The 261,931-nt window shown below is 41.3% G+C and overlaps 22 protein-coding genes and 1 long non-coding RNA gene across 32 annotated transcripts; 8 read left to right on the plus strand and 15 right to left on the minus strand.

Moving 5' to 3' along the window:
• Positions 1-2,188: 2,188 nt before the first annotated feature.
• On the plus strand, positions 2,189-8,713 carry LOC115362236 (transmembrane protein 198-like). The gene is made up of 5 exons (XM_030056089.1): positions 2,189-2,370; positions 3,568-3,899; positions 5,848-6,423; positions 7,179-7,312; positions 7,539-8,713. Exons 2-5 carry the CDS (start codon positions 3,746-3,748, stop codon positions 7,686-7,688), a joined length of 1,014 nt encoding a protein of 337 aa, XP_029911949.1. The 5' UTR covers positions 2,189-2,370; positions 3,568-3,745; the 3' UTR covers positions 7,689-8,713.
• A 55-nt stretch (positions 8,714-8,768) lies between these two features.
• LOC115362237 (matrix metalloproteinase-19-like) lies at positions 8,769-12,025 on the minus strand. Its single transcript, XM_030056090.1, has 9 exons — positions 11,945-12,025; positions 10,990-11,078; positions 10,676-10,806; positions 10,317-10,529; positions 9,895-10,140; positions 9,702-9,803; positions 9,390-9,554; positions 9,087-9,214; positions 8,769-9,008 (listed from the first exon to the last, which is right to left on the minus strand). Exons 1-9 carry the CDS (start codon positions 12,023-12,025, stop codon positions 8,769-8,771), a joined length of 1,395 nt encoding a protein of 464 aa, XP_029911950.1.
• Positions 12,026-13,106: 1,081 nt separating this feature from the next.
• On the minus strand, positions 13,107-15,817 carry pym1 (PYM homolog 1, exon junction complex associated factor). The gene is made up of 3 exons (XM_030056625.1): positions 15,487-15,817; positions 14,762-14,855; positions 13,107-14,541 (listed from the first exon to the last, which is right to left on the minus strand). Exons 1-3 carry the CDS (start codon positions 15,515-15,517, stop codon positions 14,019-14,021), a joined length of 648 nt encoding a protein of 215 aa, XP_029912485.1. The 5' UTR covers positions 15,518-15,817; the 3' UTR covers positions 13,107-14,018.
• Positions 15,818-16,735: 918 nt separating this feature from the next.
• Positions 16,736-32,005, plus strand: spats2 (spermatogenesis associated serine rich 2). Its single transcript, XM_030055713.1, has 13 exons — positions 16,736-16,864; positions 19,558-19,822; positions 20,729-20,808; positions 22,065-22,173; positions 22,815-22,864; positions 23,183-23,405; positions 23,555-23,740; positions 23,937-24,072; positions 25,657-25,715; positions 27,229-27,338; positions 27,479-27,581; positions 28,582-28,727; positions 28,869-32,005. Exons 2-13 carry the CDS (start codon positions 19,798-19,800, stop codon positions 29,142-29,144), a joined length of 1,503 nt encoding a protein of 500 aa, XP_029911573.1. The 5' UTR covers positions 16,736-16,864; positions 19,558-19,797; the 3' UTR covers positions 29,145-32,005.
• A 2,421-nt stretch (positions 32,006-34,426) lies between these two features.
• pan2 (poly(A) specific ribonuclease subunit PAN2) lies at positions 34,427-45,962 on the minus strand. Of its 3 annotated transcripts, none has more exons than XM_030055958.1 (26): positions 45,849-45,962; positions 45,128-45,433; positions 44,803-44,972; positions 44,566-44,686; positions 44,365-44,442; positions 44,000-44,270; positions 43,449-43,794; positions 42,897-42,993; positions 41,383-41,502; positions 41,072-41,191; positions 40,830-40,958; positions 40,502-40,701; positions 40,147-40,295; positions 39,919-40,025; positions 39,702-39,800; positions 39,147-39,238; positions 38,881-39,025; positions 38,412-38,549; positions 38,246-38,305; positions 38,030-38,120; positions 37,782-37,939; positions 36,931-37,074; positions 35,954-36,133; positions 35,404-35,497; positions 34,876-35,067; positions 34,427-34,753 (listed from the first exon to the last, which is right to left on the minus strand). In XM_030055958.1, the coding sequence occupies exons 2-26, from the start codon at positions 45,413-45,415 to the stop codon at positions 34,719-34,721; spliced, it is 3,624 nt and encodes a 1,207-aa protein (XP_029911818.1). In that variant the 5' UTR covers positions 45,416-45,433; positions 45,849-45,962; the 3' UTR covers positions 34,427-34,718. The 3 variants fall into 3 exon arrangements, with proteins under 3 accessions (XP_029911818.1, XP_029911816.1, XP_029911817.1); XM_030055956.1 differs by having other exon boundaries at positions 34,864-35,067; XM_030055957.1 differs by having other exon boundaries at positions 34,864-35,067; positions 45,864-45,934.
• A 2,252-nt stretch (positions 45,963-48,214) lies between these two features.
• Positions 48,215-54,289, minus strand: LOC115361941 (uncharacterized). Its single transcript, XR_003928465.1, has 3 exons — positions 53,806-54,289; positions 53,595-53,688; positions 48,215-49,281 (listed from the first exon to the last, which is right to left on the minus strand). It is a non-coding gene; the product is annotated as an uncharacterized LOC115361941 (long non-coding RNA).
• Positions 53,621-57,794, plus strand: ormdl2 (ORMDL sphingolipid biosynthesis regulator 2). The gene is made up of 4 exons (XM_030055659.1): positions 53,621-53,748; positions 55,419-55,593; positions 56,848-56,999; positions 57,191-57,794. Exons 2-4 carry the CDS (start codon positions 55,420-55,422, stop codon positions 57,324-57,326), a joined length of 462 nt encoding a protein of 153 aa, XP_029911519.1. The 5' UTR covers positions 53,621-53,748; position 55,419; the 3' UTR covers positions 57,327-57,794.
• Positions 57,795-60,104: 2,310 nt separating this feature from the next.
• nemp1 (nuclear envelope integral membrane protein 1) lies at positions 60,105-66,386 on the minus strand. The gene is made up of 9 exons (XM_030055657.1): positions 66,247-66,386; positions 65,505-65,626; positions 64,959-65,178; positions 64,774-64,846; positions 64,589-64,682; positions 64,364-64,478; positions 63,488-63,713; positions 62,255-62,431; positions 60,105-60,943 (listed from the first exon to the last, which is right to left on the minus strand). Exons 1-9 carry the CDS (start codon positions 66,350-66,352, stop codon positions 60,784-60,786), a joined length of 1,293 nt encoding a protein of 430 aa, XP_029911517.1. The 5' UTR covers positions 66,353-66,386; the 3' UTR covers positions 60,105-60,783.
• Positions 66,387-72,025: 5,639 nt separating this feature from the next.
• cd63 (CD63 molecule) lies at positions 72,026-78,501 on the plus strand. 2 transcript variants are annotated; one of them, XM_030055842.1, is made up of 9 exons: positions 72,026-72,155; positions 72,958-73,043; positions 76,234-76,422; positions 76,697-76,771; positions 76,875-76,976; positions 77,259-77,402; positions 77,599-77,682; positions 78,045-78,136; positions 78,253-78,501. In XM_030055842.1, exons 2-8 carry the CDS (start codon positions 72,978-72,980, stop codon positions 78,108-78,110), a joined length of 726 nt encoding a protein of 241 aa, XP_029911702.1. In that variant the 5' UTR covers positions 72,026-72,155; positions 72,958-72,977; the 3' UTR covers positions 78,111-78,136; positions 78,253-78,501. The 2 variants fall into 2 exon arrangements, with proteins under 2 accessions (XP_029911702.1, XP_029911701.1); XM_030055841.1 differs by having other exon boundaries at positions 78,045-78,501.
• A 1,496-nt stretch (positions 78,502-79,997) lies between these two features.
• On the minus strand, positions 79,998-84,384 carry letmd1 (LETM1 domain containing 1). The gene is made up of 9 exons (XM_030055840.1): positions 84,222-84,384; positions 83,701-83,840; positions 83,472-83,587; positions 81,898-81,980; positions 81,485-81,671; positions 80,886-80,987; positions 80,585-80,737; positions 80,368-80,464; positions 79,998-80,251 (listed from the first exon to the last, which is right to left on the minus strand). Exons 1-9 carry the CDS (start codon positions 84,335-84,337, stop codon positions 80,175-80,177), a joined length of 1,071 nt encoding a protein of 356 aa, XP_029911700.1. The 5' UTR covers positions 84,338-84,384; the 3' UTR covers positions 79,998-80,174.
• Positions 84,385-89,122: 4,738 nt separating this feature from the next.
• Positions 89,123-92,185, plus strand: gtsf1 (gametocyte specific factor 1). 2 transcript variants are annotated; one of them, XR_003928458.1, is made up of 7 exons: positions 89,123-89,268; positions 90,319-90,458; positions 90,615-90,721; positions 91,058-91,184; positions 91,284-91,419; positions 91,640-91,697; positions 91,786-91,847. XR_003928458.1 is itself a non-coding variant. In XM_030055502.1 (7 exons), exons 2-7 carry the CDS (start codon positions 90,374-90,376, stop codon positions 91,865-91,867), a joined length of 543 nt encoding a protein of 180 aa, XP_029911362.1. In that variant the 5' UTR covers positions 89,123-89,268; positions 90,319-90,373; the 3' UTR covers positions 91,868-92,185. The 2 variants fall into 2 exon arrangements, 1 of the variants encoding a protein (XP_029911362.1); XM_030055502.1 differs by having other exon boundaries at positions 91,284-91,367; positions 91,786-92,185.
• Positions 92,186-97,394: 5,209 nt separating this feature from the next.
• On the minus strand, positions 97,395-101,793 carry nr4a1 (nuclear receptor subfamily 4, group A, member 1). Of its 2 annotated transcripts, none has more exons than XM_030055499.1 (7): positions 101,684-101,772; positions 100,077-100,844; positions 99,799-99,928; positions 99,489-99,652; positions 99,136-99,338; positions 98,781-98,959; positions 97,395-97,931 (listed from the first exon to the last, which is right to left on the minus strand). In XM_030055499.1, exons 2-7 carry the CDS (start codon positions 100,767-100,769, stop codon positions 97,675-97,677), a joined length of 1,626 nt encoding a protein of 541 aa, XP_029911359.1. In that variant the 5' UTR covers positions 100,770-100,844; positions 101,684-101,772; the 3' UTR covers positions 97,395-97,674. The 2 variants fall into 2 exon arrangements, with proteins under 2 accessions (XP_029911359.1, XP_029911358.1); XM_030055498.1 differs by having other exon boundaries at positions 97,396-97,931; positions 100,077-100,867; positions 101,684-101,793.
• Positions 101,794-108,301: 6,508 nt separating this feature from the next.
• dgkaa (diacylglycerol kinase, alpha a) lies at positions 108,302-146,077 on the minus strand. Of its 2 annotated transcripts, XR_003928457.1 has the most exons (25): positions 145,922-146,077; positions 139,535-139,638; positions 139,075-139,151; positions 137,662-137,791; positions 137,083-137,157; positions 136,935-136,984; positions 136,661-136,735; positions 136,126-136,242; positions 134,810-134,927; positions 134,505-134,593; positions 134,087-134,206; positions 133,667-133,765; positions 133,380-133,466; positions 132,810-132,883; positions 132,645-132,719; positions 132,120-132,205; positions 131,910-131,999; positions 131,123-131,283; positions 130,957-131,021; positions 130,103-130,193; positions 129,776-129,962; positions 128,807-128,924; positions 128,456-128,516; positions 127,322-128,186; positions 108,302-108,357 (listed from the first exon to the last, which is right to left on the minus strand). XR_003928457.1 is itself a non-coding variant. In XM_030055497.1 (24 exons), exons 2-24 carry the CDS (start codon positions 139,608-139,610, stop codon positions 128,106-128,108), a joined length of 2,202 nt encoding a protein of 733 aa, XP_029911357.1. In that variant the 5' UTR covers positions 139,611-139,638; positions 145,922-146,077; the 3' UTR covers positions 127,052-128,105. The 2 variants fall into 2 exon arrangements, 1 of the variants encoding a protein (XP_029911357.1); XM_030055497.1 differs by lacking the exon at positions 108,302-108,357 and having other exon boundaries at positions 127,052-128,186.
• On the minus strand, positions 115,508-126,056 carry tamalin (trafficking regulator and scaffold protein tamalin). The gene is made up of 8 exons (XM_030055501.1): positions 125,710-126,056; positions 123,349-123,401; positions 121,964-122,018; positions 120,090-120,192; positions 118,275-118,368; positions 117,421-117,487; positions 116,737-116,803; positions 115,508-116,504 (listed from the first exon to the last, which is right to left on the minus strand). The coding sequence occupies exons 1-8, from the start codon at positions 125,905-125,907 to the stop codon at positions 116,011-116,013; spliced, it is 1,131 nt and encodes a 376-aa protein (XP_029911361.1). The 5' UTR covers positions 125,908-126,056; the 3' UTR covers positions 115,508-116,010.
• Positions 146,078-147,917: 1,840 nt separating the features above from the next.
• Positions 147,918-153,694, minus strand: rnf41 (ring finger protein 41). 2 transcript variants are annotated; one of them, XM_030056519.1, is made up of 7 exons: positions 153,542-153,694; positions 152,494-152,552; positions 152,221-152,337; positions 151,821-152,092; positions 151,263-151,398; positions 150,326-150,429; positions 147,918-149,541 (listed from the first exon to the last, which is right to left on the minus strand). In XM_030056519.1, the coding sequence occupies exons 3-7, from the start codon at positions 152,308-152,310 to the stop codon at positions 149,187-149,189; spliced, it is 957 nt and encodes a 318-aa protein (XP_029912379.1). In that variant the 5' UTR covers positions 152,311-152,337; positions 152,494-152,552; positions 153,542-153,694; the 3' UTR covers positions 147,918-149,186. The 2 variants fall into 2 exon arrangements, with proteins under 2 accessions (XP_029912379.1, XP_029912378.1); XM_030056518.1 differs by having other exon boundaries at positions 152,450-152,552.
• Positions 153,695-155,678: 1,984 nt separating this feature from the next.
• Positions 155,679-179,294, minus strand: ankrd52a (ankyrin repeat domain 52a). The gene is made up of 28 exons (XM_030056211.1): positions 179,104-179,294; positions 178,431-178,514; positions 178,212-178,290; positions 177,948-178,018; positions 177,532-177,732; positions 177,250-177,337; positions 176,465-176,607; positions 176,042-176,254; positions 175,138-175,216; positions 174,916-175,030; positions 173,847-173,929; positions 173,616-173,733; positions 173,407-173,475; positions 173,153-173,293; positions 171,460-171,522; positions 170,798-170,909; positions 170,604-170,675; positions 170,302-170,503; positions 170,081-170,168; positions 169,803-169,920; positions 167,779-167,998; positions 167,614-167,701; positions 167,399-167,482; positions 167,006-167,151; positions 166,622-166,704; positions 166,321-166,403; positions 165,889-165,980; positions 155,679-165,781 (listed from the first exon to the last, which is right to left on the minus strand). Exons 3-28 carry the CDS (start codon positions 178,231-178,233, stop codon positions 165,510-165,512), a joined length of 3,066 nt encoding a protein of 1,021 aa, XP_029912071.1. The 5' UTR covers positions 178,234-178,290; positions 178,431-178,514; positions 179,104-179,294; the 3' UTR covers positions 155,679-165,509.
• Positions 179,295-181,938: 2,644 nt separating this feature from the next.
• On the plus strand, positions 181,939-185,513 carry coq10a (coenzyme Q10A). The gene is made up of 5 exons (XM_030054880.1): positions 181,939-182,075; positions 182,628-182,777; positions 182,886-183,078; positions 183,188-183,289; positions 183,496-185,513. Exons 1-5 carry the CDS (start codon positions 181,939-181,941, stop codon positions 183,661-183,663), a joined length of 750 nt encoding a protein of 249 aa, XP_029910740.1. The 3' UTR covers positions 183,664-185,513.
• A 3,532-nt stretch (positions 185,514-189,045) lies between these two features.
• On the minus strand, positions 189,046-208,513 carry cs (citrate synthase). Its single transcript, XM_030054879.1, has 11 exons — positions 208,338-208,513; positions 202,934-202,981; positions 202,499-202,606; positions 197,796-197,861; positions 197,007-197,138; positions 192,730-192,918; positions 192,336-192,535; positions 191,564-191,693; positions 191,282-191,383; positions 190,051-190,260; positions 189,046-189,882 (listed from the first exon to the last, which is right to left on the minus strand). Exons 1-11 carry the CDS (start codon positions 208,386-208,388, stop codon positions 189,712-189,714), a joined length of 1,407 nt encoding a protein of 468 aa, XP_029910739.1. The 5' UTR covers positions 208,389-208,513; the 3' UTR covers positions 189,046-189,711.
• A 1,997-nt stretch (positions 208,514-210,510) lies between these two features.
• On the minus strand, positions 210,511-233,213 carry LOC115361905 (inactive dipeptidyl peptidase 10). Its single transcript, XM_030055606.1, has 25 exons — positions 233,127-233,213; positions 226,919-227,033; positions 225,495-225,590; positions 225,221-225,315; positions 224,273-224,344; positions 219,885-219,937; positions 219,169-219,250; positions 218,547-218,667; positions 218,254-218,408; positions 218,061-218,158; positions 217,417-217,540; positions 216,975-217,016; positions 216,757-216,861; positions 216,034-216,125; positions 215,152-215,199; positions 214,113-214,231; positions 213,957-214,004; positions 213,465-213,563; positions 212,897-212,963; positions 212,519-212,713; positions 212,377-212,431; positions 212,164-212,263; positions 211,960-212,018; positions 211,728-211,800; positions 210,511-211,622 (listed from the first exon to the last, which is right to left on the minus strand). Exons 1-25 carry the CDS (start codon positions 233,163-233,165, stop codon positions 211,405-211,407), a joined length of 2,370 nt encoding a protein of 789 aa, XP_029911466.1. The 5' UTR covers positions 233,166-233,213; the 3' UTR covers positions 210,511-211,404.
• Positions 233,214-234,772: 1,559 nt separating this feature from the next.
• Positions 234,773-242,850, plus strand: racgap1 (Rac GTPase activating protein 1). Of its 2 annotated transcripts, XM_030056096.1 has the most exons (17): positions 234,773-234,937; positions 235,345-235,453; positions 235,566-235,768; positions 235,891-236,033; positions 236,124-236,193; positions 236,343-236,396; positions 236,490-236,567; positions 236,663-236,780; positions 236,960-237,102; positions 238,043-238,207; positions 238,331-238,426; positions 238,885-239,083; positions 239,514-239,619; positions 240,000-240,132; positions 240,591-240,744; positions 240,970-241,069; positions 241,295-242,847. In XM_030056096.1, the coding sequence occupies exons 2-17, from the start codon at positions 235,369-235,371 to the stop codon at positions 241,368-241,370; spliced, it is 1,923 nt and encodes a 640-aa protein (XP_029911956.1). In that variant the 5' UTR covers positions 234,773-234,937; positions 235,345-235,368; the 3' UTR covers positions 241,371-242,847. The 2 variants fall into 2 exon arrangements, with proteins under 2 accessions (XP_029911956.1, XP_029911957.1); XM_030056097.1 differs by lacking the exon at positions 234,773-234,937 and having other exon boundaries at positions 235,357-235,453; positions 241,295-242,850.
• Positions 242,851-242,945: 95 nt separating this feature from the next.
• Positions 242,946-245,849, minus strand: LOC115362246 (uncharacterized). Its single transcript, XM_030056101.1, has 5 exons — positions 245,617-245,849; positions 244,439-244,544; positions 244,054-244,160; positions 243,640-243,812; positions 242,946-243,510 (listed from the first exon to the last, which is right to left on the minus strand). The coding sequence occupies exons 1-5, from the start codon at positions 245,771-245,773 to the stop codon at positions 243,232-243,234; spliced, it is 822 nt and encodes a 273-aa protein (XP_029911961.1). The 5' UTR covers positions 245,774-245,849; the 3' UTR covers positions 242,946-243,231.
• bin2a (bridging integrator 2a) lies at positions 244,746-250,974 on the plus strand. Of its 2 annotated transcripts, none has more exons than XM_030056100.1 (13): positions 244,746-244,835; positions 246,315-246,429; positions 246,520-246,600; positions 247,022-247,076; positions 247,186-247,280; positions 247,447-247,542; positions 247,684-247,791; positions 248,092-248,177; positions 248,294-248,369; positions 248,465-248,547; positions 249,130-249,784; positions 249,901-249,973; positions 250,111-250,974. In XM_030056100.1, the coding sequence occupies exons 2-12, from the start codon at positions 246,346-246,348 to the stop codon at positions 249,952-249,954; spliced, it is 1,473 nt and encodes a 490-aa protein (XP_029911960.1). In that variant the 5' UTR covers positions 244,746-244,835; positions 246,315-246,345; the 3' UTR covers positions 249,955-249,973; positions 250,111-250,974. The 2 variants fall into 2 exon arrangements, with proteins under 2 accessions (XP_029911960.1, XP_029911958.1); XM_030056098.1 differs by lacking the exon at positions 244,746-244,835 and adding an exon at positions 245,138-245,265.
• A 4,467-nt stretch (positions 250,975-255,441) lies between these two features.
• Positions 255,442-259,706, minus strand: dazap2 (DAZ associated protein 2). The gene is made up of 4 exons (XM_030055453.1): positions 259,566-259,706; positions 258,723-258,841; positions 258,353-258,601; positions 255,442-258,163 (listed from the first exon to the last, which is right to left on the minus strand). Exons 1-4 carry the CDS (start codon positions 259,576-259,578, stop codon positions 258,035-258,037), a joined length of 510 nt encoding a protein of 169 aa, XP_029911313.1. The 5' UTR covers positions 259,579-259,706; the 3' UTR covers positions 255,442-258,034.
• Between the last annotated feature and the right edge of the window lie 2,225 nt (positions 259,707-261,931).

The following is a 261,931-nucleotide window of genomic DNA, read 5'->3' on the forward strand; positions in this document are numbered from 1 at the left end:
GCTGTGTGTCGCAGTGGTTGCGTTATGTATTGTTAGTTTTATTGTGCAGCATGAACATTACAGACCTGCTTTTATTGAAGAATTGCTTTAAAAATACTTGTGGGGACCCCAGGAAGAGCGGCCTCTGTTACCATACAGCTAATGGAATCTAAATAAACATGTAAACATCATCTAAACGATCTATGAGTTGATTCTGCGTTAACACCCAACATGATCCAGCAACCAGTACATGTGATTACAGAGACACCGTGTGGAAGAAAAGGCACCATGGCTCAAGCGCAGACAAGCCTCACTTAAAGCTGCATTAGGAAAGAATTGGGTGGAAAAACAAAAATCCCCCAAGCCAACAGTGGAGATTTGCCCTGGAGGTTTGCTCTGTTTGCTAAAACAATTTCCCACTGTTGAGTCTGAATTTAACAGTGAAATACAAAACTGGCTGTTAATCGTCTCTCAGTGAGCTCTCTATCCAGAGAAAGCTGACTCACCAATGTTACATCTTCAGTCTGTCTGGTCCCTTTGGTATTAAAGTGACCCAGGCCTGCTGGGTGAGAAAACATGAACATGTTGTGTGCTGTTTACTAACATCATCTAGCATGATTTCTAGGTAAGGAGGTTAAAATTGTTCAGTTTTCTCTTCCAGCCACTAAAAGCCAAGAAAAGTGTAAAGTCACTGTTTGGCCTAATAGTTGTCCCTTTAGCCTTCAGGAGCTTATGTTAAAACATAATTCTATTTTTGACTTGTAATCTTATTTTCATCATCATTTTCCATCATAAGTCTTTCTTGTGTCTGTGGCTCTCAGCTTTAGTCTTATAAGCTCAGTTTACTCTCCAAAAATCAACCCCAAAACCACCCAAAGTATGTCCTTCTGGACATAAAACCGCTCTCTCTGCAGCGATACATGTATTTGATTTTGTCACTTTATCTATGACCTGAGAAAAATTATTAATTATTTTTGCAGCACTTTACACAGTGGTACATGCAGACAGGCAACTGCAGCCAGTGGGCAAAGAAGAGCAATGGTCAAAGTAGAATCAAAATCATTTTCAGGATCATTTTTATTTATGTCTTTTTACCAGCATGTACTCATTACAGTGGGCAGTCACTCGTGGTGGACAGAGGAATGAAAATTGCTGCTCAAGAAGAAGCACTGTTACTTTGCTGATATTTTACTTGAGCATAAGAGGTACTGCTGTAAAAATCTACTGAAGTAAAAGTAAAAAGTAGCTCAATTAACATGCACTTGGAGTTAAAGTTACTAAGTTCTTCTTTAAAACATTAACTGTGTCAGGTGTGATTTTTTTTCCAAGCAGGATGAGAGTTCAGAGTTCAAACAGTCTTTTAAAGGTGCATTACGCAAAACTAAATTGAGGACCCTCTAGACTCAGCTGACAGATAAGGAATAAGCATGCAGTAAATTGACTCTACATGGTTCTCATTGCCAGGCCAGCTCACTGATATTTCCTCTGATTTTCCACACTTATACCACATGTTTGTTAGTTGAGTCTAAACGCTTTTTCACAGTGCATAGTGCATCTTTTATTGGGAATTTAGAAATGACAAAAAGTAGAACCAACACAGCAGAGGTAGCTTCCTCTTCTCATCTTTGCTGACTGAGCTTTTATAGTGAAAGGTTCCACAAATCTGTCACTGATCATTTGTTCTCTGTAATGGATCTGATTTAAAATGTAGTGAAGTACAAAGGTACTTAATTAAAAGTAAAATTACCGACAAAAGTACAAGGACACCAAAAAGCTACTCAGTTACAATGATGTGAGTAAATGTAATTAGTTACTTCCACCTCTGGCAATGACTGTGTTGAAAAAGACTTTGTGGCTGTGTGGTTTATTTCTTGAGCAACCACAAGCCCTTTAGGAGAGCTGCACACCTTGGAGAGCAAGACACACAGCGACACACCTCTTCAGCAACTCATGATATTTTGGTCAGAATCAGAAAAAAGATTATAACAGACTTTTTAATACCATACATCAGGGGCTAAAGTGGTGCTCCGTTCTTTGAGTAAACACTCAAATGAAGCTGAGTGTTGGTAGCAGAGGTTTAGAGTGAGACCTTGGGCACTTTCAGCTGGTTTGGCCTTGGACTTGGCAGCAGCCTCGTGCTGTGGCTGAGGGCAGATGGTCCCTCTCTCACAGAGTCAAGCACTGTCAGCTGTTCATAGGAGCACAGCTGAGGGACTTAGTGCGTCGGTCACTGAGTCTAGCCCAGAACAGAGGGAACCTCACAGCCACAGACTTCTTCCTGGAGCTCACCTCTTGTGGGTTTGCTGGAATGGAAGATATTTAACCATGAAGAGCAGTTTATCTTCTCTGAATAAGCCCAGATTTACATCGTGAAGATATGCCTCACTCCAGGTAGGTTAACCTTTTTATTATGATTAATTCAAAGTAAGGTTGTTTTCAATCATCTGGGGTATTGCATTGTTTAGCTCACAATTTTATCATTTATTGATGGTATTGGTGCAGGAATTGATCTGGAATGAAATTAGTTTGTTTATTTTTTTTTTTTTTATCACGATTATAGTATATTAAGACATACCAAACTTCCCTAAAAGAATGATTTCAGTAGATTGTCATCCATATCCACAGGAATCTGAGTTTAAAGTACATGTTTATTTTGCCAACTAGGTAACTGAGGTTACTAAGAAAGTGTAAGTGCTTTTTTTCAGTCTGTGCTTATATACTTATGTCTTTGGAAGAGGACACAGAATTCACACAAACAGACAGCAGGGCGAGAGGCTCACTAACCTGCTAAAGCTCCTCTAATTCCATTTGCTGACCGTGGGATCTGCCTGAACAGCTTACAAGGTCTTTGGAAAAACGTAGACTGCAGCTAGACGGTCATACCGCAGGGGCAAGATAAGGAGAGTGTGCACACTTGATGCATGTAGGCAGCACAGTTAAGAAACTCCTTTTTGAGTTAAAACATAAAATGGCTTATATTTATTTACATGTATTTATCTGTCCGCGATAACATTTGTCCTTTAATCAATTTTTAAGCCACAGTTAGCTTACTAAATGTGATGCAAAACAGATACTTCCTTTTTTCAGATCTTAGAACGTCCTGTATCATTGTTGGGCTGTTTGTTTGTCCAACATTGTTCAGCTAACGGAGCACTTCACCACATGTTCAAAACAATACGATTGTATGATGACGGCACCGAGCCAACAGGTCATTTCCTCATCTGTATCCTGTACTTAAAACAAAGGGGCCTGGAGAGAGAGACGTAAACCTCAGGAGGGATCCCCAGTTTCCTTTTCTGTTTGAAGAGGGAGGTTGTGTATGTAAGAGGGAAAAGGACTTATGTTTTTGTACATACATTTACATAACTCTGGAGGGCTTGTTTACTTGAATGCAATGACATGAGATGCCTTAAAGTAATGTTTAAATGAGACTGAGCGATCATGAGAAAAAGTAATATTTGGACACAGGGCTTTTTCTGGTCATGTGACTGTATGATTAATAACTCTGGGACGCAGCCAGGAAAGAGCGAGGCCTGAAATCGTCTTTGTTTTTGTCACAGAGCTGACAATGCTCTCCTCTCTCTGCAGGTGCAGGACAGGAAATGGCTTAGTACATGTTCTTCATTCAGGAGCTTCCTCTTTCCCTGGATGCTGCGCACAGGACGATCCACTGTCCCCTCTTCAGTGAACAAAGTCAAGTACTTTTCTATCCAGTCCAACTGAACCACAACAACAACAACAACAACAATCATCATCATCTTCCAAGATGGCAGACACTTTGCTGTATGTTACTGAGGAGCCAGGACCAAGCTTAACTGAGGTGGACATATGTGTGCTTGAGATTCGAAAGAAATATGAAGTCATCCCAACCATTGTCTGCTCTATATGCTTTTCATTTGGACTTATCTACTGTTTTTCTGGTAAGTAATTTAACAAAAAATAGCAATATAAGTAATAAGAACTATTATCCAATATAACAAACACCCGACTGTAGGTATTTCACAGAAGTATGGCTGATATCTATTAATATCCATCGACTGTCACTAATTCAACATAATACCATTGCCTGCAGTGTTTTCATACCTAAAGTATGTAATCAGCTCAGTTGAGTCCACAGTGGGCTCAAGCCCGTGATGGCCAGGTGTCTGGAAGCTGCCAGGGGTTTAGGGTGGATAAGCCCAAAGCTGGGGGAGCAGATGGGGAAAACTTCTCCCTGAAGCTGACAGAGGCAGCATCTAGGAAGAGCCACCTGTTGCACTGACATCACACAGGTTTCACACTCTTAGACCCAACAAATGAGAGCTGTGACGCCAGCTGGGAATAAATGGGGTTTCAATTTAATCCAAGATCAAACACACATGAATATAAAATGGTTATTTTCTTAGGTATTTTTGAACAACTTGTATATTCCAAGTTACTGCTGTTCACAGAGATGCTGTTTAAGTACTGATAAGAATAATACATAACAAAGTTCGTTTTAAAAGACAACAATGGTAAGTAAATGGATTCAACATAGCTTTATGTCAGTATTTACACTTACTGACAAAATATGCGCACACAAATCTGTGTTCACACAGTGAACACAGCTTGTGTGTCCTGTGGACCTGTTCCCTAACACTATGCAAACACACACACACACACACATTGCCCAATCTGTGTTCCCAGTACTGGTCGATGAATAAATGAGGGTTTTTATAGCTTTCAAAGGATTCTACAAATGCAAGCAATTAATACACAAAAGAAAAATACACTTTTCCACATGTAGTCCATGGCAGAATTAATCTCGGAGCTGTGTGAAATTCTTTTTGCCTTATAGTCATCTGCTGTTATGACCAAAAGATGAATATGAGACAGTGGTGGAGACTGTGGACAATTAGTACTAATTTTCCTCACACATTAAAAATGTTTCAATAGGCAAGCCTCTTCAGTTTAAGCTGGGCATAAGTATTGGAATATTACCTTAAAATAAATTTAAGTAATTTATATTACTGACATGCTCCTCCTATTAAGACAAATTTACAGTGTGAAGACCATCTTTTATCACCAGCACCACCGTTCCTTACAGTCAGCTCAGTTGGAACTGTAGCCTCTAATATGTCAGTAGATGATTGAATGTCCAGTTCACATGCTAATTAAACTCCACTGCAGCCACCATTCCCATTATACTGAGCGTCAGCAGTGTCACATGTTCAAGCTGCAGCACTTTGACCATTGACCTTCATAGGAAAACCAGCCAGGAGCAGCCTGGAGTAGTGGGAGGGTGTGTGCTTGCTGTTATGCTTCCTCAGTGATTGGGCACTTTGTCACAGGGTCAATCTGTTTGTTCTTACCCACTGCAGGACAAAATCCACACTACAGCTAAAATTCCACTGAGATGTGCTGTTATGCAACAATCCATATTTTGTTCATAGCAGAATCTCTCAAACAAACTTATCATCCATCTTGTGGTGTTCATTGTTCACTATCCTCATGCATTTATTGTAGTATATGTAAAGGCCCAGGGATAAAATATGGCCTTTAATTTGCATAAAATGAATGTGTACAGATATATACTCAACTGTAAACAGAAAACCTGGCAAAAGAACTTCCTTTATGTATGCAAATGTATCATCCCAGTAAAATTAGGATGTTCTTTTCCCCCTTATCTTTTGACCAGAGAGACAAATTTCATAAGCAGCACATGCAGCAAAACCATTTTCCCGGCAACATCTTGATAATTTGCCACTGACTGTAGAACTGAGATGTGTTGCTTTTAATTCATTTTGGATTGAAGACCACAAGTTTTGATGAATGCTACATACAAGAGCAGGCTGTACAGTGGATTTCATAATAAAATTGTTTTAACCTTCACTGTATGTCACTCCACAGGATACCGCTGCTTTAAGATGGTCATGTTCCTCTCTGGCTTCATGCTGGGATCAGCCGCCGTTTTCTTGTTGTACCATAAGGAGCCTGTGCTGGACTCCCAGCTGGGGGTAGAGACCAAGGCAGGGATCGGCCTGGGCGTGGGTGTGCTGTGTGGTCTGATGACGATGCTGGTGTACACTATGGGACTTTTCCTCACTGGCCTGCAGCTGGGGTGCCTGATCACCGTTTCCAGCCTGGTGGTTATCAGTCAGTTTTACAGCCTCACTCCAGTGTGGGTGCCTCTCTGTGCTGTGGTGGCAGCCAGCATCGTCACCGCCGTGTTCACACTTCAGTGGCAGAAGCTGTTCACTGTCATCTCCACGGCTGTGTTTGGGGCAACCACTGTGATGTTTTGTGTGGATTACCTGCTGGGGATGTTTATGCTGGCCGGCCATTTGTATGACATTGTTTGTCAAGTTGATCCACGTCCACTCTGCTGGTTCAATTGGGTAATCAGTGGGATCTGCCCTCTCCTGAGTCTGATTGGTGTGCTGGTGCAGTGGAAGTTCACCGCCAACGGGGTATCGCATTTAGAAGGTGAGAGACACTGTTTTTCAAAGTGCTTTAAGTCAGTCTGTGACAATGTGGTTAAATGTGCAACTTTTTAATGCAATTTGTTTGCATGAAACTGAGTTGTTCTGGATTTCCACCTGATGAAAATCGTGAACTAGGATTGCATCTTCATTTGGAGTGTATCATATGGGTTTGGTGACACAGCAACAATAAAAATTTAATTTACAACATGCAACAAACTGCATGTAAGTTGTATCATTGGCTTTACATGTTGTGACCTGAATGCCTGTTCTATGAACCGTCTAATGGAAATCATGACTTGGCCTTATGTCATCATTTGGACTGTTCGTTTTACAGCAGGTTGCCAATGAAATTTAAACTATTGCTATATGTCAGCAAACACATACAGAACATCACAAATGATGATGCAAACTGAATTCATGTCTCTCATTGGATGGTTTTCCTGTAGAACTCCAACAAAACTAAGTTGTATGGAAATGAAGTTGCATTTCACCTGCATGCAAAGCCAGCCTTGAAGTGTTATTTGCAAACTGCAGTGAAAACTGCACTGTGTAAAACCAGCCTTACAGTAATCCTACAGCCCAAAGCAAGCCTTCCAAAATGTCTGTCTGATAACCCACTGTTGATGAATTCAGGTTTAGGCTCCTTTCATGTCAAATACCCCCACAACTTCTTTTGCAAGGTTGTATAATCATTTGATTAAAATAAATTTATTCTTTTTTTCCTCCTCTTTTCCTATGCCTATGTATGCTCCCAAGTTAAACACAAAAAACATCAGAAACACTCCAAGAAGGTGAAATATGGATACAGAGACTCCAGGAGACGGCCTGATGCTCGGCGGCGGCGCAGGCCTCCACCCCTGAAGCGTTACGCTGGTGACGTCCTTGCCCCGGTCAGTAACTGAAATCAAAACACATATCAGCAAGACCAGCATGAGCTTATCACTGAGCTTTCAGTTTTTCAGAGAAGCAAACACAAATTCTTGCCCTGAATCTCGATTTATTTTGATTGCATGATGGTAGAAAAGGAGCATATAGCACCAGTGTGTATTTTGTCATGATGTAAAAATGAGCTGTCCAGTGCAGTAACTCTTTTGATCTCTCCTGCTTGCCTCTCAGAGTTATCTCCAGAGCCTTCAGGAGCGCCAGATGGGAACAGGTTCCTCTACCAGCAGCCTCAGCACGATCACACACACTGTAATTGACTTTGACTTTGAGACGGGCTCCATGGTGCCGCTCACTGCCGCCTCGCCTGTCTTTAGGGTCTGAAGGAAAACAGCATCAAACAAAACCCTCCACAGCATGTCTCCTCATTTGTGGCTCACTGAAACCGCACCTGAGAATTGAACAGCCCTTTAAAATCTTTCCGAGGAGGGTCATGCAGTTTATCTGGTAAAAGGAACCTACTATAACTGGATTCACCAGCTAACCATCAAGAAAGTGACATGAGATTCTTGGAACTCAGCCCAAACCTTGTGATGACTTCTGAATGACGACAAGACACCACACCACCACGTCAGTGCACACAATAGATGTCACCAGATTTGTAACCACCACATCCCTCATTTAGTTTTGCTTGTGCAAGGCAGATTGTTTCACAGTAATGCTGTTTTCCCCCACACACATAAGTGTAATCATCTCTTATTTTCCAAATAAATACAATAGGATTTTTTTTTAGTTAGTTAGCTGACACATAGCCTTAAAATAGGTGTCTAAGTTAATGAATGTAGTAACAAACATAGCCTAAGTATCATGGTGAAAAACTAATACTGGCATATACCACACAAACTGACCATATGCTAATGGGAAAAGATTCAGCAATAATTTGACCGCTTGGTATTATTTGGTTTTTGGACTATTATCCACAATTAATCTCAGATAAAACCACAAACTGTGTTTTATGGTGTTCATTAGTCCTCACAACTGAGAGCAAGTGTACAGTAATGATCATTTTGTGGATGTAATATAGATGCCTTATGATGGGACAGTGGACAACAACAATCTCATCCTATCCAACACAATGCATAGGTTGGCTTGTTATATCATTTGTACTGAAAAGCTTTTTGAATTGTATTCACCATTTTAAAAAAAAAAAGAAAGAAAACAACCAATGGTAACTTCACCCTAAATTTTCCATCAGCATCATGCAAATCTTTATTTTTCTGATTTTCATGCAGACTTGATCTATAGTAGGAAGGTAATAATACTCTCTTTCTTCATACATGGGATTCATGTGTGAAAATGTTCCTTTCATTTGAGGAGTTCAAATAAATAAACATCTCTGTCTGATACTACGCTACTTGTGCAAGGTGGAGGTTTGGTTTTGAATCCCTGGCGGCCTCTGGTGGCCTAATCGTCACATTGCATCCAGTGTCTCGCGGTGCTCAGAGGATAGGCCTTCTCTACTGCCTGGTGCTGCTTGTTCACACGCCAGAACTGGGTGCCTTTAAACACGTATATATGACCAGTCGTCCATGTAAAAGCAGCATCGGGGCTGCTGGGTATCCCGTGGAAGAGCTGCCCGATAGGCTTGGGGTAAGAACTTAAGTCTGTTGGTCCGATTTCATCCCACTGCCAGTATCCAGCGCCCTAAAATGAGGAGTAAATTATTAACTGATAATGTATGAGAGATAATAGCTGATATCAAATGTGATCTTTAGTACATACTTTAATGAAGATCAGTTTTTGGTTCTTATGTAAGTACAAGGCAGAGTCAACATTTGCAGGAATGTTGGCCAGGAGTTTGGGGAAGCCACGGTCCAGTTTGAAGCCTGTGTATCTCCACACTTTGTCCCCTGGGGAGGAACATTTGGAAAACATAAATGTAAGAAATGTTTCCATTATAGCATCATTAATGAATACAGTTATTAGAACATAGTGAGCTGACAGGACAGTGCACACACTTGTGACCAAATCCAGCGTTATACATTGTTCCCATTATGTGAAATTTGTGCTGTGAAATTGATTTACCTTTCAGGAAGTAGGACTTGCCAGTCCGCTGAGAGTGAACAGCTGCATTGAGTTTCCCTGGCAGCTCTTTCCACAGCACAGAGATCAGGATGGGAGTGTTATAGCCAGTGTTGGACACCGTCCACACATACTGACCACTGAAGACATATGCCTTACGCAGCGGTCCTGTGGGAAGAAAATGAAGACGAGAAAATATTTGTAGAGATATTTCACTGCAGGTGACAAATTACTGAACACTGTTGCTCTTCTGGGGAAAATATAGAAATCTTTATCATCCTTCTCTTAATTGTAAGGGCATCAGTGTCCTCATACCTAACATAACTGCATCCATATTGGCTTTGCACGGATTTGGAACAGTTCCTGCTGGCACTGGTGGGCTTGGATTTCTGGATGGGGGAACTGGATTGGGCTTTCCTGAAATGGGACACAGATTTGCAATGTAATACGTACAATATGCATTAAATAGCACACGTGCTCTGACAGTAAAGTGTTTTTCTGACGTTACCATATAAAGCCTGAATGCCTCGTATGTCATCTGGATGCAGCTTGAAGTTGGCACGGTATCCGTTATATACAGGTCCCATCAGTGCGCTGTAGTATTGTGAGTGTCCCAGGCCGAGAGCGTGACCGATCTCATGGGCTGCTACTATCCTCAGGTTGGAGCCGTGGTCCTTCCCCTCCGTCCACAACTCATCTTCATCAAAATGCACAATGCCTGATTCAGGGGCATCGGCATGGGCCAACACACGTCCTGATGATAAGGCAAGAGCTTTTACTAATTCATAGCTGTCACAGTACAGAAAGGCTAAACATGTGCACTGATTATATAAAATAGAAGACAATGTTAAGTAGCTTGTGAGAGGAACACTACAGCATGAACTTTCCATGTTTTTTATTTATTGTTACAGTTTTAACAAATGTTCCTACCTCGTCCATCAAAGGGCACTGGACATGACTTGTCTTTCCTGTGAAAGGAGATTTTGATGTCTGCAGTTCCCCGATTCACCTCCCTGAACCTTAAGGGTGAAACTTCACTCCAGTACCTAAAACCATTCTGGATGGCCAAACGGGTCTTTGCCTGCCCCAGATCAGGCGTGTAATTATAGATGCGGTAGGTTAGCATCTTCTTTCGCCAGTGACCTGTTAAATTGTGCAGCATATGTTGGGAAATATGTTAATAGATTGTTGTTTATGGACAGCAAAAACCTAAGATTAAAACACATTAGTGGGTCAATACTGCATTAAAAATGAGAGCCAGAACTTGCAATACGACACCAATTACCCACCCATCACTCGATATTTAAGAGATTTGTTATTAAATGAGTCCTCTAGACCACAGCGAGGTTTGTTCATCATTGTCACTGTGGCTGCATTTAGCTTTCCTGATATGGGAAGGTCAGTCACCTTCTGAAACGCTCTGACATACAAAGGGAAGACAAAAGGTCATGAGATTAGTAAAAGAATGAATCAAATGAAATTAAATTAATACATCTTAATTGTGAGTAACAACCATGGATATGCTGAAAATTATAAGCAAGATAAATTAAAAAATAGAGAAAAACTGACTGTACAAATGAGAGGGTGGATGAAAGAGGATCACCTTAGTGCTTCCACTATTTCCCCAGGTGAATAATTTGGGTTCATGCTATCCAGTGGAGTGTGCAGGTAGCCATAGTTCTTTAAATAGTCCTGGAAGAGAAAGTTCACTTTAACCAAGGCACTGAGGTTTGTAGAAGGTCGTCCTACTGATAAATGAGACACCCAAAGCTACTCGCATTTGATTTTAAAGTAACGTGGCCTTGTTCTCCATTACATTGCATCAGCATTGCCATCAAGCACCATCATAGAACAGATTCAGAAATTTTCTAGAAAAAAAAAAAAAACAAACAAACCAAAACAAAACAAACAAAAAAACCTGCAATTGGCAGGAAGGCTATAACAATTTTCAATGCTTTGAATTGGTTTTTAAGGCCCATCTCTAGCGCTCATATTACCAGAAGGGATGGTTTCTGTTTTTAACAGAATAAATTTTGTGGTCTAGTGTTAATCTCTTCTTGTGCAACTACTTTAGTGACTTCCACCAAACATTCGAGCCCAAACCACACATTATCTTGTTTTGGATGCACCAACCAGCCATTCCAATACACTGAGTATTGTCACAGAGTTTAGTCATAGTGACAAATTCAAAACTTGGTTGATTTTTGGTTGTTTAATGAAACTGTTTTGAGGAGAAAAATGCAATATAGATTATTTCACTCAGAAGCCAGCTTATCCAGAAAGTGCAACAATAATTAAACTTTTGACAATGGAAGTATCAATTAGTATACATGACATCAGTGTCTCATAGGAAGCTCAAACAAGTCCAGTTGCCCTGGAGGGTGTAGTGAAACTAAAAAACTCTGGATGAACACCTAATATTAAACAGCTATTGCTTCCCTGATATGACCCCATGTGAAATATAGCTTGCACAGCTCTGTCATTAATAGGATAAGCCTCTGCAAATTAGCAGTGCCTTTGATTTGACATTTCTACAAAAGCTTGCAGTGTTTTCTTACCACGGCTTGCTTGAGTTCATCTCCGCTCAGGGCAATAGATGAAGCGGCTGTCAGCAAGACAAGAAGCATTAAATATTCCATTTTTATGTATGGTTGTTTTTCCATCAACAAGAAGAAGAGAACATTTCTAACTCAATCCAACTCATTGGTACTTATTAAAATAACTTGTGTGTGCGTCTAAGCGATGCTGATGTCTGCAGCTCCTCCATGGGCACATTAGTCCTCCATGTCCCACCGCTGCGCTGCGTCTCTCGTCTCCTCACTCTCAGTTTAGCCTTCAGTTTTTATATCTCCATGTGCTTTTATGGGTCCTGCCGCAAAACCACACAATAAACCTTTACACGGAATGTGATGTGTGGACTACAGAAACCCAATCCATATTTCAGACATTGACAGCATGAGCGCGCCCACTGACTCTGTCATTTATAGCCATTTGTCTCAAACTGTGTAAGAATAAAGTCATGTTCCTTACGTCAAAGGAAGTAAATAAAATCATTCTGAACTGAGTATGGCTGTTAAAGAGCAGATGGTCTGGCTGCCCACTGCCTCTGTTAGAAGAATTAATGAACAATTAAGTCATCATGGAAGAGGAAAATTCAATCCTCGGCACTTCACTGTGGTGAAAATGAGTTTCCTTGATGTTTCATTAAGCTGCCATTCTTTTTAAGTAAATTACTTCGCAGAAGGCATGCTCTGTCTAAGCTATAAGGTGACAGCTGTGCTAAAATTATCACCAGCGTTGCTCAATGAAGACTTTTGTTTGTACAGCATGTACAATATTCCTCCAGGCTATGTAAAATTCTTCAAATTCCTCTACTTTGATTGATGATTATTACAACGATCCTGTGAACAAAACAACTAACCACACTTCCTGTCTGAGACAACAGTTAATTACAATGTGTACAATCTAAGATCACATCCAGGCGTAACAATGAGATATAAATTCAACCATCGCTACAAATTGTCTGCTGTGTAGGCAGGGCGCCCCTACTTCTCTGTCGTAATGTGATGTTGTGGGATATAGGCCGTGGAAAGCGACGGGACAGATAGGAAACAGACTCCACACACAGACTCAAATAATTACTGTTACTCTATTCCACCACCAGTACTATTTTAATACCAAAGAGCTTTAGTATGTCAGAAAAAAAAAAAATAGTGTGTCTTTCTCACCAGTAGAGGGCATTTTGTATTTTTTTTTTTTTTTTAAAAAAAGCCTTTTTCCATTTCAGGGGGATACCTCATCTTGTGACTAAGCAGAAAAGGCATATTTTCCTTGCAAACGCTCATGCAGGATTAAAAGATTTAGGCTATTAGAAGGTACAGGATTTGCTTTTAAAATATCACTACACTCAACTGTTTCTGAGACATCCTGCCCTCTAAAATACCTGCACTGTTCTTCATGCTACCTAACCTTTGGATCTATTGAACTGGTTATACAGAAAGCAACAAGATAAACGTTTTTACATAGCATGGGAATTTAATTAATACATGGACCGTGTCGCCAACAGAGTGTCTCAACAATAGTGTGAATTCATTAAGTCAGAGGCCATCCAATATTGGTCATAATTGTTGCACTGTTTTCTAAAGCAGATAGGTCAACAAACTATATTCTCTTGTTCTGAAAATGTTGGTATTTTCAGTTTGTATGTCTAGGTAATATCTGATCCTATGAAAAGTACAAAAAGCAAAAAAAAGGACATGCACAAAACGATTCACAAGATGTTTTCTGTTAAAATGTAATGACTGGATGGTCTGGCCAGTACAAGCACATCATCAGGAGATCTAAAAACTGTTTACACCAACTGGTTTGAACTGGGGAAACACGTAACTGCCTGTCAGCTCTGGAGATGCTGTGTCAGCCGCTCAGACATCCTGTTAATCTCTGTTTGAGAGGTGCTCGCACTGCGTTCATTTCCAAAGCTGGAGTTCATGTTGAATACCAAACAGGCAGAGTATGCTCAAGGGAAACTAAGATCACAAAGCTGCAAAAGTCCCCTCTCTGTCTCTCAGTGTTTCATTTGTATTTTCAAACAGTTTGTGCGACTAAACTGCTGTCCTTTTTAGCAGCCGTGCTTCAAGAGTCACGCTCAAGCTGCTGTAACTCATCTTGCAAGGCCTTTGCCCGGCCGAGCTTTTCCAACTGATCCTTTGTTGGCTGTTTGATTTCCCCAGAGTCCATTTTCTGCTGCAATTCCTCCACTTGCCGCAGCTTCTTTTTGAGGTTTTTGATCTTCTTGGCCTTTTCAGTTGCTGCTGCTGCTGCTGAGGCATCGTCAGGAACCGAGGAAGAGACCACCGCCGCCGCCGTCTTCTGTGACGACTCGCCGCCTTCTGAAACGGACACATTCTCAACACCATCTCTTACAGACTCCACTTCCGCATCAACGTTGCCGTCCTGGCTTTGGTGCTGCTGTTTTCGTTTTTCTTTACGTTTCATGTTGCGTTTGGCAGTCTTCGAGAGGCCAGCTGTCTCGCTCTCCCCACAGCCAGGGATCTTCTGCTGCTGCTGCTGCTTTGGCTGAGCTGCATCTGCCGGGTTCATGCCAGGCGGCAAGTCCGGCTTGCTCTTGAAAAACTTCACATACTTGTTCTCATAGCTGAAATGAGAAAAGATGGAGACACAAAGTCAAACTACAATCACAAACATTAAAGTTTTTAAATATAAACATTTTAAATCATTCTGTATATCACAATAGTCAACTAGCCTAACAATAAGGGAAGTACTGTTTCTTTTTACATTCCCCTATTGTCTTCAAATGCATGGTTTATGATCCCCAGTCAACAACTAGCCTATATGTCAGCGAGAGCTGCACTTACACAGGGACTTCTTCCTGTGGGACATAACCATCTTTCACCCGCCTCGGCTTCCTCCAGGTTCCATCAGGTCGCTGGGTGGCAGCAATGTATTTCCCTGCAAAGCAACAGTTGCAGCAACTTAGGTAAGACTGGTGATCTCAGATGCACAGAAATTATCAAAAAGTTTAAACAATATAATCTATAATTTATTCCAATGATTGGAGTCTGGATTTGGTGACATGAGATGGACACCTGATCCCTGTGTATTTTGAATGTTGAAGTCTAACTTACTAGTCTTCAAATAATGAACTCAAGTAGAGCTTCAACATTAAAACTTTAACTTTACCATATATCAGGGTTTAAAATAAAGCTGACAGAGCACATTTAGCAGCAGGTTCACAGAACAGCTGATACATTAGGGCAGAGATGCTGCAATTAGCAAATGTTACGCGGTAGAGAACGGTCATGTGTGTCTGGCAACACATTTTCAGGTAGCTGCATTACTTTTTGAGACGGCTAGCAGCGAGCAGTGCCTCTGTTTACCGCCTCATGGTAAAGTGGTAACGCTAGCTAACAGTGGCCATTCATCTTAGCTAAGGTTAGCATTAGCCGCAGCACACAACTACCTCACTGCACAGCTTGGTGTCACCAAGTCGGAAAAGGGGGCATTTTGGCTAAAGTTGCAGTGTGTTCCCTGACAAAGATTAATGCAAACGATGAAAGTCTGACCCGTGCACCAGCCTTACCGGACTCATCTGTAACATAGGGGGTTGCCATTTTGGTGTAACGTGCTGAGCCGCTCAGACGCTGTCGTTCACTGCTAGCCTCGGTCCCGCAAGGCGGCGAGCCTCTCAGCTACTGCGCGGTTAGCTGGAGAAATGTGGCCTCCGCCGGGCTGAGAGCGGTCATCGCCGGGTCACCGCAACACCTGCGACGACCGAGGAGCACAACAACATCGGTTTGACCCGTACGGCTGATGCAAAACTAACAATAATCGAGCGATCCCAGGTAGCAAAACGTGGAACCAGAGTCCTGGACTTCGGAAGTGACGATGTCGATGATGGGTTGCCAGGTTAGAACTGCCAACCTGCATTTTAAAACAGGATTTCAGGGTTCGATGAAGTGGGCAAAAGCACACTCCATCATTATCATTATCTTCAATAAAAAAAAAAAAAAAAAAAAAAAAACTTTAATCAATTATCATGTCGCCTTTATCAGTTAACGAACGGTACATTGTAATAGCAAATGTATTATTTGCTTTTTTAAATGTCATTTATGCTAAAGAATGTATTTTGCCATAAATGTGAAAAAATCAGAGAAATCACAGTTTTTAATCTTTAATTTTTGGGTGTATCTACCTTTATGCTTCATCTAATGCTGAAATTGTTGGCATTCCTCGTTTGCAGCTTTTACATAGACAGACAGACAGACAGACAGACAGACAGACAGACAGACAGATAGATAGATAGATAGATAGATAGATACATACATACATACATACATACATACATACATACATACATACATACATACATACATACATACATACATAGATACTTTGTTGATCCAGGGGGGAATTTAGGTATCTAGTAGCTCAGTACAATGAATACACACAATACAATACACTCAGTCCAAATTAGAAATTAGAAATATCTAATGCTTTAAATGAGAGATGCTACACAGGTGTGGGGTTTTGGTTGAGTGGAGAGTCTCTTTCATGATGCTGGTGGGTTTCAGATGGACGTCCACTCTAATAAACCATAACTTTTCATCACTAGGTATTTTAATTCTTTGGAGTCCTGAAAAACATTGTTAAGACTAACCACAACAGCTGACGCAAGTATTGCTTTGACTGATATAGACGCAAAAAAATCATTAATAGCTGAGTCTGCACTTGTACCATAACCGTATTTTATTGTGAAATACTATTTTGACGAATCCGCAGAGAACCCAGTGCATCTGACAGCTCCTGAGTGGCCGACGCTTTCAACTGCATTAAAAGGGGGTTCTTTGGCCCAACCTGGCAACCTGCACGGAGTCAGATTGAGGCAGATCTTGCCCACAGCAGACGACTTAGCGCTATAACATCACTGCCTGGAAAGACGACTGACGGACGGAGCAGAGGTAACCCCTTTTCCAGAATCTACTGTTCAGTTTTACTGCCAACATGGAGTGCGTGTTGAGTACCGGCTAGCTGCCAGCACACCGAGCTGCTTATTGATCCAACGAGGCAGATGCGTTTGTGCTAACTTGGTAGCTGTGCTATATAACGTCAGATATTAACGTTAGTAACCAACGGTAACCGACGGGCTAGCTGTACAACAGGGCATTGAATAATAACAGCGAAGCAATCTGCCAGCTAACGGCTAGCTAAGGCTACGCTCAACAGTTCATTTAAACAGGGGGCGATGGTACAGAGTTATGCATTCAGTCGTGGCCATTGATATAAGCTTTACAGCAAATTGAAGCCTCCAGTAGCGGCGGGCAGTGCAAGGCTAACCGGATAGTAACATTAGCAAGCTAACGTAGCCTCCGGACTTCAGCCAAATATGCGGAGTTGCTTGGCAATGAAACAAGGGAAGCGAGACCATCACTGTGGAAGTTACTCAGCCCTGTGAGGGTCAAATCCGCCCGATAAGCAAGAAGCAGGTAATTTTCCAGCATTCCTTGATGGTTTGTAGGGAAAGACAAACAATAGCTGTGTTTAGTTGGCTAGCTAGTATTAGCGTTTTAATGGCCAGTGGCAGTCGCCAAGTCCTTAACGATGGGCTGCCTGGCTAAAACTAGTTCCAGTAGTATTTGTAATGTTGGCCATTTTTGGTTGTTTTCTTTGGACACCATTGCAGCATTAAAGTCCTGAGTCTCAGCTGGCCTCTGGATTCATTACACTGACGCTGAATGATTGCACCGTGAAGATGCTAGTTAAGCTACGGCTAGTGATGTAAGGGATCATTGTCTGATTACACCTGAACGCTTTTTTTGACAGTTTAGTTTTCACATCTATATCAAATGATACAGCAGATTTTGAAGACCTTTTTTTTTTTTTTTCAGAGATCACAACGTGAAATCCTTGGCTGCTCACTACTAGCCTTTGTGAACTAGTGATAATGTTCATGGTGATAACAAGCATCCTTCCAGTAAAGTTGAAATTTGACCTGAGTTGTTATTGCTGATAGGCATGCAATCAAGTCTGAGGATTGAGATTTACTGTAGCTGTTCCTGCTTGGTGTGTTTAGTCAGTCAGCAACAGTAGATCATTTGGTTATGTCACACATGCCTTCTCTTCTGAGACCTCCTTTCAGTTTCTGTCAGCTATTTAGCCCAGTTTTCATCCCAACTCACAAGTCAGCTGTTTTGTTTCAGCACTTGTCTGGAATTTATCAGGTTGTTTGCATCACTCAACACAAGTACACCTGGCATACTTGAAGATTCAAGCACCATCCCTCTTGATAAACAATGCATCCTGGTGATTACATGATTGGCTCGTCCATTGTTAACTGTTGACTGTGCTTATGTGAGTTTGACGTGAGTGAAGGTGTGGTGGAGGCCAGTGCAGGGCTGTGGCATGCGAAGACCTAATCAAAAGGGTGTGGGTTTGCACAGTTTTTAAGTTGCAGTTTCTTGAGCATCTGAGTCAGAAATGGAAACCTAAAGGGGAGAAACAGCTGGTCCATAAAATGACTCTAGTTAGCGCTCTTTTTAAAGACTGGAAGGGCAGCAGATTTGGGTAAGGCGGCTGTAAGCAAAGGAACTTGGGCTGCCAGTTGAGTATTGATGCTGCAGTAAGATGGTGATGCTGGTCTTGTAAGAGTTGTGCCTGTGTGATCAAAGAACCTTTTTATTGCATAGAGTCCTTCAAGCAACCCCACCATGCCCCTACCTGCTTGTATGGTTTCAAGCAAACTTTATCCAAGAGGAGAGAATGAAGGCATGTCCAGAAGGCTTTACCTATTTGTAGCCGAGTTTAAGGGTGAACCTTTAATGTGACTGGGTTAAAAGTTTGTAAATTAATTCTTTCATTCATAACGTAAGTAGTGAATTGTAAAAATTATAAGCACATTAGAACCGAAATTTAGAGATTTTGTTGAAGCAGTGGCCAAATCTCATAGGAAAATTTGAGGTATTCTAGTCATTGTTGCCTTTTCCAGAGACATTAAGAATCATCTGCACCACAGTTTTTTAGGTTACCACCCAATGCTGTAAATTGGCCCTCTTACATTTGAGGTGGTACTTCAAACTTCCTTCAGTTACTTTTATCAGAGCTGTAAATGTCAGAATTTACAATAACCATAAGGGCAGTAATGAAAAGTTTCCAGGCTGTGATAGCACGGTGAACTCTCAATCTAGCCGTCATTTAACATTATCACTCGATTCTGCAAGACTTTAGAAACGCAGGAAGAAAGGAATTACCTTTCAAAGATGTGTTACTACATAGGCCCTCTTATTTTTTCCCCAAACTAAAATGCAGTGTCACTGCCAAGGACAATATTAAGTGCAGATTGTCCAGAGTGGTGTGCCAGACAGACAGTAATTTATTGAAATCTGTTTTTCATTCATATTTTACAGTCAAAGGAAATGGATTTCAGTTCATGTGCATTATTCCATTTTTACGTTTTAAGAAGTTGGACAAATGGCGTCTCTACATTTCTACCTTATAAAACATGACTAATACCAGTAACTCTGACGATGCAGTTTTTTGCTCTCCTCACTGTGACACTCAAAACATTGCGGGTTAGATGCGACATCTGACATGAAGTCTTTTCTGATCTCAAAGCCTCATAACACAACCTACTTTTTCCCTCCTCCTTCCCTCCCAGAGTTGGATCAACTGAACGAAGAAGAAAACCTGAATCTTGGCCTAGGCGGCGGAAGCCTGATCTGACCCCTCTTGTTCCAGCCTCTCCTCTGGCCAGTTGTGAGCCTTTGTTGGCATCTGGTCTAAGACAGAAAAGTCAGGGGGAAAATTACTATGCTCACAGCCTTTAGTTGAATACTAGTTTAAGCCTATAAACGAAGTATTTATCAGATAACCTCTGTGTGGAATAGCAGCTGACAACATGGCGAAGAAAAACAGCCAAAAGGGTATGTATTTGATTCACTGAGATCTTTTTAAATTTTTGTATTTGTTTGTACAAATACACTCTGTTTTGTTACTGAAATCACAATATTTGAGTAGATAAAGTGTTTAACCAGTAAAAGATCTGTTTGGAGAGCTGTTTTCTTAGTGTTGCATGGATATTGACAGTAACATTAACTTACAGTGATGCATTTGCATAAGTTGCCTTTACAAGTGTTCTGCATTTTATTTCTGTCTTGAAGCAACTGTTAGTTTCATTTTCAGCTGCAGAGTTTCATTTGTCATTGTTGGAAAAAGAAATGTCCTGCAGCAGTTTGTTGAGGATGTCACGTTTTCTTTCCTTTTATTTACTGTAACTCAGCTGTTTCTGATCTCATATCTTGAATGGACTGATGCTCCTTTCTCTGATTCATAAAAGCAAGATTTGCTGAGATTTTCTTTTTTGAAAGAGCCCGTCTTTTTGTCGGCTCCACTGGTTATTACTGGTTCAAATTCAATGCAGATCTCAGACTCTGTGGGGACAGATGTGATTAATTTCTGGACCACATGTATTGTCTTTCTAGTATTCTGCATCATTTGGTCACGCACTGGTCAAGGCCAAAGGTCTGTCATTTAATGACATAGGAAGATTAACTTCTGTTAACTTTAATACATGTTCTCTATGTCTGTGTGCACTTGAAATGGCAGTTAGTGAGCAGTCTAAACATTTCCTACCACTTCCACAGAATTTGGAATCACAGGCTTGGTGTGTTGGAATCAGCCGTGTCCAGGAAGGACATAGTAAACGTCCTGAAGTCATGATGTGTTGTTGTGGGTGTTTTGTTTTGCAAATGATGTGCTACATTGGTTTGCAAATAGGACTCGAGGCCCAATAGAAATGGAGTCTCCTTTTTGTTCTCCTTTTTCCCCAGATGCCTCTGGGGTGGTGTTTGACACTCACTCAAAAATGGTTATGTCCCAGGGTGGAACATTTGAGAGGATGAAGGAGAAGGTAAGAAGTAAATAGACTACACAGTACTGGCAAAGAGAGCCTCTTTTTTTTTTTTCAGTAAAGGCTGAAGGTGCAAAGAAAAAAATGTAGTCGCATGGCCTCCTAATCAGCCCTCTGTGGTCTCAAGTGGGGTAGCAGTTGGCACTTATGATCAGCTCCAGTGTACATCACAACTTGAACATTACTGAAACTCAGATTTCCGTACCCTGAGCAGTGGGGTAAGTGGACTCACCTGAAAACCAGTCTCATCAGGTGTGGACACTGAACAGCACTTGTTCTGAGCAGTTTCCCAGTGAGCAGGTTTTCAGCATCAGTAAATATGAGAAGGTAGGTTGTCAGACTTTGAGGCACAGCCATAATATTGTTAAAGGACAATGAAATATTGCGTGCCATTCTTGGCTTGATAGGATTTAATGCATCAGGGTGGATTTGGCATATTTTTCCAGTTATTTAGGCATAACCATGTTACCTGAGATATCCTTGAAATCCCATGTAAATGACCACATTCATGAAAAGAGACAGGCACTTTGCCCTGTTATGTAGCATAATGCAGTGTCTGAGCAAGAACTTTGTCCTCTTTAAAGCCTGTTAATCTATAATGGAGCAGCTGGTGGAAAATGGGACATCTCATAGGTTGATCGCTAAATGAAATCAACTGTCCTCAACAGAATAGTTTTTTCTGATGACTAAAACTTGTGTCATTAAAAAAAAAAAAAACCTCTGTACCTATAGTATGCCGAAAATAATTTCTTTAGTGATCTGCCTGTGTCTTCCCTACACAGAACAAAGCCTGCCAAGTATCTTAAGTTTTGACACAGCAGAGTTGACCCTTTTCACACAAATATACCTTTTGTTTGTGTTCTTATTATTTCATATTAAATATGTTAATTTTTTAGAACACAGTAAAAATAAATGATCTACAGCCTTGCAAAACAGTGAACTGATTTATAAACAATTGTCCGGCCAAAATGGAATAGGAAAAAAATCTAATCCAAAAAATTTTGTGCACTGTAGCTGCTGGTATGTGACTTTTGTGTTCCTCTGTTTGCAAAAAGTGAAATCGGCTTCATTTAAATATGTGTGTGTGTCTGTGTGTGTTTATATGTAGTATATAGACAAGGCAATATTGGTTTACAGTGTGCTAAAGCCAAGTGTTTTTTTTTAAATGTTGAAATGGCTTGTAGTCTTATGTGAGATGATGGCTGTATATGTGACATTTATGTAAAATGCTGGTCCTCTGACACTTTCCTTTCCAGATCAGTGCCGTCAGGGCAGTTGTGCCTAACAAAAGCAACAATGAGATTGTTCTGGTGTTGCAGCATTTTGAAAACTGTGTTGACAAGGCCGTCCAAGCTTTCTTAGAAGGTATGGAGATGTCACAGTGTTTGACCTCTGGAATGAGCCAATGACATATAAACCCTCCCTCTGAAGTATGACTGTGCTTTTAATGCCATTGCCTTATTCAGTGACGATTAGATCATGTAGAGAGCAGTGACGTAAAAAAATAATGTGACAGCAGCAATCGTTCATGTATGCTAGGTTTTTTTTTTGTCATTCATCCAATTTGCCTTATTCTAAGAATACCTTTCATTTACCACTTTACTCCTACCTTGTTCCAAGAGTACTTTGCTGGGACTTTTTTGCCCTTAGATCAGAGATGTATTCTTGGCATGCACCACTCATAACTTGTGCTTTTTATGTTTTCATACCATGTCACGCTTTGTAGCATTCAGAAGACTGAATAGCATCACTCGGAAGCCTTTAGTGTTCAAGAGTTTAATTATAGAACAGGAAGGGTGACCCCATACGTCAGACTGTTCTTAATTTAGGGTTAGCTAAACACCATAGGGCATTCACATAGAAAGGTGTTCCAGGCTTTTGAATCCTTTGCCAGTCAAGCAAGACTTTGGATAGACATTTACAGAAACTTTTGTCATTGAACACACTCAAAAGTATTTTGTCTGTCATTACGTACACTCATCCCAGCTGTTTGTTTTACACCTCAGGCAGTGCGGTTGAGATCCTGAAGGAGTGGAATGTTACTGGAAAAAAGAAGGTAGTATAAACCTTGGAACCAGTACTTCCTCTGTAGGTCGAGTGAGCATATTAATAGCAACCTAATTTTTAAATGGCATTAATCCATTGCTGTACTTTTTTGTTTTAAAAAATGAAATTAAATTGCCTTTTTTTTTTAAGAAGCTATGATTACACACCCTTTTGTTTAGTAATGTAAATGTCAGCATGTCACCGGAGCATTAAAATGTCAGTGTTTGTTTAATTTCTAGATTGAACTTTAATTATTTCTTTGTCAGAGCAGAGAATAGGATGCTGAAGGGTGCTGAAAGTATTTTGACTTTGATAATCCCATGTCCAGCCCAAGAAGAAAAAGAAGCCCAAGCCCCAGCCAGAACCCCCGGCTGAGCCTGCACCACCTGAGGTTACGTCGCCTGTGGCGAGCAAGGAGGAGGTCAACGGCTTCCATGCCAATGGATCAGTAATGGACGGAGAGTCGCTGGACTCTCTGAGTGAACAGTTAGACTCTGCCTCTCTGGATGCAGCTGAGCTGGACTCTGAACCTGCAACCTCAGAAACCACCGGTAACCACAGTTCTTCTCTTCATACAAAGGAAGCTGTAATGAGGGATGACTTCTCTTGAAGTTTGATTATAATCTCGATCTTGTCAAAGCTGGGAAGTCTGCTTACATCATCAGTGGTAGATGGTACATGATAATCCGTCTCCTCTCAGGTGCAGAAGGAGAAAGTCAAGGTAGCGCTCCGAGCCCTACCTCTCAACAGGGAAGGAGGAATCATCAAGGTCCCCGAGGCAACAAGACCCGACACAGGCCAGGCTCAAATTCCCATCCACCCATATCGTCCTTAGCGGTCACCACGGATGAGAGCCACCAAGGATCATCAGGAGTCAAGAAGATTGGTTAGATACCAGCACCATTTACCCGCTTGTTGTACATGTAGTTTGAGATAAAAACACTGACATTTGGTTTTAATTTCACACTGTGAGTCACTCCTCTGGTGAAACCTAACCTGGCCATTCTCCACTGAAATAGTTGTTCATTTTATTAGAACCCCACCATGTGTGCTTTAGTCATCTCTGATACCTGTTCCCTCAGCTCCAAACATTGACCGCTCTGTGAAAGATCTGCAGAGATGCACAGCCTCACTGACACGCTACAGGATGGTGGTCAAGGATGAAATGGACTCCTCAATCAAGAGGATGAAGCAGACGTTTGCTGAGCTCCAGAGCTGGTAAGTAAACTTCTGTATCTGTATTGTCTCGTGCTTTTGTTTTTCAAATCTTCTTCTGGTCATTAAATCTTGAAAGTGTTGCATGTTGACTGGGATGGGGAGGTGTAATCGCTTTTGTGTTCCATTGTGTCATTTGTTTATGCTGTAAGTTTACCGAAGCAGTACGGGAAACGTATTTTTAAAGACTCCTATGTCCTATCAGTGAATCAAAGGCCGTTTGTCTTACCTTTGCTCTACATGACACTGAAGAAGAGCTTTGCTTATGTTGTGAAACAGACTGTTGCATATTTTAGCCCCAGATAGCTTGGATTTTACAACACAGTATTACAGCTGCTGCATTTGCTCTTTCACGTCGTCGTTCAGTGAATCTTTGTGTCATATTTAAGGTTGCTGATAATTAATAGCACAATATATCCTTTTATCAGAGAAGTAAAGAAAGACCAACCTCCAGGGTTAATTTTGACAGGTATTTCCGTTTTAGTCATGGTCATCTCTTGAAATAGTCAGATTGTAGTTATTGATTTTTACATTAGACATGAGACTGAAGTTTTAGGCAGAAGCACTTCAATTAATTTTAATCATAGTGAATTTAGTCAATTGACAGGACACTATATTAAAAATACTGTTGAATTTTCTGAGCTTCCTTGGCTTATCTGGCCAGTCCCCTTGCTTGCTTAGAATCTGCTCTTTACTAATATAAATTACAATCAATAAGTGTTATTTTTAACACTAACTTTACACCTGGAACAATACAAAGAATAAATTTTGGCTCAAGTATGTCAACATTATAGGTCATAAATAAATACACCGACGCTCACTTCTTAACTTAAGTGATTGTTCGTTTCAGTGCCCAAGTTTACACCAAAGATTCACGAACAGATGACTTGAAACTTGGAGCTACTTGCAAAAAAAAACACTTCTGGTCTGCATCTTTCTGAAACCTTTCAGTTTACACCAAGGAGACTAGATGAGATGGTGCATCGTTTCCGTAGCAACGACTCTCTTGACTTCAGTCTTTCTGTCAGCTTTCTGTAGCTGGATAATTTGAAGCGCAGCTCCATGCTGCCTTAACAGGACCGGGACATCAGAGTATTGTCTATAAAATTAAACCAACACAGTGTTTACTGTCAACTCGAGAACCTGAACACTCTCTTCCTTGGTATTCCTTGTGGAGAAAATGAAGAGTTTCTTCATTTTGAGAACATCAAATTCTCCCAAGGTTAAACCATGCTGTGTGATTGCCGTGTTTAGAAACTTACAAGAGGGATATTCTAGAGTCAGACTTCCCATGACAGCAGCTTTGTTGTTTGTTCAGTTGTCTGTCTTGGGGCAAAATGGGGGGCAAATTTATGTTTGTTTGTGCCTGTCCTAGTAGTCTATCTGACATTTTTGTGCTGTTATTTTTCTTTGGAGGTAAAAAAAAATATTTTGTGTTTTTAATTTTTGTTTTCATGGAGCAACATCATCCTTTAATTATCATGAAAAAAGGCAAAGGGTTGTCAACAGCTATTTTGCATCAAAAAATTAATTGACAAATTAATACTACAACCCCCCACTCTGTTCCTGTCCTCTGTTTTCTTCTAGTTTAATGGACAGAGAAGTGACTCTGCTGGCAGAAATGGACAAAGTCAAAGCAGAGGCCAGTAAGTATGACATTTTTGAGAATTTGGACTCAACTTAACCTTGCTTGATGTGTGCCACCCAGGACCTTCTGGTAAACTGAATATAATCTGATCACCTGACTCAGGCTTGATGAATCTGACCTAAATCACTTCCAGGGCGATAGCAAAAAGGACTGTTGTGGAACAGCAAGAACAAGTGTTCTTCAAAACTGCAGTGGAGCCCCCAGGGTCCTGCTATACCTTGTGTGTGTGTGTGTGTGTGTGTGTGTGTGTGTGTGTGTGTGTGTGTGTGTGTGTGTGTAACATGACAGAGCAAGACTGCATATTTGTATAAGTAGGCCATTCTCCCTTATTCTGTCCTCCCAGTGTAGAGTGTTGTGTGTTCTAGGTCTGGAAAAAGTGAATAGTGTCAGGTGTCAAGGGAGACTCAATGCTGTCTTTGTGCGAGTTGTGTGGGGAATTGGGAGGAAGGAGAGGGAACTCTCTAGTACGTCTTTGACATTACAAAAGCCAGCATTTCTCCAAATTTACCATTTTTTTGCAGTAATGTCTTACACTGCTTTATATGTCTTGTTTTGAATTGTTGCTTTTTGTCTCTGGGTGGAAAAGTTAGTAACTGATATGCAAACAAAACTCTGAAGCTGAAGAGTGACTTGCCTATGCATTTCTCCACCTGTAGTCAGACGATGTTCAGAATATTGATGTGTAGAATCAGGAACAACTGATAACATGGTTGATGCCAGGTTACATAACATTAAGTTCCAAAAGATTTTTATGTCTTGATTACAGTCTTGAGTCCTGAGGCCGGTTGAGGAGAAGTGGGTACATCAAAACAGTAAAAATTTCATCAAAAACTACTGAAAGGCACTGAAAATCACATGACTGTTTCTTTAAATATTTAATTAACAGCAAATTGTTCATATCCAGAAAAATGAATTGTGTATCACTTGTACAGAAAGATACTTGGATGTGGGATTAACTAATTGAAAAAATGAATACTGTAAATACACTACCTACAGGAGGCAGACCTAAAAGTAGTAGCAACACCAAACTGTGTAAAAGCAAACTTGTGGTGTTGTCCCAGAGCGTTTCTAAAATCCAAACTCAGCCTGGTTTGACAACGTGAACTGTTGTTTACCTGTAGCTGATTAGCCAAGATTACTTTGTACTTAACCACTCAATCAAAGCCATAGCCCATAGCTAACCTGTCACACAGAGAGGTAACAATACAGTGAGACATAGCAATGCTACACACAGTGAAAACTTTATAGCTTGCAGACTTTGCACAGTGCAGTTTTTAAACTACATAGTTATTACTTTATTGAATAAATTCTTTTGGCTCTCTAAAACATGGATACCACATATAAAAAAGGTTGTAAATTTTGTTTGTTTCATGATGGAAGTCATATCAAAACCAAAGAAATCAGAAACAAAGACGCATGGTGCTGAAAAATGAAAAAAAAAAAGCCTTGTGAGACGGATTTCTGTCTGATTTCAGATGCGTAAAATGTCACATTTTGCATCTTTGTTTCAGTGGCCATTTTGGATGGTCGACAAAAGAGAGCAGAGGAGCTCAGACGGCTGACAGACAAATCTGCATCCATGTCTGAGGACCAATTGACTGAACTACGCGCAGACATTAAGGTGTGTATGTAGGATTAAATTCCTCAGAGTCAGAGTCAGCATTTGAAGAGCTAATGAATTAAATTTGTGAGATATATTTAAAAGAGATTTTGCATGTAGGGGAAAGCTGCTGATAATATTCATTGACCTTTTTTTGTCAGCACTTTGTGAGTGAACGTAAATACGATGAGGATCTTGGAAAAGCTGTGAGATTTACATTTGATCTTGAGCCGCTGAAGACGAGCATCACAAGTTTTGGATCAGGTACAGAATCCCATTCATTCCTTCCTCTTTCGCCTCCCATCACCTCCCTGCTGCTTAGGAGTCGGAACAAAATGAAAATGACAGAAGAGAAACACAAAAGAGCAAGCGCATCATCATCATTACAATCGATCAAGTCATCGCTGAACATGTCACCTGTAAAAGCCGTTTGTCAGGGAGTGGAATGTACACTCACAGTGATTAATATGCTGACTATTGTATGTGTACTCTTGTTGTCACAACACAGTCAGGCAACAAAAGCCAATTATCAACTCGCCCAAATCACCTCCTAAGAAAGAATGGAAATTACTTTTTGGCAACATTACGCTCATAGAAGGTGTCAAAAAAAAAAAAAAACAGATGCAGACATCAAAGGGTCACCAGGCAAATCACCGAATTCAAAGTGCAAATAAATGACATCAGTCAAATACATAAGGCCTGGACGTGTGCCAACTTCTCCTGAAAACTAAAGGAAACAGACAAAGCCACCAGGTTATGTCAGTCATTTTCAGGCTGAGATGTGAACATCGCCTCATGCAGCCTGACTAGTTACGCTCATTGTTTCTAACTTGAATAAGCAAATCAAACATATGAAGTGCACGAAAGCATTAGGGTGCATCAACTACAATATATATATATATATATATATATATATATATATATATGCCTTCCAATCATTGTTTTTTTGTTTGCTTTGTTTTGTTGTTGCTTTCATCCTCCACCCCACTTTTGTGTTTGCCATCTAACATTATCCAGTGCTTAAATATAAATTTGTCCTGTAATAAAGCATTGCCATTGTGATTTTAGAAAAAGATAATTGATGTTTTTGTGAATGCAAGTATCTTTTAAATCGCTTCTTACAACACACTTTTACTGTAAAGACTTGTGATCTTTAACTTTCATTTATGTTACCTCTTTATTTTTTATTACTTTCACCTCATTTTATTAGTTTTAGCTTTTTTGGACCTTTTTGACGTTTTAACTGGTCTCATATCCTTCACAGTTTACCACCCACGGACCGGCTACTCAAATCGCTCCCGCTGTAGCTCCACTTCCTCCTCTGTCACCAGCCCAGGGCAGTTGGAAACCCCCCCTCCCCCCCAGTCCCAAAGCACCGGCAACGAAACCCGTCCTCCGCCAACCAAGCAGGTCAGTTGGAAAAGTAGCTGTATGAGTGCGCCTTGTCAGATGCTCAAATCATAAAGCACTCTCTGAGTTCAGAGATGTATTGGTGTGTAAATCATTTTTAGGGGCTGACTTTTTTTTTTTTTTTTTTTTTACCGTCCTCAGATTTTCCAAGGTAACCGGCGTACTTTCCAAGGACAGGGGTATCACTCTGGCGGTCAGAGGTATAACGGCGGATCGTACCATGACAGGAACCCTGGCCGCAGTAATTATCGTTACCAGGGTCACGGGAGTCAGGGTGACGGCCAGGGCTCCTCTGGTCCCTCTTCGCAGTACTCCAGCAACTCCAGAGGTCCTTCCCATTCCTCCTCATCCAACCGCCAAGACCGACCCTCGCACAACGGGCTGCCCCAAAGGCCTCCGCGAACACACTGCCCTTGACCCCGGAATTCCTTTGCACCGTCATGCCCCCCGACTAACCCTCGCACTCCCCTCCCGGCGCCCTCTACTCTGTCCCGCCCGACTAACTCCTTTCAATGAAGAATAGAATCCGAGTTTACATATTGTTATCAGTCGAGCTGTAGTGCCACCTCTACATCGATCCATTCATCCTCCAAACTTGAAAAGCTCTCTCTGCTCTGTAGTTTCTCCTCCTTTTGCATTTGCTATTTAGAGGCATTCTCTCCCATTCCTCTTAAGGTAGCAGCTTCTATCTTTAGCCCCTTTTTGTTGCAAGATTTCACTGCCTGCTGCTGTCAGTCTCTGTTGCTCTTCTTTCTTTCTTTTTTTTGACTGCTTCAGAGAAACCAGTTAATCTGGGGTTAATTTTTGTTCAGAGACTTGACTTGAGTACCTGCACCAGTTTGTGCACTATTGGAGTTGAATTTCTTAGTGCTTGGTCTTTCTGCTGCGGCTCATATCAGCTCCGATTCGCACCTTGAATCTTTTTTTTTTTTTTTTTTTTTTTTTTTTTTAGTACACGACTAGTTACAGCATAGCATTTATTAGGGTTTTTGTCATTGAGTGAAAAGACATGTAATCAACACTACAGCCTATCCTTAATCTTTGCAGAGTAAAAGGTAAACATATCAAACTATAAGTCAGAGCTTTTCATATGGCTGCTACAAACAGTTGAGAGGTCATTACAACTCTAGGATTTTGGTGTGTTTGAGGGTTACTCCGTGTGGCCACGGAGGCAGTGACATTGCCCTCCACCAACCCCCAGAAATCAATGGGGTTATTGTATGTGTGCAGTTTTTTCCTGGCATGTCCATAATTGTATAATAAAGAGAGGGCTCGTTACCTTTTGTAGATTATTGTTAAATGGCATTGCTTGGTAAGGCTCGCAAGAAAGGAAAGGCTGTCCACGTGTTTCTCACTTTGTCTTGCACATCCAGACAGATGGATTTTTTGCCATACACTCATTTGTCATTGTGTTTTCTTTTTTTCTTGTCATATGCACAGAAAACGGCATATAAATGACATGCTCGCCTTCAGTCACAGACAGACTTCACATTTGCCTTCCTAGGAAACGTGGATGTCGGCATCATGACAGCTTTCTAAACAGACGGTACTTGTGAAAGAAGACGTGTGACTGACACACACACTTCCTGGCTAGTAAGGTGTAGGATCTTGGTTGCCCTTCCAGTGTATATGTTCACTTTTCACTTTATCCTAACCTGTAAAAGTAAAAACGATCAAACTGATGAATGCTTTTGTAGGTTCTATAGATTCACAGTTCTTTTCTATGGCTGCCAAGTCTTGACGCATGTAGGCTGTTGTTGGGGTTAAGTCTCTTTTGTAGTGTTCACAGTAAGTGAATAAAAAGCTGGCGAATACCTCATTGCTGATCCTTTGACATGGCCTGTTTGCAAACTGTTTGTTGCAGGGGGCTCTTATTTAGGGACAGGGACTCCTGGTGATTCCTCATCTCCTTCTCTCTGTGTGATTGTGTGTGATTGTGTGTGAGTGTGTCTGTGCGTCTGTGTGTCTGTGTGTCTGTGTGTGTGTGTGTGTGTGTGTGTGTGTATGTGGAACTGCAAGGCTGCAGCGTACAACCAATCATTACATGACTGCCGCATCTTCTTCGTACTGTGTTGTCTTCCCTCAAGAACAGGACGCCTGCGGGGAAAAAATTAATTGAAGAAATTTTTTTTGATTTGTGTTTACTCTGCCCCTTTTCATTTTCTTAAGGGTTTCCTGACGGCAGTAAGCTGATAGTGTTAGTAGTGAGACCCAGACACTTAAGTGTTTGTGATTTATCTTTTTTTTTGTATTATTATTGTAAACACCCTTGTTCAAGCGGTTATGTTGCCGAATATTATTTAAAAAAGAAAAAAACAAAAAAAACAGTGGTTTAGTTAGCGACGTGCCTGTTTGCAGTCTATGCTAAATACACACTGTAGGTACATATTGTAGGTCAGATAAATTGATTATCTACTGGCTTCTGTGCTTGCATAGGTGAGGAATCGGTTGTAATGTAACACAGATCTTTTAGTTGACTCAAGCTGTCGGGGGAAATTGTGCAGAATATTGTGAAGATGCACCCGACTCTTTCTCCTCTGCTTATTTCAAGTGTCTTCAGTTGCATTTAGAATTGATGATAGTTTGTTGCTGGATGGTTAAGCAATTCAGATTCAGTTGCAGCACAGTTCTTGTATCAGAAGTACTGGACTTGTTTGATCGAAATTCAAAGCAAGTAGCTTTCTCATTTGGGATTCAGTTTCTATCTCAGTCTCACTTCAACCAAACAAAGTAATTTTTTTTTTTTTTTACATTCCAAACTGTAGGAGCATTAGATTGTCGCCAAAGAAATAATTTCATCCTGTTGAAAGTTGCTGCCTTTTTCTTTCCTCAGCCTGTAAAGAATTAAATTCTTGTGATTGTTTTCCAAAGGGGATAATCTAGAGTAACACTTCACCGGGCCTCCTCCCCATCCCATTTTTATTTTCTGATTCCTTACTGTATATACGTACATGTAGCTATATAATTTTGTGCTCATATAGAGCATTTTGTATGTGATATTCATGTTAGGCATATGGTTTCTTTGGAGGTTAAAACATCTAGCTCATTCATTCTTCCAATAGTCCTTATGTCTATTTTGTTTCTTTTCTCAAAATGTCTGAGACAACTGTAAACTTAAGTGCCTTCTCTTGTCTCCCACCAATTCATTGACATCCCTCCGCCAGAGTATGGACCAAAGACATCTACCCTGTCCCATAAACCCCTGTCCTTTCTTTCTCCCACTCACTGAATGGCACACTTTTCATTTACTACGAATAAAACAGTTTGCAATACTTTGACCGCATTATGTTTGTTTTATCTGTGTTCATAAGTGGAATGACTGGGTGATGACCTTGCCGGCACCAAATGTTTAACCTCCCACTAGATTAAACAGTCAAGCCAAAACGAGCTGTCTGTTGAGTGCATGAAAGCAAAACCAGCAGCTGAAGCCGCCGACTTAACCTGGAGTTTCATATTTGTAGGTACAGATAAGAGCCATTAGTTAAAGCTTCTCTTTTTTTCACTACTTTATTCCAGCTGTTGAAGGCCTCATGATCCCATAAGACTTCAGGGTGCCATTAGTCATTTGTTGCAACAAGATTCAAGCTGCAGCTGAATGTTATCATACCCTCCATCTCTCGTTCACATAACAACTTTAAACACAGCTGGATCCGCGCCTGGCTGACTTTTCAAACAACCAAGGAGCTCCTGCAATGGCAAGGTGTGGCTGCATGTCCGTAATTGATGAACATAGCTCAGTTATTGTTCATTTTTAATCACACATAATGATAAAATTAACACACTGCATTTTGCAAAACAGTTTTATAAAGAACTATGCAAGCAAAATCCAATAATTCAGAATGAACACAGGTGGCCTGGCAATTATGAGGGTAAACTAAGTAAAAGAAAATTACTTAAAGGCCTGTGTGGAAATGGGTTTTGGAGCAGATTTTTTTTTTTTTTTTTTTTTTAAGCCCTTCGAGCCCAATTCTCTCTCTCTCTCTCTCTCTCTGTGTGTGTGTGTGTGTGTGTGTCTACACAATATCAGGCCAATTCCTGCATCTGTGTAGTTGATATTGAGCCCTCACATAAAATCTCATGTGCACTCAATACCAAGTACAGCCAGCAGAGGGCAACATTACACTTTGGGGGGTGGGGATTATTTCTAGAGCAAGTATCTGAGGACAGTCCATCTTCAAACCCAGTCCCCTCACTGTCTCTGTCTGTTCTCTGTCTCAGCTGGTTCAGCCGTCATACCTGTGGACTGCCTGACTCAGCGTCACATAAATGAGGCCTGAGAACAACAGTCTTCCAAATCAACATGAGTATAAATACTTCAAGAGAAATGTAAAGCAGACTGGTACCACTGAAAACAGGACATGCTTGCATTCTTTGAAATGATTGTACAGTGGAACCAGCTTACAGCATGAAAGACTGTAAAACAAGGCTGTCAAGTATTTCAAGTATTTAAAAAAAAAAAACAGTAATGAAAACAATGAATATAAACTGCATCTGTCTTCCTTTATGGTTAATTTTGTCGAGGAGAGGTTAAAACTTCTGTAGAAAGGGTTTTACCAATATGCAGAGTACACAGCTGGATGTCACGAGGAAAGTGGGGAGTTACATGGAGGATCATGTGACCACAGGTGGACTCCAAGCGGCCGAGACATCTCAAGGACATTCAAAGCAACAGGGATGCACCTTCACTCAGTATGGACTTTCACTGTAAAGGGTCTGAACGTGTCGTGACCTAAATTAATTTTAAATGTTATCAGTCTGTAAGGCCACATAATGCATTAAAACCCCAAGAGGTTTCTTCAGAAGAATGAATTAAATACCAGCTCACACCAGTTATGACACAATCAGTGAGGAGCTCAGAGCTGGACTGATTCACTAAAGTCCATAGAAATTATTAACTGAAATATGTTCAGTGCTGATTGGAATCAAAATGATGGAAAAAGCTAATTTTACAAAGAACCAAGATGACTAAAAATGTATAAATACACATTGTAATTAGCTGACAGGACACAGTGATGCAGTTTGGAGGAGTAAACCAAATTGTGTGTGTCAGCAGTAATAAAATGCTACTTAACACTGGACCTCAAGAGGTATTGCACACAGAGATGGAAGATATTATTCATACTTATCTTGGCTGCTCTATTTGGGTCCTTTTAAGGCCAACTAAGTCTTAAATGCTAATGGGAAACTTCAACCGCCTGACAATGGCCCCAATCTGTCAGCAACAGACACGGATATCAGCTCTGCCAGGAAAAAAAAAAACGGTGACAAAGTTGCCAGCAAACATGCCTAAAGCTGAAAACCTCACAGATATTTTGGCCGCCTCTGTCACTGTTGGGGTGAAGAAAATTTATTATCTCAGTCCAACGTGAGGCAGAACCTGGTTTATTCATTAATGCATTCCCACAACCTTTAACTGGTGTCTTGCTGGTTCATGAAAAGTACGGTGGCTTTAAGCACTCATCTGCTGGAAAAAGCATCAACCATTCAAAAAAATTCATTGCTTTTAGTTGCATCTTAAAACATGCTGAAGAACAAGTTCGCTCTAAAGATGTCACCGTTAATATTTCAAATATGAGTGTGTTACTCTCGTTTCTGGTCTCCAAAGTAATCAGCTTCAGTAAGCACCTATTTTGTACATGTAAAAAACACTTAATGTAAACTTGATCTAAAATATGTTTCAGACTTTATGACATCAAACATAAGTGCACAAGTCAATTTTATTTACAAGCACCTCGAAAAATTCAGAATTAAAAAAAGGTAAAATGCAAATTCATATTTTTGGCAATCTGGCAACTTAATACTTATTACATAAACACAAGGAATTATTAAAAAAAAAAAAAAAAGAGTGGAAATTAGAGGTTGTCCTTCTGTTCAGTCCTTGACTCAGCAGTGTGACATACAGTGCAGTCAGGACAGGTGTCCACACACACTGCGACCAAGTCCAGCAGGGAAATGAAATGAAACAGTCGAGTCCTTCTGGCAGCTTGGTGCTCACAGGCCCATCACAGAGGGAAAGACGGCAGCACCTGGTGAGGGGAACAGAGGGCGCTCAGTCAGCCTGCACACACACTGCTGCTATGTCAACCGCCTGTTGCCTTAAGATGAGCCTACGTCTAACTCAACACGATTTTCGTACTTTTTGGGCTACCTTGACCATCTCCTGCATCTGAGTCTGGGACTTTCCAGTCCAACTTGCGACCCTTTTCGTAAAGCCCCTTCAGGACCTTCCTCACTTCATCCGTTCCTCCTCCCCGGCTCAGCTCCAGGTACTTCCTGTAGAGCTGCAGGGCCGTGCGAGCGTCTTCTATACTGTCATGGGTCTCCCCTTGGATGTTGAGGTCTGGGATCACGTTGAAGGAAAGTCATCTTATTTATATACCGCATTTGAAAAAAAACAACAGGTGGTGACCCAAAGTGCTTTACAAACAGGCAGGAGGGCCTACAATACAAATGCACAAGATTAAGAGAGCATAATGTAATGCATAAAAGCCAAGACTAAAAAGAAGTCCTGATGATTACTGACACCGTTTTGGCCAGTCAGCATGACTTTACAACACAAGCACTGGAAAGTAATGGAAATGCCATGAATTAGCACCTGAATACCTTCTTGTCAAAAGATAAGCACCTAAACTATGAATGGGGAGCAGCTGAGGGAAGTGACCTGGGTGGCACTTACCTAAAAAGTACCAGGCGAGGAACCGTAGAGAAATCATCCTCTTGCGTGGCATATGAAACAGGTACACAGTGTCAATGACTTGATCTTTGAGAACCTGTGCCAACAAAGAAAAATGCGTAAGTCACCACTGCTATGAAGAGAAAACCTGCTGCTGCAGCCCAACTGATTTTTACAGAGCACTGGATAAGGAAATTCCCTTAATTTTCAGGCCTATGGGAATAGAAAAAACACGGCGCACATCGATTTCATGGGACAGGTGCACAAATCAAAAGTTGCAAATAAACTCCCGCACATTGTCTCGCTTGCAGTAATATAATAATGATGATGTGTTGGTACCCTTTGCCCGATGAACGTCTCAATGAATATATTACTGCAGGTGGGACAGTTTGTTGGAGTTTATTTGCAACCTTAGGTCTGTGGCAATTAAAATTATGAATGCAGTTACACCAAACAATAAATCACACTGTCTATAAACCTACAAGTGGCAGGCTGTAAAATAAAACTGACCAGGAGTGAACAATTCATCAGCATACACTGTGAATAAACATACCAATAAATTGATAACTCGGAAATCCTTCTGTAAACCGTGGCCAACAAAACGCACTCCGGTGTCGATGAGAAAGCGCAGCTTGAGGTACGTGGACTTCAGAGTGGTCAAGTGCTTGGAGGAGATCTTAGCATCCAGGTCACCTGGTTTGATGCCCGAATACTGTGTCAAATAGTCGACCACCTGGAACAGCAAACAGTCAGAGGCTTCAGATTAAACAAGGACATCAGATTCAAATGACGAAGTATGAAAATTACACGACATACCTCTTTAGAATCCAGATTTGGCTTTGCAGCGCTCATTGTTATTAGGAAGAAAATGACCATCCGTACAAGTCACTAGAAACTAATAAGCCTGCACAATAACTAGACTTCAAAAAGGCAATCTGTAAAACATTATGGAGCAGTGTGCCTGTTATGAGCTGCATAAGTCTTCACAGGATTTCCTCTAATGTATGGTGAAAAAAAGATATTCATAATGACCTGAGCATACAAAAGTTTTCACATTTTATGGACATAAGGTAATTCCATAAATTGTTGATAAAGTGAAAAATACCATCTCTTTAAAACTCAAATGTAAAACGGGGGTTTCAGAACTTTGCAGAACTGTTTGTACTTACTGTCGGCGTAACCACACATTTCATTCTTGAATGAGGTCATTTATAAAAGGCGTAATAAGCTTCTTCTAGCTTGACTCACCACGTGCCTGCCTGTGCCTTCTTGCCTCACCAACTGTCTGCCTGTTGAATGTAAAGCTGACATCTTTTGGTTTCAAACTTAATCAAAATATACAGAGAAGGAAACAGTGACGGCTATATGATGGAGGCAGGGAGGATGAAAACTGTCTGGCATGCATATTATTTCACTCAACTGTATCCTGCTTCCACAATACAACTCCAGTAAAGAAACAGAGTTAAAAAACTGAGGCTCAACTGAGGTGTCTAATGCCAGGCCATGTTGTCGGGTCTTTGCAGCCCTCACCTGTTCCTGAGTAGAGATGTAGTCGTCGATGAAGGGCACACCTTCGTTGGGACCCTGACCTCGCACACACGTGATCCTGGCCACAGACATCTGACTGGGCTTGATGGTTGACTTGGTGCCGTCACTGCGCAGCTCTGCCTCTTCCTGATAACACATTACATCATTGAATCATCCACATTTCCTTTTTTTTTTTTTTTTTTTAAAGAAATAAAGTCAGGCTTTTTATTCATTTCCTCAATCCATCTCTGATTAAGTCATTCATGTATTTGGTAGGGAAGTGGAGAGGGAAACAGTGGGGCAGACACAACAAAGAAACCTCTGGTGGGATTCAATCTGAGGCCAGCAGGGGAACACAGAGATAGCTGAGTGGTCACCTTATTCACATTTTCAAGTATAAATACTGTAACCTTGCATCCATGTGGTGTCAAATTTATCAGGTCCATGAGTTTCCCACCAGGAAAAGAAAAAAAACACCTGAATGCTCTCCTTTGTCCGGTGTTCCAGTTTGTACAAACCGGGACTTGTTGGACTTTTATCAGACATGGCAAAACAGAGCACATCAATCCCCGCATAGAATAGATGTTTTAAATTTCTTTAGAATGTGAAAATAGAAAAATTCTTGAACTGCCTGAGTCTGAGAGCGTCATGTCTGCTCTCTTCTTCTTTGTGTAGGAATTGGCCTCATTGGCTTAGAAGGTAAGAAATGAACAACAGAGAAGTGTTTCCATCCTTGGCCAGTTTTCCGACCATAAGCACATGAACTCAAGTCACTCACATGGACAAAGTGTGAGGCACAGGAAGCTCATATACCCGATAAGTCCGACATTACCAGCTTTATGTGGCAGACTCACCTGGTTGAGCGTGACAAACTCTGCATCCAGCCCCACAAGGTCACCCGCCTGCGGCATCTCACTGACCATGAGAGGGATGAAGGTGGCGTGGCTCTTCCTCTGCTTCCGAGCCAGCGAGGCCTCTGTCAGCAGCACACTGGCCTCAATGGGATTTTTAACTGGGACAAAAGCGAGACATGAGTGGGTGGATGAGTGCTGGTAAGAGCTGGTAACACAAGTGTTCTTCTAACCAACAACAAAAAACTCACTGCGGAGGTCGTATTTGGAGTGGTAGTTCCTTTTTGCGTAATACATAATGGCTGGCACTTTCCAGTTCACGTCAAACTGTGCGGCTTCAGTCTGCCAGAAAAAAAAAAACAAAAAACAAACATAAATCACTTTTGCTTTAAGAAATCTCTTTAAAATGTGACTCCAAAAATGACATTCATTATTGTAAGAGATCAAATGGTTGACCAAACATTTACCTTGTCAATTGGCTCAATAAGGAAATCATTGAAAAGGTACCACTGCTGGTGTGTGACCCCCTAAAATAAACAAAAACGTCATTATTCAACTGTCACGTCTAACAGTCTGAACACTGAGTTTTCCAATGCAAGTCTCTCTCAAACTGCCTCTGTAAGATTCACTGACCTCTTTCCTTTGGTGATAGGTCTCTCCCACTTTAATGTGTGCAACCAGGTTTCCTCCTGTGCGAGCGTCCAGGATGTGAGGCACAGTGACCACCAAGTCATAGAGGGAGGCGCCGTCAGCCTCTTCAGCAGAGCTTAACTTAAAAAGGTGCAAAGAGTCGCAAGTTGCAAGTAAAACAACTACAGCAGAGTACGTTGTAGGAGGTGGGGATAAACACAGCTGGACTGTAAATTCATTACATTAGCTTAATGATCGTGATTAATTACTCATTAGCAAACTAAAGAAACAAAATCAATGTTTTAATGGTAGTTTCATTTTTTTTTTTTTTTAGCAAAAAGTTAGTGCCGTGTATTAGAGAGTGCGCGTTCCATTTGATTCTTGGGTGAAAAAGTGGGCAGATGAGCAAATGAATAGTTCAGTTATTATCAACCAGCAGATTAGCAACCTGCAGCTGTTCTTTGTGCCTCACCTCCTCTCCTTCTGGCCAGTTGCTGATCTCCAGTCCCTGGCTCTTGCTGATAGACATCTTGAGCGTGAGGGGGATCCAGACGTGCCGCAGATCCTCTGCTCTCGTGTCAAAGGTGAAGCCCTCCATACTGCATAACTCCTCCCCGCTACACAAGGGAGAAGAATCCAAAATGTAGACATTTTTTTAAAAACTTGTTCTGTCAGTTTTAAATTGTAAGTGAGACACAGTCAACTGGTAGAAGGCATGATGTTAAAAGTTGTTCTTACTCCAAGCACCACTCGGTGGGCATAGGTGGAGGGGGCTCTTTGGGTTTTGGAGGTTCCATAGCTTCTTTCTGCATGGCCTTATTGAAGGCGTACTGCAACGAGAACAGAGTCACAATAATAAAATACAACTAATACAACGTACCTAACAGTTATGAACCATGAATGTAATTAAAAAGGCTGCACCTGAAGTTTACCACAATATCACTGACAGGGTTCCAGCAGCTTACGGCAAGTTTAAATTTAAATGTAACACTTTTGCCAATCGGATTAAAGTAGCAGTTTCAGGCATTCAGTAGATTTAAAGAAAAAATAGATATACCAATTATTTGGGGATTTTAAATTGCAAAGCCAGAAAAAAACATCATAAAATCCGATTTCCCATATCTTGGCATTTTTAAAACCTTTCAAAGATTGATTTAAGACATTTTAATACCAATTAGGGCCATATCTTTAGATTAATAAAATTAATGCCTTTTGAGACTTTTAAAGGATCTGCAGGAACCCTGGACTGACAACAATGTTCTGCTATATAAAGGTCTCTCATCTGATGCAGACCTCAGCCTGAACCCTCCAGAACTCAGCCTCTTTGGTGCTGTTCACTTCACAGTTGATGACCAGAACATCTGGTAGACATCGAATGTTACGAGTCTGCACCTACAATAGTAAAGACAGAAAACACTGCAGAATGAACGGGGTGAGATCAGACAAGTGATCTATTATAATTTGTTTATTATGTTTTATTTGGTGTGGCTGAGCTGCAGCCATCACTCACTGTGGGCTGGTACTTCTCACAGTTTTCACACCACGCCTGTGTGCTCTGCTCCAGGCAGATGCTCTTCTTCAGGATCTCAGCAAAGTCGTACTCCTTTATAGTCTTATCTAACAAGTCACAGATTGAACTTAATGCACTGCCAATCTACACAGAACCAGCACACAATCAGTTTCTGCGGAAGCCCAGGTTATCTACACCAGAGCAAAGGCAACTAAGAGGGAAACTCACCGTGAGAGTTCTGTTCGGGGTAATGCATGGTGAAGAGCAGCGTGAGGGAGGAGCGGATGGTCTCCTTGCCACAGCGACACAGGCTACTGTTCTCCACTTCACATCCAAACAGTCTCCCAATGACGGACTCGCCAGAGGAGCCCAGAGCACTACAGCAAACACATCATCAACACAACTCAGCTGCCCTGCCACAGCCTTCAAACAACCACAGGACTACACCTCTCTGCACCTGTTCTTGCAAAAGGTTTTTTGTTTCAATCCACTTCACTTGTTTTTTCATCACAAGACCCATCTGGCTTTCATGCCTACCGGGACTTGAGGCATTATATGCATTGTTCTTGTTGACAGCTCTGACCTGCTGCTGGCTCCCCTGTAGGCCTGCGGGCCCTCCTGCTCCTGGGTCTCCTGGTGCAGCTGGGTGAGGATGAAGCGGTTCCAGCTTTGGATTAAGCGGCCCAGCCTGGCCTTCCCAGTTTGCTCGTCTGAATCTGCCAGGATCAGACCGAGCGCAGACGCCTCAGGAATGGTACGGAATGCTCGCAGGAAGTTGCTGGCCTACAGAAATGCAGATAGGAGAGGCTGGAATTAAAGAGGAGAAACTGCAGGGTGGACAAGGACATGATGCCGATTGACTACAGAGGGACTGGATTGCTGGTGTTCAACGAAACAACATTGGTTCCTACCTGACATGGATCTCCTCGCGACAGGTCCAACATGTGGAAGAGGAAGCCGAGCTCACAGGCCAAGCAGAACTCCTTCTGACACAAATGATTCTGCACCAGGCAGCGGATTGGCTCCAGGAAATATAAAACCTAACAAACACACACAGATAAATGAAGGAGGGATACATTCACTTGGGAGAAAAATGAAAGCACACAACCTCTCAGAAATAATTACTTACTCAAAAAAATGTAGTATTTCATACCTGGATCATGCAGTTACAGTAGGCGTTGGGGATGTGAGGCTCCAGGCCAGCAAACAAGGTTCTGTTGTAATGTTTGAAGTCAAAGTCCTCAAGTCCAAGTTTCGAGTATTTAATTGTGACCTAATGAGCAAATCCAACAGAAACATATCCTGATCACGACAGCCAAACCTTATTTTGTCATGCAACAGCAACAATCAAATTGGTATGAATTTAAAAAAAAAAAAAAAAAAAAACCCTAGCCTAACCCCTAACCCTAATCATTATTTTTTTTCTTCCATGCAGTAGTTAAAATGGAATGTGGCAAGACAAACCTTTCTGTACTTTTTGGGCACCATGTAGAGGTGTGGCTCTTCGTCACGGCCAATTGGTGATTCAGGAACCTGGTTATAATTATCATAATCAAGCTCCACCTCTTTAATCTTGTAAGGAACCTGTGAGCAAGAAAGAAAATAGATATTTCATTTCTCATGCAACTGACTGGATTAGATTAGAGCTATTAATCACTCACTCAGCACATGTCACACTCTCGGCCGCTCTGAAAGCGGCTCAGTCTCTCTGTGATCCTTCCCAAGTTTCCAAGATTTCATCCATTTTTTCCCCTTTTGGCTTGTGGGTTTTAGTCCAGTCATTTTATGAAAAAACCTAGGACAAATTGCAAGAGAAACAAACTCAACTGATTTTGGATCCTCAGTACGCCCTGAGTGAGGGGAAAAAAGTCCCAAGGAATCCCATTGGTGGAAAGTTTTGAAAATCACCTATTTATGGCCACATATTACCAAAAAACACTGTTTTTAACACACAGGGGAAAGGGGTTCAAAATTTTACTTTCAGATATCACTATAAAAATTCACAAGATGATTACACACACAAAGACAAGAAAAAAAGCCAATTACAAGTTCTTTGAATTATTCTGTTTACACATGCATATCACACATTATCTGATTTGATATGCGCTAATAAGGAATATAAGGAATAAATGTCAGAACAGATATTTAAACAGTGAATTAAAAGGTTACTATATATATAGTAACCTTGAATTAACAGTAAATTAAAAGGTTACTATAGTAACCTTGAATTAACAGTAAATTAAAAGGTTACTATAGTAACCTTGAATTAACAGTAAATTAAAAGGTTACTATATATGTAGTAACCTTTTAATTCACTGTTTAAATTTCTGTTCTGGCATTTATTCCTTATATTCCTTATTAGCGCATATCAAATCAGATAATGTGTGATATGCATGTGTAAACAGAATAATTCAAAGAACTTGTAATTGGCTTTTTTTCTTGTCTTTGTGTGTGTAATCATCTTGTGAATTTTTATAGTGATATCTGAAAGTAAAATTTTGAACCCCTTTCCCCTGTGTGTTAAAAACAGTGTTTTTTGGTATTATATGGTCATATAGAGGTTTGTCCTAGGTTGACCCAAATTTTGGCCTAAAATTACTGGACTATTTCTCAGGAGATTTTTCTTGCCCACTATGAAGGTTCAAGTCACAGAGTATCATTTTGTTTTCTATAAGCTTTACTGGCCTGTAAAGCTCTTGGAGTGATTTCAGGATTCTAAATAATTTGTGAACAGCACTGGATCACTGAAATCCACCAAAGTCAAACAACAACCCATAAACTATGAATTTGAGGTAATATTCTAAACTCAAATACAATATAAACCTGCACAACTCTGTCACTGTTGCACAAATACATTTCATTTACATAAATCTATCCATCTGTTTATTTAGTGTTTCAAGCCTCTCTGACCATATCAAATGAGAGTGTATGCACAAGGTAACTGTAAAGGAGCTGAAGACCTAAAGTTTTGGACATGCCTGATTTCGGGGGCGAGTGCGAGGATTCGCTGCATATCCAATGAAGCCAACAGTCTTCATTGTGCGCAGGATCTCTGGGTCCACTGGGGGCGCTCGCCTGTAAGAAAAGAACAGCATTTTTACACCAATTACAATCTGTGTGTAGCGCTTTCATAAAACACTATCAAGTTTGTTTATTCAATTATTTATTCACATAGTTTAGATATACAGGGACAATGCACATTACTGAGCATTTCTGTAAATGTGCCAGTTTAGCCATCTTGGCTCATTTTTAGTGGGCAGGTGTAATAGCACAAAAAAACTGGGAAATACTAACCAAATGTTGTAGCTAATAAGTATGTCTTCACTAACAGCTGCAATTAATCACCATTTGGTCTTATTCCGGGAGCTGGACCTGGTCCTGCTCTGCTTTTTAGCAAGTTAAGTACTATAATCACAACACTAAAAAGATAATAAATCAAGGTTCTTACTTTCATATAGTGTAATCACAATTCACCATGCAGAAATTATCTATGGACAAAACAATAATGAGAATGAGATGCAGTGAGTCACCTGGGACTGGGCGTGGCGAGCGAGGTGGGCCAGTCAGACAGCAGAGGTTCGGTGCTGGTCAGAGGCATGGGGATGAGAGACAGGGGCAGCAGGTCGTGGTTCCAGTCCAGCTGAGGCAGTGTGTCCACGAGACAAGGCAGGGCAAACTCAGTCTCTCGAGAGTAATCATTGAACGAAACCTCTGGAGCATCAGACCAGAGGTGCACGCACCCCCCAGAGTCCCCGAAGGCCAGTGCTTGTTTGCTGGACGACACGTCAAAACTCATGAGCAGCTGGCCCACCGTGTTGACGTGAAAAATATCAGCGACGTTGGCAAGGCCAGTGGGCTCACAGAACTGGCACTGACCTAGTGAAAGCAGGAAGAGGGGGACAGTTCTTTTCAAGCAACAGTGTTTGTTTTCTGGAAACATTTCTACTGTGGTCAGTACCGTATTTGAGTGTGATGTTGCATCCAAATTTTACTATTAGCATAAAAAAAGTGTTACATTCAATAGCCAAACAATGTAATTAAAAGCTTCATGAGGGAAACCTCTAGGACACCGGTTGTATACCTGTCTGTGAGATGATAGCCAGGCGGGATGTGTAGGTAGGAATGAAGCGCAGGAAGAGGGGATCCACATGCACCTGCAGGGGAGTTACAGCTCGCATCATGCGGAGGTCATACACCATGAGGAAGCGGTCACATGCCAGCCCGTTCAGCCCTCGGCTGGAGAAGCCACATGCAGCAAGAAGGTTTCCGTGGACGTCGAAGTCTGACAGGCTGCCGGAGAATGCATCAAACTCATGCTCCATCTTGAAGGTGCGTAAATCGCGAAGAGTTACCTGGTTTTGGCACAAGGTTACAACGTGAGGTGGGTGGTTTGATGTGAGGTGTAAACCAGCTGAACATCTTTCAGAGCATCATGACTGTCCTTACCTTTCCAGAGGTGTGCCCACAGAAGAAGAAGCGATTGGTTTGTCGCATGATTGCCACTCCAGGCACTTCAACAGTGAACTATCAAGTACACACAACAAGCAAGCAAACAGTCATCCACTTATTATTTAAACTACTAGTGAATTAAGCAAACTATCACTTAGGGTATTGCATAATTGGTTGTAGCAGATGAAAAATTCCCACCTTTTGAGTCTCTTGAACAGTATTCAAGTCAACTTCAACCACGTAGTTCTGTAGTCCGCCCATGAGCAACGTGTTGTTGTCCGTCATTAGCAAACTGTGCATATCAGCTCCTTCTTCCATCCTAGAATGTACACAGTCTTTGTGAATAATGAATTGAATTAATAGCTAATGACCTATGATTTCAATAAAAAAAAAAAAGGAGGAACATTGTTTCAGTCAATACTGTGTCCAACTCACGGGTAATCAAACATTATGAGACCCCCTCTGGTGTAGCATTTGAGGTTACTCTTGGACAGGAAGAGCACGCCTGTTTCCAGGCTCTGAATGTGGCGGATGTCATCAGTTGCATGCACTTGGAAAGAGGAATAGCGTCCCATCGTGGGTCCAAAAAAGGAACTGACATGTCCCTAAAAACAAAGTGTACACACAGGATCATCAGGGAAGCAATGTAAAAACAGCACAGACAAGCTGAACTGCAGCATGTTCATAAAACTAGGGAGGAAAAAAGCAAGCCCAAGGAATAGTGAAAAATCTATACTGTGATCAAAACAAGGAGTCTTACTCTGTGGTTTCCCATCCAGAGCATTTCCTCCTGCAGGTCAAAGTGTGTTGCACTGACTGGGATGCCAACTTCTGCTGCCACGCTGTGCAGCTCGGAGAACATACCCTCTAACAGGTGCACCGACTCGGGCACCGTCACGGCGAGCCCCTCCGGGTCCAGCTCCACGCCTTGCAGCAAGTTGGGATTGAGCCGTGGGTCCATGGAGGGCTCCATCCCGCTGTCCATGGTCCCGTGGAGGGTGGGCGAGTACTCACCCATCCCTGGGTCAAGACCGTCGAAGTTCATCATGAGGACAGCCAAATCAACCTGGAGGGGAAATCATGTGCACACAACAGCTTCAGAGCAAATTAGTTTCAGATAAACCTCTTTCATACAAAACCTGAATCAATAAACCAATCTGATTCGACAACAGCTGCGGTTCACCTGGAGCTAGTCTCAGCTTCAGCTTGGCTAGTCGGCCCAGGAAGACAATACCAAACGTGTTCATTGTCATTTTCTTTTCATATAAAAGTTACTACAGAAACGCAGACTACCACTGTTTTAGCTAACAGGTCTGCTAGCGTTAACGGCTAGCTGGCTAACAGTGGTGACGTTAGCTTCACGGCTAACTGGCTTCTTCCACATGCAAGTCACTTAGCACAACCAAAATATCAATATTACTGGGCGATTAGCGTCAGTACGTTTCACTAATTACAATACATTTCACCAAGTCTACACACACCTATTCTTGAAATACCGTTTATCACAGAGGAATCCATGTTCGTCGCGTTGCAAACAAACGGAGCTGTATTCAAGAGTACTAACGTTCAGTTATGTTAACATGCGTGTAAACCGTGTATGAATGCCCGTATATATGTAGGCTACTGTGTAACTGAGGCTGTAAGGTGATTGATTTATTGATTTATTGATTGATTGATATTAGTTTGGTTAAGTAGCCAAAATACTGTTCAAGTGCGACACTCTAAATGCGTTTTTGTTGTGTTTGTTGATAACACACTTTACCAGAACTCCATATCAATAAGCTATAAGCCCGTTATTCCTGACATTATTGATTCGCACAGGCCTACACACAGGTCTCTGTATTTTAATCGTAAAGTCATATATGCTTTGATTATAATTCGGCTTCTTAAAAAGACAATATATTTGCTTTAGAGCATGGACAAAATCTTTATGATTCATGATTAAAGCAAGCGCTGTAGGTGTTTGATTGGCAAGTTATTGTGGCAAAGGATCTCACGTTGTCTCTAATTCAGGTAGCAGCATAAGCCCATTTCTACAATTCAGGACTCTTTCCACCTTTGCCCATGACACTTGACATTTTTATGGAAAAAAAAAATCGGGAATAGAAAGTAGCTTGTGGGTGCCCAGTGTGCCGGCTCCGTGTTGTTATTGTTTATATATTATTACTCTGCTGGAGTCTCTTGATTGCATTGTATTTTGTGCTTTGGTCGGCTACTTTTGTTTTCCCCCAAACTTGCGAAAGCACAACTAGTCAACAGGCACTTTTCGATGAGTGACATAACAGAACAATAGAAAAGTATTTACCAATAGCTTCCCTTTTGCTGGATGCGGGAAGCACGACAACGCCGTGCATGTTCCCCTATGGTGATGTTCCCTGTGTGTCCGCAGCCCGCGGCACAATGGCCTGTTCTTGAGAAGCGCTGCGGGCTGAGCGCTCCTCCGGCCCGCCGTCAAATGGCCCTTTGTACCGGTTCCTCTGCAGGGACACGGGGCAAGGCCAAGACGCACATGGAAAGTTTGTCCTGCCCACCTTAGGACACTTGTCTTTATCACCCTGCAAGAGGACTAATCTCACTTCCTCGGCATGTGAAACTTGACCAGATGAAATTAGCTGGTAGCCTATCACTTAAATTCCGTGACAAAGTTGTCCAAGCAGAGCTGAGATGGATTAAATAAGCATAATAATACTAATCATAATAAGTAAATAAATGAACAAACAGGTATAAATGAGTAAACTCATTCATCTATTGTAGGGCTGCAGAGGCTCTAAAATAAATCATGACCCCCTTAAGCACAATTTAAAATCTCATAAAGCTTCGACTGTATCCTTTTTTTAATACAAAAAGTTAAAATCAATCAGTCTATTTGTGTTTATGCTTATTTAAGAAACCTAACATAAAGATTTATGTCTGTTATACTGTACTAAGTCCAGCATCCTTTTGGAAAAGCAGACTCGGAGTTTTGAAGTATTGTGTTACCTAAAAATAATAGTAATAGACCAAATATTAATCAAATAATAAATGAATGATTTAAAAAAAAGTGCCGACAACAGAGGCTGTACAGCCAAATGTCGAATCACTATAATATTCCTATGGAGATTTCGCACAGTGATTGTACTAAGGTGAGTAATAGTGAGCTTGTACTTTTTGGTGTTTATTTAATCAGTGGTGTCATTATAATAGTCCAATATGACCTACAGCTACTTGCACTATTGATGATAACCTTATCTTATGGTTCCTTCCAAAGAAAATAGTTTTTTTCTTGGTAAGGAAATTCCAAAGGCAAGTAACTTTAATTGGAGTGCAATTTAATTAATTTCCTGTCAAGGCTGACCAGCCCACCAGTGCATTTGCATGAAATGAGCTCACCTGAAGGATTCCTGCAGGAAAGTCCTCCTGTGACTCACTGCGCTCTACCGGCGGATATAAACGGTCACACAGAGGCACTGACACTCAGATCACTGGCGACACAGAGGGTGACAAGCAGGACACTAGAAAAATAACTTTATAAAAAAAAAAAAAATCATCCGTGAAGTAACCATGCTCTTCGATTTCACAACGATCGCTGCTGTGTTTTTGCTCCTTGCACCTGCTCGGAGCGCGCCGACCGTACCCAGCCTCCAGGACGCGTGTGCTGCGGTGCAGAGAAGCTCCCTGGAGCTCAACAGGCTGGCCAAAGAGGGATCACTCCGGGTAAGATTTTTATATACTGTCTCCCATATATTTAAAAAAAAAAAAAAAAATCATGTTTAAATGTATTCACATGAAATAGCCATCAGGGTTTTTGAACACTGGAAACGTATTTTCTGCGTTATATCTGTAATTTGGATGCTCAAATTCATTTTCAAATGAATGACATCCAACTTTTATAGATTGCAACACTTTTATTATTTTCTATATTCTGAGGCATACCTTGATCTATGTAAAGCAATTCAATTTCCATTTTTTCTGTGACAGTAATCTAGAGAACACAGTTTTGTATTCATTTACAGGTGGTAATGATTTAAAAGCTATGAGTAGTTTAAATTAACTCTGATGCTGTGAGCTGATGTAGATGCTGCCACTGTGTTAATTTTTACACTTAAAGATTTTTGCTGTGCATGGCTAAAATGAATGCAATATTCTTGAATGGTCCACAGGCAGGAAACGGGTCCAAAGATGTGACACGTTTCTCCAGCCCACTGGAGTGGATGGAAGCCAAGGACCAGTGTGATCCTGACAGTCTCAAACAGGACTCGGTGGTAAGCTACATGCAAAAAATATTGTTACATGCAGATCACACTATCAGCTTGGAATTATGGCATCTGAAACAAACAGGCGATAATGACAATAGGCTGATAATTACAGAAGAAATGATGGTGACATAAATGCTTCTTTCCTTATGTCTGTAGCCCTGTATTGTGAAGATTCTTGCTGTCCTGAAGAGCTACAGCTCTGAAATCCAGACAATTAGGGAATTTCCAGATTGTTCATTTGACAGTCAAGTGGAGCAGGCACTACAGACACTCTGTACAGACATGAAGAAATGTGTACAATCTAAGACAAGGATGAGCACCCACGAGGTAAGCTCAATTCATCAAACTTTTTTTTCTAACAAAAGTGCAGTATGCTTGGACAGAAATAGATTTAATTTCTAAAATACTCAAAAATGCATAAGAACGACACAGTTGGATTCATAAATGAATAGGTAGATTTTTATGTGACTAAGGCTTCATGGTTTTTCTTCTTCCTGCAGGAGTCAGACATCAGCTCTCAGACAAAAGAGACTAAAGCGATTAAAGAGTGGCAGAAGCCCCTCCTGTGCCGGTACACCTTAGACAGACTATTCTCCTTCTCCATCTTCACTGCTCGTGTCTTCGGCCGTGGAGATCCAGCTCATCATGCAGACAGCTCAGCTGGACAGTGTCTGCAAAGCTGAAAATGTTTCAGTGCTCACTAATGCATAGTTGTGTATGCACAAGTATCTTGTACCTGATCACATTGGTCAAAATATGTAAACCATTTGGTGTGTGTCACCAAAGAGTGATGATGTACCTGTAACAGTGTTTCGACTCAAAGGAACATGAAGTGTGCATGAAATGCATTTTGAGTGGAATTATCTATTTATCTTTTTATTGTATTTATTCAAATGATATTTATTGTATTTATTTATCAAAATTATTTATGGAAACATTGTGTTTTGTATTTATCCTTCTATTCTACTTGCTTGATGAAAAATAAACATGATTTCAGCATCATACTGTAGGTGTTGTGGTTGTAAATGATGTCATAGCAATGATGTTAAGTCCTCTCACACAAAATGATTATAAGGAAGATGATTTCATCTCTCTGCAAGGAACATATATGTCACCAGTGGTGGAAAGAGGAGTACAAACTGCTACTCAAGTGGAAGTACTGTTATTTTGCTGATATTTGACTGCAGTAGTACATGTTCTACTGTAAAAATCTACTTAAGTTAAAGTAAAAAGTAGCTATTTGTAAAATGTACTTGGAGTAGAAGTCACTGAGTTACTTTTTCAAAACAGTATCAGGTGTGATCTTTCCATGCAGTTAGAAAAGGAGGAGAGTACACGCTACAAACAAGATTCTTTTAAAGGTGCATTCTGCAAAATTACCAGTGGTTGATTGAAGTGAGGACCCTGCAGACTCAACTGAAAAGGACTAGGGATGCACCCGAACCCGAATTCATATTCAGCAAATAACAAAATATGGCTTCCTTAATAAATTACCCTTTCAAACATTTTTCTAAAAATTCGGTTTTAAATAATATACACTACTCACAAAAAGTTAGGGATATTTGGCTTTTGGGTGAAATTTATGGAAAATGGAAAATGTTCATGCTACAGTGATATTATATCATGAAAGTAGGGCATTTAAGTAGAAGCATACACTGGTGATTTCCTCATCTCAAACAATTTCTTGAAACAAAAGCCAACAACAGTGGTGGATATACCACAACAAAAAATGTCAGTGTCAATAACTTGTCATGTGCCCTTGAGGATCAATTACAGCTTGACAACGACGTCTCATGCTGTTCACAAGTCGACTTATTGTCTGCTGAGGCATGGCATTCCACTCTTCTTGAAGGGCGGCCCTCAGGACATTGAGGTTCTGGGGTACAGAGCTCCGAGCCTCTACACAGCAACTCGGCTGATCCCATAGGTTTTCTATGGGATTCAGGTCTGAGAAAGTGCAGGCCACTCCATTTGAGGTACCCCAGTCTCCAGCAGCCGTTCCCTAATGATACGACCTCGATGAGCTGGAGCATCAAACACCTGATGTGAATTTTGCCGTTAAGCTCCTTGTTACAGAACAGCAACTTGTGCAAAAAGTACTGAAACATTGAACAGTTGGACATGTGCATTCAAAAGTTTACAGAAGGTCACATTAAGTTCACCTGTAAAGGTTATAATGCATTTTAGGTTCATCCTGAAATTTCACCCGAAAGCCGAATATCCCTAACTTTTTGTGAGTAGTGTATACATAATATATATTTTTTAACCCATCTTAAATAAGGGAAACGCCTCCTGCACGTGCTCGGCTCTGACATTCTCTAATCCAAACTACAACGGCTGTCAGTCATCCTCAGCAGAATCAGTCAGAACTGATGACTGGACTTTCTTCAGACGTTAGTCAACACACAGTCATGTCTGCGATATTTTTTCCACAGTTATATTTCTTTGGATTTGCAGAATGGATAGTGGTTAGAGTGGGTTTCCTAAACCTGCGCTGCTTGTCATTTTACCATGAGTCAGCATGTTTAGTAATGAACAGGCTTTACTGAGAGGCTAACGCAGCGCATTATCATTACTCTGTTTGTATAGCTCATAATTGCTTACGATGACCATGGCTACTATGGTCTTCAAAAATAGTTTTAATAAACAAAAATTTCATTCATTTTATTTTATTTATTTATTTATTTATTTTGTGGTTAAAATCCGAAGATAAATAAAAATGACGTTTTTGCCATGCCCACTTGCCCCGAATCCCAATCCTAATTATTTTGCCCCAAAATAAATACAAATACAAACACAAATACAAATACAAATAGTGGTCTCTCCGCACACCTTTAATTAGCACATAACATGATGGTTGAGTCTACATAGTTCTCATTCATCAGGTCATCTCAGTGATATTATTCCCCCTTTTTCAAATGACAAAAAGTAGAACCAGCAAAGCAGAAGCAGCTTCCTCTTCTGGTCTTTGCTGACTGAGCTTTTATTGTGAAAGGTTCCACAATCTCTCATTGATAATTTGTTCTCTGTAATGGGTGTGATTTAAAAAGTAGGGAAGTACAATACTAAAGTAAAAATGCTCTTACATAAAATGACTTAAAAAGATTAAAAAAAAAAAAAAAAAAGCTACTTCATTACAGCAGCATGAGTAAATGTAATTAGTAAGCCTGTGTAAGTCACAGGGAGGAAAAACACAACAGTGAATGAATTTCCAAAACTACGACTACACACCAGTTATGACACAAGAAGGAAGCTGTGCTTTCCTGAAACACTCCTGCATCCTGCACGAGGCGCGTGGCTCTCATCTGTAAGGGCCTCTCTCACTGATGATGCCGCAGCCGAGTTCCCTCAGGCGTGGATGATGTAATGTTGGCCCAGATATAACTCAAAGTACAAAGGGCAGGTATTATTTTTCCGGAAAAAAAAGGAACTGGCAGCGAGCTAGGTTTAAATGTACCTAGGCTTACTAGACGAGGAAGTTTGTTGTCTGATTCATGAATACCTTGAGAGTGACAGCTTTCCTCATCATGTCCTGTCCAGACTCATTCCTTTTTTTTTAAGTCTAAAAACTCCAAAGTGACTCGTCTTACATCTTACGTTCATGCCATTCCTGTCTCTGCAGTGGCTGGTTAACTACAGCACACCAAAACTTGCCAACAGGAAGGGGAAACTATACACAGGTGCTGGACTCCTCTGGTACTCAGGGTTTTACTGGTGTCAGTCTGAATTCCTGCACTGATTCTTGATTCCAGTTCATAGTGTATGCTTTAAACCCATTCACTTTGTTGAAAAGTTTGCATGCATAATTGAACTGTAAAAATACAATTGGAAGCCTGCTAAATTTGAGTAGCTGAGCTCTGTCTTGCATTTAAATCTATTAAATTTCAAAGTGTGGGTTGATTTATTAAAGGACATTTGAGACACTATTATTACTATTAAAGCGCTTACCTGAAACCAGAATTTACAAAGTACGTAAACACAAAAAAAAAAGACAAATTTTGTGATGAAATAAGAAGCATGAGCAGATGATACATCAAAAGAGTGCAAAATAGACAGATCAAAGAAAAGCAAATTCCTCAAATTCCTCAGCCATCGTGCCCAAGGAACTTGAGTGTGATAGACGTGATGCATGTGTGACCCATGAATGTCATTGATTCTTTGTTTTTCTACAAGTAAAACCATTCATTTTACTTGGAAGCCAACCCCCAGTATCCTCAGGCTAAACAGTATGTTTTAGACTTTCAATAACCACAAATCTACTATGATATTCAACTAACCTGGTGCTTTTAGCTCACTTATTTCATGTCCATTTAGTGAAGTAGTCCTAGTGACTAATGGACTGCATAGGTAGTCATGGTTTATTTCTACCAATAAAACAACCTTACTTTTTCAGTTTCAGAGTTGTCTGATGAACTGAATATCAAAGGGTTTCTGATCAACCAGTTCCTAATAAATAATCCTGATCACCTCCACTTCTTCACCCAGTTAAACCCTCATCGGGACGCTATGTCTCCTGTTGTCTGGGCATATTTTGAACCAGTGTGTGCTTTAAGGATCACGTTTGTCAGAGACCAAAATCTCTGTGGAGTGCTGTGAAGTCACATCAGAGTCGACAGCATCCCTAACACATTATCGCCACATCACTGATCAAGATAGGACTGTTTCCTCGTATTTTTCCGCCTGAGTTCAATGGAATACTTGCAAGACGTGTACTTTCAAATTGAAAAATGCTTGTGTGTGTGTGTGTGTGTGTGAGAGAGAGAGAGAGAGAGAGAGGCAGAGAGAGAGAGAGAGAGAGAGAGAGAGAGAGAGAGAGAGATGGACCTCCTTAACCAGATCCACACAAGACCACCAGTCCTATTTAATCTCCAGACTGAGTTTAATGAAACTTTGCCCCATTTGTGATACTTTTTTTCCACTATAAGATGCTACTTGGTACACAATAATACTGTAAATATTATAAATAATGAACCCAGGGCAGGCACCACTGACCTGTGGCTTTTCTCTCCATCCTCAGCCTCAGATGGAGCTGACAGTGTTGTTAGTGACCAGATGTGTCTCAGATGCCGCAGAGCCCGACCACAACCTAGGAAAGGCGGGGTTAAGTAACAAGGAATTTCCTGGTGAGCTACAACAACACAGGAAGGTAAAGTTTGCTCCGTTAAAATGACAAGTTTTCATGTCGAATAGCTGCCATACTGACCCGTCTAGTTACATCGGCTGGGATGTGTTAAGAGGAGGCCTGGACTCAGTTTTAACTAAAGCTAACTAATGCTAACTCTACAGGAGGCTTTAGACGACACGGACAGCTAGCGTGTCAAGCTGCTCATAGCAACACTGCGTTAGCTCGGGGTTAGCGCGTCAGCCGGATTTACAAAGTTTAACGACTTTACTGATCAAAAACCACGGTCACGTCTGGTTGAATATTATGGACATGTTACACTTTTTAGTATTAAAGTTGCTCTATTATTCCCTTTTGCTCTCTTGTCAACCGTTAACGTTTGAACGCTTGTCATGTTGGAGTCTCATGAGAGGCGGCGCTTGGCTCCGCACCCGGAGTGAACCAGTGGGGCGGTGTTGTTGCCTCCGAGTTAAAGGGGAACTTGCTCAGTGGCTCTACTGCTATAAAATCTATATTCCTGTGTTCTGTTTTGTTTTGTGTTAAAGTGTGACCATAGGGACTCGCTGAATCTTTTTTTATCCTACCAGGTAATTAAATTGCCCTCACCTGGCGTCCCAGCAGGTGTGAATCAGTCCCAATAGGCCTTTTGTCACAGCAGCCATTTTGACATGAAATAGCTGGTAATCACAGGTGTTACTTATGACTTTAATTAAAGGGAGGGTGAGTTCGATTTGTTGGTTATGGTTTATAAATACAACAGTGAAAGTTGCCTCCTCCCAGGCAAAGCTAACTGCCATCAGTGAGTTTTTGTTTCCTAGGATGGTGATGGAATGAAAGGACAGCCTAAAATGATACGTCGCTGTCCTAGATTTAAAAAAAAAAAAAAGGCCTAAAGGCCTGCCAGCATCTCCCTGAACAGTGAAAAACAGGCCAACACTGTGTCGCTCTTCATCCTCATCCTCTCCTTTAGTGGCGTTTCACCTCGTTGTGTTTCCCTTTTTCCGCGGTCCATGATGCTATCGATCTGGCACCGTGCACTGTGATTGGCTGGGAGCTGCACACTCACTGCCCAAAGGCCAAAGCCCAGAAGAGTCCCGAGCTCAGCAAAACAAGAAAATCCAAGCAGAGGGCAGGGTCTCTGCACATTCACACACTAACACACACTTCTAGTGGTTCATAAGAGATGACTGAGAGGGATTATTGTCGTGTGAGTCTCTGTATTTTAGGAAAGTCCTGCTCATTCTGCCTCAACGGCTCTGTTCCACTCAGCTCCCACAGAGCCAGGGTGGAAAGACTCTGCTTACACTTCATAACTGACTAACCTTCATTAATCTCATTAACAACATTAACAACACCTATGTTCACCTGCTAGTTCATGTCCAAATGACTGTCATGAAAAAAGTCAGTTAAAAGGCTAATATGAAAACCACTACAGTGCTCTGGCTCCGAAACACTTAACCTCTTCACGTCCTCCTTGTCTGCCCAATGCAGTTATCTCACTATTCTCACTCACTATTATCAATACCACAGAGAAGAATAGCTGATAGTTACCACTGCAGGTGAAATGCTCCATTACCTCTAATTCTGCCCAGTCACATGAGGTTAAAACTTGTGGAGGCATCTTGAAACTGCAGGTGGTGGACTTTGATTTTCAGCATCTATCAATATAAGACTTGTTTCTTTTTTCCCCTCAGGATGAATGTGGGTGTAGCTCACAGCGAGGTGAACCCCAACACACGGGTGATGAACAGCAGAGGGATATGGCTGACCTACCTGCTGTTGACCGTGGTGCTGCACATTGTCCTGCTCAGCATCCCCTTCTTCACGGTGCCTCTCGTCTGGACCCTCACAAACGTCATCCACAATCTGGTCAGTGAGAGTGTTGTGCAAATCCGCAGTTATAGCTCCAAATAAGGTTTTGACCAGGTGGCCAGAAATTGTGCAGTTGTTGAAGTGATGTGTTGATCAGATAGAGAATCACTGTTTTTCTACCAAAGTGCAACAAGAGTTCACCAGTAGCCTTCACCAGCCTTTAAAACCAGGGAAAGACAACACTTATGTCATATCATGATATTGCGATATGTAAAATACCAGATGATATTTGGTCTAATATCAGGGCGGCATGGCTCAGAAGGCAGAGCACTTGTCTTATAACCAAAAGGTCTCAGGTTCGATGCCCGGCTCGTCCAGAGAGCATGCCCAAGTAACTGCTCCTGACAGGCGGCTTGGCACGTTGCATGGCAGCCTCTGCTATCAGTGTGTGTGTGAATGGGTGAATGTGGTCAATGTGCTGTATAGTTGTTTGAGTGTTCAGTAGACTAGAAAAGCACTGTAGAAATGTGGTTTGTTACCATTTATCCCAATATTGATATAGTATTGATATATCACAATGATTTAGCCAGTAGGCATGACAGACAACTTGTCAGGGCCTCTGTTGTAGCTGCTGGCTGCTCACTTTCGTTCCGTTCCCTCCACACAGTACACAAACGTAAATACTTTTTGTGGGTGTTTTATATCCAGTCGACATGTTGCCCGATGCATACTGCCTCTTTGCTATCAAAACAGTCTGTTTACCTGCATAAAACTACTCAGGCTACCATAAAATACCAAAATTTGACCCATTTGACCCTTATAGATAATGCTTGTCCTACTTTACCACACTGATGAGTGAACCCTCAGTAAAAAAAATGCGAAATGTGCCATTTGCTCCAAATGCCTTTCTTTGCAGCTAATGCCACAATCCCTGAGTTTTTATGAAGGTGTGCATTGTGACTATTACAACCTGAATGGAAGCCAAAAGTGAAATATCATTTTAGGAACATGGCCTCTAGATGTGTATGTACCCCTAGCTGCCTGGAATACCTTCTGACCCATTTTTTCCCCAAATCAGTACCCCTTTCAACACTCCCACTGCTCTCTCAGTAAAAACACACAGGACTAGTTAGGATCATCAGACACGAGAGTCTCTTAAAGAAAAGATATAAATGCATTATGTACTTACAGTATTATTCCACAGTATTACAGTATGATTATGTTGATGTGAGTTAAGCCCAGATGACATGTCCTCTCTGTGTGTGGCTAACAGTAGCTGCATGTCTGTGCTGTGTGGTTTGTCATCTGCAGGTGATGTACTTGTTCCTGCACACGGTAAAGGGAACTCCTTTTGAAACACCGGACCAAGGCAAAGCCCGTCTGCTGACGCACTGGGAACAGATGGACTACGGCGTCCAGTTCACATCCTCTCGCAAGTTCCTCACCATCTCACCCATCGTCCTGTAAGTACATTTGGCACCATGAATCATTGTGCATCCGCTTTGTCACACAGTGGCATAACTTCCAAACGCACAATGTGTACTGCATTATGTAGCATGAGAAACAAGTTTCTGGAACAAAGGCATGCACAACCAATATTATCAATTGCAGAGAATTGTTGCTAAATCTACACCATTCTCCTCTCCCTCTCCAGGTATATTCTTGCCAGTTTCTACACAAAATATGATGCCACTCATTTCATAATCAACACCAGCTCCCTCCTCAGTGTCCTCCTTCCAAAGTTGCCTCAGTTCCACGGAGTTCGGATATTTGGAATCAACAAATACTGACACAATTGAACACTGGATTTTCACCGCCACTGGATTTTAACTTCCTTTTTCAACGAACTATACGTCTGAGGCGTCGTGGTCGAGGACAGGAGAGCCAATTTGAAGTGTCTTCGTCGCACAGCGGTGTGTGACGGAGGAATGTATGAAGATTGCACAGTTCACGCTGACTCTTGAAAGGCCTGGAAGAAAACCTGTTAAAATGCACTGCTGCTCTGATGTGTGTTTATGATGATAAAGGTTACTGAATCATTTGACTTTCTTTCCTCTTTATTGACACTCGTGATGTGTTTGCACATGTTCAGACTCTCGACTAGCTCTCTCTCAAATGTTGTCTTGTAGAACGCGCAAAGTGACCTGCACATCTTTCTTTCTTTTTTCCATGGATTATGATGATCTTTTCTGATCCCAAATGAACTTTATGTCTTAAAACTGTGAGTTTCTAGTCTGTGCCATTATATGAAAATGTGTTGTGGCACTGAACTGGCTGCTCAGTAGATGAAGCGTTTATTTCATGCTGTTTGATGCCTCTAAGTTTCAGTTTTCCCTATGTTTTATCTCTCAATTTTGGTATTTCCTATGAAACGCACTGAAGAGCATTTATACGCCTACGTTTACTGCAATCTCCCTATTGTCTCATCACGTCAGTTTTTTTTTTCCAAGATAAAAAGAGATATGAAATAGATATGGTGTGAATACATGCAAAAAAATGTCACCTTTATTTAGCATGACCAGTATCTATGAGTAAAATGCTGCAAAATCCTTTCAGTAGGGGTTTGTAAGAATTGACTGATAAAATGTGGCCCTGTTTGCTAGTTGCGGGGAACTCCAGGCACTTTACATGAAGCCAGTATGGGGGGCTATTGCAGTGTTGGTCAAATGGTCACCGGTCCGAGGGATTCCCCCATTCCGCATGTGTTGTGGTCATGTTTGCATTGCCATGAGGTGTCCCTGTCAGTGACGTGTGTTTGGGGGAAGTAGCTCACAGGAAATGCAGCAACATGTCAATTTGACTACGCTGTTAAGCATGCCGATCTATGTACCTGGGAAGCACATGCAAATAATCTGCTGGTATCACCTGCTTGAAACATGCTGTAACAGATAGGGACTCGCCTCCACAATGTATGGAGTGAAAACATGTGCAACGCTTTTTCAGAGTGTTTCCTGCCATGAAATAAGACCCAGGCACAACTAGATTCATGTAGAGGCCAGAGGTGGGATGCAGAGGACACACAGGCTAAATGTCACTTTGTCCCCAAGACATCAGATAAGATTTTCTGAAACCAGAGAGAAATGAGAGTAGGGGAAAAGGGTGAATACTAACCTTCTTTCAGTGCTTATATCGAAAGCTACCTGATTTAATCTAATGTCTAGGAAATAGGTCATCTAGTAGTTTTCCCCGGTTCTGCTTCCACTTTTGCATTTCAGCACATGCTGGGCTGACAGCATTTCTGCGAATGTGCTGCTGGCATGCTGTCAAGACACGTGTTAGCGCATCGGGTTGTCCATTTCATTGAGGCATACAAAAACAAAAGGTATGCTAGGTATTAGTGTTTTTTTCCTCTTTATTTAACCTGTTGGTGACATTGAGGGAATACAAAAACTTTCCAAGTCAACTCTGATAAAGAAAAACACATTAAGATCAGTTAAACAAATGTAAAGAAAAGACACTTAACATGGAAATATTCACAACATAAAAAAAATGTCACTTAAATCTGGAGCCATTTGGAACCCAGTTATTAAACACACATAATGAAATGGATCTTATTTTGGTTAGGGTTAGAGGTAAGACTTCACAATGATGAGTTTGTTGTCCAGCATTTGTTATAAATTTGTTTTATGTCAATTTGTGATATGTGGAGTTCAAAGATTTCAAAGCTGCCTTTGGAGCATGCAAATACAAAATGAGACCAAACCACCGCTGGACACGGCTCTTGAAAAGGTAGCTTCAACAAGCTTTTCTTTCCTGCCAAGACAAGCACGTCTTGTTCCTCAAGAATTTTCAGCCATAACAATCTGCTCATTTTGAACTTTTATCTGTGATGAAACCAAAACATTTGTTAGAAGACATTGTTTCTATTGCTCTGCCCTGCAAAATGCAGATTGGTGATAAGAGTCCTGTGTTGCATTTAGACAATAGCTACTTATTTTAACTTCTGAGACAAATTTTTCATCCAGTTAGATGTTCATTGATAAAAATCTCACCGAGGGGTTGTGTATTTCTGATGTGAGAAAGATCAGAGATTTCTCGGAATCTCTCAAAACTTCCAGGAATTTCAGGACGCAACGGTGGGACAAAACACAGGAAAACCAAGCAAAATCACTTGGTTGGTCAGTACTTTTCAAAGTAAAATGCACATTCACTCAGGATTCTAGGTAATTTGCTGAGGCAAACAGGGAAAACAAAAGGTGTCATTCATGGGGCATTTCCCAAGTACCCAGACTCAAATTTACTGAGGCATTCAAAGGCGAGTGTGTGCTGCGCTCCAACTGTGATACCCATCAGCCCTCTGCTGGACGTCAGGTGAAAATTCATCAGGTTCACACACAGTCAGCCAATTTGTTTATAGTCATTAGCTCAAGGCTACCTAAACTGTCATTTAAGCAGCAGCAGTGCAGTGAAAGCCAAACATCTTAAATTATTTTTTAGCAAATACTACAAAAAGCACAAACATTACATTTCAATAAGGGCCAATTCACTCATTGATGCCTCTCAATGCTTCCCATGAATAACATCAGGACAAAATCGATATCTCCTTGTCACAAATTTTCAAACAAAAATGATCATACATGCATTTTTATTAAATTGATACAACAGGACAATGGTGCTTAAGATCTTTGGGGAAAAATCCTGTTTGTATCACTGAAATAATCTCCACTAACCGGTTCAGGGAAGTGAGAAAGATTACAATGCTTACTAATGAATGTTTTAATTGCACTTTCTTGCAAATAAAAAAAGGACTTTTGAGCCCAAATGCTGAAACCAAAGTAATTTTAAAACTAAGATGTAGAAAAGCTGAACTAGGCTAAGAATTAAAACTGAGATGCCAAGCTGCCGTCTCCAACAAGGCAACAGAAACCTCCCTTGTACAGTATCAGTTCCCCCGCTCCAAACCTCCAAAGCGTCTCAGTCACAGCTTCATCTCAAGATAAAAACCGTATCAGTAACCTGAGAGTTGTGTCAGACACATTTGATCGGGTGGCGGCTTTAGTGCACAGTGTTTGAGAACCACATCGTTTCTGCGTGCAGAGCTGATCACATGTCTGACTGTTCTGTTCAGCCTGCACTCGACACACATTGTTAAACTGGAAGACATGAGGCGGCTCAGCAGACGATCAGAACCGATCAAAGTTTTTTTTTTTTGCCTCCACAGGAATCTCTGTCAGACTGGAGAACCGTTCTCCAGTCACCTTTCTGCAGGCTGATCATATTTCTAGTTTTCCAACATCGTCAGATGTCTCACTCTCCTTGCATGTCAGGCTTAAAATCTTCTTCCCCCTCGTCATCAGTGTCAAAAAACTCATCCTCAAAGAAGGATCCTCCGAAACCGTATTCCTGTGCATGGACAGAGACCTCGTTTGGCATCAAGTGAGGGGACCCCTCCACGAAATCTGCAAACCTGCGGATCACAGCAACAATATTAGCAGCAAGTTTTAAGGAACCCATTCCAATACAAGAGAGTCTCTTCTGGTGATAAACGACTGTGAGCTGATGATGAAAAGACCAACCACTGTTCTTACAATTGAAAGTTGACATTTAGCCACATTGTAGTAAAAGACAATTGTGTATAAGCATGATCTTAGTGCATACATGCCTTATTTTTGTGTTTCATGGAGAATAATATTGTTTATTTCTCCAGTGGTTCAACTCTGATGAAGACAGACACATACAAAATTAAGAGTGGCTTGACATTTTAAAAACAGACGGGCTGGTCTAAATTTACTTATTGCCAATACTGACTGGTAAGGGGTGAAAAACACTGGAGAATTTTCACACAAAAAGTGTAACTAAACTTCCACCAGTTATATTCCTTGAAGCCTCAAAAACTTGCTAATAATTAATTCATCATTTAAAAAGAATAACCAGAATTAATATATGAAGTATTTTCTGTTTATCTTTTGCCTGTCCTCAACCTTCATTACAGTCCCCTTAAGACATTGTAATAATTTCACTTTTTAGCAGTATTTCATGAATTTATTATTTTCATGGACAACATAATGTCTGTAAGGTGTTTTTGATGCTGTCAGAAGTGTAACCCTAACCTGAAATATGTGAGCATCACAGACAAGACACCTTGAATTCAAGTAGGGCTGGGCACTACAGATAGAAACAAATATGACAATTGTAAGAAATGATTTCTTAAATGATGATTAACTCATATCTGCTAATATGTGTGAAATCCTGGTCATCACGTTTCAATGAATTGCATGATAATGTCAAGTATCAAATCAAAGGGAGACCAAGCTTTTGCAGCTTTGGCCCCTAAATTAAACAGTCTGCCTCGCAAAATAAAGTGGCTGAATGGGTGGACTGTTTGTAAGTCAGAGTTGAAAACTTGCCAGTGACACATTGTCTTTTCATCTATTTAAATCCTTTGTTTTGTTGCATTTGTTTTGTTATTTTATTGTCTGTACTTCATTTCTGTTCTGTTCAGCATTTTGTAAACTCTTGATTTTGGAAAGTGCTTTACAAATAAAATCTATTATATGTCTTACTTTGAAATATTATTCCCTAAATTGCTCCACATTTTGTGAAATTTTAATTAGTATTTGCTATTGCCCAGTTCGACACATAAGCTTAACATTAACATTACCAGTGTCTTTTTTTGTAATGTATTGTGAGCTGATACTGGCAATGACATTCAAAATTAAGAGTGTAACATTTTAGTTGCATGAAAGATGTGCTCATGTTATTCTAATAGAGCAGAAACCTTTTTGGGGACTGAAGCCTGGACACGGCCTTCCACGGACTGAACTGGGGGCTTGTGCAGTACTGGCGCAGCTCCTCCAGGGCGCGCCGTGTCTCCTCCTCCCCCTGCTTCTGGTACTCCTCTTCAGTCAGTAGTCGACGCGGCTGTGGCTTCCAGCGGACGCTCAGCCTCACTTTCCTGCACAACAGAATAAAAGCTCAATTAAAAGTTTGCCGTGTGAAAATTCAATAAGTCCACAGTTGCTAAAGGGAAAATCCACCAACAGAGTTCAAAATGTTACTATTATGACCTTAAGCAGTTTAGTTAATATGTCAACTTGTGCAGCTCTTGAGAGAAAGAAGAGAGCCAAAACACATGCAGATCTGTCTGGGCATCATGCAGCACTTTGAGACTGCTCCATTGAGAATGAGACAAAGGCTGTTGTGGTTTTAGCAGAGCAAATAGTGGCGTGTGGCATTACAGAATACAACAGCAGGGTTTCACAGACTTTTCCTTAAATTGAGCCACGTGAGATTTAGTTTCATAAGATACAGGATTTTCCCAACAGAATCCCATCTAAGAAAATTTCTGTGCGGGATTTTACTTTTATAGGTGAGGTGCAGCCTAAAAGGTGGCGAGTAAAGCCTACCAAAAAAAAAAGCAAGGTGTCACTTTGCCAATTTGCAGGGAGTGAAATAAAAGTGCAATTGAACTGTTGATCATTTTTCTGGGGGCACCCTGAAATTCTGTACAGCACCCCGGAGGTCCCCAAATACCAAATTTGTAAGAGTCTAGGTCACAGATCTTGGTTACACAGTCCACAGTGACAGTAATGCCACACACAAAAAAAAAATTAAAGTGCTATATGGATGCATTCCATAAGTATTCACTGGTTTATATTGCGACACCAGACCAAAAACTTTAAACTAAAAATAGTCCACAATGGTTCAAGTAGGACTCACTACTGTTTTCAGGACAGACAAATCTCTTTTTCAAATATTTATTTTCATTTATGTCAGCAATAGCATGCTAAAAGATGTCAGAGGTGTGATGAAGGCCTTTAAGTTAAAATATAATTGTGTTTGTCCAACCACACCTGAGGTAAAATAATGAAAGAGATTTCTCCATCCAGATGATCATGGTGGGCATAACCTTGAATCTCAGCCTTATCAACTGTTCTGGGGTAGCTTTTTTTCTATTTCACAGAGTACTGTACTCCCTCTCCATCTTCTGGCCGTAGTATAAAACACCTACCTCCATGCAGTAATTGCCAGGGAAACTGGGTACTCCAGATTCTTGGAGAAGAAAGCTGCCAGGATGATGGCGAATGCCACTTGCTGAATCTGAATTCCTGCATAAATGAGGAGCAGGCCGAACAGCTGCAGCGTCCAGGACAGGATGTTTATGCTTCTGTCATCCACCAGAGGACCATGTCGGTAACACACAGCGAAACTGATGAAGCCCACCACTGCTACATACCCTGAAGAACACAAGAAAAAAGAAACATTGACTTCCAGTGCATTTCAAAAAGAATAACTGAATAAATTAATGAAAAAGAATGAAAAAGAAAAACCTGTGGAATTAATCTGCAGGCTAAACTTATTTTTGGCCCTCGTACATGATAAGTTCAGGAGTACAATGCTCTATTTGATGCAATATTAGTATGTTTGCAGGATGATATGTGATAACTTTATCCTTGAAGATCAAACTAACCAGACCTAGTTTCAACACACACAGTGTGATGCAAACGTCCCGGCTGGGTAGATAAAAAGTATTTCATCAACTCATGGTAGTGCAGATTCATGCACGGCACAACTGACTCTATACATGTACTCAAAATAGGAAGAAATGCTTGTATTTGTCTTGTGCATTGCGTTGAAGAGATCACTCATCTGTGTGGGGACGTTTAAAAATATGGATTCACCTCAAACTGAATTCATGGTCAAGTGTTTGATGGTGCAAAAGACAGCGTGTGCATAAATTATGAGCTCACTGGGAGGCAAACAGACAATGGAGGAATCTGCAGCAGTGTATAGACTTTTAATGATGTCTTGAATGGGCTTGGTATTTCAAATAGCAGGGGGTCTGCAGCTGTGTGGTAACTTGTGTCTGTGTTAATGGAGTCTGTACCAAAAGCCAAGTGCCAATGCTCTTTAAGAATCGTCTGCAGGTTCTTGAAGACGAGCTGGATGGCATAAACTGAGAACGACCAGCCACTAATTATCAACAGATAGAAAGGGCTTTTCTGTGGGTGGAGACAAGACAGAGCATACAAAGATTAAATATGAGATCAAGGTGATTCGACCTTTAAAAAGAAGAATATGTAGAGCAAAAGAGCTGTGGTTCTGTTCTTACCTTTGGCAGGAAGCGTGCCAAAATGAAAATGAGGATGATGAGAGAGGCAATCATGCCTGTACTCATGCCAGCTGAGTAGTAGAATATTTGACTCCTTTATATCAGAGGAAAAACATGTATCAGAAACACAGAATTATGCCATTCAATCACAACAGTGGGACACTCTGATCATAAGACTAAATTACCTGCTGAGTGAGTCTGCAAAGATAAACAACAACATCCCAGCGAGGAATACCAGAAACAGGTAGATATCAAACTCTGTAAAGGAAAAGGAAACATCAGCGTCAGTCAGTTTTAATATCTCAACAACAAGCAGCTTAAACAAAAAAAAAAAAAATCTTTGTTGTCTTGAGTGTTTTTCTCTGCTTACTGCGAATGGGCTTCACAGTATACGGAGTGTTGCGGTCCGCAGGGTAGATCTTGAAACACGTCTTCTTGCTGAACAGGCCGATGCTGACAGTGGTTTCGTTGTACTTCTCACGCATGAAGTGCTGGATCAGGCCCCACAAGCTGAAGCGCTCCAGCTCACGCAGCTTCTCCTCATCTCCTGCAATTTCCACCTTGAGCTGTTTTGAGCTCCACACTTGGACCTATCAAAAAATCCTGGATTATTACAGACTTATACCAAATTTTACAACATGTGGTTTTATATCACATAGCAAAAGTTTGTCTTTGTGAAAATGCTAGAATAAAGTGTTACTGACGTCATCCCACAAGGAATTAGTTCAGAGGCTCCAAATCTTTTTTTTTTGGTTTTGTGTGTGCATGTGTGTAAATGAAAATAGCGGCACTCAAACGCTCTCTGTGGTACGATGCACGTGAAATACTAAAATTCAACTCCACCTCATTTTGCAGTAACATCCTACAGGACCACTGCAGGTTCCTGGAGGGGAGCCACTTCCTTTCCTTGACTCACCTGGATTCGAGTCCAGGTTTGCTTCCAGCCCGGCACAATGGAGTTGGTATAGCAGAAGCTTTTGGACCCTGACCCTGTGTAATCCTTCCCATCCTGGAGGTTGATCACAGGGGACTTGGCACCTGAGATGGACAGGCAACATAGGAACATGTATGAGATGCTCAGACTGCAGCTAGCAAACATCACTTTAGAGGCAGTGTGTTTAACAGAAGAGATTAACATTCAAAACCAAATGCTGTCTTGATTTGAAAGGTGAGGGAGATGAGAGATGATTAACTAGATGCCCAATTACTAGCATACCTATTATAATAAAAGCACGTAATTGGAAAGCTGTTAATGGGTCGCTCTGCACTCGCTGCTCTGATATGCAAATAAAGCACTGTGGGTGAAGCTGCCTGCACTCCACAGTTTCACACCACACACGGTGCTCTGGCCATAAAAACAAGTTTCAGCTGCGACATAAATGACTTTTAAACGAGCCAACTTTGATATACTCTCTCTCAAACACACACAGGGAGTGTAAACCTGGGCTGTGAGGGCACATCACGTGCTCTGTTGACTAAACTGACGTTAACTTTCTTCTCCTCGTTTTCAAAACAGTGTCGTTGGAGCGAACACGTCTGAGCATCAGCGTTAGCTAAGTTAGCTAACGTGACTTAGCCTGGCAGAAGTGAAACTGCCCTGTGTAAAGCACAGGCTGTGAAAGGACGTCTTTGTTATTGCGACACGACGTCGCTCTTACCGTTGTCCTGGCACGCGGCGTGAGGTAGGCAAAAAAGGAGTATGAAAACCAATAGCTGTGTATTTTCAACAACAGAGTCCATCTGCAGTTTCATGCGTCCCGCCATGATGCGAGCAGCTGATCCCGCCCTTAACCGTTAGTCCCGCCTTTCCACCCAGTTGAGTTACAGACGACTCAGCCAATCACAGAGCCGCACGGCGTGTCGTCACTCCCGGTGTGTGTTCAAGAGCACGCAGCACTGGAGGAATTGAGTTCGCTGAGGGTTACAGACGTGCTTTAGCTTTTATCATGGAACCAAGAATTAATTTCAAAACACCAGGTGTCTTAAAATAATTATTTTGAATTAAAAGGTACAAGTACAAAGAGATAGAATATCTTATTGCTCATTGGGTCATGAATTTAGACTTCAAAAAAACAATTTGACCAACAAAACCTAATTTTGCCAAACAAAACCAAACACTCCTGGCTTCGACTAGGTTCATAGAGCCACAAGGGATAGACATAATAAGAATCAGAACCAGAATGAGGATCAGGATCAGAATCAGGATCAGCTTTATTCGCCAAGTATGTATGCACATACATACTCTCATGTACTTACACAGAATTAGACATTAAAGCACGTAAACAAACATATTGACGCTATACAGAGAACAAAAAGGAAACAAACTAACCAGAAAAAACACCAACTAACGGAAAAAAAGTATAGTAGCAGACAATAGTGCAATGGAGGAGAATGCAAAGATGCTGGAATAAATACTGGATATGGATTTATACATGGATAAATACATGGGGTGGATATGGAGTAAAAAGTATATATACAGTATATACAGAGTGCTGGAAAATGTATTGACACAATGATTTGTTAAGAAACTGTGAAGCTGCCAATATAATCAGAATAATAAAGTATGTACAGTGGATGTTACAGGTTATTGCACAGGGATAGTTCCTGATACTGAGTCTGATGTGTGTTAATCAGAGTGATGGCCTGTGGGTAGAAACTGTCCCTGTGCCTGGTGGTCTTGGCATACAGTGCTCTGTAGCGCCTCCCAGAGGGGAGAAGTTGGAACAGGTTGTGTCCAGTGTGTGAAGGGTCTGCAGTGATGTTTCCTGCCCATTTCCTGGTTCTGGAGAGTTCCCTCCTGCTTCAAACACAATGTAAGTCCTGAATGGAGGGCAGGTTGGCACCAGTGACTTTCTGTGCAGTCCTGACTGTCCCCTGTCATCTGTTCCTGTCCTGTTTGGAGGCCGATCCAAACCACACAGTGATGGATGTGCAGAGAACAGACTCCTGAGGCAGTTTGAACTTCCTGAGCTGTCGCAGGAAGTACATCCTCTGCTGGGCCTTTTAGATGATGCAGTCTGGTGACATTTGTGTCGTCTGCAAACTTCATAAGTTTAACAGACCCATCTTCTGAGGTGTAGTTGTGGGTGTAGAGGGAGAAGAGCAGAGGTGAGACACAACCCTAGGGGGCGCCAGTGCTGATTGTCCAGGTACTTGATGTGATGTTCCCCAGCCTCACTTGCTGCCACCTGTCTCTCAGGAAGTTTGTGATCCACTGGCAGGTGGAGGTTGGCACAGTGAGCTGGGTGAGTTTGGAGGGCAGGATTTCTGGGATGATGGTGCTGAACGCCAAGCTGAAGTCCACAAACAGGATCCTTGCATCTGTCCCCCGGGAGTCGAGGTGCTGCAGGATGTAGTGCAGTCCCATGTTGACTGCATCATCCACTGACCTGTTTGACTGGTAGACAAATTGCAGGGGGTCCAGCAGGGGGCCTGTGATGTCCTTCAGCTGGGACAACACCAATCTCTTGAAGGATTTTATGACGACAGACATGAGGGTGAAAGGCCTGTAGTCATTCAATCCTGTGATGGCAGGTTTCTTGGGGACAGGGATGATTGTGGAGTGTTTGAAGCAGGAGGGAACTGCACACAGCTCTAGTGATGTGTTGAAGATCCACATGAAGATGGTGGCCAGCTGGTCAGCATCTTGCAAGTAGATCACATATCTCACAAGTAGATTAAATATCACAAATAGACTGAATATTTTAGAAAAAAAATTATTACAAAGAAAACCCACCTTAATATAGACCTATTTCATATAGAACAAACAAAACTGTATAAAAGGTTAACAGAGAGTATTTGTTATTATTGTTTATTTATTTGTCTTGAAAAGGCTTTATTCCAGAAATAAGATATTTTTGATGCTTTTTATATTAGTATGGGGATTTTTTTCAATACATTGTTTAAATGAAACTATTATAAACTATTAATTATCAAATAAATTGCCTTTCTTATGTGATTTTGAAGAGGCATATGAATCAGTCACTCCTGGACTAATGTTTTCAAATCTGTATTTTATTCAAATGATTTTTAAATCACTTGGTAAGCTGAAGCATTAAGATTTCCCTTCACTGGAGCTAAGGGGCCGAGGCAGACCCCAAAAAAATAAGCTGATAGCATTATCCCTCCTCCACCAAACTTTACAGTCGGCACAATGCAGTCAGGCAGGGAATGTTCTCCTGGCATTCACCAAACCCAGACTCGTCCATCAGACCGCCAGATACACCACACTTGGCGTTGTGCTTGGTGATTTAAGGCTTGTGTGCGACTAAGGAATTAACTTTTTAGTAAATTAAGATTTTATTTGACAGGCTTGGCGGAGAAGGCAGTACATTTTTTTTTAACACTGAGCTGTACAGTAATGTATCAGTCAATTTAAACAGTTGCTTCACAGTGATCTTCAGCTGAAACAGTGCTAACCTGCAGCTTAGTGACTAAAGCTGCTGTGACACTGTCTGACATATAAAACTCTGACCAGCCTGCATTACATGAACATCTTCATGCTCATTTCATCAAGATAAAAATCCACTCTTAATCTCATTTCCTCCCTCTCAGACAGTCCTCTTACATACAGGTCATGTACTGGCTCATGTCAAACTGCATGAAAAAGCCTCTCTGCCTCATGATTGTAGGCCCATAGTTTCCAGAAGGTACGTTTGAGGAATCATCTGTACCACTGATGAAGTAAAAGGTGTTGTTTACCTTTTGCAGGCATACACAGTGAAGCTCACCCATCTCTTTAACTGTGCCTTCATGTCAAATACAGGCACAAACAAAATGGTGGAGGCAAGGTATTGTGCAGGAGCCTATACTCACAGCTTCATCACATCATCTTCCATCACTGAGCTGCTGCAAAAACGAGGTTAACAAAGGTCATAAAATTTCACTTGTGTGAAGGCTTATGTCAGTACCTGCGTCGACTGTGCATGGCTTGCATTGCAAAGTGATATTCTCCAATAAACTGGTCCAACCTGATGTTAGCAGTGGCCTGTGAATAATGTGGGTGTCTATGCTTTTTTTTTTTTTTTTTTTTAATGCTTCATTAATGTCATAGACTGGTGGGTTGTTTTCTACAATCAAAGGCACCTACTTTCAAAAGTACACGGGGTGGGGGAGTGGGGTGGGGTAGGTGGTCATGGTCTTACTGCAGCGGCTTGGATTCGAGTCTGGACTGGGCCCTAAATGCCATCCCTCATCTCTCCCCACCATCACACACAAGGAGGGAGGAGTACTGCAATCTAGGTATAACACTGATTGCCACAATGATCAAAACACCAACAGCAGCTTCAAATAGGCTACACCAAGTTCACACTTCAGATTTAAAAGTCATGGTAAATCTTGAAATTCAAAATAGCAATGAGGCTATTTTTGAGGATAGATATCTGCTTTTGTAAACGAATAAATTCATGTCCAGAAGCTTTTTTTTTCTTCACAAACATACATTCCGACATGAAAGTGAGTAGCCAGAATGTCATTTAAATATATTGCCTAACTGAACTCCTCAGAAAAACAGTCGAGGACAACCTAAGGAAGTGACTCAGGGTATGAGAGAGGAAATGGTTTTCTTTTTTCAGGCAGTCTTACTGGAGCTTGGAGCCACACTTGTTGAGTCATATGAGTGTTAGAGGCTCATGCTGCGTTCAATGCTCTTGGAAACATTGGCATTGTAAGTTGGGTGCATGTGAACAAACCCAGCAAAGCATTAAGCATGTGTTGCAAAAGGAGGTTGCACTTCAACAGCAGGATTCTTAGTGGAGTGCTAAACCCCAAATCCAACAACCATATTCAAAGAAAAAAAAAAAAAAGAAGAAGTGAAAAGGTAGCACATCCCAAATTGTCAAGTCAAGGAGGACAAAATACTCACATTTCACTTGTTTATTTGACTCCCTTCACAGCAGAAAAACTCATACACATTTCCACACATTGAGATGTGAGGCAAATAAATGCGTGAAATCTGAATGTTTTGTGGTGTTTATGTGGGATTTTAGAACAAAGCTGCCATTGCTTTCACATTTCTTTGAGTGTTGGGGTATTTTACTGACTTTTTTGTTTGTTTTAATTTAATTTAATGTGCAACTTGTAGCGTGTAAGCTTAAATGTAAGTGAACAAGTGAGCACGTTTTGTAATAACTCAGCTGAGTAAAGGTGTCTACAGGTATCAGGAAGTTAAATTTGATGCTTTTTAAGTCCTTTTCAAGACAAATTTTAACAAAATTTAAGATTGATTCCTGGAAAAGAATATTTTTCTTATTTAAATGAGCGTTGGAGGTAAGTGTAAAGGTAAGTGCTCTATATTCAGCCTTGTGCGGAAGTCAGTTTTAGCTAGGAACATGATACTAACAGACTCCTTCAGCTTTGATAGGAGTAAATGCAACCAGGATTTTTTTTGTTTGTTTGTTTTATTTTATTTAAAGCACATAACTTGGGACAGGCCAGTCCAAGGATTTTGTGTATTCCTCTGTACAGATCCTTAAGTAATTAACCTGGTTGTAAATGAAACATGAGAGCGAGGAGAAAGTGATTTAGGTTAAGCTACAACATTTTCCCGACAGGTTCAGCGGATCAAGTCAGTAGAAAAAATGTATTAGGTTCTGTAGTAATAGTCTGACAACATCTGAAATGTTGACCTTCATGCTTGACTAATTTTGACAAAAACAAATTTAAAAAATGGATAAATTAAATTTGATAAAACATTTATGTGGAAATTGAGACCTAAAAAAGGCTTTAGGACTATTTAATGACTTTCAAGGCATAATAATTGCAAAACTGAATTTAAGAAATTTTTCAGAGTTTCTCACGATCTACACACACCCTGCTGAGTGGAATTTGTTGCTGGCCTATGACTCTTGTGTGACATTTTCTTATGGTTTTGTATAGGCCTGTAGATTTGATTATTTTTTGAAAAGTAGTCTGAGCTACTTTTAAGTAACTTACCTATACATGTCCTGTGTGAGGGTGTTGCTGCAGCTCTTTTCTATGGTGTGAGGCAGGATGTTAAGTAATCTGCTCTTGGTGGCAACACTTGCAGTATGGACACCTCATAGGTAGCAGCATGGTCTTTATTATTCTGTGTATTACCTACCAAGGTCAGGCACAACAACTTTGATTCTCTCCCAGCAGTGAACACAGATGCGTTTAATGACACATATAGATCCAGAGAAGCCATTCCACCCTTTTCCCTCCAAAGTTACAAAAGTGTGTTTGTCCTCCCACCCAGTTTTACGTCAATGGAAAATCATGCTAGTCGCCTCGTAAAGCAGTGAGAGGTCTTTGTGAACTTCCCTGTATCTGCTGGGCGAAGAGAAATCAACCAAGAGGGAAGTCAGAGGGACATGTATTAGTTGGTTGATAAAGGGCTGACAGCGCTGCTCGCTTGTGGAAGTTGCGGCCGTGAAAGCATCACGGAGTTGAATTCAGTTTGAGTCATCGGCCTCTCAGCTAAAAGTGGGTGTAGAAGGAGGGGGCGGGGGAGGGACTACAAGTCGGGAATTGTTAAGTTGAGCTGAAATTTCAGCACTTCATCGTCTTCGCCCCTTAAAGCTGGAAATATACCCTTTTCTCTCTAAAGGTACGTATCGAGAAATATCTGAAAGGCTTAACAACTAGTACAGTGACTCCTAAAAACTCTCTAAATGTTAGTGGCAGTTAGCTAAAGCGCCTTATTTCCTCAGACCAAATATTATCAAAAGGAGGATGCTTATTTATTTAGCTAGCGATGGTGATTAGCTAGTGATAGAAACCACGTTTGAGTCGAGGCGAGACGGTGTAGGTGGCCGTGTTTTTCTTAGGGCTAACTTAGTTGTCAGCCTGTGACAAATTCAATAACAGCAAGCGACCTGGCTGATCTAATTTGGCCTGCGACAAAGCTCGCATTGTTTCTGGTTGTGATTAACGGTCCGGTTCCACTGGCCGAGCCCTTTTCCTCCTCCAAAACGGCGCTTTTAATCCTAATTTTATGGCCTGCTCGATAAGAGAGGCTCGGATTTGAAGACGAGCCACATTTTAACGTGGTCTTGTGATATTTGTTGATTTGGGGAAAGTGCAGTTCAGCCCGTTTTATAGGCCTGATCAGTGTTGACACCCTGCGGTTACTGCCAGCCTAAACTTAAAAAACGGATTTATGTGGGCTTTGTGTTTTCATGTGATTCCTCAAATGAGCGGTCATAGAAAGTGCCCAAAGAGAGTTAAAGAAAAAACGGGAAGTGTGTAATGGAAAATAAAACGTGGAGCTCGTCACAGCTGGGACATGAGGCCTTTTTTCATAAATATATAGTTGCACATTGAAATCTTTTTGGCCGTCTGCCGCTACCGCCGCCCATGTTACACTGATGATAACGACTTAAACAATGTTTTTGTTATGTTTAATCCAGGAAACTGATCCTCATCAACCATGGGAGTAGAGGGGGGAATGAAATGTGTCAAGTTCCTGCTTTTCTTTTTCAACTTCATTTTCTGGGTGAGTAGCTGCATAACACTGGGAAAAAAATAAACTTCCCCACTTAACCAAGGTGTTTTTCAGTGATGAGGTGATTTTGTGTCAGCTGAAATGTGAAAGTGAAATTATCAAAGCAGCTGAGGAGAAAATTAGACATTTTAGTTATCATAATCAAACAAGCCCTTTTCTCCCCCTCCCTCATTCGTGTTCTTAGTGGAGAGTGCAAGGTAAATACACTTTTTTGGATGGTCTGAAATACATCCGCTCTTGTAAAACTCTTTCAATGCAGTCATATTTCCTTTTTTTTTTTTTTTTTTTTTTTTTTTTTTTGCCAACCTTGTGACTTTGACAATGAGTGGTTTTCTTCTTGTTCTTCTGTACGGTTACCATATGTAATCACATGTCAGCTGATAAGCACACACACCAACACACACACACACACATCACATGAAATCCGCTCTTTTGACAGACAGGGGCGTCTCCTCGTAGTCTTTGCAAAGGTTTGCTCAACTCCCATGGAAGTATGAGTGACACATTAAAAAGATGATACAGAGTGACTCCTGTCTGTCAAATGACCTCCACATTCCCTGGACGGACATGTCAGCTTCTTAAGGTTTTATTGTGTGTGGGAGTGCCGGAGAGGTGCTGATGATGGAATCTGAATCTTGTGACCAGATTTCAAAGAGTAATGATGTCATGTGACTTTTCCAGTGCTTTTTTTCCCCCTCCACCCCTTCTTTCACTGATACAATGCCACTCAAGGCCAGACAGACGGATTGAACCTGCCTGCACAAAAAGTGAAATTATCATCTTAAATAGAGGATGAAAAATCATTGTACTCAATATACATGTTGAGATGAATGTCAAGTAAAACTTATAACCACAGCCTGGTGGAATTTTTTTTTTCCATTAGGTTGTAGGTTTCTGTTTTGGTTCTGCTCTGCTGAAGATTTTACTTGATCCTCTTTGCTGTGTTTGCTTTGCTGTTTGCTGTCCTGCTTATATGCCTTTATGTCTCCCGAAATTAGCCACTAGCCGCCTATTTGACTCACACTCAAATATTTACACTGGTGTTACCTACAGGGACAGGGCCTGAGCTCGATAAAACACCTAATGGGCCATCTGACAGCACAGATAACATGTGACTGCCCCGGAGAGACCTTTCTGTACAAGTAGTAAAATACCAGAGAAATTTAATGTATTTATTTATTTATTTTTGACCAGTGAAAGGGTGGTTGCTTTGAGTTCAAATGAGGAAAAAAATACTGTGTACTTTGTTGCTCTCCTATTCATTTTATAGCATGTAATTTTTAGAATTGGCAGTTCACCGTGGTTGTAAACAATTATTCACACTGTTCTGACTAGAATAATGATTTCCCAGTGTCTAGTGTTACTATTCAGGGTTTTTTTTTTTACCATAACCAGGAAGCAGAAGTTGTTTTTGTATTTGAAAGCGATGTTTCCTCAGTACTTCTTCTGTGATATAGTGTGTTGATAAGTCCACCCTGACTCGATGTAATGCATCTGAAAGTAGTAAAACCAGTTAGGTCAGGATAAACTGTCATTCCTGAGGCACCTGCTACTTCGTTTATAATGACATTGACTGTTATTTTCTGGATATTACAGAAAGACATGGCTTTAAAACTGCTGTCGGTTGTCTTACCTACATATATAATCAGTTTGAGGATAAATCACATAATGATTTTAGTAATAAGCAAATTGGAGGTGCGGTGAGTATAAGTAAACATAAGTGACAGGCTGTTTGCGTTATGGGAGGGGCTAACCTTATGGTGTGACTGTGTAATAATAATAATAATAATAATAATAATAATAATAACAGATAGAGAGAGATATGGCAAAAACAGAAGCAATTTAGGTCAGTGGCTTACAAATTAATGGAGAGATAAGTGTGTTCTTTAAAGTTGAATGTTTGAACTCGGGTTTAGAAAGGTGCTGCAGGACGCGAGTCAGACAATATTAACATTTGCCCTTGTCACCAAGCAAACAGACGTATCCTGAAAGTAAGTAGGACAGAATGATAACAGAGCGCCACCGCGTTACAGTATGATGCAATGGGACCAAATGAGAGCCATGTCACTGACATAATATTCACATCATTTACACACTCTTGATACATGTAGTAAATGTGCCTGTGGACACCATGGAATATTTTGATTATATTTATTCACTGAATTGGCAGCTGGGCCTCTTCCTGTCTTTCTGTCTGTCAACTGAGAGGAATCATGTTTTCACTGCTACCTGGTGCAGCATAAGTCAGTCATTCGTTCTTCACCAGCTTTAAAGCCAATTAAGTCATGCTACTTTTACACTTTTACTATACTGCTGAAAAACTACGAATTTCCTGCGGGATGAATAAAGTATCTATCTATCTATCTAAATAAATTGTAGACCCTCAATTTTGGGGAAAAAAAAAAGAGTTCACACTGACTATAATGGTCTTGGGTTAAATGACACTGTGCACTTACATTGTCATATTTGGCTCTATTTAAACAATCTGACTGAAAATAACACTCAGCATTGCCTGGATGAGGTTTGAATTTTCTAAAATCTATTTACTGGCAGCCTTTTCACAACATTAGTCATGTGTGAATGACATATATCACAACAGTTGAGGACGTCAATGGAACGCTACTTTTTTGCTTTTAATCGTGACTAATCTCCTGTTTTAACTTGTTATATGCTGTGTGAGTGTATTTATAGGCGTGGATGTGCATTTCACATTGCTGTCAGCCAGTTTCTCTGGAAAGCACTTTGGATCAACTGTGTTTAAAGCGCTATATAAATACATTTGATTTGATTATGTAAATTAAATTAATTAGTGATTGATTGTAAATTTGTGAACTTTGATAATGAAACTCTGTCTCCACTCATACTAAACCTTAACATTAAAACAGGTTTTATCTGTGATGAGAAATTCAGAATTTTTTTAATGAAACTACACAGAAGACTCGCATTTAACACAACATATTGAGCGCAGTCCACACAGTTATTGTGAGTAACATATTTTCTTGGACATTAAGACCACCAGGGACTCTCAAAGTGTCCCAGCTTTTTAAACCCCTGCACTCATGATGACGGGGGAAAAAAACACAGGTGGAATCACTTCCTGGGTGCTGTGCAGAAAATGAAATGTCCACTCAGTGAAGACATGGACCGCACCACAAACTAACCCCCTTTGTTCTTTCTGCAGATATGCGGTCTGGCACTGATTGTGGTGGGAGTCCTGGTGCAGATGGCTCTACACAGCACCTTCATGATCAAGGATGCCTCGGCCTCAGCCATTCCACTCGTTCTCATCATTGTGGGCGTGGTGATCTTCTTCATCGCATTCTTTGGCTGCTGTGGCGCCTGGAAAGAGAATTACTGCATGATCACCATGGTAATCCATAAAATATGGTAGCCACAAAAAACAAAGAAAGGTTTCAACAGCCTTTGCTATGTGAAATGTTATTGTGCAACTTTGTGGGGAAGTGGGGAGGGGAAGAGTTGTTAATAAGGTTGATGTCTTAACCAAAAAGGGAAAGAACACACATCATGTTGATGAGGTGTCAGCCAGCCAGTATGATAACAACTGGAAATGTGTCTTAACAGTATCATGTACTACTCGTCCAGTCACTCATGTAAAATGTCTTTATTTTTCTTTCTTCTTGCAGTTTTCTATCCTCCTCTCTCTGATCATCATTGTTGAGATTGCAGCAGCCATCGCTGGATACATCTACAGGGGCAAGGTGTGTAAATTCTCATTTTTATGCATCCTTATTACATCCCAATTAGCAGAAGGCTGATTTGAATGATTATGATTTTAATTCCATGTTTTGTGTTCCCTTGTAGCTCACAGTTATTGTGCAGGACAGCTTCACCGATATGATCAACCAGTACAACAGCAACAGCACAGATGAATTCAGGAATGCTGTGGATAAAATGCAGGAGGATGTGAGTACAGTGTAAACGCTCTCACTTGTTATTTACTCAGTTGGACAACACCTTCACATAACATGGCTGCATCCTGTTGATGGATAAAACATGACATGCTAAAGTTTATCTTTGTGGTGTCTATTGACACAAGCCAAATCCGTGTATCACATTTAATTGCTGGCAAAACTCACAGCAGCAGCAGCAGCTACATGTCCATACTTACGATGTCGCCACCCTTTAGATATGTCCATTTCTCTAGCTAATGCTACTTTTAATTGTCCTCCTCGTTTCTGTTTACAGTTGAAATGCTGTGGTGTGAACAGCTCCTCTGACTGGAAAAACTTCAGGCCTGGTGGGAATTCTGTGCCCGACTCGTGTTGCATAAACGTCACTGCAGGCTGTGGAGTTGGAGCCATGACAGACTCCAACAAAGTGTACCAGCAGGTAAACTCTTATGTTTTCTTGAAACTTTTATTCACTTATTTTTAGAAGTAAAACAATGAATAATATTGTCAGATTTGTTTTTATAAAAAAAAAAAAAAAAAAAAAAATTACTGTCAAGCAGCAAAATCTGTCACACAGATGATTGAAGCCGGTGCAGTGTGCAGACTGAAGTTGACGTTTCTTCTTTGTGATTTAGGGTTGTCAGATTGCCCTGGAGACGAAGCTGAGACAGAATATCCAGTGGGTTATTGTCGCAGCTCTTGTTATTGCTTTCCTGCAGGTGTGTATGGTCAATAAGTGAAGTCATTTTTAAATAATCACTTTACTGCATGGATTATCAGAACAAATGTAACACATTGCAGTTGTACAGTGGAAAATCACTGAGGGTTGATTGACGTGAGGACCCTTTAGACTCAGCAGACAAAAAAAAAAACTTGACGGTTGCATCGACACGGTTCTAATTGACCCAACTATCTAATTAATTACATGTTTACTGTTCACGCTTTGTCACTTGAATCTAAAGGTTATCGCTTTAATCAACCCTCTGCAGTTTTGTGTAGTGCACGCTTAATATGCACACACATCCAAGCAAGGATCACGTCGGTGTTGACTCGTTTTCTTGTGGTTCTGCTCGCATTCCAGATAATGGGCATTGTGTTTGCCTGCTTGTTGATGAGAGGGATCCGCAGCGGCTACGAGGTCATGTGATCCTGCTCACATCGGAGTAGGACAATGCTGTTCAGGTCATCTTGCTTGGGAGCTTCATTTAGACACTTTTAATGTCCACGACTTGTATCTGATATCATTCACAGAACAATATATTTTTCTTTGTTTCAGTAATAAAAGCAACGCCATAGGCTAAAAGTGTCACTACCTACATATATATTTAGGTATGCAAATTGATGGGGGTATGGAAAGATCTCTGTCAGTCCACCTTTTGTCAATGATGTATCTTCTGGTTGCATCTCTGGAGTTCTTGCATCTTTTACTTGGCTTCTTTGGTTTTGTAGACTTTAGATCTATTTTGAAGCTGGATTTTTTGTTTGTGTGTCATGCTGGTTCCCTGTTTCTGTTTTTATTAAAGACCCTTTAAATTCGATTTGAAATTTGAATTCGTCTCAACTGTAAATGTGAGCCGGGAAAAGAAATGCACCATGATGCTTATTTATTTTTAGAGTCACACAGTTCCTTTTACAATGCACATAGTATTGGCACAGCAGCACAACATTCAAAATGTATTGTGGAAATTATACACGTCTTGAAGAAAAAAAAATCATACAAACTTATTTGCAGTCCTCATATTTCAGATGAACTGTACCAGTCATTGAGAAAGGCACAGAGAGCAAATAATGTTTCCTATTTTATGTTAGTATCCCAAAACAAAAGCACAAGGGAGGTGCAGTTCCTCTTCACAGGCCAGAAAACAACAGCTATAATGAATATGAGTGTATTATAAGCTGCCAATGTAAAAAGAAAAACACATTAAGTAAACAATAAAATTAAACAAATAAAGTGCCACTATAACTCTTTTCAGGCAGTCTAAAATATGTCATATTTCAGAGGTATTGTAATTTTGTTGCACCCAAAAGTTTCAGGAGTGTAATTGCTATGTTCAGTTCAGATTCAACACAAACTTGAATGACGTAACAATTCATAAATCATTGTCATGAGTTCAAAGGTGGCCTCGTGTCGTCCAGTCGTTTTTGATGAAGGCCAGTCGCTCTGAACGTGCTACTTTTCGTCAGAGTTCCCCTTTTAAGTCTTCTTTCTTTGCTGAAGACAATTAATATTGACGGTGAGGAACTATGAGGAGGGGAGTTAAGTGAGGCACAAAGGCAAGAGAAAACATGCAACACAAAAGTTTTCAACAAACATGGAAAAACACTGAACAAAAATCCCACATATATTATCTGTGTTTCCAGGTTGGAATGTTTCTGGGCAAACTAATTTTCATATTTACCATCCCACAAGCTAAAGATAAACAGACTGACCATGAGAGCACTGCTGAGGTGTTTTGCAACAATAGTGTAGTTCACACCCGTCACACCTTTTTTCAGTGTAATATATGAGCCTAGAGTAAACATGAGTAATGTGTGCCCTATATTGGTAATACATTTGAGATACAGCAACAGCCTAGCATCACCATTAAATATAGTCCAGTGCACCATGTAATGCAGGTCCTCCATTACTGAGGTGTACTATTACATGTCGTTAACCCTAAAGATACTTTAGGCGAGACTTTGTACAAAAATACACCTGTCTTATCAGTGTAAATCACACAGTGGGGCTGCAACAGACAAGATCATCGTGTTGCTCCTCATTCAGACTTAATAAATTTGTCTTTTTTTGCCCAAATAAAAATCTGGTTTAAGGTACAAACACATCTTTGCCCAGGAAGCAACAGATCAAGGCTTAGCAGCAAAATGTAAAACTTTCTCCCAAACAGCAGTAAGGACCTTTCTGTCTCACCAACCTTGGATTTTCACCCATCTCCCTCTCTCTTCGCTCTGAATATTGCTGATATTTTGCTCTAAGTTTTGATTCATCGCTTCATGCTGGTGGAGATTCTCGTTACTGTAGCCCCACTTTTTAGGCCAATAAAATAGGTGTATGCTTTTTTTTTTTTTTTTTTAAACAGCACAATCTTGCTTTGTGCAGCTTTAAATATTTTTTCCTTAGCAGAGAGGAGATGTTGACAACTCTCAGGAAACAGTGTTACCCAACACTTGAGAGAGGGCAAAGTGGAAATGCAAGAGAGCTGCAGGCTTCCTGTCAGCGGCGGTTTTGACTGTTTGAGTAGTTGGCGGAGAGTAAAACCATGCTGTGCAAAAGCAGTGACACCTCTGACTCTGCAAAAGAAGAAATAAAAGGAAGCATAAAAAGAGCATGAGCTATGTGACAAACCAGATGTGTTGACAGTGTACAGCAGTTACACCAAGAGGAGAAGTTTGTTGATTGGATATACCTTTCAGTGAAGAGGACATCCGAAGCCACTGGGATAACCACTCTCGGCACTTCTTAATGTCATGGCTATCAGAGTTGAGACCCCTGACATAACAAGCCTAAGGAGAATAAAAAAATATGATATATAATCACTTTTTCAGTCATGTATTAATACACAGCTTACTTCATGGTTAAGGGATGGAGATGGCTCCTGATCCAGATGAATGACACTGGTGAACCTGTCTGATTTCGGAGTCACTCAGCTGCTCGGGGCCCAGTCTGAGGAGGGCGTGGTCCAGCATCAGAAGCTCCAGGGCGTGGCTTCTCAGCCGACTGCCAATCAGGAAGCCGGGGAGGTGCGGCGTGAGGAAGAGCAGGGGGCAGATGTGTCTCTGGTTGGCCACAAGCACAGACAGAAAAAGAACTACAATGTTCAGCTGCTTTTTTGAGTCGCTGTGGCTTTTGCAGTTCACATGAGAGACCAAATGACTGAGATGTTTGCTTTTATGGGGATTTGAGCTATTTGAGTTAGTCACTGACCATCTGAGTCACACCCATCCTCCTCAAACCCAGCGGGGGGCCAGAAAACAGGCCTCGAACAGCATGGATTTCGGACACTCCAGGGTGTGCTCCGCTTTGCACCTGAAAATATAAAGCAGTACCATTCAGTGTTATATGTCATTAAGTTGAAGCTCAAGTTTATTTAGAGCTCTTATTCACTGTTACAGTCTCAAGGGACTTAACATTAAACAGTTTGTAGAAAACAACAATGTCCTCTGAGCTGAAACCTCAAAGTGGGCGAGCAAAAAAAAAAAAAAAAAACTTTCCAACAAAACCCCAGAAGCCAATACAGGGGGAAAAAAAGAAATCTTAAGAAGGAAGACAGGAGAGAGGAAAGCCCCTTCCCTGCCGGCCAGGAGTGCAGTGGTTATTTATTAACTCAAATCAATAAAATTCAAATTATTAACCACAACACAATGACGTCACATGGTTAAACAACATCAGGTTTCAAATCTACATTCATTCTCTATCCGTGAACATGATCTGCATATAGAAAACAACACTATTAAACGTGTCTCTCAAACCACAATACACAGAATATGCTCCTTTCACTGAGAATTGTTGACACGTTCACTCACTTTGGTGCACAGGTGCTTCAGGTGACTCTGTAGGCGGCCGTCTTTGACCTTGCCGACGGTGTACTCCAGGCCTTTGAGCACTGCCAAGTGGTGCTGGGCCCTGTGGGTATGGTACACTCCCCGATACTCCACTGTCTGCCGGGGAGTCCAGAAATGAGGAATGAGGAGCTGGCGAGGGAAAAAGTACCTGGGCAGTGAACAGAAGAGGAGAAACACATGGAGTGATGGGAAGAATATGTACTGAAAGAAACAGGAAGGAATCTTGTCTTTTATTATTATATTTTGTTAACACAGACAAATGAGCGTTACCTTTACTATGCCAACGTACTAGTGTTAATCAATTCAGAATGATTTGCACAACATACACCAGTGATGACTGACACGACAAGGTATTACTTTCTAAATAAACTCACATCAGGACAAAAACCAGGTAGTTGGCAAAGGGGGGAATAGATATCATCATCAGTGGAATGGCCTTGATGATGTCTCTGCGAAACTGTGGGACAAAGATGGAGTGAGTAAAGACAAAACAGGCCCTCCCAAGTCAAACAAGCGAAGGGTTTACATCTCCGTTCACCTGTAATAACATAAATATTAATATCCCTTTAGCAGAGCTTTATGTGTTTCTGAACCTCAGATACTGAAATGCACCGGGCGAGCAAACAGCAGTGAAAGAACAATTTATAAGTGCTGTTGAACGATCGAGCCAAGGCTATAGAAATGTCTTGCTTACCCCTACGTTTGACAAGGTGCTACATGACTGACAAATCGATTATGATACCTTGGTAGTAATTGCTGTAAACAAACTAAACCATGTTGGAGATGACTGGTAGCCTTTACCTGTTGCTGCTAAGAGTTTCTCAAAATCACAACCATTTCCCACAACCTCAGCTGCTTGTCCCCTCTCCTGTGTTGCACCAGACGTGTTTGCTTTCTCTTTTGCCTTAATAAAGAGGATAATCATCTTGGAGGGGATTTTCCCGTAAGCCTTGCACTTGTTTCACCGTCTGAAACTGTGAGAAATTCTGAAAACTCAGTTTGTGCTGGAAGAGCAGCAGCCCTCTGATCGTTTTGTACAACAAACAATATTTAGTGGAATACAGCAATACAAAAGATTTCCACGGAAATAAGACCCGGTAATGTAAAATCCAATGATGTAAATAGGTTTTCAATGTAGTGAGACCCCACAGGGTCCCAACTGATTTTTCCCCCCAACAAATTGTAATGTTAAACTCATGTTTAATGTTATATGGTTAATTACGGTTAAATTCATGTCTGTGTTCAACATGTATCTCAAAGTTATTAAACAAATAAATTCCAAATCTGAAAACTTGAGTCACAAAATATTGTCAAATGATCATGACACATTAGAAAATTCAAATAAAACAGTGTCTGTAGTGACATAATAGCACCAAAATTTATGATTAAATAAGGGAGTTGTGCGTAACACACTTGAGCATAATTCAAACTAGAATTGTGCATGTGCAGTATAGAGTGCAGACCTCCACCAAGTATTTCTCCCCTTTTCTGAATTATATGCAAAACTTGGGAGAGACTCAGCAGCCAATTGTACGATCAAATGCTTTTCAAACTAGTGCATTAATTAAATTACTAAATTACTGTATGATTCAAACAAAACACAGCAGGCCTACAGTATAGAAAATAGCACAAATTAAACAAGCAAAAATCGAAATTGTTTCTGAAGCTCCGTCTCACACATGCACACACACCTTTATTTATATAGTCCACTAACATATGAAACATGGTTGTTAAACTTTTTTCTGATTTTTTCAGCGTTGAAGTATAAGGCTATTGAAATCATTCTAACTCCCCTTTCTGACACTTTTTTTTTTTTTTTTTTTTTTTTTTTTTACACCATGTTTTTCTTCAGTGTATCTGCTCTGTGATCTACTGACTTCAGTGAGTTTAAACGCTCCTGTTTGCGCCACAGTGTGGAGTCAGATGAGGGATGCAGCCCCTGGCCCACCTGTCGCAGCTTCTCCATGTCCCTGTAGGGCAGCTGATCGAGCCTCACTCCGTCACTGTGCATCATGACCTTTATCCTCCTCACTTCACTGGCATCCTGCATGAGCAGCTTGACCCCTGCAACAACAGTGTTGACATCCAGTATGTGTGGAGTTTACACTCACATGCTACAGATACACAGTGACACTTGGTGATTTCACTTCAAATGTGAGTTAACGGTGAAACTTTACCTTCCACAAAAGTGTGATAAAGCTGGTAAAAGCGGGGGAATCGTCTTTTGAGGAAATTTTCATATTTGTTATTTGCCCACTGGAGCCTGGAGGCAATGTGTCGGCCGATACCCCGCCTGACTTTAGACGAGGAGTAGTGTCTACACAGGGACAGCAGGGGTAATGTTAGGAGTCACACCAGGGAAACAGGACAAATAAGCTACTAAAAATGTGCTTCCAGGTATTAACCATGCATAAAACACCGCTATCACCCATTCAACGCAATTTACTCTTATTTACGCGCAGAGATAAATGCTGCACATGAGCCAGGTCCATAGAAAAGTTAGTAGGCTGAAGAATTAAAGGTGTAAACTAGTGTTTAAATTAAATTAAATGAGTGTTGGCTTTCCATAAGCCAGCTGAGGTATGCGGGTAGAGAGGGCAGAGGCTGGAAGACACACCGGGCAACATACCTTAGCTTAGCAAGCTTTCAAGAAACTGAGACAAACTGACTGCTTATGGGTTAAATGGCAGCTGTGTACCTGGCCTGAGAGGAGATACACAGAGGGTACAGGCCGGCTGTTATCCCATTCGTCCGGAGTCCACACAGCCGTACCAAAGGCAAATGACTGAACACACCCGCACAGGACAGCGCCATGTTGCTGAAGGAAGGAGCCGTGTGACGACGGGCGGTTACCGTAACGACCGGCGGCTACCGTAATGCACGCTGCACGACCTGCTGTTTTGCAGAGCTTCTTTGACTGTGCAGTGTAATTTGTTCACACCTTTTTTCACTCAACTCCTTTTACTGATCATTGATTTTGGCGCTATTATGTCGCTACAGACACTATTTCATTTGTTTTTTGTCATGGTTATGATGATGTGGCAATGCTTTGTAAATCAGTTTCATTTACACTTTCAGCACATACATGGATTTATCCATAATTAACCATTATAACATCAAACACGACAATTTGTTCGGTGGGAAATAAATAAAGACATCATGGGCTCCCCATGATGGGGACCTTCTCATATGGCCACCTGTGGGTCCTGGACTCACTACAGTGAATTCGCATCACTGGTTACTGCAGTTCAGATGAGGGGCCGCCCAGACTTCATAGGTGTCTGGGCCTACAAAACCACCGTGAGAGTGTGTTACATGAATTTTTAAAAATGTTTTATAGACCACGGAAAGTACAAAATGAGTCCACTGTAAAGTATCTTGTTTCAAATGACAATTGATTTTCCTCAGTCCTTTCAAATACCAAGTACAAAACACTCAAAAATAGTTGTAATGCATATTTCAAATACATGCAACAGAAATATACGTATGTAAAATAGGCCGCTGGAAAGGAGTGGTTTACATACATCCTGCTGTAGCCACTGTACTCAGGTTTGACGATAAAGTGGTGACGATAAAGCTGCTAAGGCTGGAAGAATTTATGGCCTAGACAAACAAGTCATCACAGATTATCGCCTTTGGGCATTTCCTTGATGTCATATTATAATCAACTTATTTCTACATGTCACCTTTGTTCCTTCACTTTGCCTATGATGACCTGAAACAATTATGTGCACACACAAAAATGACATAAACCTGTTGGTTCATGTTTATGTTGAAAAAAATCTTACACCTGGACATTCCCTCACTTTAGAGATGGTGGTAACACCGCTGAATTAGGCTACATCTGCAGCTATCATAGACAAAACCCATTTTACTTTGCTTTTCTTTAAGTTCAAGTTCATTTAAAGTCCAATATCAGTGTTTGCAGTCTCAAAGGGCTTTACATGCTCACAAGTTCACAACAAACAGGACAACGCCCCCTGACTTAATCCTCAAAGCGGACAAGAAAAAAACTTCTTAAAAAGCCTAGTTACAACAAGAAAAAATCAAAGAAATCTTTAGAGGGATCACAGAGAGAGGAGGCCCCTCGCTGGCCAGACAAGTGTGTGATAGGTGCCGACCCAGTGAGAAAATAAACATAGATAGATAGATAGATAGATAGATAGATAGATAGATAGATAGATAGATAGATAGATAGATAGATAGATAGATAGAGATAGATACTTTATTCATCCCGAAGGAAATTCACATTACAGTCATAATGCAAAAGGCTACACACTAACACACGTCAGACAAACAGAGAATATATATAAATGATGTATACATATGCATTTTGTGTGCTGTAAATACAAAGACCTTTACGTGAGCTAGATAGTTGCCACAGGTGGGCTGCTTAACTTGCCGACTTGGATTTGATGCGTCTGAGATCACAGTTGTGGGCAGGGTTAATTTTTGGGTTAAGGTGGAAAGAGTTCTACAGATTGCTACTAAAGAGGAAGCACTGTTACTTTGCTGATATTTTGCTTAAAAAGAAGAAGTTCTGCTGTAAAAATCTACTGAAGTAAAAGTAAAAAGTTGCTCATTGAAAATGTACTTGCAGTAGAGGTTACTGAGTTCTTCTTTCAAAACAGCAATGTGTCTCCATGCATGATGAGAGTTCAGGGTTCAAACTAGACTCTTTTAAAGGTGCAACATGCAAAACTGAAGTGAGGACCCTGTAGACTCAGCCGACAAATGTGGAATAAGCACATAATACAATTGTTGAGCATATGGTTACCATCGCTAAGCCAGCTCACTGATATTATTCCCAGTTTTTTTCCACACTTACATCCCACATTTTTTGCCTGTTGAGTCTAAATGGTCCTCGCTTCCATCGACCATCTGCAGTTTTTCCGTGTGCACTTTTTATTGGAAATTCAGAAATGACAAAAAGTAGAACCAAGTAGTAGATCCGGGTTCCTCTTCTTGTCTCTGCTGAGTGAGCTTTTATTGTGACAATCTGTCACTGATCATTTGCTCTCTGTAATGAATATGATTTAAAATGTAGCAAAGTACAACACTCATGCAAAAATTTATAAGTAAAAGTAAAATTACTCACTTTAAAAACATATCCAAAAGTACAAGTTCACCAAAACCTACTCAAATACAGTAACGTTAGTAAATGTAATGAACTACTTTCACCTCTGTGTGATTCTGAAGACTTTTGTCCCGTTCTGCCAACAACACTGCAGTAACACTCAGGTATCATTACCTGCCAGTGCCACTAGGGGGATCCTGTTGGCGCTCCAAAACTGTCCCATTTCACCTGAACATGCAGCTGCCAAGAGGAAAGACAGGCCTCTCACAGGCCACTGTGTCTGAGAGGCTGGTCATGCTTGGTGTGAACAACCGTCCTGAGAAATCTGAGCACATGTGGCCAGCTGTCAGTCCGTCCACACACAGCTGGCATTAACATCCAATGTCTACAAATGTGTCTCACCTGCCCATCTGTGTTCACTTCCCACTCGACATGCAAATAAACAAGAATCATTTCAGAGAGAGAAAGAGAGAGAGAGAGAGAGACAGAGAGAGACTGTAAAATGAAAATTCCCACTTTGCCAGTCCTCCTTCCATGTAAAAAAAATATATTAATATAAATAAAACAGCATTCAACAGGCAGCGGGTATTTAACAAACTCCCCTTAATAAAGCATAAGATCCCCTAAAAACATGATGCAAGAAATGTGGGGGCTCTCTAAAATATGTACTGATAAAATGCAGGTTTTTCTTCCATTTAGACACATTCTAACCCTAGATGTGGTAGAGTTGCTAAAGGAAAAGTATTATAGCAGCCTTGTGTATGTGCACACTGCAGTGACTTCAAGTGATGTCACCTTTTAACACAACAGGTGGTGATATCACTTGTCACCAACGTGTTTGTTAACTAGTTTGCTATTGGCCAGGCAAGCAAGAAACAAATCTTAAACTGAGGCCTGAACAGGCTGCCCAACTTTGGCACATCTCCATGGTAACACTGACATCCTAGACTGGTGGTAGTGTAAACACAATCTCTTAAAAACAGTTCAAAGTTGCAGTTCAAATCTGATCTACTCCTGCAGAAGCATGTAGGTGATCGTGGTGAGTCATCTTCACAACACCTCAACATAAATTCACAAAGGCAGGTTTTATTGGTGAATCGTTTTTTTAACTTCCTGAATCTGGCAGTTACACTATTACTGTGCCCATGAGAAGTGGGAACTGGGACGTTTCCCACTTGATCAGCATATGAGCCACCCTCAACCTCGTCATTCCCAGGCAGGCCCGGCCTTCCTCAGAGCCTCGGTTCACCTGACATGTAGTTCAGTGACATCATATCACCAAAACAAGTGCTGACATCAATGAGGAAACCATTTTGTTCCAACCTAAACCACGTTAACACACTGAGGTGAGAGGCAGGAAGTCCCAAGACGGAACCTTCCCAGTTCCAACTTATTATGAATGACGCATACAATTGTCTGGTAGCTACCCATCTATCTATCTATCTATCTATCTATCCATACATTTACCTCGATCAGTGGTCCCCAACCGGATCCTCAAGACCCCTGTCCTGTAGGTTTTTGATTCAGCTCCGCTCGTCCACACCTGATCCCTTTAGGGGTTACTCACATTAGGGCCAGTTGCTCCGTATCGTGCTGAAGCAGGAATGCCCCCCTCCACAGTCCCCCGCTGGCCTGCACATTACCCAAAGCCCAACTGTGCTCAAGCACGATTGCCTCCAGTACTTGTCCGTCATCACGTTGAAATACGACACACGCATGGCCCGATGTCATCATAAATTGACTTTTGTTTATACGCGGTTGCAGCAACACAATTGACAAGGACACAGACAACATTGATTATTGATTGCCTGAAGCAGTGATGCGCAGCTAGTTGCGCTGCACACATAAAACGATTTTTTTACGCGACCATGCGCATGCATGAGCGCCCATACTATGCTGAAGCACACCCCTCCAACCGTGCCAGAGTGAGGGAAGTGTACTGTATTCAAGCATGGTATGGAGCGATCACACTTGTCAAATAATCCAGATTTTGGGGTCAAACGTGCGTGAGCACAGCAGGAATAGGGCAATGTGAGTAGCCCCTTAAAGGCTTCATGCTGATTGGCTGAAACAGATCTACCTGAACAGGGCGTGCATGAAGGTGCATGGGCCTTAACTGGGTCTGGGTTGAGGACCACTGACCTAGATATTTAATATATATTCATTTACCCTTTTCACAGGTTGTCAACACAATTAATTTTACATATAAGGGTGGATTTTTGGTCAGTTGTTTTTGGTTTTGTTACACAGACGATTCTTTTTCAAACATGTTAATTATTATTATTATTAGTAGTAGTAGTAGTATTTTTATAATACAGCCAAAGGCTAATTTTGTAAATGTGGGTCAGAGGCCTTAGAGAAATTAGCAGAAACATTGATAGCAATAGTAGCGTTCGGACGAGGATGACTGCTCGCTGATGTTCCTTTATGTATCTAATTTCACAGTTTTCTCTAGCGCGGCTCTGTGTTGCGCTACTTCTTTAGCGGCGCTTCGTGTTTTCATTTGACTAGTTCGCGTAAAATCGCAGCACATCTCGCGATACCAGGGACCAGGCGATTTATGGGCGGGGTTTAGCGCGTTGCTGGCCGAACCGTTTGTTTGAACCGCTGCTTCTGCTCAATCACAGGGCCGTCGACGAGACCTGAGCAGACAAAGCCCTTTTTGGAGGTAAGAGTTTTACTTTTTAAGTTTAAGGGTTTTAAAATAGAGTTTAGCCATTCCAACATTCAACTTTTTTAACATATAGCATAAAAGTCTGCATAATGCATCACCCATTGTTAGCTACTTGGGCAACTTTTCGCTTTGTTGTTTGCTAGGTGAGTTTGTTATGCATGTAAATGAGTACACGGTGTGAGGTCTGCGGGGCATTTTAACCACCGTGATGACTATGTGTTAGTAAAGAGCACATGTAATTAACACGAGACTGACGGATTTCAGAGGTAGGCATGTGCCTCTTTTGTCCTAGCGATAGTTTTTCACGTAGGCCCGCGGAGTAAATCTCGTGTTAATCACAACCACAGAGGCCTCAGTGAGTTCAGGGCCACACAGTGAAGCTGACTGTTGTCCGCGGCAACGAGCGGCTCGACAAACCGCCTCCTACAGCAGCAGCTTCCAGCTCCACTACAGCCTTCAGTCTGCATGGAGGCTGAACTTATGAACTCTAGAGTTTATCAGAAAGTGGCGAAACGTTTCTTGCCGAAGGGTCAAGAGTTCCTCCCAACTTTTGCGTGGTTCGTGCGGTGCTGGGACTCCAGGTGCAAGGTAAATGAAGGAGTTGCAGCGACACCCTTTGGCCGTCTGGGTACCTACGACAAGCTAAATCACTAACACGGTGTAACTTCAATGCAATTATCTACAGGATGCAAATTAAACTTTTATTTAAGTTAGCAAACCTTTACGGAACCACAGAAATTCATTGGACTAGTGGTTTGCTAATCAGAACATTAGAGATCTTTAATTTTCAACATTCAAATTAAGGATGGTCCAAGTGTGGCTTTTTTTTTTTTTTTAAACTTGTCATCATAGCTACTAACTGTAATCTAATGGACTTTACACAGCACCTTTCCAAATATACTGGTAGTTACATGTGATTCTCAACAGCTTATATCAACGGTTGCCATGCATTGTGCATATTTTCCAAATTGTTTACAGATGAGCTGAGCCCTCCATCAGAATGTCAGGATAACATCATTAACCTGTCTAACCTTTTGCACCCAGTGCTCTGAACCACCAGTTTTTGGAGATTGTCGGTCCAGGCAGCAGGTCCTGAAGAATGTCGACCTTTAGACTTGGGTCCACTACTGGTCCCTGCAAGATTTCCTCTGAGAGACTCCAGTCCCATATCACTGGGGAAAACGGTAAACTAAAGATCCCTCCATGTACTCAGCAGAAAAAAACTTCTCTGGCAAGACTCTTAACCTGAAGCCTACACACCCTGCTTATGTTGATTGTGATAATATCAGATTTTTTTAGTGTGATAATAGATGAAATGTCTTTTTCCCTGATATACAAAGATGATAGAGATGACTGCGACCCTGACAAACTTCTGCAGTGTCCTTTTGACAAGAACCATCAGATCCGGGCTTGCCGCTTCCCGTACCATCTGATCAAGTGCAGGAAGGTTAGTTGATGTACTAAAAATGCATGAATGAAACTGGATTATCCTCCTTCCTATTTTTTTTTCCAATGGTGTAGCCTTATTGCAGTTCCTAATTATCATTTTTCAGCATTTATCTACCAATGATCAGCTGTCTTTCAGAGGTCTGCATCATATCCAGACTGCAGGCCTGTCAGAAGGATCTGTTTGCTCGCTGTCACAGTGCAGCAGTAGGCTGTTGTACTATTAGTAGCGCTGTACTGGAACAAAGAATAACTGGTTGTTTAAGAGAAATAGATTTGAGGCACGAACGATCGCTGAAGTAACTTTTGAGCTGCTGCTAATCTCTCCCTGTTGCAGAATCATCCCCAGCTGGCTAGTGAACTAAAAACCTGTCCGTTTAACGCTCGCCACCTGATACCCAAGCACGAGCTGACTCTGCACACCGCCACCTGTGTGGACAGAAGATCTGTGAGCACACAAGACTGTAAGACCACTCTGCACTGCATCAATTTGCACTTTCTGCATGAAACTTAAAATGTGCTCGTCGTGTTTGAATTAAATGTCCATGCTCTGTGGTTCACAGCGGGGGAAACAGAAGGGCGATACAAATGGCAGGTTCCTGTCAGCACTTGGACCAACCCCAACACTACTGAGGACTGGGATGAAGGTTGCAATTCAATCAGTCACAGAACTTCCTGTTGCATATCCATATTTAAATGGTCAGCATGAGAGAGCTTAAGTACCATAGCAACATGGTAGTGATGCTTTTAGAGTGGCAGGGATTAGTAGAGTACCTGCTTGCACTGTTCTACAGCTTGTTCTTATGTTTGGAGCCACTTGAACTAAAGTTGACGCTTACTCTTAAGGATAACAGAGATAGTTATTGAAATGCCTATTGTATCAGTTTCAGTAGATGTGACAGTGCTGTTGTTCTTCCAGAGGCTGATCATACTGCTGCTCCTTTCGTATGGGGTGAATCTACATCCTTAAATCTAAAGTTAGTCTCCCACTTCACTAACTTATTTATGGATAGCATTTGTTTGTTTTTCATTCCATAAACTTATGTGTTTCTCATTTCTTTGCAGGATGGAAGCAAGCACCACCAACAACCTTACACCTAGTGTTAGAGTGCCCCACACTCTTCCATGGTCTGTTTGTAGACCGTGAATTTTATTTCCATTTTAATTGAAACTTATTTTAGGCCGCCTGTATGTATGCATGTATGGATATACTTGTTTGTTAGAGGCACCAGCGCTACAGTTCTTGCAATAAATTTTTAGAAGTGTGTCCAACACAAGATTTTTGTAACTTTGAGTCCTGATTGCAAGAGCCTTGTTTTTGTCTCACTGCATTGGTGTTTTGTTTTAGTTCTTTCTTGAGTGCTGAGTATACCAGAATCTTATGACCAGCAGCTTATATTTGGGCAGCTGGGTGATTCTGTATTTTACATTCCAGGTCGGATAACTAATAAATGGTTAAAACTGCTTTGTGTGTACTTTTTTCTAGTCAACATTATGAGAAATTAAAATGAAACAGATGAATGAAATCAGTGTAATTTTTAGAGCCTGACGAAATGTTGGCAGATTGTCTTAAGTTAGGATAGCGGTTTTGTTACCACATAAATTACTTATGTTTCCTCTGTTGTATATTAGAAGCTGTTCAGTGGCTATCAGTAATTGTCCTGTGAGGCAGTAGTTTCAAGATGCTTTAAACAAAAATGGAAATTATGAAAGTTTAGAGCACAGTGTGTCACTGCTTGGCTCTCTCATTTTGTGTTTAATGAGTTGCTGATTGTTTTGTACTTTGGCAGATCTGGCACTTGGACATCAACACAAGCCTAGGTTTAAAATAAGTATGTATGTATTTACTATCAGCCAACATGTTTTATTTAAAAGAATAAAGTACATTTTAACCATATCCCCACACTGAGACGCTTAGTTTGATGATTACTGTTCACTTAATGCAGAAATAGCATTATCAAGACACTCAGTCAATTGATTTGCTGTGCACTTAAATATCGCTTGAATGGCATGGATTGATGTTCGCAGTTAAAAGACAGGATGTACCTGTCATCCCCAAATTTTTGAACAGCAATATCTCACTGATACATTTTAATATGAAGCTTTGATTGGATCTTTTAAAGTGGACCAATTTTTAAATGATGTATTCCTATTTTTGACCACAGTTCATGTTTAATACCTTCCTGAGCCTGTGTGTGAACATGCCTGGTTGAGAGAGATTTACATGCGCTGTGGCATTACAGTGCATTGCATAACCACTAGGTGGCGGCGCTTATCAATTTGTTGGACCCCTACATATAAGCAAGCCAAGCACCGTTTATTATGATCACAGATTTGCACAGACATAACCTCAGAAATTTAAGCTCCTTTCACAGGTTCCACAGATTTTCCTCTGATTAGATTATGAAACCGTTTTAACAACATCTGTGCACGGAAACTATATAGCAGTTGGCTGTTAAATAGCTGGATTATGAAAAATGCACTGAGTAAGCTTTTCTTGCAGGTTGAGACAGCTGTGTAAGTAAGGCCAGTCTGCTAAGTGTCTGGATAATACCAGGGCGAAGCCAGCCGGCCAGCATGCGCCGTCATATCTTAAGTGGCATTATTGATTTCATGTGATGGCTGTCTATTTTTGTTCCGGCTATTATTGGAAGTGTTCAGATGACCACCCTGCTGCCTCGTCACCATCTGGAAAGACAAAATATGACTCCTTAGAACACTGTGTGCATGTTGGACCTCCGAGGGGTTCGCTGGGTGGACCGGGACCAGTCAGTCATCAGAGTTGTGTATGTGTGTGTGTACTCTATGAGCTGTACTGGCCGGGCAATCACTGACCAGGCCTGTATGTTTGTGCTATCTTCCTCTGTAAGATCCACTCCACTGACCTTAATGGGTTTTCCTGCCTTGTGAAACTCACACTCCTCTGTCTTTGTGTCTAATGTCTGTGAGAATCCTGCCAGTATAAACTGATATTGCCAAATGGACATGGAGGAAATACTTGGGGGAAAAAAAAAAAAAAAAAAAAACAGTAAAAAAATAAACCATAAAACAGTAAAATCAATAGCTTTTCAGATGCTCTGTGTTATCTAGATTGTTTATATCTCTATCATGACAGCATCTATTATCTTTTCATCATTTTAAAAGTTGGTCTGAAATCAGGTAGTATGCCACCATTTTCTTCTGATTATTATTTTGTTGTCATTTTTCAGGTGTTTCTGGTTACCTGGATGCTGATCAGTAACAGAACAGTTTTTGTTTGTGTGCCTAGAAATATGCTAAGCCACTATCTACATTTGTGCCAGCTAGTGACTTAAAATGAAACTATATAGCCTTGATATTGCCTCTTCGGGGTGAGTGCCCAGTACAAGACACTGCAAGTGGAAGATGTACAGCTCGTACAACAGTGAAACAGTGACTTCAAAACTTCAGTGATTGAAGTTTTTCAGCATAGAAAATGTCACCTTAAGGCTGGCATAAATGTAAACCGAATCCAGTCTGACCTTTTAGCCTGTTTTATTTCAGTATTATTCAGTTGCATAGAGTTACTTGGTGCTGAGTTGAGATGTTTCATCTTTGCAGACTCAAGTGCACTGATCCCAGAGCTGCGGGCTTATGTCACCTTGATCGCTGCATTGAGATTTGACCCTTGTGAGGCTCTTCATGCCCAGTCTGGCTGTGGGACACTCTGCAAACAAGTATCAGGCACGCACCCAGGGCTTGTCGCCTGCAAGTGAAACCGAAGCCCCTCTGTCAGTCTTGTTTTATAATTGTAACATTCTCATATTCTCACAGCCGCTGGTGTCCTGCACGGTGTGTGGCGGACAGTTTGGGCTGTGGAGATGCCTCCTCCTAATCCTCTGACTCTTTCTGAGGCTTGTGATCTTCTATTATCAGCAGTTTTTCATATTACTCTTAAGAGTTGCACTTAAGTTTCTATCACTCCTCTAAATTTCCACTTAGGTAAGGGAGATATATGGATGGCAAGTGGCCCTTCCTGTGCATGCCTTTGTTGTGCCGCTGTATGTGGTGCACCATCAGCCACATACCTGTAATCAGAGTGATGCTGACTTCATCAAATTACTCTCGCTGCATGAGTTCGACATGTCCTAATAGCCATGTCCTCCACCGGTGTATATTAGGCTACGTCAGATTACCAGACAGGAAATTTCACAACCTGTTACTGACAGAAAGTCAGTGTACTTTTGCACAAAGTCTGACATGCACAGGTTTGTGCAGACTGAAATTAGTGCAGGAATGTGGAAAAATGTTTTTTTTTTTTTTTTCATAATCTTTCCATCAAGCTTAGGTTTCTTAGCACACCCTTTTGTCTCTTTAAATCTACATCTTGTGGATCTTGCTCACTAGGTTTCCCTCTCATTCATTATTTGACTTCATTCCTCAGCGATGACCTGTATGGCGTTGATTTGCTGCGTCACACACTGTATCACAATGGCAGTAGTTTCTCCATAAACCTTAGGCATCAATCTACAAGCCCAAGCCTGCTGCACAGTACTAAACTTAGCAGGCACTGTATGCTTGGAACAAATCACCGTGACAAATATGTAATTATCGTGTTCCTTCAGAGGCTCTTGAGTCTGAACCAGCACCCATACTCTCACAGATTTTTTCTCCGAGTGATATGAGTGGAGTTTTATAGCACTTGTCGCACCATTTGCTTCAAGCTCCCTCCCATAAAGGGCTTACTGCCTGTTTTGGGAAATGTTCAATTCGGGGTGGACACCCAGTTGCTTTGCAAAAGGTATAGTTACTGATACTACAGCAGTCTATATATCAAGAGCTGCACCTGTGTAATCTATAAATAATATTTTATAGCTTTGACTCACAGCAGCTTTCCCATAACACTCACTCCAAGCAATATGAGGTGTACAGTCACATATTGACACACTACATGCATGTGAGAGTGCTTCACTGTACAATGATGAAGTAGTCTGGGTCACTTGAGACTAGTCAGGGAATTCCATAGCCTTCTAAAAAGAGATCAGCACATAACTTATGGCTGGAGGGAGGGGAGGCATTTTTCAATAGTATGTTCTGATCTGTCGCCAAAAGGACTTGGACTTGGACTTCGAAAACTTTAATGTCCTCCGAGAAGCAATTTGTGGTAATCAGCAGTCAGGCTTGTGGCCCACTGCTGGCACATATTCCTGTGATAATCAAAACAGTCAGAATGGAAGAATAACAGGCTGGACTGATTTTTTTAAAACTTGAATTATTTATAATGAAGTAGCATTAGCATTTTTTTAAAAAAAAATGAGAAATGTGTCTGTGTCTGTAACAGCCAGTGATGGTATTTTTGATGCAGTGTTTGATCCACACGAACATGAACTAGTATATAGCAAATTGCACTTGTCAAACAGTACCAGGCACTTAGTACTTACATCTGTGTGAAACAAAGACAACAAACGGCAGTTCTACATTTTATTTCATGTAAAGCTGCAATATCAGATAATCAATATTTCTATGGTATGTAAAAATGAAATGCCCCAAACAAAATTTGATTGTGTCAAAATGATGCCCACTCATTTGGCAGTTACACGAAAATGTTTAACACATCTTCAAAATAATGTACAAACAAAAGCAGTGTCTAAGACTGTACTCAAAACTGGATGGTATATATTAGCTGCTCAATGATATCTGCCATGCGTTTCCATGACACTTGAATGATATTTGTCAAAATGATGTAGGCCTAGCCTACGTGATCATCACCAGAAACATCTGGTGACACTAAATAAGAGACAAACTCTGCTAACTCAGCTTTAAGTGACAGATGCTTTGGATTATTTATGTATATAGACCAAATCATCTTGAACACCACACACCAAACATGCTACTTTGTGGGGTAGAAAAGTTAACGTGACAGACATGGAGGTTCTGTGTAATCATTTTCTCATTTGAACACCACTGAAACGCCTCAACAGCTTTGTTTTAAAAACAGAAATAAAATGTTGGCTACAAATACTTTATATTTGAACTAAAGATATCACAATAATGCTATGTCAGATATTGTAAATGCAATCTACAGCCATCCAAAATAAAACAGGTGCTTGTTGCAAACAAAAGTTGTTGAGCTCATGACCAATTTAAGATAATGGTGCAATTTTTTTTTTCATGTGTTTGTTTTTGAAAGTGCAATTACTGAACCTCTGTCATCATCCTTTCTATCAGAAATCTATGGCTAAACTTCCATTCATGGGACACTGTGGTATGTAAACAGACTCCTTTTGGTCCATGGGATGGCCTGTTTAACTCCATCTGCAGGAGGCATAGCTTCTTGGAAAAGAAAGTAGCAGTAACCATTACATGACTCAAGGTATATATGCTACCTGTGCTCATATGTGCTACCATTAATCATCTCCCCCGGGCAGCAGCCTGGAGGGCATAATGGGTTTGGTCGTGTGTGTTTGTCTGTGTATCTGTCTGCAGCTAATCTTGTATATTACTGGGCCTATCAGCCTAATATTTTTGTGCAGAGTTATGATCTGTATGATCAAGGGACTCTCATGATTCAAACCCTTTGAAAAACATGTTTAATACTGCTGTGGAGTGCTGACTCCTGAGCTGTTCTTTCCCCTCTCTGGTGCTCAGAGAAAGGGGGATACACCTGGCAGAGATCACTCTTCTAGTTGTAATCTGTTCTGCCTTTACACCCATCTCAACGAAACTGACCTTAGAAATGTCTCTTTTGCAATGTGCATGGACCCTCCCACCCACCCACACACGCACACGCGCGCGCGCGCACACACACACACACACACACACACACGCACACACACTGGTTTCCTCATACACATTTAGAGGAGAATGCTGTATGATCCTTTCTAGGATTCTTATTCTTCGTAGCCTCTTGCATCATTTTTTACCACTTGACATGTGAGTGTTCAGTCTGTTCTCTTGATTGTCCTATAAACATCACAGATGATCAATCTCACCCTCTCAAAACGGAAGCGTATCCATGAAAATTTTGTCCACTATTGGCGGTGGGGGAACAAGATCTTCCAATTTAAGGTAAAAGATGCGCTGGAGGCCTTGTGTGCACAGTGTCCTTAGCTCAGGCAGCTTCCCAAGTAGTCTGGACAAATAATTGGGCCTCGAGGAGTCAGAGGCGCAGCCAGAGACGTGATCTTTGAGGCAGGTGATGAGCTGGTTCTGCATGTCCTCCACACGTTTCGGCTCCTTAAGACCATGGCGGTCTACGGAGGAAAGGAAGATACACTTCAGGTCCAAGGAGACAGGATGGAGCAGAGCATGCATTTTGCTGTCATCGTTTTTATCTACAGCTTTAAGCTAGTAATACAAATCACTCAAACTGACTTCAAACTTGGTTTGAAGTCAAATTTAGTTAAGGAATACTGCAACCAAAATACCCTTTTCTCTACTTACCCAGACTGACATAAGATGTTTGATACCATTTTGACCTCTGTACCTCGAGTGGTTTAGAGTTGCTGTAAGATTTATTTTTTCACTTTGACAGAGCTAGGCTAATGACTCCCATAGACTTCAAGTCTTTATGCTCAGCTAACATGAAATGCTACCCATTGGAACCAAACCACTGGACGTACATGGTGTTAAACATCTTGTCTCAGTCAGGGTAAGCTGGGAAAGGGGTATTTTGCTCAAATGTTAGAGTATTCCTTTAAGTGTTTTAGGATTGTTCATTGATTTTGTTTTTATTCAGTGTGAACAACCGTGCAACTCTATATTTGGAAGATCCTTCTAAAAACACAACTTTAGTCCACAACTACAGGACACCGCTGGACGCCCCACCAGCTGTGTCAGTGCTGTTAGCTTTCAATGTATTTTATGTTGAGTCTACAGTCATCTGTATCTTGCTTGCACTATATGTGAGGTTTTTATGTTTTGTCCTTCAACCATTGTGTCCATCCTGTATTGTATATCTGTCTCATAATTTGTCAGCACCAATGATCCAAGTGAAACTGCTTGAGCAAGCCATTGCACCAGCTGAATGTGAACTGAATAAGTTAAGTTCAGATGGTGTGTTGTGTGCTGATAGTGAGCAGAGTTGTTAGTGCAGCTCTCACCAGTGATTATGACCAGGGTTGTGAGGCAGGAGAAGGAGGACACATCCAGTTTCATGCGATGGAGGCTTTGAGAAAACTCCATGATGGAGTCGATCCAGTCTCCAAAGCCTCGGACACACTGCGTCTTGTGAAGCACGACCCCATTGCAGAAAATCAGCTTGTCTGTCTCTGGATTAGACCTTCAACAACAATGAAAAAAAAAACAGCAACATAAGTTGTTGGGCTTATTAAAGGTATCGCGGTGTACTGTGTTGATTGCAAGTTGTATATTATGAAACTCAGCTATGTGGAATTAAAACGTTGTATGTTGCCAATGCCAAATCCATTGCAGAGTTTTGTAGTAAGTCATTCTCACCGGTATGCAAGCCGGAGGATGAAGAGCTCAACAAATGCCGACTCCAGCAGCAGCTCCTGGTCCTCTGGGCAGAAGTCAGAGAAACCCGGGATGCTCTCAGCCCACTTCCTGATCACCTCCATGGAGGCTGTGAGCAGATCGTAGAACTGCTTTATGTCGCTGGCGTCCTCTTTCTCTGACAGGCTGACAACTGTGTCCTGATACTGAGATTACAAATGACACATGAGTTCAGGCAGATGACTTATGTTTCTCTTTAGAGATAATCAAATTGTTTTCCTTTTAAGTCTACTTATAACAAACCAATAAAATGGGGAAAAAAATCAAAATAAAGCTGGGTTTTTATTTGTCCCCACCTTAGAGTAATCCAGTTTCCCGATGCCTGGGTTTGAGTCGATGTGCGCCCTCACAAGAGAAGCGATCAGGCTCACTGGTGACACGGTGGTTGTCAAGTCCTGGATGACTTTAGGCTTCGAAGGTAGGCGACCTCTTCGACCTTTGAGGCTATCTGTCCTTACAACTGGAGGGACAGAAGCATGTAGGTAACATTCACCGAGAGAAATCACAAATTTTGAAAAAATTGTGATTTCACATCACATTTGTCAGCTTAAATCAAAACTGTTTCATCAGTGAAATTTAATATTGAAAATGATCTACTGGGATTACCTTCCTTCACCATGCCTACAGCTAGGCACTTCTGGAAACGGCAGAACTGGCAACGGTTCCGCCGTCGCTTGTCCACGGGACAGTCCTTGTTGGCAAGGCAAACGTATTTGGAATTTTTTTGTACTGTGCGCTGCAAAATCAGAAAAGGAAAACCAATTATTCAAAAACCATCTCCTTCAAGGAAAGACTGCATTAGACCACTGACTTTTTTTAAATTGAGTAAGTACTTTAATTTTTCATAGAAAAATTGGCTTCAGGGACAGGATGGCGGTGATTACCTTGAAGAACCCTTTGCATCCTTCACAGGTGCGAACCCCATAATGCTGACAGGAGGCATTGTCTCCACACACAGCACAGCGCCCCTCATTTCCACTGGGGCTTTTGGATTTGGATGACAGGCTGTCGTCCAGCTGGTCGGCTCCATCTAGGGTACCTGCTTGCTCCAACGCCAAGGGAGGAAAGGCGAGCGCCGCCGGGTGGGGTTGGGTCAACGTGAAAGGGTCCTGCTCTGGTAAGTGGGGTTGACCCAGAGGTGACATATCATCCACAGACGCTGAACCAAAGGTGAAGAAAGAGGGCTGATGTGGCACTGACGGCTTCTCTGCTGCCCAGTATCCTGGAGTGGGAGAGTAGGGACCAAAAGCTGAATCCCAAGCTGAGGTGGGCTGACTTTGAAGCCCAGGGGTTGACGGCGAGGGGGCCGATGTGGGGCTGCCAAAGTAATCTGAGCCCCCAGAGGACAGGGCCTCATCCAGGTAGCTCAGTGTGAAGGTCCCAGGGTAGCAGCCATAAACCTGGAAGTCGTCCGGCTTGAAGGGGGACTCCTGGCCCGATGATGGGGGGACGTGGGCAGGGCCTGCAGTGACCTGGCACGAATAGGCATCAAAGTCACCCATGTAAGTGCCCACCAGGGAGTTGATGCTCGGCAGGGATGGGGCGGAGAGATGGTCCCGCTGGCTGCTCATATCCATGGCCAACCTGGAGGCAAAGTCCACACTCTGAAACTCTGAGCTGCACACGCTGTTTTCATAGGGCTGAGATCCATGCTGGGGGTGCACACAGGTCATGTCTGCATCAGGTGAAGAAGATGTAATGAATCATACTGGCTATTACAAAAACCCAATCAACCACATTTGGTTTTCTTTAAGTTTTTGGGTTAATCATCAGAATTTGAAATTGCCTTCAAATCTCAAAAGAAGACAAAATACAAAAGTAGCATCCTTAATTTTCTGAGCAAACCTAGAAAGCTGTCTGTTCTTAAAGACATCAGCAGTCTTGGCTGCATTTTATGATGTACCATTTAGTATATATAGAGTGTGCTACACATGCCTAGAAAGTATGGGGGTTGGATTTCAGACAGCGGCGGTAGGCCAGCATCAGGTGCACATGCCCCATATGGAAAAGCAACATTGGAGTAAACTACAATAAAAGCAAGGTTGTTTTGTAATATTTTAAGCTTCACACTTAATAGTATAAAATAAACGCTTATTATCAATCGTACTGTTTTTTACTATTCTTAACACAAACCAACAACAGGGTACATGTTATCGAAAATAACGTTTTGCTGCTGCAAACCGATTTTGTTTAGTTTTTAATCACAGCAGAGGATATGACAGCAGCTAGTGCACGTAGTCACACGTACAGCTGTGAACGGATCACCTGTAGATGCGCAACTTCATTCAACTGTGCGCTTTCCTCAAGCGGGCTGTTTCTCTCTAACTAACCTAAACTGTTTTTATGGCCCCAAAATCACCATCTCTTCAGTATCTGCTCTAGTATCAATATGACTGCCTCTAAACAATAATAGAAAGAACAATCGCTAAGAAATGGATCCTCATACATTCCGACTGTATTAAAAGGAATATTTGTTTTAGATGTTGCTTACCTGTTAAGCCCTTTACAAAGATTTGTCACTGTCTATAATCCACAAGTAATAGTTTCTCATCTCCAGTGTTTTCCAGCTGAGGTGCAGTCCGTCTGCTCACATCTCCAGAAGACATTTATAGTATTAGTTTTATTGTACCCATGACGTGGGAGCCATGTTTCCATACAAGGCAGCCCGGGGGGCGGGGAGATTTCCAGCCTCTGGCCAATCACAGCGCTACTTCGACAGAATAGTCGTTGGATGACGCACTCTGGGATTCCGTTGACGCGCATCGACCAAAGAACCGCAGCATTGTCTTCCCGATACACACACGCACACACACACACACACACACACACACACACACACACACGCCCATGCTCTCATACGCTGCGAGACAAGCTGAGTGCGCAGACAGACGATCAGTTTTTGATATATTTGAACACAATAATCCGCCTGCTGCAACGCTATTTACTTATACAGCAAAACTTAAACAAAGTAAACATATACCGTTTTAAAAAAAATCTTTTGTTATATTTACACGTTTGTTTAAGTTATCCTGTGCATAGATTTCACTGTACACAGTTGTCTATATGCTGATAAAATGCTAGAATAGTCATATACTATAATAGGCCTACACCAACAGCGGTTATACCATTTTTGGTATTGTTTCTGCAATATTTTTTATTCATTTTATGCCTTTAATGTCATTGATCTTATTTTGAATGAGCGGAGGAAGCTTATTTACTTTTGAAATGCCACATTTCTCTATCCTAACCTGTGTGTACTGAGGCTGGAGGTCAGCTGGGATGGGTTTAAATCACTGATAGGCTCTCTAGAGTATCTTCTTATAGGCTTAATGGATGAGTCAAAAACTGTAATGCAACAAAGTAAAAAAAAAAAAAAAAAAAAAGAGTTAGTGCGATTCTGAAGTGGACACATGTTGCACCTCTCAGGCTGACAAGTATCACTGCAGGAGTCTGGAGTGTGTCTCTCCCAGAGGAGGGTTGGATTCTTCCATGTGTTGAACTTGTCAGAGGCTCACTAATGATGCGCTTGCTGCCCCTGAACAGTGTTCATAACACCATGACCCCACGGGAGGAAGAGTTATTCACAAGCTGGTGCAAAGGAGGAAGCAGGCCGCTGCACAGGTCTAAGTTTGCATACTCATTAGGCGTCACGGGAGCAGGTCATGCTGTTTGACAGGGTAACGAGTTGAAATTTGCAATTCCCCATTACACTGGCACAGCCCAACTGTTAGTGGATGATGGCAGCAGTGCGATACCTTTTAATTGCTGTTTGTTCAGGCTTGCGCTCTTCTTGAATGGACAGATCAGGTTACACAGTTGCCATGAGCTTCCAGAAGAAATTCTTGAACCGTGTTTGGGCCCCTGAGCTACCCCTTTGCCGTTTGTGTGTGTGGTGGAAACCAGTCACCCTCCCATTGAGGGTTTTTCTGTGAATGGCTGGACACATGTGATGTCATGCCACCTCCAGTCAGTCCTCTGGCTGATCTGAAATGTGGAACAAGCCAAAAATGTTGGTAATGTTGTGACATCAACAGGATCCTTTATTTGGATGTGGGTGAAAAATGAAGTAGAAAGTGCTTCAAGTCATGTAAAGTGGTGAACGAACAAAAGGGAAACAGGAATTTGGGCCCCTTTCTGGAGCTAACACTTCTAAATGTTCTGTTGTAATGGTTATTTATAAAGCATTGAACATACTGTACATGTTGTATTGTCATATTCTCTATTTATACCAAGCATGAGTGCTGATGTGACAGTTATGTACCTCATGATATGCAAAAAGGTGGACATGAATGCCTCTATCACACATAAACACATGAACACACACACACACACACACACACACACACACACACACACACATGCACATGTTATGTATTACCACATGTGTACGTGCCCACAGCTCCGCCCCCCACCTGTTGCTCCTCCAGAGAGCTATATTTGTGTTGAGCAGCTGTTTGTCCTTGTAGAGAAATCTGGTTGTTCTTTGCTCCAAACACGTTTGTGCTCACTTCTGATTTGGTTTCAACAGATTAACATCCAATGTCAAATCTGCAAGGAGACGTGAGGGAACACACCGCTGTGGACTCCTAACAGGGCAATGCACTCGCTGCACACGTACACACGTACACGTACACACACACACACACACACACACACACACACACATACACTGTCCAGCAGATGAACAGGCCTCAGATCAAATTATCAAAGCAGAGTAAAAGTATGACATTTAATCAATGTGGTGCATCATATATGATTTTATACTCACTATAGTCTTATAGTCACATTTACTAGATAATTAGGAAGATATACATGTATCCATTGTACACACATTTATACATGTATATATTATCATTAATACCTCTCACACAGACAAGTTTTGGTGCATCAGTATAAACCTATTCTACCCTGCTCATCATTTTTATCCCACATATTTTGTATTGATGTAAAGTATATAAGTTACCTATAAGTAACATATATATATATATATATATATATATATGTGTGTGTGTGTGTGTGTGTGTGTGTGTGTGTGTGTGTGTGTGTGTGTGTGAATTATTTTTCTGTTAGGAAAGAGGCACATCAACATTCCCAGAAACGTTACAATCTGAAACTGGGGTGATATTTTCTCTCTTTGACTTGTCATACTTCAGTGTCGGATGTCAACACAGCAAGGAAATATTTTGCCCAAACAAACAAAAAAAAAAAAAAAAGAAAAAAGAAAAGAAAAGAAAATGAATGAAACTCACGTAGTTTGAGTTGCTGTCATACTCAAGGCCAAAACGTGACTATTGTGGCTTGTTTTTTTCCCCCCTGGATGGGACACATGAACTGTTGCTAGAGAGCTTTATATCACCCGCACATTCCTCCAGCAGGATTAAGTCACCACTGTCCTTATCAGGTTCCATTTTCCAGGATCAAATGAAAACAGGAATCACAAGTAAATACTTGAAACATTTTAAATATAGATCTCATATATTATGACTATAACCCTCCCCTCCCTCTCCACAGTCATAATGTTCTTTTCTATTTATATATCCGTTTCTGTAACTCATTATTGCATGTAATCACAGGATCCCTGTGACATTTGCGATGATGCCAGCTTACACGTCCATGTAGAACAATTTATCATAAAAGACTTTTACACAGGAACAAGTGGCATGTGCCGCTTCACCTCTACAGCCATGCACAATCAGTCACATCAAACTTCTCAACTTTTGCTACCGTTTGCAGCCATGAGAAAATATATTCTGTGCATGCTCCATCTGCTGGTGCAATGTGGGAGTATGCCATATGGCACATGATATATGGACTATGGCCTATTAGTGCTCATGTTAACCACGTGCTTTTGCTCTGATGCCAATCACCTGCTGCTGTTCATACCAATACTGACCTCTGAAATAGGGCTGAGTTTGCATGACAATTTATAATTCCTCAACTGGCATCTTAATATTTTCATGCACCGATGGTCAGTCAGAAATAGCCTCAATACAAAATGAGCTAATGGCTGACTGAGGCTGCAGCTACCCAGTGACAGAGCTGACATGTCTGCCCTCGGAGGGAAATTATTCATATGGAGACTGGCTATTTAATTTTTTTTCCTGAATTAAACTATTACTAATAAGAATAACAATAAAACACTGATCTCACCAGTGCAGCACCACAGAGCCAGGAGAGCCTCACTGTCATCTCAACACATGCAGACACACCGGACTTTCATCTCACAATCAGATCACAGGTGCATCACATAAACGCACACATATATTATATTTATCAAAAAAACAAAAATAGGGTAAGCCAAGGTTTTTTCTTACATTTTTTTGTATTGAGTTACTGCAATTATATTACTTGTTCAGTTATATTTTTCTAAAGATAAGTATTTCTCGCTTTGACTGTTGATATTTTTTGAGTACTATTGTTCAGTGTCTGTGCAATGTCTCTCTCCTCTCTCATCTCTCTCTCTCTCTCTCTCTCTCTCTCTCTCTCTCTCTCTCTCTCTATCATATTATAAAGTATATTCATAAATAAATACAAAGTGATAATGGGGTTAATTGGCATTTTATTTCTAGTGTTTTCTTTTATTGAAACAGATTTATTTAAAAACAAAAGATCATACTTAGGTGTAAGTCTTTGACTCTATCTTCCCTGGCTAGCTGTACATTTTAGAGTGGATTTTAAGATGATTTTATTAGTGTATAGATCTCTAAATGGCCCTGAATATTTGTCTGACAAGTTTTTGAGTTTTTTATTTTTTCCAAAGACGAGGGCCAAGACCTGAGGCCAGGCAGCTTGGAGTGTTTCTGGGCCCCATGTCTGGACCGGCCTGCCAGAGCACCTGAGAAATGCATCATCAGATAATGTTTTCAAGAATCCTAAAACTCACCTGTTTAGACTGGCTTTTATCTAAGGGCTGTTTTAGTGTTGTTATTATTACTGTATGATTGTATCTAGCTTTTTACTTACATCTTAATTATTTTATTAACTGTTTTTATATCTTTTAAATCATGAGTTTTTATTACCTCTTTTTCCTCTCTCTCCTGTTTTATTTTGTAAAGTGCTTTGAATTGCATTTGCACACAAGATTTGATTTGCTTATTGATGTGATTTGATTTAATTTGATTAAGCTATTACTGAGGCCTAAGACTCTGCACTTTCCTGCTCTAACAGGCCCGAAGCTTCTCCTCTCATAATATTGGCAGCCTTATAAAATTATAAAGTCTTATAAAGTCAAACTTGTGCTGTTGACTTTCCACTTGATTAGGATTGTTTATATCAGTGTTTTCCTCCACAACTGTCTCATGTCAGGCTCAGTCACGCTGCTGCACATTTACATGAAAATCACCTGAGGCTGACATTGTCAAACTTGAATTTATTATTGAGGTAACTTTGCATTTGATGTATTTGTGAGACAGTGTGTGAGAGGAAAGGAACTTATTGATCTGGTGACGTGCTGCTAAACCAATTCTCTGAGTGACACCTCACCTCTCAAACCCTTTAGAAAAGCAAACAAGTGAAGCTTGAGCTGAATCCAACATAAATCAAACATTTATTTGTGACAGTGGACAGCTAGTCTCCACATATTAGCTGCTGCTAATAGTCTGACGGTATGCCCCTTAACACCAATGTGCCACCATGTGTTGGATTTCAGGCCGAGGCTGCTGGGACTTTGAGAAGGTGCCAAAGGCAATTAATATAAGACTTGTTACTCCATCACTAGTTGCTAATACTGGCTGTGGATTTCCTGTGACCGTTCACAAGTCTTGTCTAACTTGTAAAAGCCTCTGTGCCTGAATCAAAGACCATCGCTACATGCGACCAAAAAGGATCTGAGCGCTCATTTCTGTCTATAGAATTTGAACTTAAAAACTGATTTTTTTTTTATTTATTTTTTTTTATTCATTCAGGTTTCTATTCAAGGTTAATTTTTCTGCCAGTATTTGACTAATTGTGAAACTGGGGCTTTTTTCTAGCAGTGTGTCACTTAATGTGGCTGTCAAACGAGCAATATAATAAAACCAACATGGTGTTTTGATTTAAAAACAAAAAACAAACAAAAAAAAAAAAAAACACTTAATTATCATCAGAGTGGCTTGTCTGTAAAGCTGAGCCTATTCTGTACTTACTTTTGGACTATGAGTTTTACAAAACTGCAGATTGCTATTGGCATTGGCCATCATGGGTGGGAAATTACTGGATGTACATATACACCAAACAATACATAAATAAATAAAATAAACATATGATCATGATCATACCTTCTTCAAATTCAAGATTCAAGAGTTTAAATTGTCACATGTGTGGCCTCCTTGTACAACATACAGTGAAATTCTTTTCTGGCAGACTTCCAGACTGTGCTGGGTGTGTTATAAATATACAAGATAAAATACGTAAAATATAAAATATAAAGATATAGAGAAAAATAAAGATCTAGGAGAAACAGAAAGTATTTTAGTATAATCTAAAATGTGAAAAGGCTGGCTTGATGTCACAGTCAGTACGGCTGTGTGACACCAATGAACTGAGTGAACTCTCCCACTGCACCCTCACTACTCAGTGACATAATATGGAAACCCTTGAGAGTGTGCACACTTATCGCACAAGTTAGTGGACCCATACACCACTAGAGGGCAGCATCACAACATGACCGACTGGGTTGACAAAGCGCCCAGTGGCTCTAACTTGCTCAGTTAGAGGACAGAGAGAAAATGAAGCTGGAAATATTACATCGTCAAAATAGAGAGTTTAATGTGTTTCAGCATGATCTCTCATGACAAAATTTTGTCATCTCCGCTGAGGTGGATTGATTGAATTTACAGCAGCGGTGCATCAACAATACCCGTGTGATTTCCACAATATATTTAAGATGAACTCCAGTGTTTGGATGTCAAAGTTGAGCACTAACTTGCCTTCCACAGAGATTGCATTCATGAAAGTGACGCAAGCCTCAGCTGCCCATTCATCACAAACTGTGTCTTCTGTCTTCAAGCTTGTCTTTGGTCACCCAAGGACACAAAATCTTTTCTGTCGCTGGTTTGCGGGTCACAAGAATGTCCCCTTTGAGGCGTCCCACTCACACATTCCTCCCTCACCGACTGCCCACATGCACCAGGCCACACACACACACACACACACACACACACACACACACACACACACACACACACACTGGGCACAGGCAGTACATGTGAACGAGCAGAAGTGGTTTATTTCGTAGGAATAGATTTGTTGATGTCACTCGACTACAATAGACACTTGTGGACTTGAATCACAGATAGTTACAGTCCATCACATGAGAAAACAATTAGAGAAAAACAAAGAGGTCGCAGTCAGAGAGTGATATGTTCTTATGAAATTGGAGAATCATTTCCTTGAACAGTTTATACTTTTGGAAAACATTCGTGCCATGGTGTTTTGTAATCTAAAGGACAAATAATTAGCATGCAATTTTACAGTGAGGAGCACTACCCTTGTGCAATTTCTCAGTTTAGAGAGCCCAGACAGTTATAAATGCGAAACCCTAACAGCAGCTATATGTTGCACACACACCTCAGCTTCTGCGTAATCGTCCACCACTCACACCTCAGCTTCACAACCCTTCCTTTGACATATTCGAGGTCCATATTGCGAGAAGCTGTGGTCGTCGCTGCTGTCTCAAAAGCAGAGGTGTGGACCAGGGTGGGGAAATCTTACTGGCAACTTTCCCAAGGTCCCACAGGAAAAGAGTCAGGAAGCGCTATGAGAGGCCCAAACACTTGTCCAGGCCAGGAAAGGGGAGGCAGCTGAGCACCTCCAGCAAACCCCGAACCAGCAGCTCCTCGCTGGCCTGCACGGCTGCCACAGGCTGGTGGTGTGCTTTTGTTTTGATTCCTCTCCAGGTCTGGGACAGTCGCCATCAGTGACTCACACATGTTGGCTCTTGGCTGACTTTGGCCCCTTTTCATCTCATTGCTTTTTTTTCTTCAATGAATTTCCCCTTGTTTTTCCAGATACAGCTCATGGATGAAATAGCACTGTTATTGTCTCAAAGTTTCCTGGACCTGTTCAAGGTCAATAGCTGATGTTTAGGAGGACGTAGGGAACTTTATAAAGAGAGGGAGAGAGTGAGTGTGTGTGTGTGTACCAGAGTTGATTGCATTGATGCAAGTAAATCCCCAAACAATACAAAAGCCTCAGTTGTCAGCATTAGACAGAGATAGAAGAATTTGTAGAGAGTGGAATGGAAATGTCAGCCATAACAACCACAGATGCCATTCAGCTGGAAATGGATAACAGCTTTGCCCCATTGTGCTTATGCTTGGTCTCTGTTCAAATCACAGTGAATTCCCCAGTCTCATCAGCATGCAGAGTACAGTCACCATCTGTTTTAGTGCTAAATTCAGCCCAATAAATTACACTCACACTAAACAGAGAAATGCATGGTGACCAAATGACGCATCAGAAACCTTTACGACAATTAAAGGTACACAGATGTTTAAGACACTGCTTCCTTGTCAGAGTGAAAGTGTACAGCAGGGAGGCTCAAGTCAGTTGATTTCTTTCAAAAAGTATATATCCCAACCATTTGTCCTGCTGTAACTAACATGCTAAACACACCATGACTGGCAGTGGCCACAATAGCAGGAACTTGTCTCCCCTTTGATCCACTGACACTATGACATATTAGCTAGAAAAAAAAAGCAAAAATACTTGAAAAGACCTGAAATTTTGTTTAAAAAATACAGGACAATAAAAGCAAAATTAGAAAAAAAAAAAGAAAGAAAAAGAATGACCGGGAAATAGTAATAGTAATAGTAATTGTAATTGTAATGATTATGATAATGATTATGATTATGATTGTATACTTAAATTAAATTACAAGCAAATTACAAAATAATTCACCCCAAAAATGAAGAATAAAAAGGAACTAAGGTGAATTATGTTCAGATGGTGAAAAAAAAACTGAATAAAAGCTCTACTATCCATGGGCTGCTTGGATTCAAAGGGTTAAAGGGAAACCCAGGCATTGCAGTTTCTTCTGCACGTATCCTTTAGGATCATCAACCATCGACTTTGGGTATCTCTAGTGTGTAGTCTAACAGGAAAAGTCTCTTAATCGTAAATGACTCTGAAATTAATTCACACTTAGTCACTCAGGAAAGACAAAGGAATGGAGAAAGACAGTTAAGACAGATAAGAGATGATAAGTCTTTGATTATAAAGTTTTTGGCTCTATGGAGAGATTTTCAGATTGAGGTGCATCCGGCCCGAGCAGCAGCAAATTAAAATCCTCCCATGGAGTCCACACACTGGAGGCTGATGACATCTGATGATACTGACGAACTGATGAAAGGATGAATCTGACGTCAAATCAGAAATGGAGAGGTGGAGGGACGTGTGAATGGCAGCAGACAGCACTAAAGGCACAAAGACAAACATATTTAAAACTAAAAAAAGACAGCAGCAAGCAGAAAGACAGGAGTTATGAATATGAAGAGAAAGGCAGCATTACATTCAGATTTGCTGAGATAATCTGCCAGACTTTGCTGAGAGGTGAACACATGCGATCATAGGATCTGAAACCAAACGGAAAAACAGTGACAGCAGCCCAGAAACCACGGCGTGACGAGACAGACACGCAAACTTCCTCATTTCCAAAGTCTCTTGATGTCGTTCAGTTAATTTTGGTAATATCAGATCACAATCATTTGCTCACCCACCGTTTCAGAAGCATGATCATGGTGCCACCTTTGCCTTCAAATAATTTCAATACTTTCATCTTGAGGTATGTAACGTCATCATCAGCGTATGTGACTCAGTTAGGGACTCTTGGTCGAGCTGTGGGTGACACAGAGGGCCTGGCCTGGCCTCATTGAGTACGTGTCCACATGTTGTAGAAATACTATAGTCACAGGCTGATATGATTGGACCTCATGCCGAGGTAAGGCCACTGTCAACCTCATATCCGTCTCAGGTCTTCCATGGAAGATCACTGATACCACGGAGGGGGGATTATTTCCAAGATCATCAAACAGTGTCAGTTCATTGCAATCATAATGTTTTCTGGGAACACAGTACAGTATCTCTGGGCTCCATCCTCTCTGCTTTCCGGGAGCTGGCTCTTGAAAAGCCCTGGTGAGTCAACATCCTCTCTCCTCTTGGACAAACACTGGAGCTCACAGCATTCCTGAAGCCCAGACGCTCCCGCTCCTCAGCCTGCCCGCCTGCCCACATCTGAGCTCCAACTCTGCCAGCCTGAGTTCATTTGCTCTGAAACGCTGGGAGGATTTGGACAATGTACTGTACTCTTGTCTCCTGTACTGCTCAGTGTGCTCATGTTTTTTTTTTTGTATTTGTTCAACAACCCCCCTGGAAAAAAAAAAGAAGTTTGACGTCCCAGAACAGCATGATCCCAAACCACTTCCTTTATTTGCAGACAGGAAGAAGTTTCTGTCGCCCTTCTGTTTCTCCTGCTTCAACCAAACCACTGATGTCAGCTTACATGTCAGCCTACATTGCTGTTGACACCGGTGGTTACACAGTATTGTATTATTTTTAAGAACGCAGGGAGAAGTGATGGCTTTTGCGAATAATCTAAGGGAAACATCCCAGTCGTTGTAATATCTGGGAAAACTTTCCGACTGTGAGCATGTTAGACAAAACCCTTTGTCACTTCCTGCCATTGTATCGGACGACTTTCTCTTTGTCTGTGCAGACACACTGTCCTCACACTCACAACTGCTGGGTGGGTATTATATAACAGACCCCCAACTCCCCAATTACAATAGCAGCTGATTGCAAATCGAGACGCAAATCTCCTAAGCCTAATAGTTAAGAGAAATTTTTCCCTTAACCTTTTCAACAGATGCAAGCAAGTGCAAGCAAGTCCATTAAGTGAGACGTGTGTGCGTGTGTGTGTGCGTGTGTGTGTGTGTGTGTGTGTCAGTGTGTGGGGGGTGAGTGGGTGAAAAGGGGGCGGTGAGAGAGAGAGAGAGAGAGAGAGAGAGAACACATTGACAGGTGGTTCCCTATCTCGCGTTTGTGTACTCAGACATCATAAAACCATTTTGAAAAAGAGGAACCTGCCTAATAACTGAAAATTTGACTCCACGCCCATCATAAACCAGCTGTTCATATATGAGCGGCAGTGATCTTCACAAAAAGCATCTCAGTTACCCTAAATCAGGAAATAATCTGTAAAAAGAGAAGGTCAAATTCCAACTTCATGCTTTTTTAAGATTAATTGTCTAATCTATTTCAGTATTCAGATTCAAAACCAGGGCAGAGCATGCAGAGATGCAACTATAGCCATAACTAATTTGTTTCGTAAGAATTTAATTACTAATTTAAAACATAATATCCAACCACACACACCGAGCCGACATGGCAGAAGGCTCAAGGATGGTTTTGCTACCTTTTAATATGTAGAGAGAGAGCGAGAAGAACAATCAAAGAAGACATTATTGCACAAAAATGATATTGATATCAGCTCCATGCAGCTGAAATGTTTCCTCTGTTGGTAAAGAGCTAATAAAGGGTAAAGAGGCAGTACAGGAAAGATTAATATATACACTGAATGACACGTTCACACCTGTCACCCTTGGGCGAGAAATGCGTTAGTGTGTGTGTTTGTGGTGGTGTGGGGCGGGGGTCACGGCTAATTTTAAGGACTTACTTTGCAACTTGTGTTAGCCACACAAACAGTTTATGAATAGGAAGTGCTGCTGCAGTGACTGAACAAGGCGTTCATTTTCCAGCAGTCAGGCCTCTCCGGGGGAATCGTGTGTTATCTTGGCAAACAGCTTCCCTTTCACTTACCTGCAGCTCTGTGGCAAAACATACACACTGCTGCTCCTCTGCAACACGCTGAGAGAGCGGCAGTGTGCATCAAACAGTTGGTCTTTATGGTACCTGGCCATACTTTTGTTAATAAATCACACATTTGTCCATGGTAACTGGGCAGCTCACGAACAAGTTATGTGGAAATTAACACCAGCAGGAAAGAGGAAAGAGTCTGCTGAAGCCATAATGTGCGTTTCAGGTTTTGAATGCACTCTGTATCTGTACGCCTGCTGTTTAAAAAGCAAATTCAGCGTCCTTATCTGAGATACCACACATGAACAAAATGTAGAATTTGCATTCATTTGAGCTTTAAGATAACTGGTCAGGTCGAGGGCTGGAAATTCTCCGGTTCAGGCTGACTAATCTGCATCGTTCCTCTTATACTAAATTAGTGAATCTTTTGACGTAAAAGTTTGGTCTGATATCACAATCATGAGCTGAGTAACGGACACTTTGCACCACTCCTCCTCTTCCTCGGTCCACACCTGTCACCCCCTGAGACAGGTGTCCATTCTCGGGCTGGACTTGCCCTCTTTTACTCCATCTGCTCTGTAGCCTGTTTTTTTCTTTGTTAAGCACACACGCAAAGACAAACATACAGACATGTGCATAAATACAATGCTGTTTTCTTGTAAAGCTTGCTGTCTGTCGCGTTCTCTTATCTTTATGGTGGATTTCCGGCACATTTGTCACCCACATCCTGTGTCTTGACAGCCCACACAAGCTCCTCTCCCTCTCTGTACCGACTATACCAAGAAAACTCCAAAAGACCATACTAGACTCCCACGTTTAACTACACAAAAAAACTTTCCCTTTTTATTGTATTTTTCTTTTTGAAACAGAAATAGGTTTATTAGCTGAGAATATGGAGACATTTCAGTCTATACTGCTGTGCACAAGTGTCTGTTCAGTGCCCAGTGAGCTCATCCAAGTCCCTAAGCAAGAGCATCTCAAGATTTCAGCAGACAATCCTGATGAATCCTCGTGGTGAGCAGAAAAAAACATCTGCACACATCCATCTATTTGACCAGAAGCAAGAACATGACGCTCATAACCCTAATCATGTTTGAGAAATTGCAGTTTGGTCGGAGCTGTCGCACCACAGTGGCACAACAGAGTCCTGCACGCACTTCCACTTCCTCCTCTCAGAGTTCATTGCTCATAATTGACGGGTTACAAAAGGACAGGCACAGCAGCCATCAAAACCTTCCTCCATCTGCTGGGTTCAGTCGGGCCCATTTCAACACAACACAGGACTTTCCAGTGTTTTCATATGTTCTGGTAATAACATGGAGATAACCAAATATCAAAATACCTAAAAAATAAAATTTGATCTCTGCATCTTATAACAGTGGAGGCAGAAACTGTTGTCAGTCCTAGACAACAAAGCTGAGGCTCTAACCTCTCGGTACACAGGCAAAACAAATTCACCACTTAGCTTCGAATCAACAGTGGTGTTTTAACAGCAGGGCGATGTCCAAACATTTGCAATGCAATTCTTGACTAGCCACTCCTCTACTTCAACCTCCCACTGTGTTAATTGCCGAGTGCTCAGTCCTAACTGCATGCTTTTTGTTTTGGCCCTCCTTTAAAATGGGCCTTTCTCTCAGCGTTTGTCGGGTCACTATCATCTTGCCTAATTAGCCCCTCATTAAGCATTCAGACTGTAAAAAGCTCCCTCGCGCTGAAGCCATCAAGTACCAAGCAAAGGTGCACAATAACCCTTTACGTCAGCTTCCTTTCTTGCTCCTGCTCCTTGATGCGTGCACAATGGCAGCAGTGAGCATGAAGGAGAGGGGCCCGGCTCCAACACATGGCCGCATACCAGCGCTTCACCATCACCAGCACTCCTGACGCAACTGTGAATGAGTGGCAGGGGACAAAGGAGATCACACCGCAGAGAGAGCGGAGAGAGTGACCACCATGACCTCACGGGTCAGCTGGGACCCTGGAATGAAAAGACACTAACGCCAAACCCCCACCCTCCCACCCACCTCCCGGCAACCTCTTGGCCAACTGAACCCGTCATGGGAATATTGGAGCGTGGAAGAGGAAGGATCAGCATTCGTCTGCGAGAGCTGAAAGAAGGCGGTTGTGTTTGGAATTTTGGGTCATGCCTTTCTCTGCACATTCCTCCGTCTTCTCCCAACAATAAACTGTGCCAGGACCAATACAACGGCCTCCATTCTGGATGCCTCTGACTATAAAAGCCTTAAAACATCAGCAACCACCTACTATCCTCCAGTCCTGGGGTGATAATATTTTTGAAGGGGCAAAAGAGTTATGAATGCATAAAAAAAGGGCATTGCATTAAAAAAAAAGATCACATGAAACAGGACACCTTGCTTGCTGTGGAAAATACAAAACAAGTTATGTAGACACGGAGCTCGAGCGCTAATTTCAGTTTGGAGGCTAAAATTCCCCACGAACAGCTGTGGTTTGTGGAACAAAACAGCCATTCTTGCAAGTTCTGCAAAAAAAAATAATGAGCAGATCATCTCAAAATGCCACATATTTATTTTTAGGTATTGTAACTCCGGCAAGACAAAAACAGGATCAATGTGAATCATCCTCAGTAAAAACATAATAAATTTGTCTCTTTACAAAACGGTGTCTTGCACAGTCACTGCTGTAACGGGCCATTTATTCAGCGGGCAAAATAAAAGTTTGGTACATGCAGTAAAAACCAAATTTCCTTCATTCTGTACATAAATCAGAAATGTTAAAATAAATAAATAACTTAAAAAGGACAAAACAAATGGAAACACCTTATGTACAGCTGTTAAACACTGTGGGCTGCAGAATGTAGCCGAAGGTTCATGTCTAGCAATTTAAACATGGAGAGGTGCAACTGCAGAACTATTTTACATTTTGGTCTCGTTCTCTTCAGTCTTTGGTGCCGTGTGTATTGTATTCTTTGGACGTTAGTTAGACAGTCAATGGTAATTTAAGTCTTTCATTCTGTTTTCTTGAGGGTGAGTGGACAACTCTGCTCAGTCCTCAGAGTTTGCTCTCTTCCTCTTCCAGCGGTCGGTTCAAGCCGGGGATGAATTTGAGGAGGCGCCTGCGGAAACTTTTCTGTTTGGGCTTTCTCTGCAGCGAGTTGAACCCCCCCTGCTTCTCCCCTGGAGCTGCCGATGACGGGGAAGACCCTCTCAGGTAGCTACGGGTGCTGGCGCTGCGGGTCAGGTGGGTCTTGGCCGTAGTGAAGAGCTCGCTGGCCGGTCGGAGACGCTGCTGCCTCTGCGCCGGCTGCTGCTCTTTCTTTTTGTCTGCGCTGGTGCCGTCTGAGTCGGTGTTGCGGTCCGCCTGGTACACGCAGGTCTGGTAGAGCGGGTCGTCCTCGGTGGCTGTGCTGAGGTAGCTGGCGCTGCTGCTGGTGCTGCCGGTGCAGCGGAGGGCCCTCAGGGCAGCTGGACTGGGAGCCCCAAGACTGCCGTACACTCCTGCCGACTCCAGGGACTCATACACGGCGGCGTCACTCATCACTATCCCTAAAGCAAAGAGGGAGACAGCACTATTATGGTGGGCAACCACAAGTCCAACAAAGGCATTCTATTGGCCACACATACCACATTTTTGCATATCCACCCCAAAAACCTTTGGGATGGATTTGCAATGATGATTCAACTACACTGCCTGCCTCAACAATAGCAGTGTTTTTTGTGCATCGATACCAACTTTAACCAATTAGCCCAAATCCAAATAAGAACATAAACGACCTACCATGTACAAGCCTCTGCTCCTGCATCATCAGCGATCGATATTCGTCCCATTTTTCATGCAGGGTTTGCTAGAAAAGAAATAAAGAGACACATTTCAGTAACTGCATTAACAGTTACAATGCAGACACTCAAGTACTCAAGTAGGCATGCACATTTTGATAGTCTATGGAGCTACTACTGCCAACAATCTCATCTCAAGTATGTCACATGTGCTGTGTGTTTGGCACTTGGCATCACTTTTCTGCCATTAATCTTCAAAATGTTGAAGTACACTCGGTAAGCCTGCCGTATTACAGGCGCTCCCAGACATGAGGCCCTCGTGGATTACAGGGGGGACAGCTGCTGTAATCTTGAGGCAAGCCCGCTCGACTTGAGACACTTTGCAGGCGGCTTTTTAACGGCCGCGTGGAAGAATGCCGCTGTGTTTGCTGGTGTCCCTCAGGCACACACAGAAATCGGCGTGCATGCTGGAGAAACTGCAGCCACCACTGATGCAACAGGTGGGGCAGATGGGGAAACAGGTGGGGAGGGGAGGGAGGGGGGAGCTGGTGGTGTCTATATCCAGCATGCAACACAGCGGGAGAGCTCTGGTGTTTGTCGGCAGTTTGAGGCTGCTGGACACACATCTTGTATGAGCTCAGGAAAAAAAAAATAATAATAAAAAAAAAAGAAACAAGAGACTTACTTTCAGATACTGCAGCCGGGCTTCCAGCTCAGCTTTTCGGATGGAGTCACTGTAAACCGTCTCGAGCCTTAAGTGGAAAACCAGAAGGGCAATTTAATTAATAAGCGTCAAAGGAAGCAGTAATAAAAAGTACAAGGGCAAAAAACACGGCATTTAAAAAGAAAAAAAAAAAAAGCTGAAGAACCTAGTGGAGCCATATGAAAGGCTCTTTTCATAAGCCGGCGACAGGAATGGCTCTGGTGTCTGCAGTTTACAAGTGTGGGAGCGGGAGGATAAAGAACATATACAATTTCCACTCAGACCCCTACAGTGCTGCGGGTCTTGCAGATCACATGAGCGGGGAGGATGTTTATTTTATACAGCTCGTTCTCACTTGAAGAAGTCCATTAATGTCCCGGTTTATACTCACTCAAGTGGTCAGGGGGTAAGGTGATGATGCCAGTCAGTAAAATCTGAATGTATACTGGCTGCTTTGATGCGGTTAACCTCGCGCCTTGTGCGGCAGCGTTCAAAGCCTGCAGATGGGACTCGCTTATTGTCCTTTTAATCTTTTACAAGCAGAGCGTGAGGAAGAATGTGGTTCAAACTGAACACCCACTCAGCGATGTGTAAAATATCAAATTCTTAACAGGAGTGTGTGAGTGGGCACAAGTATACTAAATGAGATAAACAATCAATTTGGCATTTGATGGCCATGTTCCTTAAATAACGGATGAACCGAAACCCGGAACTACTTGATTTTATCACAAACTGCAGACTTTGAATCCATCCCAGAAGCAACTCCGACACTCTGTGGTTACTGAGCTATTAAAAGCATACATCTCGCTGCTCTTGCTGCATGCGAATGTGCATACCTAATTGTGTTGCCACAGGCCCTGATGAGCTGAACAATCTCCTTGTGCCGAAATCCCTCGACGGTGGCCTCGTTCACACTTGCGATGGTGTCCCCTGCGCACAGACAGCACGTGTGTTAACCAGACATCAGATGCACTTCATTCCATTGTGGCTTCATTTAGGACGGGGCCAACAGGAGGCCGGTTTGACTCCAAACTATTCGGCGGCGGGCCAATGGCTGCGCTCTGTTCTTTGGCTCATATGCAGTACAAATGTTGAAGGCTGTGTGCAGTCGTGGCATAGAGGACCATCATCGAACTGCATGAGTGTTGCCTTCCATTTATCTCATTTGAAAAAAATAAATAAATAAATACTTGAAAAGGCTTTCTGCTGTCAGAACACCACAGGCTATTCGTTTCTATTCCCGTCTTATGTGTCAAAGCCACATCTGCTCTTTTATCTACTACAATGATAGAGCCTCTCTTTAGAAATAGGAAAGTTTTAGATGGTGTTTGTGTGTGAACTCTCATGTTTGAGGCCGGACTTTGTGCGAGGCCCAAACACAATGCCTAAGTATTTTCCCTTTCAAGAAGCACCGCCTAATCTCCTTCGTGCAATGAAGTCACTCAATTCAGCGCAGTGAGACAAGGGGAACAATAAACACGGCATGCGAGGAATGTAGGAAGCGAAACTGCGCTGACATATGCCGGTTGATGGAGGCAGGAGGAAGGAGGCGGCAGCTTTGGCGCTGTTTCACCTCTGTTTTGCTCATTTGACACAGAAAAACTGTGACTTCATGCTTTGGAGAGGCCAGCGTGTCACTGGACGGTGAATCAAGAGGCCAATTAGTGAAAAGGAACCTCACTTTGTGAACCCCTATCTTTGGCTGGAGACCTCGATATCAATAGTGTGACGGTGTTGAGGAGATAGTGCTTTGATAAGACATTTATACTTGAGATTTTTGAAAAAAAAAAAATCATCAGTAATGTGGATAGAGATGAAGAATAGAACAGCTACAACAGTCTAATAAGTTCAGAAAATTTCATCCCTTTACTGTAACTCAGGCTTTAAAACCAAGAAAACACTCCTTATCCAAAATCCCAAATGATACCCTGTCTCATATTGTGATATTGTGATATTGAGATAACAGCCTGCCCAGCCCTTGTTGCTGGGTGTATGTAACCCTACACCCTGTCCCAACTCACTTTCATTATGAAATTCTAACTAAGCCTAATAAAAATGTGAAGTTATATTCCCCTGTTCAGTGTCACAATTATTTCTGGTCCAACAAATATTCTCACATCAATTTAAAGACAAAGTGTGCTGGAACAAGTTGGTGTGTTCACGCTCAGCTTCTTTCTGTGAGGAAGTGTCTTAAAAAAGACCAAAAAGGAGAATAAACCCGTGTTTGCCGAATAAACATGACACTAAAAGTGGCATCTGAGATGTTGGTGTTTTTGTTTGGCTTACTATATCTGGCACGCTGCTGAGTGGAATTGGCGAATGTGTGTTGGCTGAAATAGCCCTTCGCTAAGTGTTTGTTGACTGGAAAATGAGTAGGCGCACCGTCATGTTTGTACTTCCCTAAACAGCAGTCTGAAACCTGTGAGTGCGTTTGTTGACGCAGGGAGCGTGCGGCTGTTGGCTGGCAACAACAAAAAAGGAGTGACAGCTTTATCCTCACTTCCCCCGATGTCTATTTCCACTGCTTTCCAAGTTATTTCAGGCTCAGATATGGTTGCAAACACAGAGGGGAAAAAAAACAAAACAAAACAAAACAAAACAGATGGTAGATGAGCAGCTATTTAATGTGAACACTTTGTTTTATCGCTTACCAACTTTGAGTCCTGCTTGCTGGGCAGGGCTGTCGTCGTGCACCTTACACACAAATGTGCACATCTCCACCGAGTTCTGGTCCTGGTGGTGCAAGCCATATGTCTGGGAGAGACAAAAGAGGAGACACACTCAGTACAATAACTCACTGTGGAAGATAAGAACAGAGAAAGCGTTAGGAATACTTCTCAGCAAACAGAGATGGTATTACACAACGTGATTGATGTCAGAAATTGTGAAACCATGTAGACATACAATGCAAGCCTGATAAACCACAGTGGGCTGATGTGCATTGACAAACTGAGGAAGCCGACGCAGACAAAGCAACGAGCCAGCTCTCTCTGAGATAAAGCGGCAGAGCAGATCCTATCAGTGTGCATGCAGGGCGCGAACGCAAACATGCAAACTAAGACATTTGTTTCTACTGTCAGGCTAGGCAGAAATCATTGACTGGCTTTTGCAATCTCGAATATAAGAAGGAACTTTAAAGCAGCCACTTTATGAACTCAACTGGAAGCATTAGTTAAACTTGGTGATCAATATTTTTGCCGCTGACAGGCAGAAACCTAAACAAATTTGTCACTAAGAACACTATCTGGATTACTATTGAGCCATTACCCCATGTGATCAATTTCAAAAACGAGCCATTATGTCATTGAGATTTATTTGTCCTTTTGAAATCTCTGATGTTTCGTTGTCTTAGTAACCATATGTGTTGCTTCAACATTTATTTGCATGCGCTTCCTCTTTTTCTTTCACCACAGCCTCTCTGGGCGAGACCAGGGCCCTGCAGGCCACAGATAGACTTCCACTTGTCACGAGACCATCAATCAACATGACACCGTCGTCCCAGCTTGGGTTTGAAACTCGGGGCCTTTTCCCCCGGCCGAACAAGCCCAGGGACTGTCACTCCCTCTGACAACATGATGAACGATTCCCTGTAAATCTCTCAAGGCTTGGAAACGGAGGGCCACTTGGTCTCAAATGAAACGCCGCGCAAGTTATCAGGCCTGTCACCTGTTAGAGAAAATATACTGGAGCTACAACAAATTGGTAAAACATGAATCCCGACTTAGATGTGCGTCGCTCATGAAAATTTTTGTCACTACCTCAGTGAGCTTCCTTCTTGTGGGTCTGATAGAGAAACATAACATGCAAATCATTCTTCAAATGTAAATTCTGTATTTACATACTGGGCCCTGGCACTCTCCCTACAGTAACAGGGGAGACAGGAAAGCCACGAGGAAATGCAGGACTCTAAAATCATCTCTGCTCTGACCGTCGCACTGGCCCTGATGGGTTCACTTCCTTGAGGCCATCAGCCGGGCAGGAAGGGAGGGAGCCTCCATCCAAACCATAAATAGAACGATAAACCCGCTCCAAGGAAAAAACTGTATCCCAGAATGCCGAATGAGCCAAACCAACATTAAGCCTTTCAGACAAGCATTTGAAGAATGGTTATCAAGCGGAGCCGGCATAACAGCGCAGACATTGTGAGGCGCGAGCGCTCCGGGCAGACGTGAGATGGGAGTGATATTGAGGTCAAATGTGCAAACAGTCTGTCTGCTGAGCGGCTGAGAGTAAAGCAGGTATTACATGGAAGGCGTGTGAGCAAACCACACGGTTTAAAAAATAGACACCGGGAGAGAGCTATCCTCTCTTCTCCTCAGTCATGGGACCAGCATTATCTGGTATTTGACAGATGCATGACCTTTCACCCCGGTGACCCAGGCACACGCTCAGATTGAGGGATTTACGGGCTAAGATCCACATGTTTTGGTCACTTAGTTTCATCTCTGTTAACAGAAACGTAAGAGGCCGGTGAAATCCCGTTAAATGGCACTCGGAGGCCTGTAACCCTCTGTAATCCTCTTACCTGGATCTCAAAGCCGAACGTCTCCTCGTCATTCTTCTCCAGGACCACCACCTTCCTGAAATCAAAGAGGGGTCATTGGATTTCATTTTTAATTCAGTCTAAGTATTGTGCATAGACTGTTGGCATCACAATTTGATTTATGTCCTTGGGCTCCCGGCTACAGCGGCTGAGAGCCTCCCTTGAACAAGCGATGTCGGCTCTGTGATTAAAGTGGCAGCAAGCGCCGAGGAGGGCTTCTCTAATTTCTGCGGCGAGAAAACCTTTCAGGGCTATCTGCTCAGGGATTTATTCTATGCATGAAAAAGGCCCTGAATAACATTCTACAACCTCACACTGACATAACAGAGATAGAAAAAATATGTATATGCATGGGAAATGATAGTCTATCCATCCGCATTTAGGGTAATGGTGGTCATAATTTCAAACGAGAAAAACAGAGAAAACAGCATTACTGCACAGAAAATCCAGTGTGCACGAGGGTTACGTTAGCATGTTAAAAGCCCACAATGAAATCCTCTCTTCCATATGCGCTCGTGTTTAAATTGCATAACAAGATATATGTGTTGGCCGGGCCCGGACAAGAGTCCCTCTGTGCCCGGCAGGATCCGCACGTCACGACAAAAGAGCAAATGCACAAGGGCCGGTTTGGACGGAGCGACGTCAAGATTGCATTTCAGAGCCACAGTCAGTCAGGAACATGAAAATTCATGAAAGCCTTGGAGAGCATCATACTTGGCAGCGGCTATTAGCAGAAAAGTTCACCGTTTTAATGAAGGCTCGCAGCTCACTTTGATTACTGCTAATGCACAGAAACTCAAGGTTGCAAACTTTTTACTGTCTGTCTGTCCGAGATGAGGCTGCTGTTGTTGATTTTGGTTGAAAATACGACACCACAAAAAATCTGCACTGTAACAAGTCATCTAGTCTCATATTCAGTCTTAAAAATCTTGCCTTTTTCTTAGAAAAGGTGAAAAAAATATGTCAGTGAGATGAGATAATCCCACATGTTTCCAATGTGGTTTTATTTGATTCAGGATTTTATTCTGGGAACTAGTACAAATCTGCTGAAACAAGGCAGATCAGGACACTAGTATCAAGAAAATGACACCTGGTTTTGGGAAACAAGATGAGCAGCGTTGGAAACAAGTGGGATTATCTCATCCCAGTGGCAGGATTTGCTTTTTTCCTTTGGTTTGAGGAAAACAAAATTTTAACTGTGGATATGAAACTAAATGACTCGTTAAGATGGAGATTTGTTTGTGGTACCTTGAATTTGGATCCTCTCTAAAGCTAAAGGGAGAAGATCTTTGAAGGAAACACGCAAAGAGAAAAGGGGAAATTGTAAGTGAACGATGAACAAAGTGAACAAAGGTGGGGATTTGTACCTTTGTGGTTCTGGTGATTGAGTCAGGGGTTTCCATTTCTGCAGTCCACCGCCCTGTTGTGGAGAAAAAGAAACAAGACGTGAGGTGTGAAACCATAAGACACATGCGTGAGCTCATTCAGCATCCGCACCACGCGCCAGAGGGGGGTGGAGGAGGTGGTGGTGGTATTGACGGTAGGGGGGGTTTTCCCCTCCCAACTTTCCGGGATGAGACGCTCCTACGTTTACACATCTACCAGTCCAACAAGTCTTTTAACTGCACACGTGCGCCGTGTGCTGTGTTTGTGTTTTCAAGTAACTGGGCCAGAGTGCGGGTATGAAAACACCAGCGCTGCAACCAGAAATGCGTGTCTGACTGCTCTTTGTGCAGTCACAACATAAGAAGAGTTCTTGATTGCGTCTATATTTAGCTTTGGTTTTACACTAAGTCAGCTGCTTTTGCACGCCTAAACAGCTGATACATCCTATATTTACCTCTATCATTATTTTTCTGTTTGCACAAATTGTAGGAAATCTTAGTCGATTGCTGGGGTCAGGACTCCACCCTGCCTCACCTTGCTGTGTAAATAAGAAAGATACCTCCTCATTTAGACTACTCCACATCACTTTACAATCAATCCACCTCTGTTCTACCTCAATGATCTGAAATGTCGCTCCTATGAAAGGCGGCTTTGTGCTACACTCTCCCTGAGTAGTAAAATGTTGCTTTCTTTATTTCCCAACACTTACAGAATTGTCCCAGGCCCCTCTCAATGAGTGCATTTATTCCCAAATACCCTGAGAGACTGATGGGGGTGGCTGAAGCGGGATCCTGGTCCCTGTGCACAATGCACTGTTGTAGCCCTCCACCCCAGCCAGTTGGGAGATGTGGTGTGGAGGGTCCTGGAGAACTGTGCCTCTCTCTCTCTTTACAGTACACCTCTCTCTCTCTTTCTGGACAGGACAGGCATAGCATTTGGGTTACACCTCTCAGCTTGGATCTAAATTTTTCAATTGTGGTTCTCTTCTTTTGCCAGGAAATAAAGGTGCAGTCGTTAATCAAGTTAGTTGGAAGTCGCTTGCACAAAAGCCAGGAAAAAGTGGCGGCTGACCCAGTCGGCAACTTCAAAGCCAACGCTGTGCAACAAAACCCGGAGATGGCGTCATATTAGTCCATCAGAGGGAGATGACACTCCTGGTTTACACACACTGAGCCACATCAGGCCATGGGACCATATTTGATGCAATATAATCTCAGGGATCCACATCTGATGACATTTAATTATTCCATAACTGTTGATGCTGTAGATTGGCAGATTAACAGTGAAGAGTGTGAAACCTGTGAACAGATTAGCCATGCTTATACATCCTCTCATTGGGCTAACTTCTAGTCAGTGAAATAATTAATAATAATAATAATAATAATAATAATAAAACTTTATTTGTATAGCACCTTTCATACAAGAATTGCAGCTCAAAGTGCTTCACAATTAAAAAAAAAAAAAAACATTTGAAAACACATTAAATAAACATTAAAAAGAATAAAACACAGCACAGGGTGGAATTAAAAAAGGAAAAGGCTAAAGACGAGAACTAATTGTGAAATTAAGATGTCTCCCATTCGTCTTGGGACCCACTGGGACTCCATAAAGGTCCCCTGAGGGTCCCCAGACCCCAGGTTGAGAACAGCTACATTAAAATGTGAGTGGGTGGTCTGCGCTGGTCCTTCTTGGGCTGCTTGTGGCCAGGCCCAAGGCAGCAGAGGATACAGTGTGGGTTTATTATTTAGAGAGATGCCTTCTTTAGATAACAGCTTCCTGCACAGTTTCATATTAGTGACACCACATATCCTCCATCTGATAAGACCCCATCTGAGAGGCTGTTCACTCTCAGACATGACACAAAGACTGATAGACAGCTGTCTGATCAGGCAGTGCTGGTGAAACAATACTGAAATGAAACCACCACTCATTTTGCTTAACTTAAAGAACCAGTGACACACAAACCCAGAGGTGGAAAGTGGAAAGGAGGCTCAATCTGATGTTGTCCAGCCTCTAAAGTGGGTATCATATTTGATCATTTGCAAACTTTGCCATGCAGACTCTACAACTCAAGTCTGACCAGAATCAAAGTCCCGAGTCTATAATTTCACTGACAATTAGCGTGCAATGAAGGGATTAAAACTGTTTCCAATTTCCAGGATTTGACAGGACAGGACACAATGATTGTCTCCAGACTCAAACTTTTAATGTGTGCGCTCTCCACCGCCTCTCTGCTCGCACGAAAACACACCAGCCTGATCTCCGCAAACACAGGTACAATTCATTTACTGATTGCAAGTTAAAACCAGACTTTTTTTTTTTTTTTTTTTTTTTTTTTTTACCTTCTTGTAGTTTCTGGGCAGTGTCCCACCGGAGTACGCCAAAGTCTTGTAGTTGTACACCTCCGAGGAGTTTGACGGTAAGTCCACAGTCCTGCAGCTGTCTGATTTTGACGAGGGGAAATAAATGTCATTTTCTTGAGATGAGGGTCCGCTCTCCGGGTCGCTTGAGTTGACTTTTTTAAACCTCCTGAACGTCATGTTTGTTTCATATGCGGGACAAACTCTGGAGTTATTTGAGATGTTTAAAAAAAAAGTGAGAGAGAAAAACACAAAATGATTGATTCTCCTTCTACACAGTGTCCGACCAATCGGGGTTGATGCTCGCCAAGTTGTGGGCTGCAGCGTGGAGCCAACTACAATTTCACTTGAGTGTTTCTTGTGAATAAGGCGGGGGCGGGGACTGGATGTGAAGGACACGGCCGAGTGCCAATAGCAGTGTTGACGTGCATCCCTTTTGCTGCCTTCGGGGCTCCTCGGAAATTTGGCACTTTCAAAGTTGACTTACCGCGCCTCGGTGCTTTTGGCGGCGTTGGACACAGTGGCAGTAGTTTTAGTGACTATTGTTTTAGTTGGTCAATCTGAGCTGCTGTGTGCTGCGGTGCTAGAATAAAGAGAGTAAAACAATCACCATATCGCATGTGTCTCATGTAATCCGTGTTTGAACTAATTTATAAGACAATAGTTGCTGTAATCTCTAATCAGTCGCTTTTGGGTTCCCAAACATTACATCAAGGTAAGTCAGGTTTCACGGGGAATCCCGACCTGCCCGCGTATTTTCGCATTTTGTGTTGTGTTTAATCACGACGTAACTTGAGCTACGTAATTTATACATCCCATGGTGGGTTTTCATATACGCCCAAGTGGTAGTTGTAAAATTTCCGACAGTGTTTAAGACAGCATTGGCCAGGCGGGCCGTGACCAATCTGTCTTTATGTAGTCAAAAGTTTTGACCCAAGTGTCATCACTCAGAAATGTGCCGCATCAGATCGTGTGTGTGTGTGTGTGTGTGTGTGTGTAAACAAGCCGGGGGAGGAAGGGGGAAATCTACCGGAGAAACCCCGTTTCTCTGAGCGGGTTGGTGGAAATGTCGCTCCGCTGCAGGCCGAGAAAACAAGTCAGGTCTGTAGCTGGGTCACAACATCACAAAACAAGGCTGAAAAAATCTCCAAGCCCTCAAGTTTGGATTAAGGCTCAGTTTGAGTCAGTGGCCAGATCATATTGCAGCCATCTGTGCTCACACCGAAACAAGTGGAGGGCGCCCCCTTGTGGCGGAAACAGAAATGCCACATTGACTGTGACAAGTTGGTGTGTTATACAGGATATAAACACGCAAACTGCCAGGTCCACATGGTTTATTGAGTTTTTTCTACAACATGTTATTTTAAGCATTACCGCAGCATTCTCGTGTTTTACTGAAATGATATGGCTGATAAAGCATTTAAGTGAGGATTACAAATATTTGAACTACCTGAAACCAAATATTTCAAATTCAAATGATCACAACTCATAAGTCAGATGTGAACACACCCCCCATTTTTCAAGCAAAACAAATACGGAACAAACCAGGCACAGTAAGGGCTTCCTGCACACACACACACACGCGCGCACACACAAACACAGCAGTAAAGGCCTACTATGTTAACAAAGTGTATTATGTATTAGACTGAAATGAAAAGCCACACAGCAAAATAGAAATAGATATTGTTTCTGTTCCCCAACACCTTTTCAAGTATATTCTGAAATATATGACAAAGTAGAAACATTACTTCAATTACAATCTGAGTACAGACTGTAAAGTTTATCCTCTGCTGTTGGGTCCACACTGACATGAATATACAGCCGGCCTCTCAGATTTCACAGCATCTCTAAAAAGCTCTGTAGCCACATCAAAACAGCAAGTCTACAGGGTCACTCTCCAACGCCTGCAACAGCTCTGCAAGTTCTCTTCCTGAAAAACTCACAACAATAGGGAACAGATTGTCAAGGCACATGAAGCTCACTACAGGTTCTCTTTTTAGCATGATATTTTTCTTAATGTTCCTGCAGAGCAGCAGCAGGCAATGTTTTCATAAACTGTTAATAAGCAAGAGAGTGTTGAGTACTGATAAAAACACAGAGCTAGTTTGGTCAACGTAATTTTGCCACAATGCAAACATAAGTATATATTTTGAAGGCTTTGACACAGCATATAGTTCATATTATAAATAGAATGCCATGCTTCAACAGTTTGTTATGTAGCTGCACAACTCTTGAAGCACTTCCACGTACCTTAACTATATTACAATGCACAATTTTCTACAACATACACATTCAATATATTTTTATGACATAAGGCTGCTTCAGTTCTTGATAAAATATACAACAAGTGCATCCTAGCTGCTACTGAGCAGGCAGTTTTATTTGTAGTTGAAGAAGCCAGACGACTTGGACTGAGGAGCCATCAGCATTTTGGCTTGATTCTTGTGGGTGATGTGGATCTGAAATGGAAACATAAAAAGCAAATACCCAATAAAGTGCACTTTAATGCAATCAAGATATGGCCATACATTTTATTGCTGAAGATGTGTGCTGTGATAGCGGCTTGGGAAAACAAATGTTAACATGGTGTGCTGATGTACCAAATGGTTTCAAGAATCCACAGACAAGTCCAGCTGACCTCGATTCAATTCTATGTAGACAAATGGTTTTGTGTGTGTGTGTGTGTGTGTGTGTGTGTGTATGTGTGTGTATATGTTGCAGCATTTACCGTGCAGGGAGGCTGCATCCATGGTTCCCCATCTATCTGCATTGGTAATGATTTTTTTGTCCTGAGAGCGTTGGTGGAAGGACAAAAGTAAAGATGAGCAGAAGAATCAAAGAAAAAGAGCATTAACATTAACAGGCATTAATTATCATAGAAGTCAATGACCCTCAAGTGCTATTAAAATGCCAAAAGAAAAATCAGCATACATAATTATATGATTATTGTTATGTTAAGAAACAGCAGAGGATCAACATTAGCTGGTGCTCAAATCAACTGCCAGCCATTGGCAGGATTAAGGGCCCAAGGCATTAGCACACTGACGCGTCTGAACATGTTCACAGGACCATTTCTCACCTGATGGTGATCTGGGATGTTTTGGCTAGCCTCACTGCACTCTTCAGGCCTGTATATATCTGTCCCATCTCCATGGCTCCCTCAAGGCCAACCACTTCTAATCGACGGTCACTGAGATCTGTTTTAAAAACACATGGAGACACTGAACATCTGGTACAGAGGAGTAGTACGGTTTCAGTTGGAGACAAATACTAATGCTGAAAAAATGTGTGAAATCATTTTTGCTGACATTCAGCGTCAAGTTGGGTCAGACTTCACCATTAGGCAAAGGCTACCAAGGGCCCCATAATCACCTCAAAATGTTGTGAATAAGACTCTAAATTTCTAAAATTCATACCCTTAGAATGCTTTACTCATTAGCGTCTAAGTGAGCCCCACACTCCAGTGAACTTTTCTACCTCAACGTGCGTCTGCAGGTGTTTCAGGATGACAGTTATATTGTAAATAACTGGTTTGTCAAAGTGGTAGAGGCAGCAAAGGTGAGCCAAAGATTAAATCTGGCCTAAAAAGCCTCTGTTTTGGACAACATGGTGTGCTTTTCAACTCAGCGTGAGGAAGGGTGAAGACAAGATCTTAAAAGTAGGTCTCATTTGATAAATAAAGACTGACATGAGGGACAACAAAGGGTTACAAACTGAACAACAAACTGATTATTACAACTCTATTTATTTATAAACATTATGATGAAATCAAAGAAGATTCAGGGGAAGGAAGAGGAGTAAATCAGGTAAAATGAATGAGAGGTGATGTCCCCAACAAGGTAGCTGCTGCCTTTAGTGGAAGTGAAGTGCAAAGCTAATGTGAGCAGTTCAGACTGTGGGCATAACTCTGTTACTTTATATTAATTCAGTAACATGCTATATACATATTGAGCATTGTTGCTGGGGAAAGCCAACACATCCTTTTCATATATTATCCAGAAGACTGTTGATTGTGCCATCCTGAGTATCTGAGGTCACACTAACCTACCTTGAGTGGTAACCTTCAGGATTTCTGGGTCGACGATCACCTCAGGCTCTTCTTGACTTGAGACACCCCTCGTATCCGCTTTTTTGGTTTCACCCCACAGGTTGGAGCCACCATGCATGCTGGGAATGTTTAGGACAGCGACACCCTCCAAAGACACGCCACTCAGGTCCAAAGGAGTGCCACAACACTGAGGACGGCACAGCAACAGGTCAGACAGAGACAGTGAAGGATCACAGCGTTTTCTGTCTGAAAAAAATTCCTCTATCAAAGGCAAAAAAGCACATAAATATAAAATACATGTACATCATGCTGAAGATGCTTTCTCACCTCAATCGTTAGACATTCATTCAGTTTCTTGCAGGAAGCAGAGATGGTTTCTGATGTGGCAAATTCAAAATACCACAGCTTGTTCTTCATTCTGGAGCCATAAAATGTGTCTTTCAGGTCTAAGCAAATTTCACTTTCATTTAACATTTTGTCTTTTTAGCCAACGTTTAAACAGTATTAAACAAACAGTAGACTATACTGTTACACAGCAGATATGGGCCTGTGCGGTTCTTTACCAATGTGAAATATGTTATTTTTAAAGTATTCTTACTAGTTTTACTACTTTCATTACTGTAATTTTACTCATTTTACTATTTTCTTACTGTGTTTTTGGTGTTTTTTTAATTGAATATTGTTTTCGCTTTTATCTTTATACTACACATTTGTAATGTTATAATTGAAGCAGCTTGTGTGCAACACTTAAATCCATGTCAAAATTCCTCTTTGGGACAAGTAAGCTTATTTTATCTTATCTTATACAGCTTTACAAGAGGGGAAGACAAATCCCAACATGAGCTGCCATGGGCATCTGCTGCCTGTCACCCTCAACATTCAGGGAGGTTTTTCAGCACCACACATCAGGAAATAGGACAATCAGAAGACTACATAGTACTAATATGGTCACAGACATTAAATGAATCGGTAGAATAAAATTAGGAATATACTTTTTAAGTATCCAAGTCTCCAAAGCAGATATTCTTGGTGTTTGACTATTTATGAACTCCTCTAGAGGATGAGTACGTAAACATTTTTTCTAGGAGTATGTAAAAACATTTTATAGGACCTTACACAAGGTCCTAGAAAATAAAAGAGCCCCTTCTTTTTGTTTTGGGCCATAGACTGAAGAGGCTTACCTGCTGTTGAACTTCTGGGGATACTTCTCCCTCATCGTGTGAAACCGGTGGGCGATGGAGGCGTCCTGCCAACAAACAGTGGTTATCCAAAAAGCCCAGGCAGGACTAAAATGATGTGTGAAAAAGAAAGTAAGAAATGTATTTGAAATATTTTAGCTGGACTTACCACTCCAATAGAGAAGTAGTTGTTGATAATTTCGTATGGCACCGGGTCGCCCTTCTCGTGGTTCTCATCTGTGATCACCTGCACGCTCCAGCGGTCCATCAGCACCTGAGAGCTGCTCTCCAAATCTTTAAGAATACGACTCAGGTCCATGCCATCGTAGCCTATCAAATGACAAAACAGAGCAAGAATATGTAACTTGCCAAATAGTGTCCATTTCTCTGTATGGTTTCCTGCAGCACAGACTAGTTCTGCCTTACACACATAGAAGCAGACCATATTCAGCAGACTGTGTTTATTTTGTTACCTTTATGACAATTCCATCTCCATTTCACACAATTTTCCCAGTCTAATACTTTCAATATGTCCATAATGCAATACATTTTTCTTTTGTGTATGCAGTTCTTCACAACACACTAAAAACACAAGCCAAAAAACACTAATAAAATTATAGAACAAGCATGAATACATATATAATGGGAGATAATAGTTTCTGAATTACATCTGTTCAATTCCTACTGGAAATGTTTCACTCAAATTTTAACTACTACAACTCATTTAAATAAAAAGTTTCTCTACCATGTCTTAAAAATACCTAATATGTGCAGATTGACACTCAAACCAGAACTTTTCCTCTCATAGCCGCTTTCTTCTGCACTGTGTAATGGTTTCTTAATTTTAAGGTGTTCATATCCACTGTTTCCTGCCATTTTTATACTGATGGTATTCAGTAAACTGTGAGTATTTTTTGTACCATCACAGGAACAAAGGCAACACTGCAGTTTCTCACCTCCTCCCCATCGGAGACATCGTGCGAGGTCGTTTCCCGTCCCTAGAGGGAGCACAGCTACAGGTGGCCGCACCACAAGACCGGCTTTGTCTGATTGTTGATAAAAGCAGGGAGGAAAGGAAAGAAGAAGTGCGTCAGAGTGATTTCCTGAACAAGCTCACGGTGTGGAGGCTCTTATGTCTTTTGTTGTGCACAATCCAGCGATCTCACCTATCGCGTCAAGAATCCAGCCCACTGTTCCATCTCCCCCGCACACCAAGATCCTGTATTCCTGCAGGTTTCTGAAGAAACTCAGTCTGAAACAAACATGTTGGGTGTTGAAATCAGAACTGTAAAGTGTGGTCTGGCTACACTGTGACAGGCAGTCAAAAGAAGTGTTTTAGGGCAAAGTGGTAATACAATCCTCTGTTCACTGCATTTCAGAATAGAGAATAAATTCAGTTTTCATTTCTGCTGTACCTGTAGGAACTGACCTGAGGGTATTTCATAAAGCAAACTTTATAACTGTGGAAAAGACTGTCCTATATCCTGGTGACAGTTAAGAAGTAAAACTTGAATGACAAGTTTAGGTATATGATACAATTTTCCATGTTAATGACTACTAACTGCTAACTGCTACTAACAAACAAAATTTCAGAAGGTATTTTGTAACGCTTTTTAAAGTTATCTGACTAATTTGCTAATTGTGTTTTGTATAACATATATGCAACATAATTCACAAGACTCATTACCTACCCAGGTCCAGGGCCACCATTCAAAAGGTTGTAAACCTGCCGTGGATTCAGTAAATACTGAAATTTACGCAGGACTCTGAAATACATAAAATCAAGCAAAACAATGTGCATATACTGATTTTTTCTATTCTCCCTTCCCCATGAATGAATTCATGTTTTCACTCACCTTTCTCCCTGTTTGCCACCACTTTTAGGGTTTACAAACACCAGAAGAGGATGAGTGTTTGGCACCGGAGAAATCTGTTTAACAATAAACATTTATTATGTCAAACTTATCAAACAGATCAAATATCCCATGAGGAGATATAGCACCAGAAAAGTTATCATATATGTTACATTTTTAGATGAATGTTACATGAACATATATGGCCCCATATAGATATAGACAGATAACTAAGTGCAACTTTTGTATGTGCATATATGAAAAATATTGTTCTTAAATGGTCATATATGTGCAGTGATGGTGGGTACTATCCATGCATTTGTAATATATGTTGGATATATATATGTATGTCTATATATTTAGATGTTCCAAACTTTAATATAATTTCATTTATAGGTGTTTGATATTGACATATATGCCATGTATGGAAATCCTCACTTGTGCATAGATTACATTTCCATATTTGATCAAAAGCAAACCCATGCAAGTCAATATTTTTCTCATCCAAGTGATCTCTCACAAATGACAAGCTGTAATTAGTCAGAATGAGGCCTTAATTGTGCGGGACAGTACCTGCAGCACCTGCCCATCAGGGGTGGTATTGAGCTCACTGTCCTCTGCTGAGCTTGTGCAGCCGTTCTTGATGTTGTTTGATCTCTCCTTTGGGGAGCAAAACAGAGACACAAAATGAACAAACTTGAGAAAACACACCAGAGCCTTGATTTTGTTTTGAGCACAAATGAAAAGATGAGTGCTTTCTACCTACAAGAAACAGCTCTGAGGTGATGTTATGTTCTGGGACAGCAAGACAGAGACAGGCTGTATATGTGTTTCAGGGGAGGCTGGGGATGACTCTCTACCTTTATAACAGGGTATATGGCCCACGGAGGCAGGATATGGTCTCTGAGAGGCCCACAGGTACACTCTGTCGGCTCCAGGGCTGCACACTCATCATGACGCTGTGAAAAGGAAACAGTGATATGTTACAGTCATAACACTGTTGAGAACTAGACAGAGAACAAAAGTTTCTTTCTTGAAGCTTTTTGTTGCATTTCTGCTTTCTAGTTTACAGTGGAAAGAGAACAAAAAGAGACAGTAAGGTACATGACAAAAGTCCCTGGTCAGATGTAATCCAGGATATTAAGGCTACTTGGCATACACTTTAACTACCTGAAACACCAGGGTGCTTGAAGTTCATATATGTTCACAGCAGTCACAAATGTCATACCAGTACAAAGGCAGTTCTTCCTAAAGCCTGCACATACACCATGTGTCCTTACCATGGTGTGGCACCACACGCAATGTTTGCCCAGTAACCCCTGGTAGCTCTTCATCTTCTTCTGGCACTTATCACATTTCCCAGAGTCGCAGTTCCCACTCACCCAGTCGTGTGCTGCAATCTGAAATATGGGATGAACGTTTTATATCACAAAGTTCACGTAACAGCAAACACACTGAGACCAAACTGTAACTGAGATGACAATGTGACAATAATAACTTCATTTATATAGCACTTTTGAAAACATAAGTTACGAAGTAAGCAACGGCAGTAAAATACAGTGTACAATATAGTAAAAGATAAATATACAATCAACTCATAAATAAAACAAAATAAAAAAGAGAAGAAATACACTGAGAGTTAATAAGTTTGAAGCAGATAAGGAGAATGCAAATGTCATCATGGTGATAGTGTCATACCCCTGTTTCTTTCCTCGACTTGACATAAGTCCTGGTACAGGAGGCCGGGTTCCTGTTAGCACAGCGCCCATGCACGGTGTATTTGCAGCCTGCACAACGGGACACGACTGTTACATATTGTCGAAGTGAACATTAAATTACCCAGTCAAATCTGAAGCTGACAGATGACTGAACACCTATAATTTAGACTGGCAAAGTATCTAATGTCAAAAGTGCAATATCATTCTATTAGAAACTATAGTTACTAGTTTTAATAATGCATGATGCTGACATGTCGCCCCCTCCTGGTGAGGTCAGGTACTCACAGGTACAGCACAGCCCTTGTTTCCTCAGTCCCAGCAGCATGCTCTGACACACGTTGCAGTAAACAGGCTTGTTAAAATGTTTCATCCTCCAAAGGTGCTGCCCATCCTTCTGGGTCATCTGGTTGGCAAAGGAGAAATAATTTCAATAATTCCTTCAGACTTTGCAACACTTGTTTGAGGTTTGAAAGTAGAGTATTTTAAATATAACTGAAGGCCATCTTGGCAACAATAAGCCGTGTCACCCAATCCAAAGTGACTATAGTGGATTTACATCTACTTTTGTCGTTTCAGTACGGCCTCACATCACTTTCTGGTAATAGATCTTTACACTTGCATTATATTTCACAAACGCTTGCTGATATGTGCTGTGGCCAAAGCCAGTGCTTCACAGTTGCTCTTTACATCAGCTCACTACTAACCTGAGGATATGTAGCTCTCCATATCATGCCATACTATATATCACTGTGTAATCATATTCAAGTCAACAGTGACTAATCTCAAGTTCTCAACACATGATTACAACGTTACTGCTCATCAGATCATAGGCAAGCCAATGCTCTTATCTAGATTATAGGCAGAAATGTTTTTTTTATGGCATGAGGCATCAGCCTACCAGTTACTGGATAAGTCACAGTGTGTTGCCCCCAAATCAACACACAGCAACTGTGAGGGGGCTGAAAACATGAACCCTGGGCTTTGGATGTTCATTGGTGGCTGGAAATAGCCTGAGGGGAAGTCCCTGGCATTGTTGCAGAGGCAAAACACACTTGCAGCGCTCAGCTCACAGTTTCAGACCCTCACAGGCGACTGGCAGAGGCACAGTCTACAAGCTGGTGGCTTACAGCCCTGGAAACAAATGAAACAGTGCCCGCAACACACTACATTCTCTTTTAACTTTATATTGAAACGCCAGTCTCCATATACACAACACGAGGCAGCACCCATTAATGACCATCCGCTCCTTTATGAAATAATGAGTGCATTAGCTGTTTGGTGCCAGGGCAAAGCTGAGTTAAATGTGGACCCACAGACTATGCAGACTAAATGGAAAACAGTGAAGCACTCTGATGGTGCAGAGCCTGCATGAAAGGAGATGACATTACCACACCCTGTAACACTGAGTCTGCAAAAAAAAAGCTGGATAGAGTGGGAGGAGGCAAAGGACAGAGGGAGGGGTAGCCACGCACGGCTGGGGTTTCGAAACGGCCAGTCAAAATAAGCTTTTCCACTCTCTAAGACACTGACTGGAAAATGATATAAATCTGAACTATACTTTTTGGATCAACACTACATGAAAAAAAGAAATACTGAAGTACCTTCAGTCCAAGTAAGACCAGCAAGGGAACGTTGTTCATGCCACCCTCAACCCACTCCTCCAGAGACACGGTGCCACTGCTGTCAGCATCAATCGCTGTCATCATGTCCTTCAGTACCTGATGAAACCACATTTGGTTGTTATTATCCAATTACCATACATAATTATATCTATTAAAATGATTACATGTCATATGAAGCTGGAGAATGTGTGCGGGGGAAACTTAGGAATGTGGGTGTTTACTTGGTGTGCAGAAGCTTATCATTACTTCTATCACTAGCAAATCAGTGACAAGTCTTTAGAGTTATAAACAGGGCGCAGACATCCATGCCCCTCTGTAAAACACAAGTTCATGAGCTGTAGGTAATCTCATAAAGCATGTCTTGCGCAATGTGTCAAACACAGGGAGTTATGTGTGTGGTAGGTGGTCTAAAGGTACATTTAATATATCTCTGTGGTTGAAAATACAGTTTGTACAGCTTTACCTTTTATTTTCAGGAAGTTTCTACTTAAGAATTTAGCCTTCAGGGACTTACTGGTTGGAGCTCGGACACATCCCAGCCAAGGTAATCTGCTGCATGCATCATTTGAGCTATAATCCTGTCCACCTCCTGTAAGCCCAGAGAGTCAACAGACAGGCCTTTTTTAGTGGTGTGGGTGGCATGATGAATGATCTGCTTATAGCTTGTGAAAATGAAGGGCTATCAAGTTGGAATCTGACCTTGGGAGAATCATAACATATCATACATCTATGGCACCATTTCTCATTTGATGTTGACAGTGGCATGTAAAAAAAATTCCATGACTTACAGAGCTGTCAAGGACTCCATTGCCATCTCTGTCATATAGCTTGAATGCAACTGAAGAAGGGGAATATTGGTGTGAAAATTTCAGACAAAGTCATCACTCAACATACTATTGAGGTGGAATAAAAAAATAAAAAATAAGCAGGACTCACACTCCAGCTTGTCCCTGGGTTGGCCATCCTCCAGCAGAGAGAAGTAACATGAGACGTCCTTCAAAAAGACCTCTTCTGCAAGAGAGATGGAGGTGGGATCTGTGAATACTCTGGTTACCATACCTGCATGACCAGCAGTGCTCATGCAAGTAGGTCAGGGCAGTATATCAATATTCTATCAATATTGTGATAAGTGACTAGATATCGTCTGGGATTTTGGATATTGCAATACTGTGATGTGGTAAGTGCTGTCTTTTCCTGCTTTTGGATGCAGTTTGCTGACGCTAGTAGTCTGTTCTAGATGTTCTGTTTTTTTGCCTCTACAAGCTTGGTCATCATGACCACATTATTAATGATAAATCTCATTGCGTAAATTTTGTGAACAACATTGTCACAATATCAATATCAATGTATTTGGTCAAAAATATAACGATATTTGATTTTGTACACATCGTCCAGCCCGACATGCAAGCATTGATAAATACAAGGCAAACAGGCCATACTGCAAGCTGATACGGAGCCTACGGCAGACTAGGATGGAGACAGCTTGTTGTGTTTATACGTGGTGTGTAATCTCACTGGCACTGTCTTCTCGGGCGGCTTCGGAGTTTTGGAAGGAGCGGAAAAGTCTCTGGCAGAGATCCACAGGGAAGTCCTCCACTTCTAAATACGTCTTCAGGAACAGACGAAAGCCCTCCTCGTTGATGCACTAGGAAAAAAATGAATGAGAGAGGTACATTTTGTTGCTGCTGATAATCAAAATGCAACATTTAGAAATTAGCATGAAAGGGTGCGTGTATGTGTGTGTAGATGTAAGAGGAGCTTTTTGGGTGTCATTTTTACTTTCACACTGAATTGTTGTAAAAATCAGGGCAGATGACTAACACATCGTCACCACCGGGTGAAAACCTAGTATCTCTTAAATGTCAACTTTTCAGGAAGTAAGAAAAACAACCTCTCTTTTAGCATGACTGCCATGTGTTTTTACTGAGGTTCGAAAGGGTTTCAAAAGCCCCAGGGCCGTAGCATTTTCTCAAGCCACAGAGCAACGTAGAATCCATCATTTGAATTAATGCATGAAAATCACCAAAACTGGAGCGGCAAGGTTTTTATAAGCCGACAACACTATGCAACACAAAAGATTTCAGTCCATCTGTGAGGCCTGGTGCTTCAGTTTCTAAAACGATAATATGCTCAAGGGCTAACAAGCATTACTCCCTTGATAACGGTGAGCCACAAACCCATTTCTTGTTGATATTATTCCATTTCCCTGTTCAATACCCTACAAACCTGCCCCAGTAATGAGTAATGACACCACAAGGCAGTCAGATTACAAAGCCAAACAAAAAAGACAACAGAGGAGAGAAAAGAGAGAGCAAGAGCAAGAAACATTTTGGCATTGGTCTGCATGCACCAACATTTAATGCAGATTACTTTACTCATCTTACAAAGTATTACCAAGTATTTTATGGCTTTCTGCCACCTCTCTAAGTTCTCCCATTATAAATATCAATATTTCCTTCCATCTATCACATTAAAGTTTATATCCAGGTTCATCCATCAGAATGCACTGTGACTGGTTTCTGGACCAATTAGTTGGCAAAGCCAGTCGCTGATCTAGGTATTGGAAAGGTATCTTTTGCAATCACATTTGAGCTTACGCTGCATGAAGAGAGCCAGCATACTATTCAGCAAGGCCTTTGCTGCGTGGGCAAAACTAAGGAGGCAATTTACATTTGCAACTTCAGTTGGATGCACCAAAGATATTTCTCTTTGACAGCTCAGCCTAAATGATCTATGTCTTGAATCTCATCAGTCGAGTACAAGGAATTAATAACTGCTGTAGATATATGCGTCACATGCTAACTTCTCATTAAACTGCTCCACTGAGAGCTGTAATTCAGTTTGTTGACGTGCCTTGTATCTGTCATATTCTGACTGAGGTACGTGTGGAGTTGACGGTGGAAACAGCAGTACATAAAGTCCCCTCACCTCTCCGTGTCTGTGTTGGGCCAGCCTGCCATCTGCATCAAATTCCCTCAGCACATCTTTAACCTTCAAGCTGCAGTCTAGGAGCAAAGACACACAGGTCACAAAGGGATACACGGCAATTTATGCACATCAACTTCAGGCATGCAACCCGAGTTTGCATACACAAACGATGCAATCCGATACAAGTGACAATTCATTTACTAGAGTCTTTCTTTAATTCAAAAACATGCAGTATTATTTACACCAATGATTACACAATGAATGTAGATTCATCTGGAGAAAAACACAGTGTGGGCTTGCTATGTTTGCAAAATACAAAATATGAGAGACAGCTACCTCTCCTAGATATGAGAAACCATGAGCGAGTGTAAATGAGTGTGTGTGGGTGGAAGTGGAAGTGGAGGGGGGCGTTAAGCGCTGAGAAAGCTGCCTGCCTGCCTGCTTGCCTCACTGTACTCACATTCGATGTACTGCTGTAGCTGGATAAAGTCGACAGGGTTCAGTTCCTTCACCTCTGGGTTTGTGGGGGTGGACATGGTGCCTGCTTCTGCACTAACTGTCTGCCTGTGCATAGGCGAGAGTGAGAGCAAGATATAGATGGAGAGAAAAAGAGGAGGTGGGGGCAGATCAGTCTGCTGCTATATAAAACACAAAAGCATGGCTGCAAGCAAAAGAAGATAGCATCTTGCATCTCACATCTTACGAGTTACATACATGATGTACACTCCAGAGAGGATCAGCCAGTAACAGCCTACCTGCAGGTGAACCAGCAGCAGCAACATTTATATCGTAGCACGCAGGGTTCACACAGCACACACGGTTACAGCCTTCACGTTAATATGAATGATTATAATAGCAACTGCAGGCTTGCCACGAATATATCCAACAGTCCTTACCCAAAGAGAAACAGCGTGTCAGTAAATAATCCTTTAAAGGGAGTCGGTTCTGTCTCATGCTGAGAAACACAAGTCAACTGAAAAACGTACAAGATTTTTCACATTTTTTCACCATCTATGACACGTCACTGGTCGCTCAGAACTGGGCCTGACGCAAAGTCTGATGGAAATTATGTCAGGCTAAAGATACCCAGGATACTTTGACTCAAGGGATTCTTTGCACCCAAAATCTGCTTTTCATATACTTAGTAACTGGCCCACATTTGCTTTACAAAAGGCCACACGGCAAAAATCTGCATCATTACAAGTCATTTAGTGTCATATTCAGTAAGAGAAGTTTAAAATGTTGATTTATTAAAACAAGTGAAAAAAAAACTTCAAGTGGAATTAGATAATCCCTCTTTTTTTCCAATGCAGTTTCAATTGATTTTTCTGGGAAGAAGTATAAATATGTCAGGTTTTCGGGGAGTTTTTTTTTTTTTTTGCCTGCTATGAAGGTTCAAGTACGAAGATGTCGTCCTGTTTTGTGTGTTTTAAACCTTGGGGGCTTGTAAAGTCCTTTGAAACTGTTAACACTGATTTGGGGCTCTAAATAAATTTGAAACAAGGCAGATTACACAAGAGAAGTACACGTGATCCAAGAAAATTCTGGAAACAAAAGTTGAATAGCATTGCAATTAAGTTGGACTATTGTATCCCACTGTCAGATTTTTATATTTTTTTTTAAAGCAAAACAAGATTTTTGAGACTGAACACGAGTCTAAATGACTTTGTTAAAATGGAGAGTTTTGTGTAGTGGTTATATCAAGTGAAATTTTCTTGTAATGGAGAAATGCTACGAGAAAGAGTGGATTTAAGAAATAGACTAAACCTGGCATTGCAGCTTCATAAATGATAGAAATAATAATAATATTATGCTTAATGTGTAATACCATTCATCATCAACCATACGAATAAAAGTGGAAAGATTGTCGGAAAATGTTATTACACAGTGCAGGTCAATCGGTGCAGTATATCACGGCAGATAGGACTGAACAGAAAACCTTAGCACTGTAAGGACACATGAAGTAGAAATTAAATAAAAAGAGAAATTAAATAATTTGAAACAACATCCATTTTTTTCCATGTGATGTGGATCCATTTGCTCTCATTGAGATCTGAAAGGGTCATGCTGTCCTCACTTAATTCCCTCAAAAGGTTAGTGGTGTTGCCTGGCAGTTTTGTTGATGCAACCAATCAGATTGGAGACGTCAGAACTGACAGCAAAGTGACACTTATGAGGGAAAGGCACAAGGATGATTTCTCCAGTTCATCACGACTTTGACTTTGAAACAGAATCTGCGACTGATTCATCATGGTCTACAGTTGTTTACTCTAAAAATATGTTCTTGACTCCATCTTCAAAAACTGTACTATAAATAAACATAAATAGGCCTCTAAGGCTTATTTGCACACAAAACACATTGGAAATCCTATTTTAAGCATTTGCTGGGTGTTGTTTTTCCTTTCTGTTCTCAAAAGCGCATGCTGACATGAGCAGCATGTCCACTTTCTCTCATAACCAACTGAGTGCCATCATTACTGTCTGGCTCAACAAGATTTCAGCCTATCTGAGTAATCTGATTCTTTACTTCCTGATTAGATAATTATTTGAATATACAATGTTCATATGCAGAGTGGAAATTACTACCAGAACAATGAGTGCGGCATGAGGCATTCACTGCAGTGAGAGGAGAGGAGACGGATGTGAATAGCGAGCCGGTTGTCTCTGCTGTCTGCACTCTCAAGCACGGGACTGTGGAACAAAGATATCAGGGGCTAAATTATTTAACTGAGCCAACCATAAAATGTTTCAGGAGGTTTTTAATCTGACTCAGGAATGTCAGCAGCTTGTTAAGACTTAATACTAGGCATGTGACCACCTGCCTCTGTCCTTAATATAGTTATTATTGAGCTCAATATGGGTATATGGTACAGTGGTTAAGTGATTTGATGTTACGCATTTTAAGCTCTCTTCCGCTTACGTTTAAGGAAACCAAAAGTTCTAAGACAAAGAGATACTCTTTTCCTCATAAGTATGGAAAGTGTCGTGGTGCTATATAATCTTGGAGCCAATGTTACTGCTTATGTAACACTGCTATATATTTAAGTGATATGGTGCAGACTCGAAACTGTAAATACGAAAGGGAAATTAACAAGGGCTGAAAAGCGTCACTTGCATGATCGAGGCAAATCTTTGATTCTTTCTGCCATCATGTTTGCGCAATATATTTTGTCATACTGCCTGTAAAACTCATAACATCAACTGAGAAACCACTGGAAGTACATGTCTAATTATTACTGAACAAAATGGCTCTATACATAATCACTACAGAGCTGTACAGAGCTACACAAGAGCTACACAACCACTTAAATCTTCTTAGCTGAGTATGGGACCACTAGGCGTTCAATAAATAGCAACGAAGAACAACTGAGATGCTGAAGTGGTTCTTCGAATAGCAATTGCTATCAAAAGCAACATCCACTCCTAAGCAAACCTCTGAAGACTCATCTGTTTAGAGTTTGACAAGGAAGGCCACATCTGATCATATAGAAAACAAAACCATTACGGTAACCTGAGCACTAATAATGCCTTCATAAAATTTTAAGCAGTGGATGATTTAATGAGCATTATGGTAGCTGATTCAGCTACCATTTTCCATCACGTTGTCTAAAACCAAAGTTAAACAAGGGGCATGTATGTAATAATTTCCCCTGGGGCCCACAATCAACAAATGTGACAACAAGCCATAAAGCAGTTTTTTATGCAAGATTAGTTTCAAGGTATACTTGGGGATGACCTTTTTCCATTCAGGCTAATGTTTGTGCAAGCTGTCACAACACCCACGCCTTGTGTCAAGGAAATCTGCTGTTTTATAACACTTAGACGGGGCAAGCCACGTACTCCCTCACGTTGTGGCTGGAAAACATTGGCCACGTTCTTTGAACATTGAGTATAGTCTCTGTGTGATGCGGGGGAGTTGGGGTGGGGTGGGGGTTGTCTTCCTATTGAAACCACAACAATTATCGTCACTGAATTCTGTACAGATTGCATCAGTTTAGCAAAAGGCAAGAGGAAGGACACACTTGGTTGCTATGGAAAGTGTTTCCCTCCATCAGCTGCTCTCCGTCAGAGCTGTGCCACGGGTGACTAACAGGTAGGAGGAGGCAGCAAGAGAGGGAGGCAGGCCAATGCAGACAAGAGGCAGCCCAGTCAGTAGCTCTGAGTCTTCCCCTGCACCACAACCTCCTCCCATGCCACAAGCCTGGTTTGGCCCTCTGAACCAGAGGCCACGCTCTAAATTGCATTCTGCATGCAGATGCTACTGTGACTCATCGCATGAACAAGGGAATACTCCCTTACTATAAATGGCCTGTTTGCTCGAGGGGTCACTTCTCAGGCTGAGCTACCAGTCACAAACCAGCAGTTATCTTCCGTTTAGTGGAACTATCAAAGGAAATAAAACACGGCTTTTTGATGCTTATGTATCCCCAAAGCCACAGCTTTCAGCTACTATTTGCCCTTACTGTTTAAATCTTCACTGTATAGCAGAATTCTCTACAATATGAAAACTACAGTAGATTTCACTTTCCGCAAAGCTGCTCTGGTGAAACTGAAAACAATAAATGTGAATGGTAAGTCATAATTTCAAAATGAGAAAATTAGAGACATTCACAGGGTATGAATCACAGATTTCTGGGAAAAATGTAGGCGAGGCTTTGCAAGCTTCCTGGCTTCAAAGTGAGCATGGCCCATCACTTGAAGTTCAGACTTGAATGCGACTTATGCAATAGTTTTTTTGTGTGTGGAGGCAGGTTTGTAGAACACCATGCTGCACTGAACACAAAACCTCAAACCCGCCTAGACTTGTGAGGGTGCACGCTCTTGTTCGGCAACCACAATGCTTTTATGGTGAGAGCATTTGCACACGTCAGGGGACTCTTGTTTACTTCATCCACTCTCCAATCCACAACTGTAAGAGAAACATTAAATCACAGGGCTTTGAATGATCCATTTTAAAGGGCTATCATGCACTACTTTATAGAGCTTGTATTCTCTGGTGTAATGACATTATTTTCTCAGTAGCTTTGAGTGGTTGCGACTTGGGACACTGGATGTGAATGCGCCACAAGAGGTGCAGTTTTCTTTGTTTGTGTGACTTCGATTTTCCAAGTGTGAGCAGATGTGACTGTACTAAGGATATATAATGTTAAATGATCATGTCTAATGTTTCAATGTGTACAGTTTAAGAAGCATTGGGCAATTTTTATTACTTCTCCTGAGATGACAAAAGGCAGCAAATTTTAAATCAATGTACATGTAACTTAAGGATGTTTATATAAAACAAAAGGAAACCACAGAGGTTAACAACATTGTCATTACTACAAGATTGAAGGCATACTGAGGGATATGATACCAGGGTGGAACCCACAGTTAATTATAAGGTCCAGAAGAAAAAAAAATCTGTAAGCAATAGCTTTCATAGCATCGCTTGGCTCATACAAGCTATGCCATAAAGCAGCAATATATGAAATCTGTAAATTACATGAAACACATACCAGCAAACGAGCTGAATTCTCATTTATTTACAGCCTCTAGCTGCTGATGTAAACATAAACGATGGACTGACCTCACTACAGTATTGATCTTACGTGCCTAAACACTCTCTTGCAGCTAGAGATAGAGTGGTAATGCCACTGAGACTTCCCCGCTTTGACCTGCTTCCAGGAGAGATACTCTGTTTGTTTTAAGCCCATGGCCCAATGAGGAATGTCTCACCTTCTCCCCACCTGGGAATATTACAGCAATTCAGATACGGCAAGAGAAGGTTTATAGATAAAAGGCAATATATTCAAGCGGGACAAAGCATCAAGGTATTTTTTTGTTTGTTTGTTTTTTGTTTTTTTTTGTTATGTTTTGTTTTTGGAACATGGGACCTGAAAAGTCTGACCAGTTGGCGAAGATGTGTTAATGGACAAATGATAGTGAAGGGAGAGCTTTGAGTAAACAATGACCACGCAGGAGTGACAGTCCTCACCAACGCCCACCATCATCTACTTCATGCCATGGAGGTCTGGCTTGCCAGAAACTGGAAAAACTGTGTAAACTCCTTTGTCTGCAGTACTGTAATGAATCCCTTAAAGCAGGTCCTTCCTTGAAATCAATTCCTTAAGGCAGGAAGAGTTTATTTTCATTGTTATTTCACACAAAATCCTAACAATTCCTGGCTTCTTGTGTATCTATTTAGAAGACCTTAACGTGAACACGTTTGGGAAGTATGTTTTTTCTCACTCACAATAAATTTTGGTTGAGTGTACTGTTGAACAGATTTGCTGAGCTACATATAGATAAGATTTAGCTGCGTCTTCTACCTTTAAGTATCTGATACGAGTCCACTTATACTGTAAATGCCCATGACTGCGCACCACTCCAGGCTTTGACTGATGATCTCTGCTGAATTCTCTAAATAGCCCACAGTCTGAGTGAAAGGTTCCTCCATAGGTAACAGTAGTTGCTTGACAGATATCACATGACATACTGTAAAGGGAACTGAAATGATGCACGTTTGTGGTTGATAGCAGAATAACACGAGCCCTGCAGAGGACTGTGCATGAAAAATGGAAGTGGTGTGCCCTCTTTGGCCGATCAGCTGGGTGAATTACTCTTAATGTCAAGGCAGGGCTATCAGCAGCGCTGTCATTTCTCAAACCTCGCAAACTAACCACCTTGCACAGTTGGAGCTGAAAGCAGCCAGTTGTCAAATACATTATATTTCACATGCACAAAACTTGGCAGCAGCGCCGATCACACTAAAACATGGCTGTGAATCTTGTTAATCCGCCGCTCGGAGCAGCGCTCAAACTTCAATCAATACACCAAGTCTGCCGCTCTTGTGCGGAGCGTCAATTACCTTTTTGTCGCCGCTCCGTGGACCTGTATTTAAGTCGGGGTGATGCAGATGGACAAGCAGATAAAATCCCCTTTTCCCGTGGCCCGTTAACTTTAAATGAAGGCTGCAGGTCGACCGAGCCCGTGGAGTCGCACAGCGAAATTAGTGAAGTGCAGAGGAAAGATTGACTGACTGAGTGACTCTCCCACACTCGCCTCACCCCCGCCAGCAAGCACCGCCTTACCAGCACTTTGACCCGCACTGTCCTGCATCCTGCTGATCCGCTGTCACACACCAGCCAGACAGACGTTTCACCCGCAAAAGTTGACAAACATTTCCATTTCCAAATCACTATTTTATTCCTATAGCCTAGTTATACTCATAAAAGGTCGTGTGGTGACGTACATGGTGCTCAGTGGTAAAGTGTCCTGCTTATGGTAATTTTATATCCTACATTGCTCCCCTGGGCCTGGAGACTTCATGTGTCTGTGTACTCAGTAGTGCGTTTAAAGTGACATAACGGTGGGGTACCAGGGGTAAAATGACCCATTAAGAGCTCTGTTTTTCTGGAAATTACAGACTATTTCAGTATTATTTGTGCAGAATGATAATGTAAACATATTTAACTGGATAATTATATTAGAATAATCCACAGCCTTGTTCTGTTTCAAAATATTACATTTGGCACCAGCATCACGGGGAAGAGGCTCGCCAACTTACCCGCTAATTCAGGATAGCTAGCAAGCTTGGTCAGTTAGCATAGTTAGCTCGTTATGCTAATGTTACTGATGGTAATAAACTCAAATAAATGTAATGTGTGTACAGAATTATCAAACAAGCATTCTTAACTAACCGTACATTTTATAAGATAACAGTTATCATAACTGTATTTTTTTTTAAACTTATCTCAATAAAATCGCGGTCGCCTTACACTGTGGCAATAGTCCAACGTTACATCTTCATCAACTGTCAATAAGTTAGTTTATTTTAGTTAAAACCAATACATTTTTCTCTCTTTCACTCGCTAACAATAAAAAAAATTCCCTCCATGTTCAGCTTTACTTGCAAACACAATTACAATGCGACATTTTTACCTGAGCTGTCACCTTGAATGTCCTGTGGCATTAGGGTTTATGATCTTTTTCGTGGTAGGTATTTTCCGGTATTTTATTTTATTTTAATTATGATAACGTTACAGTGCCGTAATTATAAAGCCTATGCTATTGATTCATGAAGAGTCATTGGGAGCCGGTAAACTCAAGAAAAAGAAAAAAAAAATTTCATTTGAATCTTAGAGATATGTTGAGATGTACTGCACAATACAAACAAAAAACAAAAACGAAACACAAATGCATTTGTACATGTAAGTTACATTCATATGAAATAAACTAAATGGCATATATATAATCTTACCAATGAAACACATTTCACTCATACATGTCAACAGCGTAAAAACGAGAACTTACTTATATAAAATACATTGACCATGTACAAAAATGTCTATTTGTACTGCAACACAGTTTGTTTTTCAGTGTGGGGGCCGGCTGTGTGCAACAATTAGTAGGAATTTCATCGCACAATGGTGTGTGTGAGGCAGACGGTGTGTGTGTGTGTGTGTGTCACAGCGCAGACTGTACATTCCTCCATTCACAATGGTGAGGGCTTTAGGCTGCACAATGTGGCTGCGCTGCCAGGAGAGGATACGAGCCTCAGAAAACATGCGGGTGTCCCGTCAGACACGGAGGCTGGAGGGGGGGCCAGACTGCTCTGTCCTGAGGCCTGAGGCTCATTCACCTGGATCAGCAGTCCACACCGGCCAGGCTACTAAACACAAACTTTCCACTTCATTGCAGACTTCTCATTTATCTCATCTACCCCTGTGCCCCTATAGGAAACTCAGACCCCTACAGATCACCGATGACATGATGTGGTAAAGTAAGGAACTGCATTTTTTTTCTTCTAAAGATGCTCAATTTAAATATCGTTAAACCCACCAACAAAAATACATCCCGTCACGATCAGTTTTGAGGTTTTATTACTTTCTTGTCTGTGCAACACAGTACAGAACATACACAAAACAAAAACATTAACGGAAATAAAAATTAAAAAATAAGAATAAAAAAAAAAAGAACACGATCCAAACTTAAGTTTATTGCCCTTGGAGGCTTTTACACTGAACTTCTCAAGTCCTGTTTGTCTTACTACGGTTACATGTGTGAGTAATGGTGAAAGCTCTTTGTCCTTAAAAAGCCATTAGAGTGACTTTACAAGTATCTTTAAACGCTCAGAGCTGTGGGCTTTTAAAGAAAGGCCAGTCAGCAGATATTTATCAGCTGTGATGATTGGATGATAAATGTCTAGGCTATACTTCAATAACCATAAAACATAGGGATCATAGTACATGTGGAAGTGAACCATTATGTTTTGTGACACAAAATGCATTACACATTGCTGAATCCCCAATGTTAAACTTCAGTTTCTTTAACACTTCAAATGGACCCAACATACCGACTATATACAACTGAGGCAAAAGAAAACAAAAACACAAAATCGAGTTGTTTTTTTTACCTGCTATGAGTTCAAAATGCACTGAAAAGGCAAATTTACATACAACATATGAATACATTTTTCAAGCATGTGCATGTAAAAGGCAACACAATAAATAAAACAAAATGGCACACAAGTTTGGACAATCTAAACTGAGAAGCTTGTCTCATGAAATATTCACAGGATACTACATACTAAAGGGAGCAAGCAGAAAAAAAAGGTTCTGATTCAAAGTCCCAGGAGACGGTAACACAAGCTGACCAGAAAGAAAAAAAAAAGAAAACAGAATCACAGTCTAATTACAGTAAGAGTAATAAGAGAATAATGTTTATAATTCAATATAATATTTCTATTTACAAGGATTTACACAATTGAGGACATTAAATGTGGGGGGTTCAAAGCTTACCACTATATTAGGACGCAGAAGCAGAACAATCAGATCATATAATGCACTACATATCAACTTATAAACCTTGTAAACATTTCTTCTCACCTTTTATCTTAGATATCAGTCAGATTAAGTTTCCATTTGTCAGGTTTGTGAAGTATTTCTCCTTACTTTAAGGCATAGGTATCAAGTTTGTGAATGAGCCTCTTATAAGACTGTGGTCATTTTTTTTTCTTTAAATTGAGCCAGATTTGAGAGGTTTCATTCTAAAGAAAGAAAACACTCATAACGACAAACCCCCAAGCAAAACGTCCCCACTTGTCTCTGGGTCAGCTCAGCTAAGCCGTACGGTTATAAGATCTCCTCCACGCCGTGTGCGAAGATCATGACCAACCCCGGCTCCAGGATCATATCCTCCCCCATGTGCTGATTCTCACACGCCATCACCACCACCGCCTGTTTGCCAGGGATGCGCTTAGCAACGTAGTTCTCATAGTAGCGCCTGTTCATCTGCCTCGTCTCGAGCGTGGCCAGGCCCTGCGGCCAGTTGCGCTCGTGGGCGTTCTCGATCAGGTCGTTGACGATGGAGAGAGGGCAGCCGCTGTCGATGAGGGAGCGTTTGATGACTGCCTGGAGCACAGCGTCAGGAGTTGAGATCATGCCGCCCCAGCGCGTCACTCTGGCAGGCTGCATGGAGTTCACCCACCTGTGGATGAGGTGTGGAGAAAATCACAGTGAGGTAGGCAGGCCAGGTGGCTATACTATAAAATGCTGCAAGGCATTTCCCACACAATTACACAATCAAAATAAATCCTTGAAAAAATAGTTGGGAGGACTTTGGTAGCCCTGGGTGTTCACTAGGGATACTCAAAGTGTGGCTTGCCAGCACATTGACGATGCCCCCTCAAAAGCCAATCCCAAGCTAAATCCAACAGGATGTGCGCATAAGTACATCTATCATTTATTCAATAAACTGCATCATGAACAGTGGTGTTATGTTGTGTTTCATAGTGTTGTAGATGAGAAGCGTGCACATCCACTAAAACTCACTACAGGTGCGGGACCAAAGAGGGTTCCCTGTAAGGAAGATCTCTTTTGAGACTGAAACACTGCCATTCTGCCATTAAATTATTGTGAGCTGCTACACAGTGTGCAGATCTCTCTCTTCCTCCGATGTTTCATAATGACACAAGGAGGATAATCAATTGCGATACTGACAATATTATGCTTATAGTTGGTTAAAGTAAAATTTATGACACATAATAATGACACAAAATCTAAATAGCTATCTTTGACAGTGATTAGAGAATATGCCATGGCATGATGTTGCATATGCTAGTTGTACAAGCAGGATACATGACTCTGATGTTGGTTGTAGTTATTCATTTTGGGTAATTTTATCCAAGGGCCCCTGACTCATTTTCCAAAACCGGCCCCTGGTCTGAACTAGTTGAGCATCCCTTAAACAAAGGAAAAGAAAGCTGACTTACTCCAGGATCTCGTTGTACTCAATGCTCTCCTCCAGGTTCTGCAGGTTAGGGTTCGCACTGCGGATCGCTCTCATGTAGGCCTTTAGCAGCTGAATGTCCCGCTTCTGGGGAGGAACAGCACCATCATCAGGAGTGATAACTACACAGCCTCCGAAAAATAAACACTAAGTCCTAACTAACCAACTGAGATGTCTGGTGGTGTGAGGGTGTGGAGATCATGGTGAAAAACTGCATTTACATGAGGACAGAACATATTTCTAGTCATCACTGTGGATCCAGTATTGGATGCTGCCAATTTTTTTTACTGGATTTTTGACAAATGCATCAAAATGAGTCAGCCTACACATCAATCATCTCACACAGCTGAGGCTGATTTAGAATTCATCAGTAAGAACATATTTAGTAGTACTACGTTAATTTCATCATCTGAGGAGCATCACAAGCTGTGCAGCACACAGTACCAAACACAAACAAGCTATTCACAAATTAATACATGAAAAAGGCAGTGGACAAATAAAAATCCATCATAATTATTCCACTATTTCCTCACAGTGGAAACAAATGACTGAAGACACTGTGGAAGGTATAAACCTGTTACTGATAAGGCTTCTGTGCTGAAGGTGATCTGTTTTATCCAGGATACTCTTGAAATTTAGACATTGCTCTCCTGTTGCACACCATCAGTGTAAAACACTTAGTATTCACATTCAATTTATTAAAGTGTTAGAAGTATTCCTTAGCAGTCCAGATCCCAAAAAAGCACCATAATGTGTAGATTGTAATAAGTAGGAAGGAGGATAGTCAGTCACTGTGCTATACAGTGTTCACAATGGCAAGGGGATCTGTTCCATGGCTATCTTCTTTATTTCATTTTTCAGGATTAGGTCCATCAAATAATTTGAGGCTGATATTTTCATGTGTAGCAAAGTGCTCTTACTTGTTCTCCCAGCTGGTGCTTATGCTCTGCCACAGTTTTCTCAAGTTCTGAAATCTTGGTTTGCTGCTGCTGCACCACACTCCTCAGGTGCTTGATGCAGTTATGGTTGGGCAACTCGTCTTTAGGCATCTCTAGTCTGCCAAACAGGAAGAGAAGGAAAGGAAGTCTTTCTTATCAGCAACTTGCAATTTTAAAGTAGGATCACTTTTTTAAGGTCACAGCAGACAGTAACATATTGCAATATGATTAATCTAAAGTAAACTTCTACACATATTTTTACAATTACTGCTGCTAAAGCATAGCTCACAACGGATTCTGCAAGTCATATATGTAGTGCTTTGTCCTGTACCAATATTCCACAGTGATGTGCATTATTGTTGTCATTATTTTTTGTTGAATAGCTGTTGTGTTTGTGATTCGCAACAACTATAACCTGGACCTCATTACACTATGACAGGGAAAAAGCCCTGTACAAGTGATCAGGGAATTTGTTTTTAATGCATTCAACAGTAACAATGCTGACAACACAGCTGCTGCCGACGTGTGGAAGCCACTCACCCACAGCCCTCCTCACAGTTGACAGGCCTTTTGGGGTTGTGCTCACAGTCCTTGAGATGTGACTGTAGCTGATCCAGACGCAGTGTGGCTGTACAGCCAAAACCAGCATTGTCACAGCTGATCTGAAGCTTGGACAGCATGTTGCGCATGATGCGGGGCACAGGCCGGAGGTGGGCTAGCGTCACTACTGTCCGGTCAACAGGACAAATCTGTTGCTGGGCAAACCACTGTGTGATGCAGGCATTGCAGAAAGCATGCTCACAGTGTGGAGCCTTTGGGTGAAATGAGAATGACGACACACAGGAAAAAAACATGGAATAAATATTTTCAAGATCATTTGGGCTTGATGAGAAAAACAATAAAATAAAGAGAGGGTATGATCTTGTAGAGAGAGACTTGCCTGCACGGGTTCTTCTAGCACCCCACTACATATGGGGCACAGCAGGTCTTCATCCACCTCCCCTTGGAACCTGGCGACGTCGTACCCCATGGTACATTACTGGAACCCCACAACCTCCTGATGAAAACAGGAAACTAAGCCAGTTAGATTATGAAACATTAAACTGCATCAGTGTATGCTTGTAAATATTTCAGACAAGCCTCTAACAGACAAAATATTGTGGGCCTACCTCACTCACAAAAAGCCCTCAATTCCATTCAGTTCTTGACTTACTGCTAGCAGGTCACATGTGGCAGAGATAATCGACTTGGTCAGGCAAATGATGCGAATCCCTGTCAAAAACGATCAATATTTCAAAAGATATTCACACAGATTGTTTATTGCTCATCCTTTTATAACTCAGCTTGCATGATCTGCAATGCAAGCTGAAATTGAAACTATAAATCAGGCCAGTGTAAGTCTATATACCGCCATACAATAAATAATAAAAAGGACATAATTCACATCTTGCCATATCTAAATAGCTGGGGCTAGTTAAACAGATGATTTACAACAGGAAATCCTCATAACCAAGAACAACCTGGTGTCCACTTCGGGAACGGATCACTAAAGACAGAAAATTCAATTGTTGTCTAATTTGTTTGATAATTTATCTTCATTCATTAAGCAAATGGTTCATATTACATTTCATGAAACAGTGGCCCGAGCAGAGCAGTCCAAGCAAATAGCTTGATACCATGTACATATGTCTTAGATGCCTAAATGCACCGGCTACAACAGAGAAGTGTGAAAATGTGTTGTAAAGTGCAGCAGCCAAGCTCCAGCATCTTCTTGTCCCAGCTGACTGGTGGGTGACCCAATTTCGGTGGAAGGGAAACACACACCAGTGGGGTGGCGATTCACAGATCCCTTTCTCCCATCGCACTCACTATTGCTTGCAATCAAGTTAGAAACCTTACACGCTGCACATAATTTAACCTCACCTCGGGTGTGAACATAATCACACACCACGAGGAATTAAGCTTTGATGCTGAGCCAAGAGCGGAGTTGTTTTAAATATGGACCTCAGTGCTGGAGCTGTGATATCGTTGCAGCTAGCTCGCCATGAAATCAATGTGGCTAACGCATGCTAACATGAGCTAACTAGCCAGCGTCAGTAGCTAGCGTCGTTAGCCAACACCATCGTCCACAGTTGGTTTCCTCTGGACGTTAGCCATCGAGCTAACCAGACAGAGCTTAGTCTGGGCAGCCCACAACGACAAACCTCTGCTTACAACAACTCAGACAACAACACAACGTCTTAAAAGGCCGATAGACTTACGTGGGAATGCAGCAAAACTGCTCTTTGGCACGTTTTTTTCTATTTGCAGACGTCCTGTTATAACTAGCCTGCTAGCCACGTCCTGAGCTACATCCTACGCTTCTCCGTTTCGTCGCTACGCAGGCGGGTGGGGACGTCACGACGTAAATCAGCAGCTTGTGATTGGTCCGAAGGGGAACAAGAAAAAAAAAACCCTCTTGGCTCCCACGCAACCTTCGTACAAATAAACCACTTTCCTGTAAGACAGGCCCGTACAGAAGATTCAATTGTGATTAAACTGTAATTAAAAATAGCATGTTTGGTAACATCCCAATCCCAATAATTAAGCAGTTTACCTTCAGGGATCAATCAAACATTTGTGATTCTGCTTCTAATCGGGTAGTCCAACCCAAACTATTGCAAAAATGTTAAATAACTTTACTTAGAGACACTCTTGAAGACCCATGCTTTGAAATACAAGATGTTCTGATTCTTGAATTGTAAAAATAAAAATAAGTTGTTTAGCCATATAGCCACATGCTCTATTTTTCACCAAAGGAATAGCAACAAAGCTCTCACACAGAATGAATGGCTCTGAATTAATTTTCCAAAAACTATTACACCCCCCCGGCACTGCCATGGTGTTTACTGGCACTGGCTGTAATAATCCTGGCATGCCAGTGCTGAGCCAGGGCCAGTTTACCTGTCTGGTCCCCTCTCTGCAGTGATGGCAGTGAGGATGCTGTAATGACATCCTGTTGCATCCCTGATTCCACTGACTGCCTGCAGAGAGGGGTTTAGATATAATGAATCACCTGATAATCTTAAGAACACAACACAATGAGACAGAGAGGGCAATATGCATTGCATTATGGGATGATCTGGGGATGCGTAGCCATTGCAAGGTCATAAGCATTGCTAGTATTGATAATTTATCTATCTTTTAATGATGATACATGATACACTCCGGTGTTGCAGTGCAAATGTGTTTTGGTGACAAGACCTGCTACAGTGCATTGTATGTTAACAGAAGGCAAGCCGGAAGGACAGGGATAGCAGCCAAGATCCAGAGAGAGAGTGCACGGCACGGCAGAGTGGGTGGGATTACTGGGAATATAGCCTAACAGAAGGAGGAACACATTGAAAACAACATGAGTCATCAGTCAGCACCAGTGCGATTGCAAGTTTGAACACTGTCAAAAAGAAATGTCATCACAGTGCATGATAATTCATGGGAACTAACCAAAATATGCGGCTGTATGATTTAGAGCTAGAGTCCAATGTCCTGGGAGCACTGAGCCCAGGCGGTAATAACACATCTCCTGCCTTTACTGTGTTGTTTAGGCCCAAACCGTTCCAAAGAAATCCCTCGGTCAGAACAGCATCTCCATTATGGTCACAGTCAGGTCGCAGCTCTCCAGAGCCAAAACAGTCAGGGGTGGGAAGCTTGATGTGGATGGTGGCCATGACATGGCCTTGTGTGGCACTGCAGAGCCAGCTAACAAACACCTGGTTCATGTAATATCTCTATTAAACCATTTCTTCCTCATTGAAGTCATTCTGTAAATACATGGAGACTTACTGATGTTTAAATGTGCAAGGTTCAGTGAATTCTTTCTTCCCATTTTGTGACCGTCTTGGAAACAGTTTGATTTGGAAATGTAATGTGGCATATTGAGAATCAGTTTGTAGGCTTCTGAAGCCCGGGTTTGCACTTCAGGTTTTTCCAGCTCATATACTCTCCGGACATGATGATCCATTCCAGGTGACGATATTATCCTGGTTGTCAGAGGGCTTGGAACAGAAACTATGATCTGAATAGTACCCAGCATCAGTGAGTCATTGTTTACACATTTGAAAACAGTGCGGCTCAGCAGCCAGTAGATGTAGGCGAAACAAAGTCAAGCTAATCCTCTGGTGCTGCTTGGAGAATGTTTTCTTTTGTGGGCAGACTTTAAGGAAAAGCGCTTTCATAAACACGACTTTCTCTCAGATGCTGAACAGATTTTCACAAAAATTAATATTGGATACAATGTTTCGATAGCTCTCATCTTCAATAATCTTTGACGGCTACAGTGAAAATACCAGAAAAAATGTGGAAACAGCATGAATGTCACAATGGTGAGGTGGCAAAAAATGACTTCAAACCCAGTAAATATTTAGCAATAGCACTTTATTGAACACAAACAACCCTAAGCCACAATACTGAATGACAAGACCAATTGGCTGCAGCAAACATTTTATAAAATAGATTCAGGTTTAATGTCACTAAATTCTCTTTTTTTCTTTTAACGTCAGAAAGACAGATGCAGGTTTTTCCAAAACAGTGAATGATCTTATACATATTTAACATTTTTGTAACAAATTATCATTCACATGTTCACACAAAGGAATAACAAGGCAAAGTGCTTTCAGGATTGCATTGTCGAAAAAAAAGAAAAGAAAAGAAAAGAAATGAATGGCTTGAGGTTTAGGTGAGATAGTGGGTGAGGGGGAGTGGGCTGGTCCTGTCCTAGAGTAGGCATGGGGGCCCTGGTCAGAAAACCTCAAACCTTTCACCTTGTCCTGTACCCCTTGTAAGTCAAATCAGATGTGAAGTGATGGGGCAGTGTGGAGACAGACACCTATGTAGCAGAATTTTGGTTTGGAGTGGACAGATGAATTCGAAGGCATACGGCTTGAAGGGCTCAAACTCACCCTCATACAGAATAACAAATCCACCTCACATCTTCCGTCATGACAACCTGTAATATCAAGTCCAATGGCAGGGCAATGGCTGACCCAGAACACATGAAGCTGTAAACGTTGAAATACACTGTAGGGCTCGACAGGGAATATACACGCACAAGAGGAAACTAAACAGATGGTAATTAAAATAAAAGAAAATAATAAAAACAAGCCAATGTATGGTTTTTCGTTTCCAAAAGAGGATTCCTCTGGCCATGCATCACTGAATGTTAAAGGGGATAGACGATCATCATAATCTGCATCATAACATTGTCTGGCTTCACATTCCAGTGGTATTTTGTTGTATAAATGCTTCTCATAAATAACTTTTTTTTTTCACGTGAAATAGACATATACACATACAGCACAACCAAGCACACTTCATTATGTATAACTACCATTGCTTATGATAAATCTGAATTCCCGTACTGTGAATAGATTTATGTTAAAACAGGTGGAGAGACAAACAATACTCAAGGCTGCAAAATAAAGAGGTAGGAGAAATGCTACTGAAAACAGCAAGTGATGCTAACATGATCGTTCGCTTAAATAATTCCAATATACATCAGGCTTCGGCTGGATTTCTTCAGCCGTGCGCGTGCCACAGCTGCTATCCCCGCCATCCTTTAAGGAGCAGTGCAACTCTGACGCCGATATGATAGCAGACTTTCACCCTGCGGGTCTAAAATTGTGTGGAATATTGATTTGTCCAGATTTTGTCAAATTAAGCCATTCCACAAAACTGTTAAAGATCAGGGTAAAAATCCAGCAGCGAGATTTTCTTTTTAAATTGGACGCTGCCTTTTCATAATATCCCGATGCTGAAAAGCTGACTGGCAATAGCAACTGTGGTGAATTCACCGGCTGAAGAAATCTTATAGGGCCCACTTGGCCTTACAGACATTGAAGTCTTCGCCCTATGTTCGTAGACTGGTCATATTTTAAATTGGATAATTTCAACAGAGTAAGATCATTGGTCCTGTTGTCATCACAGGTCTAGAGACCATGCTGCTGGTGATGGCATTGACTCCTTTACACACAGTAGAATAGTATATTTGCAGATTTGTAAATGAGGTAATCAGCGTTAGGCTAAAATAGGGAACCCTGTCATTGACACACACATGCCCACTCCATTCACCAGCAAAGCAAAAGAAATTTCTATCATCAATGGGCCAGGATTGTGGAAAAAGGAAAAACTTTGGAATGTTGGGTGGACAAGCCAACTTCTTTTTTTGTGAAGGTGCACTGTGAAACTATTTGATTGTAACTCATCACATGCCCTGATCCAGAGTCCTTCCACTCACGATAAGGGCTCCTTGGTATTTCCCCAGATAAGCCACACAAAGTAAAACAGGCAACCCCTTTACATGTTGTCATTTTTTTAAACATTTTTTTGTTTGCTTTTTTTTTTTTTTTTTTTTTTTTTTTTTTAAATCTGCAATGAAGTAAGGCTGCCTCGGCAGCAGATCAATGCCTGCTTCAGTCCAGTTGTAAGAGGATTGTTAATAGCTAGTGAGTTGCAATAAGGGGGCAACATCTACTGTGAAGCCGAGTAAACATAAAAACATGAAGGGGACTAACACTAATAAAATGTCACAGAACATGCAGTATACATCCTTTCCTATGGTAGGCTATTCCTAATAGCACATTCAAGGGGGCTCCTAATGGGCAATGTCTCTGATATGGCTCTGCTTTAGAGTAATCAAGCTTAGTGTGAGACTACTTCCACTGTGGGCTCACAGAAAGAGCAAGTCGATAAGGTGCTCCATCAGAAGATTGCTGCCTTAGTTCACCTGTACAAAGACCTTGTGTCATTCAGTTCAATAAGAGTTTACCAATACACGTCGGAAAAGTGTTTTGAACATTTCATGTTTTTTTTTTCCTTCTTGCAAATAACTTTTTTTCCCTTCCCAGACACATCCTCTGCTGGTGAAAACAAACGGCACTTTCAAGGGGAATGTTACTCTAAAACCACAATCACAGGACCTCCAAGTAACAAATTCTGAGAACACATAGGCTATACAGTAGATATAAATCTCATGAGTTTCTTGACTGTACAAGCTTTAGGCTACACGCTGAAAAGGGAGGGACACAGAGGAACCCTTAATGCTTAACATTGAAAACAAATATATTATAAGGCATTTCATAATTCCTTTTATCCGCATACTTCACTGACAGCAGGTCTAAATATTTTTGAGAAAACATTTCATTCAAGGAGGAAGAGGATGCATATACATCTACACATGCAAATGAACATGTCTATCAGCTATAAACCAGAATTCAAGGAATTAGGTCTAAGTCCAAAGTACAATACCACCAAAGCCCATCCAGAAGAAGAAGAAGGAAAAAAAAGAAAAAAAAATGCACCTACTCAAATCTATCACTCGACTTGTGCACGGTCCTTTCTCTGAGCAGGCAGCTTTTAAAGTTGAATTATCGATCACAGTATTTTTAAGAATGGAATATCACACACTCCACTATCAAATGCCACTTCTCTGAACACCAACTAGAGGACCGTCTGAATCCTCTGTTGGCTGCAGAGGAGTGACTTTTGGTGTTAACAGAAAGGGCATATTAAATAATATATTTCAACTGAGGAAGCAATGATAAACAAAAGGTTATTGCACTTTTTATCTTTTGTCTATTTTAAACGAGGTCAGCTTGAGAGATGATTCATGCCTTAATGCTGTAATAAGACAACAAATGTTACATCACTTCTATAGTATGATCACACTGTTATTAACACTGCACACAGCTACTACTGCAACCCTACGTTTAAATCAGTCTACCCTAAGAACACAAACAATCTCCACAATCAATTTGCAGCACAGTCACGACAAAACAGTTTGCCTAAACGTTATCACTTTTATCTTGTATGCGTGTACCATATGATTTCACAACTTGGACTGCATCATGAAGTTACAAATCGATTATGAATACCAAAGAAGAACAATCAGAATGAGTAAGCTCTGGAATTTGAGACAACTGTCTTTCTACAGTTAATGTGTTGCTGACAATCAAGCCTCATGTTTTCTGCACTCAGGAGTCGGATGTTTGCACTCGCATGTATGCCTACATTTTTCCTAGGCTCCTGAACTCCACGGTGTTGGGAGAGCCATCTTAGCCCCGAGGTGCCATCTTTGGATTTGTGCTTTCATACTCTATTGTTTCCCCACCCATCCAAATGTTTGGTGTGCCCAAAAATCGCATCAGTGAAATGTGCAGTTATTTTGCCACCCTAAGGGACCACTCGGCCACTGGAAAATGCATCATAAATGCAGACTATAACAGGAGGAATTATTTAGGCTTTTCTAACTCACATAGGGTTGAGAATAATCATGCTCAGAGGGAATATGAGCCTATCTACTGTCATCTTATACGTTCATTATAATTTCTTTTTTTTCCCATTATAAGGCTTCTGGGAAATACAAATGGAAGACCGTACCTTTCGGTAGTAACAAATAAAAGGCACCATGCCACCACTGTGCTGGATATTACACAGGTCCTTTTGGTGGGGGGAAATAAATAACCAAGTGTTCAGGTGGGGAAGGCGGTCAAACTAGCATTAGTCATACAGTAAAAATGTACTGATTTAACTTGTAGAGGTAAAGTTATATAGCTACCTTCATCTCCCACTTTAAATTGGACTGTACCCTTACCCCTTATATGACTTGCACCAGGTAATAGACTGTGTATAACAAAGAGAAATAGGATTACTATGCTTTTCTGTACTGTACAAGGGACTTGTGCATGTAAAGGATCAACATGCATTTATTGAAAACCACTCGCACACACACTAGAAGAGAGAAATCTAACCTACTGGCATCAGGAAAAACAAGAATAAATCACAGAGGATTAATGTCAGCATCGTCACACAAAAGATCACTGATGAGGTAAAACCGCAGGTCCAATAAAAGTACAAGGTGCAGTTTACTGCCCCTTTGTAAGGTAGGAAACATTAGACATCTGCCGACACTTATCTAACACTTCTGCGTAGACACATTTCTGATTTAGGCTGGTTTAAGCAGAGTTATACTGCCCATGACAAGATGGATCAGAAGATTTTAACTCTTTGTTAGCATAGCCGGACAAATTTCCTCCAAACAATTTCCTTTCTCTCTGTTTTTTTTTTTTTCCTTTTCTTGAGGTACACCACTTTAATCCCCAGTGTTATTTGGCTTTGGATAGTGGACAAGCCAAAGTTGATTGTTTATCAGTGAATTCTGAATAATTCATTCACAGTGGCAAATATGGCAATATCCTAACCTCTCACAACAATCTCTGCACCATGGCAACCTTGAGCTATGTGCTACCTCAATTGATTTGTGTGCTTCCCGACACCCACGGATGTCTGTGAGATCAAAATTAGCCAAAAGTTTTCGCAATCTAACCAAGCAGCATAACTCTACAGGTGATGTAACTTATCAGGTACTGCCAGATATTATTTCATTTTCAGCTTTTAAGGCAAAAGGCTCAACAGTGGATCAGAGAGTTGAATTGAAATTTGCCATGTATCAACGTAACTTCAAGTAAGAACCGAGACATCCATTGAGGCAAATCAATTCCTTACTGTATATACCATGCTTTTGCAGACATCAACTTTTTTTTTTCTTTCCTGGTAACACACACACACACGCACACGTTATAAACCACCTTGTTATACAAACCATGACCTAGGGATTGCTTTGCCAATACCAAAAGGACTGACTATGTTCTCCAAAGTGTCCAATTATAAAATAGATTTGTACCAACACCAAACTAACAGAACACTTGTATTTAATGACTACTATTCCATGCAAATGTTTTCTACATTTTTTATTTTTATTTTTTTGGATTTTTTTTTTTCTTGACTAATATAATTGGCGAAGACATGCAGCTCCAAACACAAAATGGTAGTTATCCTGACTAACTCTGAATAAGTTACTGACCAAGTAAATTGATTTATGTCTAAAGGCAAATAAAGGTTTCTATGGCACTAAATGGGTGTAGCTTAGGTGCATTTTTGTCAAATATAGGCTATTTACGATTATGTGTGATCATATCTACTGTAGTCCTTTATTGTCTTTCTTGTTTTACTGTACTGTAAGGCAATCTCAATGGAATGGATGAACATGAACGTTAAATTCATCTGACCTCTTGTTCTCTGTTTACCTTGTAGGCTACGCTCCACACTAACAGAGAGAAACAGAGAGAAAAAAAGAGATATTACACAACAGTAGGCCTATACTCCCAACAGAAATGCCAAAAACCTACCCAGACCCTCGCTGCAGGAAGACTAATACACAAATAATATGTAGAGAATTAGGTTATTTCGTGCTACCTGTATAATTGTATCTATGCAAGACAAATGAAGAGCAATAGTCTAAAGTCAGGAGAAAGCAAACTGTCCTGCTCTAAATTGACCCTACATTCATTTCAGTCAGTAAATTCATGGCTCAGATTTGAAGGTCAGACTGTAAACTGCTTGAACATATGCATAAATCCATTGCTGCTTTACTAAGAGGTTTTCCCCCTTAACAAATTTTGGCAAGTAGGCCTTATTTGTGACCAAAGATTCACACATCTAACCCGCATTTAAATCTTCCATTGGCATTTATGCAATGATTTACTGAATTGGCCTAAATGGATGGCAGTGCAATTTTTGTGCTGCACACTATTACACACACTCTCTATTGCTACAATTGGACCTTTCATTGCTTTCCATTTCTGACGCCAGATATACTGTATATGCTCCATTTGTTTGATCCATTTTACATCAAAATTGTGATCTAGCTCCATGCACAAGCACTCATTTACCATTGGTACACACAAATAAAAAAGCATGTATACGAATACTGTGATACAACATAAGGATTCAGTTACAAGTTGTGTATTTGCAGGGGGAATGGCTCCATTTACTGGTCAAATAAGGACATCACAAGAGAAAAATCCCTGCCCGAACCGACCGGTCTGACAGCACCTACAGATGGTAGAGGGAATATGTCGGCTTTCTGAAGAGCCTGAGGTGTTGGTTAAAAATCGCTGGGCTGAACTGAAGTGATTTTGCCTGATCTGTTAACAGCAGGCTGGGTGATGCAGTTTCATCACTTTGCTGGACTAGTTGCCCAGAGATAGATAACACAAAAAGTCAGTGGGCAGTGGACACTGTCCCCAAGTGCTTAGATACACTTTTTTTTGTGTCAATGATGCATTGTTAGAGTACAATTTTGTTGCAGCCTTTGCTTGTCTTTTGCAACCCAACTTTCTCGTATTCGGCAGCAAAACACATGCATGTAAACATAAGTACATACATTACATCTGCTCAATTTTGCACACTTAGGACCTGAATGTACTAAAGTGCGTGCTTGTCTATCTAATTAAGTGCTATGAGATCAGGGTTAAAAAGGAACTATATACTGTGGACCATCCCATCAAACAGAAAGAAAGGAAGAAAAAAAAAAAACTGGGTGATTTTCCTGTTAAGATCTCTGATCTGATTAGTACGTTTTGCCTGCTGCTTCAACACAGATCCTGAGACTACAAAATGTACCTATTCCTTAAACAAATCATGAAAAAAAAGAAAAGAAAATCACTCTACAAATCCCTTTGCTCCACAGACCAATTTGACCAGGAGCACAAGGGCTGGGGGGTCTACAATTAGTTCCATTTCAATACACTTAGTTAGGGAGATCAATTGAAATGCCAATTAGACATCTAGGCTTGTGAAACACTAATGCAGTGAATTCACTGCACTGAAATGGAGTTAATGTCAATCTTAAGAATATCCAGTAAAATACAATAATATGAAAAAACTGTTTGCAGGGGCAGTTAATGACATAGCCAAGTCTAGGTCCTCATCTCTCATCCAGTCAAACTTCAACTAAAGCGTGCAATTGTGCCATTTCATTACGAGTCGATATGAAACTATCATGCCAATGAAAATGATCTGAATCAGTGTAATTTAACCATCAGCAGATGGCCTAAGAAGACAGAATGGCATAGTAATAACATGTTTAAGTCACAAAAAAGCTCTAGTGGTCCAATACAATCATCTTTAGTATGCTTAGTACCAGACATGGGATGAAGAGACAACAAAAAGGAACACCAAAAGCACAATTATTTGGATTTTTGCTATTCCTGAAATCTAAACAACAGGTATTGGCCTAAGCGAAGTTCCCTCTCCATTTCCTCTTAGCCCTATTTGCTTTCAAAAGAGTTGTAAATTCTCCCTGGTCATTCACGATGCCAGGACGCATAAGGTATTTTATGCCGGTCAAACATGTTTTTTCCCCACTAGATACTCTGTTGTAACTGTGGTTCAATGCCGTTGCTAAGCTATCAAATGGGTGGAAAGATAATCAGCATCAGGGCTTGTCGTACTCTGCCAGAAAGCATTCCAACTGAAATGATGTGTTACAGAAGGCATGGGTCAAAAGGCATTTCATGAGATGCCATAAAGGCAATCCAGTGCATTTGTGTTGACACTGACAGTAAAATGCCCGGCACACACAGCCATTCGTTTAGTCTTTAGATAATTTTTCATGAACTAATAAAAAAAAAAAAAAAAAAAATTAAATCAAAAAAACATTCCAGGGAAACAAAAGCCCTTGTGACAGTGATTGTCTATTCAATAAGGTTAAAAAAAAGGCCAAAAAGAAAATATTGCTTGAAAACTACCTAACAAAAATAGCAGAGAATACTCTATCTTTTCAAACTGATCAGAGCTGACCACCAGAAAGTTGAGATACAAGCTGTTAAGGTGTTTAAGACTAGTTCACCAGCTCCGAATTAACACTCCCAAGTTAGTGTGAGCTTGTTAAAAACCACAACGCTGATGGCCGGTTCGACTTCAAATACACAAAGAATGGGACTATGTAAGCGCCTAAAAACCAAAACTGATTGCTCTCTTTTGATAATTAGGCCATTCAAATTGTGAAATCGTTAGCCAAAAAAAACAAAAAAACAAAAAACAAACAAAACAAAAAAATCCAACACTGTTCATTAAGTAAAGAGATGGGAAATAAATTGAAATGGCTTGTTCATTTATGTGCTCAGATATACGATGCTTTGATGAGGTGTTGTTGGCAGATATTACTAGTAAAGCCTTCATCTAGAAATAAACAAGGCCTCAGTCAGTCACTATCCTACAATAGTTCTCTAGTCCTACAGAGAGAGAACGTTAGGCCTACGGACCCTGGGTGAAGATGAAGCAGCTGCTAAACGAGTTGACGAGGTATATCAAGATCTATTGTCTTTCTCTATACAGTACAGTTCATCTCAAATAAATAATTTATAGCCATAGTAGTGTTGATCAACTTTGGTCATAACTTATATGCTTAGAAACATTCTAGCTTTACAAACACTTATTTAGCATCTTTAAAACATGAAGTTGGCATTGAGAACAAATTGATCTTAAAATGCCAACCCAAACATGGCCCTCCTCTGTAGGGAGACGTGCTTTATGTATTCAGCAGCATTACCAAATTATCTCTTGTTAAAATGCCAAACAATTCTAGGCCGTACATTTAAAGTACACTATGGAAATAACATCTTTGTGACCCTTTTCCAAATTTCGGATTGTACTGTAGTACACTAGCATTGCACTCTTAAGCAAAATTTAGATTTTTCCCTTGTATGATTCCTTCATAAAAATCTAGGCTAACGGACTTAAAAAAAAAAAAAAAAAAAATCAACAACCCCAAAAACAAACAAAAACAAAGAAAAAGAACATCAAACAAACAAAAAAACTCTTTGATCATTCTTTTGGTACGGCTGTGCCTTCCTCTACAAGGTCACCACAACTGATCAAAGATGATATGACTTTAAATACTGAATGATATGGAGAGAGAGAGAGAGAGAGAGAGAGAGAGAGAGAGAGAGAGAGAGAGAGAGACAAAGATATAGAGGTTTCCATGCTATTAGCTGTCAGTTATATAATTATGCCAACATGAGTTTAAAGGGTTCAATGGTTGGGGGATGGCCAGATTGCAAGCATCCCTTCTGGATGCCGTACTTCATTTGAGTGACCTTGTAGAGCAACCAGCCTCTAAGTATTGAGCACTACTAGGAGATGGAGGAATGGGATCTAATTGCATATTAGGTTTGACTGCACCTCAAGAGAAGACCAAACACTCACGCACGCACACACTGACACACAAACACATACATACATAGAGAACAGACATGTGGGTGGGTGCTCTCCTGGTCCTCTGGGCCGTGTTAAAGGGAGTCGCCCCCTGGTGGTGATGATGGTGATAGCAGCTGACTGAGGGGGCAGACAACCTCACTCAGACAGGCACCCGTCCAGGCCAACCGGTGCACCGTGGCGGTCTTTGACGTAGCCGTTGTGGAGGCCGCCGCTGGGCAGGGGGGCGCAGGCAGCAGTGATGCCGCAGTGCTTCAGCAAGTTGAGACCTGGGGAGGGGGAGACTGTGGGAGAGGAGCAGGAGCAGGAGGAAGGGTCCCGCTGGGGGAAAGGCTTCATGGTAGAGAGGATCAGAGCCAGGCAGTCAGCCACGTCCTTGTTGGGAGCACAGGCCAGGGCTGGGGTGTGGCCTGACGAGCAGACGACACACAGTCAACAGACAAACACTAAACAAGGTCGGAAACCTTTTGAGTATTCCACACGTGTACGCCACTGACAGAAGTCGACCACGGCTCACCTTCCTCGTCCACAGCCAGCACGGTGGCTCCTCGACTCAGCAGGGCCTGCACCACCGTAGCCAGGCCATTACGCGCTGCAAGATGGAGCGGCCTGGAGGAGAACAAGGCAGAGTTTGAGAGTTGGCAACAACAGCTATAAATAAATAAACGCTAGGGGTGTGTGATATTAACAGCAACAACAAAAAAATCTCGATATTTTTGCCAATAACTATAATTGAGGACATTTTGCAGCGCTCAGTGTAAATTAAAAAAAAAAAAAAACAAAACAAAAAAAAAACAAAAACAAAACAAACAAAAAAAAATTCTAGCACTTTTTAGCACCGGGGCCTCTGGACATGAAAAAACAAACAATAACCTGCCTCTAATAATAGCCTATCCTTCTTTTGTTGAGGTAGAAAAAGGTAGGTCAAATTTTTTTTCTGTGTTCTCACATTTGCAGTGCATTGTTGGTGGCGTTTATCAGAGTGGGATTGTGGATTTCCCCCAAGATCAGCAGGGCGCACATCTCATGAGCCTGAGGAATAAATAAGGATATTAACAAGATGAATGTGCTTTTGTCCAAGGGAGATGCTGAACATTCAAAGCAAGTGCTTGTTTCTACTCCTTTCTACAGCACTGGTAGTTTTTATATTAAAACAAATCATAGCTGATTATTGACAAATGACCACCTCTGCATGGTGACAATGTTCAGCAAACAGTGTTGGGTTTTCTGTAATTTTGGGCAATGTTTACCTTGCTGCAGGCCAGGTGCAGGGCAGTGTTCCTGTTGTCATCCAGCAGTGTCAGGTCAGCCTTGGCTCTGTGAAGAAGGATGGCTGGACAACACCAAGACAGAGACATTTACTTTCTGCTACAAATTCTGAAAGTCAAGATTCTTCAGTGTAGCAATACATTAAGTGCAATCATGCTAAGTTTGGTGCAGTCCTGATTTGTATATCCCAGTGCGCTCAATTTGTTTAATGCATTGATTTACAAGTCATAGGTGAACACTGGGGTCATCATATTCATATTTTGATCAGAATTCCATGTTTCAGCAGTAATCTTAAAAACAGCCCACTCTTTAGAAACAAATCTCCCTGCATTGCATAAGTGCATACTCTCTTTTGGCAGACGTACCCACGGTGCCGCTCTGTCCCTTGTCTGCGGCAACCATCAAAGCAGAGCGTCCAGTTTTGTCCACTGCATTGATCTCTGCCCCATGGCGAAGCACCAGCTGAAGCCCTGCCACATCCTCAGCAAACGCAGCAGCATGGAGCGGGGTCCTACGGCCACAGGTGAGACAGTGTATAGACTTCGGAGTACAAAGTTACAGCTACAGAGGCTCGACTGTGGTTAAGCATTAAGTAGAAACGACTGGGCTTTCATCACAAAATATTTACACAGACAAGCGACACTCTTGACAGTGTTACAATAAGAGCGAAAACGCTGCCTTGGCTGTGCCTATCCAGTTATTGAGGACCTTTTTTCGTGAACACCGAGGCAAAGTGTCCTTGTGCTCTGTGTGCTCACCTTCCTTTGGCATCTCTGGTGTTAATCATGTGGACCCCTGCACATTCCAGCAGCCTCTCTGCAGCACCACTGTGGCCATTCATCCTATAAGCAAGATGAGAGTACAACCCTTTCATATTTCTTGAACGTGTGGTGTGTTTTTTGAAGTGTAATTTATTACCTCTGACACAGTGACGCAAAGAATGAGAGCCTATTCCAAGTTCAGTGATACTCACAGAGCACAGTGCAGTGGGGTGAAAGGGTTTCCCTCTTCATGGGTAAGTGTTTTATGTTCAAGTAAAACCTCCAAACAGTCTTCATGCCCTGAGAACAGATGGACACAAATTCAGCGTAACAGATAACAGATCTTCCATTTATTAATTCCATAAAACCGAGCAAACCTTTGTAAGCAGCCCAGTGTAGTGGGGTATATTGTTTGTTGTCCAGCAGTTTATCTTGTGGGTCAGTGGCCACGGCGGCCTGTACCAGACTGGCCAGGATTTCGGTGTGGCCTCTGGATGCGGCGTAGTGCAGCGGTGTGCTACCCTGGGCGTCCCGACACAGTGCAGAAGCTTTGTGCTCCAGCAGGGCTGTCACACAGTCATCACGGCCCAACACAGCCTGGACAGCAAACCAAAACAGGACAAGCAGACTTAAGAGATGTAGCAACAAATACAGGTGACAAACGGGATAGAGAAGAGTTAGGCATTTTGGAAGTCTATTTTTACAGTAATCTGACATTTGTTGCCTCTTAACATCCCATGTTCATTTACTTTGGTGTAGGATCATGTCTAAGCTCAATAGTGGGAGTGGCAGTACAGAAAGAATTGAGCCCTTCTGTGATTTCTTGACCCCACTGAATAATAAAACAGTTCAATGAACGCACTGCAAAAGTTAGTTGTCTTGGCATCAGTTAACCACTGAAAGAGCACATGATGCAGAAACACATTGGAGCCAACAGCAACATCAATAAGGAGTGAAGGTCAGTTATCTTTCCAGATAAAACATCAACCACACTAATTACCCGTCTCTCCTATCTTGGAATGAATTATTGTGTTGCAAATTAACAGGAAAAAAACTGACTGGTTCGCATGAGCCACAATAAAGCTGCGTTTCAGTAATTGTTTCACAGCAGCTCAGAATTCCTTTGAAGTGGGCCATCTAACCAAACGTTAGCTATGTAATGTCACCACAGCCTGGCTTTGTGCTCTTGTGTCCAAGTTACAGTTTATAATTAGTTTGCCGGTTACACAACAAAACATCAGTGTGCAAATTAACAAAGACACTTGCCACTCTTGAAAATAATCAGAGTATGGTTCATACAGCCATGGTGTGGGGCAATAAAAACAACTAATATATTTTCTTTAGACTTTCTCTCTGAAAGGAAATGGTTTTCTCCCATCAGAAAATGCAGGTGTCAGCTGAGACACACAGTACTGTATACTGGGGTGTCTGCAATGACACACACACATTAATGTATTTATAACATGTATTAAAATAATAACATGCAGTGTTTTAATGCACTATTAGAGACCGCACTAGCCAAAATAACAGTTTTTAACCTACAGATTATCAAGACAGAGATACAGATGCTATTCTGTAATGACATATTTTCAAGTATCCAATACTCCTTTTGTTAGATAACTCAAAAATTATGCCTTTTCTATTCGACACAAACACGTTTTTCCCCTCTTGTTTCTACATTACATATGAATATTCTTGAGAGAAACAAATATTTGTTACACTTCTTGTTTGGGTGACGCTGCGTTCCCTTTTAAACTCCTTAATGTAAGCTGGATTTAGGAATGTAACTCTACCATTGTACACTATGTAAAATCTAGATGCCTAAAAATGTCATATTCGTGTATTTCCCTAGCTGATTTCATTATAACAAGTATGCTGGCTCTCATTAGGTGCCTTGGTGGAGGGGTGGGGACGGGGGATATGTGTGTGAAATTACACAGAATTTAAAAAAACGCCACCTCTGAAGTGCTGCAGGAACACAGCGTTATTGTAAGTACAAGAACTGCTGACCACAACATTTAATTCATGTGTTTAATTCACTTAGCCGCTTTGGTTAGAAAATCACTGAGCTACTCTCTGATATGTGAATGTAGTGTGCAGCAGCTGGCATGCTTGCGTAACTTCTACTGCACTGCCTGGTCTGCAACCTTTATTTCCTCTATGCAAGGCTCTTATGGCAGAGAGAGTACATCACTGTACACTGCAAAAACATTACACATAAAACCAATAAACACACAAAGCACAGCAGTTAGAGACATGCATCCCCAACACCTATTAATGAAAAAATATTTTAAGTGAGCAAAACTGTGATTCAGTCTTGCATGGCTTGTTGTGGCATAGAAGAGGCTCTGGTATTGACACACATTTTGATGGTACAACCATTTGAAGTGTTTTGACCCACCCCTCTGTGCAAAGCTGTGCTGCCCCTCTTGTCCTTCGCGTCAGGCAAGGCACCCTTCTCCAGCAGGAGGTGGACACAGTCAGTGTGACCTCCCAAAACAGCCAACATCAGAGGGGTCCTGACGGGAAAAGGAATGAGGAGGGGGGGAAACATTGTTTTTCCACACATTCCGAAATTGAATATTGACAACTTTTTTAAGCAAAACCGTTTCAACAAAGCTGAATATAGAAATTAGCCCAGCTGTTTCAGGAGGACTTAACATAAAAAGAAGCACTCACTGGCCAAATGTGTCCGTGACATTGGTGAGATCCCCCTCCTCCCCATAATCAATCATCATGAGCAGGCAGTCTGTGTGACCATTGGCCGCTGGTATTAAAATACACAGAGTGAGAGACAGAGAAAATCATTTTAACAGTAAGAAAAAATGAATCGTATTCCGGTGGGTAATATTTGAAAAACACTGCTATTCTTTGAGATACTGCAGCAGAGCACAGTATACCTGCAACATGAATTGGAGTCCACATGGAGCGGTTGTCATTGAGGAGACAGGAGGCCCCCTGAGCCAACAGGACCTCCACGCAGCGGGCGTAGCCTCTCTGGGCAGCCAAGTAGAGCACAGAGCGCCCCGCAGCATCCTGCACATCCACATAGGCTGCCGTCTCTGTCAGTACACGCAACGCCTGCCAGTGGCCCTTATCAGCCTGGGGGCACAGAAGAAGACGGTCACTACTCTGCACACAGTAAAAGATGAAGAGGCCAATTTGCCAAGCCGCAGACACAGTGAAAGGTAAAACAACTTACAGCAAGATGCAGCGGACTGACAGGAATACTGCTCTCTATGTCTCCTAGTGCATTAAAGGACATCTCCAGGAGCTAAAAATAAACCAGGTCAGTGCGTCAGTCTAAAGCTGTTAGAGATGACTGATAAATATATACACTTAGTTGAGTTTTGAGGTAATTTGAGTTGATTTGAGGTGAAAAAACAAGAAGCATACCAGCTCCAGGTTCTGTTTGTTGCCGTGGTAAGCTGCATAGTGAACAGCACTGTAACCCTTTGAGTTTACCATCGACGGATCAGCACCATTGTCCAAGAGATGCTCCAAGCAGCTGTTAAAGGAAAAGAAGAGCATCATCTGACTGAGAGACCTTACGGCTTGACTGTTATTCAAAAGCATGATTTATACAGGGATCCTACGCCTTCTCTTCAATCAAATTCAAGCCGTTTTCAAGCATTTTCAAGCCTGTCCAACCTCTTACGCCTGTGGTAAATTTAATATGCATATTTGCTCAAAATGAATATTTCACTTTATCACATTATATCAGATGTTATTGTGCTATAAAACAACCAAAACTGTGTTTAGTGAAAGCATTCTACAGAAGGGAGACAAATTAAAAGGAAAACACAACAAATTTGAAAGTTGCAAAATGTGCCACCTAGGCAGCAATTTTCTATGAAAGTAATGAAAGTCATTTCAAGCAGTTTCCACCAATTTATTCAAAATCCAAGTACTTCCAAACCGTGAAAGCACCACATTCAAGCATTTTCAAGGATTTCCAGGATGCTTACAAACCCTGTTCAATCCTGTATCAATTCATCATATTTTAATGGATAAACCACATGAAGGGGAGTTGGGACAGAGTGGGGAAAAAAACTCACAAGTAGGACTCCTTTGCCTCATCCTCATCACTCTGATGGCTCCCAGAAAAATGACGATCAACTCTGAAAGCAAGAGTTTTGATAATCCATTAAACCTGTAACGCCTTGGCAAATATCATTTACAACCAACAAATGCTTTACAAATGTATTTTGGCATTTTTTTTTTTTTTCACATTTCCAAAAACCAGGGCACCTTAGGTTGACAGCAACGAAACATTTCAGTCTGATATTTTTAACAGAGGAACTTTCACATGAAACTGTAGGCAAATTCAATTTATGCAACATGACAACTCATGAGTGACACTGGTGGACCGACGCTCCACACCTGCAGCACCGCAAGAGGTAACAGCTGTACGTTTTCCCTCAGCTACAATTTCCTAGACTATTCATACATGCACGGCAACGCACCTACTGTCACGTTAAGGAGAATTGTTAGATTATGGTCATAATAATGTGCTGTAGTGTAATATTGTTCACATTGTGTAAAGTGTTGTTTGTATATATTTATTCTGTTATCTATGAAAGCCGAGTTGTAGTCTCCATCATTTGGGCAAGATGCCAACATTCTGAGATATTTATTAGAGTTAGTTTTCTTGCTAGTTTACAGGTGAGATTTCAGTTAACTAGTGACCGACATTAACCACAGCCTATTGAGAAAAATTTAACCCACACAAAAGTAATCACTGTTGATGTGAACTGCATCAAGAGCAATGGGAACACATTCTCAAGAGAGGCATGCCAATCAAACCATCAGAGGAAGGTTGATGGTTCAGTTACTGTAAACATAGTGTGACTTGAGTGTGAACCTTGATGTTCTGTGAAGATGTGCATTAATGAAAGTGTAAGGAACCTTTTAAGCAATTATATTTTTCTGGCTGTACTTTAGTGTGTCTATGTGCACCAAAAGATACAGAGAAAGAGACACGGTGAGACAGATAAGAGGTTTTTTTGTTTGCCAATTACAGAGCAACAGAGTAGTGTGTTAAGAATGCATCACTTGTCCTTTACCTACTGTGACAGTGTGTGTAATGGTGGACAGAACAATCCCAGTATTGGCACTGCACTCATTAACTTTGTATCTGTGTTGGGCAGCTTTACACATCTCCAATACCTTAAGCATCCAGTTACTGTTCGCAAACATCTTCGCAAACACAAGCTGGTTGGAGTAAATTATGGAATTTTAACTTTCACTTTCATTAAAGCTGAGAGCACATCAGTCCCTGACAAAGAACAAAGTGTGATGTGCACCTGGGAGACATTAATTTTGATGACGCACTAAGGCCAGCGTGTGTGTAGGAACAAAGCGGAGTGGCAAGAGTTGCAGCCTGGTGCACGCGAGAGGAAATAACTGAAAACCACTAAAACACTAACAATAATGATAGTAATATTTTTTCCCCTAAGCAACATAAAAATGTGTTGGTAGAAATTAAACTGTGTTGGGCGCCACAGTTAAATACATTAGCGGGAAACACTGCAGAAGCTGGTTAAATCTAAAATTCCCACTGCCACTTTGACAAATTGCTTTTCCGATTTTGAGGAAACTCTTAAAATGATGACTGACTTCCTCTTGAAGAGACGGTTACAACAAATTATCAGCCACAGACAACATTTCTGAGAATGTAATTGGATGCTGGTGTCACCTTCCCACCCTGAGTGAGAGACAACACAGAAAGATAGCGATCAGTGGTCCAACCTGCAGAAGGCTTGTGAGGCGGCAGAGTAGTGCAGGGGAGTACAGCCTGTCTGGTCAGGCTCGTTGACCTCAGCGCCAGCGCTCACCAGGGTCACAGTGCACTGGTACCTCCCATTAGCAGCCGCATAGTGCAACGGTGTCCTGTGGGGAACAAACGTAAATGTAACTAAAATGTTGAGTCTCAGCCCTGCACTACTGATTTTTATGAAAGTCTATCTGATGATGTAAATCTATCAAAAATGCAGAAAACTCACCTTCCCATTTTGTCCCTCTTATTCAAGTCAGTACCACTACTTAAGAGCAAGTTCAGACATTCAACATTTCTGTAAAGAAAGACAACCATAGGAGGGAAATTAAATTGGGAGTAAAAGAAACGGCAGCTTCAGGACAGACAAATAGTGTGATACTGGAGCGCTTGTTTGTCAGTTTAATAGCTCAGTTCAGAGAAGATTGCATGGCTTACCCTCCAGAGGCAGCAGCGTGTAGACAGGTCCTCCCAAAGTTGTCAGGGGTGTTTATGTCAAACCCAGCCGATAGTACATGCTCCTTACTCATAGATGAAACTATACTATATAGCTGACCTGTACGGGAATGAAGACAACTGCTGATGATGGCCGTGTCAAAGTGCATAAAAACATGGACATCAAAGATCAAATAAATTAGTGTTTACACACATAAATGGTGCAAAACAAACCTGAGGAGAGTAACTTGCGACAACAGTCTGAAAACCCGTAGAGCACAGCTAAGTGCAAGGGGAACATTCCGTGGATCCCACGTCTGAACAGGCAAAACAGACACAAACATCATTTTAAAGACATTTCACATGAGATAAAGAGCAGCATGACTGCCCAGGTGGAAAATGTCTGCACATTTGTGTTCACATTAGGACTGGCTTTCTGATGCGCACATCCAATTAGCACAAAGCTGAAAAACAAATCTGAAATTGTTATAAAATAACTATTTATTGTAAAAGGAGCACAAAATCAAGAGGGATGTAAGAAAAATGTTGTAGCACGTGGATTGAAATGTGTGCGTTTAACATAATATAGCTATTTTTTTCACTTTCTCAGCCAATAAAAGTGTTACGCCACCTGTAACTGATGAAGTAATGCTGCTGCATGTTACCTCAGAATATTTTGGACCATTTATCTCTGAGTATTTAATTTGACCAATTTACCTATTTACATAGACATTAGCCACAAAAGAACCACTTGTGAAAGCTGGGCAAGCAGACTCAAGGCAGGAATAAAGTTTCATGTGTGCAGGACTGCTGTGTTTTTTTGTTTTTTTGTTTTTTTTTTTTTGGCATTTCTGCTTTATTTGACAGTTACAGTACAGACAGGGGAAAGGTGAGAGAGAGAGAGGGTGAATGCAGCAAATGGCCTGAGGTTGGAATCAAACCCAGGATGCTGTTATCAGGACTCAGTCTGAACACATGGTAACTGCTCTTATCTGGTGAGCTACCGGGGCGCCCCCACAGCAGTCAGTTTGAACAGTGACTGATCGACGCCGGCACTGATTTGAAGCACATAGTGATGCTGAAGTGATTTCTCTACATCTTGCACGAAATGGCTCTTAGAAACCAAGTAGTTAATGTGTCGATATCTAAACACAGAGATCTGCTTACACCTCGCCGTCCTATAGAGCATGGGAGTAATATATAAATGGCTCATTTCATGAGTTACTGCACTTGAATGTGCTTTTACATAACCTCACAGCAGCACCACATTCATCAGCAGAGCCACTTAAGGCATTTCCTATACCTGGCCGTGTCTGCTCCGTTGGTCATCAGAGTGCTGATCAGCAGTTCATGGCCGTACTTAGCAGCAACGTGGAGAGGGGTATTGCCATACTTATCCACACAATCAATCTCCCCACCTGATGGAAAGTACAGAGGGGAGAGTCAATCAAAGAGCCATTAGAAGGGAGACAAGCTTGCCATAACGTATTTTTACAGGTCAATCAGACAGCCTTGTTATGGTTACCATTTTGGATGAGGATCTGAGAGCGTGTGAAGCGTCCATGAATGGCTGCCATGTGCAGGGGGCTCTTCCCTTCTTTACTCTGAAGATAGTAAAAACATAAAACCACAATATAAAAACCACATTTCTTCTCAAACGACAGTACAAAGATCACTGTGATAAAGTTACATTTGACTACACAGCGACTCAGATGTTTCAAAAGTGTGTCCGAAAACTACATAAGAAGGTAAAAAGAGGCATACCAGCTTGGCTAAAGCAAAATAAATGAATAAATTAATTTTGACTACTCTGCATTTTCAAACACTGTTTAGACTTTTTACACTATTATGACAAAAATTATACTCCTACGGATATTTCTCTATCAAGTGATAATGAATGTCTTCTTTTCACTCTTACTGTGGTCTACACTTACAGTATTACACAGAGATAGTACAAAAGGGAAAGCAACAGATCTCATTCACTGACATTTGCATGTTGTTAAAAAAGAGGGAAAAAATGTTAGCAGTGTCTCCTGTTTTGTGCACAACTAGTATGGTAATGTTGTAATTTAGACAATTATACATGAGGCATAAATTCCCCAGACCCCAACATGTCCACTTTCGAGCATAAATGTTTCTATACATCAGAATATCATGAAAATCATTATTTATTTTCTACATTCCTGCTATATAAGCTTTAATTCAAATAATTACAACATTATTAATCAGGGAAGCAGGTACAATGCCTATGTACACTTTCTTCAAAATCTGTACCTAAAATTTGATTATATCAAAATGACCTTCACCAACAGGACAATGACCTGAATGAGTTAAATTTATCTAGCAGCCTTTTGTTATCAACAGTTAGTTATATGGCCCCAACAATGCTGAATGTGTTTCCTTTTGGGGCATTTCAGCCCGTTCCATACCTGCTGGTTGACATCTGCCCCATTGTTGACCAGCAGCTCCAGGCAGAGGGCACCGTTGGTGGAGACGGCGGCCAGGTGCAGAGGGGTGTAGCCACTCTTGTTGGGCTGGTTCACATTAGCCCCGTGGTTCACCAGTTCAGTGGCCACAGCCTCCTGCCCCATGTAACACGCCACGTGGAGCGCCGTGTTCCCAAAGCCATTGGGCTCATCGATCTGACGCAACAAAACAGAAATTATAATGCGATACAAGTTTGGACTGAATGTAGAGTCTGAGCTTCCTCTGACCAGAGATCAACTATCTGTGATTCAAGAACGACTGGTTACACATTAAACGTTTAAGCATTCAAAAGGGTAAAAATGAGAAAGTGGAGCAGACTACTTCTTCTGAGTATGAATGTCCTTAAAATGACAAACACAACCCACCTCTGCCCCCAGCCTCAGCAGGTACTTCACAATTTCGATGTGGCCACTTGCAGCAGCTGCATGGAGAGGCGTGTAGCCCTGCTTATCTTTGCAGCTCTTGTCGGCACTGCGCGACACCAGCAACTTCACTACCTCCACATGTCCTGCAAGACAGACAACAATGGTGCTTCAGTACTGGGAGCCTATTCATACACAGCATTTCACCACCGTGGAGTGTGGAGACTGGTACTGTGGGATTCACACTGAGGCTGGACTCTCCTTCCCTGAGATCAACACAAGGACTCGTCCATGTTATTCCATCTCACTCCAATCTAATCTAAACCATAAACAGAGAGCTTTAAAGGATAATTCCAATATGTTTCAACCTATTTTTCAACCCTATTTTTCCACTTTTGGTGTCCAAAATGACTGAATGGACACATTTTTTAAAAAATTGGTCTAGTATTGAACAAGAACGCTGCAGGAACAAGCGAAAATGTTGTCAGACACTTGTAATAACAATCTTTGCCAGTCAGTGGCTAAAAAAGCACTTTTAGTGGTCGTAATTTGACTTGGGAAATTGCACCCTTTGACTACATTGCAGTGCGTTTTGCAGCTGAAGGCTGAAGCGTTCTCACTCATTGCTGGATTACTTACAATATTTTTGCCCCTATCAGTCATCTGGACCCCAAAAAGTGGAAAAATAGGGCCCAGGTTTAAAAATACCAGAATTATCCTTTAACTGCAATTTCAGTGAGAATTGTTTTATACTGTCCAGAAGTTGCAGAGAGCTGAAACTTGCTTACCCAAGTAGGCTGCACAATGAATAGGCTGTCTCTCCTTCTTATCGATGGCACTCAGGTTGGCCCCTTTGTTCAGCAGCAACTTCACCATCTGTAACAAAAAAGATTATAACGGTTTATATTTTGCAAAATTAATCATGGGGTGGATTAAATCCAAACATCTCTAGAAAATTCTGATTATTATCACTCCACATATGCATAAAAAAAATAAATGTTCTGTTCCAAACGTTGTTCGTATTTATTTAGTGGGGAAAAAAACAGAAACTGCACTGTGCTCCTTCTCACCTCCTGGAACCCACTCTGAGCAGCATGGTGCAGGGCAGTTCTGCCGGTGCGATCTGCCATGTTCAGGTTGCTCAGCTGGGTTAGCAGGGCCTCTGCGCAGCGTGTGGCACGGTTGGCAGCAGCCACGTGCAGTGGTGTCTGCCAGAACTTGTCTCGTGCATTCGCCTCTGCTCCACGCCGCAGCAGCAGACCCACTGCCCTCTGGGGAAGCAAGAAGCAATCAAAGGGGCTTGTAAGGATATTTTACATCTGTGGTTTGCTGTATTTCCTGCAGTGCAGCGTTTTGATGCATCTAAATGAAATCAATAACTTCCTAGATATGAGCAGATAATAGATTAATACAGAAAGGTTATCCTGACTGAGCCATCATTAGACTCTTGGAAAGCACAGGGAGATTAGTAGAGTTTACAGCTTACTTCATTCCGGGAAGCAGCCGCCCTGTGCAATGGGGTCAACCACACATGGTCTTTAGCATTGACACTGGCACCTGTCGGACAAACAAATCAGGCATGTTAGGGGATCACAAGACGCCTTAGCTGGTGAAAAAGCATCCTACTGCTGAACATTGAGCTAGCAATGAGGGAGAGATCTGCTGTGGGTTTGGAAAATGGAAGAGCAGACCGCCATGTGTGTGTAAGTCCCACACGGGAGGCTGACAGCTGAACATGCAGCAGCCTCACCTGACTCAATGAGGAGGTCCATTATGTGGACGTCTCCCACACAGGCAGCAGCATGAAGCGGCGTACGGCGCTCTTGGTCCTGTGGGGAGAAAAAAACACAGAGCCTACGTAGGAGCAGCCAGCAGTGACATGTCATTTGCATATTCCACCGCCACTCCAAGGTCCAACACACCAAAGACGCTTGCTTATTTTTGCAAAGTAAAAGCAGTTTGTACATACCAGTGCATTGACATCCTCCTTACTGTGCAATAATAGTTGGACTTCTTCAGCATTACGATTGAAGATGGCCTGGACCAGAGGAGGCTGCAATACAGAAGCGTCTGTTAACGTAACGCTAACGTTGCATAAAAAAACAGCTCTCCGAAGCGACGGCTCCGATTTTGCTCCATCTGTCATAATGTTGGCTACAAGAGAAAAGCATACGTTTTCACTGACAGCCATACGCCCTTATAGTAAGATTTAAACACGGGCTATCGCTTAAAAACATAGTTTTATACGTCGTGCGTTCGCTGTGTGAATACGATGCTTGTTCCCTTCAGTAAATAGGACGGAGCCCGCTGAGGCCTACAACAAGGGCCCTTGTCTTGCAGCTAGCTAGCTAGCGTTAGCCTGTAAAACGGGTCTGGCTAAATCTGGCGCTGACCCAGAGCAGGGCCTGAACATGAGCAAGACCCTCACACAACAATTCATGTATCATCACCGTCGACGGCACTGGATAATTAAATTATAGCGGAGGCGACGGCTAATTGCACAGAAAAACAGCAATAACCGCCGATTAGCTGGTGAAGAAAAACAAGCCATTGCACGGAAAAAATACGCTGCGCACCAGAGCAGTTTGTCAGCAAATATACTACGCCACAGCACAGACAGCGAGCGCCTTCTTTCAGCCCACCTGGTCTGCAATGGTGAGTACTCTCCATCTCCCAAACTCAGCCAGGACGGAGCCTTCATGAGGATAAAAATGCAGGTATACGGCGGTGCGCTACTGTATCCACTTTTTCAGACTACACCATATTGGTTGCAAACAGACTTGCGGGCTGGATCTGTCATGTTGTTGTCCATTATCCAATGTCTGGTCTGACGATGCAGCATACGACGGAGCGGTCCGCCTACAGGCGTGGCGGGCCGCTGTCGCCTCGCCCTGAGCGTGGCGCTCAACCGTGTGGCCAAACACATCGCTGAGCACCACACACAGTCCTGCTCGGAATAAAAACACACAATCAACATTCATTTGATTACCGAGAGGCGTTATTTTTACATTGTCTGTGTTTTACAAACCCTCCTGGTACCTTCAAATTTAGTGACACTTTTTATCATTGGGGGGGTCATAGCCCTATAAATAAAATATAACCTCCCCTCTTTATACATTAAATGCCACATTAACTATCAGTGGCTTATGCTCGATTTGGGCTATAAAGCAGCAGGAAGTTTTTTCACTATTTCTGAAACAATTGTGTGTAAAATGTTCATATTTCTTATATACATACATATATGCTTATATATTTCTTGTTTTATACAGCTAAAAATGCTTGATCCCAAAGAAAAACTGGTGCTTACAAAATGTGTGCAGGACATTATTATGTTAAAATGTTAAACAGTGAATGGGATCAAAGTATATGAATGGTAATAGATACAGAGCTGAGCTGATTTCATCCCTCATCCGGCGAATATTATTATGGCTGACTAAAATGAAAGAAAAAACAAAACTAGTTGTTGGAAACAGACTTCAGAAAAAACTTACTGAAATGAGATTGTGGACTTACAACTAACTAAAATAATATCTATCAATCTATCTATCTATGTGTGTGTGTGTGTGTGTGTGTGTGTGTGTGTGTGTGTGTGTGTGTGTTTCTGTACACATACACACACGTACTTACATACATATATACAGACATATACACATACATAAATACATACATACATACATATACATACATACATAAATACATACATACAGAACATGACTTTAGTTTTAATCTTTGTCAATTTGGTCATATTTGTCAGCAGAACAAGCACTGTTTATTAAGGCTCGGGCGTCTACATGGCTATGAGTCAGTTGCCCTCGCAAACTAATTCAGAAACTAATCAAACGAAAGTAAAACTAAATATTTTAAAACAATAAAACATAAACAGTGGTCCCCAAACTACGGCCGCCTCCACATTAGGCCCGGCCCCCTGAACAATACCAGAGACATTATGATTTTTTTTTTTTTTTTTTTTTCAGTCTGGCCACGCGATCGAGACTAATACACGCATAGAACGTGACAAGCCTACTGGAACCTACAAAAGGATTATAAGGAAGGAACTCAAGAACTTTGAGAGACTGCTCATATGAGTCATTTAAGCAGTGGCGGTTCTGCCCATGTTGCCGCTCTAGGCGAAATTACTGGCTTGGGCCCTTTCATGTTACTACTCCAACCGGGGCAGCATCAGTCGGCATCAGGCGAGCCGGCACTGGCCGGCATTAAGCCGCTCACCTGTCAGATCCGGCAGACCAGACCGGGTGGGGGCGGTACCGGCCGGTGCCAAGTAGATTGCGCCCTGGGCGTTTGCCCACACTGCCCATAGCAAAACCATCCTGCATTAAGTAAGAGATTCTGCTCTGACAACTAAGCTGAACTTTACCTGTTAGATTGTGCACGGCACCAACAGAAAGGTAATGATCCATGGACTTTTTTTTTTCTGTGAAGAACCCAGAGAGGGTATTTGGTTATTATTTATTTCATAAATAGTGTTATTATATATTTCCTGACTTTATTTTTTTCTTGAAGAACCAGAGAGGGTTATTTGGTTATTATTTATTTCACAGATAGTGCTATTTATTTCCTGACTTATTTTTTCTGTGAAGAACCCAGAGAGGGTTATTTGATTTTTATTGATTTCATTAATAGTGTAATTTATTTCATTAATAGTGTTATTATTTATTTCCTGAGTTTTTTTTTTCTGTGAAGATCCCGGAAAGGGTTAATATTTGGTTATGTGTGGCTTTCTGGAAAACAATCAATATTTATATTAAGGCACCCCTGCGATCGTCACACTTTTTCTGTTACAAACTGACCCCGGCCCCCCATCAGAGAAGGGAAAAGTTATGTGGCCTTCACAGGAAAAAGTTTGGGGACCCCTGACCTAAACCGTACTCGAGTATGTGTGAACTAGCAGTTTGTCCTCCGAGCCGGACGGGGGCATCGTTTCACCGACAGAGCCAGGGAATCCTCCCGGCCGTCACCAACCGACAGAAGAAAGGAACAGTTTGTCCCTCATAACACCACCGGCTTTTTATTTAGCAGACGAAGGTCGACTACGCCTGGACGTCATTTTACATCATCTAAGACGAAAACTAGTAAATGTCATACTTTTGCAGTGACTTTTGTGGTTTCAGACATGGAATGAAGTGAGTGTTGTTGAAAAAAATCGACGAACGCGTCCCTCGGTCGCGTTTGTTCGTAGTCGTTATGAAACCTAGCATAGCCTGTTAGCTTGCTAGTAGTTAACGTCAATAACGTCAAATGCGGAGCGGGGAGACGTGTCGGAGGTGATTGGTGCAGCTCTCTGTCATAAAACATATGCCAGCTAGTTAACATTAAGTTGGCAAGGTAGAATTAATAGTACATTATATCTGTCACGGAGTTTTACCCGGCACCTTGAATCCCATCGCCTGGTCTTGGACCGGTCCGAGCTCGGCTTGCTAGACTACGGGTGCTTTCTGCCCTAGTCAGCGGCTTCTTTCATGGCAGCCGCGGCCAGCGCCCGGAGGTTACCCATGGGTGTGCGAACATTCAGCGAGTTTCTCGAGATTGCCACCGTGGGCTCTCCACGGTCGTGTCGCACTGCAGGGTCAAGAGGATGCATCCGACAAAACATCAGGTGAGTGTGACATGTAGCTGGTCGTTGAAGGCAGTAACTTTAACAGTTTAGATTCATAAAGCATGTTGTGATCATGTGTGTGTCTCCTGTGACTGAAATGGTAAAGACAAGAAAAAGGTCAAAAAGCTTCTCTTGTTGTGACTCTGGTTTCTGCCAACCAAAATACATAATCGAGTTGGACTGTTAGTTGAATGATGATTCATCTGGTCGCAGACGTGTATTTTTCTAATTACATTTGTTGATTATAAATCATAGCCCAGCTTTCACCGGTCACCTAGAAAACACCCCCTGAGCAGTGTGCAACAGGCATGACTGGGTGTCATATTGCATAGCTTTTTTCCCTTTTGAAATTAGAGGCCCAACTCAGAAAATACTAGCATACCCCCAAAAGGACCTTCCATTACCTGCTGGACTAGTTTATTATCTATCTTCAATGACTTTGGAGGTAGGAACCTGGAATGTAATGGGTTTTTCTTTGTTGTGGTGTAGTCTGTACACAGGTTGTGCTCATTCCAGAAAGTGGCTTATAGGATATTTCCTCTTAACTTTTAGACACTTGTCATCATGTGGCATACTGATGACAAGAACTCCCAGAGTGCTCTGCCTTCAAGACTGGGACACAATGACAGCCGTTCCTCAAAGCAGAAACTTCATCAGCCTCACCAATAAAAGGAAGGAGTACTCCGAACGTAGGATACTTGGGTAATTATCCAGTATAAGCCGTTGGCAACCGTTTAACTTAAATTAATTTTGCAAAAGCCAGTGAATGTTGTGTTGTATGCCTTAACCTTGCAATGTTGGCTGCCGTAGATACTCCATGCAGGAGATGTATGATGTGGTGGCCAATGTGGATGAATACAAGCACTTTGTTCCCTGGTGTAAGAAGTCACAGACCATCATGAAGCGAGCAGGCCACTCCAAAGCCCAGCTGGAGGTGGGCTTCCCACCAGTGGTAGAGAGATACACATCTATGATCACTAGTGTCCGGCCTCATCTTGTTAAAGTAAGTGCCACTGGCCTCAATGTGTTTGTAAGTTTCACAAATTATTTGACATGTGTTGTTCAGTGTTAAATAAGCACAGTTTTAAGAGTTTCTTTTTGGGTGGTTTCAGGCGGTATGTACAGATGGAAAACTTTTCAATCACCTTGAGACAATATGGCGCTTCAGTCCTGGTATCCCTGGCTACCCTCGCACCTGCACTGTAGACTTTTCTGTGAGTTGCCCATATTAACAGCACTGTTTGCTTACATGTGGTGATTTATCTGTAGTGTTTGTTAGTCCATCAACTTCTGTCTTGTCTCTTTTTCAAGTGTTATTACTTGTGTTGTATCCTATAAGTACAGCAAATATTTTATGACACATGTCCTGTCTCTGTCTTAAACATATAGACTAAAATTGTGGTTGTATTATCTTTTACAGATTTCCTTTGAGTTCCGCTCTTTGCTGCACTCCCAGTTAGCCACAGTATTCTTTGATGAAGTCGTAAAGCAGAACGTTGCTGCCTTTGAGCGGCGAGCCTGTAAGCTCTATGGCCCAGAGACTCGAATCCCGCGGGAGCTGATGTTTCATGAGGTGCACCAGACGTGAAGCTGACCACTGTATGGCCTCGTCTAGCCTTACAACACATTTACGCCGCTTTTTTCCCACGGACCTGCTTGACGCCGCTCAGTTGCCCACCATCTGAAGTCTCCACGGCCACCCAGATGCCAGTGTCCCTCACAAGAACGTAGGACTGTCCATCCCTTGTAAGCCTCACATAGGAACAGTCACAGTTGTTACTTCTGCGCCAATATAACATGACACAGCATTAGTGTTTTTTTTTTTTTACTACGCCCCCTCTCCATATGTTAAGTCTGTACAGTGTCCATCTACCTCCACTCAAGGGATCCTGCCTTGGCAGAGGAACCCTGCATTGCTGGTTTGCTCCATTGCAGTCACAAGCTCTATTTATGTAAACAAAACAGTAAATCCATGCAACATCATAACACCAATGGCAGTGACTTGAGTATTATTATTCAGCAGCGAATGGACAGCACAATTACAGTCGACAACACACTTTTTTTTTTTTTTTTTTTTTTTACAAAAGGCATCGGGACCTTTTGATGCTGACTTTGTGCCAGCAGTGACGTGTTTGGCTGTTGACTGGGAACAAAGCTTGCTATTCACTGTGCCCTTGAAGGGGTCACACACCACTTATTTTACCTGCGACTTTATCATTTTCAAGTCAAGGTGTGTCTGAACTTCTGTTTCAGTTCAGCACTTGCAACAGCTGATGACATTGTTTTTTACTTAATCAAATGGTGGTTTTAAATTATTTGTCTGACCTATGATACTGGACCTGGTACTGAACAGAAAAAAGCAATTCATTTTATCCTAGTCAGTTTTCAAATAATTGCTTATGCAAATTAAGTTTAAGCAAATTAAATTTAGTATGTTTTTATCGGGCTGAAAATTAATTGTGCCATTTTTGGGGGGGAATAAAGGACATTACCTTGCCCCAATGTGTGCTGTGAGAATACTATTCAAGTGCTATTTTTTGTTTAGGGGGAAACAAGGTCCCTTTTTTCTTGCTTCAATTGACTGAGCATAGAGAAATGAAGCTTTAACTTGACTATGTTATGCTGTGAAGGTTGTAGTTGTGGACATTGAAACTAGGCCAGATATTGTAGTAATGACTTATTTTACAGCCCAAAATACCCACCAGGTAATTAACAGAAAATAAAATAAATAAATAAACAAATAAATGACCAAGTACAAGGATACCTTAATTATTTGCAAATAATTGTAAGCTACCTGGTGCCAGTCAGCAGGGTGAGTAGTACTGTAAACGCATTAGAATTACATTAGTGTGATACAAAGCAATGTGGGGTAGATCAGGGGGGCGGCCTCTGATCCTCTTTTGCTGTTTGCTAAGTGTATTCTCAAGTTGAATATTTGGCCTGGTGATGGCACTAGAAGAAAGGTCATGGGGTCACCAAAATCAACAAGGTTCTCGCTCTTGGGGGTCATGAATGTGCAGAGCAAATTGACAGGGATTGACATTAAAGGTTTTAGCAATTGCGTTCACCACCAGGACTTTTGGCAGCAGACGCAGTTATGGGAGAATTTATAGTATCCCTGACTTCTCATTTCAGGGATTTAAGCAGTAAAATCAAAAAGCTTCTTCAAAACATTTGTGGCATAGGCTAGTCACTAACTGTAAAAAGTGACTGTTACAGAATAATAATAATCCAGTGGATTATTACACCAATAAAACAATCTCTAATAGAACCTGTTCTGAAAGGGAGATACCCAACCTTGCAGATGGTATCCTGTTACATCTTATAACGAATGTCAGTAGAAACCACAGAGCTAGTCATACTGTGATGTTTTTTGCCATGCACATTTCTCAATATACTAACATACATTGTGGGCTGCAGAATAAACCATTATCAATACTCATGGGTTCCATGCTTCATCTTTTTGGCAGTATCAAACAGTTTCTTTTATTGTGAGCGGAGATGCACTGATAAATCAACAGCCAATCAGTATCGGCTGATCTCGGTTTTAAAAGGCAGTATACCGTTATTTGTCCAGTATTTCGACTGCTGATATTTGGCCCTTTGCCAAATTGGCATATTTGTGAGTTTAATACAGCTGTCAACTTCGCATCAGAGTAAATCTTTTTTTTAAAGAACAATCATCTTAAGCTACACAAAAGTGCCAGTATGGTTGGGAAAACATCTGAATCTGCCTCATAAAACTATATCAGTGCATCCCTAACTGAGACATTTTGATATATGATGCACCAATGTACCTAAGGCAAAAGATGAAAACATATTTTCTTGCGTTTATGTGTGGGTTGTTAGGGTATGACTAGGCTTGATTAGTGTTTTTGTTCCATGTCTATGCCATTAATAAGGGCTCAACAAAGTAAACCAAGGCTGATTGTTGTATTTGCCATTTCCATTGATGAGGATATCATAGTAGTATGCTACAACAGCCATTTCAGCACTTCATATTTCAAGACTCATACACAAATAAAACTGAACCTCAGTTCAATATGTTCAAAGCTTGATATAGGATTGTATGATGATGTTTATTTGCTCTTCATCGATGAGGTGCTGGGAAATAGAGGGGAAATTAACTAATCAATGCATGGACAAAACTAATAATATATGGCAGTGGGTCAGTGTGAATCGCTGGAAAAAAAAAGATCAGACATCTAACTTGAATTTATTAAAAGTTTGATTTAAATGCCATTGTTTTTAGTTTCACATTTTTAAATCTGTCTGATTCCATGTTGGCATAATCAGTGTTGAAGCATGCTGTCTTTATTGTTACTGTTTTCATTATGCATGCGTGCATCTCTACACCAAAATTTTACTGTTTGTCCTTTGTGCTTGCACCTTTACAATGCTGACACCTTACAGAATCAAGAACTTTATGCTCAAAGTATTTTTTACTGTTGCAGCCAACACTGGATTTGAAAATGGAAAACATAAAACAGCCATGCAAGTATTTTATGAACCCCTTACCCCCACACCCAGATCTCCCTGGTGTTTTATCCTCCTGTCAAAATGCAGGCATAAAAATCAGTGCAGTAGTGGTCTACAAGGATGGCAGCCAAATGACTACTGTAGGAAAGTCACCATTTTACAGTCCCACCTCTTAGGAACTCAAGAAAATCCTTCCGTATGCCAAATGTTGGTATATTTAAAACATATTGTTTAAATAAAATAAAGCTGTAAATGTTTGCTTTGCAGTGTCTGCAGTTTTCCTTTCTCAGCATGATTGTTTTTTGAGTTACATCAGATTGTGAACTGCTCATTATTTATTTAGTAAATGTACTACAGCAGTGGCAACCTTTGAATTTAACATGTTTAGCTGAAGCTGTAGTGTGACTTGTTATCCTGTACACAGTTGAAGTTCCTTTGGATCGTCTGGGATGAAATTAAATAGGCAGTGTGCAGAGCATGTCTGTGTGTGAGCACATGCACAGGAGTCACTAGGACAGGGACACAGAGTGGGACGCAGGCCTTTCCAAGGGCAGCTGACCCACAAGAAACCAGAGTGGGGTGATGGTATGTGGGCCAGTTATTAATAACAGCATATTGGAGAGGTGGGTCCTTGAACTGTGCAACCTCTTCATCAGACCAATTCACCTTTGTTACATAAAACTAGTCTGCACCATGTTGTACACTAAGAGAGGGTGCAAGCACAGACTTGAATAAGGACAGATTTTAAACTTTAAGCCCTATAGGAAGAGGTGACATTGGAGGACATAGATTATCTTATAGCTCTGGTTTAAGTTATCTTAAACTTCTTAGGCTTTCTCTGTTCTCAGATGTTGTATGGAAAAATGGAAAACTGAGACTCCCCACATTTACAGAGGATTTCCCCCCAACACATCAAGGATGTTCAAGTTTGTAATTTTACCCTCAGGTTAGAAACATGTTACATAAAACCCACAGAGGAAACAGTGCTGGCCTACTGGGAGGGTAAGGCACAGCTCCACATATGAAATGAATGTGGAGATGAGTATTTCAAGTCTAATTTTCAACATTTAGAAAAGTCAGATTACTGTAACTGCATCATGTACCTTGATGGTAAAACCCAAGTACTGAACATGCACAATTCTATCCCATAAAGAAAATGAAGACAGTAAGTGTTAATAAAAACTTTTATTATTTTTCATTTTTTGTCAGTTTTTCCAATATTTGCTCTGTCAAGAACTTCTTGCCCATTTGACCCATCCAGCCCCAATCCCCCATCTGTTTCTCTGATGAATCCATCTGTGATGAATTCTCCCAGCTATCACACACACAACCTTTATGCTCCTCTCTACGATCAAAATAACCACATATCTTAAATACCAGCCACATGGAAGAAATACTACAATAATATAAACACACACCTGATAAAGCCAGAAGGAAAGACGGTAGCAAGGCAGAGAGATTTAAATATGTGAGCTAATTGCGGGCTAGCGTGGAAAGAGTTATGTTGTTGGAGCAGGATGCAAGATCCGACTTAGACCACACAAAAATGGAGTGTTGACAGACCTAGGAGCAAGAGGTGAATTTGCTACAGACCTACAGACTTAAGAGCAAGCTTGAAACATTCAAATCAAATACCTGCAAAACAGCACCAGCTAAGCCCATAGAACTAGGCGAGAATTACTGTATATACAAGATAGCTGCAGTATGTGTTTTGTTCGTCAAAATTTTCAAACAGCAGAAAATGTCACATTTTCCAGTGACCAGTTAGTCTAGAAATTATACGATGGTGGCGACCTACGGTGATTATTGTGGTTATACAAGCAAATGGTTGAGTAGAACTCATACATTCAAGCTATACATATATATACCTATGTACACAAAGTATAAATAAAACCACAAAATGAGAACCCAAAGATTATAGTTTTATACATATTACACACCCAAAACCTCCGTAAAAAGGACACTAATCACCCTGGGGTTTCTACCTCTACATATTAGGGATTCCAATCTAGCAAGTGCTTATTTTGGAGTAGTTGATGACTGAAGCGCTCTCCTGTGGGGATTTGAGTAACAAACATACACCGAGATAAAACAGGACTTCAACAAGTACAAAGCCCCCTGGCTGCCCACTTTCCATTCAAGCTTGCTTTTAAGTGTTTGCTGTAAGCAAATATCATCCTTCACTCAATCCCTTTAACACTGTTCCTGCACACAATATTGCTTTTGGTTCTCTATTCAGACTGCTATTCAGAGCACACACTGAGCACACGACCGATAGAATAAATTTGAGAGCACGTTACTGAAAAAGCGTTGAGAGGGGAGAAGACTTTCTACTTTGACAAAAGTTATTTTGATCATAGAGGTGATAGAGGTCATGAGAAACAAAAACAAAGAAACAAAATAACAAGGAAGTTGGAGAAAAAAGGGGAGACAAAAGATTTAAAGGGGCAGTATCTTTTAACTGATTTATGTTTGTTAATGTGTGTTCAAAAGCTTGCTAATTTTATTGGGACGTTTTTCCTAAACTGGAGTGTTCATAATGGGAGTGAAATGTATGGATAGACTGGGTGGGACGACATCTGGGAACATTGCATAGAAAAATCATATTGACACTTAATTTGAAAGAATAAAATTGCTTGGGAATATCCCCTAAGACAAAATCACAGCGTTGGCCAAAAGCAGCAACGGTTCAGTTAGATGATTAATTACTAGATCTTTTAACAAAAGAAGTACAATTCACCCCCACAATTCCCTTTGAATGCCATTTCCTATTCGTAGTTCTGGCCCAGTGCTAATACACAGACACACGGGCACTGTACCAGGATCTCAGAGACAAATCTTTTCCAGCAAACCTATGACTGTAAATGAATTAGGGGGAATGTGTATGTGTGTTTGCAGTTTTCACTTCTCATCTTTCTAATATGGAGGCATCATGGGACAACTTAGCTATGGTTTAACTGACACACTTTAACACAAATAGTGTGAAGATTTAGAAGGCCCTTTTTTTTTCGTGACATGACATTAAAAGCGTACTGTCTCTTTGAATCTCATTTCCCTGGGGTTGGGAAGGACAGGGGGTCAACTTATATCTGCCATTTGATATTTCCTCTTCCACCCACCCTTAACACTAACCCCCAACTCCCTTTGACTTTGTTCTTCAGCCTGACTTGGCGCCCACCAGTGCCATCAGTCCATCCGTGCTCATGGACTTGGGGCGCTCCAAGGGGAAGCCCAGGGCTCTGCTCCACACCAGCTGGGCCAGCACACCCAAAGCTCGGGACACGCCAAACAGCACAGTGTAGTAATTCATCTCAGTCATTCCATAGTACTGCACAGACAGGGAGAGAGGGAGGTTAGGATGGAATAATGCCTGCTTGACAACATAAAGTTACAATTACATGATAACGAGCTGTTGCAATAAAATTATATCATTAACATTAATTGGTACATGTTCGTTTTCTTTATGCCCCCAAATCCACCACCCCATGTCCCTTACCTGCAGCAGCACTCCACTGTGGGCATCCACATTGGGCCAGGGGTTCTTGGCCTTGCCCTGCTCCAAAAGGATATTGGGCACAATCTTGTAAAGCTGGGCAACCATCTTGAACATCGGGTCATTGGGAAGGTGCTTCAGGGCAAACTCACGCTGGCAAGTGTAGCGTGGGTCAGTCTTCCTCAGGACGGCATGGCCATATCCAGGCACCACCTACGGCCGAGTCAGAGACAATTCTCACTTGATGCATACATCTTCCAAACTGTTATGGGATAGAGTGTGGATACCCGACCCGGGCCTGTCGGGACACATCGGTACCCAATTGGTTGGGTCGGGCTCAGGTAACAATTGAGAAATTATGTTTGGGTTTGGTTGAGTCATGCTGGTGTTACTTTAGTGAAAAAAAAATCATGGACCAACTGGCTGTTCTGGGCAACTTCCTGTATAGTGCTGGAGTTTACGTAACAGCACTGAAGGCAACACGTAGGCTATTTCAGGCAGTAAATGTAATCTATTAACGGAGGACATGCAAAATTTCAGGCTCAGGTCAGGTACAGACACAGACAGACAGACACAGACACAACAGAATGCCTGTCAGGTTCTCGGTTATAATACTCCCATCTCAGCTTGGGTTTGGACAAAAATATGTGGGTCGATCCGCACACTATTATGGGATAATACTACCATTGCTTCTAATAATTTTTTATAGCATTTTTCAAATTAGTTACTACTGTCACCCTGGGTGGAGCTGTTCTTTTTGTTGTATGTGTCATATACAGTGCCTGACATTACTGCTTTAAACTTGGGGAACTGTCAGCATCATGGTGGTGCTGTGGAGGGCAAGTTAGTTTTATATTTATACTCTATATCAATGGTAAAATGCATCATTCCCAAAAGGTTTATCGAATTTGACACAGCAATGCCCAAGATATTGAGTGTGAAGCTTAGAGCCCTGTTGGCCTGGTGTGGGTGCTGTGTTGGGCCGACCAAGTTTATGTTCAATACGCTACAAAAATCACATAAAAGCAAAGTCTATAAAATGTTAAGTAAGACTAGAGGTGGCAATGGCCCAAGTCTCATATTGTTGTCCAACATGCTTTTGGAACTGAAGAAAAACTAACAGGGTAGGAGATAAGACTGCTAACACTGCTATGAGGCTTACCACGAAACTCACTAATGGGAGAGTTGAAATGTGACCTAAGTGATAGAAGTGGGTATGGATTATCCCCCTTACCCTGCCGGACTTGAGTGTGTTCCAGATGTAATCCCTCATCCTCTCATCAGACACCTCTCCACCCAGCTCCTTTTGAAGGGCTGTCAGCCACACCAGCACCTCCTGCAAGATACAGAAATAAATATGCATCACCACTGAGTCATCACTGCAGTTTGTAATCATCATACATAATAAAACAGGCAACACCACCATCTGAAACAACAAACACATGACGATAGTTGGAACCTAAAATTAAAAACTAGTAAAATAAATCTCAGTCGTTGGGACACATTTTGCACACACCTGATTGGCCAGACCATGCAAAGGACCAGCCAGGCCATTCATGGCTGCACTGAAGGACAGGTAGGGGTCAGACAGAGCACTCCCCACCAGGTGGCTGGTGTGGGCACTGACGTTGCCTCCTTCATGGTCACTGAAACATTATAAAAGGGCTACATTAAGTAAAAACAAAACAAAAACAAATCTCGAAAATAAGCTGTTCTGTTATCAACATTCATTCTCCAAACAAAGACACCATTGTCAGGCCGACCTGAAATCAAAATTTTATTTACTAGCACCTCCTCCATGTAGACACTAGGGGGCAGAGATTAGTAAATCTAATGCTGCAATCCCATGACTCACTCAAGGGGCAGAGAGGTTGAGCCTGCAGCTCAGCGCTGCAGCCACTTACCTACCCTTTGTGTCTGAAGGGTACATGTGTGCACCGTTCCATACAGTGCAAGACTGACTGGGAAAAACTGCACTGGTGTGTACATTTACTTCAATCTTATGGCATGTGCCAAGGATTTCACATGTGGGTGCACAAATGAAGTCTTTCAACACAGAAAGACATGACCTAATCAATTTGTTTTAAGGAGTTTGTCTAGGCAAGACCTTTGTAGTGGCAAAAACCACTCAGGTTTGAACGTGTTTCACCTCCCCTACATTCCAGATAAGTGACCTACTGACTGATCAGAAATTAAAAGAAAACGAACATGGATCATTGAGGTGGCTGACACCTATATTAAAAATCAAAGCTACTTTGTAATCTTGGATCAAGTGTTTCAAGATGCACCTGTGGATGGTGAGGTAGAGCCTCATGAGCTCGGTGAACTGAGGATCACTGTAGCCCAACATGTTGGTGAAGTTGTGGGACCAGTCCAGGTTGGAGTCAATAGCTCCAATACTGCTGCCCTCGCGGTAAAGGTTGCGGTAGATCTTGGCTGCAACGCAGGGCAACTTCGCAATCAGGTCCATGGAGTCTTCATAGATGAACTAACAGAGTAAGAGGTTGAGAAATGTTTAAAAATGGAAGAAATGTCTCTTGAAATAATAGTGGAACAAATCAACAAATGTTTGAATTATCTTGTGGCACTTCAGTGCATTTAGCCAGAACTTGGAGAAAATACATGCAGAATGCAGGATGAACGAGTGTACAGTGAACTGTACAGTATGCAGATGCAACTCACCTCCCAGTACTTGGATTTGTGGACGCCCTCGGAGTAGGCCCGCGCGAAGCTGCTCTCACTGTTCAGAGCTGTGATGGCAGCACTGAACTGAGACATGGGGTGCAGGTTTGTGGGGAAATTATCCAACATGGTGACAACATGAGAGGGGAGAGCTGCTCTTTTGGCCCATTCTTTTGACAGCCAGTTCACCTGTGACAAAAAGCACACAAAGAATGCTTGCAGGTGACTCGACGTACTCACTTTTCCAGTTATTCTTACCAAGAGAGCAAGAGGTTGAGAAAGTGCAGTTTTTACTTAAAATTTGTCCCTTGGTCTACACATCAAAATTTGGAATTTTATTCTTTTTTATAACCTACCTTTTTTATAACCTACCTTTTATCTCTTGTTATGACTTCTATACCTTTCCTTTCTTATTATTTAATTATTTTATCTTGCTATCTTAATCTTTTGATTACCTTTTTTATACCTAAGATTTATTATTAGTGTTTTATTTTGATAATTTGGGTTTTATCTGTTTCTCATTGGCTTAATCTGGCCTCTGGTGTTTCTCCACTGCAAATGAGATTTTAGACAGCATTTCCTTGGTTGCTGTTTTGAGTGTGACACAATTTTGTGTGTGCGTCTGCATTGTGTTGTAATTTTAACAGCACCAGTGGAAACACTGGCTGATGAACGGGAAACCCCTAAAAATAAAAGGCTGTGCACATCTAATTACACTGATTAAAGACAGCAGTATTTATTGCATGAAATTTATACCATCAAACAATTAGACAAACAGACAAAACGCCAGTTGGCTTAAATGATACTCTGACATTGCCAAAAAATATTGGTGTAATTCTAAAGCCATATAACCCAGCCTTAGAAATACCTCTGTCACTTTTCCCTGTGACATATTAGAAGATGAACAAATGGCAGTTTCTGTCCAGGTGGTTAAACAAGCTGGTGAAAAAAGCCAGCTCAGTGCTTGGCAGGAGGCTAGACTCTAAAATCTGTGGTGGAGAGGGTTACACTGAACAAACTGAAAGCTATGATGGACGACAGCAGACAGCCTCTCCACAGCCTCTTTGCCCAACAGAGGAGCAGCTGCAGCACTCGGCTCCTCTCGCTGTGCTGCAGAATGGAGCACTTCAGGAGATCCTTTGTCCCCACGGCAATCAGACTGTTTCACAGCTCCTGAATCACACACACTTCCCACATCACATCCTTGCTTGTGCAACTGACTATTTTAATTCCATTTATGCTACTTTAAACTTAGTAATATTTTAATTTATATGCATTATTTAAAAGTCTGGTTTAATAATATTTGATTGAATGTATGGTTGTTTTTTATGAGCTGCTGGACACTTGAATTTCCCTTTGGGGATGAATAAAGTTCTATCTATCTATCTATCTATCTATCTATCTATCTAAATGCAAATAAGTAAACAAATCTACACACAGTGTTTGCCAATAAAGTCCTGCTCACAGGCAACAGACTTGTATTTATCTTGTTCCACACATAATTTACATATACAAACACAAGAGAAAGACACAATATTTGCAATCATCAGTTAAAACATTATCATATCACTGAATTGTCCCATTAAAAACAATGAAAATAGCTTTACAGTCTAAACAAATAAGCTCCAGGTTCATGAACAGGGTTTCTTCAATATCCATGATGTGCAATTATGTGACTTTCCAAAAGTAGGTCAGAGCAGCTTTGCATAAAACTTTGATTTAGCTCTGATATAAAATGTTATGACTCCCTGGTAGCGTCTAATGAATAGATGAATACACTGGGGATTGGTGATATACTGTAGTAATGACAACTGTTTCCCACAGCACTTTGAAACTAAGGCCATATCTCAAATTATTTCTCTTATGCCACTGCAATCAACTTTTACACTGTCTTCCTCCTGATATTTACTCACATAGTTCAGAAGAGTATAGGTAAACTGTCATGACTTTGATTATTGATCAAATTTATTAACACTCGCCTACAATTACACCAAAATAGACAGAAAACAGTAAGTGGGTGCATTATTTATTTAAATATTTAAGTTAGTCAGCTGCGAAATCTTGATTAAGTATTTAACTGTGAGCAACGTTGACACTCAAAATGGGGGAGCCATGCAAAGACAAAAATAATGTTGAAGTTGATTACAGTGTTTCCTCTGTAATTTGTTTACAGCTGTGTTGCTAATTTTGCCCCATGTCTGTTGCTCTTTGGGTCTCATATTTCAAGTTGAGGCTGGAGTGATTAAAACATGTTTTAATCATACTATAATCAATATATTCATGTTTCTGAAAAGAACTTGGTCGGTATTTACAAAACATTTTAAAGCTAAAAGTAGCTCCTAACTCGTCGATTTAGGGGCAACTCCTAAAAATTAAAAAAAAAAAAAAAAAAAAAAAAAAAAAAAAAAAAATACTGGGTGTGTTACTCCCATTTTAAGAACTCCGAATTTTTTGGGGATATGAGTAAGAGCAAGGAAGAGTTTCACAAAATGTTTTAGCACAAAAACAAGGTCCTTAATTCGTGAGAAGTTAGAAATAGTGAAGAGGACTAAGACCAAATCTCAAACAATCCTAACATGGCTTCTGCAGGTAATCCACCTTGAAATCAGGCCAACATTCCCAATCTTTCAATGATTATGAGCTTTTAGAAAGGTAAAGAATAAGTCAAAACGGTGTTATGATGATAGTGGAGCCAGTGAGGGATGCAGCAGTGCTTCCCATTTATGTAACAAACTGTTATGGCCCACCACATGCTGATTTCTGGTGCTATGGATTCAAGTTGAAAAGATTAAGAAAAAATGCAGTTATTATTACTGATATTATGCCAACATTAAATAAATCTATCAGTTGCTCTCTCAAGGGCAGATGACATTATATTCCGTCTGAAACTAATGCACTCTTGGTTATTAAAATTAATGAGAAACTTAAAATTCCTCAACTGGCTCCCAACTGGCATTTGTTTGGAAGCGTGTCAACAGCAGTGGAAAGTTGGAAGTTATGGAGATGTACAAAACTGTCCACCATGCTCAACTCTCATAGAAAATGATCACTTGTAGAGTGCAAATACCACCATATTTTGCTGTTTAACTTTAGCTTTACTGCTGGCACTATGAGGAGAGTTTATTAACCCTCCTTTTACATGTCAACATGATATCTCCCTCTACAGTATTTCTATCATCAAGTCACTGATAGCGAGCCGTCCCCTATCAGCCAGTCACAGTGGGCATAGTAAATAAGCTCGTTCACAAAGTACAATCTCATCCATAACGAGGCCCACCCTGCCCTTATTCTTGGTTTAAGAGTTTTCCCAATTCCTTAGTTAACGTTTTTTTTTACTAGCACTTTTGTGAATTCGTTTCAAGAGAGAACTCTTGGCTACAAAGTTTTAGTGATACTTAGGAGGCCTCTTACTGGTAATATAAAATGCTTTGTGCATACAGTCCTAATAGAACCTGTGACAAAAAGCCTACTAGTTCTGTTCTTATTAGTTCCGTCCTAAATTTGACTGATCATCCATCAATACTACACATCAGACTGTATCTGAAATGTTGTTTTGAACTCCAGCACAGGCTGCATAAGGCTTTAAAATGGCTTACAAAAAGAGCAGCACAATACTGATCACTATCCAAAGCAGCCACTATATTATTTACAAACAGCACAATGTTCAGCCCTAGATCAAGTGTGAGTGGTGAAAAATTAAACCATAGTGTGCTACCGAGGAAGGTTCCAGGTTGTTCATTTACCAAGGAATCCACAATTTTGGCTAAGCAAGAAAAATTGCGGATTTAACCTATCTTCCTGCTGAATTCTTTGAGTCAGTAGCAAGTGCATTAAAAGTTCCATAATGTAAAAGAACAAAGGGTAGAGAGGTAAGCATTTTTCTCCCTATGAAAAGTAATGGATAACTTAGAAAAGAGAAAGCTTTTGCTTATCAGGAAGGTTATCCCTGTATTCCTTATCAAGATGAATGGCAGCAATAAAAGACCCACTAATGGCGCACACTCTTGTTGCCCTTTTACTAAACACTCTCTAGTTTACATAAGCAGGCAATTTCCCCGAGTCATACATAATTCACCAACTCATAATCCATAACTTATACTGCTAAACGTCTTTTTGATTGACCATTCGGTGTTTGACAAGGCAACAGTAAACATGCTGCTTGTGGTCAATAATCCACTCTATGATTGCAGCCTGCCCCATTGCAATCTGTTAAATAAGAAACATGGTCAGACGCTTCACCTCCCTCCCCTCGCCGGCAGTGTTCTCCCCCCTCTCACCTGCTCCTCAGTGGGCACCTGTCCCGTGACCAGCAGCCAGAAGAGGCCTTCAGGCAGCGGCTCCTGACCTCCTGGAGCCTTGGGCAGCAGTTTCTGACACTCTGGAATGCTGTAGCCCCGGAAACGGATACCCTGTGCACCAATGGGAGATGAGACATGCATGGGTGTGGGTTTGGCAAACAAAATGCATAATCTGGTTCCAGTGAGCTTTTGTGTGAAATTGCTGGATCAAAAAGCACATCAAGGGAGTGCATGCCCGATCACTGTAACCTCTGGTAGGATCAGTTTATGTGGCTGACTGAATTTCTCATTCATTATATGACAACACTGTAATTAGTAATGAAACCTGTTAGTATTCAACTTCAGTAAGAAAAATAAGTGATCAAGAAAATAGTTAATGTCTCCACTGCATGTACATTAGACCTCAACAATTCACTGAAATATTACCAAAGTCGCTGTTTTTATGATAAAGGTAAAATGTCTGACAAAGACTTGTAAATAAAGTATTATGGTGCTACAGAAACCCCATGGCCTACAAATTGTATTTTGCAGATGTAAGAAAACATGTTTGTATGGCATAGACCCCATAAATCACACCTTCATCATCTCAGCTTTTTAACTGAACATGAAAATTATAAAGTGAAAAAAAAAGCTCTCGTTTTTCCAGATGTGATTACCATTAAAAACAAGGACATTTTATATTCAGGCCAAAATGGTACTTAGTTGATTACTAGGGAGGCTGAATACAGAAAATGGTCCTTTGTAATGCTTGACCTTTGGCATACACACCTCATCAGGATCCAGAACAGAAGTCTCATACACCAGACCCTTCATTCCCCTCATACCTCCATAGACCTGCACATGAAAACATATAAAACAAAAGCATATTCACATATTATTCACTAAGTCATCTGGCTTAATGACACTATGCATACAGCTGCTGCTTTGTGTCTGGTTTGTATGGGCCATGTACAGTCTCACCACAGAATTTAATAAATTCTTTGTGGTTGAACAGGTGTCAGATTTGTAAATCACCTTTCAAACACAAGGCAATTCAAAGTGCTTTACATAAAATTTCAGAAGAAATAGAAACAAGATTTAAAAGACAGTTAAATAAATGAATTTTTAAAGAATGAATAATAAAATAAAATAGATTTAAAAAAAAAAAAAAAAAGCTACAGTTACAGTGCATCATTTAGTAAAAGGCAGTGGGAAACAGTAAAGTTTTAAGCTTAGATCTAAAAGAGCTGAGAGCTGGAGCAGACCTCAGATCTGCTGGAAATTTATTCCAGACATGTGATGCCTAGAAACTTAAAGCTGCTTCACCATGTTTTGTTTTGACCCTTGGCACAGCAAGCAAACCCATCCCAGACATCTCGAGAGGTCTGGATGGTTTCTAACACAGCGGCAGATCAGAATGTACTTTGACCCTGAACCATTCGGCGCTTTATGAACCAGTAGCAATATTTGCTCCCTGGGATACAGGGAGCCGCGGCAATGATCAGAGAAATGCAGTCATGTGCTCCACTTTCTTAGTTTTAGTGAGGACACTGGCGGCAGCGGTCTGAATAAGCTGCAGTTGTCTGATTTTTTTTTTTTTTTTTTTACAGACAACATTTTACAAAGACAACATCACAGAAGTCAAGCCTGCTAAAAACAAATGTGTGGACAAGTTTTTAAAAGTTCTGCTGAGACATAAGTCCTCTAAATCTTGCTAGATTTTTCAAATATACCAAGAATGATTAAAAATGCTGGTACTGATTTTGATTGCCTTGTGGTTGTTAAAATTTAACAACTCTGTTACTCTCTAATAATGGTCAACCAAGTCAAATGCAGCACTGAGATCCAGTAATACCAAAACTAAAATTTTTACCACCATCTGTTTTTTTTAGCAAATATCATATACAACCTTAACAAGAGCAGTCTCAGTACTGTGGTGTGGTCGAAAACCAGACTGGAAAACATCAAAACAGTTGTTAAGCTCCATAAACGAACTGAGAAACAACCTTTACAATTATTTTACTGATAATGGTAGGCTTGATGTGCATGTGTAATTGTTAATTACTGAATGTTTTTTTTTTAAAAGCAGGGTTTAATAACTGCAGTTTCCAGGACTTTTGGGAAATGGCCTGAAAAAAGTGAGGTGTTGTCTATTTGCAGGAGATCCACTGCCATGCAATTAAAAACATTTTTTTTAAAAGCTTGTAGGCAGAATATCAAGGCAGCAGGAGGAAGATTTCTGCTGGTTTACAATTTTCTCCAAGGCTTCAGAGTCAATAGGATCATGTTGTATCATGTTAAGTAATGGTTTTAAGTGGATGAAGAAAAGACACAGACAGTTTGCCTGGTACAGGTAAACTGACAACTTGTCTAACCTTCTGAATTTTGTCAGTCAACAAGAAGGCAAAGTTATTGCAGTTTTTAGTGGACAAAAATTCAGGAGCTACTGGCACAGAGCAGGGTGTCAGCCTGTCAAGAGTAGCAAGTAAGGTATGTGCATTACTTGTGTTTTGTTAATGATGTCAGCAGAGGACTGTCTTGCATCCTCATCTCTAAGTTATTGGTGTGAGGTCTCTACAGATTTCATAATGAACCTGGAGGTCTGTTTTCCACCACCTGCACTCAGATTTTCTACACTCTCTTTTTTTTAAGTTTTTACTGGTGCAGCTTTTCTCCAAGGTGCTTCTTTCTTACTGAAGACTACTTCCACCATTGTAGGGGCAATTGCATTGCTAAGATTTGTAATTTTAGACCGTAAATTTTCTACAAGATCATTGATAGAGGCCAAAGGGGGGAAAAGGCCTGACTACATACTGCAGTGTTGTTGTTAGGTTTTTGCAATTATTTTTACCTTAACATTTGTGGATACTGAGACAGTCAGTTCAAAGAAAACACAGGTGCTCTGATGCACTCTACTCCGCTAAGCAAGTTTCAGTTAAAAACATAACATCAATGCTGTGCTTTGACAATTAAATTATTCATTAAATGTGATATACCTGCCAAAGACCTGACATTAAATAAAGCTAGGTTTAATGTATTAAACACATGCTGTGGGGGTGACTATGGCTGACAAGGAAAAGTTGTAAGACTTGCAAAGTTTGGCATTTTGACTAAAGAAGACTCTTTGTTTCTATTTCTTGCTAAACATCACTGGAGAGACATCAGAGCAGTAAGGAATGCTGCTGCCACAGGGGTGGTAATCATCAACACATCGCCTGTTCTCTTTGTTGTTATCGGTGCTGTTGGTGCAAACTGAGCATTCCCCTTGCTTGTGGTTTTTAATCAGTGTTTTGGGTACAAACTGAGCTTTCAGCCATCAATGAAGGTCGGGGTGGTGGTACACCTCATCGTGGGACCTTGGGTGGTTCAGCTGGCAGAGACTGAGGGGGGTAATATGCTGTGGTTTGGACCTCAAAAGTCTAGAGGCAACAGTGAGGCAGGGTGGACGAGCTGAGGGATGCTTGTCTGTGATCAGCACAGCAGTAGGGAGGCAGGAGAGAGGAGAAGGTTGAGAGAGAAGTGTTGAGATGGGGAGAAGGACAGCAGGGAGGGTGGTGTGGGGGAATAAGAAGACTATTTTCTAGTCTGTTTTGGTGATTTGAAAAAAAAAAAATTATGTGCCTTGTTCTATTTATTTGACTGATTCTTGGGAATTTGGATAAAACAGGTTTTAATTTTGAAAAAAAAAAAAAAAAAAAAGTGCGTTAAATTACAAAATCTGAAGGTATATCATTATAGGTCAAGGTCTTGGCTGTTCAGCAATGTACCGGTGCAACCTCCTCAATTTGCATCTTTTTTATAAAATAGGTTTTTCCAGTTATTAGGCTACTTTGTTTTTGTCAACACCATCACCGTAATGTTTTTTTTTAAATTTGAAAAACATATTTTTGTATTAAAGAGACTAATACTTTAATAACTCAACAGCACTAATACTTTAATAACTCAACAGCACCAAAGAAACATATTGTAGCATATTCATTTAAAACAAATATAACTGCCTCTGACGGTGGTGACACTAATCTGACGGTGGTGACAGTGGCCTCATTACAACATACATTTCCAAAATTTATACCACTCAAGTCAATGGCTTCTTGCTTAACAACTTTATTTAACTATTTGGTACAAAAAATAACAATCCTGAGAACTATTATAAGGATTTTTCAGACTTCAGTCTTCACCGTCAGGTGATGACTGAAGTGGTGACTGACGGTGGTGACAAAAACCTACTCTTTCACATGATAAGCATGAGTTGTTCACATTAGCCAGCTTGGTTCCCCCCTGTTGCTACCTGCATCAGACCTCTTCTTAAAAACTATACTTTTATTCCATAATCTAATTTAATATTTTTTATACAGAAGTGACGGTGTTGACAATTCATGGTTGTGACAGTAGCAGTGTCCAAAAATATGAAGAGATTTAAGAGAAAATAGAAAACTTCCAGGAGCCTGAGTGGTCTTGAAGCATGCAGTAGAGCTGAAGGTTTGAAAAGGGCTCCTCAGGAATGTAATTGACCTTGTAGTTTTTTTATTATTATTTTTTAAATATATATCTGACGGTGGTGACGAATATCTGGGACACATTTTGAGCAACCACAAAATAATAGTAAATATTGTTCAAAACTCATCGTTTGTAGTTTTTAATACATATTATGATGTACTCTTTCATGTGGTAAAGATATTATTCAATGAAATTATTACTTTTTGTTGTTTTAATCAAGTTGAAATGATTATCTCCTATCCAAGGACAACTGGTTTTGTAGGCCATAGGCCAACATATAATCATTAAATTAATACAAATTAAAAATAAACCTAAAAAAGAACCTTACAAATGTGCAAAGGACCCCCTGATTATGCCATTGATTCTTTTTATTCATTAAAATGTTGTAAATTTCCAGCAGAAATAGCATTTTTCTTAGTGGGACGTGATTTATCCAAATTCTCAAGAATCAGTGATTTGTAAGACTGTTGTGATGAAAAAAAAATCCACTTGAATACCAGTTTAAAAAAAAAATAGACAAAGGAGTAGCCACAGCTCAATGCACAGTCACTGATTCATGGTGAAAAATGTAATTCCCATGGCAACCAGAAGGATGATACGGGTGATGTGTATGATTGCCGTGGCTGTATGTATGGAGCTGTGACAGTCTGAGATGGAAAGTGTGAGGTAAAGATCTGAGTGACTCAGCTAAAATGTCTCCCCTGGGACGGAGCAGTGCAGCTTCTTGTGGCCATTACAGGAAAGATGGCTGAGGAGCTACACCTGACACAGTAAATAAGGCTGGAGAGACCAAGACGGATTAGAAGCGCTAAAATGACTGATATAATCTACATCACTACTGATGGACAACATATTTTTCATGAATAAATCAGACTTTAGCAGACTTTCAAACTGCTCAGGGTCATTTGTTAACAACTCCAGCCTACTTAAGTATGGGCCTCTGATTCATCATGTCAAAAGCACTTTTACTCAGTTTAGCAACTTAAGTGACTCACCATATCAACAGTAATCTGTCCAATGTTGGTCTTGCCATACTGCTGTTTGAAGTTCTTGATCCTGGTCTGTTCTTTAGGGATTAGGTCTGCCAGAACATCCTTGAGATTCTTTAAAGAATAAAAATCAGTTAAGGATCAAATGTAGCAATCAGTAATTAAATATAAAGATCAGCTCTAGTTCTAGGTCAGTTCCTCTGCCTTAAAATACACACTCTTACCTCTAATCAGAACTGGGGTTAATTAAATAGCCTTTATATAAATGTTTAGCTCAACAGAAACTAATATTGGCTGTACAAACGTCAGCATGTGCTATTAGTAAGACATGCTGAGACATGCACTGTCTTTTCTAAATTCTCCACATACAGTATCATTTCTAGTATCACACCCTAGGAAAAACAGGAACCAGGAAACCACCTGGGAATAGACAGTACTCACTGTTGATGCGCTGGCATGTCTGGCAGCCACAAGGACATAGGTGGCATTCTGAGGAAACAAAGAGTACAACAAGGTTTTAAGTGCTGGAGACATAAGGAGAAACCCTTAGAGAGAAACCCCTTGTACAAAAATAAAACTAGCACAGCTACACTTTTAGGCTACTACGGTGGACAATGGCACTCCGCAAATTTGCATTCGGACAACCTTAAGGAGCCTCAAGAGTAGGGCTGCTCAATTATGGAAAAAATCATAATCACGATTATTTTTGGTCAATATTGAAATCACAATTATTTACACGATTATGTCTTTGAATTTGGAACAGCATTTATTGAACATGTTTGGAATCCAAAATGTCCCCACACTAATGAAGTGGTTCTACCTTTTTTAATCAACCAAGCGACGCTGCTCAGCCCCACCCTCTGCCATCTTCACAAGTGCTTAAATCGCCGGCCTGGATCTCCACTCTCCACACACACAGGGGCAAGGGAGTAGTGGTTGAGTTGCGCATGCGCGTCTCAGAACGGAAACTGACAAAATAGTCGTTTTTCCTCGATTAGATGAATTTTGAGATTGTCTGCAGCCAAAATCGTAATCACGATTAAAATTCGATTAATTGAGCAGCCCTACTCAAGAGTCATGACATCATTTTCTAAAAATAGCCACTGAGAAATGTGGTGCCAACAGTCTGTGGGAAACATTAACATCAGGACTACAGCAAGCTCTGCAAGTATTCACAGTTACAGGTTCTCATTTTGACTTCCTATTGTTTAAAAAGGAAATGACTCCAAAACCAGTATTTCCTGCACTTAGGATCATCCTTGGTGCACCGCCACAATATCAGCATGGCCCCACACACACACACACACACACACACACACACACACACACACACACACACACACACACACACACACACACACACACACACACACACACACACACACACACACACACACACACACACACACACACACACACACACACACACACACACACACACACCACACACACACACACACACCTCCACCCCAACTACCACAGCCACAAGTACTGTAAATGGACAACCTGTGGGAAACAATAATAAAGTACCGATTGTCGGTCACCATGATATTTTTTTGGATCATATGGAATGGAAACTTACTCCATCTGAGTCAGTATTACTCACAGGTGATGTGCAATACATGGGTGGGGTTAATGACAACAAGAAAGCAAAGGTCTGAACTGTGAAACCATCCTTATATTACCAAGTGCCTCTTTTTTCATCCTCACAGCCCCATCTTTTTCTGAGCATTTTAAGTTGTTTCAAATGTTCAAAATGTATGCTGGTCTATGTTGTTTCCACTCTTTCCACAGCTGTTTTAAGGTTGGCTGGAGGTAGATATCCACTCCCAACACCACAGCCCAATGACACTCAATGGACTGAGATTAGGCTAGTTAGGCAGGCCATGAAAAAAATCCAAATTACCTCACGTCTTGAGACCACTCCTGGACATCCCTGCATTAAGGCATGGGGCATTAACCGTCCTTAAAATCCATCCAAATGGACAAACTGCTGTGATAAAGGCTTGCAGCTGACTGCCAATGATATTTAGATATTCTGAGGTATACAAATATTGCTTCACTCCGATCAAAAGGTTCAGTGTGCACCATGAGAAGACATCACATGGTCACGCCACCACTGCCAGTCCAGTGTCAATAGACAGCAGGACTGTTTTATGTGATTTTTCTCCACTTTATATTCCTGCCATTGGTGGGCAACAACCATAGTCAATAAATGTTGTGCCTGTAACTGTCGAAATGTAGCCCATTTGCTGACCTACACAATCTTTATCAGGCTCCTTTGGCCTATTAAATTTAAAACTGGCACTTTAAATCACTGGCCTGCAACTGGTTAGATGTCTTTTGGCCGTCGGATCATTGTTCAGACAGAAAGGAAACTGTCAAGTCTAAGAAACACAATAGCGCTACTTGCAGCATGGCTGGCAGACCAACCACAGCCTATGAAATAACATCTGCCAAGGTTCAAAAACCATCGCCCAAGCCTTGTCCACCCATTTAGCTACAGTGGTCCAGATTTAATCAGGAAAACAAGGGTCTAGTGCTTCCACCTGGGCTTGCATGGTCAGTCTATTTAAAGAAGAAAGCAGTTGTTTTCCAGTAAGTTTGACCCTTAGTGATGAGAGACAGCAAAATTTCAGATTTAATCAGTTACAGCAATACAGTAAAAGCATTCACAGGAAACGGATTAGGATTTTTATATTTGGATTAGGGGGTCTTTCCATAAATTATACAACATGTGTCAACATCTTTCCATCATGATAACATGTGACTCAACAGTGGCTGAAATACATAGTGATTTATAGACAGGACTCTGTAGTGATCTTATCTTGCCTAATTTTGTTCCTTCAGTCCTTTCATTTCTATGGTTGGAAAGAAGTATTCTGATTTCTACAGGGCATTTACTGCATTTTGTGGGCAAATTTTGATGTAAAGAGGCTAAACCTAACCCCATTCTGTTAATCATAGAGCATATCCCCATCCTTATTTGAAAGGATACCCTAAGAACAAGTACAATGTATATACCTCTAGATACCTAGGCTACATCAACACATCGAGTAGGTAAGCAATTCTTACAAATCTGTGTTTGTCAAGATGTAAGAGTCACTTCCACAAGACATTTTACATTCATAATGCCTAGAAAAAGATTGTTTAACAGAGTCCATTCCAAAATTTAACAAAACGTACTAGAAAGAAATTTAAGACAACAGTTTTAGAAACATTTTCTGAAAATATTATGAATATAAAATTGGGGTATTTCATTGTGTTTTGGGGAAAAGGCTTTTTTAACCTTTCAAAGTGAAGAGCATTTTGTATAATGTTTCAATAATTTTAGAGACATGGCCTCAAACTTTTTTTGGTGCTTTTTTTTAGTTTATAATGAAATAACTCCTACGTTAACAAACTGAAATTTTGTATGACTGAGATAAATTTCAAAACAGTGATGTCTTAAGCAGGTGAGTGTCATTCAGCTTGATGTTGATCAAGGGTACAAGGGAACGCTGCACCTCAACCCCAAACAATTCACACTTGTGCTGGTAACCTAACTTAATTGAAGCATCATTGCATAAAGACATATAGCAGAGGACTAATTTGCCCGTGATGATGGCATGAGCCTGAAACTGGGCATCTTTTTGCATATAGAGGGAAATAAAAAGGGAACAAAAGGAAAGAGTGTATGTGTGGTCCTCTAATTTATGTCTTACGTACATTGCAGAGATGTGCTATGTAACCAAAAGTCAAACAAAAAATGAAGCTTTAATTCAATATGCACATGGTCTTAAACCTTAAGACTCGTGGTTGAACTGGGACAAGACAAGAGAATGTAAGCGGGATTAAAAAGGCCATTGGCTTGCATAGATGAGGCTGGCCTAGGTTATGAAAGTGTTTGAATGGCAGCCAGTAATCTTGCTGCAAGCTGAGTGGGAGTAGTGAGCAGGCAAGCCTGCTGTTGCTGGTCACTGAAACGGGACTCCCTTGTCAGCCTATTAAGATTGTCAATGGGAGAGGGAGGAGCCTCGGGGGCAGGGGGACATCTGGCTCTGCTCCAACTAGGTTCCAACATGGTCCACAACTGGTGGGAGTGGACTATGTCCGACAGAAACAAAGGTGTGATCTCACCTCGCCATAGTTACAAATTGTCTACACAGCTGAGAGAGATTATGTAACAACACAGGGCATTAAATATAGAGCGACAGTTCACTCAAACTTCTAGCGTCCATGTGCCTGAGTGGAAGGGCAGGATTACTCCACTTCACAGGCCCGACCAGCAGCCTTGTTTAAACACACCTAGAGCACTGTGTGCTAAATAGGAAAAGCATACTGAACAGACAACCTTGCTAAAACATTTAAGTACTGACCTCAGGTCTATGTTGTTTCTAGACCTGACGGCTTTAACGACTTTAAACATAATCTTACTGAAACAACAGCCTACACTAGAAGTTGTTGACTTCCCACTTCCAATCAAGTTTCTATTCTTTACTTTTGTTAAGTAGGCAGGTATTGCCATGGGAACACAGAAAAATCCCAAGATAGGTGAACATACCTTTTTTTCTGTGGAGAAAATTATTTCAGGCAAAAAGAGAGCATGTGAGCAAGAACACTTGACACATGCATACATGAGTGACCTTTGGTCTCTAGCTATGACAAACACGATTTTCATTATGTTCAAAGACAAAGTATTTTAACAAAACTCTATTATGTGATGACAACAAAAAATCACCTTGATAATAGAGCTTCCAAGTAAAAATAACAGCTGATCTGAGGGTGTAGATTAGTGTGACCATTAGCAAACCCAGGTGTCTTCCCTGAGAGACTGAGAACAGATGGACATGAAGCCCACATGTCTATGCACGGTCAAAAAAAAAGGAAACGCTGGCTCACTAATTATTTGCCAGGGGGATTGAACATTATCAGTCATTCGGTTAAAAATTCCTCAGTAGTGGGTGACATAAGTTGATGTAAAGCTCAAAACGCGTCAGCTGTCTGGGCCGAGAGGTCAGTGGAGTAAGACAGTAGGTTGTAGCATAGGGTCACCTGTAAAATGCAACTTAATGTGTCATTCATTAGCACTACTCCTGAAGCATGAATTTGCATGCTACTACAACGAGGGCCAGTCTGAGACAATCTAGACATGTTAACACAGTGCTTACTAAGAGGGCTGATAATAGATGTCTGAAACCCGACACACGAGCTGTAAAATTTGCTTCTCGAGTGACGATTGTATTAAATGAAATAACCCTGTGATATATCTGGATCTCATCAAGTAGTCGGGCGTTAAATATATGTCTGATAGCCTGACGTGAAGGTCAACGGCGGTTGAGAAGAAAGGCATGCAAAAAAAGTTGCTTATGGAGTCCAACGGCTGTTTCAATTGCCGTTATCGATTTAAATCACAACAACTGTTCGTCGCTGACAAAAACCAAACAAGACAAGCGAAATGCTTACGTAAAATGAACCCTAACACCCTCAGAAACTAATGGAAGAAATTCATCCAGGCTCTGACAATGCCAGGCCACCAGAAAAAGCGAGGTTTCCAAAATGCTAACTAGCTAACATCAACGTTAGCTAATGGAGAACAAGCTGACAAGCAAAACGGATAAGACGTTTTTATTATTAAGTTAACAAAATACAAAACGACCGGCAGCTGTTTTAAACCCGTTCAACTTGTAGTTGCTCTTAGCTACGCTTTTAGCTAATCATTGACATTTCAGAGTGTGCCTGACAAGGCTAGCTGTACAGTGAGCTAGCAAGCTAATGTTATCTAGCTTGCCGCTAAGGCGTTAGCCAGCTAACACTAGCTTGTTCTGACTGTGAAAGTGATATCACAACTTCGCTTCTCCCTTACCTTTGAATTGAGGAGTTTGGGTGCTAGCCTGCTGATAGTGAGAAAGGACATGGTGTCTGTGTCAAAGTATTACTTCCACTTATTCTTAAACTAGGAAAGCCACTGCCAGTGCAGAGCGGAGCTGGTTGAAGGTGCCCCTCCAGAAAGCAGAAGGTTGAAGAGGGATTCGGGCCCGCACGTAGCGGCTTAGTTGATTGGATGACGGGCCTGAACGTAACAACAGCGTAGAGGAATTTCATTGGCTGGAACACGGCCGGGGGTTTGTTGATTGGACAGCCGGCCTCTCAGTGCCTCTCCAACGACAGCTCAAGATTACAGTGTGTTCAAGACAAGACTAATGTCCCTTTATGACTGTCAAGGGTGAACCAGCAACTTTTCTCAGCCTGGGACTTGCCAGAACCCCTGTAGCTCATTGCCTGCCTTGTATTTCCCTTCTCACTGCATGGCGGGCCATCAGTGAAGGGTGCGAGGTCTTTCAGGCTTAGTCTTTGTGTAGTCTTGCCTTATTTTTACCCACAGTTTGGCTATGCAATGGATGCCCACTTCTCCCGAATGCAGTGATTTTTTTTTTTTTTTTTTTTTTAATTATTATTATTGTAGATCAGTGTCTCTAACAGCCAAATGGAGACCTCACCAGGGATGCACATCATTCCAGTTGAGAACTGGTTCCAAATTGTCCGATCCATCAGAATTGTATGCCTCCAAGCTTATCTATGCCTTTTATCAATGCTTGCATGTTTCTCTGACAGGTGTGCATTGCAAAACAATGCTGTCAGTCTCATGCATCTATAGTGCTGAGTCATATGCATGCCTTTTTTCTACTCTGTCCCTGCACTGTGTTCAGACTCAGAGATATTTAAACAGATGAAAACCTGTGTGGGCTTTTTCCACACAGAAAACTGATCAGAAATCAATAAGGGAATCGATCAAGAATCGGACTGATAAGCAAAATCGATCATTGCATTGGTATCAATAAAATTAGTTCCCATCACTAGATCTTACTGAATACTGTAAAATATTGATTAAAAGCTGAGTCAGTCACAACAAAACAGTTAAGAAGCATCAGGCTATTTAACAAACCTATTTTAACCCTCAGTTGTTGACAGTTGTTGACAGATGATATCAGCCTCTGACACTTTTTACGGTAGGTGTGGACTCAAGACTAGAGCAGTCTGTTTTTCTCTTTGTTGTAGTCCCTAGATAGCACATATTTATGGAAGTGTTGCCAAGTCACTGCTCGCACCAATCAAGATGACAGTCTGGCAACCTCCTCTTAAAAGGTCCTGGAACTCAGATTTGAAAATATCACCTCCTGAGCTGGGACTAAGTCAGGTTTCAGGAACTTAACTTGTGACCATGATGTTGCCAGAGGAAATGCTTTCAAAACCTGTGAAATAGCTTACATGGCACAGTTTGCCTCATAAGTTCTTGCAATCGATAGAGCCATAAATGCCCACTGCTGTGTCATGAGGTTTCACAAAACTATTGAATTCAGAGTTGTGAGATAATTTACACTTCTGGTTAATGCAAAGAGGTGTTTTATTTATATGTACCTGGGCAGAACAGACAAGTCATTTCCAGCTACGTCTTGCATATGGGGAAGGTAAACTGTGGACAGGCTGTATAGGGCTCAGTGTACTGGAGGCTCAGTTGCTCCTAACTGGAACTAGACTGAACCCTGCAGCCTTAACTGAACCATGCCAGCCATCGTGTCTGCTCAATAGGAAGCAAAATATGTTTGCCAATGAAACTACTGCTTTTATGTCTCAAGGTAATTTATTTTTTCCCAGTTAGCCAAAGCTAACTGTATAAGAAAAATCATTTTCTTTGGTAACTTGATATGACCAGATGCTAAAGGTTTGATACAATCAGTGTTGGCAATCAAAAAGTGCTATAAATGCATCCCTTTCAGACCAGCTTGGCAAAAGTGAACACCAGTGGCCCTGATCTTTATAACCATTCAGAGAAACATTTGCAGATAACGCTTGTTGGACATGCCATGGCTGTACATTTGCAGAGATCAAAGTCAGCTACCAAACGTTTCTGCATGTGATAGGGTTTTTATAGTTCATTCAGCAAAAAGCTCTGTGCAGGTATCTATCACCTGTTAAGAATGCAGCCATCATGCTCAGTGAAGGCTAAAGGAACCAAAAAAAACATTTTTGCTGTAAAACAAGAACTTCATTCTTTATTGTCAAGGATTGTTGAAAAAAGGAATAACCAGCTGTCTAGACTCAAGGGCATTCGGTTTCAAAACAACTACATGCAGTTCACCAGTATAAAGCATGGTTTGACTGATAGCTTTCTCCGTGATAGCCAAGACCTTTGCCTCTGTGGAATGTAACATAATAGCTCAACAGTTTGTACAAAGAAAGAGATTCTGCAATGCACAAGAAAAACACTAAAATGCCCTGATGGATCAAAATGGAAACATATTTTACTACCAAACATATAGACAGACCTACATATATTGTTAATTATGTGGTGTTGCTTTAATTTGTCTGCTCATACTTCACATCTATACTTGAATCTGAACTTGTGGTGTAAATAGTCTCAATTGCATAATCATTCTTTATTGTACTAATGCATGTAATACTCATAAAACCAATGGGTAAAGTTCAGGTGAAGTGTTTGGCACATTTAAAATAATAAGTATGCTGAATTATCTTCATTTAGGCAGATTGTACACATTTACCCCTGTTGGGCTAAGTCAAAGATGTAAAACAGAAGAATGCATTGTAAACTACTCCGTATCATGCAGCCTTTACGACATGCATGTTTTTGACTATTGTAAACTTTTGGTAGAATCAGTAGCCTACTAGTCCACATCATCTTGTGACTTCTGTAAACAAACAGGGCCTTAAACATGTAACAGCACAAAGAACTGAGTAGAAGAAGATATATCTATATATATATATATATACGTTTTTCAGAAGTTGTAGGCGGTGATCTCATGTGTTTGGTCCCCACTCCTGTGCTCTTGTGCCTAGTAGTCCAACCCAAGGTAATGCATAATTAGATGGTGCAGTCCTAAGAGTCTCTTTCCAGAAGAAGGGGAGCTCTCCGTTCAGTCATCCTCCTCCTCCTCCTCCTCTATGGGATCTAGGAAGAGGCTGTGCCTCAAGCAGGTTTGGAGGTAGTTCACCAGTGTCCGCTGGAAGTGCTGGATGCTGCGAGGCTCTCTGAGGATGTGGCCCTCGTCTGGGTACAGCTGCAGAGAGTAGTTGGCCTCCACCTTCACCAGTCGGTTCAGGAGCTCAGCGCTCTGCTGGAAGTGTACCCTGGCTTTGTGACCATGGCCAAACACACACCAAACATTATGTTACAGATTAAACAATTAAACATAACAATCTACATTAAAGCTCCTTACAAAATTAAACAGTAGCTCACCATCTGCAGTTCCATGCAGAACAAGAAAATTCTCATCTTTCAGCTTGTTGACATCCTCCAGCAAAGAGGCAGTCTGAGAAGAAACGTGGCAAAATTGTGCGTGGATATTGTATAACATGTCTACAACCAATATTAACTCTGTATCGAGTGATTAATCATGTTCAGACCTGTGAGGTGGCCTTCACTGCTGTTTTTTCATTTATGTTAAGAACAGTTAAAATTAGAAACTCACTGAATAAGTATGCTCCTCCTTTGCTGGAAGTCCTAGAAACCTCTCCGAGAACGCAGCACCTGAAAGCAGTGGAAAAACTTCTGTTGTAATATTTCCTGAAATGTTCGAATTGTTAATCAGAGTTACGGATTTGAACTCTGCAAATATACATTCCGTTTCTGTGGCCCTGCCATATGAATATTGAATAACACCATCTCAACTCACTATAAAGTCTGAAGTCAGTTATGGGCGCCACGGCAGCTGTACACTGAAACAAGTTGTCAGTTGCAGCTAACATCTTGAGAGTTAAATAACCACCAAATGCCTATAGGGGGAGACATAAAGAGTATGTATAAAGCAAGCTATAGCTGTGCTGGGTATAATCAATTGTGCCTATCAATTCAACAGAAGAGCTGTCAAACTAAAAAGTGACGTAACCTTGCCATAGAGGGCTATCCGACGATCATCAATGTAAGGCAGTTGCATCAACCACCTGTGGAGACATTACAGAAGTCAACATGTTAACACTGCTGACACAATTCAACAGTATGACCTAATGACACTGCATGAGGTTACTAACTCTACAACTCCCAGATAATCTTTGACTCTAAGCGCGCCAAGTTTGCGTGGATCCACGGCGGAGGTCTTCTGTCCACGTCCGACGCCACTCCTTCCATCCACCCAGGCCAAGGCCACGTCGTGTGTGCTGGCGAGGACCTGAGTCCAGTCCAGGGCAAATTCCTCTGTCACTGACTGACTACCAGGGACTCCATCTCTGTGTGACAACAAGAGCAGGATGAGCTAGTACGGCAACAGGTGTGAGGTTAAAGCGAGCAAGAAAAGGTCAAAAAGAAGTGACATTAAACCTGCTGTGAGGGATCCCTGTCCTGCTGAACCTGTCTGTAAGTTATGGCATGTATGCTATGACACATGGCGGCTGTGATGCAGAGAGACTTACACGATGATGAGAAGAGGGTGCAGGTTGGCCTCATATCCCTGAGGTAGCGATAGCTTGAGGTGCAGATCTAGTGAGAGCAAACAGGGCAGGAAGAGGTCAACTGTCAGGAGGACTGTAGATTAACTCATTCATAGTCTCACAGTCTCTGCCTGAAACACTTCTGAGCACCGAACCTCAGAAAAACAAGCTGCCCGTTGGCTAATACACACTTATGCACACCCACAGTCTGAATGAATCCTCGGTGCTGTTCCCTAAGGGAGGGCATGGCTCAGCCTCATACTCCCAGGGAGACCCAATCACCAAACCAAAGCAATTATTGCTCTGATACTGTGCTATATTTGTCTCCTCCAGTCAGAGAGATGTACAGCCAGTGCTCCTTTGTCACTGCTGAGTGCTGAATTGCTTGGGAAAGGTATTGATTGTAATCTGGGAATGGTTTTGTGATTGTATTTCTGTCGCCAACAGTCAAAAGAAATGTTGATTTTTGTCCAATGAGCTGAATGGCAAGATAAATACAACGAGCATGACAGCAAATAAAAACAGTCGATGATGGTTTCTGTGTTTGTACCATGGTTGTCTGCTGAGAGAGTCCTGAACAGAGTCTCAGGGAGCCTTTTGTCCTCCAGGGCTTCAGCCAGAGCACTGTTATCCTCCAGGACTATGTATCCTACAGGAGATAAAACACCGGTGTGTCAGCCGCTGCAGCACAATGTCTCAGAACTGAAACCATTGATTGAAGTATGTGTAATGCAAAATGTCTTTCATCCTGAACATCAAGATAGATGTGGTCGCCTTGTGGGCAGCAGTAACCTGGTCTCTGAGGAAACGGCTGCTCAGAGAGCCGAAGACAGGGGGCGGTGTTCACGAGCAAACATGAAAGTCATGAAATAAATGAGCCTACGCTCTCTGTGTGAGTGGCTCCCATTTTTGCTTGAGTACACTGCCCTCTACAGGCCGCCAGAGAAATTGTCTGATTGATTAAAGTGGCAGGGGGGCGGCTAGTGGGAGGTTATGTTTGGGTGATTACATCATTAGTCAGACAAGCAGATGTAACACTCACTGGAGGGGTCCTTTGTACTGTGAACTGTCACTTTAGGGATCCCAGGTCCTGGGGAATTGTTCAAAAAGGCAGCATAATAAATCAAAGTGTCTGAGCAGCATGCAGCTTTTATATTATTTGTATGTGTGTATGGGCCTCTGTGTGCGCGATGTTTACCGAGGCAATAGAGAGTGAAATGTGTCTGATTGGGACTGAATTCAGTTTTAAAAAAGCTGCATCCGTCTAGAAGATTACAGGAGAGACATTGGCGCTGAAAAACTCCGTCAAGGTCCACACTGGGTAAAAAGAGAAGGGCAGAGTTATTGACAACACTTAAAATAATAGGATGGCATGAGGCTGTTTGAAACGCTTCAGGACATGGAAAATTGATTAAGGAAATGCAGCTGTGTCCCGAGACAAACTAACCAGACAGTTGACTTCTCAGAAACAAATGGAGTTCAATAAGGTTGGACATAAAAGCTGTTTTACAGATAACACTGGCAAGCTGTGCCCGGTCTGCAATTGCACCTCTCCACGCCAGTGCTTACACACTTTATTTAAGATTAACCACAGATCCAGTTTCAACCAGCCATCGTCACTCCTTTTTAATATTATGCTATCTACTGAACCCCAAAGCCATGTAATAAAAACAGATATAAAACCTAGGAGGTTGATGAGGGGAGAGATGAGTGTATTTGTCACAGGCGCAGGACAGAATCATAAGTCTAAGTGACTTGTGCTTCAGCAGCACAGAAACTTCTTGTCCACTGAATTGGTTTTCTCCTTTATAAATGCATTAATTGGGCTTTCAGCCTAGAGCGTATTCGTGAGGATAGAAAAGCTTCATCTGGTGCACAGCGGCCCTTTACATCATGCCTGACTTGTTTTTCACCTGTTTCATATCAGTAAGTCGGTGGATGTGCAGTCACTCGTCTGAATATTTTTGCGCAGCGACTGTTCAGTCATTCAGATGACATAACTGATGTTTTTTGGATTAAAGTCAGATTGAAAAAAGTGAGCAGTCATCAAAAATGGATCGAAAATCCATTTTGGTATTGACAGTAAAGCATATAGAAACATATATTACACATCCCATCCTATCTGTGTTTTACTTTGTATAGATTATATTTGTATTGCTCACCGCCTATGGAATGGAAATAAGTATTGTATTTAATTTTATAACATACAAAGATGTTTAATTGGGATGTGTGCTTACCTGTAAAGGTGTCTGCTTTGCCTGGATTCTTCTGTGCTCAGGAAATAGCTGAAAATCAGAGAAATGACACAGAGAGACAAAGCCACTTATTTAACATAATCTAATTCCTGTAGGTTACCACTAAGCTTCTTTACTTCATTGAAAATGCTGTGTGACAAGGAGCAATCTATACATATTTACATCACTTTTTTCACATTAATAGCATCATTATATCACATTTAACAGTCAGTGACATTGAATTAAAGCATATACGCAGTGAATTTACATCAAAATTCTGTTCTATATCCACATGAATATGAATAGAGGTAGAGCATTATGAGAGAGTGTTATTGCTTGGAGGCAAAGAACAGCGCCAACACATGAGCTTTGGGACCGCAAACATCTGGCTAGATCTGCAACTGACTTCCCATGATGCTCTACCCTGCTCTACACAGTCGTATCTCAGTCTGTCGGTGCATGAAGGACTTGCGCCCCAAGCAGGGTAAAGACCGAGCTGAGAGATGGTGTGCTCTGGCTAAGCCAAACTAATCCTATGTAGTTTTCAATGCCAGTGCATTGCCAGGAGCAAAGTCAGAGATGGAGCCATTTGCTTTGCCCTTTTCAGAGAGATCGATGAGTCCACATTAAAATGGCCTTTTTATGTCTTGTAAATGGACTATTTTAAATGTAGCGTTTAACCCGCTGACCTGACGAAGGAATTTGTTCTCTGAGCTGACACTTCTGGAATTCGCTCTAAGCTTACGAGAAGAGATGATCAATTTAATGATGGCCGTGACTGTGGTTTTCACCCTGTCACTTGTACAATCATTGCAAGAAGCAGTGAGCTGGTAAAGAGCTGAAGGGTGACTGTACACCGCTCCACACACTGTGGCTCTCACATACATCTTCCCAGCCTTCTCGTCTAGGGCGCAGAGCAAGGTGACGTCCCAGTTCCCTGATGTCAAGAAGCGAGGAGGGACAGAGGGGATGGCAGGCTGTGTTGCACAGAAGCAGAGAAACAGAGATGAAGCAGAATATAGAAACAGGCAGGCTTACATGGAATAGAAATAGAAACAGCAGTACAGCCAGTGTGTCAAAGAGATTGTAAAGGAAAGACGTCAAGTTAGATTTATAAAGTTAAACAAAAAGGAGGCAGGGATGGATATGGAACAATCAAAATCAATACAAAGAGTCAAAAATAAATGTACTTATTAATGAGGAATTAACTGCTTTTTTTTTTGTTTAGATACAGGGAAATAGAGACAGATGTCATATCTGTACAGTTTATGTTTCAAAAAATAAACACACTTCTCAAAAGCAGAGGAATATGGGGGCAATATGTTGTCATATAGTGGTGAAGAAAGGTGACATGTCAAATAAAAAAAGAAATAGAACAGATTTTATGATATAAAGGAGAGAAGAACAAACACAAACCAATTGCTTTTGCTGATGAGAGAGGAGGAAGAGAGGGTGAGCAAAGCATACTTTAGGCACTGTGCTGTTGAGATGCATAATCACCACACTGTTTAATGCGATCCAGTTGAAATGTTAACAAGCAATTTAGTCATGAACTATTCAAGGACGTGATAAGGGAGTAAAGATTAACGGTCCCCTCAAAAAACTGACCTGGGCTGAGAGGCTGGCAATGTGGTGAAACTCCCCACGAGCCCCCTGTTTTGCTGGCAGGATCATATAAAACACGGACCCGTCAGCTGTAAACAACGGCACCTCCTGTTGGAACAAAAGACATGGATCCTGTCAACAGGAATCCAGTATCCCACCTAAGCCTACTGGCAGTGATAAAATAGCTGTAAATAGCCTTTTGCCTCATGAGTAACACCTACCTGCCTTTGGTTTTGCATTAGATCCATGGCCATTTTGTGTTTCTGGGGATTTAAAATCACACAAAATTGATATAGAAATATTATTCACACCATTCGCACCATACATACCTGAGACTGTTATGAACAACATAAACTAAATAAAGCTCATTATGATTGTTAATTATTAAATGTAGCATTAATATTTAATCTGCAAAGGGTAAACCAAAGGAATTTGTGAGGATTACAGGGGGACCAAGACTGAAACACTGCAGCACTTCATTGAAAATTCTTCACATGCAGCAAATGACCTTAAATATTAATCCGGCCAGGAGAGATATGAGAGCTTAAGGAAATCAATCCTAACTCCCAACACTGTATAAAGGGAAGAAAAATTCTATTAGAGCTGTATATTGCAGCAGGGACCCATTGGATTACTGATGTGGAACAACTGATGACCGCTCACCTCTGAGCACGCCCCAGTGGTGGCCTCACACACACAGAGCACTGATTGGTTCTGGGCACGATTTAGCCAACGCACTGCAAGGCGTGTGCTACTGACCCAAGTCACCATGGAGATGTAGCTGTCTCTAAAGGGGTAACGCAGAGAAAAAAAAACATGAGGAGAGGAGCAGAAAATGAAACAGAGGAGCAGGGAAACTATGCAGAGGATAGGTGAGGAGCAAGTCAAACCCCTTGAACTCGGACTTTCTCTTAAATTTCCCTTTAAGTAGCTTCAAAGTTAGAAATTTTTTTCCATTATGTATGACAATGGCACATATAGATTCTGTATCTGCAGGTTGCAATGCCTCACTGAAGCTACATCGGAATTGAGTGAAATATTCAAGCCCAAGATGCTATTTTTTTATTCACATTTCCCTGTAATTCAGCAGGACATATCTGGTATATCTGGAAACACTGAGATCTCTACTAGAATTTATGATAAAGTCATGTGCAAAGCCCGCCTGTGCAGAATGCATTTGTAATCACATTCCCACCGATGGGAGCAGCAGTGATGAAGAGGTTTTAATCACACAGTCAGCATTTCTGACAGTTGACGTCTCACTTCTTGGTAGTTTATTCTGTTCGTAGGTTCACAAAAAGTACTACCTGGCCCTGATGGAGTCAGGAGGGATCATCTCCAGAGTGTGAGCCGGCCCATACAGATTCACTACAAACAGACTGACAGAGGGAATGCTTGATCCGGCCTGAGAAGACAAGCAAAAAAAAGGGGGATCAAATAATCTCACTGAATAAATTTAGAGTTCAGGTTGCGGCAAATCTGCTTTCAAACAGCTGTCACCTTGGGATAGGGAAAGAACGCATTGGAGGGGTAGAGGCCACCTAAGAAGTAAGGTATCTCCATCATAGGTGTGGCGGAGTTGTTGATGGTGAGGTACGCCAGCCGGGCTCCATCAGAGGACCACCAGTGGGCAGCATAGGTCAAAAGCACTTCCTCTGTTGAGAAATTAGATCAATGCCATCAGCTGGTAACGCTTATTAATGCTGTTTTTATAACTGTTGCCATCAAATTGACCTCTGCAAGTTTTTTTTTTATCCATACCCAATGTTTCTGATAAAGCTGGAGGATCTTACCTTCATAGGTCCAGTCTGAGATCCCATTGACCACCTGCTGTTCGAGGCCTGTGTGAGTGAGACTCACGGCTTGGCTGGCCACACCTGGCTTGTAGTAGATACTGCCTTCAAACACATAGGCCTGGCACGACAGCAGCACAAAAACATCGCACCAATCCGTTATCAAAGATGGTACAATTGCTAAGCTTCGTTGCTGGCTGCCGGAACCAAACATCGGATGCCGTCCAAGAATGAATGAATCATTGGCCAACACACCCGAGCGAGAGCCAGTACATTTTTAGCTTGCCAGCTAATGTGCTGCAGATGAGCACGGACATAGCAGCAAAAGTAAATTACAGTATGGGAGAAGATAAATATATTATATCATCAGTGTAAAACAACCCCATTATATTGCCACGGTCGTGTCAACAGTGCCAGTGCGAGTTCAGCTCAAAAACCACAAAGAAATGGCACCTTCAATGGTAGGACATTGAACAAAATGTCAAAAGACATTCCTATCCATGGATACACTGCAGTATTGCAGATTTACAATGTATTCCTCACACTGCCAGGCATAGCTGATCTGGAGGACATGCTTACGATTGAGAGAATGAGAAAGTAAGTGAGTGCGTGCCAAGCTTACCAGCTGGTTCCCCTGAGGCCCCCAGGCTGCGTACTGTAGCACTTCCTTCTCCCTCTCCGGAGGGTTAAGCTCCACAAGATCCCTGGAACACACACAAAGACCCAGACATGAGCCCTCCATTAGGGATGACTGTCCCATTTAAAGCCACTAGTGGATGCAGAGAGAAGGACCTCTGAGGTCCATCCATGCCCTGGCCTTGAGCTTGGTTTGAGAGAGATTTTGTGAGGAAAAAGAGCAAGATGCAGAGAGGGACAATGGAACAGAAAATGGGTTTGGTTCATGCAAGGGTGCAACATTTCCTTTTCTTTATTTCTAGACACACTTTTATCTCCCTTTGGGCAGCTGAGGCATTCTCAGGCGCTCGGGTCAGTAGTGCAGGTCCTCTTGGCGTCCTTGAAGTCCCATTCACAGGCACTGATGTTCCTCAGAGATACAAACTCCAAATATCACCCACAGTTACCATAGAGCTTCTCACTGTTTGTTATGATGCTGGACATGAATCTCAGGCAGTGAATTCAAAAGTAGACTACAAACCTGGTCTGGATATGGTGTCTGGAAGGAACACTGATAAAAAAGTAATGCATGTCTGACAGAAACATGAGGTTCTGACTCAATGAGACACGGTTGAGGGAACTTGGTCAGTCCGCGGGCCTGCTTGCATTGGTAACGCTCATGCCCAGTGCAGCCCATGCATTAGCATTCAGGGTTCTACCTACCCATTAGCCACATTGTAGATAGCATAGGAGGCTGTGAAGGACTGAGAGAACACCTGAAAAAGGTAGAGGATATGATGCACACAGGTGTGCTGCACTTAGATGAGAACACACTCGTGCACACATTTTAGCACATATACACACACGCACACATACATTCACAGAGAAAAACACAGCCATACCTGCACATGTATCCAGATATGTGCACACATACAAACACAAACATGAAAGTTGGTTAACTCAGTCAACTGAAAATTAAATAAAGTTAAGGAAGAATAAAAGATGCTGAAGTCAATTTTACAATACAGCAATAAGCCACAACAGGCTGTGCTTCACATCATGCCTAAAACACTCTTAAATCCTGTAAAGTCACTGTGAAGAACCGCATTAAGTGGTTTATTGCTTTTAAAAAATGATGGTAAAAAACCAAAAAGAATTCAATCCATCTTAAAAATTCTTTTTACTGCTAATAAAATAGTTATAAAACAGGCAGCACAGGTCTTGCCTAAACAAAGTGGTTTCTGTGAATATTAAAATCAACTGTTAAACTGTGTTTATTGGATATTTACAGTGTCTTTGAGGGTGAAACAGCCAATCACAACTATCCATTTTCTAAGGGTCATTACAACTCGGCCAGCAATTTCATCCACATTACATCACTCGTATGATCACATCTGATTAACAGAGGAATATAGATAGCAGGTCCCATTGGACTGAGTAAAACAGACAAGTGAACATTACAGGCATAAAGTGAGTACAGAGAGTATGGGAACTAAGACGGACATTCTTATTAAATAGCATCATTACAGCTAATATCCTTCTTAGTGATAAAGATTGACTGTGGCTGGCAATTCTGTCGCAACCCTGACACAAGCATCAGCAGCTCAGTGAATAATTAAATTAACATGGTGAAGAGGACTAGGGACCAGAATCAATGAGCGTGTGTATTTGTATGCAGGTGTGAGTGTGTATGCGTGTGTTAAATACCATTGATCACCAACAGTACCTGATGAATTCTAGGTAATATATTGATTGCTACCAATCTTTTCTCCAGCAAAGAACTGGAAGCAGGCTATTTGCCCGTTGGCCTCTAACAGCTCTTCTGTGAAGCCAGTCCCTAAAGAAATTAAATGTCACATCTTCTATACAGCATACTTAGCAGTGAAATTGGATTTCTCTCTGTACTGTTTGTCCCCAGCTAAAAAAAAATAAATAAAAATGCAGGGATGGGGAGAAGCAGGGGGAAAGCTGCAGGGATAAAGAAAGGAAATAAACAGTAAAGCTTTCTAAAAGAAATTGAAACCTGATTGCAGTGTGGTAGGTCTTACACAATGGGATGTTGCTCCTCAGCATGAGGGCAACAGGGCACACCAGGAAGCAGCTACCTCTCCGCTAATAGCACAATGATAACAGCAAGAACAGAGGAAGGGAGGAAGGAAAGATGAATTGGTAAAAAGAAAGAGAGAGAAATGGAAACACTGAGGGAGGGCAGAGGCAGAGTTGACAGATTTTTTTTTTTCAAAAGAGCTCAGGGAGCGTTAAGAGTTAGGTGGAGCGTTGCTTTCTATAAGGCCGAAGGGGGCAGTGCTCTGTGTAATCAGCCGTTGATGATTTGTTAACAAATCCAAAGGTCCTGCTCATAATTTAACATTATGAAGCTTGTGGCAGAGACGGTACGTTATCATAGTGTGTGTGTGTGTGTAATAAACAGACAGGGTGACTGTGTGTGTGCAAGACAGAGAGAGTGAGAGTGAGAGCATCTGTCTTGGAGAGGCAGAGTGAATTCTAATGTGGCTGCCAGCGACATGCCATAAATCCTCCAGATCGTTCAGCTTGTCTCCCCCATTACTACTCGCCCCCTCCCAGTCCTCGCCGCCAATCGAGGGGAGCCACAGATTAAACACTCAGTTCATGTGGGATACAGTGACAATGGGAGCGCGCAGAGATTACAACACCCGTTGCGTGAGGACAGATAACTATTGTATACTGCAAGACGCACAATACGGGGATAATAGCATCCTTCCCCAACCCATTGTTGCCGCCTCACAAGCATTTCTGAACAGTTCCACAATATGCTGCCTTTGATACCAGCACCCAATCATCGCCTGCAGCAGAGCGCAAACACAACTCCCTTGGCGTTTTATTTGTACCTCAACTGCACTGTCTTGGCAGGTCTCTTTGCCTCTCCGCTCATCAATCCCCCCAAACCGCCGTCTCATCTAAACTACATCTCTTTTGCTCCTTAAAGTAAACGGATCCTCTCTTGCTCCTTCTTTCTTGCCTCCCGTCACTCTCTACTCTCAGACCCAAACATACACACATGCAAGAGCCTGTCTAATCCACACAGCCTTTGAGGAGAGACCAAACCTTTTTCCTGTAGGAAATCTGCTTTCACTTGTTCCTATGAGGCCCCATCCCTAACTCACTTCTAACTATACCCTCTTATCAAAATCCATTTATTTTCACCCAGGCACAAACCCTCGCCAAAGCCTCAAGAGCTAATATGAAATCCAGAGAAACCTTTTAAGTTTACCCACAGCCCACTCATCCATTTCTCTCCACTGCAGCTCTCTCCTTTCAGCATCTCTGTCATTCTTTTATACCCTTTCTGATTGATTTTGATTGGGCAGAGTATGTAAGGGCAAATGGTGCATATCACATTTTTCTCGCTCTCCAATGCTAGTGGAGAGAGAGAGAAAATCTCCCCCTCTCCCTTTCTCTCTCCCTCTCTCTCTCTCTCTCTCTCTCTCTCTCTCTCTCTCTCTCTCTCTCTCTCTCTCTCTCTCGCTCTCTCTCTCAGCAGCACGCTGCTCCTCTTCCGAATAAGGGAGCTGGTGCTGGCTGCAAACTGCTTCAGTCAGCACAAAACCCCCAGAGATAGACAGAAAAAAAGTGAGTGAGAGAGAGGAGGAAGAGAGAAAGCGAGCAAAAGAGGGGGAGAGTAGAGGGGAATGTCCCCCACGCACGAAATCTCAAACCATACACCTACACGTGCTCACACACACATTACTAAATATACACATGAATCCAGGTGACAAGCCCGCTGTCTCTGCCTCTTGCTCACATTAAGCATGCAGATGGGGAGAGACAATTCCTGCTGATACCATGGGAAGTATGCTAATGACAGGGCGTGAATCAACCAAAGCGACCTACAAGTAAGGCAAAGATCTAAACCCTCTCTCTGCTGGATGTTGATATCTGATAACCGATAGAACATATATTAACTGCTGAATAATTCAGCGGCCCGAGTGCAACGTGTTTGTGATGAATCCCTTAACACACAGCAACAAGCTCGTCCCTCCTGCACTTAGTTGCTCTGAGAAAATATGGTACGCAGTGATTAGAGCAAAAGCAGGTCTTTGAAAGAAACCCGGAGAGACAAAAATGAAGAGAGAGAGACAGTGAAAGTAAGAGAAAGAAAGGGGCGGGGGATGGGGACGCAGTACACTCAAACAAAAACAGCAAATTCTGTGTTGGGCTTTTTAATAAAAATATGTATTAAAAAAAATGCTGAGAGCTTTTTTCTCATAATTCTGTTTCCTTCCCTTCACCATTACTTGCGCATTACACAACTTTCTTGCCCTTTGAGGGAACGAGCCAACTATTTATTAAGAATGCAAGTATTTACACAGAGGACTGGTGGGCGGGAGAAAAGAGGTTATATGCTACTAAAATAAATAAATGAAATACCAGTCGTTTTTTGGGGGGTGCGGTGGTGGTGGTGGTGGGGGGTGGTGGTCTACATCATTGAGGTGAGTAGATGCTTGTCTCAAACCACCTGCAACTGTGAAATTTGCTCTCATGAGCCTCTCATTAAAATTCCCCACCAAACTAGCAGGGCGATTTCATTACCGCAGCTCCAACTTCACCCACTCCATCTCCCTGATCTCTGTACATCAAACTGATCACTCACCCTAAGCTTTCCTTTCCTTTCTAAACCCCCTCACACCTTCCGCCATCAGCCACTTTAAATATTCAGCTCCACATATGTTATCCCAGTCATTTGGCTGGCTGTGTAATGGAGCTACGGACTGCTGCAGTAGCAGAATCGCCCTCCTCCTCCTCCTCCTACCTCTACTCCTTCTTCCCTTCTGTTGTTTCTTTGGGGTCCCCCTCCCCTCTCTCCCTCATACTAACTCTGCACGATGTGATTAGAATGCATGTCGCCGTTGTTTCACTGCCTCCAGTGGCCTGCCAGACATGTAGAAGGGTGTACACAGGACAGACTGTCTTTTATATTAGGGGATGATTTATGGTCCTGCCTGCTCTCTGAAGGCAGAAAAAAACCTTGATAGACTTTTCTGGCACAGTCCACTATCAACTTCCAGTTTACATTATTAAATGCTGTGGCAATAACTATTTCCTGACCATGCGTTTTAGACAAAACTTACCGGACGAATGTTATACGCCAACAGGACAAACCTCTTGTCTGCAGACACGTGGAATTTAGTGGTGGTCAGGTCCTACAATCAAAAGACAGCATATCATCTGCATTTGGTTCTTTGAGTCTTAACCTTGAAGTGTGACATGCTCTTTGGTGCAAAATTGGTCAATGAATTGTTGATATCTAGGGAAGCTCTATTTGCTTTGGGGCTGAAAAATTAATCAAAATACTATGGAAATTCCAATATGGCCAAGTGCAATATGCGAATGGCTGGAGCTGCAATGATTTGAAAAAGGTAAAACGTGTGACAAAGCACCAGTATATATGAAGTACGCCTAATGTGATGCTGCAGAGATGCCCTGACCTAAAAATCACACGGTTCAAATGCAAGAAAGCATGCTACCCAGCAAAAATCAGAATTGATTTTTTTCCGATTTTGCGATGAAAACGGAAATTATGATGCAAAAATGATCATTCCCTCTACAATCGTGAATCACAATTAAAATAATTTTTTTCATGGGATTAAAAACAGAATCGGAGATGATACACCAAATCACAACGCAGCTGAAAGAGAAGCGACTTCTTTTCAACCTGACAACACAACCCTGCTTAAGCTCCTCGGCAATGACCCATATAAGTCTGTCAGTGTCGCGCAGAGGCGGCGTTCAGAACGATGCCCTTGCTTGGAAAATCTCTTTGAAGCCACATGTTGAGGGCTCCGACAGAGCAGTCAGACTGGGGAAAAAGCAGCTTATTTTGTCACTCTGCCACTGCATATACCAATCTCTATTTGTCTCAACGGTGGGAAGAGTAACAGTGGGCTCTATATCCTTTCTCTCTCCATCTGGAAGCACCTCCCTATTGACCGGTCCATTTGTCCAGCTGTCTGTATATATGAGTCAATCAATACTGAGATCTGTCCTCTCCCCTTAGAGGCCTCATGGCTGTAACTCACCAGGGAGCTGTTGTCCAGCAGGGTAGCTGTGAGGTTGCTGTTGAGGCTGTATGACAGGACATGCCCCTCTCTGGTGCGGAGAGCCACTTCGTTTTCTGACAGGGACAAGACGGTTCAGGGGAGAGGGCCCCGTGTTATTAGGGTTATGACATAAATCTGCAGAGGCAATGATGCTGCAATGCTTCAGCTGAGATAATTAAAGAGATGCTTAAAACTGACACAGGCACTGTCGAGCATTTAATCTATAAGTCAGAGAAGGGATATGGATCCTTACCATTCAGCCATGCCACACAGGGGTCATGAACTTTGAACTCCTCACTCTCCAGGTCCTCCATGGTGAGACGGGAGCGAAGTAACAAGTGAGATTCATCTTCAAAAGGAGAGACAGGGGTTTCAGTGCTTAAGAACAGTAGTTCATTAGCAATTCATCTACAGAAGCATAGTTTGACAATGTAGTGTTCTCTGTTATTGCCCTAATTCTTGTTTTTTTTTTTTTTTTTTTTTTTTAAGGCATATTTTGAATGTTATTTTTGATGTTTGTAAAAGGACTGCGCTAAAACCCACATAATCTTTCTGATTAATTGGAATATTTGAAAGATCTGATATAAACTCTTAAAATCCCAAGATCAACCTTTAATTTATTCTTTTTTTCTGGGGATGTATGAAGACTTTTGATAAATGTTGTTTGCAGCACACCTCCTGCCCTGCAGATGTCCTGCTAGCCTATGAAAACCCAGTTGACCAAATTATGCTTTGAACAAGTGAGCAAACAGTGGCGGCCGTTCCCCTCTGTGCCATCAACCATAAAGGCAGATCTCTAGCTGCATTTTTAATTTGAAAACCATGCGGGTGAAAAACAGTTAGAAAGTTATATGTAAGCTATATCTATATTGTATCCTCTGTGCCCACACATACTGTACATAGAGCAAAACTGTATGTCAGCGGTGAAACTTGTAGGCGGCCCTAACTGAAAAAAAGCCTCATTGATATGGAAGTGAATCAAAATTGGTATCTAACTGAAGCAAAACAGAATTAAACTGAGTGGTCAGTGCCAACACCCAGCTGTAGTCTGTAAAGTTTGTAAGTGCTGTAAGTGTTTGCTTGCCTGCATTAGCTTTCCTTTAATCCCCACACTCCACCACACTTCCTTGCTTTGATTTACCCGCCTTCCTCCCTATTTCATTGCTGTGTCTTTTTTCCTCCTCCATTCTGTCTTTTGTCTTACCCAGTTCAGTCGCCAGGAAAAATAGTTGACATTTTGTGTTTCTGCAAACCAAGGATACGTGGAAATGTCACACTTTCAAGCTTCATGACGTGGTATACAGAGAGTGAGGAACACCACACTCGGAGGTAGGCTGGGTGGTGGATGGCACAATCTACCGGGCCTTTGCTTTTGATGTGAAAGGTCAAGCTTAAACCATGCTCATCTTGTAACCTCAAGTTTGTAACCTTAACCATGAACTTTATCTAACCTTGGCCATGACGATAAACCTTTTCCTAAGCTTAACCAAGTAGTTTTGGTGGCTAATGAAAGGGGATGAAGTAGCTGACATTACACTGACACAGGCTCCACCACACAAGTCTAAATGCCAATACACAATGTATTTTTGTTTCAGAGATGCTGACTTTTCAACGTATTTGTTGGTTTGCAGAAACGTAAAACATGGACATTTTATTCTGGCGACTGGGTTGTCTTACCAGGTGTGAGGATGATGATGGAGAGAATGACCAGAGACATAACGGCCAGGATCACCACCATGGCGATTCCTATGCCCTTCCAGTTCCGTGGGGGACCACCTGAACCACCCAGGTCCTGCCAGACAAAACCACACACACAAACACGTACACACACGTACACACACGTACACACACACAGAGAGAATGATGAGTGAGATGACAGCCGAGGGAGAGGACATTAGTGCTGCTTCATTTCCACAGCCTTAAGGAATTTTCTCTCCGACAGGCATATCAGTACAGTGAGCCTCAGGGGGGATTGGGACCAGTTTTCACCGTCGCACGAATCTGACTGAATTATGCTCATTGTCCAACTGGTGAATTAAAAAAAAAAAACTTTGAAAATGACAAATTAGACTTTAATTGCAGGCAACGATTTTTGGTCATACTGTAATTTCTCTGCACAGTCGCCTCATTTCACTTGTTTCATTACTAATAGGCTGTGCAGTTACGCTCAGAAGGTGGGGGATGAGCGAAATTAACATGAAATGTGTGGTATCCCAAAAGAAAAAGCCATCGTTGAATTTCTCTGCAGAGGGGTACTTTGGTGGATCAAGGCGTCCTTAACTAATCTGGATGAATTTGTTAATGAGGCAATAAAAACAAGCAAAAGCACAGGGGACAGTATGAACATACAACGACTTATAGAAAGAGTATCTAAGCTGCAGTTACCAGGGAGAGCAAAGTTTCAACTTAAGGCTATATTCCTGGTGCCTCCCCCCTCACGCAATCAGGGAGAACTGATGGGACGAGATTGCGACAATATCAGTCACAATTAAACACAATTGTGTCTCATTCCCAGGCTGCGCTCCACTCCCTCATAATGAGCGGCTGGCATTGCCGAAGCCACATGCCCACTGGAGCGTTAGAGTTCAGTCACAGAGCAGGCCATAAAGCCTAGCCTTCATTATGGCCGCCCACCCCTTGGCGTTAACCCTCAAAGCCCTGCCTGCCCCCCTCACCTTCCTCCAAGCTGCGGAGGCGGAAGGAGAGCAGGGAAGGAGGGCATGTGTGCGGCTGATTGGTCAACAGATCATCCCTCCTCTGTGCCACCAGCTGTCCCTGAAACTGTACTATCAGCCACAGTTACCCCCATACACACACATACTCATGTAGTGTCCTTGACTCTGTGATTTAAAGCTCCTAGCACTGGGTGTCTGTATTAAACTGTATTGAAACCATGACCACAGTCTCGGGGCAGTCAAAATGTCAGAAAACTCAATTCAGAGAGAGAAAGTGGATTCTGTAGCAAGTGAAAATCTGAGGGCACGACACTTCAACCAGAAATATCAGGATAAAAGCACCTTCTCACCTCAATTTATGGCGACATGTACTGATTATTTTCTTCCGAGATAATCCTCGGTACACTTTTATTTTTATCAATCTGAGACTTAATTTGAGAAAATCCTCTCGTGTTATTCGAAGGTGGGTGGGTTTACTTTCAGCCCAAGATGTGTAAGAGACAGTCAAGAGCTGTGCTACATCTTGACTAGTTGCCAACACAGGCCTCCTGCCAAGGTCTCATCTTTAATAGATCTCCTTGGCTGCGGTATCATAACACGTTCAAATTAAAACCACTACCAGTTGCACCAGCAGGGACATGTTTTAAGTGTTGTTTCAACTCCCAATGCAGGCCAGAGCTGGCCAGGTGATTGATGTGCCATGCTCTCTCTGTACTGTCCTCTATAACACTCAGTTTCATCTCATTCTTTGGCCGCACAGTCTCTCTGCTACAGTGAACCACCATCTTCCATAAGAAACTCTATGGAGGCTCGGGGAGTGCTTGAAAGTTGTGCAATCAATATATCGTAATACATATACTACGCACAATATTTTTTATCTCCTGCAGTCTCCGTGAGATTGAACTGGGAAGGCCATTTCTCTTTGGAAGCGAAACTGCTGCTAGTGGAACTAACTATGGCGTTTCTGTACACTGCTTTTACATGATGAAATGTTTGAACGTGAATGTTTCTGATGATAAACACCGATTAAAACCAATCAGTTTGCGATATGCTGTTTAGAATTGCAGCCGTCTAAGAATTACAATCCTTGTATCAGATTGAAATCTCTGGTGAAATTCTCAGACGTCATGGAGCCCATATCAAGAAGGGACAAAAATAAAAATGAAATTCCCGTACTTGGCTGACTCCACCATATAAAGTGTTTTCATTTGCATGTCCTCCTTCTAATTACGGCATGCAACATGAGAGCTGAAACATCCCTCTTAATGGGATGCACAGCGCCCATCGTTCCCCTGTGCCCAGACATTAGAATACATTTCCAATTAAGGGTTGCATCGTTGCAAGATAGACGTGGAGAATCCGCATTGGGTGAATAAGGGGTTTTGTCACACTTGCAAATGAGGCACAGATACGAGGAGAAGAATCCCCACTGTGAATACAGGGGAAGCTGCCACCACCGGCTGGCTGCTGGTCACGTTGCATGTGGGGATGGATGTAATACAGCACAAACTGCTGGCACAGGTGAACAGATGAAGAATTGTGCAGGGTGACAGACCCGTCTTGTCTCAGTCAGCAACCTGATGGACAAGCGAATATATCTCATTGCATGCTTTCTGCTGAGCCAGATCAAAACTGAATCACACATAGATCTTCCTCAGTGAGCCATCTATCCTCTCCAGCCAGCTTGATCTCTCAGCCGAAGAAGAAGCCTCGATGAGGTGTCAATCAAACACAAAAGGATGTAAGGATGCAAATCAAAGCACTTTATGTTTGCCAAAATCCCTTGAGAAGGTTTTTGGCAAACCATGCTGAATTGCATTAGAGGAAAAAAATAAATCCTGCTACCTTTGCCAGTAGAGCTCGGGGAATTTCACTCAGCCAAATGAATCAATAAGGTGTGCAGTTGAACAAGGTCCATAGGGAAACAATTAATAGTAGGAACGCAGCCTGCAAAGGGGACTTTTAGATAGACAGACCACTGGAGAGCACTGTTTCTTGCAAAATGTGACGCCTCATTCTGGAAAGCCGAGGCCTGTTTCTGACCTTTTCACCAATGCAACTTGCAAACCCATATTTGTCTGACTGGGACTGCTTTTCAAAATTCAACACAAACAGACTTTCAGCAAACTGGATCATTTTTCTCCAAGCAAAGCACACAAAATCAAATGCCTCTAACTGTATTGATTGAGCTTGCACACTATAAAGGAAGCAACAGCAAACACAATTACTCAATCCACGCACTATGCACCACAACTAGGTTGTGGAGAATCCAAGCGGTGCTAAGAATTCATAAATTAGGCTCAGGAGACCTCCTTAACTCCATCTTCCCCTGTCTTTGAGGAGAGGAGAATCCAACAATAAATCACTCGCAGAGGAATCAGAGAAACAATGCAGGCGCACTGTTCAGGGATATTCATTCTTGATTTGCATACAACTTTAAACCTTTCTTCAACATTAGGAAATGATATTTACTACATTTGACACTGGCAGAGGAAGCAGCAAAAATAACCATCAACAAGAGAGGAGGGAGATCCATTGGCAAGTACATATAGCCCTCAATATATCGTAAGTCCCTTATTTTAATGATTCATTGTAATTACTCACAGGGGAGAGCTGCAGATTAGCAAGTAACCCACGTATGTATTGCCTTGTCAATACCTCTCTGTGTCACATTTAAAATGGAGGTTATTGTTAAAGCAGGCTGTAACTTCAGCTTGGTTTGATTAGATGGGAACCAACCTGCTGAGGTAAATGAGAGCTACAAGAGTTTGATATTGATTTATATCAATCGATTTATATCAGCTGTGCTCCTACTCACTGTGACACCATATCTCTCCTTTTCTTGCATTTATGATCTTAAAAAAAAGGCAGCAGATGGTGAGGACACCATACAGGACCAAGTGGGCAGATATTTTTGCCCTCGAGGCTAACACCAGACACTGCAGCACAAGCCTTATTGAAATGAAAGACCCAACACTATAACCTCCTCTGCTGCAAGGCTGCCCCACTGCCTTATTCTTTTCATGCTTCCCATCATGCATTAAAAAATTACTGTACAAAGGGGTCCTTATAAGGGAGCTTTTCCTCAGTAAATCCAGCTTCTCACAGTGGCTGAGTTTCTGCCTTGGGAAACAAGCAGTGCCAGTGAAACGCATGTGGCAGACCTCTGGGCAACATGACACAGTTACACAAAAAAAAAAAAAAAAAAAAAAAAAAAAAATAGGAAGAGCACGACGTGTTACAGCGTGCCTAGAATTTAGACAAACAACTGCTGGCACAACAGTGTGCTCGACAAATTATACCACACATTACACAAATTCATAATATCAGTGTTAAAGCTGAAATTGAAGAAAAATTGCCTTCGAAAGAACTAATTAAATCAAATTTTTTCTTCTTTGATACGAGAGCAAATGAACCACAACAACAATATTAACTTACCCTGGCATGAAATTGTTAAATTGCTTTGTTGATTGTATTGGGCCAATGCAACAATTAGAACCACAATAAATTGTTTTGGCTTCATAATGCGCTTTGTTCTGATTGTATCACGGTGTGTCTAATGTTATTCTGTTACACCCCTCAGGCAAAGAAACGACTGGCAAACAGCAAACTATGATTTGCCTTAATCAAATGCTTCTAATCACTAATGGAACTAATGGAAAAAAGACAATGATTAGCAACACAACTGAGTAACATTAAAAAGCCCTCATTGAAAATATGCATGTGGTAGACTTCTCTCAGGGAGATGATACGGCTGCAGGATGATAGGAAAGCATCAAGACATGATTTCATCCCATCAGTGTATCAGTGAAAGAACTAAAAATTAACTATTAGAGACATAACTAAACACAAATTATATCAAATATTACATTTCAACAGATATCAATGGAACACTGTTTTACAATTAGTCTAAAAACACTTGTTTCCACCTGGGCGGCTCTGAACTAAATGACCTCACTACTGAAACTCTGTCCTCAGGAAGGTGACAGCTTGATAAATTCTGCTAATTAGACAGTTTGGCGAGATTTTATATTGTTGCTGTGCCCTGAAAATAGAGATCATAGCAGCCACAATAAACAATCTCTGACTAAAGCTTGACCCTTCAGCATGAGAAAGTTCCATTTAGTGTGAAGGTAACAAGGCTGAAATATTAGTCATGCATCAGAGTTTCAAACTTTGCTTTAGAAAACAGACCAACTGCTCTGCTACAGCTTTGATACTCACTATCAATAATATTATACTGCTACATTAATAACTAAACCACAAAATCAATGCTATGTTTAGCCATCAGAATCATCAATGCACTTTGCCTTCGACTAAGCAATAACAATTAGGCACCATGTTACGTTTGCACTCAACATTTTGTGGCCATAATTTACAGCTGCTGTAAAAAAAAGAAAAGAAAGAAAGAAAGAGGTGAACTACAAATGGCAAGGTGTTCTTCAAACATACAAATGAACATTACCAAAATCACTCTGGACACTAGCATTACAATTATGCTATAATAGAATTGGTAGACCATATTGAATAATCTATTAAATGCAAATAGGGGAATGAAGCCTATAATTTAAGCATCAATAAAGGGTGTAAGCAAAAAAAAGTGTTGGTGGTTTATAGTCATTGCTCATTGACAGCACACCTACACAGCAGAGGGATAATCAATCATACAGTGCAGGCTGTAGTTTTGAGCCTTTTGTCACCAGGCATGTCTAGGCATTGGGCTGAAAGGGACAGACATACAGCTGAGACCAGTTTCTAAATATCAGAAAGAAAAATACAATGGGGATGAATTCTGGTGCAGATGTCATGTAGTAAAAGTCTATGTAGGACAGAAAGACAGGTTGAGAGTGAGAGGGACTGGACGTCGAGTTACTATACCAGCCAGCACCGCAGTGCACAAAGTCGAGCCTGTCCAGCAGATGGATATTGGCGGAAAAGTCTGAATGGAGCACAGTGGGCTAAAAGACCCCTAATCGATGATCATTTCGGTGAGCTGCATTACCCGGGTGAGGAATTCCCCGTTGCACGAGGGAGGATTTAACAGAATTTCCCTCGACAGGGCAGACACGCGCGCGCACCACACACACACACACACACACACACATGCACACACGCACGCACACTTGCTCCGGACTTGGAATCTAGATAATTAATAAATATGCAAATTGAGTAGTGAAAATAAAAATAAAAATAAAAATAAACACGCATACCAGGTCCGTGGTCATGTTTTGCTGAGTTGTGGCAATCATTGCAATCCGCAGCAATTAAGTCCCGCTGTCTCCACGTTAAATCCCGCTCAGCAGCTGCACGGCGGTCTTTGTGCGCTTGTTCTGCATGCTCCGCTTCTTGCAAGTTTGTCCTCACTGGGCTTTAATGCTCTCTCTCTCTCTCTCTCTCTCTCTCTCTCTCTCTCTCTCTCTCTCTCTCTCTCTCTCTCTCTCTCTCTCTCTCCCCGCCTATTTCCAGCCCATAACCTGCATATTGATTAGCTATGAGATTAACCAAAACACGGTGTTTGATACCAGGCAGCCTCAGCTGATTCAGCAAGCCTAACATTCAACATGGGTAAAAAGGAGACACAAGAAAAAAAATGCAGCTAACATTTTAGATATCATCAATACACATGGAAAAATTATAGCTTATTAACCAGGGTTTAACTACTACTGAAATAAAAATGCCCAAATAGAACATCCAATTTCTATTTTTTGATAAAGGTGATAAGTGTGACAAAATATCATTATTAAGAAGTACTGTGGTGCTACACAAATGCCTTGACCCACAAGTCTGTTTAAAAGATAACCCCCCTCCGACACACACACACACACACACACAGAGAGAGAGAGAGAGAGAAATCATCATGTTGTTAATGGCTTTTTCAGTGAAAATGACAAGTATGATACAAATATTCACATTCTCACTAAAACTGTGAATTGTATCGCAGTCATCTATCGAAATAATAGTCTCAAATATCACCCGAGTCAAATATTAAATGTCATAAATGTTGTTAAGCCATCTCACGCCACTAAAAGCGCATAATGAATAAAACTGAATTGAATAGTATTGTAATATAATATCCTCTCCTATTTAATGCAGTTGAATGCAATAACGTCCATTAGCCTGTTTTGTGATATACTGACATATTTCATTAAACTGAACAAGTTAGAGCAGTAATACAGTAATGCAGTAAAAACAGCAGCAACAGTGTGGATCTTAACTAAAGCGACTTACACTGAGGGTGCGGGGTTCAGTGTCTTGCTCAAAACACACTAAAACAACATCACTGAATTGAACTCACTCCATAAACTATGATAACCACGCATCAATCTGATCCTGTGTTGTTGCAACAGTTTTTTTTTTTCTATATATTTAATTTAAACTATCCCATCCTGCAGATCCAGCGTGGGCAGTTCGCCCAATAGTGGCAGCATATTGAAATTGAATAGCTTTAATGCTCTAAAAAGTCCTCATCAAATACACTGTATTCGTTATTTTTCCACATACAGTGAGTGCTTTGTATTCACACTCCAGTGTGAAAAAAGCTACATTTCCTCGGCAATATTTTTTTTTATTTTGAAGGTTGAAACCGGAAGTACCATGTTTCAGTCTTGAAATGTCTCTTTATCAATTATTATTATTATTATTATTATTATTATTATTATTATTATTATTATTATTATCACATATTCTGTCATAATCTGAGCCGTTTTCTTACAAGGGAGGCAATGGTGCCGCGTCAATAATGCTTTTATTTTGATGGTTGCCACCGGAAACAATATTTCTTGCTTTGTCGTGTGTCTTGACGCCGCGGCTGAGCTGTTCGCTCATTGGCTAGCGGCTAAATTTGAAATGCAACGCGCTCGAATGTGACTGCGGTGTGGGAGCAGAGCGGAGGATGCGGACAAAAGAGCAACCAGCCGGTGCTATTTATAAAGAAAACCAAAGGAAAATACACTACGCCAGCTAACCAGCGTTGAGGAACACTGTTTATCAGCGGGTACTTCGTTTCCACAGAGACGAGAAGGTGCGTAGCTGATGTTTACCGACATTATACCGCGGCTAAGAAAAAGTTAGTGAAGTAAATGGTGTCGGTGTGTAATTTTTTGAATCGCACAGGAGTGCTGGAGGCGAGGCGTGTGCATTTCCTGGAGGTGTTATTCCTCAGAGAAAAATATCGCTGCCTAGCTAACTCTTCATTGCTAGGTTAAGATTCACTGAACGTAGTTGTAGTTTATCGAGACGTATTTTGTTGAGTAGTTTGCGCTGCCATTTGTTTGTTTAATGGCATTATCAAAAACAATCGAGGTGTATTTTGTCCATGCCTGTTTACCATCAAAGCAACCACACTGCAGTCCAGTTTGTCTTATTTTGAAATCCTGGCTATCCTATGAGCGAACTATATTTAATCAACTTGTGTTTCTCCTTTTAAAGGGTCTTTAAAACTTACAGGACACCATGGAAACGGCTGTATTGAACCTGCACAGCTTATTTGATCAGCTGAGGTCACAAATTGACATCCTCAATGAGGGCGTTGAACCCCGTGAGTCATTTATTTACACTTGGCTTCACATTTGATTCCAGTGTTGCACCGAGACAAGATGCCACAGGTCCTGGTAAATATGCCTGCCTTGTTTGCCTCCCCCTCTTTGCAGAGTTCATTCAGATGGCACTCAACTTTGATGACTGTCGCCGAAAATGGCTGAGGCTTGAGCAGGAGCTGGGCTCTTGCAAGGAGGTTCTCGCCAAAGCAGAGACTGAGAAGGGAGCCTTGGAGGTCAAACTCAAGCATGCCCGCAACCAAGTGGATGTGGAGATCCGGCGGCGCCAGAAGGCTGAGGCTGATTGTGAGAAGTTGGTATGTGAGATTAAAGTGCTGACCCTAGTGTGCTGATATTTCTTTGAATCGTCTCTCCTGTTATTTTACCAATATCAAGTGATTTCTCATATTTGTCCTTCGTTTGCTTTTCTGTCATACAGGATCGTCAAATCCAGTTGATCCGGGAGCTCCTGGTCAGTGAGGGATCCACCAACAGCATCCAGCTGAATGAGGAGCAGCGGTCAGCTCTGGCCTTCCTCAACGCACGATCCCAGGGGCCATCTAACTTGAATGCCAGCCGACGGTAAGCAACCTGTATACACACCTACATGTGGAAGTTCCTCTCTGATACTGAGAGAGTGGCTTAACTCTTATTTACTGATGTTCATTACAGACTGGCGCCCATAGATGAGTCTGCCTCCATCTTGTCAGACATCAGCTATGACAAATCTGATGACTCTCTTGTAAGTCCTTCTCCTCCTCAGCATTATCTGCACTTCACTGCAGACTCATTCAGCACAAACCCAAGTTAGAAAAGTTCTTTTAAAAGGTGTGCAATCCATTTTTTTTCTTCTTCTTTAAAGCTGATTGTGGTTTGTGTGATTTGTGACAGGACTGGGACTCCTCTGTTGTGAGGACAGTGCGACTCAAGAGGCGAGAAAAGAGGGTATGTGCAATTTTCCAAGCCAGCCATTTGGTATTATTTTCCTCCCAAGAACAGCCAACAACAATCTGCTCTTTGTCTTTTTTCTTTTTCCAGCGCTCATCTAGAAATCATACCGATGGTCCTCCAATTGCCTCCAAAAAGTCTCGATCAACAGGCAGGACCTCCGAGAGGGTAAGTATTGACCTTGTCTTTGGTCAGAGAAATTTCATGCTGTGGTTTTGTTGTGCACGGGCAGTCTGACTGACTTGAGTGTTTGTTTGTGACAGGGAAATGAGTCCATTGTGGCCAAGACCACAGTGACGGTTCCTGCAGATGGAGGGCCTGTTGAGGCAGTGTCGACAATTGAGAGTGTTCCCTATTGGACTCGCAGCAGGAGAAAGACTGGTTAGATTTCTATTATACTGCTGTAATGCTGTCATAAGTGTAATCATAAGACCATAATAAAATAAATCTGAATTTATGTTACACAGAAAAATGCATATTGTATTGTATTGCTGCTCTGCTGTTTAGTCTGAATGTGCAGCACTGATTGTAAGAATTTATTTTGTATCTTCCCTGTTCAGCTGCTTTGGAGTGGGACTCCGAGTCTGTCAAGTCTGACTATGTCTTCAAACAGCCTGACAAGCCCGAGCGAGAGATAAGAGCGGAGCCCAGCACTCCACAGAGCAACGGCGGCGTCCGCCTTCATGAGTTTGTCTCCAAAACTGTAAGTGCTTCACCTGTGTGATATACAACATTTAATTAATCATAATACAAGAGTTGTTTTTGACTTCTGATTCATGTAAAATCCTGTTTATTTTCAATTCGGGCCTTCTGGAGTTTTTACCATCATGTGGGTCTAATCAAAATTTCATCAGTTTTTTTCCACCGTAAACCTTTACTTTCCTCTCAGTTTGCAGGGATCACTGCTCTCAATACACTCCACCAAGGCCAAGGGAAATAGTTGAACCCAAAAAATGATTAAAACTTGCCCTTTCAACACTCACTGCAGTTACGCATCTTTACATAGTCGTGAGTGAACATCTCATTTATAAGGGCCTGTTTGATACTTTTTGGCAGTGTTCAATTCACACACCCTTGTTTACTCTGCTGGCAGCAAATCTTGATGCACACACGGGAGGGCACAGAAGTCACTGTCAGTGCGATGTGAAAAAAGTAGGAAAGCAAAGCCCAAGTTGAAAATAACTGGATTATCCTTTTAAAAAGGCATTTTGCCTTAAATTTTCCTGGGGTTAAACTTTATAAGCTGTGAGGACTGTGACCCTGAAAGCACTGGGACAGTACAGCTTTCTGGCAAAAAAATCTTTTTTGGTCAGCTTGTGTGACAAGAAGATTAGAGGCAGTTTCCCGTCTTTGTGGTTTGGACTTGGTGCTTTTGTGGTGGTGCAAAGCGAATTTTGTTGAGGCCGTATGCAGTGTTTTAAAGCGTTTACATGTGTTTACAAAGCGAACTAAATCACTGCACACTGTGCCTTTGTACTTATGCACTGCTCTTAGTTTCACTGTACACACAGGTGAAACTACTGTCAGTCTTAGATTGATCAAAAATCATTTGCTAAAGCTCAGTGTGTTACCTTGGTTCTGATGGTAGGTTTGCAGCTGTTCACCCACCAGCTTTACTAAATCCTGTCTTGTTTGTGCCTCAGGTCATTAAGCCAGAGTCCTGTGTGCCCTGCGGAAAGAGGATCAAATTTGGGAAGATCTCTCTGAAGTGTCGTGACTGCAGAGTGGTCACGCACCCCGAGTGCCGTGAGCGTTGTCCCCTGCCGTGCATCCCCAACTTTGTTGGCACACCTGTCAAAATCGGGGAGGTAATTGCTGATTTCTCTCTTGATGTTCAGATACAAGCATAGTGCATTGTTCATTTCCTGTTTCCCCCCATCTTCATCACAGTGCTAAGAGCTTTCCCACGTATCTCCTTTGTTGATATCCAGGGCACGCTCGCAGACTATGTCTCAGTCACATCACCCATGATTCCTCCCCTTGTGGTCCACTGCATCAACGAGATTGAGCAAAGGGGCCTGCATGAGGTGGGTTAGACAGACAGCATTGCAGACATGGAGCTAATCCTTCTTAATCCACCAAGAATAGGAAGAGCTGAACCTTAACTGTCCTTGTTAGTGAGTTAAAAGCTGTGGAGTATTTGAAAATTATACTCTCAGTTTCTCTTTTGTTATGATATTATCATGAATTATTTTAGTCAGTTTTCTGTTTTGAAACAAAAGTACTGCTTTCTTTCTTGTAAACAGTATGTTTTATTTATTTCCGTTTGATAAAACTTAATAAATGTCTAAGTTAGATTTGGAAAAATTTGGTCCAGTCATGAACTAGTGTAGCATCTTTTCATTTTATTTATTTACACAAGCAGGGGTACTTGATCTGGAGGACATACATGTCGTTTCAGAGGTTTTGCAGGCTGTGTCTTCGTTTAACAATAGTAAACAATGAACGATGAATCTCAGTTGAATAATTGCCTCTCTTTCCTCAGACCGGCCTGTACCGCTTGTCTGGTGCCGAGCGCACCGTGAAGGAGCTGAAGGAGAAGTTCCTGCGTGGTAAGACCATTCCTCTGCTCAGCAAGGTGGACGACATCCACGCCATCACCGGCCTGCTCAAGGACTTCCTGAGGAATCTCAAGGAGCCCCTGCTCACTTTCCGCCTCAACCGGGCCTTTATGGACGCAGCGGGTCAGTGTGTGTACGACTGGTGATAAGAAGTGTGCCAGTGAACCATGTGACATGCAGGCTGAGGCTGCACAAGTATATCAGAAATGAGAAAAATGTGATATTACTTGAAATTGCTGTCACGTTTTTGTGAGTTGTTTTTTTTTTCTTTTTTTTGTCAATAGAAATGTACCAAAAGACCCCATTAAATGCAAGTTTTATGTTTCTTATTGCAATTTGTCTCGAGCAGTGAGGGGAAAATTTCAGTCACTTGAAGTTAAATATATGAAGAAAAACTCAGTGACGGGTCAATCCTTCAGCTTGTTAGTCTTTTGGTATTTACTTATTGTTGGAATCGGATACTATTGGTTTCAAGCTATTGTCACTTGTGATAAATCAACACAACCCATTTCCCTCTGTCTACTGACAAATTGTTTACTTTGTTTTCCCTCAGAGATTTCCGATGAAGACAACAGCATCGCTCTAATGTACCAAACCATCAGTGACCTGCCACAGGCCAACAGGGACACACTGGCTTTCTTAGCCCTTCACCTCCAGAGGTTAGTGGCTGTTCTGAGCTTAATATAGTATTGATGTGGCCTTGACACATGTAATCCGGTTTCTGTCATTATTGTGGTTTCTGTCATTACTCATTTGGCTATGCATATCAGGAGACATGTTAAAATGTTCACTCTGTTTTGTTTTCTTGCTTATTTTTTTTTATTTTTATTTTTTTTGCCACAAATTGATTTTTTGTTATTTTGGACTTGCTAACTCACAGGGATGTGATCTTTCAAGCTTTAAGTTTTATAATTTCAAAAACTGAGCTTAAAAAATTGATGCGTTCTTCTCTTTTTAATTGCCTTAAATTGCCTCAAGCCAAATCTGTGCTCAGAATTTCATGAACAGCTCAACCATACCAACAACAAAATCTTTTCAGAGTTGCTCACAGCACAGACACCAAGATGGATATCAGCAACCTGGCTCGAGTGTTTGGCCCGACCATCGTGGGGCATGCAGTTCCCAACCCTGAACCAATGACAATCCTGCAGGACACCAAACGGCAGCCTAAGGTAGGGCTGCACTATTAATCATGTATACTTATGTATCATGATTTTAGGAGCAAAACGTACAGAAACATTGCCTTTCAGCTAGAATGTGTATTGTTCCTGAAACTAGTTGAGATGCACATAAGATGAAAAAAGTAGTGAATAATTGTTTACTCCAAATTATTGAGAGTGAATGTGAACAATAATCATGATCGTAGTATGCAGCAAAATAATCTGGATTTGAGAGATAATCCTATAACCCAACTAATTCAAGTATAGAAAGAGCTCCAGACAGCTACTAAATATATAATATTACAATTCACAGAATTGTCACAGCACCGTGCTTTCATTTATAGTAATTCCTCTGTGACTTAAGCTCTAGCCCAAGGCTGCTTTGCTTCCAGCTTGGCTCTGTACTGGAGGCGGATGAAGCAACACACTGAAATGTCCTTTCTATGTATTGTTACTGATGCTGTTTTCAGGTTGTTGAGCGTCTGCTGGTTCTGCCTGCGGATTACTGGCGCCAGTTTGTGATGGTGGAAAATGAGCCGCCAAACTCTGATCACATGATCATCGAGAATGCAAACTGCTATGCCACCCCTGATATGAAAAGCAAGGGACAAAACCAACTGGGGGGTATGTATACGCTGCAGCTTGTTCACCGATGCTTGTACAACACTTGGTACAATCAACTTTACACTGATTGAGCCTGAGGTGCATTTTAATAAGAGATGAGAATATTCAGTCACCAGTGAGCTCCTTACTCGTATATTGTGCACTTCTGTGCCTGAAGTTTTTGTTTTTTGGATGCGTTTGAAGACTCTGAGAATATATTGTAATGTTTACTGTGCATTGTTGCAGTGAGCATTCTGGGACCTCTTACCACTCCTGAGCACCAGCTTAGCAAAACCCCCTCGTCCAGCTCACTGTCTCAGCGCATGAAGTCCACCCTGACACCCAGGTAAACACACACACAACTCGTTGATCTGATAATGTAGCACGACTGTCAAATAGCGCTGACTCACATGATTCTTAAAGATGCTGGAGTTACATTTTCCTGAAGCATCAGAATATGTCTGTCTTTAGCCAAAGCCCTTCACGGGAGTTAATCTGCTGCATAATGTATAAATATCCTTCATTGCTCTTCATTTTTTATTGATTATGGCTCTTGCATCCTATATTGCAGATTTGGGAGCAAGAGCAAATCAGAATTGGGATTTTCTCGCCAAGGAAACTTCTTTGCATCTCCACTCCTGAAGTAATTCATGGTAGCCTCGGAGCACTTCAGCCTCTTTATTTACACTGCAATACCAAACAATAAAATGTTATGGCACAAAGTATGGTACAGCTTCTGTATTAGCTATAAGCACATCCATTTTATGCTCCCTTTCTATACATTTGTTTTAATATTTCAAAATGGTAAGATTTGTATTTTGATGTTTTTAAGTGTTTGTAAGAGGATTATTTTTCTAACCATGTGGTAGGTTTTTAATCTATGCGCACAGTTGGTGGAGTTTAATAGCTGAGGCTTTTGCCTCGTCTAATGTGGCATTCTCATTTAACATCATAACATTACGATGTTGTGCATTACTTTGTTTGAGAAATTTGGGCGCAGGTTAAAAAAATGTCCATGACTGAAGCTGACATGCTCACAAAGATAGGTTTGGAATTTAATTTGACAGCTTTTCAACTCATGTATCACTCAGAGGTTGAAGAATTGACTCTTGAGGTTTTCTTTCTGGACCTTAGTTTCACACCCAAGACAGCATGTAGTCATCACGTAGTTTTCATGTTTGTATTTTTTTGTGTGTGTTTGAATGCAATGTGATCCATGACAAATGTACTGATCTATGGAATATTAATTGACTGTCTCCACCCCTGGTGAATTATACTGTACATTTACATTCACAATTCCCATTTTCCTTTCATGCCACGTAAAGGTGCACTACGTAAAAATCCCATGCAGTCAACCAAAGTGCCTTTTACACTCGGCTGACAAAAATATGGTTTAAGCATGTACCATCTATTGGAGCCAGTCTGATGGGAGTCATGTAGATGAATTACATGCTTACTCCACATGTTTTTATCGGTAGAGTCTAAAAGGTACTCACTTCAGTCAAGCTGCACTTGCCTAGTGCACCTTTTTACTGCAAAATGTAGTTGTGCAAATGAAGCAATAGGACCTCAGGTCATAGCTCCCGTATTAGCTAGATCATCTTTGTAATCATCTATGCAAGGCAAGCATGATTGGATGTGATATTATTTGTAGTTCCCAGTGTCTTGAAAATGGCACAAAACAATTACAATTATCTTTTTCATAGTGAGTGTTGAATGTTCTGCACTCAGAGTGGTCCTAATCAAGTGTTCATTGTTGGATTGTTTTGCTCCTTGACAGACTTTATTCCACTCAGTAATGTATAGTGGGAGGCTTATTAGACAGCAATACTTTGCATAAGGCAATTACTTTTAAGAAAATACGCCAGTTCAGAAATTGTGGCATTTTGTGATTTAACCAGTAGGACTCATTTTGTACATGAATACACTTTGTATACAATTAATGCAATTTGTAAAATACAATTCTCACCTTTACCAAAATGTCTTATGTGTCTGTTTCTTGTGAAATGATCTGGTTTCTTTCCTTCCTATGATTTCATCAGTGCTGTTTTCTATGAGCTGAAGGGCAACTTAAGTTTATGAAATCCAGATGTTCAACATTCACTTAAGACTCCTTTGACCTCCAAACTACATGCATTTCTCTTCACTCTTCTCAGAACTGACATAAATATCAGTGAAGAGATTAAAAACTGGAAATAAAGGATTTAATTCTTTGGGGAATACATAGATTCTTTCATGTCCAGTGCACTTTATTAGCATTCATGATAAATGTACAGGTTTTGTTGAAACTGGTTATGAAGGACTTGTTTTGTAAGAAAGTTTGACAACAAGTGATAGCACAAAAATGAAAGACAACTGCATATTCTCACATAATTGTATATTCAGAACATTTCTCATGAATGTCGACATGTGCCTTCAAATGAGGCAACTGGTAAACATTCAAAGTTGTATTCACATGTAAAATCTGAGGTATTTAGGATGTCTGAGCGACAAGTAAACATGTTAATATCAAAATCTCGGCCATGGCCAGAGGAGAGGAGTGTTCTTAATGTAATCCTGGAAGGCCGGGTCTGATCCCCATTTCTTCATGGCCTGCCTCTCCAGGATGGGGATGCCGCTCACATGGCGCAGCAGGAACCAGACGAAGAGGGGTGACACCACGCTCAAGTACTGGGGACCCTCCATCACAGATGAGGCAGAGAGCCACAGGCCTGACCACTGCAAGATCTCTCCAAAGTAATTTGGGTGTCGGCTGTAGGCCCACAGTCCACTCTGGATGAATTTTCCCTGGTTGGACAAAAATAATTTGCCATTAATTAATGATGGAAAATCCAAATGGAGTCACAGTCACAGAGAAGAATTTGATGACAGAATACAACCATCGGGCCAGTTTATGGTTCGTTACGTTTGACTTACAGCATTGTCTGGATCACTTTTGAAAAGCCACTTCTGCTGGTCTGCAATAGCCTCAGAAGCAAAGCCAATGCCCCATAAAGACCAACCAATGTAGTCCCTCACACCCAGAGGCACACTTCGCCTCTCAGTGTTCAGCATGAGGGTGGGCAGGAGGGTCATAAATATCCACACAGCTGGGACAAACAAGAAAAAAATGTCATCATGTTTAACTAGATACTTCCACATCTACCTCTGCAAATGCACCGTACTAAAACGCTGTCATACTCAGTCGTGATCCAAGAATCCAAGAATAAATGCATATAAAGATACAGTGATTTATACACGGGTTCCTCCCTCTAAAATGTGCTGCATTGGTCAAGGACTATGGTAATGAGTGGCTCAGTGAAGAGAGTTGCCTCCAGCACTTCCAGATACCTTGAATACTCCAGTATACAAAGAAAGTCCCTGGACTGTCTCTGACATTGTTGAACCTGCGATCGTGACCGTCCTTCAAGATCCGCATGAAGAGGAATGTTCCCAGTCTGCAAAAAGAACATGGTTAGCGTTGTTCGCTCACATTAACCAAGGCATTATTCATTAACCCAACTTTAAGGCCCAACATTCCTTGGTTCCTCAACAGTGACCTCGCCAAGGACCCTCTATATCCTCGCTGATACACAATTAGGTGGATTTTAATGCAACAACCAAGAGATGGAATAGAGGAATGGTAGAAATTGCTGTGTTCCTCTTGTTTTGTTAAGTTGCACTGTGCATGGTTGTTGATAAAACTGAGACACTGGATGGGGTCACCTGAGCTTACCTGAGCCCCCATGCTGTCACCAGCCCTGTCTGCACATTCTGCCGAATGTGGCTGGCTCCTCCCCAAATACGACTCAGGTGGGCAAGCAGTATAAATGTGCCAGATCCTAGAAAAAAAAACAAACAAACAACAGTGCAGACAAGCCCACACTCAGGCTTTGGCGTATGTCTTTATGGTGCATGTCTCTATCTATTACTACCATACTTATTGCAGAGTAAGGCGTGTTCAATAAATCTTTTACCCGGGAACGGTCAGACAATTGGTTCCAAAGTACAAGGGTAAAATTTCCAGGAACACAGATCACAGTGGAGGATCAGAAGAGGACGGGCGGAAAGGCAATTGTCAAGGTGATTCATTTGTCAAATTAGAAAAGAAGTCAGTTCACCGGTGTCCAGAGGTAAGTTCTCCATGGCACAGTAATGAATATTTTAATTACTGATTGGAAAAATGCCTAATCACATCTCTCTCTATTGCACTCTTTAAGAAATTTAATTCTATCTGTGATCTGTACTTGGATCATTTCTGCATGCTGAAAAGATGCCATAAATATCATCATACTTACCTAATTACTAATGCTCTCTGAACCTAACAGCCTAAAATCAATCAAATAAATTAAAGCTCAAGTGATCAAAGTGTAGTTCTCACTGATCAAAGGCATTCATAATAATAATAAAAAAATGCATTAATAATTGCACCTGCACAGGTGTAAATGCTGGTCTTGACCCAATTAAATGTGTGGTCCAGTGGTGACAAAGGTACATGAAGCTGTGATTTGCTGATTTAACTGGACCAGTGCAGCCATCAAGAAGCGGTGCGCCCTGTTTAAGGTTCAACTAATCTGATTTAATCCATTATTATGGCGCTTCTTAAGCTGAAGGAGGAGCTCTCGGGCTGTTTCACAACGAAGCTATTTTAGATAACAAGCGTTTTGCAACAGTGACACTTGAACATTTCGTTGTAAAAACAAACGCACAATTTTTTAAAAGTCCTACTTCTGTCACAGCCTCGTCAGGGATTCACCAACCTAGATCGGCTTGTTTCTTGCATGCGTTTTTTGGTTTTCAGTCGCATTTCACTGCAAAAAAGAAACGCTTCACTGGAAGAGGCTGCGAAACTGACTGACCCACGGCCACAAAGTTTCAGAAGGAAAATGTTGCCCGTCAACATTTCACATTTACCTGCCAGATCATAGAACTTCTCGGTTTTGAGAGCCGCAGCGATGGCCCACCCGGCCCACTGGATCCCCACGTCTGTGATCGCGCATTTGACTAAAGTGCTGCCCATGATCGTGTCCTGCAGCTGGCGGAGCAGCACAGCAGCTTCGTACTCTATCATTGCACCACCCCTTTGTCACATAAAGAAATATAAACAGTCCCGGGTAAAGTTCACCACCTCCATACTAGTCGTAGGAGTGGCTTGACTGATAGGAACTATGGGTGTTGTAGTCATTAGCGGCCAATTACAACAGCGGGTCCGATAGAAGTGGAACCTCCAGGGGTCCCAAGGAGGGCCCGAGGTGGCCCCAAGCAAGATGATGAACAATTTAATTAACTCCAACACTGTTTTGCTCATTAGATTTTAACATAATGCAAATACACGAGCATCACTGCTTTCGTGAAAATCTCAGATAGGGTTATTATAAACAATCATTTATTAAATTTGTGATTGTTTTCTATAGGAAGTTGCTGATTTAACTAGAAGGAATTTATTTACTAATATGACGAAACCTCTGAAGCAAGTGTATTTAATGCAAATCCTGAACTACTTTAAGCAAAATTCAGTATGCTTGTTATATAAATTCTGCAGAATTGTATGTCAACATGATAAGTGTGGCACTGTTTGTGATTAGATATTCTTTTATATCCCTGCATCCCAGAATAAGCACAGAATCAAGAGGAGAAGAAGAGATGGCAGAGAATACTAGTCCAAAAGGAAGTGCCGGGGTCTTTGCTAAAAAAGTTCAAAGGCAACTGAGTAGAGGCAAAGAAAAGGTATATAAGCGTTTAATATATGTATATATACATTCCAAAACATACTATCCTTTTGTTTTTACTGTTGTTTGATGTGTGGTTTCTCTGCAGGTGTTGCAAAGACTGGGGAAGACAGTGGAGAGCAGAGATGAACAATTTGAGCACTGTCTTCAAAATTTTAATGACCAGCAGGTAATTCTCCTGCTTAAATACTAAAACTAAAAGTCTGTCAAATAATGTTTGTATCCTCATTTTGAAAATCAACAACAAAAACTGGAAAAATGGTTTGAAAAGCATGAATTTCTGAAATGCAACGTTTTGAATCAATGAAAAATATACAAATGACTGGACACACGACATGAAAATTGTAAGCGAGAGGAAAATAATCCCTAACTGAAAACCATATTCTCACTTCAAAACTTTTTTTCACTGTCATTTTTCTCCACTTCCAGGGAAGTTGCAAAAATCGCCTCACAAAAAATTCTATTTTAAATAGCAGCACCATGTTTTACTGTGAATGTGTAGATAATGAGATGATTTGTGGACTGCGCTCGCTAAACCTATCATCATAAATATAATAAATCTGACATGTGATGCCTCTGCCTATTTGCAGAGTGATGGGAACCGAATATACAAGGACCTGAAGAGCTACCTCAGTGCAGTCCGAGGTGAAAAATGCTTTTGTTTGTAGATGCTGCAGAACTAGAGATAGCCCACAGTCTCATTCAGCGGCATGGCAGCCTGATGATGAATGATTCTGGTTCTGCTCGTTTACAGATATGCGTGAGGCTTCCAGACGCCTGTCCCAGTCTCTGTTTGATGCTTATGAGACGGACTGGGCTGGAGAGGAGGACTTGGGAGCCATTGTAGAGGTCAGACTCACAATTAACGTCATTGATGGTGAAAAACCACATCACCCATACCACTGTAGGGAAAAAGTCATACATTGCCATTGACTTAAAACCCATTTTCTCTTCTCGTTCTCTTTGTTTCCTCTTAAATAATTAATGCAATGTTTTTGGCTCTTGTCCTAATAAGGGCGAGGACTTGCTGTGGAATGACTTTGAGGTGAAGCTATTAGACCAGGCAGTACGCACCATGGAGTCTTACATGGGGCAGTTCCCAGATGTCAGGGTAAGGAAAGCAAAAAAGTGTGTACACAAATGGGAATAAATATGCCAGGCACACTGGAGGGCCAAGGGCAGGCGGACACGCTTCAACAAGCAGAGACGCACAGACAATATTTCAGGAGTTTCTGTCGTTTGCAATCTGCAGGAGAAAATCTCCAAGAGGGGGAGAAAACTGGTGGACTACGACTCTTCCCGTCACCAGCTGGAGGCACTACAGACTGCCAAGAAGAGGGACGATGTCAAGATAACCAAGGTCAGGAACAATAGCCTGGCTGCTTTCACTTTATGTCTCATCCTTCCTGAGAATTTCTTCCATGTTTCCCCTTTTGGCCTCTGGCTTTTTTTTTTCTTTTTTTTTTTGGGCGTTACTTCTTGCCCTGTATGAGGCTTCAGATCAGAGCAGTGTCATTTTGTTTCCTATCAACCATGGGCCTGTAAAGCCTTTTGAGACTGTAATGGTGATTAAGGACACTCAATAAACCTGAACTTGAGATTTCATTTGATTAAAAACTGCAAATGAGCCCAAGGCCGATGGTGTTTTTTCATTCTGCAGGCAGAGGAAGATGTGAACGCTGCCAAAAGCATCTACGAGAGCATCAACAGTGAGCTGAAGGAGGAGCTCCCTACTCTCTTCCAAAGGTCAGCAAAGACACCTGATAGTAAATTATGTATTACCGCAGGATGGCTGTGGACTTACTATGACCTTACATCTTAGATTATGTTTTAAACCCTGTTTTCTGATGTTTCTCTCAAAGCCGCATTGGCTGCTATGTGTCAGTCTTCTCGGCCATCTCAACCTTACGAGACACCTTCCTCAAGGAAATGAGCACGGTAAGTTATGTAGCGTGTTGGTCCAGCAATTAAATTCAGATGTCACGCAACATTAGTCACTGAAGATTTTTCTTTACCTTAACCTCTCCTTTTAGCTCAGCCAAGATCTACAGAATGTGATAAAGGAGCTTCAGGCTCAGCATCCAGACAAGGTGTTTGTCGTGAAGGGATGGCAACGGTACGTTCCCGTATTTTTGGCTCTGACCTCTGTGCTCTTCTTTATGCATGAATAATCTAAAGGGACACTTCACCTCAAAAAAAGAATCCAGTGACTATCGACTCACGCTGATGCCACCCAAAGTGCCACAGAAAGTCAATAAGACCACCCAGCACACAGTGATTTCTCCCCTGTACCTCCATCTCAGCCTTCTCCTAAACTATTAAAGTTAATGGAGCCATCTTTTTACAGCTCTATCTGTCAGATTTCTCCAAACAGCTTGTGCAGCACAGTCCAAGTATTTTTTAGCGCTATAATTGCAACGTGTCCAAAAGCCCAATATTTACCTCATTATTTCCTAGATTTTGCTCACTAACAATGCTGTGGTTGTTGTGGATGCTTACCCGGCAGCAGAAGGGAGATTCTTCTGCTGGAGTGCTTTCAAGTGAATTTTGATATGACTGAAGTCTAATTTTGAGTTGAACTATTCTTTTAATGAGTCATTGTTGTACCTCATATATGGGTAGGGAGCCTGAACAATGGATCAAACCAGCTCTTATTTCTATGAATAAGGATGGATGTTACTTTTTTACTATATTTCAGGTATGGTTCTCTGAAGAGACGATCTTTGATGTCCCCTAAATCATGGAAAGCCAGCTTTTCTGAGTTCCACATGAACTACAGTCCTAAGCCTGCCCAGAGGTTTAGTTTCAAGTCCCCGGATAAACCTCGACATGGGACCCTGTCCAGGGAGAGCAGCACCCTTGCAGTCTCCCCACAATCCTCTCCTGCAGATAGCCCATTCCCTGAGCTCTGCGATTCAGATGCAGGATCAACCCACAGCAACGTCGTCCACTCTGTGGAGGAGAGGCCTGATGCTGAGAGGGAAGACGCTGCAACAGGGAGCGCTGCTGAGGAGCTAAAGTCAGGAGAAGATAAGAATCCAGGGGAGCAAGACAAAGGTGTGAAAGAAGATGAGTCTGAGCCTGATCCCTCTTCAGATCGGCGTCCAGCCACCTCTGATAATAAGGCAGAGGGTGAGAACGCTCTGCCAAGTGATAGCAGCTCAGAACTGAACAACTCCTGTGATTCAGAGAGTTTGGATCTCCAGCTGTCTGCAGCCCGCAGCAGCCCGCTGCACATAGAAGAGAAGGATGACAGCCCCGTAACTCTTGACACCCCTAAATCAAACGGACTGGAGAATGGAGAAGTTTCTGGCTTTGGTTCTGACTCCAAGGAGCTGAGCTTTCCTCACAAGGTTAGTCACTACAGCTGAGGCAACGTGATGCAGGCCTCTCCTGTGTGTTTTCCACAGCTTTGTATCATGATTCTTCAATCTTGTGACCTTTCCTCTTGACTTTTTCTGCTGTCTAGGACGTGCCTGCAGGAAGCCAGGCATCCCCAGACTCAAAAAGCACCGTGGTGTAACAATAAACTTTGATATAAGGTTGGTGTTTTGTTTTCTTCACGTATGCACTCACCTTTTTCACATTGACCTGTCTTGCATTTTCATTCATCTTCCTCCTTTGATTCTGTGTTTGAGAGTTTCATCAACCTGTGTGAACCCTGAGTTGATTTTGACAGCTGCGACAATGGATGCAGAGCAGAGGGAAGACGTCAGTGGCACCAGAGCCAGAAATATGAAGAGACAGCAGGACTGAAATGTGTGGAGCAAGTTATTATGTGAGAGCTTTGTGGATTAATGATGTGGACTCTTTCTTATGGTTATTTTTCTCTAGTTATTTATCTTTTACTGAAATCAAGTGTACATATACCTTTACCTAACACTAAATTCTCTTCTCTGTATATTACCATGATTACCATTGGAAAAATATGTTAGTATGTAAATGCTGGATGAGTTTCCCTTTTTTTTTTTGCGAGTCATTGCATGATTCATAATTTGCATTTTGCAGATAATTTGGGCCAGATCAGAGTAGTTATTTTATGTTTCCAATGTTAAAAACAAATATTAATATTGAAAATGTAATAATACACTGCCTTATTCCAATTGTAGGGAAATGAATTCAGGATGGTCTTTATCAGTATATTAACAGCAGATACTGTAAAATTTATTCATTTCCAAAAAGATCTGCCACTCCAAACTTTGGACTGAAGACAAACAAAACATGAACCCAAATGTTTGTATTTTGTGCCTAGTTTTCGGAGCAGACAGTTTCAGTTTTTGGTTACTCCAGTGTTCATTTCATTTTCAGCTACAGACTCGGTTCGGGGAAATATTTGTTAATCTCTACCTTGGTAAATTTCAACAATTTTATTATGTATAATAAGTTTGCTCCCTACTACACCCCAAATCTCCTATATCTGTTGATCACCTGTGTAGAAAAGACAGCATTATCCATTTTTGTCATATTTGAATGCCATACCATTTTGGTTGGAATTAATTTACATTTGAGCAATAATTCTGGTTTTTAGGCCTCAAATAAATCAGAGGAACTTGGAGTTGAATGTAACCAAAATCAGCTAATAAATAGAGTAAGTCATTTAAAACATTGTGTCTGTTTTGGCTGCTTCTCTGTGGATGAAGTGTGTGTATGGAGAGTACGAAGGACAAATCCAGAGATGTACATGTGAATGTGATGAGGAATTCCTCTGTCTTTTATCAGATCTGTAGCCATGGTGATGGTGTTTTCTGCATGCTGCATTGATGTTATCCTGTTAAAATTGCAGATAGGAGCTTCCTGCATGCAAATACTTGTAAAGTCAGCTTTAGGTTGATAAACACGACTCATGAGCCTTGATTTCTCTGACTTCCTAAACTGTGAGGCCTCCATAGATATGACAGTAATGCAGCATAGTGAATGATATGGTCTCTTCAAATACATTAGTCAAAGAACAATTTTCATTATGTAATTCGTTTTATGTTCCCTACTTTTAAAATGCACCAACAGAACACAGAAACCACTTTGGTTTTTGTTTTCAGTTGTAGCTGACATTGTAAAGCATGAACAAAAGCTGATCAGAGGCAATCAAAGGCAACAGAGAATCAATCATGGCACTCAATGGGTTTGAGTGAGTTGTGAATGCGTGAACACTTTCAAGCCATATTGCTATTCCTATCCTGTAACTGCTTTTTATACATAACTACTGCTCTACTCCAAGTGACCCACCAATACCATCCTGTAATTACAGTTCATACATACCCAGTACTTTCTTTTTTGCCTCTGAGCCAATTTTTATATGAGGATAGTTATTACTAATACTATTTTATTGTTAATGTTTCTGTTTTCCTATGCTATGTGGATGTTGATATTATTTTTTATATAAGAATAAATAATAATAATAAAAAAATCATACAATCATAAAAAAAATGTGAGTACACTTTAGGAGCCAGTCAAAACCCGACTGTCCAGAGAAAAATGTCCAAGGCACTGTCTCACTGCAAATATTTAAGTGCCTTTATGACGTGTGGTAAGAATAGATTTTGTATTAAGGGTTGGTGTGGCCTTCATCAGCCAACAATACCCAGCACCAAACAATGGTCTATATTTTAAGTACTCATTTTCCTTTGTTTGTGTTGTGTTAAATAAAGGTATTTTATTTTTGCAATTAGAAAAAAAGTCTTCCTTCCTTCCTACTGCCAAGACATCCCATGCTTTGTCTTATTCCGGATTTACCTGTCTTTGAGTCATCTTGTTAATAGACGATCTTTGAGGAGGCAAGCGCTCCAGTTTGAGTTTTGGGGGAAGGGGACGGGCGGAAATCGAGAGCGTGCGTGACTCACGAGCGCAGAGGAAAAAACCCATAGACAAAGCTCGGTACGTTTTCTAAACTCAGGCCCCGAGGCTTTGACAGAGTCGTGGACAGTCTCAGGTTAAAATTCAAGAGAGATTATTGGTTTTCTGAAGACATTTTGGACTCAGGGAGAAAGTTTTGTCTTGAGCTGGAGGCTTGGCAGCTGCTGCGCCCAGGTAAGAGCGCTCACACGGCAGCTGTGATGAATAATGTCCGCCTGTTGCTGTGTGCCGTCAAGTCTCAGTGACTCTTTTTACCTGAAAAGTTAGCTAGCATGTGTTTCTGTGCGTTTTTTTTTACGTGTCAAAGCAAGGTTAAATGTTTTTGTCGTTACGAGGAAGTAGACTGGAGAAGTTTATTTCAGTAAAGGGCTTGGCTGAGTTTGGTTTACTTCAGACTGAAGTGACTGAGACAAAGAAAGTCAGCTGTTTACTGAGGTGTGATGCTAGTATCGGTAGGACAATAAAGGTTAGCATTGTGAAATTGGTTTGTCTAACCTTTATGTTACTAGGAAGCTTTGTGGGCTTGTTTCCCCCCACTCAGTTTGTGGATGTTAGTTGTTTTTATTTATCACACACTGGTATATATTGCTTTTTCTTCCTTACCTTTTGTTTTTCATGTTTTTTTCCCAGGTAATAAAAGACATTCATCATGACCTCTAGTCCAGCCTTCAATGGTGAGTATCCAGGTAACCTACCAGTTACGTGAACCTGACATAAAACCCCGTTTTAGACCCAGGAAAGAGAAATAAATGTATTTTTTTAATAGTTTTTTTTTTTTTTTTTTTTTTTTTTTTTGTCACTGAGCATAAAGGGAGTTCAGCCTCCTTGTGCAAATTAGATCTTTGAACTTGCTTTTTATCATAATCGCTTGTGCAGTGAGTGAAACGCCAACTCAGTGCTTCAAGCTTTTACGTGAATATTCTGCCCAGGCGCTGAACAGACTGCAGCTTGTGCTCTCCGATTAAGACACTGTGTCACAATATATGGATTCAGAAATCAAATTAGGGTTTGACAAGTTTGTTTCACTTCCAGCCCACGATAATCAGATTACTGTGTCACAACAAAAAAACATTCCCTCCGCTGTGAGACATTATGCAGTTACACAAGGTGCCCCAAGCTCACTTCTCTGAAGATATAAAAACTAATCCTTTGTGCCATTTTAACATGCTTAACTGGTGTGTTTTTCAGCATCAGAAATGGGACCTTCCACAACGCTTTCTACACCAGCAAAAATGACTATGTCCAAGGGTAACTAGACGTTTTCTGACTGCACCAAATGCTTGGCGGAGCTGCTCCTGCACATACTCTGATAACATTATCTTCTTGTTTGTGCCATGTTATCAACATACTCATGCTTTTATGCTTTTGCAGTTACAGATATGGGGCCTGTAACATCGTTTCCTACTCATGCAGACACCACCATATTTGAGGGTAACTCCTGTTGTCTAGTCTGTATTGTCTGTGCTGCCTTCTAAAGCCTATGGTTGCATATGGTTGCATACTTGAGTTAAAATCTCAGGAATGTCTGCTTGCTTTGTTAATTATCTCTCTTCAAGTTGGTTAAAACTGACCTGGCGGTATACTATTTTTTTCCCTTCCAGCGGTAACAACAGCAGCCCCTGTGCATACAGACTCTACCATTATTGGAGGTAACTCAAATGACTTTTTTTCTGAGCTTTTTTTGCCCGCCTGGAAATGGCCACTCCCAATCCTCTGTCATCAGTCATTTAAAAACAGTTTTCTTTGTCTTTCCAGTGGTTATCGCTCTCGTCCTGCTGACTATAGCTGTTTTGGGCTTCCTGCTTTACCGGTATTTGTGCCACAACAAGGGCGACTACAGGACGACGGGAGAGCCTGGTCCAGGAGAGGAATTCAACGAGGACTACAATGACCAGGCCACAAGTGAAAAGAAGGAATACTTCATATGAACTTAACAGTAAAGGAGTGAGAGGACATTTAAACAAAAACAGGCCGACCTCTGGCAGACCAAGAAGAAATGGGGATATTTGTGAGAGTCTGTGTTTTGAGGGATGACGGCTGCATGCTGCACACTGTGCACAGGAATAACTTGTAAGAGATTTTGTGCTCTAACTCACTTGGAGGCACACAAGCGTTGCCAAAGTTTAGGTTATTAATGAAGGAGGAGTGGATCTTGATGGACTCGTAACAGGTGACGGACAACAGGTGTGGGCAGACTTCCAGAGTTAGACATGAAACAGGTGGTGGGATTTCCTAAAAATGTCTAGGTCACCATTATAGGATCAAGATCTGCTCAGTTAAAATTAGAAAAGTGTGATTAGCATGTGTGTGCCACACTATAGCCATGTTTTATATTGCCTGTACGATATCTTGTACTGTGTTTTATTTAGGCATCTCATTTTTTCTCACACAGAACGTCCTCAAGTTGTATCCTGGTGCTGCTGGGGACTGTTAACTTCTGTTTTATTGATTTTGAGTTTTTAGTTTTATCATGCATGCAAGTTTTAATGGTCAGAAATAATGTACTGCTTTTTTTTGATTACAGGGCAGCTAAATATTACTACATTGGCTCCTCTTGCACCGATCTTGTTTTTTGTATGATCCTTTGCCAGGCGTTACTGACGAAACATACTTCTCTATTTGAGAGAAATATGTAAGGCAATAAAACTTGCTTTTGAACTGGTGCCAGTGTGACATAGCGAACAGGTTCTCCTTGAGCATTATATTATGCAAACAAATACAACTGAAATTGAAATAGGAACATGAAACATTTCAAATTTCCAAAATAACCTTTATTCTAAATTTTCATTTTAAATTTTAAGTTTAGTATAAAAAAGTTAAGTGCACCTAAGTTCTTTTGCAAAGAATTCCATCTTTGACATGTCTCAGCAAACTGTAGTGACACTCATCTCCTTTAGTAATCTTAAAAGATAGAATGGGTACCAAAGTCCATCAAATCACTTTAGTACATATATCCATTTTACAAAATATTTTAAAGAGAATCCCTGAACTATGAATGTCCATAATCCTTCAACAAGAGTGTTCCATTCGCTGGCTGTGGTTGGCATGGCATCTACTGGTAAGCTATAGTTTACAGTACTTCATATTGCTGGGACTAAGCCGCCATCATGTTGCTTTACAAAACACAATCAGGGCTGAGACAGGAAAAAAAGAATTAACATTTGTTTCAAAGTTTTAAGTTTTAATAGCTGTGGCCCCTTTTTCCCAAGCAAGAAAAAAACAACAACCAGGCATATCTGTAAGAATGAATGCACACTGTCAAAAAAAAAAGAAAGAAAGAAAGAAAGAAAACACTTGAGCAACATGCCAACTATGTCTGGTATGGTGGTAGTTGGCCATGTGTGTTGCCTACAGGATATGCATCTGATAACCAGGTTGCATACAAGCAGGTTTTCCAGATAGCTGGGTATTCCACAAACCAGGATTTGGAAAGTTAGCCAGATAACTGGAAAAGAGAGTGCTATATCCTGGTGATAGTGATTTGAATCTGTAAAACAGGTTGACTGCTCGGTTTAGGAAAATGATCCAGCCATCCTGGGTGACAGCTGCTAAGAATAGACAATATCTCAGAGGATATCCGGTAATACTTTTTAACGTTACCTGGCTAACTTGCTGATCCTGCCTGGTGGGATATCCCTGTGGTCTCTTTGACCTGACTAAAGTAACACTGGGACAACATAAAATCCAAGTCGACAACAATAGCATTTGTTTTGTGCTGGCCACAGCTGTTAAAACTTGGTATGGTATGTCGGATACCCAGTGACACGACGTTACCAGACACCAAAATGAACCCTATCTACAAATATCAGTTGATGGTGTCCATACTGACTGAACCTATCTTATTTAAGTCTGTAAGATAACATATGTAAAGGCTCTAAATACTTCAACTAGCAGCACAAAAATGCCTTGGAAATGAACAAACGCGTAGACAGTGATGTGCCCTTGTTGCCAAAGTTTGCATACACTTTCAGGCTACTGAATAATACTACGCCACATCATGACATTACTTAAAAAATGAACTAGGCATGAGGAGCTAGTATTTTACAATCCTAAAATGTTTACAAATTCTCACAGCTTTCTTCAAAAGAAATGAAAACAAGACTTCAAAGAAAGAGTAGCCCCGTTGCCTGAAACGTTTCAGATTTGCTTAGCAGTGCATTTCAGATAAAAAGAAGTATTTAATCAAATTTGTACATAGCAAAGGTGCAAAAGTGTGTAAGAACTTAAAAAGATGAAATTGCTCTACATGAAGTGACAAACACCACATTAAATTACAATCGCAGTTGTGTCCAGTTGAGGGTCTAGGCACCCACAACTTCACAACTGCTTATTCAATGATATGTTTGCTTTTAAATTGTGACTTTTAAATTTCAGGTCACAACCAAACATAAGTGCATTACAGACCAGATCTTTGGTACAACCAGCTCATTGGTTATACTAACAAATTTATTAGCCTAACTAATCATATAAATCACTTACATGTAGAAAAAAAAAAAAACCAGTGAAAACTTTAAGAAATAAAAAGTCACCTCACCCTCTCTTGAAAATGTTAAATAATGCTTTCACAAGGGTGGCATTTTTTCTCAAGTGAATAAATACTTTAAACCCTTGATTAGATGACACCAAAATATGTGAAAAGACAAAAGTAGAAACAGTGATGGGTAGTTCTTGAAATCTGTACAATAAAACATTTAGTGTATTAACTCTGGGTATCCGACTGTGAAATAAAAAAAACAACAACAACAACAAAAACACAAGCTAAAATGTTACACCAACCACTTCTTTCCACTCAGCTCACTATTTGGATTTACTTTAAATTTCTTTCCTTTAAGTTTACTGAAGTTAATTTGCTTTATATCAGGGCTATTGCCAGTGCTCTTTGGCACTTGACTATGTTCATCTACCAGTGGCCCAATAAGGTACAGTAACCCACTTTGGATATTGCATGTATTCTTTTTTTCCCCATTGTTTGCTTAAATCTACTTAGCAAGTGATTCGAATGTGAGGGATCTGTCAGATATTGGACAGTTCATTGTGCAACTAAATTTGTCACGTGGTATTTTCAATACTGTGCAAAAGACAAGACATGATTTCCTAGCTTAGGGCATCCAAGAAGTTCTTTTTTTTTAACATCTAAAATTTAATTCCTGTAATGATCATTATATTTACATGGACTTATTACACAGCTATTCATGTAACTACACTAATAGTAACAGTTTTCCAAAAAGACAGGTGGAGGTGGCCCCCTCTCCTCTTGAACTTTAACTGCGACCTCATAACTGCATTCCATTGTTACCATAAAGCAGCTAAGATATATAATGCGGATTTGATATTTCACCATTTTGGTTACCTAGTTAACACATATACAAGAACATCTAAATGCAACTTGTGATCCATTTGATTCACTTGAACAAATACAGATATCAGAACCTGAAAGAGGAAAAATCTGGAATGACCAAAGAGGCTGGACGCTGTGTAGAATTATGGAATGAGCTCTATGATTTGCTTTTGTCCTCTCCAAGCAGTGGTATCCATCAATAGTGATATTTTATCTCTAGCGTCACAAGTGGAGTACTGTACCTTTCATGAGGGCTCTAAAGTATTACATTCCGTTAGGTGATATGAGTATCGTGGCATGGCCAAGCAGCCTGAACAGGGAGGCGTATGGGACGGGACAGGGGAGGGATAAGGGCATCATTTGGAGTAGGGGCACGGTTTAGGCATGAAAGAGGAGTTGAGGAGAATGGTTGCTGTTACCAGATGGTATAACCTCCACTGGAGCCACCCAGGAAGAAGTTGCTCTTGCGCTGTGTCATTACAACATTGGCACCCTGCATGGCAGCCAGTTGAGCTGCGTTGGGGGGGTGACCAGGAGGTGGGGGCTGGAGCGTGATAGGAAAAGGGGAGAAATAAGCATTAAAATGAATACAACTCTGATGAACTGTCCATGTTTGGTTAAACAAGGACCAGCACATTCTCGCAGCTCTTTTGCCATTTTAGGACAAAAGCAGTATTGAGTGACTTCAATGCAATCAGTACAACTCCGTAAAATCAACAGAGCAGATACTCACTGGGATGGAAACACCGCTGCTTGCTCCGAAGCGCGCTCCGGCATCAAAGCCCCCCTCCACCATCACTGTTGAAGCAGGAGGGTACACGGGCCCCATGGGATAATAGGCCATGGGGACATTCTGGCTCACTGGCCCAACAGGCATGGGTGGCTGCATGTGCATGAACACCTGAGCACCGGGGTATGGAGAAGACATTTGAGGCACCTGACCAGGCACCTGAGGTGGAAGCACAAATCTGGGCTGGTATATCTGCAAACACAGATGTTAAAAAAAAGGAGGTTAGATATTCTTGGATTATCACGGTGGTGTCTGAACAGAGCAGGATAAACATGACGTGTGTAATCACAGAGCTTGTAAATGTTGTAGTTACCTCAGAATATGCAGGTGGTGCATCTGTGTAGGGAGGTGCCTGAGGAGACATTTGCATAGCAGGGGGGTATATAGGAGCAGTGCTCTGCTGAGGATACACAGCTTGCTGTGGATATGAACCTGCAAAACAACAGTTTACCGTGAACGGGATGTCCTGGGACGAATTTCAAAATAATGTTAGGGTAGCAGTGTAACATTTAAATACAACTGTCTAATAAAAACAATTATTTGGTTCAAAATATTAATGTTTTTCCCGTCGGTAATAACAATGTATGTGACAGAGCTCGCGACCACGGTGTGTATGTTGTCAGAATATGGGGAAACCTGACAGCTTCAATAGGAGGAGACAGACAATGCAGACAATGGACAGCAGTGGTATTTACATGGCTGAACTTCACACACGTCTCACGGCTGTTGACGAGGAAGGGTTAATAATTGTTATTCAAATGATTGACACCGACAAAGATTTCTATGCTTGAGACAAATGTGACCCGCGAGGAGAGGTGAAGGCCAAGTCACGTTAGCTTTGCTGCCGTGATGGGGGTGGACTGATGTTAGCTCACTTTAAATACACTGGTGGCTACTGACCGAGTTAGCTGGTAATGTAAGGTAACGGCGAGCTAAGGCTTTCGTTATTCATTTGTTACCAGATATTGAACAAAATTATCCGAGCGTATCCGAGCTCAGCGTGTTTGCTACCCTGTTTAGCAGCCAAACGCTGGTTTATTGTCATGTACGTAGGTCCGCTGACCACAACGACAAAACCAAGATCTAACGTTAGCCGTAACGTACGCTTCTGTAGCCAACAGCTATCTAATTACCGACACCGTGACTGTAGAAATACCTTTGTTGTTCATTGTTCTGAATTGATCCGTAGGCTGATGAGTAAAAGCTTTAAACGGTGGTCCGGTTGTTTTTTTACGGCCTTATGACAGTTACAGTTCACTTCCTTGTTTTTCAGCTTGTTGTGGTGGAAGTGGTTACGTCACTCGCTCGCTACGCTTCTCACGCAGGCGGTGTTCGACGTGCGCGCGCCCCCTACAGGTAGAAATGCGGCGTGGTTCCAGGTGAAGAGGAGCTTCTCACCTTCATCTCCCATTTTGACTCTCAGTCAAAGGTTTTCCTCAAATATAGCCTACATGCCATTACTTTGTAGCTGCATCTCTCCCCTCCTTTCGTTTCTGTAATCCTAGTTACACATTTTGTGGAAACAGATTAAAAAGTATTAAGATACACCAGACTGTATTGCCTGTGGAAATTTTTCAGTATGACCGTTTTTATGTATGAATTATAATTATTATAATAATCTAATGTTGTCAGTTAATCTCAGTTTCTCAGAGTGCACTGAACTCATGTAACTTTTTGTATTCCTAAATATTCTGTGTTTTGTCATTTGATACAAGCTTGTATGTTTATGCTTGTATCTTTTCAATGCCACCTGCCTTACCTTTTCTTAAAGTCGATGTTAATTATAATTGGTTAGTTCACTGACCATTTAACTTTTGACCAGAAACAGTATTAAGTCCTACTTGTATTATAATGATCATGACTAGTCAATATTATAAACTCTGTGTATTTACTTTAGACTTTGAGTTTCTTGGCTCCGACCTTCAGATTCAATGAATAATCAAATTGCCTTTCTCTCATCCTGAGATTTGTTCGGCTGTTTGGTGCTAGGACTCTGATCCACAGTGACTAAACTGCCTGTTGAGCTGTGGACAAACTTAACAGGGATGAGACAATGAAAGCCTTGGTTGGGCTTTCTCTCTTTTTAATGCAAAGTCTATAGAAAAGAACTATAGAAAGCCCACTCAAGGCCACCGACTGCTGTGAGACAGAGTGCAGACACGCAGTACAGTCTTGTGGACATTGGGGGCAGTTCTGAGCACTTGCTAAACAGAGCAGGCTATATTTGGGTCAGTTTGTCTAAACGATATGTAATGATCATTATATGTAATACTATAATTAAATAGTTACAAGTAACTGGACTGTTTCTCTTATTGTTACATGGTCCAATATTTGTAATGATGACACAATTATAAGCTGATATGAAACTGATGGTTGTATAATTATGGAAATTTAAGAAGATTTCCACTACCATTGAAGCTAAGTGCTGTTGACTGGTGGCTTACATTAATGTGTGACATAATGTAAATTATATTAAATTATTAAACTAGATAATGGGGAGTTGTAGGGGTCAAATTCTTAGATCTAAAGAAAGCCTTTGACACTGTTGATCATGGTGTTCTGCTTTCAAACTTTCAATGTTCAGCTTCTCCCTCAGTACTATTAAATGGATGCAATCCTATCTGAAAGAAAGAGCACAGAGGGTAAAAGTAAATGGTGAGCTTTCATCTGCCCTTAGTTGTGATATCAGTGTAGCTCAGGGATCAGTTCGAGGGCCTTTACAAAAAATGATCAGCAAGCAGCATGTGAGCTCACAACAATGATGTCACATAGTGGCTTAAAAACTCCTGTCTTAACTTAAGCATAAAGAAAACAGTTTGCATGTTTGTATGTTGTATGATAATCTCACATCTAAAGCTGACAGTGGTTTCCAATGTCAAATGTCTTGGTGTAATGATTGATTCTAATCTTACCTGACATTTAATTTATCAAATTATAGCGACACCATATTTTAATGCCTTGATCATGTCATATTTGTCATACTGTATGACTAGCTTGGCACAAACCTCCTGTTCAACACTTAAACCTGTGCAGCCAGTGCACCTCCAGGCCCTTAAGGTGCTTGGCAGGAATCCAAACAGCCATTACTATTGTTACAGTTACAATTACAATTCACATTTGGCAGACACTTTTATCCAAGGCATTGCACATATGAGATTTTTTTACACTGTCACCTGCTGAAGAAATCATAATTCACTGATCTGCCCGGTACTGCAGCTGAAAATTAGCCGAGATGGTTAAACTGGTACATTTATAGAAATGTATATTATTGTGCACTGTTCCTGTAACTTTAACCTGTATAAATAAATAAAGTTACTCATTGTGCTTCCAGCTTTCTGTTGAGAGGTTCTCTGAGGAGTCTCTTTCACTGAGGTGATTTCTTATGAAGAGTATCATCATTACCATCATTGCATCACCATCATAACAATAATAATAATGATAAATGTTATTTGCACAGCCCTTTTCATAAAAGAAGTTACAAAGTGCTTTACATAAAGAAATTAAATAAGCAGGTTGGATGGC

Source organism: Myripristis murdjan, chromosome 7 (assembly GCF_902150065.1).
Source record: "Myripristis murdjan chromosome 7, fMyrMur1.1, whole genome shotgun sequence".
Taxonomy (NCBI): domain Eukaryota; kingdom Metazoa; phylum Chordata; class Actinopteri; order Holocentriformes; family Holocentridae; genus Myripristis; species Myripristis murdjan.

Excerpts from the sequence above, each read along its gene's own strand:
- racgap1 (XM_030056096.1), top strand. The coding sequence starts at position 235,369 with ATGGAAACGGCTGTATTGAACCTGCACAGCTTATTTGATCAGCTGAGG. Across the intron at positions 236,568-236,662 it reads CAGGCAGGACCTCCGAGAGG|GGAAATGAGTCCATTGTGGC; the intron begins GTAAGTATTGAC and ends TGTTTGTGACAG. Across the intron at positions 238,427-238,884 it reads AGCAAAGGGGCCTGCATGAG|ACCGGCCTGTACCGCTTGTC; the intron begins GTGGGTTAGACA and ends CTCTTTCCTCAG.
- LOC115361905 (XM_030055606.1), bottom strand. The coding sequence starts at position 233,165 with ATGATTGCCACAACTCAGCAAAACATGACCACGGACCTG. Across the intron at positions 218,668-219,168 it reads GGCCTCAGGGGAACCAGCTG|GCCTATGTGTTTGAAGGCAG; the intron begins GTAAGCTTGGCA and ends CTGTCGTGCCAG. Across the intron at positions 216,126-216,756 it reads TTGCCAGCCTCTCAGCCCAG|CCTGCCATCCCCTCTGTCCC; the intron begins GTCAGTTTTTTG and ends TGTGCAACACAG.
- ankrd52a (XM_030056211.1), bottom strand. The coding sequence starts at position 178,233 with ATGGACCTCCTCATTGAGTCAG. Across the intron at positions 167,999-169,802 it reads GCACAGCTTTGCACAGAGGG|GCTGTGTTGGGCCGTGATGA; the intron begins GTGGGTCAAAAC and ends TTTGCTGTCCAG. Across the intron at positions 166,404-166,621 it reads TGCACCTGGCCTGCAGCAAG|GCTCATGAGATGTGCGCCCT; the intron begins GTAAACATTGCC and ends TTTATTCCTCAG.
- coq10a (XM_030054880.1), top strand. The coding sequence starts at position 181,939 with ATGGCAGCCGCGGCCAGCGCCCGGAGGTTACCCATGGGTGTGCGAACA. Across the intron at positions 182,076-182,627 it reads TGCATCCGACAAAACATCAG|ACACTTGTCATCATGTGGCA; the intron begins GTGAGTGTGACA and ends CTTAACTTTTAG. Across the intron at positions 183,290-183,495 it reads CCTGCACTGTAGACTTTTCT|ATTTCCTTTGAGTTCCGCTC; the intron begins GTGAGTTGCCCA and ends TATCTTTTACAG.
- pym1 (XM_030056625.1), bottom strand. The coding sequence starts at position 15,517 with ATGGCAACCCCCTATGTTACAGATGAGTCCG. Across the intron at positions 14,856-15,486 it reads CTATGTTACAGATGAGTCCG|GGAAATACATTGCTGCCACC; the intron begins GTAAGGCTGGTG and ends GTTGCTTTGCAG. Across the intron at positions 14,542-14,761 it reads CCACAGGAAGAAGTCCCTGT|CTATGAGAACAAGTATGTGA; the intron begins GTAAGTGCAGCT and ends TTCTCATTTCAG.
- bin2a (XM_030056100.1), top strand. The coding sequence starts at position 246,346 with ATGGCAGAGAATACTAGTCCAAAAGGAAGTGCCGGGGTCTTTGCTAAA. Across the intron at positions 247,281-247,446 it reads ACTTGGGAGCCATTGTAGAG|GGCGAGGACTTGCTGTGGAA; the intron begins GTCAGACTCACA and ends TGTCCTAATAAG. Across the intron at positions 248,370-248,464 it reads TCCTCAAGGAAATGAGCACG|CTCAGCCAAGATCTACAGAA; the intron begins GTAAGTTATGTA and ends CTCTCCTTTTAG.
- pan2 (XM_030055956.1), bottom strand. The coding sequence starts at position 45,415 with ATGATGAACTTCGACGGTCTTGACCCAGGGATGGGTGAGTACTCGCCC. Across the intron at positions 40,296-40,501 it reads TACAGGGGAGCCAGCAGCAG|TGCTCTGGGCTCCTCTGGCG; the intron begins GTCAGAGCTGTC and ends TGTTTGCTGTAG. Across the intron at positions 39,026-39,146 it reads CCCACCGAGTGGTGCTTGGA|CGGGGAGGAGTTATGCAGTA; the intron begins GTAAGAACAACT and ends TCCCTTGTGTAG.
- ormdl2 (XM_030055659.1), top strand. The coding sequence starts at position 55,420 with ATGAATGTGGGTGTAGCTCACAGCGAGGTGAACCCCAACACACGGGTG. Across the intron at positions 55,594-56,847 it reads CAAACGTCATCCACAATCTG|GTGATGTACTTGTTCCTGCA; the intron begins GTCAGTGAGAGT and ends TGTCATCTGCAG. Across the intron at positions 57,000-57,190 it reads ACCATCTCACCCATCGTCCT|GTATATTCTTGCCAGTTTCT; the intron begins GTAAGTACATTT and ends CTCCCTCTCCAG.
- LOC115362236 (XM_030056089.1), top strand. The coding sequence starts at position 3,746 with ATGGCAGACACTTTGCTGTATGTTACTGAGGAGCCAGGACCAAGCTTA. Across the intron at positions 3,900-5,847 it reads ACTTATCTACTGTTTTTCTG|GATACCGCTGCTTTAAGATG; the intron begins GTAAGTAATTTA and ends GTCACTCCACAG. Across the intron at positions 7,313-7,538 it reads CTGGTGACGTCCTTGCCCCG|AGTTATCTCCAGAGCCTTCA; the intron begins GTCAGTAACTGA and ends CTTGCCTCTCAG.
- rnf41 (XM_030056519.1), bottom strand. The coding sequence starts at position 152,310 with ATGGGGTACGACGTCGCCAGGTTCCAAGGGGAGGTGGATGAAGACCTG. Across the intron at positions 151,399-151,820 it reads AACTGTGAGGAGGGCTGTGG|ACTAGAGATGCCTAAAGACG; the intron begins GTGAGTGGCTTC and ends CCTGTTTGGCAG. Across the intron at positions 150,430-151,262 it reads AGCACCAGCTGGGAGAACAA|AAGCGGGACATTCAGCTGCT; the intron begins GTAAGAGCACTT and ends GTTCCTCCCCAG.
- LOC115362237 (XM_030056090.1), bottom strand. The coding sequence starts at position 12,025 with ATGGAATATTTAATGCTTCTTGTCTTGCTGACAGCCGCTTCATCTATT. Across the intron at positions 11,079-11,944 it reads ATGAACTCAAGCAAGCCGTG|GACTATTTAAAGAACTATGG; the intron begins GTAAGAAAACAC and ends TTTCTCTTCCAG. Across the intron at positions 9,555-9,701 it reads TATGGATGCAGTTATGTTAG|GACCGCTGCGTAAGGCATAT; the intron begins GTATGAGGACAC and ends TTCTTCCCACAG.
- letmd1 (XM_030055840.1), bottom strand. The coding sequence starts at position 84,337 with ATGGCGCTGTCCTGTGCGGGTGTGTTCAGTCATTTGCCTTTGGTACGG. Across the intron at positions 81,672-81,897 it reads TACCTGGTTTTTGTCCTGAT|GTACTTTTTCCCTCGCCAGC; the intron begins GTGAGTTTATTT and ends TTCACTGCCCAG. Across the intron at positions 80,738-80,885 it reads GGATGGGTGTGACTCAGATG|AGACACATCTGCCCCCTGCT; the intron begins GTCAGTGACTAA and ends GTGGCCAACCAG.
- dgkaa (XM_030055497.1), bottom strand. The coding sequence starts at position 139,610 with ATGTCCACCCCCACAAACCCAGAGGTGAAGGAACTGAACCCTGTCGAC. Across the intron at positions 137,158-137,661 it reads CGCCCGAGAAGACAGTGCCA|AAGAGGTCTTTTTGAAGGAC; the intron begins GTGAGATTACAC and ends TCTCTCTTGCAG. Across the intron at positions 134,928-136,125 it reads TGGTCTTACTTGGACTGAAG|ATGACCCAGAAGGATGGGCA; the intron begins GTACTTCAGTAT and ends TTTGCCAACCAG.
- tamalin (XM_030055501.1), bottom strand. The coding sequence starts at position 125,907 with ATGACGTTCAGGAGGTTTAAAAAAGTCAACTCAAGCGACCCGGAGAGC. Across the intron at positions 117,488-118,274 it reads GCCTGTGGCAACACAATTAG|GCTCGAGACGGTTTACAGTG; the intron begins GTATGCACATTC and ends TTTCCACTTAAG. Across the intron at positions 116,804-117,420 it reads CCCGGCTGCAGTATCTGAAA|CAAACCCTGCATGAAAAATG; the intron begins GTAAGTCTCTTG and ends TTTCTTTTCTAG.
- dazap2 (XM_030055453.1), bottom strand. Across the intron at positions 258,602-258,722 it reads CACCACCTGCATATTCTGAG|ATATACCAGCCCAGATTTGT; the intron begins GTAACTACAACA and ends CTGTGTTTGCAG. Across the intron at positions 258,164-258,352 it reads GCAGCGGTGTTTCCATCCCA|CCCCCACCTCCTGGTCACCC; the intron begins GTGAGTATCTGC and ends ATCACGCTCCAG.
- LOC115362246 (XM_030056101.1), bottom strand. The coding sequence starts at position 245,773 with ATGATAGAGTACGAAGCTGCTGTGCTGCTCCGCCAGCTGCAGGACACG. Across the intron at positions 244,161-244,438 it reads GTGACAGCATGGGGGCTCAG|ACTGGGAACATTCCTCTTCA; the intron begins GTAAGCTCAGGT and ends TTCTTTTTGCAG. Across the intron at positions 243,813-244,053 it reads TGTATACTGGAGTATTCAAG|CTGTGTGGATATTTATGACC; the intron begins GTATCTGGAAGT and ends TGTTTGTCCCAG.
- nr4a1 (XM_030055498.1), bottom strand. The coding sequence starts at position 100,865 with ATGACCTGTGTGCACCCCCAGCATGGATCTCAGCCCTATGAAAACAGC. Across the intron at positions 99,929-100,076 it reads GATGCAAAGGGTTCTTCAAG|CGCACAGTACAAAAAAATTC; the intron begins GTAATCACCGCC and ends CTGATTTTGCAG. Across the intron at positions 97,932-98,780 it reads AACCCTGGTCATAATCACTG|ACCGCCATGGTCTTAAGGAG; the intron begins GTGAGAGCTGCA and ends TTTCCTCCGTAG.
- cd63 (XM_030055841.1), top strand. The coding sequence starts at position 72,978 with ATGGGAGTAGAGGGGGGAATGAAATGTGTCAAGTTCCTGCTTTTCTTT. Across the intron at positions 76,977-77,258 it reads TGGATAAAATGCAGGAGGAT|TTGAAATGCTGTGGTGTGAA; the intron begins GTGAGTACAGTG and ends TTCTGTTTACAG. Across the intron at positions 77,403-77,598 it reads CCAACAAAGTGTACCAGCAG|GGTTGTCAGATTGCCCTGGA; the intron begins GTAAACTCTTAT and ends TTTGTGATTTAG.
- cs (XM_030054879.1), bottom strand. The coding sequence starts at position 208,388 with ATGTCCTTTCTCACTATCAGCAGGCTAGCACCCAAACTCCTCAATTCA. Across the intron at positions 202,607-202,933 it reads GACATGCCAGCGCATCAACA|AATCTCAAGGATGTTCTGGC; the intron begins GTGAGTACTGTC and ends TATTCTTTAAAG. Across the intron at positions 197,862-202,498 it reads GACAGATTACTGTTGATATG|GTCTATGGAGGTATGAGGGG; the intron begins GTGAGTCACTTA and ends TTTCATGTGCAG.
- spats2 (XM_030055713.1), top strand. The coding sequence starts at position 19,798 with ATGGCGAAGAAAAACAGCCAAAAGG. Across the intron at positions 23,406-23,554 it reads TGCAACCTCAGAAACCACCG|GTGCAGAAGGAGAAAGTCAA; the intron begins GTAACCACAGTT and ends GTCTCCTCTCAG. Across the intron at positions 27,582-28,581 it reads CATCACAAGTTTTGGATCAG|TTTACCACCCACGGACCGGC; the intron begins GTACAGAATCCC and ends TATCCTTCACAG.
- gtsf1 (XM_030055502.1), top strand. The coding sequence starts at position 90,374 with ATGTCGACCTTTAGACTTGGGTCCACTACTGGTCCCTGCAAGATTTCC. Across the intron at positions 90,459-90,614 it reads CCATATCACTGGGGAAAACG|ATGATAGAGATGACTGCGAC; the intron begins GTAAACTAAAGA and ends TGATATACAAAG. Across the intron at positions 91,368-91,639 it reads TACTGAGGACTGGGATGAAG|AGGCTGATCATACTGCTGCT; the intron begins GTTGCAATTCAA and ends TTGTTCTTCCAG.
- nemp1 (XM_030055657.1), bottom strand. The coding sequence starts at position 66,352 with ATGGCGGGACGCATGAAACTGCAGATGGACTCTGTTGTTGAAAATACA. Across the intron at positions 65,179-65,504 it reads AAACCTGGACTCGAATCCAG|GTCCAAGTGTGGAGCTCAAA; the intron begins GTGAGTCAAGGA and ends ATTTTTTGATAG. Across the intron at positions 60,944-62,254 it reads AGGCTTCAGTCCCCAAAAAG|GTTTGCAGATTTCGTGGAGG; the intron begins GTTTCTGCTCTA and ends TGTGATCCGCAG.